This window comes from Vidua macroura, chromosome 1, assembly GCF_024509145.1.
Source record: "Vidua macroura isolate BioBank_ID:100142 chromosome 1, ASM2450914v1, whole genome shotgun sequence".
Classification (NCBI taxonomy): Eukaryota; Metazoa; Chordata; class Aves; order Passeriformes; family Viduidae; genus Vidua; species Vidua macroura.
Window position 1 is genome coordinate 26,906,026 of NC_071571.1, and position 275,949 is coordinate 27,181,974.

The 275,949-nt window shown below is 36.0% G+C and overlaps 2 protein-coding genes across 6 annotated transcripts; one reads left to right on the plus strand and one right to left on the minus strand.

Moving 5' to 3' along the window:
• Nucleotides 1-53,318: 53,318 nt before the first annotated feature.
• NDUFA4 (NDUFA4 mitochondrial complex associated) lies at nt 53,319-57,298 on the minus strand. Its single transcript, XM_053974379.1, has 4 exons — nt 57,052-57,298; nt 56,356-56,444; nt 55,975-56,035; nt 53,319-53,538 (listed from the first exon to the last, which is right to left on the minus strand). Exons 1-4 carry the CDS (start codon nt 57,094-57,096, stop codon nt 53,482-53,484), a joined length of 252 nt encoding a protein of 83 aa, XP_053830354.1. The 5' UTR covers nt 57,097-57,298; the 3' UTR covers nt 53,319-53,481.
• A 17,515-nt stretch (nt 57,299-74,813) lies between these two features.
• PHF14 (PHD finger protein 14) lies at nt 74,814-235,928 on the plus strand. 5 transcript variants are annotated; one of them, XM_053974350.1, is made up of 19 exons: nt 74,814-74,897; nt 75,384-75,494; nt 87,326-87,972; nt 92,197-92,341; nt 101,600-101,759; nt 107,164-107,275; nt 109,681-109,818; nt 111,383-111,529; nt 114,107-114,377; nt 114,954-115,060; nt 116,421-116,516; nt 118,054-118,157; nt 119,586-119,717; nt 128,094-128,262; nt 142,761-142,811; nt 142,969-143,090; nt 182,054-182,171; nt 202,959-203,072; nt 235,143-235,928. In XM_053974350.1, coding segments are annotated over exons 1-19 (2,820 nt in total). In that variant the 5' UTR covers nt 74,814-74,896; the 3' UTR covers nt 235,218-235,928. The 5 variants fall into 5 exon arrangements, with proteins under 5 accessions (XP_053830325.1, XP_053830333.1, XP_053830341.1 ...); XM_053974342.1 differs by lacking the exon at nt 74,814-74,897 and adding an exon at nt 204,731-204,813 and having other exon boundaries at nt 75,347-75,494; nt 235,143-235,227; XM_053974358.1 differs by lacking the exon at nt 202,959-203,072.
• Nucleotides 235,929-275,949: the final 40,021 nt, after the last annotated feature.

Below are 275,949 nucleotides of genomic sequence, written 5' to 3' on the forward strand. Positions count from 1 at the left end.
AACTTTGATTATAATAATGGGAATTTTGCCTGATGATTATAGTATTGGGCCAATCATAGGTTTAATTTAGCTCAAAATTCCTACAACTCCATTGAAAATAATTGGTTGAATCTGTTTACACCCAAACTGATTTTGCATCAGTTCCTTTGAGAGACTGTATTTCCCTTCAGCTATTACAAGCTTGTATCCCAAAGGTAGAAACATTATCATATCATTTGCACAAAGGAACAACATCAAATGCTGCATACATATGAACAGAAAATTAAGTTTTAAAAGAGCTGCATGTTTCTTTCTTCAAGTACTTTGAGGAAGAAAGTATACAAGTGTGACCTTATACTCCAGTACCTATGGGATGCTCCATGGAATGAGCAGATTCCAGTTTTTTTGCATTTTTCCTCTCCATACTGTAGTCAGCTAACATCTTTCCACAAATCCTCACTTAAAACAGATCAAAGGTTGGTAGCATCTGCAATGACAGTAGTGCTTCAACTTGTTCTTAAAATTGCTGTAGAAAAAGGAATCTTAGTGCTCTTTTTGAAAAAAATGCAATATTTGCTCTGTCACGTCATGGTAGATATTTTTCTGAATCCTCAAATTGTCTGTTGGGATTTTTTTCTCTCTTCTTCATTGTCTTGTTGCAGGTATTGTTTTTCTGCTTCCTGTAGAGCTGAAATTAGTAAAATTATCAAAAGAGATAGAGGATGAGAGTGAGAGTGATAATACAGCAATAATAGGAATAATAAAAGTTGAATTTCAGTTCAGAGAAAACAGTAGTCTCTCTTTGTAGTATTCTTGAGAATAGAACTGAAAAAACAAGATTCATTTAGGGTCTTGAGAGGATTAACTTGCTAAGAAATATCACCTTTTAGCATCTCAGTGTTCTTATGTGATAGTCTGAAAACCAGCAACTTGGTGCTTGAATCAGTGATCAGTTTCTGCATATACAGCAGTATTATTATTACTTTTTAGTCTCACATGGTAAAGTCTCACAATCCATTCAAAGCTAAGATTTTAATTTTTTTAATTTCCATCAGACCTTCAGTTAGACACAACATGTTATGAATATGCCCCCAAATATGCCTTAATGGAACTTGATACTTTGTGGTGCACCCCTTTTAGAGTATGAGGTCAGATTTGTATGTTTTATCTCTCCTGAAAGCAGGAGTAATGTGTGTGTTTATCAGACCTTTGAAGAATGAGATTTTTAGTCAAATATTTTTAAAAAGCATTTTCAAATGCTTTAATAAGGTTTACAAAGGTGAGGTTTTTTTCTCAAGGAAGAGGGGGAAATGTAGACTCTTAGTATAACTATCTATAACTTTAATATATACTGTAGGTATTATTGCACTTCATAGTATAAAGAACATTTCAAAAAGAAATTATTTATCTACTCTTTCAAACAATTCTTCCCTCTTCCTTTATAAAAGGGGGAATAGGGAAAAGCAATAAGTCTAATAGGGAAAGGCAAATTTTCTTAAGATATATGTCTCAGGATTTGGACACTAGGCTGGTCATTTAACTAGAGAAAAAGACATGTTCTTAGAAAAAACCATGTCTTTTATTGTCTCTTAGCCTCTTGTTTTATTAAGTATGTTTGCATTCACTGTAGGGAGGCTTCAACAGACCAAATGCAGGCTTTTCTATTTATAAGACTCCTGAAGTAGCTATCTAAAATAAATATTGAAGGATCAGTCATGATTGTCTGTCCATAACTAAGTCTGAAGTTTGAAGAGTTGGATAAAAGGAATAACAATGGCCTCAGAAAATTCTAATCTGATAGGTGCCATAGATATGCTTCCATCATTTTTATTTAAAGCAGTTACAAATATTTCAATGAGTGGTGCTCTTCTGTGGCCAGTATCGGGACTGGCACATTTTTACATTTTTGTTGGTGATATGGACAGTGGAATTGACAACATGAAACTGCATGGGGCTGATGACAAACTGGAAGGAAGGGATGCCATCTAAACAGACCTTGACAGGCTTGAGCAGTGAGCCTGTGGGAACCTCACAAATTTCAACAAGGCCAAGTGCAAGGAAGGTCCTGCACCTGACTTGGCCCAAGTACAGGCTGGGCAAAGAGTAGATTGAGACTATCCCTGGGGAGAAGGCCTTGCAGGTGTTCATGGACAAAAATCTCAACATGACTCATCAATGTTCTGTCACAGCCCAGAAAGCAAACTGCACCCTGGGCTGTACCAAAAGCAGTAAATCAGGGAAGATGATTCTTCTCCCTCTGCTCTGCTCTGCGCTTGAGAGACTGCTTCTCGAGTACTGCATCCAGCTCAGGGGCCCACAACGAAGAAAGACATAGACCACTTGGATCGAGTGCAGAGGAGGGTCACTAAGCTGATCATAGGTCTGAACACCTCTCCTATAAGGGAAAGGCTTAGAGTTTTGGAGTTGTTTTCGTCCTGGAGTAGAAAAGGGTTTAGGGACACCTTAGAGAAGCCTTCCAGAACTTTAAGGGGACTTACAAGAAGGCTGGAGAGGGACTTTTCACAAGGGCATATAGTGACAGGACAAGGAGGGATAGCTTCAAACTGAGAGTATCTTTAGATTAGATATTAGGAAGAAATTATTTGCTATGAGGGCAGTGAGGCACCAAAACAGGTTGCCCAGAGAAGTTGTGGAGGCCCCACCACTGGAAGTGCTCAAGACTAGGCTGGATGGAGCTCTGAGCAACCTGGCTGCGTAGAAGGATCCCTGCCTATGGCAAGGGGCTTGGAACTAGATGATCTTTAAGGTCCCTTCCAATTCAAACCATTTATGATGTTTTCATTTTGACTGGAAAATAAATTTTATTTCCTTCAATTACTCTCAGTGGCCAAACAAAATATGGTTTCAGCCAAAAAATCCACAAAGCAATACCAATTAAAAAACACAAGATTATAAGCAGAATTATCACACTTGATTGACAAAATTATTCTTAAGCATATAATTCTTATAAAATCTCTCACACAACAAGTTTTTAGAACAAGCTGTTGAGCACTTGTCAAATTATCATAGATCCTACATATAGTATTGTCTTTAAAGAATGTAAGTGTTGGGCTTCAGAAGGAAATAAAGATTTCTCTCCCAGGACTGTCAAAGTTAACATTTATGTCATATAAGATGAATTGTGGCATTCTTCCTTTCTCTGTCAGCATTTATGGATCTCTTCTTTCTTCTTTTGTCTCTGTTACAGTTAAAATTCTCAAGATCTATAACCAGTTCCTGGGAGGAGCGTTTTCCATTCTTTTTGATATATGACGCAGAGTTAGGTATATAGGTCAACTAGAATATGATGCACAGTGATCTCACATACAGAAAGAAATAGCAATCTTAAAAATTTCCATTAAAATTATGACAAGTCTAGTATAGCTGTTGAACATAAAATCTCTTTCCTTTTGTGGCTTCATTCTTCATTTCCTTATCATTAAGAAAAATTTCTTCAAAGAAAGGCTTGTTATGCATTGGAACAAGATGCTCGGGGAAAGGTTGAGCCACTGTCCCTCTAGGATTTTTTTAAAAGTAGCTGTAGCACTTAGAGACATGGTTTAGCGGTGGATATGCCAGTGCTCAGTAAATGATTAGAGATCTTTTCCAAACTAAATGATCCTATGATTCTGTGATTCTGTTCTATCATGCTTAAATATCTAAAGCTGGACATTCTATCAGATGCAACAGAACAAGAGACATTGGATGAATTAATTTATAATTACTGAAACAAATTATCTAAAAAGAAGACTTTGACACCAAAAATAGTCATAATATGCACTTCTTGCACCATGTGCCAAAACTATGTTTCTAAAACCTTTGCTTAATACCTTTACATCTCACATCATTCCCAAATCTCACTAAGCAGTTGGTTAGATTAGAAAGTTCTCTGGACAGTGGGATTCTGCTTTTGCACTTGAATTAAATTATTCTAGTGTGGGCATCTAGATCCTTTCAAAAAGCTAAAGCTGGAAACTTCATAGAAGGGCAGCAAAATTCTTAGAGGTTTCAAGCCCATGGAAATATTCAAGGGAAACACAGCACATGGCAGGTAACACCTATGCTAAAATATAATAGTAGTAATGCTGTTGGTTAAAACACTTCTTTAAAAAAGAGAGTAAAATAAATGCACAGTTTTGTATTAATGGACAAGTTTATTTCAAGTTAACCCTCATGAATTGCATCAGACCCAAATCTTTCCATCAAGATTTTGAAGCCTCAGTGAAGCTAAATACTATTGTCTCATCTATTGCAGTATTCAATTCTTTAATTAATATTATTAAAAAATCAAACGTCAGACCAAGGGCTAACTCTAGGACAACAAATACTTACTCTCTCATTTTGCTAAAAATGATCACTGAGCCTTATTCTTCTTTCCTGTCTGCCAAAAAAAATCAGAACAATTTCTCCTTTTATCTCATATCATCAAACACAATGAATGTCTACATGTCTTCAGTTCTATTTTCTCTTTTCTCTCCAATTTGCAAATTAACCTGAATAATTTAATTTACCCTACTCACTCATTTTCTTTGTTTCACTTGTTACTGATTTCTCTATTTCCTCCTCTTTACAAGAGATTAATATCTCCCATTTTGAAAGCATCAGCCAAAGTCTCTGTATCAGATTAGCAGCAAAAGTTAATGTGCAGGTAACATAGTGTCCTAATGACATCTAAAAGTGAAAATTCGTCTCTTCCGCTTCAAATATATTCAATTCAGTTCATCCTTTGTGATACATTATGTAAAGATAAATATGACCCATGGTTTATCTGGAAATTATCTAATGTTAAATTTTCTGTTGCCACATTAATATTCTAACTTAAAATACCTGCTACATATGTCAATATGTAGACATATTAATTTATATTAAACTAAATTATGTTCTGTGAAGTAAAAGCCTTACTATGATGCATTTCTCTCTTTTGAAAGACAAAATTAATAAAATTACCTTATATAAAGTCTTAACTAAATACAGGTTAAATATATACATGTGTAGTCTAGATTTTTCTCCTTTACTTCATTATCACTGACCTATTATATAGATCCTTGCCTTTTCTTCCAGTGCCCTCTTTTCCTTTGTTTCTGGCTTTGGACTTTGTGAATAGCTATGCAATTTCCTTTGCTATATTAAAACTTGCCTCTTTTTTCCCCCCTAGTGCAGCACAACCAAACAAAGGACAGTACAAGGTCATAGAAACCATCATGAAATGCCTTTTATTTCAAAGCTCTTTTCATCTGCTTAACAAATAACAGAAACCACGGTTAATCATTGCATACTTCTGGTTCCCTGGGCACTCATGGAGCTCTCCATATGGTCTGTTCAAAATGGAGGCACTTGCATATATCAGATCTAAATTATGCAAAAAATGTAATCATATAGTGGAACAGAGTAATAATAGAAAAGATACCTACTCAAGAAAAACAGAAAACTAGCTAATAATCACTCTACATTTCCACCTCCCATGGTAAGAGAACATTGTACTAAATACATAAATCTATATTCTGACATTAATTTCATAATATTTAAAATATATTCTCTCTTGAGATTTATATATTGTTCCTTCATGCAAGAAACCAAATAGCACAATGAATTATTTTCTTTTTCCATTCCTCTCCTCTTTTTGCCTTTTTTTTTCACCTTGCTCTTGATATGACCAAGCTCTTCTAGGTCCTCTTCTTTTTATTTACCTTTTCTTTTGCTTTCCATTCTTCTTATTCTCTTCATCCCTTACTATTTTACCATCTTTTTTTTTAATGATCATGGCCTAAGATAAGCAAGGAGTCTAAGCAAAGATAATATGTGATTATTGTCTGCAGAGAAAAGTTGAAAAAAATTTTACTCATGTGCTATAGGCCTTGCATTGAACAATCTGTGGAAAAGACTGCAGGTGCACATTTCTGGTGAGCCAAAGTGGTTATGATTAAACTTTTTTTGCTTCAGGTTTGCATTGCTTCAGGTTTTGATGTGGTACATTGGTATTTTGAACCAGGGATACTATTAAGCAAAGAGGGCAGGCCAGGACAAATACATGAGTCCATTCATGGTTGACAGAAGCAGACCAGGCTTGCAGCTGGTGTAAAGAAGGATCCAGTCATTCTCAATGCAACTGCACAGTTGGATACCAGACATTGTTATCAAGGGAAACTGACACTATAGATTAAAAGGAAATTACTATTAAAAAAAGGAACATGGAAGAATATTCTGACTGGAAATTCAGAGATCAAGAAATGGTAAAACTAAATATTCTTTCATTTTGTTAATTCAGCCTACATGTGCTACAGACTTAAGGCTTAGCAAGGTTAGTGTCTGTGCCTATCTCAGCAGGAGGTCACTTTGTAGGCTGAAAAGGTGTGTAGAAATATTACATGTACCTTAATTTGGAAAGTAGCATAGACTGAATTTTCCTGTATTGTGTGTTATCTGTTTAACATGTCCAAATAATTTTGTACATGTTTAATATTAAGCTTAACTATCATTGGCACTAAACACAGATAAGACAATTCAGTTAAGACCTTAATAGAGTAGGTCTAAACATGCAAGGAACTTAAATTGAGGTTTTTTAATTTGGATTTGGTTCTTCAGCATTCAAATGAAGGTTTAAATTCCGTATCCGCTGCTTGGTACAATGCATCTTTCCATCTCAGGGAATTTTGGATTAATTTAATTAGACAAAAAAACTGTATTCTCATGAACATTAAAGTAATGTTGTCACATAGTTCCAGTTCAAGAGTAACATATAAAGTCTGCCTACTAGTATTGCAGGATCTACCAGGTATACTATTAGTACAGTCTGCTAAATGCTTTGCCTGTTAAATAATCAGGGATTTTTTCCACTTCTCTCCGAGGAAATTTTTCCTGAACTGGTTGGGGGTGGGGGGCCATGTGGGTTTGCTTTTGGGGGGCCCCTTTTGGAGGTTTTCTCCCAAATTTTCCCTAAACCAGGACAGTGTATGAGCAGAGGAGCTGTGTTCCATGAGTGTCTGCACACACAGACACACAGACAGGCGCAAGCACACACATGCACGCACATGTGCACACATGTGCACACGCCCCTCATATCAACAACAAGAATGTGGAGGCAGAAAAACACCATGGAACTCCACAGTCATTCCCCAGCTCCTCTCACTGGCTGGAGCTGAAGCCCTCTTACAGCACTATTTGTCCTCTCATCTTTCTTCTTTCTCACTTACAAGTCTCTATCTGAGACTTATTTATTTGAGGTTGATTGCTTCTAAGCCATTTAAAGAAATTAATTTTATTTCCTTTTTCAAAAACTTCCTATGGGGATGTTCCTCTGCTCCAACATGGTAAAAAAAGTGGATATTGTTTTCCCACCTGTTTTTAACCCTGTGACATTCTTTTAGGGGCCCAGATGTTTCTCTGCATGAAAATAGTCTTGGAAAGACATTGATTTCTTAATTACTCTGTGCATTTTGTTTCAAACTTCTGGACCGGACATGGCAATAGTAAAGAATCAGCATGGAGCTGAATTCATTAGAGATATGCTGATATATACTGACTAGGACTGCAAATTGCTACATTAGAACTGAGCAGGCATTTTAGCCAAAAATTTGCTTAGAAGGTGTTTTAAAGATCTTTTTTTAAAAAAATATTTTCTTTATTAACAGAAGGATGTGTGCTTTATTAGCAAAAGGAAGATAAGTCTAAGGTTCTCAGATATGAGTTTTAAGAAAGGCTATGGTTAGGAGGGGAGAAAACACAAAGAACTAATTCAAGGTGAAAAAACCCAGGCATATGGAGCCATATGGAGGATGGCCTAGATAAGAACAAGAGAAAAAATTCAAAGCAATTAGTTGTGAAGCTCTGGGAGAACAGCATGGATATGAATATCTGAATGTTGCTTGTCTCAATCTCAATTTGAATTCAATTTATCCCTTATCCCCTTCTCTTCTACTTGCTTCAGTAGTGCAGAATAATAAAAAGAAATAAATCTTCCTACTCTTTTTCTATTTTGAATAGGAATTAATCAAATTGACCGGTTGTTCTGCATAATACATTTTGTTGTGACTATTTTTGCCAACACATGCAGATTTGATGCATTGTGTGATTACTGTTTCTGCAAATCTCAGGCACCTAATAATTTCTTTCCTTACATACAGTGAGAAGAGATAAGATTCAGCTAAAGTCCTAAGAAAAGTATGTGAACTTGAGCATGTTTCAATATTATACTTACACATCCTATACATATGTGAGATGCTTCACTGGAAAAGGGGCCTGAATCTTCTTCTACTGTTAAATTGAAGTCAGGGAAAGCTTTTGTTGAGCTGAATTTGAAAGAAGTTGCAAAATTTGCCTATAGGTTATCAAAATATTGTAGTGAAATTATATGCATCCTAAGACTGAAATTTTCATATTGGCTTAACAAACTCAATTTTGACTGAAAAAAAACCCCGAGAAAGTTCTATACAATTAAATCTGTTTAAATTCATGATCTTTGCAATTTCCATCATGAGTTTGACAGGCTCTAAATCTAAATACAACAAAAGCCAGGATAAAGGAAATGGAATACTGCCAGGAAGGGTAAAAGTTGAATTGCCAGTTATCTTAAAAACTAACTGTGTGGTCTCAAAAATATGCATAACTATATGGTACTTTCTCAGTCAGTCCCCTGTTACCCCAGGCAATTGTGTCATTTGGTGCCTATGACAGACTAGGTGATCAATTTTGTCTCTAATTTTATTGACATATAAACCTAAATAACTCTGTCTACAAACATGTCAAAATGTTTAAATAATATCTGAAAATGTTTTGAGGTCTAAAATTATGGTACTAAGGAAGTCCAGAACATTTAGGAGTTGTAATAGTGTTGTATTTATCAGTATTTTTCTCTTGTACTTTGATCTTCACAGTCACTTTCCATTTCAAAGCAAAAAAAAAAAAAAATTGAACAATTCCCTCAGAGGGTGGTTTCTGCATAAGAATTCTGAGACACCCTGCACTAACATGCCAGCCAGCACTGGGATAAGAAATGGCAGATGGCTGAATTGTGAACAATCAGAATTGTATAAATGAAATTAAAAATATGACAACTGATTTCCATATGTGCTCTGTATAAAGTCACAGTTAAGAAAATGGCTTGCATTTCTCCTTATCCAAAATGGGATTTGACCAGGGGTGTAAAGCTAAAGAGCTGCTTAATTGCTTGGCTAAGCAAGACATTAGGTATATAGCACAATAAAAGACAACAAAACAGTACAACAACATGCCTACATTTCCCTTTGTTTTTACCAGCCTCCATATAAACTTACAGTTTACCAAAGACCTCTTGTTTTTGATTTCCAGACAATGGTTGTGAGGAATTCACTAAAAGACCAAATGTCACTCATTATTATTACCTGCATGGCTCCATTAATTTAAATGGATGCACTTACATTTGTAAGGTAAGAAGCATTTAGCTCATAAACTGCTTACATTCAGTACTATAAATCTTTAATTTTCCAGGAGTGGCTCTACTAACACACAGAAAAAAAGAGAGTTGTATTCCGATCTAATATTTGCATACTATGTAATATATTTGTGTATGTTCATTTTTAGCTGCATAGATAGCAAAAATGAAGATGCATGTTGCCATAACAGTGGCAATATTGGAATATTTCTCCAGCTCACTCCAATGTCGGTATTAAAATGCAGAGAAGAAATGTCTTAAATACACTTCTTGAAATAGAATGGCACATCAGTAACAATGTTTAAAGAGCCTCTGTTCCAAAAATGAAATGTTCATTTCATTTACACTAAACCTGAGGTTGTTTTTGGTTTTGTTTTGTTAGGAGGGAGGGGGAGAGAAGAGGGAATGTTGCCAAGTGAAGGAAGATGGGGATGGTTGCAAAGAAACATTTAGTCAGTAAAACACCATGCTTTCTCATAATGTCATGCATCTCACTCACAATAATTCTTTCTTATTAACTGCTTGGGAACAATTTATTTTCCTCTCAGGCTATGAAGGCAAGTGCAAGTGTAGCAGACTCTGGTTGGAGCTGATAAGCCATCCTATAGAAGTAACACTGCTGGCATGATGAGATTTGTTAAGAGGACAATATCCCATTGGCTCAGACAAACCATGCTGTATATCAAACCTATCAACAATAATATCTGCAGAATAATGCCTTTATGTATGTGCCAACTGCCACAGAAAGCTCTCCAGCATTCTTTTGGAAATATGGTTTGATTTTTAAATTTTTGTTCTGTTTGTGCCACTGACATATGCAACAGCTGAAAGCTCACCTAATCTCACTTAAATTTTACAGTATTTTGAAACCCATCCTCTAAAGACACTAAGCAGAAAACTACACTAAATAAACCAGAAAGTGATCAGTCACTGATGTAAAAATATCAGTCTTTATGATAAAATCATAAACAAAAAACCCCGACATATTTGCATTGTTAAATTATTGCTACGTCGCTGTTTAGAATGATTTAACTGAACTGCATGATCTTAAAAGAGCATAAATAAAACAAATAATTTTTAACCTCATGATTAAAACTTTATCTCCTTTATCATCATCTTTGGTTTTGAAATATTATTTTTTTCTTTGCAAGTGATTCTGTTTGCTATTCATAAAACTGTTTCAGATGTCATATGTTCAAACACTGTCCTTCTTAGATTTTTTTTTTATATTAAAAGAGCATCCTCAACCGTTTCTAATGAAAATTTGTGTTGGTCAAGGTCAGTGGGGAAATACAGTCTTATTTTGGGAGAACTACTGTCAAAGACGGTAGAAGTTTGATCATAAGAAGTAAATTTGCATCTCAAAGACTTATAAAAGACAAAAAAAAACAACTTAAAGTTATCTAAAACTACAGGCAGAAGATTACTTTTATGTACTCAATATTCACATTCTGGCAGGAAGAATAAAGATCTCATAAAATTTCTGGGAGATGTTTTCCTGTTAAATCTGTTGGTGAGTCTCAAGCTGAACAGTTCAATAATTGTTTGAGTGGCAATGTCATGAACAACGCAGACAGAAATTCTATTTCTCTCTCCACTCATTTCATCACAAATATTTCTAGGAGATCAGTACTTATTGAGTGGACTGCTCAGCTTAGATCATAAATGCTGAACTCCGTGAAGAGATTAAATAGTGCAAAAATAAAATCCTTACTGTAAATTTTGCTTTCCAGTGTTAAGGGCAGTTTTCATATCTATAAAAGGGAAATAGGAGTATTTGTGCACTGGAGAATAGAGAGGGTGGATGTGAGAATTCAAGTATTGGATATATGAAGAATTTGTCTCACCAGGACAGTGGAAGAGCAACCTGCGGGTAGGTGGACAAGCAGACAGGTACCTCCTCTTGCACTGAAAATTACATAATATTTCATTCTTCTTCAGACAATTTTCAGGGGTGGGCTGAAGGTGTCTCTCATGACAATACCTGAATTCTTATTACAGTATTGCAGCCGCTTTCCAATTCCCAGATGTCCCCTGACAAAAGTCATCAGAGTGAAGCTGCAGCTACTTGGATCTATGTAAGCAGGAGATGAGGACACAGGGATTACTGAAGAAGTAGGACTAAACCCACTCCTCAGCTGAAATCCCATGCTGCTGGCACAGCTATATCATGTCACCATTGACATATGGAACTACCTGTGCTCCTGCTCTTCAGTGATCACAGTGGAAGTCAGCCACACTGACAAAGGCTCGACCAAACAAGGGGTCAGAGACTGTGCATGCAAGCTGCTCCTGCACTACGTATGGAGAATACGTATGAATATGAATGTACATATGCACAGGAGAGGGAGGTGGATTAGTTCCAATACACAGTCACTTCAGCAATTTTCCTAAAAGATAAATACTTTGTTTTTTCTTTTTTTCTTTTTTTTTTTTTTTCATTTTTTAAATTCAAAAACTGGTAGGCATCTCCATGGTTACATTCACTTTTAGTCATCTACATTTAACCTTTTGATGCAAATCCACTCAAACACTGGAAGCACCTCTAGCGCTTTCTTATTGTTCCTCGAGCTCCACGTATGCAGGGCTTTTTTTATGCAGACATGTATACCATAGCCTCAGCCTTGCAGAACATGCTGATAGCTGCTTCCATGGAGCTTGCATGCCCACAGACCCAAGCAAAATAAAGTCTGCTCTTTCCAGTGGTCCCAGACAATAGGTTTTGACCATCGGCTCAAATGGATATGATCCATTTAATCATGATTCACAAGGACTGAGGCATTCAGCTCATAGTGTTTCACACAGCCGCATAGTGTGAAAAAGAAAAAAAAATGAAGAAACAGTGCTCCATGAAGTTCAGCATTTATGCTGCTGGTTCAAAAGGTGTTTTGTCGTGCTTCTCCACAGATATCCAACACTCAACACATAATGGAGCATTAGGCAGCTCCACCTCCTTCTAGTGAGACCGACTTGTTGAAAAGTGTTATTAAGAAGCTTTTAGCTTTCCTCAATATTTGGGCTGTGATCTGCAATCCTCTTTACATGGGCCACTCAGAGGGAAGAGATTTTTTATTTAATTTAATAAATAAATGCAGTCTTTTCCAAAAATGAAGCTTAGCTACTAATTAGCAATTTTTGATTAATGCAAGCAATTTATGAAGATTATACTCACAGCGTTCAGTTCAACAAAACACTTAAACTCATGCCAAACTTCAAATTCATCTCTAGTAAAACATCTAGGAACATAATTTCCTTCCTGTAGCAGAGCTGATACCAAGAAGCAAAAGTAAAACTCCTTCTTTTAAAGGACACTCCATACTACAGGAATACTATTGATAGCAGGCAGTTTATGAGCAGATTGAAATTTATCTGTATAAAGAGATAACAGAAAAATTAACCAGCAAAATATTTTTTTTTTAACAATCACAGCTTGATATGACTCAATGCACTGCAGCCTAGGTTCTCAGCTACACAAAATGACATTGGGAGATGGTGTGGAATGCATGCGACTGAAATCATGCATTGAATTCCCTTCATAAAAGTACAGCCGATTCATTTAGCTTCTGAAGAAAATATTATGAATGTTCCTAGACCCCAAAGCTTGTGTTTCACATTTCTTGCATTCTTGTAAAATGTTTCATACTGTCCACAAAATGCAAACTGTCCTTCCTACTGCTCCTAAAATCTTAGTTTTGACTACTTGTCTATAACATCTTTGGCATTTATGTTAGTAAGTAAAAGTCTCAAAAGGCAGGCATTTACATCTTCATGATATCATCCAAGCAATGACCCCTGCAGAAGAAATTATATTTTAGTATCATGCTCAAGCTGCCCATCTAAATGTGTCTCCAGTTTATCCCAAGACCCAAAAAATTTATATACAGCACTGCTAACAGGCATACTGCCATACTGACAGATGTGTATGCGCTTAAGCAGCCAAAAGATGGGATATGATCTCTAATGTTCATTTCAATTGTTGCTTTCCCAGCCAGGAATATCATATCTGCAGCTTGTTCACAGGGTTTACGCCTATGGCTAAGGGCATAAACCAGCACTAGCTCAGGTCTGAGGTATATTCATTCAGAAAACTAATGTCTGTTGTCCCTGGCATGAGACACAATTTCAGAGATCTAGTGTTGGCTTTGTCTTTGAGTCTCTATCAATGGGTTCCATTGAATTGCCTGGTAAAACCTATAGTATGTCAACCAAGAATGAGAAGAAAAGTGTCCAGAAATATTAACATAAAATTGAGTTTTGAAGTAAATGCTGTCATTGACGCAAAGCTCTGAATGAATGGTGCAATGCAAAATCCTTAATATGCCATCAAATCACAAGCAATCACAGACAGCCTGTTAGGATTGGATGGACCTCTGGAGATCATTTAGTTCAACCTCCCTGTTTAAGCAGAATTAAGTAAAGAAGGTAGGCCAGAACCATGTCCAGACAGCTTCTGACTGTCTCCACATTTTGTCTGGGCAAACTGCTCCAGTGTTTGATCAGACTCACTAATTTCTTGTGTTCAGATGGAATTTCATGTTTCTTAATTTTGTCCATTGCTTCTTGTCCTGTTACTGGCTTTGTCTTCTACATTGTCCTGTATCAGTTATTTTGCACATTGATAATATCCTTGAGCATTCCCTTCTCTAGGCTAAACAGTTCCAGCTTCCTCAGCTTTTCCTCACAGTAGAGATGCTCCAGTCTTGTCATCATCTTTGTGTCACTTTGCTGGATTCTCTCCAGCATATCCATGTCTCTCTTGTATCAAGGAGACCAGAACAGGAACCAGTGCTTAGCATGTTTCCTCACCAGTGCTGAGTAGAAGGGAAGGATCACCTCCATTGACCAGCTGGCAACACTCCTACTGATGCAGCCCAGGATGCTGTTGGTTTTCTTAGCCATGACTATGCAGAGCTGGCTCACAGACAGCTTGTCATCCACCATGATCCCAAATTCCTTCTCCGCAGAGCTGCTCTCAAGCTGGTGGCCCCAACACACAATGGCACACATCTTTCCACAGATGCAGAAGTTTGCAGTTCTCTCTGTTAAACTTCAAAAGGTTCCTGTCAGCCCAGTTCTCCAGCCTGTTGAGGTTCCTCCAGATCACAACACAAGTCTCTGCTGTATCATCCACTCATCCCAGATTTGTTTTATATACTAACTTGCTGAGGGTTCATGCTGTCCCATCCTCCACTTCACTGATGAAGATGTCATTCATCACTGCTTTCCAGTCCCAATCCCAGTGGTACACCACTAGTGCCTGGTCTCCCTGGGCCTAACCCCATTCAGCCAATTTTCATATCTAACATCTGCATCTTTCCAGTGAAGGTTTTCAAAAGTAGGGTCCTACACATAGAAATTTGTATCATTGGGGGTTTTTCTGGCTGCAGTATATGCATCTTTAGAATTTAAGCCTTACTACTGAGTCCAATCAATGCATAATAACATGATTGTGACAAGATGTTTCTTTATAGAAATAATTCATTTAATTCCTCATTTGTAGTTACTCTAATTCTGTTTTTTTCTTCATATACAATTGTGCCAAAGTAGGTGGTAACTGGGTGTGATTTAACTTTTCATCCACACACAAGAGTAAACTAGAGCAACCAGTTTCATTCCAGAGAATTTGGATTCAGCTGCCAAATACAAGTGGAAAATTGTGAAATGTGTTTCGCTAAAACAATTTGAGTAGAAAAAGATTAATTATATGCAAAATGAAATTTCTGATGGTTCCCACTAATTAAGTCTCAACCAAAGCATTATTGTAGCTCCAATGAACTTATCTTTCTCTTTCAAATTTAAACTGAAGTAGATTATTTAGGTGAAATTTGAGAAAATAAGATTTTTTTCACCAGGTGAATCACAGTAGAATTATAAGGGCACTATTTACTCAGTAATGCTGCCATACATAGTACTAATTTTTAAGTTACCCAGAAAAATGTAAAATTTAATACTACTACTCCATGCTTTGGCCATGGGTTGGGTTTTTGGGTATTTTTTTTTCCTGAAGTTGAATTCATGAATGCTCTTTGAAACAGCACTGTTTGTTTTCAAATCTCTGCAGCTCTGGATCACTAGTTTAATACTCTGCATTGCTTTAATAGGAATCACATCAAAGTGGTAAGCTTCCTTCTGCTGCACCAGACAATAGAGTTGCTAAACGTTAACAATGCCCCCTGGGAAGGAAGGGAAAACACATTCCTAAACTCTTGTAAGTCAGACCAAAACTGTAACATTCTCTGTATTTGAAGGCAGAATAACATAAAAAAAACCCTGTTGGAAAGGGACTTGTCAGATACCAAACACAAAATTCAAGTTATCAGGATAAGAAAAAGTTTTATTTCTATTTGTTACAATTTCAAAGCAAATAGCTCCACAGGGTTAAGAAAAGCAAATGGGAGAAGAAAACCCCATATCTGGTGAGTGTATTTCTTTTTTATAATATACTCTGTAAACCATTTGAATACACAGTGTTATAAACACAATTTGTCAAATTGTATATATCAAAGCAGTACAAATAGTCCTCCACATAGGTCTGTAAAATGATAGCACATTTTATAGTATTTCTTAAATGCAGCAAAAGAGACTTTCCAGTGTTTTTCTCTGCTATACATTTTACTGAATGAACAGCTCTTAATTTTTGAGGAAAACCTTACAAATGACAAAGCTTCAAGAGAAGCCGTAGATTCCCATAACCCTTTGTCCATCTTTAAGCTTTCAACCCTCTATTTCTATTTTTTTTCCCCTCAGATGAAGTGAAATGTGTCAAACCCAGTTCAATTTCTGTCTTTTAAAATACCAAAGGTGAAAATCTGGGAATCTGTGGATAACATGGTAAGCAAAAAAAAAAATCTCAGTGAGAAGGGAATCTTTGTTCTGTATCAGCCATTGCCAGAATAGAGAAGAAGCTGTTCAAAAAGAGAAATGAGAGACTACATTTTCCTTTTAAATATGAGGAACAATAAGGTCTACAAAGGTATATGTGTGATATTACATCTACAGTGAAAAAGGTATTGTAACAGAGGCAGGGAACAGGGATGACAATGGCTATGGTGATAGAACAAAGGCAGAATATTGCTCACAGATACACACATCAGTGTTGGTTGATTAGACAGTACCAAAAGAATACTTAGAAATTACATCTGAGGATAAAACATCATGGATGTTTTGCTAACCAGTTAGCAAGAATTAAGGCACTTAGTGGCTAGATTTTTGCTAAGATCAATGCTTCTGTGCTTGGCTGCTACACTCACATTCATTTCCAGTCTCAAGGAAGGTCCCTTACTAGAGAAGACCCCCCCCACATGAATCTGAGCATTTGCTGCAGCCCCCTCCCTCATCAACCTGACCTTTGTTACTGTTGGTCATTCACATTCACTGCTTTTAGATATTGTCCTGTTCTCCATCCTACTCTTCAATGAGCAATCAGTTCGCTTATCTAAACTCTGTTCAATATTCCAGCTAAGCTGGGTTCTGTTTTTTTGGCTATGTGTGGATTTACACAGATTTCCTATCACTTCTTATGAGAACTTTGTCTTCCCATATTGACTAAGCAGACAAAAAAATCAAGTCTTTTTCTTTTCATGTACTTGCCTGTATTTCTTTTCCTTAGTAAAATGACCAAGTCCTGTTCATATGAAATACCTGGCCTGACATAATTGAAACAGTGCCTTTTTTGTATTTAAACAGCACTACAATTCTCCACTGGCAGAGAATGAGAAGAATTCTATGTCTTTATCCATGCTTAAACTTCCTTCTTTGTCAATTTTTATAACTAATTAACAGTAATTAATATCAAACTATCTCAGTATTGAAAATGGGGGGTATGATCATATATTTAGGCTTGTCCATAATTTGACAACCAGCCATCAAACAAAAGAGAAATGTTCTTCCTTACTTTTGCAGCCTTTTTTGAGCCAAAAAACACACAAGCCTGGCAATTTAATCACTTTATTACATGCTTCTAATTTTTTTTGTATGTCACAAGTTACTGTATGAAACCTTACTACCTGTTTCTGAAAATTATATAATAATATGTGTAAATTCTGGTTATACTTACTGTTCTCAAGTAGCTACTGAATTTGAACATCTTCTGCTGGAATTCAGATTAATTTTACAGTGATATGATATATTGGCTTTCTAGAATGAACCACTCAGTGTAAAAGGACCTCAGAGAATGGCTGTTATTGAGCATAAACAGGAATGGAATACCTTCCCACTTCTTCCCTTTTATCCTCCCTTTTTCAAAACTGAGTATATAGCCACTTCTTTTTCAAAAGTACTCATGTTTATTTTCAAACCTCCAAAAGGCATAAAATCAATGTGTAGAGAGTTTGTTTGAATTCTCCCTTTGTATGTTTAATACTTTAGTGGAATTCAGTGGATTCATACCAGAAGCTTTTTTGTTTGAACATCACTGATGTCTCTTGGAATTTGTCAAAATTTGGTTCCTCAACACAGAGCTCACGCAATTGCTGTTCACCCTTACTGAGCTCTTCATTACAGCACTTGTCAAAATACCACACCACCTATCTATTACAGCATTTTGTGTAAATGTGTATTCTATTCATGTGATAATTATTTTTTTGTCTTTTATCAAGCTTTTTTATTTTAGATAGTCTTGCCTCTGTTCAGTGACTTCCTTGTGGAATGACCTTACCTTATTGGGGTTTCTGCTCCATCTGCTTTACTGAGCTAGGTAAGTGCTGTCATTTGCATTGTTCTATCAGTCTCTTGGCATTTGTTTTATCTTGATCATATTCCTCAGCAGGAATCTGACTCCTGTCCTGAACACATGCTGTTCTTACACCGTTGGCAGACTGTGTACATAATTAACCTTTTTGCCATTCAGTTTTGCCCACAAAAATGGCTTCAGAAAACATTTACTCTGCTTCCTTTTACACTTGCCCAGAGCACAGAAATCACAGCCTGGATCTGCTATCCTTCTCTCAACATGGAATAAACCAAAGTCACACTGGAATAAACCAAAGTTTCATCCATCAGCCTGATCACAGAGCAAAAGCTACATGGGCTTCATGAGGCACCCAGAATCCAGGCAATGCCTAGTGTGAGTTTTATCCCTCTTTCTATTTTCAAATTTTAAGCAGAGAAGGAGCTGAGTAATTTTTGGCTAACTGTACCTTCCACAGGTATCTTTCTGTTTAAATACAGTGCAGTTTAGAGCAGACAATAAACCTTTCATCTGCTCAGACATAGACCTATTAAGTAGCATGCTTTTCTGCTCTTCCCCCATATTTCTACCTAAATAGACTCTGGAATTGAGGATGCAACATGGCTTTCCCTAAATAGAGTGTGATCTTCACATGGGATATTAAAGCAACACAGTTCTGCTGATACCACTTCTGTCAGCTGAGAATCTGGCCTTTGATTCTTTATTGAGACATGAGTGTAATCAGTGCCATTAATATCTTGCCAGAAGGCATTAAACCTTCTTTTACAGTTTATTGTTTTTGTAATTTTTTTCAATTGTCTTTGCTGCTGATTGGAAGAGGATGTTTGCATTACTGATTTCAATAAGGCTTAAAGGAATAAGGATGCAACAAAACAAGCTCACATGTGGTCATGCTCCTGAATTTATAGTATATTTGTTGGTTCATCTCAACTACATTTGGGAGGGTGAATTGGTCTGTAATTTGGGATAATTCTGTGAGCCATTTTGTGCCATGCATAATTTTACCATCAGATAGAATTGTTCTTTACAGAGTTAGAAAGCCTCACACTCTTCTCCACTCATTTAACAGGCAAAAGTAAGCAAATGGGGGAAAAATCCAAGTGGAATAATTAAAAAAAAAACCAAAACCAAAACCAGGTTATTATTCAAAAAACAAGCTAACAGATTAACATTATCTAAGCACAAGTATTGTAGAGCAACAGAAAGATGCTGCTGAGTGAAAAATAGTTGGTTTATGGATAAGATTGTATTCTGTCTTGTTCTGCAGCCCCCTGACCTTAATTCTTCTCTTTTTCCTTTCTGCCTCTTATCTGACTTTCCCTCTGTAAAGGGTGGATAAACCCTACATTGCTTCTTTTGTTTTTTCCATACTTTTCCTATTCTTCCATCAAAATTGAGAATATAGCTCAATTTATCTTTATTACATGATCAGTTTTCAAGTGTAAGCACTTTTTTAATGCCTACTTTGTATCCGTATAGTGGCATTTTCAGTCTCGAACAAATGAGGTTGCATTTGCATTACGTGGCTATAGTGTGAAGTAGGAAACAGAAGATAACAACTCCTAAGAGGAAGATAGGGAATCCTGCAGGCTTTCACAGGATCTGTTGCCCTCAGAAGAGGTGAAATAGCTGAATTTACTCAGTTGGTATGAAAACAAGGTCCTGGGCATGCATATTTCCCTCCTGACAACCTATAGCACCCACATTTAGAAAATGTGGGACACATTTGTAATGATAATGTTCCTAGTAAAAAAGTCACCAGTTTCAATCAGCTTGAGCTCTGGATCTCCCAAATTTCATCCATGCAATGCAGACTGCTAACCAGAATGAGGAAACATTTTTTTGCTGCTGTGGACTATACCCAGTAATATCCGGCACAAACCACTGGGTCACTGGGTACCTTGTTAAAGTTCTAGGGAAAGCAACATGTTACCTGGTCCACTTTCTTGAGGAATGCTGAGGAATTCTTGAGGAATTCTTCTGGAAGCCTGTGAGGACTTTCACTGGTATTTAATTAATTTCTCAGTTTGGTGAAATGGGGGAAAAGTTCAACAATTCAGCTATAATTCAGCTGTTTACAATAGAAAATTGCAGAGGACTTTTCTAAAAATCATATACACAAATATATGCAGCACAATAAATGACACCTGCCTAATTCATCTTCTATGTTCTCTGCTTTCCCCTTTGATTTAATGGAAATTAGTTCCAGTCATGTACAGTGAAGTGGAGACACCAGGTTCTTTCTTAAATTGGGGAAAATATGAGCCCCGTTACCTTTACATTTTATGAGCTGGTTGCTCTTTAGTGTTTGGCAAGACAAATAGAGTTACATACTGTGAGTGACTCGGAACAGAACTTCACTATCAATCACCTGCCTGACTCTGCACAAATTCTGTAGGGCATTCAGGACATTTTGCTGCCTATGAATATTTTAGACAAGATGAATCCCTAACAGATTCCTGATGGATTAATACTGGAAAGCAGGACTCTTTCTTATTTTATAGCAGTTTGTCAAAATACTATTGCCACTAAAGCTCTGCAGCAGCATGTCTCTTTAAACTAAGAAACTAACCCAGGGGAGGGAGTATCACTGACTGCCTTTATCACAAGTCATTTGAAGAAATTATATTTAATATATTAATATTGTATGAACTTCAACAGCAGAAAATGGAGAGTTATGGAATTTGTTTTAGCTTCTAAGTCTTTAATGTGACAATAATGAAAGTGAATTACAGTGGATGCTTTAATAAAGCCAGATTCTGGGCAGAGTCATCCAAAGGCGCAGGCTGTGGGCCTGGATATCTTGTAAACCTCCAAAGGTTCCCCAGTGCTATGGAAGGAGGGTCTCTAACTCTGAGAAAACTGTGGTTCTTCACAGTCTTTTCATAATGACAAGCCATCTTTCACTGCCAGAAACTCTGGAAAGAGACTATTCTATATAGAGGGATGATTCTGATAACTCCTACACACATGTTCATCATTCCAAATTGCATATTATGGAGAATTGTTCTGTGAACACATTTACCTGCCCAAAGACCTCCAGTCACTACTGCAAACAAGGCCTCCAAAATGTTTAAGATACCTCTATCAATAGTGATCTTATGATAGGAATTCACCTTATCTTCTTTATTGACATCTTATTATTTGAGCACTAAGATGACAGCTTTATTTTAAATACATATTGATTCTGCTCCTTCACGCATCCTTAAGAGACTTTTGCAAAACTAATGGAATAGATTTATTCTGATTTGTGATTCTTTTCTCACATTAGGGAAATCAGAAGTACCTGTTAAGTGCACAATTTTTATAAAAATAAAATTTCATTTGCATTTGATTAATTTAATTAATTATATGTCCTTCTAAGTAGATAGAAGGTATCTATTAGTTGTCTGTTTTTCTAATCAAACTACAACAAAATACAGTTATCATAAGCCACACATATGAAATCATAACACAGTCAACAGAGGATTCAGCCTAATGTCCACCTTCAACTAACCTTCAATTCTATACGTTTATTACAGAAATTTCCTCTTGATTTCAGCTCATCTTCAGCCTTAATCTGTGCTTCCACCTCCTGTTAAACAGCTGCTACATGCCAGTCCAAGGACAGCTGCATTTCAATTCATGTGAAAAAATCCTTTTATCTCCCATGACTACTTCTCCAGGTTGTTGTATTAATTAAATTTTGCAGAAGACTTTGAGGTATTTGGATGCCCGCAAAGTGTCATTAATTATAACCTCATGCTATAGGTAAGTATTTTCAGACTTACACAGTCCCAGGTAAGGCCATATGTGCCTAAGCATTCTTGAACTTTGCAGTATTTATAAAAATATATGAAATTTGGAGGTCAGGCTTACTTTCAGTCAGAACCTGAGCCTTTGCAGAACAGAAAGAAAATACGTCAACTTTTCTCATTTCAGACTTTGTCAAATGATGGAATATTTTTCTTTTTTAGCACAAATATTAAACATGATCTGACTAATATCACTGCAGTACATCTGATGTTGTAATGGATATGAGTTTGCCAAGCTATTCTCTCATTTTGTTGTAGCAAGAGTAAAAAGCCCAGCCCATTAACAAGAATGGGGGAAATGATCTCACTTCATCATTTTCAGAGGGACTGATGGAATATGAAATGAGCTTCATGGTAGTAAAGCATCACGGTATTACAGGATTGCTTGAAATTACATAGACAAATGGACAGATAGCTGCAAAGCAGTCTCTTGAATATTTGTAGATATACATATTTATGTATGTCTGCATGTCTATACAAATGCACATGTATATTTACATTTTAATACAGAAATAGAAGAGTATTGTTTAACTTTTATTATTTATACTCATGGCCCTGTATATGTCCTTACCAGACACATACTCATCCTGTGACAAATCAGGTTGCATAACTGTTGTTTTCATCTGCTGAGGATCTGGCACTGCATGTGTGCATATATGTATGTCTATATATAGATATAGATGATATAGATATAGATGCATCTACAGCTACATGTACAGAAACATATAAGGAAACTTGGGAGTGAGAGCACCTTAGGTTATCTTTTTCCATTATAAAATATTCTATGGCCTATTATATCTTCTACCTCTTTTGATGCAACATGAAAATACCAAGAAAGCAAAGAGCAAATCCTTGGGGGAAAAAGGAAAAAAAAATAAAAGGAGATTGCTTTGAAATAACAATCTTAGCTGAATTTATTTCTTTATTTATTGAACATGAACATAAACATTGTCTTGCAATGGCTAGATTCCTCATAAAACTTTACACTATCTTACCAATAAATGTTCCAGAGCCGGTACCCTCATGATATGCTATACCAGAGATGCCATGAATTGCTGGAAGTTCTAGAGCATTTCTGGACACAAATCCAGGCTTGTTATCCCTTCAGAAAAAATTCAGGTTTTTTAGATTTAAAGTGATAAACAGTGCCAATTAAGGTTCTGGGCATCCTAACATATTTCTTGCAAAAATACAGTGAAATACTAGCTTTCCCTGGGCACATGGTTGAAATGCTGAAATTCAGCCTAAATGGGTCACAGCTTTCAAGCTCACAGCCAAATGAGGAAAAACAGAATTGTGCAATGGTTTGAAGTCCTTTCCTTCCAGAAAACTAAAAAATAATGCTTTAAGTTCTGCTGTAAACAATAGAGGGTTAGTTTTCAAAATCACTGTTTCATGTTTAAAAAGTGCTGAATGTGCATCTTCTGCTTCTTTACGTAAAAATCTAATGATGGCTTAATCAATTTTACATTATTTTTTACATAATACATTGTCTTTTTTTCCATGCACAACTTGGTCACCCAGGGAAGGGGAATGAGGCTAACAGAAGCAGTTAAAATATCTTAGTGCACCCCAATTTCCATGAATGTGATTTTGCAATCTAACTAATTTTAAATATTCTCCCCAGAGTCTTACATGTTCCACGGCACAAATGCCTCTCACATCATGAGTTGCTGCTGGCTCTCTCAGCCGGCCCTCGCTGTGCCCTGGCAAAAGGGTATTGATAGCTGTGAAACTGGGATGGATGCCTTTGGCAAAAAACCATGCTAACCTTTAAAGGTCACCAAAGAAGAATTACATTCAGATCCTCTTATTTGATAATCAAGCAAAATTACTTATATTTGAGTAATAAAAATATTTTTCAGTTAAATCTGTTACCTTTGTTCAACTCAGATTCACAAGGAATTCAATGAAAATATGGAGACTTTCAGGAAATATGGCCAAAGAAAGGAAAGGAAAAAACATATTATGAATAACAAATTATAATCAACACTTTAATGTTAAGATAAGAAACTTAGTAAATACCTTCAGCCTAATAGAAAATAAAGTAAATATTTTAGACAGGTATGCATCAATTTTCAAGATGCAGACTATAATCTACCAGGTGTAAGTGTGAGATGATCCCCTATTTCCTAAAAATTATAGCTATTCATTGCAACATACTTCATGACACATAATTTATTTTCTAATATTTTGCAAAGTAAATGTATGAATACATACCCTTAGTTGTAGTGTTGAAGGTGTGAAATTATCCCTCTATTTGCACGTGGCTTTGATTGTTGGGGATTTAGAATATCCTAGAGCTTAGCTGGGAAAAAATTGCTACACTTGAATATATTACTGTTAAAGTAATTATTCAACTGAAGTTGAAGTAATCCATACAAAACAAGAATAAAATTAAATAGATTTTTTTTACAAAATTTACTATGCAAAAATAAACAGTGATTTTTTTTAAAAATACTGTTTTGGGAATTCAATGGATTTTTAAGAAACCTTTGTTTCAGACATTAACATGGTAGTGTGTTTCAGTTCTCATAGCGTCTGAGCCTCCTTCACATTGCAAATTCTCCATAATAACAAGATTATTTTGTTTACAAAACCACAGTATTGCAAAACATTTGCATCACTAATGTAATTAAGTACTTGTGCACATGCTAATGTGTTCTACCTAATCTTAGGTTTGCAAATTTTCAATTCTGTGTAAGGGATAGAATTATAATTTTTTCTTTTCAGTAAAAGCTTCAGGGTTTAATGACAAAAATTAACTGGATAGCATTAGTATGTTCCAAGAGACAAAGAAAACTATGCTGCAGGAAATTATCCTGCCACGAACAAACAAAAAATTTTCCCATGTAAATTTTGTGACTAATGTTAAGCATGCATTGAGCTTTTAAGCAATTAAAATGTTGTGCTATGTTCAACCATAATTTTATGCCCCGAACACAGATAAAGACAATAACTGCTGATCCAATAGTCCTAATCCAAATCTGATTGATGTCCTGGAAACATTGTAGTTATCTGGCATCCTATGAAAGTGTAAGGAGTTCTCTAAATACATAGGCTAAAATGTAATTCCATTTGAAATGTTTTTATTGAGACTAGGTGCTGTCTGTTAAAGCAAATTAATTTTAGTCATCTGTGCTACACCCTAAGGTGGAATACCTACTCATTGTTGTATTAAAAGCTCATGAGTCCCAAATAGATCTTTCATTAATTACTGCCTAAGAAAACAATTGGCCTGAGCCAGAGAAAATGCAGATTAATTATCACTGCTCAGTCACTTGTAGGACTGGATCCTCAATCTCAGTGTGGCTATAGAATACACTGCTAATGAGGCTTCATTAGAAAACACCCTGTCCCAGTCTAAATAATTTATTTTATCACATTTATTATAAAATAAACCCTGTTTCTTTGGTTTTCAGACTAAGTCCTTTCCATATGTTACCTATGAAAATTCTAAGCCTCCCACTTATTTCTGCACATTTATTTACATGTAACACTTAAGATAGCTGTCATTTACCACACAGGGTCATTAAGAAGAAATTGATTACTTGTCCATATCTTCTTTGTCTTATAATAAGGAATTTTCAGACTAGGGATAGCAGTCATATAACCAAAACATGATAAATGTATTAGCAGAAAGTAGCAGAAAGAAGTCTCAACTCTTCCGTTATTTCCAAGCTCTAATCCATGCAAGGAGTGAAGGAACAGGATTTAAAGAACAATGAACACAACTACAGGCCACCTCTAGCATTTCTTGTTTAACAAGCTAATCACAAATATCTCCCAGGTAGATTCCTTCCCCAGGGCTTAGCCTGTGTGGGCTGGAGATCAAATGACTGGATTTACATCTCTTCAAGATGCTCACAGTATCTGAGTAGCCAGAAGATAACTTGGAAATCCTATTTTCTCACTGACTTACAGTCTTTTATTCACGGACTTACAGTGACAATTATTGCCACATTAACTGTTTCTGAAGCATTTTAGTGCCAGGTCCTGGCAAAGGAGCTCCTAATGATTTAATGCTTCTGAAGATGAAAAGGTTATCTAATAGTTAAATTTAGAAACTAAATATTAAAAAGCCATATTCATAAGAATTTTTGAACACTCTCCATGTCCTGAACATAAAATTGATCTTTCATTAATTGCTAGATGTGAGTACTCTGGAACAGTTTTTTTCTGGGTGTGTTTGCTTGCTCTTGGTACAAAGCTTCAAATCCACATTCAGATGTCATTCATGAATCAAGATAGTCTCCTGATTACTGAATACTCCTTAATTGAATCTATTTTCTTTCTTGTGGTTAAAATGGCACCTAATTCAGGTGCAAAACCACTATCACTTCAGTTGAACAATTGGCTAAATGTCTAGAATTAGCATTAGCAGTGTATATGACTGAACTGTGTTCCATTTATTACTAAATATTTAAATTTCCAGAGACTGCTAAAGCAATATATCATAACATCACTAATGACTGTTAGAAAAGGTGACTACTCAATTGCTTAATAAGTGACTAACAGCTGAAAGGGGAATAAATCCCACTGCACACTGAAGTGTCTTTACTTGCAAACACTTGGCTTTATAACTTCAGCATTGTTGTCTTAACATCTTTTTTTCTCTGTAGAGTTTTATAATGAAGATGCTTATTGAATATTTAGAGCTTGTCATATCCACTTAGAGCATTCTTAGGTATACTTAGGTATACTTCAGGCCACAGCTATATTCATCACACTCTAGAAGTGGAAGACAAGTATTTTAGGTTCAGTAAAGGCAAAGCATTATAAAACTGCCACTTTTAAGAAGTCCATATGAAAGGAAAAAAATTCAATATAATTCATATATTAGTAAAAGTTGCTCTCATAAAATATATACCTGTTCTTATGAGCTCAATTTAAATAAAAAATAAATTATATAATAAAAATAGTTATTACTGAAGTAGGAAAATAGCCCTCCAATAAGACACCAAAAATATACTACATCAACATCAGCACTTCACTGTTCTACTTCCCCATGCAGTGATGTTAATAAAGAGTAGATTTGTGTTCATAAAATGAAGTTAAATATTTCTTTAGTTTCTCTGATGCATGCAGTTAAAATCAGTGCCAAATTAAGATAAGCTTCCAGTTTGGTTTTTTTCCATTGATTGCTGGAAACCAAGTCTCACCGTTATCTTTCACTACTTTGTACTATTCACCACCCCAGCAATTTTCCTATTTTTATCTTCACAAAAGCCATATCAAAAAAAAGTCATGAAAATTTATGATGTATCCAAAATGAAACTCCAGTGCCCAGTTCATATTTGCTCTCCTCCCTCCTGTTGCTCTTGCTTACACTCTTCTCTGTCACCCATGACTTTGGCAACCTGGTGAATGGGATCACCCTTCCTCAGGTTTCTGCCACGGCCCTCGGAAAAGCTTTCATACCCCTGCAGAAAGGAAAAGACCTGTAACTACAGCAGACCGAGAAAACCAGCAGGTTCAAACTGGATCTTGGGCAAGGAGAGAGGAAAACAGGGGAAATGAAAGGCCACGTGGGAAGGCCCTTGCGCAGACACAGAGCAGGAGACGTGCGCATACACCGAGCATGGCAGTTGTGGGCCAACCCTGCTCTGAGCTGGGCATCTGCATGAGCAGCAGCATGATGGGTGTGAGAAAGGACAAATCCCACTAATTCATGTTGTTTGCTTTATATTTTTTGAGAACAGAAAAACCTTAAGGAAACTTAGAGCACTTGCTTTATGCCTCATCTTTTATATATGGGTTTCATTATTGACTGCAGCTTGAAATTCCTGTGTCAGACTCTTCAGGATGGTCTTTGCCATTTAAGCAAAGAAAAAGCAATGCTAGTTGTAAAAATGCTTTGATTATTCAGACATCCATGCAGAAGGTGATTTATTTTTAATAGAACTGCTGTACTTTAGGTTTAAATCATATTAATGTAAAAGCATGTTTCCTAGCCCATTAAGGCTTAAATTGTGCAGATTAATATACTACATCTACTGCTGCTTTATTTTGAAAATCAATCAAATTGAAAATGCAGTTCAGTCTGAAGGAAACATATTTTTATTATTATCTTTGATATAACTGGCCTTCCTACAAACAGTATATATTGCCAGTGTAATTTGAGGCAATTGAAACAAATGAGGGTATAGTTATGCCAGATAAAATATAAGACCATTTCATTTCCTCTATGAAATGTCAAAGTTTATGATTCTGATGTCTAGAATAGAATAGAGTTGAGATAACCACAACCCACACACCAGTTTCATTTGTGGATTGAAGACACTGCTTGATCTGTGCCAACAGATTACAGTAGTATGTTTTTAAAGAGCTCATCATTTATATAAGAAGACAAGAGTTGAAATGAAAATGTGTAGATGAAAACAGTCTTCATAAAGTGAAAGAAGCCCAAGATAGCTGTAAGGTGACATAACATCTATCAGTGAAATGGAACAGCTGTCTCAGGCAAGACAGATAAAAGTAAATGACTTCAAAGTAGAGGAGGAAAGTCAGGACCAACCCTGGATTCCTCAATCCAAAGAGATATCCATAATGGAGAAGGAGGTTTGAGTATTAAACATAGGATTTTAAAACCACTCCACATCTGGCAGCTGCAGGACAAGTATTGGAGTAGATTGTGCATTACAGGGATTCAATATGGCAATTTTTGTCATTCTTTGTGGGTTTCATATGCATATGACAAATCAGATTTATTAGAGAGAACTTTGAAATTTTTTGAAGTATCACTCAATCACATTTCAAACATTTCAAACATTTCTGAAAGTATGTTTTCACCTAAAAAACCTCTCTGGTAGAGACAGAGCCATATGAAAAAATATTCAATATCTGTCTTAAACAACGTAAGTCATTATGAAAATTTGAAAATTACTGCTGAAATTTGAAATGTTTAAATAGTACAGAGTTGTAAATATTGGCATTCCAATTAAATGGAAATTAGTGCCTGTTTCCTTAGAGTTTCCTTTGAAATTAAGCAAGTGAACAAGAACTAATTCAGTCTATCCTAGCAGGAAATATATATTTTTAATACCCTGTAGCTGATCAAGCAAAATATTCCTATTTCAAACATAATGCCATTAGAGTTGATTGGGATGATTATTTTTGATTGGGCAAAAAACTACCTAACACCAAAGTTAATTATCTGTTCAGAAGGAATAAAGGAACGAGGTTTAAAATTGTTGTAGGGTGTTGGGTACTATTTTTATGTAAAGTGAAAACTGTGCACTTCCAACCATGTTTTACATTTCTCATCATGTGAAGTCTTGATCCCCTACATATGCATGTGAACTTAAATTTCTGACAAAGATCTGAACACCCACTGATGAACAAGTTCATCATAGCTTGTATAAATAAAAATGAAGCTGCTTGAACTCTCCATAATGGTGAGAGAGACACAATTAGATCTGCAGTGTAATGCCCCAGGAGGAGTCTGACTGACTGTGAGGTAATAACACAAGTATTTTTCCTGTACACAGACCACCAGATCACTGGAAACAGTAGTTAAAGGTGAAAGACTTTGTTTACTTTATTCTATTCTTGCATTTGTTCTGGAGGTACATTTTGCCAATTAAATATGCTCATCAGCTATTCATCAATACAAATGTAATTTGCAATGTTCATGCAGAGTGATATATTCATAAAAAGGAAATTTAATAAAATAACTCCAAGAAAAAACACTTTAAAGGCAAGCTGCTGTAGTAACATAGCCCATTTTGCAAAATACTGTCTTGCATATGAAGAAGTTATTATTTAAGGCAAGACAGCTGACATAGCAGTAGAAATTTTTGTCTACAAACGAAAGGCCCAGTGCTTATGGACTAGCACATGCTAGTGCTGTGGCATTGCCAGTGAGGTTCAAGGGGCTTCCTCTGTGAGACGGGCACCAGACAATTACTGCTTTTTTTTTCCCATCTCCACCCTTGACTGACTTGATTGGACTTTCACTCATCTGAGGAAGATAGTGATGATGATGATGATCATTAAAAAACAACTGTTCAAAAAAAGGCAGCAAGAGAGCTCACTGTGAAAGGTTTACTTCAGGCAGTATGTTTCATAGACCAAGCAGCTGTTCTGCCTCCATGCAGCCAGATTCCAAAAATCCTGCTGATGTTCCTCCAGCCTTAGCATCTTCTGTCAGGAATACTGTCTCCATCAGATAAAAGACTGTATATTTGCCATCATGTTGTTTGCTAATGTCTTTGCTATCCTGAAGGACAATTCATTGTTTTAATGCATGATGTAGTGCAATTCATCATGCAGCAAGAACAATGCTAATCCCCTTTCCTGTTTGCATCAACCATCACTTTCCAGCCCCTATTGTATCTGAATCAATCTGAGCTCATTTATATTAATCATTACTTGTTTGTATAGAAAAAAGGCAGTTGCAAATTATATGCATAGGTACCATACAGATGAGAAATAGAGAGAGAATTACAGAAGACAAAAAGAGGAAATGAAAAGTGTGGTTTATTTCTTTACGTTTATAAAACAAATAAACAGGTTAAGCAAACAGCATATAAACAGATATTACAGAAAAATAATATTCAGGAAATAGAATGTGAAAATGCAGATAGGCTTATTTAAAGGAGATTGAAGAAAGACTTTCAAACTGGCAGAACAATTGAAATTCCCTTACAATTTGCACTCTTGGAGAACTGCAACACCAACACTGTGATGTTGCAGTTGAGATACCTTCTAAAAGGTATAGTATTCCTGGTACAGTACCAAGTTGAATCTCCTCTTATAAGTATACAAGCTGACATTTATTTATTGTCATTTCCATTATTAAGGGTTTCTTAGGTTGTGCATCAGCTTCTAGGATGAATGCAGCATGCTATTACTTGTGAAAAAAGATTGGCTTTGACTCTTCACTTTAGAGTTAAGCCTAAATAGAAATGATTCTTGCATTTATGTGTTACAAAATGCATGTATTTATTACAAAATTGTGCCTAACTTTTGTAAAATAATTTTTATAAAATAATTTTGCAACCAAAATAGTAACATTGAAGCTAGGTGTGCCGTCAGAGTCAAACAATATTCTTAAGTAATTCTCTGATTCAGAGCTATCATACTTTTCCATGGACATAATATGTCACAAACCAGTATATTTGAAAAGTTGACAGTACAAAATAACCCTACATAATATGTCATATTAATATTCCTCAAGGCACAGGACAAAACCTGGGTGTAAAGATGCTATGCCATTTAGAATTTATTAAATCAGAATTCTTAATTTTTTTTTTAGCTTTAATATTTATTAACCTGTCAACTTGGATGCAAGCCAAAGGTGATTTCCATATTTCTACTAATAAGTAAGGAATTTTCTTTTCTAGTCTTAAATCTTAGAATTGAATCGCTCATACAAAGCAGTTTCAGGCAAATATAGAAGTAATCCAAAAGTACAGTTAAGCTACAACCATACTTTTTATATCATCAGTCCTGCTCCAAAGGATCAGTTCCCCCAGAGTATTCATTAAATTCCATGTAAGGTAAATGTCCATGAGATAAGAGGTAACTAAAGGGGGTATGTATACAAGCAATCTTGATATCCAGGCAATATTTATCAGAAATCTAGTCTAATGTATAGCAGAATATTAGCATAAAAATAATTTCAAGGAACAAAAGAAAGAAAATGCACCATTTAAGTACATTGGCTGATGTTTTGGTAACCAGATCTGGTCATGGTGTCACTTTGAGTGTTGTGAAGATACCTTGATTCTTTTGGGGGGATTTTTATTTACGAAATGGTCACAAGATACAGCTACTTCAAAGATATTCAGATCTTAAATTTTTACCTGTGGGTGCTCAAATACATGATGCAAGTAAGATAAGGACTCAGATTAGATAAACAACCAGAACCCATTTATACTGAAAACAAATCCTGGTACTGCAAGTATTGTATTTTTGTGCAAACTAACTTCATGAATTTTTCATGATTTGTTTGTTTGCTTTTGGTGGTTTTTTAATGCAGAAAGAAAATAAGAGGCTGTTTCATTACTGTGGTATGTGTGAGGCTGATGAAATAATGTCAGCAACTGCCCTCAAAATGAGGAAAATAAGAGTGATATCTCCAACAGTGTGGTTACACTGGACTTCATCTTAGGCTGAAAATGTCAAGAAAACAGTAATAAAGGCATTTAAGATTCAGCTATAGTCTCATCTACAGGTTTCCCGGAATGAGTTATGGTAGATAGCAGACAGTTAAGTCATGCCCCAGACTTTTTAAAAAAAAACAAAATATCATAAATGTTCAGGGAAAAAAAGCCTGGTCTGAGAGGTATCAGTATTGATAGGAATTATTGAACACAGGCAAACCATTAGATGATTACAAGATATAAGAAAGTCTTTAAAGGATTCATCCATTTGAAAGAGGATCAGAAAAATATTGCTGAAGACATACTTTTTGAGCTGGATATATATTCTGCAATATGATTTATGGAATAGGAATTCTGTCATCCTCTTTATTGCTCTGCTAGCTAAAAAATACTTTGAAATGGCAGTTTTCTTCTAAAATTAAGATTTATTGAAGAGATAATCAGAAAAATTAGACTTGTCAATGTCTGCTGGATATATGGTCTAAGCAACTCATTTTTCATTTTGCTAAACAATATTTTAAGCTTATAACAAGTTTTCTAGAAAACACCCTTCCTTGCGTGAAGCCTTATTTCAGTAACTTTCTCTTAAGAGAATAATGAGGCAGCCACCAGGTTTCTAAGCCATCAGAAGCAATCCAAGACTCCTAAGTGTTCTTATGTTTCTTCCAGAATTATAACATGAAAACTTTGCCCTTATTCAGTTTTATTTCTAGTAATTCCTTTATTAAATAGTTTTATGTAACTATATATATAAGAAGCCTTGATAAAATCACATGTTGTATTTCTCAAGTAGGACAAAATTCTACTGGTATCCATACTGTTTGATGCATTGTATTAATTAATATGTCTTGTCACATAGCAGCCCTGAACATGACAGGAAAGTAAATTCCTAATTTAAATTAGTGGCAGGGTATTTACATATTTATCATTTTTTTTCCTCCTGCCTATAAATATATTAGTGCTTTATATGACTTTTTTTGTTTATAACTTGCACATAGTGTTTCTGTCTGAATATCAAATAAAAGCTTAAAGGAAGGCTTGGTCTTTTAAAGAAAATCTCTTTTCTCACTTAGCAACCATTCATCATCTAAGCCTAGGGCCTCCTGAAAGCTGCTGCAAAGAAAAGGGTGGATGTTCTGTTTTTTCACTTGCTTTCTGGCTGTCATTTTTTTATTAGCAACACTACAGGGGACCAATTACACCAAGAATAAACAAGATATCTCCTTGGATTTTTTATTATTTGACTGCTGATGTTCCTTTTTCTCCATTAGAAATTTTCATCAGAAAACACCCCATGGTTTTGCCTATAAACAGGATTTTGGGAGCATACTTAGAGTAATACTATTCACTGGTGCAGAATAATCACAATCATAATGTTAAAATTATTGAAATGTCTCTGGGTTTATGTCTGCACAACTGCAAGCTTCAGTGTGAATTTCAGTCTGGCTGCACCTTACACTACCTTTAAAAGAATAATAGCAATGCTGCCTCGTTTCAAAAAATTTGCCAGAAAAAAACAGCTTTAGCCAGTGGTCCCCTGCAGAGCATTCAGGAGATGTATTTGAGTTAAATAATAGCTGTACCCAATTGTGTAGGTCAATGTTGTCAAATTTACAACCTCTGACAAAGGCAAGGCCAAGTCTTGCCTTTGTTGGCCCAGACTTATGACTTACCTTGTATGTCCTTATGGCTTTACAGCATTTGTCCTACTATAATAACCCTGGCAAAGAGGAAAATCGCACAATGTACTCAGACAAAGAAAAGAGTTTATACCACGTTAAGACACAGGCTAGTGATTGGACATGAATGTTTGGAGAATGGACCACAAAAATGAATTAAATTGCTTGTTCCTTTGACACTCAAAATACATGCTGGATGCAATCCCAAAATTTTCTCTTGCCAGGTATATTTTTGATGATTGTGATTTCAAAAGCAATTTTCTGTTAAAGCTCAAATATATAATACCATACACACAAGAACTGAAAATGAGGGCAACTACTCACACATCTATTCACACTAATTAACACTTACAAGATATGTGAGAGCCTTTGAGTAAAACTTCATTCTTACTTTCATCTTTATTTTTCTATTAAGTTTTCCTGCTTCTAATGCTTATAGGCTTCCTGAGTTAGTTTGTCTCAGAGCTGCTCAATGTTTCTCTAAGTCTGTGAAATGCCTTCCTTGCCTGTATATGTAGAATTATTTCTTCTAGAAGACCAAAAAACACCAGCCTACTTATCATCTGAGTATTAAAAAACTATGACAACATTCATATTAAATGTCAATAATAGTGTGAGCAGTAGGATAAATTACTGTCCTTGTTAAATGTAATTTCTTATCCCTCACATGTATTTTATATAGATTATAAATCTTCTGGGCACAAAGCCTTCCTCTTTCTGAAAAAGAGTGAAGAGTTGTAGCTGCATATTTGGATAAATGTAGGGCAAGGATAACAGTGAGAGAATGGTGCTGTGGATGTGGTCTGCACATCACATTTTTTGAGTGTAACTTGAGAGCTGATGGTTTTGTTATGGTGTGTGTGTCAGACTGGACATGCACATATAGTGTAGGATGCCTGAATCTGAGCTAAAAATTGTGCAGGGAATTATGACGGCCTTGTGGAATTCCAATATATTTAACTGCTATTGAGCTCTGCACTTGCTTGAAAATACCTGTTTCTTTCCAACTTATTATAGACTGTTAAAATAATATTTTTTCATAGAAGCTTCAATACAAAGAAGCATTGCTATTTTTTTTTTTTTTTTGTTAAGTAGACTTCACATTTATATTGTGCAATCTCTACAACCTCTGTATTTGATGAAAAGCATGAAGGAGTACAATGATTCTCCTTCAAATCCATTTGAAATTCAATCCAGCATTGAATTTCACCCAATAGCACTTACTAAGTTTATGAGTGGGCTTAGGGAGTTAAAAACTACCTGATCGTGGTATTACCATACATGTTTGTTAAGGCCTCTCATTGACTACTCGAAAAGAGGTTGTAGCAAGGTGGGTGTCTAATTCCAGATCTAAATTGAACTTTTCCCCTATGTTTTTCATTATTTCTGTAAATAAGGAGGAGTTTATAAGGATCAAAAGCTCTGAGCTGCTTTGAGAATGACATTCTGGAGTCCTTCATCCGGAAAGACGCCACATTGGGTATGTTTTATGTTGTACTTAAGAGAGGAGACTTTTGTGCAAAAAATTAATCAGTAAATTCCCTAAACAAGGACAACAAAAAAAAATGTCTATTTGTAGTTTGGGCACAGACTAAACATTGATATTTTGGTAAAGGAATCAAAATAATCAAAAGATCAATTAATTCAGTACTATTTTGACACGAAATAGAACACTTGGTAGCAATGATTCATCAGAATACAATAAAGAACATTTTGCTGATGTAGGAACTCTTTTTCTCTGACAAAACTCTTCAAAATATATTGGTCTGATGCCTCACAGATAGCATCATGATTCAATTAGAATCAGGGGTCTCCAGGACAACAGCTAATAGATTATGAGCAGTATAATGCTACACCAGCTCCTGAAAGCTGAATGAATGACAAATGACTCCAAGTAAAGGTCCATTGGGACAGAAACTCTGTGAAAAATCAAGCTATCCTCCAGTACAACAAATTTCACACAGCAATATGCTCTTATTACTATTGCTACTTTAAAATCCAAAACTATTAGACTCTCCCCACTGCTGAGAAGCATTTTGTTATTCTTCCAGTGCTTAAGAAGTACTATTATGCTTGATTCAACTTAAACTGTGCCGAAATAAATAAAATCTGTCTGGTAATTGATTGTGCTTGTTTTTCTAATCCAACTTCAGAAATGAAACAAAAGGTTTCTTATGCAAAATAAGACTTCATTTCTTTATCCGCCCATCTCTTCTTCTCTACTAACATGTAGATCTGTTGAACCAGTTTTACAAGAATGAAGACTGGTTTAAGTTTCTACAATTATTAGATTACTACAGACTTCATGAAACCTGTCTGCTTCATGGAGAGGAGACCCAAACAAACATCTCTGATGTAAGGGAGACAGGAATTCAGGCAGAAGGAGACAGTTATTGACTGTGGCTGGAATCTGACAGATGGCCACACAAGCACACATCTAGGACCCTGGCTACCCACAGCACGTGCTCCTGGTGCATGTCATGAGATGATGGAAAACTTAGGCACACTTTTCTTGGAAGAGTTAGGGGACAACATTAAAAACCGTAGGAAATGAGTTATTAATAATTCTACGACCCACAAAATAACTTGCTTTTATTGTGTTTATTCATGCACGTGAAAGTTCAAAAGTATTAGGGAGCTTTTTATTTAAATGTGAACATTTGTTACTAGTGTATAGCAAACAAATAAAATGTTCCTGGAATAAGGGGATTTCAATGGGGTACTTTCAGATTCACAGAAAAAGTAATTTCTAACAGTTAGCAGAGAATTGTATTACAGAAATGAAGATGTTTTCCCAAAAACAAATTCTCCATCTCCTCTCCTCACTGCAGAGCTCCTGACTGTAACCTTTTCCACACCTCCTTCTCCCTAGTTCATGACATCAATCTTAACAGAGTCAGGCTGATCCTTTTGTTTGACATAAAAATCTTTTGAGATAAATACTGAATTAAAGAAAAAAAGGAGAAAACTTTTGAGTGGCAAGTTTGCTTTACTATTATTAATATTTTTACTTCTATTATTACTACTATTATAGCTGCTTCATGCTTTCTAAGAGCTAAATAGATACTAAAGCAATTTCTGGAAAGATAGCTGTATTAAACAGGGTTTTTTTTCAAATCATTGCACAATTTGTTATGTGAAATATAAGAAAAGCTTTAATATCACTATATACAGAACATCTATCTACTCATATAGGACTTGGAAATTCATCTATATACTGCAGCTCTGACTTATTTCCTTTCTTCCTTCCAAAATGCTGAGATTGGTGATGAAGCTGCCACTGTCTCCCTAATGTGTGCCAGTATGATCATCCTCATGATGAGGCTATCTGACATAATTACTGAACTTCCAAGGAGTTGCTTGGGATTTAGAAATACTGCTCTCATTGCTTTTAACAAGATTACTGGGACTCTACCGCATGCAAAGCTTTGAAAATTTAATTAATGACATTAATGACTACTATGGTTAGACTCAAATATATGAAAACAATTGAAATAATATTACCATAGTGTGTCACCAGAATTTTATGACAGTTTTTTAAAAAAATAAAGAATAATTCATCAAGGAATTTTGCTTTGTCTTTCCTTCAAATATTCTTTTTTGATGTCACCTGTCAGCCATGACAGATATTTCCCGCAGTAGTACTGTTTACTCTATTGGTGCTGCAGAAGTGGGTAAGTGTTCTTTTGTTTTATGTTGTTTATAGAGAATTGGAAGTATTTTAGAGCTCTTATAAGCTATTGCTTAAGTGTTTGTTACTGTGGTATTACAGTCAGTGGTCAGTTCTAAAATATATATGCATATTATATATATATATCTTGAACTTTGAGGAAATAGAAAAATAATGAAGAAAAAATATAAATTGGTGAATTAGTTCTAAGCATATTTGTCTTAATGTTACAATGGATTATAGGGATGGGATTGGGAAAATTGGTGGGGAAATTTTTTTAATGACAGGAAATAATGGTGAAAAGAACAAATTGGGGTGAAAAACTACAGTGTACAAATCTTGAAAAATAAATGTCAGCCTTTACTATGATAACTGAGAGGAGACAGAACCATGGCCACCAGGAAGTCCAGAATCAGAGATTCTGAATGCAGGGCAATGGGAATTCTGCAGTGCAATGCCCACATCTGACTGCAACATGGAATGAAGTAATGTTGATCCCAGTACAGAGCTAGCAAAGGAAGCATAAAAACAGCCTAAGTGTCCATCTTCTGTTCTCCTCATCTCTGCCTGCTCTTGTCCCTAACAACTCTCTCTAACAGCCCATCTGAGAAATCTGTAGCTATCAGCTGGAAGCCTTCAGAGAACAGGAAACCTTCAGAGAACAGTTGTGATTCCTCAGTGGAAGAGAGGTAAGTATGACACTGAGGAAAATGCAAATACAGAAGAAGACCATGACTGCTATGCTGTTGTTTGTTCAGATGCTCTGCTCTTTAATGAAAACATCATGAGCTCCAATGCTCCTACAAAAATTTGCACAGAAGACGACTGACTTTTCTAGGATAACAAAGCAATCCAAACCAGCAGAGTTTCCTGTGCCACTAAATGACTGCACTGCAAAATTCACATGTAAAATAGTTGGAAGAGACTGCAGTGAAACTAAATTCTCTTGGTTGGCTGCTCAGACATGTGGAAGCAGAAAAAACCCTGAACATTACATTATTACTCAAATATATCCTTCATCCTTCGTTTTCTGAGCTTTCCTAGGAAGACATCTTATTAATGCCAGTTAATAGTTAAGTGGTGTAGTGTGTGACACAGATAAAGTGCTAAAAGTCTCTTGTGGAGGGTGCATTGATAGGCAGTTAGAGAAGACAGTTTTGGGTGAACAGCACAAATGAGTTTCAGCCATTTCAATGTTTCCATACTCAATAACCCTGTCCCCTAACCTGTAATTCACCACAAACCTCTACAAATTCTTGGGGCACTGCTGATTTGCTGATAGGATTTATGTACTGAATGATGGGATTCACAAAATACATTGTGCTTCATGGCAAAAGACATTCTTTGTCAAACAGTTACATGAAATTTGTAGTTGGAACTTGCTGCACAGTAGCTACACTTCAAGGGTTTGATCCTGTGAAAACATACCCAAGCAAAGAACTTGCCTATTGGTTTAAGGGTGCACATTTTGGTTACGGAGAGGCTAGTCACATAAGCAAAGCTGTGCATGTTGTTTTGCATATATTTGATCTCATGTCTCAGTTATTTCTCTCTTGATGCAATATACTTAATATATATCTATAACAGCTAAATTTGAAGTAGCTGGCTTCTCTTCCCCACTTCTCAATTTGTCATTTAAATAAGTAAACAAACTAACAAACAGAAAGCATTTCTTCTGGACTTTATTTTTCTGTAATTATTCATCTTCTAACAAGGGTGCTTATGTAGTGTGGTAAAAGCTTTGGTAAAAAGATGCTCTAATTGGTGCAGATGGATAGTGACAAAACCATCAGTTTATCTCCACAGCCGTCACTAAGCAAAGAAGTTTATCTATAAACTGTAGTGTTTCCTCTTGAGTTAGTTTCATTCTGACATTTATTTCCATTTGTACTCATTTTTCTTCTTACTGACTAAATCATTTCCCAAATCACCTTATTTTTTCCTCATCATTCCTTATCATTAAGCACTACTACAAAACTGTTTGGCTCAATTTACATACTAAATGCAGTAAAATGTGTTACCCCAGAACTACATGCCTCAGAATGTGACAACCTGAAAACATGTAATTTTCTTTGTTAAAGTGGGTTCAAAAACTGTGAAGTGTTTCTTTTTATTCATTCTTGCTAGGCAGATAAATTTGCTCTATTTCTAGTCCACTATAGTCAGTTCTTAAAGTAATTTTTAAGCATTTATCTCACAGCAAGAGAAATGTTTCATTTTATATAAGTTAGGCTTTTAAGTTTAAAAGTTGTCCATCTTGGTCTAATTATGTGGTTATTCAAAATATTCTCAGAACAAGTCAAACTGCTGAAATAGCACTGGCGAAAAAGCAACTATGCTTTAACTTGGTCAGAAAACTAAGTGAGAACCGTAACTTCACTATTAATTTTAATACAAGCTGCTAAGTAAAATTCCCAATGTTTCAGTGCAAGTCAGCTAACTTGAGTTAAGCAAATCCATTTAGAATATATCATTATTAAAGTTCTTTTGATAGTGTAAGTACATCTAAGATGCTGAAGACCATTGGGCTCATCACACCATTTTTAGCTCATTCTCAGTCTCCTTCATGTCAGAAGAATATGCCTGCCCCTATTTGGTTTTAAACTACAAGACAGGAGCCATTAAGGGCCTTAAAGTACCTCCAAACCTTTAATGCTGATGCTTCAGAACACTCATATTCCTCTAGATCTGTGTTAGGCTTATCAAAAGAAAGGTCTGAGTGTCTCTGGGCAGTGTGGGCATTTGGTGTGGTAGGCAGGGAATGGAAATTGCACTGAGACAAAACCAAGATACAGAAGGATGGAAAGTTGTGTTATCTCAAGTATGAAATACAAAAAATAAAAAAGGACATTTCTTATGAAGGAGTTAGGAACTTGTTTTATTTAATGTCATCTTATTCCTTCAGACAAAATTCTACTTGCCCTATCCATTTCTAGAAGCAAGGTTCACCTGAACCTCAGTTAATTGCACATATCCAGGGCCCCAAATGTTGTATACACAGTGTATTCATTGATGGCAATATATGTGTACATATTTTTGCATAGCATTCTAAAAAGGATGTTAACAGAATCCATTCACCATTTTCATAAATGCTATTCCTAATATCAGATGTGAAATTAATAAAGTGAATTCCTTTCACTGATTGGACTGACCTTGTAGGTATTTAGTAGATCCACAAGTCTGAAAATTTTAAGCTGCATAGTGTTTTATTGAGCCACACTAAACTGTGTAAACATATAGTAAACTCAGTGGTGCTAAGGCACACAAAAACTGACCCAGACAGATATGGTTCACAGGATACTCATATAGTCAAGAAACAAATATCAATAAGTTCTGGAAACAAAAAAAAAAAACCAAAATTATTGAGTTCCTTAATAAATTGACTTATATGAATCGGTATTTAGTATCGGTATTAATTTTAGTGCAACTACTATTAAAAAAAGAGCACAGTTATTTTTAGAATCTAAGTATTTCGGTTTGAATCACAGCTAAAACAACACACTTCTGACAATTTTGTAAGTTTGTGTACTAGTGTTATCCTGTGTTGTGTTTTGCCCTATGCATAGTATAAAATGGCATGCTTTAAAATACTGCAATAAATTAACAGAAGTTTAAGTTTAATATTGCCTTAAGTTTATCAGGAACAAGTATACCTAAAATCACTGCTTAATTTTAATTCAATATACAATTCTTGGGGTTTCATTTAAAGGAATAAAAACTCACCATGAAGCTTTCAGATTTTCCATTTCTCTTACAAAGAGAGTCATTGAACAGAAATTTATCGCACTTTTCCCCACCTTGACAGCCCCTGGAAATGGAAAGCAAGCCCTTGAGCCTGGCCAGGTATCCAACAGTTCTGCTTATCATGCAGTTTTCTCCTCAGCTCCCCCTTCCAACAGTGGATAAGGGCAAAGACTATCTGCATGCAATTACATGTCTTATAGTGACTTTGGTTTTATGTACCTTGTTTAAGGTACATAAGGTTAGTGGAAAAATAGTCAACTTCCTATGTCTGTTGGACCCTTGACAAATAATTCTCAGCTTTACCCACAATTTATTAGCTACTCCAGTTTATACTTTGTAAATGGTACAGATACTAGAAGAAATGTTTTGAACATTTTCTTCGCCAGCAGACTTTTTTACAACTTCATATTCAAGGTCTAGGAGTTTTTTCTGTTTCTGCAATAGTAACTGGGTTTCTCTGTAACATAACAATGCAGTTTTGGTTATTGCCTGAACATTTTGTACTCCATTGGATATACTTTACTTTTTCCTCACAGAAGGAGTTGCTTGGGATAAGAAATCTATAGATAGAAAAGGAAATCTATATGAGTTTTGTACAGGACTGTGTAGGGTTGGTGCTGAGCATAACCTCCATGCAAAAGTGCTCTTCACAGTCCCAGTTTCTTAAATAGAACCTCTTTTTATTTCTCTGCAGGTCTAGAAACCTTTTTCAACATCTGTGCTATCAGCTGGATTTTTGTTGTCTGGTAATTAAGAAATTGCTTAAAATTAAGTATAAAATAATAAAATACTCATTTTTCCCTTCCTTCCCCCGCTTCCCCTCACAACACTTGCCTCTATATATAATCTGTTTATTTTTCCTATTCTTTTTACTCACAGTATGTCCACAATGCTGAGTTTAGGGTTGAGGTAATTTTACAATGTTTATCAGTGCCAATGTTAAAATAAATTGGACCAACTTGGTGTTTTCAGCTGTCAGAGTTCAAAAGTGAGAATTATAACCATCCATGCTGGGAACCAGAGATTTGGTGAACTCTAAGCTTTTCTTCAGGCAGAGGAAGCTACACTCGTGCTTGTCAAGGAGATTAAGGAGAAATCTGATTGAGTCTGGAAAACTATTGCTGCAGTGGATTACAAGTTTGATCTTCTCTTTTTTCAGGGATAAACAACCTCAAGGGCTAGGACACTGGCACAGAAAAGCAGATAATATCACTGGCTGTGAAGAAAAAAGTGTGGCCATATGGCAGGCTCAATAAATGAAAGCAAATGAAAGTGAAGCAATCAATTCAATAAAAGAATGGTTGTGTGCTGTTGCACAAAATTGACACTTTTATTTTTGTATTTGTAGATTAATGTGCACTCTTTCTCCAGCTCTTTTCTATCTTATTTATTCAGACTGTATACTCTTTTGGAAAGGTCAGTCTAGTAGTAGGGCTATGCATTGGATCCTGGAGCTGCCATAGTGCAAATGTTTAACATTGAGTTTTTGAATAATAGATTGAATAAACACAGGGATAAAGATTTATAGCTGCTGCTAGAGTGTGGAATTTCTAAAACTGCATAGTGCACTACATAAAAAGGAGGAAAATTAAGGAGAATTTAGCAGCTGACTAAAAATACATGCCCTCTAACTCTTTGATCTCAAGGACCACAAGTGCATTCAAAGAACAATTAACAACTAAAAAAATCATACAAAAATTGAGATTGAGATTGTCAGAACTCGACATTTCCCTCTAGACTGCATGTGTTATTTTTTCTTAAACAGGTCTTATTTGTGAATATAAAAACAATTAAAACCCCCACCAACCAAACAACAGCAACAAAAAGATAATGGTATAAAAGCATGATTTCAAAGTTCTCCTTTGTAATATTTATTATATTCAAAATCTATTGCAAGATAAAACATCACACATACATGTATATATACTATATAGATACTTATTTGCAAAAATAGGGCTATCCTAGAGCAACCAGTAAGTAAAGCAAACCACAGTAACACCCAACAGCATTCATTTCAGTGATAGCACATCTGCACTAAAAGCAGCTTTCTCCCTTCTCAGTGTATGCTTTCTGAGTAAGATCAAGAAAGGATTCTGATGGTTTTAACTCTATCCTAAGGCAAGATGATCACTAAATCAGATAAACTATTAATCTGTTTAAAGCTTGTTACTCCTGTTTTGCCAAGGCTGAGATGATTTGCAGCAAAAAAAGCAGCCAAGACTCTTCATGCCAAGAATCAGACATCTCATGCATGTTTCATGAATGTTTCTCTACTGAAAACTCAATGATTAAGCAAACACTAGTTCAATTTGCAACAGCTTCCACTAATGATTTTTAAACAACTCAGAAAGAAATCTTGGCCCCATTTAAAGCAACAGTAAATTTTACTCTATCCTTTAGCCACAATACAAACCCTTTCAAATTTATGTCATCCCAGTGCACTGAATGTGCTATTTTTGCTACAACTGTTAACCTCCTAAATACCTAGATATATGGCTTTTTACTATTAAGTAAAATCTCCTTAAAATTTGTATAGATTAATCTATGCTTACACCTGCATTGACGGTTCATAGAAAATATTCACTTCAAGAAACTAAGGTTTCATAATAAAGCTTTGCCATTTATAACATAACATCACCACACCCTAAAATTTTGTGTGAAATAGATCAGCTCTGAAGTAAGCACCTTTTATAGCAAAATGAAAAACATTTCCACAGAATAGCAAAATTGTGTCTAAAAGAATGTTCATAAAGAGTCTTCCTTTACTTAAAAAAATCATGAACTTCATGCAAGAATGGATAAATATTAATAAACTCCATCAAGATTTGCTTTTCAAGTATGCTGGAATACCAACATGGAATATTAAAACACGCTAAGAAATAGGTTTATCGCCTGTAATGCATTATGAGCATAATCACTGTCATTGCACCTCACACAACTGGGAGCTCAGTGGAGAGAAGATAAAGAGAAATTTTCCTTTCCAGGCAATAAAATGGCAAGAGAGCTGCTCACAAACAGCCACTGGGTGAGTGCAGTAGCCTTTGCTGCTGTAATGATGCACAGATGTAGGTGCAGCTGGAAGGGCTTGAAGGGCTGGCGCAGCACAGTGCTCAGTGGACCACTTCCAGCCCCGGCAACACAGAGCTCAGCCAAGAAATCCTGCCTTCTGCTTCCCCAACATGAGGGACTCTCCTTTAAGGACTGATGACCCTGTAGAGATTCAGCTGCAAAAGGACACACCATGCTCATGGAAGTAGAGAAGACCATATGTCATTTAATTATCACAGGGTATGTAAGCTCTTTAGTGGCTGTGTGAATGTCACTATATTAATTAATGTGGAACATATCACCTGAAAGGCAAATATTGAAAAATATTTCATGTGTGTGTTCTATATCTCTATATAAAACATGCATTGTGTACATATATGTGCACATTTTGGTAGAAAGTACTTATACTCACAGCTGTACAAAAAAAAAATCACTTACTTCTTATGAATGTTCTTTGTCCTGTTTACATTTTGTAGTTTGCAAGCACAAAAACACAGAATTCCCATGGTTCTTTTTTCATGAAATGGTCTAAGTCCCTCAGTCTTGCCCTTTAAAATCATAAAGTATATTCCAGATCACATAAATTCACAAGACAGAGGGCAGTGCTGCACTGCAGTAATTGAGATGGCTCTCAGAAAGCCTGGACACCAGCAGCCATGGCCTTACAGCAGTGTGAGGTACCTCTGCTGGCTTGAACAGATGCCATATGCTGTGGCTCGACTGCTACTAGCATGAAAAACAGGCTTGTTTGCCCAAAGTCACACTGCTGTGGGGCACAGGAGTTTGCTGAACAAGTTTCTTAAGGCTTAGGGTGTACTTGAAAGCAAGCTGTGTGGTCCTTTAATTGACAGCATTAGCCAGAACATCCAAGTACACCTCTCACTAGAAATCACAAGTTAATTTTTCTTCTCTGTTGGAAGTTGCATGCATTAATTAGTCCTAAGAAAATTAATATAGTGAAGATTGCTTAAAAATGCATGGTTTATTTGGTTTAGGAGACAGAGATAAAATGCAAAATAGTATGCATTCTAAGGAATTAAAGTCACTGAGACAAAAAATTATGTGACAACTGAACTTGCTAACGTTAAATGTATTTGTGTGCCTGTACAAAATAGTAAATATATGAAGTAGCTCTAAGAGTCCTCTTTGACATCCTGGATTTGTAAAGCAGCTTTTATGAACAATCTCTACCTATCATGGGTTTAACCCCGGCTGGCAACCAAGTTCCACATCTCTCTCATTTTCCCTCGGTGGGATGGGAGAGAGAACCAGAAGAGTGAAAACAAAAAAAACCTCATAGGTTGAGATACAGACAGCTTAATAGGTAGAACAGAAGTCACAAAGAAGGAATTAATTCACTGCTTCCTTGGGCAGGTAGGTATTCAACCATGCCACGAGAGCTGGGCTCCAGCACACCTGGAGTAATTGTTATTACTTGGGAAGATAAACACTATCATTCTGAACATTCCACTCTTTCTTCTTCTTCCCAAGCCTTACATGCTGGGTGTGATGCTATATGGTGTCAAATAGTCCTTTGGTCAGTTCAGATCAGGTATCCCAGCTCTGTCCCCTCCCAATTACTTGTGCACGCTCAGCTTGCTGGTGGGATGAGGAGCAGGAAAGGCCTTGACTGAGCAAGCCCTGCTCAGCCACAGCTAAAACATCCTTATCAATATAGTTTTCAGCACAGATCCAACACACAGCTTCATACTAGCTACTATGAAGAAAATTGACTGTATCACCACCAAACCCTACTGAAAATCCAGTCCTAAAGGGAAATGCTGATCTCATTGTAAACAATCAAAAAATTTCATTTGACTACAGTGACATATGAAAATGTCATCATGGACATGCCTTCCTTCCTCACGGAACCTAAAATAGTCAAGAGGCTCTTAATACAAAGCCTGCTGTAGCTGATGGGGAACTGTCTTTTAATTTCAACAGGTACCTCGTGCAATAATACAAAATCTGGTTTGAGACAAGTAACACCATATGCGTCCCTTCTGGATCTACAAAGACTTCTACTTGGTATTAGCAGTCTTTCAGTAGAAAACAAAACAATACAAGATACAAATACTTTTGTGTCCTTTACCATTTTTAAGTTGAATATTTACTATGTTCTTTCTGTATATGGCACTAAATTTATTTCGTTTTATACTACCAAATAACATGTACAATCTTGAAAGAGGTGACAATGTTTTATCTATTTAATATACAGTGATATTGTTCTGCCCACAATATGAGATCTCTTCTTTTTCAGAGAGATCAGGCTTCCATCAGATCATCCATTTGTTGGTAAATATTCTGGTGTCAAGTGAGTTTTGTATTGAAAATTCTAAAAAGTTTTACTTGGATCACTTAACTTTTCTGCTTACTCAGAAATTTGTGACACAGCTGTAATGAGATGTTGATGGAGAAAGGTGCTATTTCTTTTTAATGCAAAAGTAGCCAGTGATTCCAGCTTGTCAGGAAATAGCATAGCCTCACAGAAGGAAAGCTCACGACAAGAGGAAGATATATGAGTAAAGTGGATTTCTCAGGGTAGTAAGCAGAAACCCTGGCTATCTAGCTGAGGAGAAGATGAGAGAATAAAGACTGAAGAGAAGAAAAATGGAGACCTTAAGCAATATACCTATACACATTCATATACTGCTGTCGCTGAGCTTTTCTCATTTTCAATAAATGCAACATACAAACAAAAAAATCCATCCAATTTTCTATGTCAGAATTCATGTACAAAAACATTTCCCTGTGACAATAATTTGTAATGGAGAAATTCATTATACTTCTATTGCACATTTTACATCCTCTGCTTTCCTATGCCTGAGTGAGTAGGGTGCTTGTTTCTGTCTCTCCATTCTCCTTGCTTTGGATGTAACAAATCTCTCTTTCTAGGGTCTCCAAAAGCTCATTCTTCTTTCACATAAAAGTTCTCTGTAATGACTGAGAAACAGTAAAACACATCCAAATAGAATTTCAGATACACTACTGGACTGTTTATTTTGCATTTGATGTGCACACAGGTAGATAATGGAATATTAAGCTTCATTCAGAAGAGCTCCACTGTTCCTGAAGCAGACTGTTGAAGCTCCATGAGGCAGTAAATGCAGCTACATGACTCATCCAACTGCTGGGGCAAGCACCTACACTTCAGGATTAGGAGGTCTACTGCTAGGAACAATATAAATCATGTCTACTGCCTGACCACTGCATACTGTGCTCTGTGGTCGAAACAGTTATTTGGCAAAATACTCTAAATTTGAGGATCTCATTTTAACTTTGCCCATGGTTCTCTATGCATTATCAGCCCAAATGCAGGTTAATAAATTGTAGAATTTGTAAAAACTCAACTCTGCTCCAGCTACCAGGCCAGCTGTGAAAGATTTGCTTTGATATGGGAAACAGAAAAGGCTTGAGTCACCTTTTTTATCCTCATTCTGTAAACACTGCTTGGCAGTTTAGATCACTTTTAAGTACTCAGCTGTTGTAGTCTGGGCCATTAGTCAACTCCTGACCTTATTCCCCTCTGCCAGGGATTGACAAAGGCAAACAATTGCCAGGGACCTGGGTAAAAAGGAGGTCAGGTAGCCGTTCTTCAGAATCCACCCATCCATTCGTGAAAAAGAGTACTTTCATATTTAGGTGTTGTGCCACCAGCATAAAACAGCTCCTGGAAATTTTATCTCTCCTTATTTTGGGGAGAGTCATACTCAACTGCCTGCTTTGCTACGCTTCATTACAGAAAAAGTGAGAGGGTGTCTGTTCCAATGCTTTGAGTAACAATCTGCTGAAAAACTCTCTCTGGTGATGCAGGTTTTAATTTTCATACATAAAAATAAAATTAGATTTAAGATGAAAGATCTTCTGAAACCCTTTTCCATTTGAAAGCGTAAGACAAGTTTTGTTCAGAAACAATAACATAGGTTGAGACATAAAATACTTTGAGCTTAAACTAATATAAATGGTTACTGAGAATTAAGTAATTATAAGAAAGCATAAACTACAATACATACAGTTCAGACACAGTTCACATGTTTATTTTACATTGTTGGAACAATGTATTTTACATTGTTGGAACATTGTTGGAACAAGTAATTTTAGAAACTGTGCTTCTATGAGGCAATGCAGAAAGAAAGAACGTTATTTTCAAAATGACCCATAAAATTGTTTTTTATTTTTATTTCACACTATGGCACTAATACAAACTTGTCATTAGTAATCTAAATTCGAAGACAGTGCGCCAGACCTTCTTCTGCAGTTATTCTGCTACTGCTTTATTATTTTGTGCAGTAATTTAAATCCATTGGAATATCATGCTTTTGTCTTTACTCTCAGCCTAATTCTCACTGCATCCTAATAGGCCAAGCAGTCATGGTTGGTGTAATAAACAACTTCTGCATTGCCAAATGTATGCAGAAATTGAAGGACATAAACTAAGAAAGCTCCTGCACTAAATCCAAGAACTTACTGTAATTAATGTAAAACCTGATGCAGCTCCATCTGTCTATTCCATCACATGTCTGTTGCTCTTTTTTTTCCTCCTGGAATACTTCCTGAACTTACCTGGGCTTTTATAAAGACTTTCACAAGAAAATTAAAAAAAAAAAAAAGCTTCAATGATCCTTGGTAATTTTAAGCACATTATCTTTATTGCTGGGCTGAAATTTTCTCCCTTAATCTTCAAAAAAAGTTAGGAAGTTAAATTTGTTTGACTTAACGTGAAGATAACATCTGAAATAAATCATCATGGAACTAGAGCAGGAAGTTTGAAACTGGGATGAAATTCCACTTTCTTTGTGTTAATAACGAGTTCTATCTTCTTGGTCTCAGTGTAGGGGGGAAAAAAAGCTACTGAGTACTGAGGAAATCTTATTAGATTCAACCCTATTTTTAAACAGCTGGGATCAAAATCTTCATTCAGATACACTGGTGCCACTCCATTAAATTCCAGCAGTGGCACCACTGGTAGAAAAAGAAAGGCACTCAAATTTTTCACCATTAAGTAATCTGTTTTCATTACCTTCTCAGCAGTTTGTTTCATTTGCCTGCAGTAGAGAAACTAAAATTAGAAAACATTTCATGTTCATAGTTAGTTTGCTTCCAATGTGAAAAAAACAAGTCTATAAATTTGTCTATTGGATTATGGCTTGTGCAGTTCTCTTGTAAAGTTGTCTTTACATTATAGTGATGAACTGTAAATGGTGTAGTGCATTATTTTGTCCAAAGTAATTCAAATTAATGACCCTAGAAATATTATTTTAGGTGACTGTTATAAAGCATTGACAATACCCATGAATATTACCAGCAGAATTTCTTTTCTTCTTTGTAATATATGCATTGCCATGTGTTAATAAACTATTTTCTGATCATCTTCAGAACTTGCTGTCTCTTGCAGGAGTTCCACTTGCCAGTCTTGTGTCAATTCTAGTAGCAAATGAATGTCAGGTGAATGCTGATAGTAAACTATCAAGAGTTTGAATACATTTTTCTTGCCTTTACTTGCATACTCATGTTCACATTTCACATTACCTAAAGCATCACTGATTCTGACTGAAAACAGAAAAGAAAATTGAAATCTGGTGACCTCCTAGCTTCTTCACCTTGTAACTGTAAGAATTATGTAAGTTTAGAAAGTCTAAACATTACTTTATTTTTTCATTTAAATTAAACTTTCAAAAAGGAGAAAAACAAAAAATGCAAATTATTTTTCTAGTTCAGATAAACATTATTCTGGATGCTAAAAATGGATTTGCTTCTCAAGAACGGAAGAGGTTTGTATCTTCTTGCACTGTACTGGCTCATGTCATCCTTACTTAGAAAGTGTTAAGCCTGACCAACCACAGATACTAGCACTTTGAAATTCTTGGAAAAAAGCTCCAAACCCAACAAATTTCTTCCAAACTTTACAGCACCAGAATCAGCACACATTTGAGAAATATGCCATCATTGCAGTGTCCAGAGACAGTCTTAAGAAGGTTAAAGATCAGAGAAGGATATTAAATTATTTGAGCTTCACAGAAACTTCTCATGGCTAAATACTGATGTCAAGACCACTTCTAAGGAAAAGTGAATGGATCACAAGAACATCAAGTCAACCAACTTCTGGATTCAAGAGAGAGGACTGAAGAGTAAGTTTCCTATTAAGTAATATTAAAAAACCCTACTGTGGCAACAATGCTAGTGAACACCTCTTTTCTGTAGTTGTAACAGACCTGTTGTGCTTCACTTTGTACTGAAGAAATGGTTCTACAGCTCATCCAGTTGCATCCATAGAAACAATAACTCAGTCTGCACTTGCACATCTCTAATTTTTTTCAATTAGCTCATTCAAAATACATTTCTAAAATTCCGGTAATAACCTCTCAAACTTTCTTCCTGACAAAGTATTACTAGCGAATCAGCATTTAACATACATTTCTTTATTTTAAAGGTCATTCAATAGTCATGCACCAAACTAACTTTAAAGGCAAGGCAGAGGTTGAAAACAGATCTGAAATGTATTCTTCAGATGACATTTGCCTATAAATCCCACAAGAAGTTTAAATTATTCTTTTAATATCAGGCAAACCCTTCTAATTTCTTAGAGGCAGCTAGATATTTTATACCCACAAGGAGCTTTCCTTACTGCAGGCAAGTAAAAAAAAATTGAACATGCTGTATAGAATATGTGTTCATGTGCCAGAACAACAGAAACCTGTAAATCTTTCTATCCTGGATGGGCAGAATTAATTTCAGATTTAATCACCCTGCTGCATAATCAGGTACACTGATAAGGAGGCACAGAATAACTCTGTTAACAGAAATCTGATGCAAGCACAAGGCTGTAGCATGCACAATGCTTTAATGCAAAAATAAGAGAGGACTCTTCTGTATGTGGCTCATGAAAAGGACATGAAGACCAGGTCCACACTCACCATTCCAAAAAAATGTGCCACAAACAAAATCAAGTGGCTGTATCCATCTCAGTTGAAATCTAAGCAGAATATCAGCCTTTTTCAGAAACACAACATCTGCTCAAACAAAATTACAAGACATGGCATTAATGAAGGATTTCACTTTTCCTACTAATGATGGGATTTCATTGTTTCATAAAAGTTAATAGCCAAAAGTAAATATAAGATGTAATCCTAAGAATCCAAACTGCAGTCACTTCTTCATGCTGCCTTCAGGGAATTTTATCTTTGGCTTCATGAAGAAAGAAGTAAGTGATTGTTTTAAAGAAGCAGCTCTAAAGATCCTTGAATATTTTAATACGGATAAAGTATTGCCAAGCTGGCTTTCTTTCAGCAATACCCTACAAAAAGGGAGGGAGGGAGGGAGGGAAGGAAGGAAGGAAGGAATTTCGGAAGGAATTTCGGAAGGAAGGAAGGAATTTCAGAAGGAAGGAAGGAATTTCGGAAGGAATTTCGGAAGGAAGGAAGGAAGGAAGGGAGGGAGGGAGGGAGGGAGGGAGGAAGGGAGGAAGGAAGGGAGGAAGGGAGGAAGGGAGGTTCTTATGATATTTATTACTTTTAAGTTTGGTAAATAATGATGACTATTGCCCACTACATTTAACATAGGATAGAAGAATATCACTAAAAGAAAAAGGAGAAGGTGTCCCCTCAGGACAATAACTTCTAGAATAATTAAACTTAGGAAATCTTACGTTTTAGGTATTTTTAGGAGCAAGTATGCTGTAATGGGCAAAGACAAGTAACATTGAATAAATTGCCTTTTGTTTTCTAGTCTATCTGTATTTAAATATTTAAATAGCTTAAGCACTTTTTAAATATATTTGAAATATACATTGAAGTGCCTTTATTAAGACATGAGCCTATGCTTTTGTCAGCTGTGCACAAAAGGAATAACCCTGTCTCACCTACAAATCGGGTTTACTTCCTGGATATTGGTCTTTTTTAATGTCCAGAGAATCTGTATTTGAAGAGATAAAATTCAAATGAACTGCCAGCTACCAAGTTATAAAACACAGTTCTGTTTTTACACAACATACTTTCAAAATTGAACAGAGGTGTTGGAACAGTTCTATTTGGATCCAGAGAGGAACCATTCGCCAAGGACACCTACAGGCTTTGCCCACCACTGTAATTATGTCTCATGTCATAATACACATTTTCTTATTCAGACTTCATGAGAGCCTCTCAAGCAAATGAAAATTATGAGTGAATCCACCAGTTCAGTACATAATAAAAGGATAATCTGAACTTCTACCAAATAAACAACGTAATTTTACCTACAAGGCTGTTCCATATAAAATATGTAGTCTTTGTAAATATCCATTATTTTCCAATTACCACAGAATAATTTTCTTCTGCAAGTTCTTGCTGCTTGATTTGACTTTATTACTTGTAGTAGTTGCTATAGTTATCTACATTCTTGGAGTCAACTTTAAGCAGAGAGTATCAAGATAAGAACAGCTGTACTCTGTCAGATAGCCCAGAATTAATACTCCTTATCCAAAGAAGTGCCAGATGTTCACAGTAAAGCACAAAGAACCTACCGTAAGTTACAGACTTGTGAAGATATTTTCTTTTAGTCTTCCCATAGCAAGACTAAGTCAATAGCAATACTCAGCCAAGTACTAAAGTGTAAGATTTTGCCATTTCTAAAACGTATTTTTGTTCTTACATAAATAGCTAGTTATTTCCCAAAACCTGTACCCTCTTCTGCTATGTGCTTCCCTTCCTTAAATCTGTGATCCACAGGAAATCTTGACAATGTTTATAGAATTTAATTTTTTTAATATTGAAAGTTGTCTTTCTGTTTATTAAAAAAAACCTGCTTAACTTGAAGAGAAAAAAGAAAGAAAAGAAAGAAAACCTTTTGGAGAGCTCAGTCTGTTTTTTTCCTTCCCTCCAGCAACATATGGCAACATCTGCTCCCTCCCTGATGGATAACGACTTGTTGGCATTGACTTTTCTGCAATCAAAACTTCTTAAAGTGACAAGTAGATAAATTCAGGTATATTAAAAAAATATATATGCATACATATAAATACTTGCTTTCAAGTTTTTGAAGTTTGGTATAACTGCATGAGCATGCAGTTATTTTTCTGAGATCAACACACTGAGCATAAGGCCCATCACAACAACTTTGCTTTCTTGTCGAGTAAACATGAATTGGCTTTTGCTTATTGACAAACCATACAGCAGAAACTGTTAATAGGAGGATATTGTCATTTTGCAAAATGAAAAAGCAGACACTTCAAGTTTTAAATGTTTATTAAGCCTCGTCAAAACAGTTTCAAACACATAACCTGGTGCCGTGTGAGGCAAATTTAATTATTTCCTGGATGATTAAGCATGACACTTGTGCGAACAGCTTCCGGAAGACCTTTCTGTGCAGCTTATGGACATTACTGTGTTTTTAGAAATCAGGACGGTCCTTTTTGAGTCTACTGTAGTCCATATTAACCGAGAACAACTAGGAAAGAGAAGGAAAAGAATATTAATTAAGAAGCTTGACTACACATTTTCCCTGGTATTTATTAAAAATATGCATCATTGAACTTACGCCAGGAAACTGAAATAATATTTTGAGTCTGTGAACTGGGCACTAATAAATAAATAAATAAAAATTTTTGATAAACAGTAACTTTTTAATATTAATTCTACACCCAGTATTAGAAGTTCTGCATTTAAAATGAGTGGTCATGTCTTCCACTAAAGAAAACCAACAGTGTCTCTTCTTAACTCCCAGAATTAGAAGTCCATTCAGAGGAACTTTTTACTTTTTACTGATGAGTTTATCCATTTTGCTCAAAATTGATGGCTCCTGAATACTGAAGGCAAAAGCCAGCTTGCCATGTGGCACAAAGCACAGTGTCTGTGAACAGACAGTGGCACAAAAGAACATTTAGAGCAGTGCTACAAAAGCCAAGTTTGGTTTAGGTAGCTGCATCTAGAACTGCAAAGGATGACAAGGAGGAATTGAAGTCAGAACAGATCCTCTCACATGCTCAGTTTTTACTATTATAATTGGATCCTGTTACAAGCAATCCAGAACAACCCAAAAAGTGATGGAAGACAATGAGTTTACACACTAACTGCATATTTTGGCATCCCAGCCTGACTTGACACCAAGCATGTGATAGTAAATTTTTCTTAAAAAACCAAAAAGATTAAAAGCACATAACTATCAGTTTGATTATTTTTAGTTACATCCAATTTTTAACTTTTTTAGCTTTCTTAAAGAAAACACAACAGCCTACAGCACATTCAAATTACATCTTTCTCTGCAACTCCGACAGTAATGCTCAGGTTGTCAACTCTTTTCTTTGGAAAAAGACTGAGGAAGTTAATAGGACAAAGAGAAGTTTACAATAGAAAAAAAAAATCCCATCAAGAGCTAAGACTTGTACAACAAGAACTTTTTACTAAAGAGTCATCCTCAAATTAGAATGTATGTCCTTTTCATTTCCCACAAGGCAGATTTGGAAAAAATGTCCCCAATGATTCTCACACCCAAATATGGCAAACCCTGAGGCTGTGTTTGCATGTTAAGGCAGAAGGGGAATGCTACACAAGTCATGCACTCTTTAAAAGAATTTGTGCCGTGCACTATGCAGGATTTGCTGAGTTTGGGTATTTACAAACCAGCAACATTCCAGAACTGGCAATGAAAACAAAGAATGAAATGTTCTTCTTGGACTTTTAAGGGAACCACAACCTATTTTATTTTGGAAGTGTGGGTTTTTTCTACTTATTTCAATGATTGGATAGTAGTATATGGTACCAAACCAGATACTAGCTTTGAAAACACAGTAGGTTTGCTTTTTTTGTAGCTTGAAAATAATCTTAAAATATGCTTAACAGCAATCTACTAAAATAGCACTTCTGTAATAGCATGATTAAAACATGATTCATGTCCAGAGAAGGACAATGAAGCTGATGAAGGGTATAGAGAGTAAGTCATATGAGAAGCGTCTGAGGGAGCTATTGTTCAGCCTGGAGAACAGGAAGCTCAGGGGAGGCCGTCACTCTCTACAACTCCCTGAAAAGAGGATGTAGCCAGGCTGGCCTCTTCTCCCAGGTAACCAGCAACAGGACAAGAGGACACAACCTCAAGCTGCATCAGGGGACGTTCACATTGGACCTCAGGAAGAATTTCTTCACTGTAAGGATTGCCACAGATTGAAACAGATTGTCGTGCGTGGGGATGGAGTCACCATCTCTGGAAGTGTGGAAGAAATGACTGGACATGGCACTTAGTGCTATGGTCTAATTGACAACATGGTGTTCAGTCGAAGGCTGAACTCAATCTTGGCAGTCTTTTCCAACACAAACGAGTCTTCAATTTTAGGACTCCTGAAAACTACCAAATGTTTTAGATATCTTTGCATGCTTCCTCATTAGTTCAATGAAATTAGTTGAATATCAGCTAAAGAACATTTCTATTGTATCCAGTTATTTATAATATTGTTTTGTTTTCAAAAAGTCAACTGCAGACCTGAAATCATGTTTACATTAAACACTGACATTTTCCTGCTTCTCATGAGAAAAGGCCAACAGCTTAGAGCTTAGTTCAGATCTTCTGGGGTTTTGTCCTTCTCCCTGTAGTTTATTTCTGAGTACTATGAGCCAGTAAATTCTTCCTCTCACTTAGAGTTGCTCTTTTCCTTACAGTGCAATAAATACGACTGCTTTCACACAGACTCTTTTCACCCCATTATCAACCACCATTAGGAGAGTTTTAAACCTCAAACTCAGCCATCTCTGCTCAGAGCTCTAGAGACAATCAAATGCTGCACAAAAGGAATACATCATTCATCCAACTACTTTCCCATATAATCAAACATCCTAAAGCAGTAGGCTACACCTCTAATATGATGTTTCCTAAAATCTGTATTTCTCATTTTACCTTGTACTGGTCATTGGGAGCCATTTTGTTCCAAGGTTCTGGGTTATTTTTCTTGTCCCAGCTATTGAGAGAAATGCAAGATGTGAGAGAATATTAACACTATCTTCAAAATTAAAAAAAAAAAAAAAAAAAAAAAAGTACTGTGGTTATTATTGAGTAATCCATCCAAGCAAGTTTCCACAGAAAAAGACACTATCCTTTGTCAGCAGTCTCTAAATATCATGGTAAACAAAGAGATCTCCAAATCAAGGAAAGCTTCACACACCTAGTGTCAGGTGATACTGGATGAAGACATTAAGGCCTCCAGAAACATAAAAACCAAGGCAATGGAGTTTAACATATGCAGCAAGAGGACTGGCACAGGGATTACTGAATACATACCTAACATCAGGGTTGAACATTGCCAAACGCATAAGATACAGGCTTGCACCAACACCTCCAGATCCAATGATCACAAACAGAGGGATCAACTGGAATAACAATACAAAAAATTAAATATCATCCTGCAATACAACAAATCAGTACTGATACATAACACTTCTGATGTCAGCTATGGCAAGCCAAAGAACAATCTTTGCCTTTACAAACATGTGGCCGTCTAAACCCCTGGCGTAAGTTCCATGTTCGTGGGATATCCCTGGAATCATTGAGAAACTAGCAGCTATAGAAAGACAGGTATGAAAAAAATAGTCCTGCATCCAGAGACCAAAACCAAACCAAAAATTCCGTTACGTCGCGTTTCTGCGACAGACAACCGTCCCTTCACTGCCAAAACGGGGCCCCTACCGTCTGTACTCGGATTACAAAACCAGAAACATGGGAGGGCTAGCGTGGGGGTAAACTGGTGGGCAAGAAAAACGGAAGGGCCACCTACAGCCCTGCAGCATGAGCAAGGCCGCAGAAACCGGAGGGAAAAAGGGACCTGGTCGTGTCTGCTCGACCAGCTCCGGGCGGTCCAGGGGCCCAGCACGGACAGGAATGCCAAGAGACGGATGGGAGAGGAGGAGGCGACCGGGACACCGAGCGACGGCAGAGAAGGGCGGGTGCAGGGCCGGGTACTCGGGCTCAGGTACTCACGGCCGGGTGCTTCTTTGCGTGGGTGAGGATGGTTTGTAGCACCATGGCGGCGGTGCCGGGGTGGTGATGATTTGGTGGCGGCGAGTGCAGGCGAAGATCTCTCTCCCTGCAGGCTCCGCAGCGCTGCCTCCCCCTTCAGCCGCCGAGCCCCAATGTCACCGAGGCCCCCGCCGCGGCAGGTGCCGCCGCCGCAGCCCGGATGTAGCAGCTCTGGCGTTCGCCTGCTCGCCCTCCGCCGCCCCGCGCCGGCCGCTGCCCCGTCGCGCCGCCCCGCGCCAGCCCCGCCACGCTCCCCGGCCTGCGTGAGCCCCGCGTTAGCGCGGCCCCGTCTCGCCGGCCGCGCCGGCACCGCGGGTGGCCGCAGGCACAGCCCCGGGCACCCCGGGCAGCCGGGCAGCGCCGCCCCACCTTGGCCCCTGCCGCACGGGCAGCGCCTGCGCCCGGGCAGCGCCTGCGCTCCGGCTGCCCGCGGCGGGCAGGGTCCGGGAGCCGCGGTCTCCCGGCGCGGAGCATCGCCAGCCTGCCGCCCCTATCACAGAACGGGCCGGGTTGGAAGGGACCTCAGTGGGTCATCTGGTGCAACCTCCCTGCCCTAGAGCACATGGCACAAGATTGCAGCTCGACGGTTCTGGAATATTTCTCGTGAAAGAGACTCCACAACCACTCTGGACAGTCTATTCCAGTGTGCGGTCACCTGTACAGTAAAGAAGTTTTTTCTCGCATTCATGTGGAACTTCCTGTGCATCAGTTTCTTCCCGTCGCTTTACGTCCCATTGCTTGGCACTACCAAGGAGAGCCTGGCTCCATCCTCTTGATATCCGTTATGGATATCAATTAAGTTCCCTTTCAGTCATTCCATTTTGAGGCTGAACAGGCCCAGCTCTCCCAGCCTTTCCTCTTAAGAGAGGTGCTCCCCTAATTGTCCTCATTAACCCTCCACAGGACCCATTCCAGGAGCTACCTGTCTTTTACTGAGGAGCCCAGAACTGGACACAGCATTCCAGGTGCAGCCTTCACCAGGGCTGAATAGAGGGGCAGGATCATCTCCTCAACCTGCTGGCAATGCTCTTCCTAATGCACCCCAGGATACCGCTGGTCTCCTTAGCCACATGGGCACTCTGCTGCCTCAGGGACAGCTTGCTGTCCACCAGGACTTTTCTTGGTGCTGCCCTCACATCGCGCAAGAGCTGCTGCCTCAGAGGCACGGGGCAGAGCCCACCGCGGCCTTGCCGAGAGGCGCCTGCCTGCTCCCTGTGGCATCGGGACCGCTGGGAAGGTGTGTGGCAGCCGTGGCAGCTGCTGCAGGAAAACCAGGGAGCAACCAAAGGCTAGATGGATAGCCAGAAACCATGTGGGGCTGTTCAGCAAAGCTCTGCTCAGACTGAAAGAGTCTGCTTCCTTATGCACAACCAATGTATGGCTAAGTGAGAAAATTTGGAGACTACATGTATCCTGTTTCTACACTACTAAGGGAAGAGCATCAGAGGTGCATTATTTCCACTAGGCTATGTCTTAGGCACATATTTTTAGGAAAGACATCATGATTTTTATATGCTTTTCAGTATATTTTTTTCCACAATGATTTATACACAATAAAGGATGGGGCAAAAACATAATAGCCAAGAATCAAATACTTAAAATGAAATTAATTGTGGTCCCTGTTCCTGCTTACTTTCTAGGTTCAAAATAGCAAATGAAAACAACTGGTGTTTGTATTTAAAATATAGTTTGTTTTAAGTTATATAATCTGCCAAAACTTCGGATGCAGAAATACAGGCCCCACACAACTTTCATCCAACTGGATGGCTTGACTGTGACCAGAAGACTGCAAGAAATTACTGGAATGGTCCCCCTAAAAACTACGTTGATCCAGTGCCCTTTTATAGATAATCTCTTTCATGCAATTGCATTCATAAATGGTATTTTCCTGTAAGCTGCTCTTGTGTTTGATTTACAAAACTATCTGGACACCATAAATAAAATATGAGTTTAATGGACCAATAGAAATTCAAAATCTTCACTAAAAATGTAAGCAGGACTGGTACCTGAAACTATTTTTAACTAGATGCTGCTTCAACTATTCAGCAGCAGCTTACTGGAGATAAATTAAAGCTGCTTCTGTTTCTAATTCCTGTAATAGTCTCAAGGCTTTTGATCTTTCATCTTCATACAGAAGGCTTAAGTATGCTTTTTTAGTTTCTGCTATGGAGTAAAGAGAAACATGCTTGAACAATAGTTGAGGACCGTTCCGTGTAATTTCTTTTACATATGTTGGAGAAGAAATCGATAGTTCTTATGAGTCGTCTGCTCTGATGTTCAAAACTTAAGCTAACCTTTGGTTAATCTTTTGTTTGCACATAGTTTTAGCAAAATGTACTCACATCTCAGATTTTTATTTTGGTTTGGTTTTGTTTGTTTGCTTGTTTGGGTTTTTTTGTTTTGTTTTGGTTATTGTTAAATGCTGGGAATCTATACCATCTGAGACAAGTCCTGGACTTCCAGGTCTGGCATGACAGAGTGACACTAATAAAAGCTATAATCTTTCATCAGCTATTGGCTAATGATTTATAAAAATTTGATCAGAGTTTGCTCTTTGATTAAAGCTGTTCTCCTTTGCCATAAAATAATAGTTTGGTCTTGACAGCCCTTTCCAGGATGTATTGCTGCTTAGGAGAAACTGCTGCAGCTGCCACAGGAGTGACTCAAGCAGACAATCTGGGAACAGAGCAAAGTGCTTACAGGCAGCTTCTGAAATGTAGAAATATACACACACAGACACACACATACACGCATACACAAAGTATAACCGACTGTGCAACAGGAATGATACATGAGATCTTACATTCCATACACATTCCATATATTAAATAAAACAATATAGTAATAATAAAGAAACACGAAAACTATTCGTGTTTATAAAGTATTGTCTTATTGCAGTGGGACTATCTGCAAAAGCTGTGCCAACAAAGGATTACACAGTTAGAAAAGAATAAATAGATTTTGTATTCTAATTTATTTTTCTGGATTTTTTAATGCCATGGAGAAAGTCAGTATTTTAATGGAGTCACAATTTATAGAAAGAATAAGGCTCCCAAATCTAACAGTTTTAATAAGCCAAAACTTGTTCTCATTTACAACTGTGATAGCGCCTTTAGAGGATAGGATGAGACATAATTCTGATCAAGCTATTTTCCACAAACCTAGGCTGCAGAAAAATCTCATCTGTCTGCCACTAACAAGAGCTGTATGCTTTTGTTTTCTTTATGGACAGGGTAACAAGGGATTCTTGTGATTTATGAAAGGGAGAGATAATGCTATTTTTAAAGTAAGGATGTTATTCATGTCCATTATTTGCCTCTCTTTTCTGCTGTAGTGTTTAGAAGGTTAGTAGTAGTAGAAGTAGGAAGGATTTTGCAAAGTAGAAAGGATTACTGTATAGAAATTGCAAAAGAATGTTTTTCAGGTAGTTGAGAAATCCAGTATGTTTTATGCATTGCAGCAAGAAGAGATACAGCATTCCAGCTGCTAATACTGATGACAGAATTATTATTGATTACTTTAGGAGTCTTTGGATCATGTTGTAGATCCTTGCAGTGTTGGGTAACACAGAGCCATCCGAAAAGGATGGGTGCAGAGTGTGTTTCCATGTGTTTCAGTGAATGACAATGCACAGTACATTCCACAGAAGTTTAGAAAGGCAAAAGTTAGGAGTTTAGTTTAAGCAAGTTGTGCTTCTGAAATCAGTAGAAAGATATGGGTGGTTCCCAGAAGCAATCTAAGGTAGAACTAGGTTAAATCACTCTTTCATGATATTTGGCCTTTGCCAAAATCACTGGAGGTAAAAGCTGATGCACAGGGATAGACTTCAGTTGCATTTGAAAAGGTGTTTCTGGGTAAAGCTCATGCTTACATTACCCTTCAGAGCAAGCCCAAGATATCTGCAGTATCCTGAAATGAACCTGGGAAGACTCGGAGTGCTTCTGCAGAACATCTAATAATACCTGTTTCTTGCTATTTTCACGTGGTTCATGCTGTGCAAAAACATTAGTTTTGGGGTTCCTCCTATGAGGGCTATGACATCACTGCAACGGCTGATGAGTTTTGTAAGTGGCCTGATTTTGCAGGCATGGCATATAACTGGGGATAAGCAATTGGTATGTTAGCAATGGTATAAACCTTTTTGTGGCTTTGCCAGATGAAGTATAATTTGGACATAAACAAAATTGGCATGGGAGGGCAGTGACAAGTTCTTGTAAAGAAACTCTAACCATTGTACTTTTTCAATATCTCAAATTATCACATTTTTTTGAATCATTAGTACTTTATGCAAATAATTTCTAGCATAGCGAAACAAGAAATCCAGTTTATCTCTGGGTAAATAAAAAATAAATATGCTGTACTCTCTCTATTAGGGAGAAGGGAGATAGACCATGTTTCAGCCTGGATGCAGATTAAAGTGCTGCATCCACACGTTTTGAAGGATGACATTTTTTGTCTATGCCTTTGTCTAGATTAGTATAAAACTCAATGTTTTGATCTTAAGAATACAAAGTATCTCAATATCTCTCCTTAGTAAATCACAAAAGCTTTATAAAAAAGTGCATGAAAGTAATTGTTGTGGTTATTCTTGTGTTTTACTTACTCTTTTTTGAAACTCCTACTTGGTTAAAAATTGTGTGATGTACCACTTATCGAAAAGTAGTATTCCCATGCTATCCTTTCTTTAAATACAGCTTCATTTCAATGTAGGAAATTGTGTTATTATATTTATGGGAAAAGGATAATAACGTGCTTTGATGTGAGAGTGAGCTCATCCTTCTCCTTTGAATAATGTATACAGCATATCTGTAAGATTCACATTGTGTGATTGCATGAAATATATAACTGTAATCAGACTTCTGAGCAGGAATTTATTTTATTTGAACAGCAGACTCCTGACTGAAATGAAAATTATGTGAAGGGGAAAACTACAGCATGTCTTGATATTTCTTCTTATATGTACTAAGACATCAAAATTTTTCTTTGGGAACTGGCAGAACATAAGAGTTAGCATATTTAACTAAAAAGGAGTTTCATAGCATACTTTCCTTTTTTTCTGTGAAAGGCTGTTTTCTCCTTGCATTACACAAGAAATCAGATTAAAGACAACAGAATATTTTGTTTGTTTACTTGCTGGTTTCAAAACATATGTGATCCAAAACAGTTGACTCCTGTCTTTCACTAACGTATTTCTCTGACAAACTTACAGGCTTGTATACTTTGAGATGTTACTCCATTGATGCTGTTTTTGCCCATCTGTTTTCCATTTTGGGACTTGCCCTAAAGAAACACCTCTTTCAGGCTGCCATCCTGTTTAAGGAGACATAAGCAGAACCATAGCACTTATGTGAAAGAGCTGTCTTAACAAACACATGTAGTACTCCTGAAGTATTCAAGCATCCAATACTCTTTGTCTTTTCTCTGTGGAATGCAGAACAGATGCAGATGAAATTAATAAATTTTAAAACTGATATCTTATGCAAGTATAATTCAAAATGCTGGAGCTCTGAAAAGTAATAACCTTGTCAAAAATATAGGGATATATTTACACAACCTCTTCACAGCAGAATTATTACTAATTAAAAAAGTCCTGCAAGAGGCCAGTCTGGAAATGAACTATTTTTTTTAAAACTAAAATAAGTAAGTCCTTACAAGAACAATCTGTCTAATCAAACTTGAATTCTGCAGGAGGATGGATTGTAGGAGAATAGAGATAGTGCTGAAGGCAATCTTGCCCCTGAGGAGTTGCAGCTGTACTAATTACCAAAGAGTAGGAACAGCCTTGCCCTTAATATGTCACAGCTGTGTCCAGTAAGGATGGGTGTTATGAAAGAGTGGATTGGGTGGTTGAGAGGGGAGTTGGGGTCAGTTGGCTGTGCTGTGAGGAGTAAGGGTCAGGTGGTTGTGCTAGGGACAGGAAGAAGTCAGCCAGTCATGCAAAAGGAAGACAAAAGGAGTCAATGCTGTGAGGAGCTGCCCGTGAGACCTCACGGAGAGGAGGTATGGAAGTCTTAGAGTAGGATGATAAACTGATGGTGACAGTCAGTTCCCATCCACCATCGACTGGTGCCAAGCACCAATCCTAACAGAATTCAGTATATTTGTTTGTTGTACCAAACATGTGTTCATTAAAAGTTGGCCAAATTTAAATAACTTGTGATTTTAAAATCAGAACATTCCAGTGCAATGAGTCTTAAAAGAAGTAATCCACTTTGCATTTTTAAAGAAACAAATCAGTATGGTAGGAATTTTTGCTCCATGTCTCTACCTCTCTGCTCTCCTATTTGATTTGCAAGGGGAGGTAGAATGATTTCCAAGGTTGTAGTTTTTTAGATTGATCTGCTGGTATACAGTTTCCTGACTACAGAATCTGGAAGAGAAATAAGAGTCATTTGAAGAGCAACAGAAAAGACTCTGAATTGTGGATTCCACAAATCATTTTTCCTTAGAGCCACCTTGAGTCACAGAATACAAATAAATAATAGTGAGAATACAGAGAGGTATGCTTTTATTAAATGGGACAGTAAAGGGTGTAATGAATCACTTAGGCCAAAGTAACACAGTTGTGTTAATTCACAGTAAACTGAAGGTGCTACTTGGAGATAGTTTTATCCATCCTTTGACCTTGGGTGCTCATGTTTCAGCACCAGTTCACATAGGCTGTGCAAAAGACATTAACAAAAAGGTTTTATCTGCACCAATTCCAGGTCAGTGCTAATTGCAAGTGTAAAGGACGTAATTGCAGAAAACATGCAGGAGAAATGAATGGGAGGGGGTGATGGGGTCATGTTGTCTCACTCCAGGCCCGACTGGTCTGCCCATGGAGCTTCCAGCAGCTGTGTCACCTGACCTGACATGGGCTGCTCTTGAGCTGGGCACTCATGGCTGCTTCCCTCTCTCCGTCATGTTCTCCCTGTGTCCCTGCCCCTGGCTTGTACTGGATCACTTGGTCTTGGAACCACAGGGCTTCTTGGTAGGGTAGGTTTCTGTCAGATCAGAAACTGGCTCAGTATATAGTTTGATAATTGCAAAATTTGGTACAAGTGAATGGGAGGGCATGATGGGGTTGTGTTGTGACAATGGAAGATGGCAGACTTCATATGAAACTGCACCCTGCCATCATTGGGACTAAGAAGACATCTTTGTGGCTGGACATTATTATGATTTTTTAAAAAAAAGTATTAATCATGGCAGTGTAATTGAAAAGAACCTTTCCATTTTAATTTTTACAGCATTTCTCAAGTCTGAAAAATAATTAAAGCAATCTGGAAATCAATTCCATTCCCTATAATTGTCATGGTTACTAAATTGTATAGCATAAAAATTATCTTTGCTATAGAATACTATTTAGCATAAAACTATCTTCATGGAAGAATGGAGTAGATTCTTATTGCTTGAAGTCTTGTCCAAGTTTAAGACTGGAGACATTCAAGTCTCTTCAGGATTTCTGCTTTATAAACCATCACAATTACAGTAGTTTCCCCCTCCATTCAATACCAGTAAACCCTTGAAAACTGCATACTGCCAACCTAGTTTCAAATAAGAAAAAATAAGTCTATTTTTTACATCAAATGGGTCGTCACTCTTAATGTCTGGTTCAAGCGATATGATAGTATGGAAGAAAATCTGGAGTTATTTTCAGAAGTTCTGCAGCTGCAGGATTTCATCACAGTTCTCAATAAAAACTTGAGACCAACCTGTAAAAATATTATTATTTATAATAAAATTGTTGCAATTATTATTAGTAGTATTATTTCTTAAACATTTGTACATATTTATATGCTATTATTTCTTAAACATTTACACCTTGAGAGTTTTATTTCACAGTAGTGCATAAAACAGAATTACATAGAGACTTCTGAAGGTCCTGGTCTAGCATAGACTGTCCTAGGGGCTCTGCCGTCACTTAGGAGGGTAAAATCTCTTTCTCTTTCACCTTCCCAGATCTGTTTTCAGGAACTTGTGCTTCTTGCCAAACAATTGATGGTTGCAGGCTGTAAGAGTGGCCTTCACGGTAATCTGTTTTCTCCCCAGCCCCAGAATGGGATCAGATCTACCAGTTCTTGCTGCATTTTCCAGGCAAGGTGCCAGTAATTTTGCCATATGCCGCCAGCAGGGAACCTTAACAAAGACATGTCTTGGTGATTGCTTTTCCTTTTTAAAAGACAAAGGAAACTGTATATATGTCTAGATGATGGGGAGCTCTAGCATGACTGATTGTCTTTTCTGCAATAAATTGGATCTTAAATCAGTTCAAATTCTTAAAATAAAAATTTTCAAGAAAAAAAACCTACACAATTTGACAAAACCCGATTAAAAAGAGATTAGAATCTATTAGGTGCTAAAAATGTTATAGTAAAAGACATCTTCTGTGTTTGCTAAACATTGTGTTAATGAGTGATATAATGAATATTAGAAAAAGCAGCAAATTGATTCCTAAATGTCACAATTACATTTTAACAGAGGACATTAAAAGCAGTTATTTCCTTTCTTGATTGCTTAGAGGGTTTATTGTTTCATTATAATTTATCATACAAATCCAAGCCAATCAGCTTCTTTGTTTACAGATAATAACTAAATACAATTTAAAAGGAAGCTATAGAAACCCCTTCAGTAGAATTTATTTTATAGCAATTCACAGAGATTTTTGTCAGAACAACTGAAGCACTTTTTGTCCTCAGCAAGACCAAAACAAGATTGTATTGGAAAAGCTTTATGTGAGAAGGGCCATTGGCACTCACATTCAAAGTAATTATTCTTGTAAAATTAATTAACTTTTTTTTTTTAATCCAAGCCCTTAGAATACTTCCCATTAGTAACAGCAGGTCTGTGCTTTTTATGTTCATTGTGGCAGATGTTCTTTACATCCCAGATTTCCTCAGAACAACAGAATGGTTTGATGGATGAAAGACTACATCTGGAAAAAGTGTATCAGTCAGCGTCATTAAAAGCCTGAGCCAGAGCCCACTGAAATCAGTGGGAATCACTGGCTTATGTTCACATTTTTCATATCTTGTTAAGAGGGAGTAAGTCTTGAATATTAAAAAAGAATGGAATGACATTTTTTACTTATATTGCACATAATTTCTTTCTCCAACAGTGGGGAAGAGAAAGGTTGTATTGGCAAAAGAGTCTGTCATGGCACTTACGGATAGCTAGGTTTGCGATCCCATGAGACTTTCAGGTTTGCACAGTGACTACCAGCTGGCAAACACCCTTGGGGAGTCTGCAAAGGCTCCTAAGATCTGCTGGGACGGTTTAAGTGGCTCTGGTGTACTAGTACTACTGACAAAAGGGAAGAACATTTAAGCAAACAAGGAAGCTAAAGACTCAGGTTTCTATGACAGCATGTTTGCCAGGGTTAGTTTCTGAAGTAGCCAGGAGGAGGTATGGCTAGGACCTGAAGGTTATTCTAGAACAGCTCACATAATTTTCTGGAGACTGGGGAAGGGTCTCACTTCCAGGTTGGGAGAATATGGTGTGGTTGGCTTGGGCTCCATGGTTCATTTTCTTGTTTCATTGTTGTTTCCAGTAAATTGTTCTTATCTCAACCCATAATCTTTACGTCTTGTGCTTCCAATTCCCTTTTCCAAGGCTAGTCTAAGGAGTAAAATTCTGATGGGCATGTAAGCTACTGGATGACACTATTCTGGAATCACAGCATTTGTGTTTACCACTTATGGAAATGAAAGAGGAAATATAAAAGGAAGCTGAAATCGCTTTTCAGCAAAGTTAGGGAGACTACTGTGAACAGGAAGGAATCCTTCAAATTGTATTTAAAACAAGAAAATGAAAAGAATCATAAGCTTTAATTTATTAAATGTCAAAATATGATCAATTTTTCAGAATGGAAAAAGAATTTGAGAATCAACAAGGTAAAAGCATTAAAATTAGTAATAAGATATATTTGAAACAGAAAAAAAAAAAACAACCCAGCATTCATTGTGCCAGCACATAGTTTGTATAAAATGTACTTAGATTAATTTCTCCATCAGTATTTCTTACGAAAAAGAAATGATGATGTTCCCATGCTAAAGTGCAGTCCTCTGGGGGGGAGAGGGCTCAGTGGACAATCTGTCTGAATTTGAAGTTATTGTGGAAACAGCTAGATAAAATAATAAAAGATAAAATGATCTGATAAAATACATAGAAACCAGCACTATCACAAAAATTCTAAAAGAGTTCAGGTATAAAGTGGTTCAGCTACTAATGGTGTAAATTCTTACTTGACTGGACAGTAAATAAAACAGCAGATGAAATTCAATAGAGAGAAAGGCAAAGAAAATGAAATGCAGTATAGATTATGTAAAGAAACCTATGCTTCTGAAGACAAGAAATCCTAGCTTTGCACGTAAAATGGTGAACTCTGAATTGGCTGCTTTGACTTAGGAACAAGACCTTGGGATCATGATAGTTTTATGGAAGTGTCATTTCCGTGTAGTCAATGTTCCCTTCATGACCTGAGAAAAAAGAATCTTAAAAATCACATGAGAGAAATAGAGAACAAAAGAGAAAGCATTTCTATTAAACTGAATAAATGCACTATTTGCCTGCTTTCCAGTGCTCTCCTCTCACTACCAAAAGGCTGTCTATATAGATGGGAAAAGTTCATGTAAGGAAAACAAGAGGCATTGGAGGAAGTGAAGTCTATCTCAGACACAGAATTGACTGTGTTGGCCGGGATTCTTTAGCTTGGGAAAGAGATGACTTGAGAGGTATAGTAGAACATGAGCCAGGCTCAAAGCAAACAAAACAATGTTTTCATACAGAAGGTAGTAAATGTGTGGAATTCTGTGTAATAATATTGAGGTATTAAAGAACTCTACATGGGTTACAAGGGAGAATGGACAAGTTCTTAGAAGAAAGACCCGTTAGAGACCACTAAATGGACAAACTACAAAAGGATCAAGAAACTTGAACACATTTTAAGTATGAAGAATGACTAGAAGAAAGCCCACAAATTTCAACAGCAAAGTAGAGGCCAATATACTGTGTTAAACAAATTTGTATGGCAAATTTCATCTGCTGTAAAGAAATGGCAGATGAAAGAAAGAGTGATCTGTGAAGTGTACTGAAATCAAACTCAAGACGTTTTTGACCGATGTAGCAGAGGCAAATTCACCTGAAAAATAAAAATGGAAAAGGAATGTGGTAGAAGCTGAGGAGAATCATTACAATAGATATGGCAACATCAGACTGCATTTTTGAAAGCCAGAGAAAGAGAAGATTGATGGAAATGAGAAGGGAGATGAGCATAGACAAGAATTTTAGCTGAATGGGCACATAGGAAAGCTGCATGTGAGGTGTGTTTTACATTGAATGTTTCAGGCATGATTTCAGTGGCAGAATCTGCAGTGAGGTTTAAGTTGAGGATGATGTCCTCTCTATGGGTATGAGTGACAGGGGGTGGTCTCACAGTGGCTAAGTAGGCAGGCATATACAGCCAGGGTAATGGTGGGAATATGTATGCAAATATATCTATATAGTTCAGAAAGCTCTTCTGCTGAAGACTGTTGGTTTTTACTGTTTTTTTTCACTTTTCCTAGACTCTTTTATAACATGTGTACCATGTAATCAAAACCCCCCCATAATTAATTGACTAAGGCTGAGCATTTCTGAGGAATGCAAGAAATTTCTCAATGTCTGATGGGAACTTTTCCTGGCAGTGTTTGACTGAAGTAGACCTGTGGCAGTCTGCACTTTATTTCAAAGTGTTATTCTTCAGAGACTGTTCATACTGAATTTTCTCCCCTTTGTAATTTAAAAAGCAAGAACATCCGATTCAGTCTTTTCCTCTTTATATTTTACCATATTATACTAGACAAAAGAGATCATTGAAAGAATTTGCTGTAATGGCACAGTTAAAGTGTAAAAGCTGTAAGATTTCTCTTTGGAAAGATATTTGAAGAGGTCAGTCTCCATACTAAGCATGGTGATGTTTGGACAGACAAAAAAAGAGTCTGCCATTTGGATTCAGAAAGGTAGGTCATGGCTTTAACTGTCTACTCCCTGAAAGGAAAAAAAAAAAAAAAATAGATACAAGATTTCATACTATTATTCTCCATTTACAGTTAGCGGATAAATTAAAAACAGACTTACTCTTGAGTTTATTCCCTACTTGAGGAAAATATTGCACTTTTTCCTTTGAAAACTCACCAATTTCATTAAACTAAGAATAATTTATTTGAGTGTGACTGTATTTTCTGCTGACTTGCTATGTAAGTCCTTCTAAAATGGTCTTTATTGAGCCAAAACAAAGATTCCTTTTTTCTTAAGGCAAAAGTACATGCAGAAGATATTGTTTTCTCTCCTTCTCCAGCAATTGAACAGCAGCACTGAAATGGAGATTCAGACACCTACTCTTGCAACAGGCTGCATACTGAAGGCTCAGCCTGAAGACAACCCACTAGAATGCTGAGATAATTCAAAGACCTGATGTGTTTGCCATGACCTGAAATACTGAAATATTTATAGGCATTTTTTTAGGTATTATGTTAGTGATGGAGCTCCCATGACATTTTCATACTAGATATACTATTTCAGCTCTTCACAATTTTCCACTAAAAATTACCTTTTAAGATTTTTTTTGTATGTGCATGAGGGTAGTACTTGAAGGGGTGCTAAACTGACAACACTTAAAATCCATTTAATGGATATAGCAATGTCAGTACAGTGCCCAGCTCCCAGCAGTGTGCCAATAATACCACATTTCTTCTACCAAAAAGGCAAGTGAACATTTCAACATTCGTGGTTTGCTACTGAGACTGACTGTCCGAGACTGAGAAGCAGCATGTTTTTCTATTACCATCTGTGGAGCAGTTGTCTTCTGGGCAGTTTTCCTTATCTCCTGATAATGGGCCCATCAATGTCTTGCTACATGACTCAGAGATAACTCCCTCCAGGACCCATTTCTGTTTAACAGGTGATCAAGGACCCACCACATGACTCAGAATGACATCAGCCCATTGTGAGATGCTCTGCCCAGGGGGGAGGAGCTAAGCATTCCCACCTAGATATATTCTGAGATTTTTGGGCAGAGAGGCATCCCGCAGGTTTCCAAGAGGCATCCCAGCTAGGGTTTCCACTGGACGACTACACCTTTTCTACAGGATCACTGCTCCAACAGAAACCACATCTGCCACTCCAAAAGGACTGCAGCCACTCCAATTTGGACTGCTACCAATATGCTGGACAAAGAGGTGTCAGGCTGTATTCTGACTTTGTTAGTAGTCTTCTTTTTGTATTACTGCATGTATTTTGTTTCTTTTCCCAATAAACTGTGTTTCTGACTTGGGGTCTCTCAGTGGTTTTGCTTTCAAACCAGAACACTGACAAAGGCCTTGCAGAAATAAGAAGATCAGACATTCTGAATGTTTCTTTCATTGGGTGCATGAAGTCTCCCTTCTTTTTCCCTTACTTCAAATAATCTGACTCTACTAGCATCTACAAAGGGGGAATTACCTTTTAATAGATGTTTTAATAGCCAGAAACTTCCAAAAAATTATGAACAAAAGATAAACTGGTAGTTCTACTTAATTTCTGTGCTGTATGTTTTATTTACTTCTAATTACTGCATTTGTTGGTAAGCCCTATCTTTGCAGTGCCCAGAACTTTAGAGAAACAGTGAATAATTTTTAGGCACTTCACAGTTCTTTTCATTTTATTGATGAGGGTTTTTTTCCTTTTGAGGAATGAGGGCAAGTATGCAAGCTGACTACAGAAGATAACAAAGAGTGCATACATGTTGTTAAGTGTAGTATGTATAATTCGCGCCTATAAAGTAATATACGGGTAGAAGTTTTATATTATTAAAATACAGACATAAAGCAGGCGAGCCAGGGCAAGGGGGTTGCCTCACATATGTTGAAACCATTGCTGATAAGGTTCATTTGCAAGTTAATACATGTGGCTCGCTTGGAGATGGGCTGTTTCTCTAGATAATCTAGGAACACCCAAGCGATGATTGTCCTGACAACTACCCGAGATTGGGATCACTGGAACCTCCGGAAGATGCATCTCACTGCTGGGTTCCCAGTAACTCAATCACCGACGTACATCGCTTCCCAGACCTCGAATTATTCAACCCAGAGAAAAGAGACTATGAATATGTGGGACTTTGAATGGAAAGAAAAGGCTGATCACCGAAATCCCGGCCTCCAGCAAAATAAACTGTATAACAACGGCTCGTGCAGGACAGATGGTGTGAAGCACAGGAGACCCTCTGCTAGAGCGGTTGGACCTGTGTCTCACCCAGCGCCAATCCCAGGCTCAGCACTGTCCTTTTCTTTGTGGCTGGCTCAGATAGAATTTGGTCGCTATAATAAAAATTGGTTTTGTTCTTTTTAATTTGACTGGGGCAATTTTTACCTATAACACATGTTATTTTCAGAAATGAAAGTGTGAATGTGCCTTTGGAGAGGGGAAAAAATATTTGAGACAAGAAAAAGTAAGACAGAAGGGCTGAGAGGGTTTGAGTCATGGGATAGAGTACAAAAGAGAAAAGGAGAAAGGAGCAGTTGAGGAATGTGAGATGCTATGAGAAGCAGGGGCAGACAGCCATTCATTAACTTTGTTTGATCACCTATTCCTGCCAGAAATATGTCCATAGAGACTGGAGTAATTCTAGCATTGCAGCCTGTCCCAGAGGGCTGAACTGAAAGGCACAGTTCATACATCTGCTTTGACATTCTTATTTAAAGGATTCATAAATTCCTCCATTGTTCTACAGGGTGCTCCTCTCCCACTGTCTGTGCTGAAAGCTCTCATTCGTTGAAGCTGTCTGCACTGCTCAGCCTGAGCTTTTATCTGGGCCAGATTTGGAGGCAATTCTTTTTACTGTTCTTTCCTGTTATATGTGATTTGGGCTGTCCTGCCTATCACTGTGTATGGGACAAGAACAGGGGCTTGTCCAGTGGTAGGGAGGAGGTTCAGCAGAACGTACTGCTGCACACGTTATCATGGATTTGCAGAGCCTCAACGAAAGGATCTGAGCCCTGCTACTTGTCTTTTAAGACTGAAATAGTGTGTGAAGGGAAATAGTAGGATAGGGATTGCCAGTCAAAAGGAGAAAAAAAAAAAAAAAACCACCCACGGAGTGAAAAGCTCACATACACCACTCCTCAGGGAACAGGGAAGCTGATCAGAGTTTGGAAGAAAATACTAAAGTTCATGGCCCAATAGCAAATTTGGGTAGGGCTGGCAAAATCAGATCCAGGAAAATAATTCACTTTACAGCCACACCTCCTGGGTAGCCAAAGAATTGATGGAGGAAACAGGAGCAGTGTGAACACATCAGCTATGGATGTGGTAAGATGCTACAAAAACCCCAGGAAATTCAAGCACAGAATTAAAACAGAATTCAAACTTACCTTTGGAATCTTCTGTTCTTCCAAAATACTCAAAATCAGGAACACAGAATATTACTGTTGAAAGTATTTCAGCTGCAAAATTATATCATATACTAACCAGCCATCTCTGTGCTATATTTAAAAACTTGTATACCACCAACAAGCTATCCATCTTTGCAATGCCAGGAAGAGTTTTGGCTCCGGTACATGCAGCACTATGCTAAATGTAGCCCAGGCTCCAGCCACAGAACATATACTTGCCAAACTTTACGTCCCCTCCACTCTTCACCGTGATAGGGAAAATGTGTGCTAACCCCTTTACAAACAATTCCATGGGTGAAGGTATGGTTGTTAATATCTTTGAAATGGGTCTTAATGTCTCTACTAACTTCAAGCACAGATTTGTTACAGAGCTCAGCCAGCTTGGCTCCTGGAACAGACAAGTGGGAGTTTCTGAATTTTGGGCAGCAGGTTTGTTACAGAGCCCAGTTTGACTCCTGAAACAGAGAGGTGGTTCTGCACAAACCTGAACTTCTGAACTTTGGGGTAAAATGACAGACAGGTTCAAGGGGGGAATATGTGGTAGGCAGTTCGGGAAGGCTGCACCTCCCTAGTACCTCAGCCAATGGGAAAGGAACAGGGCAACATGCGGCCGGGTGTTCAGGATAAAAGGAGGCTGCGCCCTCTGAAACCCCGAGAGAGAAAATCCTGCAGGCTCGTTTAACCCAGTGGACTCTCTCTCTTTATTTGAATAAAGTTGTGAAAAATGCATAATTTATGATTGGCTTTTCGCAAATATTAAAATGAATACTATATGTGTAATCTTAGAAAGTTATGCTGTGTTAATTCTCTTAAGTAGTGTGTTAAATATAGTTTTAGGTTATAATATAATGTTAAAATAGAAACTCTGCAATGTAAGATTTTTTTTATTAGATCAAGAACAGGGATAAGATAAGCAAGAAACTCTTTGCACATAGATAACAGCGACAGGGCACATAAAGAGTTACTGCCTCCTTATCGGAAAAGACAAACATTCTTCCACCTTCTCTCTGCCTATATGGAACCACCAGGATTAAGGGGAAGAAGCTGACAAAAACCAGAAGAATTCTTAATTTGCAAGGAATTTATGCATCATATATGAGATGTATGAATATGCAACAGGTTATTGCTTTTAAGGGTTATTCCTTTGTTTGCAAGGCATGTTTTTGGCAGCTTAATGCCCAAAAACATCTGGACGTATGTAATTCTTTGCTTTTTATTGTCTTGTAGTGTCCTAATCCTCATTGTCCAAATTTTTATTACTCTAATTTTATTACTATTTTTTATAACTATTTTATTACTAATAAACTTTTAAAATTTTAAAAACCAAGTGATTGGTGTTTTTCACAAAGTTGCAGGACTGCTGTGTCTCCTTTATGGACGCTGGCTTTTCATAGCGTGATTTTCCGTACAACCACAGAATGAGTTTGGCCCTATATTTATCCATCCTTAAACACACATTTTCCAATTTTCAAGCCCTTACAATCCATTTGGAAGCTTTCCTGTTTAGCGCTATTCTCAATCCTCAACCTCTAAAAGTCATACCTGTGTGCCAGAGCATCAATTATTTTAAAACTTTTGTGCAGGTGGCTCATTTTGGTGGTGTGGGAGAGAGAGGTGAAGGGAACTCTAGAAAGTGTGCATGCAGGGGCCAGGAACAGCCCTGGCAACCGAGGCAAAGCTGGGACTCTTGAAAAGGCAATGGGCCAGCACTGCTGTCTTTGCTGTCCATCTCACCATTAGGTTTTGTGCATTTGAGCTCCCAGACTCATGTGATGTGGTCAAACAATAATCCCTGGGATTTCTATTGTCACAGAATCACAGAATGGTTTGGGGTTGAAGGCACATTGAAGGTCACCTAGTTCCAACCACGGGCTAGGACACCTTCAAATAGACCAGGTTGCTTAGTGCCCCATCCATCCAACCTGGCCTTGAACATCTCTTCCTATCTTTTTTTTTTCCCCCAATGCAATGGATTGCTGTTCTTCAAAAGTGCAGGAATGAGCTTGACTATGCAATAGAGTCCACGAGAAACTCAGCTCTTCGAGCAGGGGTTAAATGAGAATAGCTTTGTAACGCTTTTTCGTTTCCACAAGGGGAAATGGAAAAGTGGCGGAGTGTTTTTTAGGGCTGTTTTTTACAGGCACAACCCTGAGAATGAGCGGTTCTGCTCTGACAGTGCGCGACCAGCGCGGCGCACAGCAGCAGGCCGCGCAGCGCCGCGGGCAGCGCCGCTCCCCGGCTTCCCTTCGCCGTGCGCACGCGCCCGGGCGGCGCCTGCGCGGCGGGGCGGGCGGCGGGGCGGGCGCGGGTCTGCATCCGGGTCGCCGCCGTGCCCATTGTCTGGGGAAGGGGCCCGGGGCTCGGCGGCGCTGCACCCGAGGGCCCCTGCCCGCCCGCCGCCCACCCGCGCAGGCTTTAGTAAGTGATCCGCAGCGGTTCTGCCGGCCCTGCCCCGCGGGGGTGCCGCTGTGCCCGCGGAGCGCCCCCGCCCCCGGGGGAGCGGGCGCATCGCCGTCCCTTGGGCGTCCCACGGTCCCGGCTGCGCGTCCCCCTGCGTCTGGTCCCTGGCGGATCACGCCGAGGCGCGTCCTCGGGGGATGCTGGCTGCTCCGGGGGCCCAGCGCCCGCGTAGCCCTGCCGGGGCTGCGGGCAGCCCGCCGTGCGCGGTGCCGTGCGGTTCCCGGCGCCTGCAGGGAGCACCAGCGCTCCGCCGGGAGGGCGGACCCTGCCCTGCCTCACCTGTGAGAGCGGGTGTCCCCGGGACCCCGGTGCGGCTGCATCTGCCGGCTGCTCTCGGGACTGCCCCTGTGTGTCGCGCCCGTGCTGCCTTGTAATTTAAATGCCCTTAGCGGTGCTGAGTTCTCTTTATGCCAGCCAGTAACAACACTGTTTTTTTCCCTGCAGTGGACCGCAGTTCGAAGAGGAGACAGGTGAAGCCTTTGGCAGCTTCGCTGCTGGAAGCTTTAGATTATGATAGCTCTGATGACAGTGATTTTAAAGTTGGAGATGCTTCAGGTAAATATGCTTTCTCATCTCCTCGGTTCAGAATTATCTCATTTTTGGTTTATGGTTGCTCATTTAATATTATATAGGAGGCAGAATGCTTGTAGTGAGTCTGCTGGGACTTGGAGCCCCTTGAAGGGAGTAACTTGATTGGATAACTGGGACTCAATACATCAGTTGTGATTATTTTTTTGCGACAGAAACCTCACGATTGTGAAGCAAGTTTTGGTAGAAACATTTGAGTAGCTTTCGTGCAGACTGCCTTAACTGTATTTATTGCTTTTGAGTTCTTCAGTGTAGGGATAATTTTTGGAATATTCACTGTATTTAGTATTGAAATAAGAATCCAAAGCCATTTTGTTTTGGACAAGCCTGGATAATAGTTTGTTTTGGACTTTTGAACTTGACTTTTTCTCAAGGTTAATTCTACTTGGTGAGTAGGAACCTAAAGCAGAAAGATAATCTGTTCTGGTTTTTATTGTATTTTACAATAGACAAACTTAAGGTGTCCATTCAGATAGAAATATATGGAAAAGTGTACACATTTCATATTAGAAGGAAGTCCTTAATACAGAATGTTGTTGCTTTGCAGTCTTTTCTGTATGTGCAGATTCCTGTGTCTGCAGTGAACATTCACAGAAACTAAAAATAGACAAGACGGCCAAAATAGAATTAGTAAACTTAAGTATATTGAAGGAAAGAAGAAGAAGGGATAGGACCATGTTGGTCAATAAACTGCACATTGGATGTTCTGTGGTGTATGCTGAGGGAAATAAACAAGAAGATGCAGGATATATAAGATGTGAGGGAAGCATTATGACAGCTTATCAAATAACTTGACTTTGTTATTTTTGCACTGGGGATGCTGGTGTATGTTTTATGTGAATGTACAGTGCAAAAGTATTCCCATTTAAAGGCTTATTCTTTAACATTTGGCAAGTTCCTCTGTATTGATGAACTTAAAGAGCTTAACAGTAATTTACCCAATGTCAGGTTTTAAATCTGCCCTAATGCTCCTTGTTTGGTTTGGGTGGTTGGTTTTGTTCTTCTCAGTGCCTCTTCCCCTAGACTTAGACATATTTCCCTTGGTTGTTCTGACAGAGCAGGCTGCAGTGGCTTAAGAGAGTAAAACTGATGTCATCTTACCAATTTCATTTTAAGACTTTTGGGGGCTTGTTTAGTCTACTCTTTTAATTGTGTTCTGAGGCTTTTTGTGATCCTTTCTTTTGAATAAGGATATAATTTGCCATAGATGGAAATGATTTTTAATTACCAAAGAAAATCTCCCTGTTTTGGAACAATAATGTAGGCAGGATTTAAGGGAAGATGAGGATTGGAAAGGGAGTATGGGTGATGAACACATAATTCAAAGCAGTATATTAGTTAGTCAAAAGACAGTCATTTATTAAAAATAATGAATGCAGTTTTCTGACTCAACATTTTCTGAGTGCAGAAGATTCATTTGTAATTGCTATCCTTTTTGACTTTTAGGACATTGTATATATACCAGAGGGGGCTGGTCAGTATCTAGCCTTGAATGTATTTCAAAATCAATTTCTTTTTGAGGAAGTTGAATGGATTTTCCTTTAAATATCCAACTGAATTGAAACAAGCATATGGAAAAATCCAAGTTCTACTTAAAATGTTTTTTTCTAATTGCTGTTTTATGTTCCTGTATCTCATGAAGTGTTGTTTTAGCATTTCCAAACTTATATCTATCATTTGTAGGAGAAATTAATGTTCTGTTTAATAGCACCTTGAAACAGCAAAAGAATTTGACATCTTATACTTTAGATGAAGATTTTCAGTGTGGAAAAAGGAATTTGTGAGGGTTTGGAGAAGTTGGAGAATAGAAAGTTATTACAAGTAAGAGTTTCTTACATGTAATACAAGTTTAAATGAATAGTTGCAGGAAATCTGAATCAGAACATCCGTACCGGTTTAAAATGGAGCTGTTATAAGATACTGTAAAATTTGTTTGCACTTAGTCCATTTCAATTTGGCTGGAAGAAGTGATTAAATAAAGGGATTTTCTTACACACACACATATACACACACACACACCCCCATATATATACACACACACACACATATACAGGACTCTCCATGAGCAGTCTGTTGCAAATCAGTATTTAGTATTTGCTTGAATTCAAAATGACATTGTATAGTTTGCTTACAAAAGGAAGTAAGTGTGTCAGAAGTAAGAACCGGTTTGCATTGAGTATGAGCATAAATTCTAGTATGGTAATTCCACAGCTCCATGACTTATGTTTATTTCAGTCACAAATGCATGTATAGGTGTTTAAAATAACAAAACAAATCAGAAAATTAGGTTAAAGGATTATTTAAATATGGAGTTAAAAGAATTCTGAAGTTGTTTTCTCCCTGATGACTGTGTTATGTCCATATGTGTGAGCTTCAGGATGTCCAGTGGTATGTACTAGTAGATGATGCTGTGCAAATATATGGGGGCTGAACCTAGAGCGCCCAAACTTTAACATACCGTCATTGTTCTGCCAGATTTCTGGGAATATGCAATGCAGTAAGGATTTGAGAAGTTGCTATTAAGTGCTTTTAGGAAGCAGCTGGCATTTCTGAATTTTTATTTTCAGAGTCCTGGCACCTTGGTACATTTTTTCATTATAAAATATATTTCAAATCACCTAACTTCTATTTCCACAAAAAAATCCACAGGCAACGTGGACTTTTACTTTCATTGTAATTAATTTCTTTTCTTTTGGATTTAGGTCATCCCAGCAGTCAGTTGCCTTTTCTGCTTAAAAGATCTCAATATTCTGACATCTCTTTAGAGAAATTGATTTTAGAACTGTTACATTCTTGTAAACTTGCTTAATGTAAATAGTTTTCAAGCTTCTGGGATTTTCATTATGTTTATACTGAACAAAATAATTTTTAATGGCTTCTCTGTTTCTGTTAGTGATGCCATATTCTAAAGTACTGTATTCTTCTGGCTTTTATAAACATCTTGAAAAAATTGTTCCATGAGAAAGACTGTCATGTAATCTTAATGTGAGATCAATCAAAAAAACTGTCCCTTTGGAGTCAGAGTGTACAAACATGTGACTTGAAATGATGATGCTGTACATGCTGTAATATTCTCAACTTAAGGCTTTTAATAGTATCTTTCACAATACACATCAGTTATTTGAAGTTTTGCTTTTAACTTAACTAAAGCATGCTTTGGAGAGTCCTTATGTTCAGTTTTTTTCTGTAATGGGAGCAGCTGGAGATACACTGATGTCAGAAATCAGAGTACAGGTTTAGAGTAATTCCCAGCAGGACTCTAAAGCAAGAATTTACCACTTTTCTTCTCTCTCATTGGTGAACTAAGTCAGTTTTGTCAATGCCTGTACTGAAATTGAAATCACACAGAGGAATGTAGTGGTTCCTGAACAGGAATCACGTGTGAATTTAAGGACTGCTTCCTGTTGCAGTGTAGCAAAGGAGAAAAGAATGAGTGCTGCCTTTGAAGAGCTCATTCCTGTCACTACTTCTGCTACTAGTCTTATTGACTCAAATTTTCACATACATTCTTTTTTTTTTTTTTTTTGTTTTGTTTTGGTGTTGAGTGTGAAGCCTGACATACATATATATTATTTACTATTCTTGCAGTTGAAGTCAGTAGAAGATCTGTTTAAAACAAGTAATGATCTACATAAATGCATATATTATCTATTCTTAAAAACCTATGTCTTGATCTAGAAATAAAAAATTGGAAATATTATTATCTTTATGTAACTTGTTTCCTCTTAGCACAATGGAGATTACACTTTTGCTTTCCTATACAGAATATTGTAATATAAAGAAGTGTTTGTGAAGGATCAAAATACTGTAGTGTTTGACAGTACTGAAATCTTGATGCAGAAACAAATACACTTGGTTTTTTTTAGACTAAACTTAAATATTAGGCAAGAGTAAAGTTTTTTCAATAGTCAGGGAAGGTAAAAGAAAATGTTGGTTAGTTAATCATTAGTAAATTATCATATATTTCCATATTAATGTGTACTTCCTGAGACTGGAATTCACAAGGGCTTTTTCTAATTGAGAAAATGGAAAATACCAGCATTATGTTCTGTTGGAGTATCTTCATCCCAGGTAAAACGTCTGTCTGCACAGGTGTCTGCCACCCTAAGTAAAACTTTGGAGTCACAGACAAGATTTTCAACTTTTTGTTGTAAGCACTGGGATTTCTGTTATTCCAGGTGTTTGCTGACAAGCAATTGGTAGGGCACCCAAGTTCTTTTAGAACCCAGCCTTCAGTGTTCTAACTTTGTAAATGAGGCACTTCCTAATGACTCAAGTCAAAATTGGCAATCTTTAGTTTTAAGTGGTTTTGCACCTTGAATAGATATCTACTGAAATGTCATATGACATAATTATTGCTAGTGTAAAAGTGAGGAAGCTGCTTACTAAATGACTTTCCTTTGTTCCCTTTCCATCATTTTTTCTATTAAACTAAGTACTTGTTTTCTGAAATGTGTAATTGTGAAATCAGTTGTCAGTTTCATCTCCTGCTCTGCCCAGTCTCTGTCTGCAGTTAATACATATTAGATACTTCTTTTCAAAACATTATTTGAGAAGAAAGTTTCTCCCCTTGAGCTGCAGCATCTTAATCTATATTGGTTTGGTGTGTTCTTAATCACGTTGTTTTGGACAGTTCAATTTTTTTAACTGCCAGCACCACCGATGTCGAATTGCCAGTAGTCTACCAGTGTTTAATCATCATATGCAGCAAAATAGCAGAGAAAGCCAGGGGCATATATCTAACTGGTGTGTTAGATTTCTTGGAATTATGTTGCAAGTGAGGTATTAAGCCTTTAGTTCTTGCTTATAGTTTTATTGATCACAGCATAATGGACCGCTGTGTCTAATAGAAAAATGTGGTCACAATTTTGCCAGTTACACAGCTTTGCCTTTTGTAATTTAAAAATTCTTATTTTCTGTACATGACCTAGGTTTTCCTGCCTCTTTTTTTACATCCATTTATTAATATTGTAGCTTTCTAGTTAGTTTAAGCATTTCCTTAAGGTATTATGGAGTCTTTATCTGTGATATCTAGATCAGATGTGTAGGAAGTACAGCTTCTTTTGCATGTTGGTATAGCACATGTGCCAAGGATTTTTTGTGGTACTGGAGCTGTTCTTCTGTAAGGAAATTTATGGCCAGAGGCTGTTGACAAACACTTTCAGTAGTGCTTTCCACAGTTTCCCATCCATCAGGATGCAGGCACCCTGGGTGAGGGATTGTACATGGTGCTTTAGCAGAGATCACTACGTAATTTCACGTAATCTTGTCAAAGGCCTGTTTGCCTTGTGGTGGGGGGAAAAAGAGGGTAAAGGACCAATAGATAAGATGGTGGTGGTTGAGTGACATTAACCTCACCTGCATCCTGGTTTTTGTTACTGGTCTCAAAAAGAAGGTATAAGGCCACTGTAGGCTATTTGTCACATGATGGCTAGATTATTATTGAATAATATTTTTTAGCAGTGATAACTTGGTAGTTGCTTTCTGTGTTGCATGCTCAGCTTTTCAGTGTTCCAGGATCCTTGATTATATTCATTGTAGGTAGCTTTGAGCACTTCAGAAAGACTCAACCAGATAGGATTGAGCAAATAAAAAAATTTTCTAAAATTATTCCAAATGCTTCTTGTCTAGTATTTGGAATTTGTTAAGCTTTTTTAGTAGAAGAGGCAAGTCCAAAATTGAGTCCATGATTGCCTTTAACCAGCTTATCCTTTAGAGTTCACTTAAAACAATCTATAAAGCTGTTTTTTCAAAGGGCTGCTTATTAAGCTAAATACTGCATTGAAGAACCAGACTGTCTCCTGTGAGTGGTTGGCCAGGTACTTTTGGAGTGTAGCACTTGCTCTCTGTATACATGTATTTTCTTAGAATATTGAAAAAAACCTAGAAATTGTGGGGTGTCGTATTTAAAATTGTTTGTAAAACGGTCCTGCAAAAAACCTGGGAGGATTTTTTTTGTTGACTCATGTAATGATTTCAGTACGTTTACCCTGAAGTCTTGTGTCTCATGCATATTATACAAGACTCCACAGCTGAGTGGAGTGTTTCTTTAGTACACTTTTTTTTTTGTATGTTAATTCTGTAGCATAATGTTCTGTTCTTTTCAGAATTATCCTCTTTAGATTTGAGTGCCACCTGCTGTTGTGCTTAGTAGAGCTAAAGATACAAGGTATAGAGGAATAAATGATGTCTTTCTCCCAACTGTTATCTTTCTTATTTGTCCTCAGTTCAACTCTGTATTCTTCACTATTTGATGGTGTATCTGGCCCCATCTTTCACTTAGAGTAGCTGTACTTCTCTCCTATAGGGAATGACATGATATGGTTGCCAATTTGAAAGAGCCATTCTTTAAGCATTTCTTTCAAGGAGAAAATTTTATACTGCAGCCTCTTCCTTAGTAAAAATGCAGCTGATAGAAGAAGACCTGCAAAAATTGCTGTTATCACAGAATAGGTCTTTGTAGAAAAACACCTATCACAGTGGATGCATTCAGATCGAGGAGAGAGATCTTTTACTATAGGTATCTCTGGTGTGTATATGATTGTATAAAGGAGAGTAGAAAGCAAAATGTGCAGGCAGAAGGCAAGAGAAATTGAAGGAGAGAAGTGAGTGTTTATTTGCTTTCTGCTTTAAATTATTTCATTGTGTAGTGTTGATGTACAAGAATCAATGTTAGTAAATTAGAGTGCTGTTAGAGATCAAACTATACCAAGACTAAGATTCCCCCCAACACAAAATGAAAGCTTAAATTGGCAAGAAGTCTAAGACTATTTAGAAATGCATCAGCACAGTTAAAGCATCAAAAGAAATGTCTGTCATAGATTTATGGTGGGGAAATAATGAAAGCTAAGTTAAAAATTTCAGTTAATTTCAACATGGTAAAATCTTGTATTACCTTATTTACAGTAAGACAAATTGTGTACATAGACACTTGGCACCTGTGAAATGAGACACAAAATACATTTTGCTTTCAGTATACATATGGCATATAATCTGTGGTATGTCTAGTATGAGAGTATAGCTTTAGGAATTACTTGTAAAATGTTTATGGGAACTGGCAAGTATCACAGAATTTTAGAATTGTGTACTCTGGAAAAGACCTTTTAAGGTAGAGTCCAACTGTTATCCTAGCACTGCCAAGCCCACCACTAAATCGTGTCCCTAAGTGCCACATCTACACATCTTTTAAATATCTCTAGGGGTGGTGACTTAACTACTTCCCTGAGGAGCAACCTTTTTTCTGTGAAGTTTTTCCTAATAGGCAACTTAATCTACCCTTGTTGCAACTTGAAGCTGTTTCATCTTGTTCTATCACTTGTTATATGGGAGGAGAGACTGACCCACCCCTTGCTATGCCCTCCTTTCGGGTGGTTGTAGAGAGTGATAAGGTCTTTCTTGAGCCTCCTTTTTGCCAGACTTCTGCTCCAGACCTTTCACCAGCTCCATTGTCCTTCTCTGGACACACTCCAGCATGTCAGTGTCTTTCTTGAAGTGAGGAGTTCAGAACTGGACACAGGATTTGAGGTGTGGTCTCACCAGTGCCTGCCAAGTACAGGGGGACAGCCACTGCCCTGGTCCTACTGGCTTCACAGACTAGGATGCCATTGGCTTTCTTGGCCACTTGGGCACGTGCTGGGTCTTGTTCAGCAAGATGTCAACCAGCACCCCACACCCTTTTTCACTGAGCTGCTTTCCAACCCCTCTGCCCCAGTCTGTTGTGCTCCAGCATCTTGATGGCATTCAAGATGATCTGTTCCATGACCTTCCAGGGTCAGGCTGGCAGGACTGACTGGAGTTCCCTGGATACTCCTGACACTTCTTGTAGATAGGTACCACATTTTTTTTAACTTCTAATCATATGGAACCTCCCTGGTTAGCCAGGATTGCTGGTAAATGATTGAATGTGGCTCATTTGGGCCCACAGACCTGTGTGTGTCTGAGAGATGTAGCAGATCACTGACCATTTCCCCTTGGATTATGTGCTTCATTGTGCTCCCTGTGTCTGTCTTCTAGTTTAAGGGGATGGCCACCCAGAGAACAATGGGTCTTGCTGTTAAAGACTGAGGCAAAGAAGGCATTAAGTACCGCAGCCTTTTCCTCATCCTTTGGCTCTGTTTCCTTCCTCATTCAGTAACTGGTGGAGATTGTCTTTACCCTGTGTTTTGTTGATTATGTATTTATTATCTTTTATGACAGTACTCAGATTAAGTTCTAGTTGGTCTTTGGTCCTTCTGATTTTCTCCCTGCAAAAAAATTTTCTTCACATCATCCCTGTAGTCCTCTTGAGTTGCCTGCCCCTTCTTCCAAAAGCCTTAAATTCTCCTTGTTCTTCTGAGTTCCAGTTAAAGATCTCAGCTCTCTGTTCAGGCACATTAGTTTTTCTCTCTGCTGGCTTTCACGCACGTAGGAATGGCCTGTTCCTGTGCTTTTAAGATTTCCTTGAAGAATGTCCAGCCTTCCTGGACTGTCTCCCAAGAGACTCTGCCGACCAAGCCTCTCAACAGGGCATCATCTCTGAAAGTCCAGGATTGAAGTTCTGCTGACCCCCTTGCTTGCTTGTCTGAGAATTGAAAATTATTGTTTCAAGTTTGTTCTGCCCAGAACACCCTCCAGTCATCACATCACCCACAAGGCCTTTTGTGATCACAAATAACAGGTCCTGTGGGGAGTCTTTGCTAGTAGCCTCCCTTGTTGTCTGTGTCAGGCAGTTATCTTCCACATGCTCCAGGAACATTCTGGACCAGTTCCTCTCTGCTGTACTGTTTTCATCAGATGTCTGGTAACTTCAAGACCACTGTGAAAATGAGGTCTAGTGGTTGTGAGACTATAGACTGCTTATAGACTATTTCACTTTCCTTTTCGTCCTGGTTGGGTGGTCTTTAACAGACTTCCACCACTATTGCCTTGTTGGACTTTCCCCTGAGTCTTTTCCTTAAACAACCATATTGTCATTACACTCTAGACAATCAAAACACTCCCTAATGTATGGGGCTATCCCACCACCTCTCCTTCCTTGCCTGTTCCTTCTGAAGGGTTTATAGCCATCCAGCCCAACATTCTGGCTGTCCATGTTTTCTCATGTCTACATGCGTGCAACTATGTCATAGTTTTTTACTGCTGCTCAGTGGCTTTTTGCTCCTCCTGTTTGTTCCCTGTGCTGTGTACATTGGTGTAGAGGCACTTCAGCTGGGCTATTGATCTCTCCACCTTTTTGGGGGAACAAGCCCTAAGTCTTACCATGACCATTTTCAGTCACGTCTATGTTTTCTAACACATAATAACCCTTGTGTCTTTACAGCTGCACGGATCTCCATTCCCTACTTCCACTGAGGTGACAGACCAAAGATCCTATGCAAAGATCCTTTTCCCTCCTCTTTGTATCTGGTGTACCCTGTATGTTGCCAGGCCTGGTATCCTATAAACTAACCCATGATCAAAAGACTGTTCAAGATAATCTGAGTCAACCCCCTGCCTTGGTCAGAAACTTCTTTCACTAGACCAGATTGTCTAAAACCCTATTCTACCCAGCCTTGAATGTTTTCAGTGATGTGGCACCTACAACTTCCCTGGATAGCCTATTCTAGTGTCTCACCATGCTCATTGAAAGGTTTCTTGTGTCCAGTCTAAACCCTACCCTCTTTCACTTTAAAACTGGTTTCCCTTTTTCTGTCACCACAGGCCTTGGTAAAAAAATCTCATAAGCTCTGTTCTCCCTGGAGCCTTGTCCATGCTGACCCACCCCAACTCTTTGAGCCTGTCTTCATGGAGTGTTGTAGCCTTCTCACCATTTTTGTGGTCTTTCTGTGGAGGTACTCTCTCTCAACAAGGAAAGGCTGAGACAACTAGGCCTGTTCATCCTTAAGAAGAGATGACTGAGAGGAGACTACATCCCTGTCTATCAGTATCTGAAAGGAGGATGTTGAGGATGGACCAGACTCTTTTCAGGGCCAAGCAATAGGACAAGAGGCAGCAGGCAGAAACTGATGCACAGGAAGTTCTGCTTCAATCTAAGGAAAAACTTCTTTAGTGTGCAGGTGACCAAGCACTGGGACAGATTGTTCAGAGATTTTGTGCAGTCTTCCTCACTGGAGATTTTCAAGAACTGTCTGCATACAATCCTGGGCAGTGTGGTCTGGGATGACTCACTGTGGTCCTTACCCATCCTGTGATTCTGTAGCCAAAGAAATTATTGTAACTTGAAAACAATTCTTTTGGATTGCATGTTAGTTAATACTGGTTTTATTTCTTGTGTATACCTAACTCATATTCTACTTTTTCAAAACTTCAGCTAATTATCTTGTACTTTGATTACTATAATTAAAGGCTAAGAGATGTGAAGAAGTGACTGAATTATGTTTTTCTCAAAGACTGTAAAAAAACCTTGTGTTTTTTTCTGGATCTCTAAATGTTAGAACATATGTTGGAAACTTTTAGTTTCTATTAGCTCATAAGAGGATGGGTAGCTTTGATGTCTTAATCAGTAATAGTAGCACTTATGGACCTTTTTTGTCAATAGTTATATAATCTCACCGAACGCTTCCACATGCAGGTATACACAGTAAAACTGACCATTATATTAAAGTAATAACTAGCAGTCATTTGCAAGGTTCTTTAGGGTGGTAAAAAATGCCATATGAAATGACACACTGTGCACACCTACCTCAGTGTCTGTTTATTTGGATTTATACAGAGCTGAGTGTGCAGAGAAATTCTCTGTGTAAGGTGATACTGAGTGGTGGAGATTTTTGGGTTCTAACTAAAGCAATTAAGATGTTTTCTTTTTTTTTTTTTTTTTTTAATTTGTGAGCATCAACATGTTTCATTTTTGCATCTGTATGACATTGGTGATGGCTTTGAGCAAACTGAAAACTGTAGCCATTGCCTAATTGATCTCTTCATTGGATCAAGAAACTATATTTTCTTTTTAAAATTTAAAAAAAATTTTTCTGAGTTTTACGTCATTAAAACAATACCATAAATGAAAAGCAATAGGTTCATAGAAGATGAGAGATAGCAAGGTAGATGCTGTTTATTAAGTTTAACAAGTTCACGTGTCATTTTTCAATATTATTTGCATGTGCTTTATAGTAAAAATCTCTTTTTTATATAAAAATCTTTATTCTTTTCTGTTGCTCATGTTGGCATGTGTTAATTAATGAAATACTGAGTGCACACAGAACAGTAATATATAAGGTATGAGTAGTGTAAGGTTAATGCAGTGTAGTGCAGCTGCAATGCTGAGTGAGGCATAGTTTATGTGGGATTAATAAGTGAACTAACCTTGGAAATTAAAAGAGCCCTCAAACCCAGAAAAACAAAGATGTATTAAAAACGAAGGTGTGGGATTATCCATATTATTATTAGTACTAGCTATGTAAACTCTTCATTTTGTAATTTCAAAACTCTTCTATTGGATAGCTATTTTATTTTGAAGATATAGAAAACTCCTCCAGAAATTAAAAACTGGAATATGCTTTAAGATGTGACTTCACATGGAAATTACTCTGTACTACTGCTTTTTGTTAATATGAGCTGCAGTTCAAAGGAGCATATAATGCTCATTTAATAAGTTCTACCATCTTTTTCTTTTTGGCATCTTAAAATGCACTCATGTTTAACAGATTCTCAACATAGCACTCGAAATAGCAATATTTGGACACCAGCTGAAAAAATAGGTGGAATACCTTATGAGGGAGGAACATGCATCATTCTTTTGTTTAACAACTTGCTTCAAGAGATTTTATTTTTGGGGGTACATTTGTGTCGGAACTTTTTTTAAATTTTCATATGCTCAACAGATTCTGAAGGAAGTGGTCATGGGAGTGAAGATGCATCTAAGGACAGTGGTGAAGGTTCCTGTACTGAATCAGAAGAAAATATCTTGGAGGAGGAACCGGCAGAAGAGAAAGTAGAAGAGCAACAGCTGAAAGCCTCCACTGAAGAAGGGCCAACAACAGACAAAGAGGTAATTAAAACTGAAAAGAAAGAGCAAGAAGATGAAGAAGAAAAGCCAAAAAAGAAGAAAGAGAAGGAGAAAGCAGCTGAACCTGATGCGGTGGCTGATGAGCAAACAAATGAACCAAAAAAATGGAATTTGCGCAGGAACCGACCTCTGCTGGATTTTGTATCAATGGAAGAACTAAATGATATGGATGACTATGACAGTGAAGATGACAATGACTGGCGGCCTACTGCTGAGAAAAGAAAAGGAAAGAATGCACTGAAGAAAGAGGGGAGTGATGGAGATAACGAAGATGATGAAGATGACGGGAGTGGAAGTGATGAGGATGACAATGATGAGGAAGCTAATGAAGAAGATAATAGCAGCACGGCTAGCGATGGAGGATCCAAGAAGAAGAAGAGTAAAGTTCTTAACAGGAATAATGCAGATGATGAGGAATTGACAAATGATAGCCTGGCTCTTTCACAAAGCAAGAGTAATGAGGTAGTGCAACCAACTTTCTATAATATATCTGTTGACAAATGGAAACTACTCCCCAGTAACTATTTTGTTAATATTAAAAGTTAAACTGATTGGCTGGTCTTGTGTTCACACAATAATAAGTGAAGCAGGCAAAATTATGATAAATAGGCACTGCATATTAAATAACCTTGGACCATTTGACCAATCTAATGCCACTAAAGTCAATAGTGGGACTTCTCTTGGCTTTACAGAGATTGGATTAGTACTAAAACAAATAGGAGGTCCAGTATGCAAACCAACATTTGTTAGTGAGACTTGTAGTTCTGTTTTAGTATAAATGTTGTATATCTATAATGTTATGAAAGTTAAAAGCATCTGTGACATAATCATAAAATAGATGAATGAGGCATTATTCTTTACGACAAACATCAAAGTCTGAACAGAGTTCACTTATGGAAGAATTTTCAGTAAAAAAACTTAAATGCACACTAGGTTTAAAATAAAATAGAATAATTATGATAGTTTATGTTAGATTTGCTTATAATAGTCACAAGTGAACTAACTTCTTGCCATACTAAAAGTATTTGGGTACTATGATTATTATATTAAATATCTTCTGATTGCAGAATGTGAATATTATATATAAAAGTTTTTAATAATGTAACCTTTTTTCCCCTATTCACAATTACAGTTGCCTTGAAGATTGTGCCTGGGGAAAAATTAAGATACCAGGTTGTCACTGTGGCTGCCTTCATGTTCTGCAATAGCAAAATTCTGAAGAAAATAAAAAGAATTGCTATAAAATCTATATTCAATTTTCAGGATATAATAATCACAATGTCAACATAACATTTGAGAAGTGGTAGTGATATGACATTATTAAAAGTTCTACTGTTCCCTTTAAACTTCGTTTAAATGTGTGAAGTGACAGGGAACTAAACAATATTTGGATTAGGTCCAGTTTAGATAATTTGATAGGTATTATATATATATATTTATATTTATATATTATTGCAAGTGAGCTGTGCTGTTTTAGCTACTAGTAATAATTGGGATTTAAAAAAAAGGCATGATTTGTTTGGTTTTTTTTCTTCTTTTAACTTTTTGTATAGGCATCTTCTTTCCTTGTCAGGCTCTGTGATTCTGGTATTATTACCTGCCTTTTCTTGGCTCAGGAGCTGAAAGTACTCTACCAATACTAATGATCAGAACTTGTAACACAGAGAGGCAGTTTTCTTTCAGAGTTGCTTCTTATATCAGAATGGAGATGTGCAGCTGCATTCTTAGTGATATATACTTCAGTCTAATTTCCATTGGCTTGGAAAAACAGACCTGTTTCAGAAACTCAGAGCTGTCTCTGATGTATCTTCTTTGAAGCTTCTTAGTATCATTAATATCTTATTCTGTTCTTGCCTTAGATTTAGAACAGTGATCAGAACATAAAATCAAAATTGAAAATTTGAAGTTCATATTATGATTTTGTAAACGTGCTGTACTGTTTATGACTAGGTCTTTGTCAAGAAGATTTGCAAAAGTATCTGTAGACTGAATTATTGACTGTAGTTTTCAGATTTCTGATACTCAATATACTGTATTTTAACAGTATGCTCTCCACTGCTACCATATTTTGAATTAGTAAAAACAGAAAAAGTGTAAAAAAAAATCTTGTCTCGCAGATACATCTAGGAGAATCACATCACACTGCAGAAACAGAGTTCTTAGAAAACTGAATTCTTAGATGTTCAAATCCATAGTAAATTTAGGAAAGAATGTCCAGGTAATTAGTTCTGAACATACTGTAGTGTCCTCTGTATGCATTCTTTCTTTCTTTTCTTCACTTATTTTTGGAGGATGGAAACTGCGGAGGGTGTTGGGGAGGGGTTGTTTGGTTCTTGTTTCCCTGTGGTTTTTATTTGTTTATATTTTACAAAAGTATTTTGAGGTCTGCATATACATTGTTTTAACATGTGCTGTAATGAAATAATATGTGCATTTCAATTGTATTATGCACAGAATACAAAGTTAGCTTTCTTTCCTGAGGTCAAGCATCACTGGTAGGTAAATGGTGCTTTTCTGTTTTTATAATTATGACCTCTTTATAGGACTCTTCTATTCTCAATGAGGTAGTCATTGTGTTTTTAATTTTTTCCCTTTAAAGTTAAAAGTCTATGGGCATGTAGCTTGAAATGCTCACTTTTTTCATTAACACCACAGAAATGGGAGTTACATAGTGATACAGTTTCTCCCACTTCAGTAGGGAACAGGACTTGTTCAGGAGTTGCAGCAGTTACTGTTATATGTAAAAATTTCCATGTTTTGGATGAGTCTCTCAGGTGCTTACATAGACTAAAAGCAGAGGAGAGCAGCACACTTTCCAGATCACTCCCTCTCCATGCCTGCATAAAAAAATACATTGCTCAGTTGCTTTGTTTGACCTGGTAGCTGTCTTCACATGAGGTGAGCCTTAATGGTTGGGGATCCTAACAATAGAACAAAAATTTTATGCCCTTTCATGACTGCTTGTTTGTTTGGGTTTTTGGTCCATGTTTGCTTATGTTATCACTGCCTAGACAGCTAGTGTTATTTCAGTGTTTTTACAATGCATTGCTGTTTCTTAATTTAAAGTAATACTTTGGTGTTTTTTGGGTTTGTTTTTTTTTTTTAATTACCAGACCTTCGGCTTCTGTAACAGTAGAGATTACCAGTGTCTTTTAAACTTCTCTCAGTGAAGCTAAATAACAGTTTAAATGAAAGGTACTGTCAGAAAAAGCTGATCTCTGTAGAGTTGTGACATGCATCAGAGAAATCTGTGCCATAGCACAGTTAATCTGCCAAAGTTAGGGAGCATCCACTGCCATTTTCCTATCTGCAATGTGAATGATAAGCTAAACATGGGTATTTTGAGTAATGTTGGGCTGCAGTGATGTCCAAGTTTATTGCTTTCTTCAAAATGCTTTGTCCTAAAAGGAGTATGTTGGAAGAGATGCTCTGTAAGTCTGAACTCCATAGCAGACTCTTCTACTTTTCACAATTAGTTGCCTTTGTGTAAGCAGTGCAACTCTGTGAATGTTGTTTTCTACTTCTACATGGGCTCCTGTTCCCTTAGGCATAGTTTTGGTGCTGTATTTTGTAAATGGTGAGTTGGAATTAGAAAGAAATGTTTGAGAGCGCATCTTTCACCTTATTTTTTTTTGCTGACGCAGCAGTTTTGGACTATATTTGCACATTTTGAATGGTACCTTTGAACTCTCAGCCTCTTCGCTTTGAAACTACTCCTGTTTCTTTGTACCACAATGGTTATTTTTCACTGTTATGCTAATTTTCATACTTCCTTATATGCCTTCATATTACCAATAAAGGTAGGTCTAGTATAAAATAAATATATAAAATAAAGGTAGCTCTAGTATAAAAATAAATGAATATGTATGGAGGCCATGAAACTGCAGAAGAGACAGTGGCCCTATCTCACAAAGGTAATAGTAAGAAGACAGTGTTTATTTTAAGAAAACTAATTTTACATATAACTTTGGTCTATGAAGCACTTCTTTGTGTTTTCTTAGAAAAATTCCCCATGAAAACCCACAATCTGTTTAAGAGCTGTGGTTCATATTGTAGGTTACCAGAACAGGGCAAATCCTTACTCCTCTATATAATCAGAAGAACATATAGTTTTAATAAATCGTATGCACAGATACACATAAATTTGCATTAGAACAAAACCATACAGAGTTGATAATTTGTTATATTTTATGTAAGTGAAAACTTGGCAGGCTTGTATTAGCTGTGTATTCTTGGATTTTTCAGAGCCATGTGATTTTTTAAATTTTAAGAAGATGAAGCAACTTTTCTGAATGTTAATACATTTGAAGGTCACCTTTGGTCTTTTTTTAAATTTTGGTTTTAAATGGCTTCTTAAGTATTCTGTTTTGTAGAACATAAATGATTCAAAGACATATGGTTCTGTCTTGAGGATTCTGTGTTGAGATTTTTGTCTTGACTCTCCTCTGACCTCTGGATGTTAACAGGTCTATAGGTTGCATTCACATCCATGCATACCAGCTCTTGTATTCATGGAGGAAGTGTTTGAGCATTTTGACAACAAAGAAGCTTCTAGCCTTATGAAAATAATGTTCCATGGTTTTTTGATTGTAGTTCAAAATTTGAGCAAATAACAGATCTTCTACTTGCTTTAAATAAAATTGAAGTTCCTGGCATAATCCATGTGTCTCCATTTTTCAATATTAGGACTCATTGATCCTTGAGAAGTCTCAAAATTGGAGTTCCCAGAAAATGGACCATATTTTGATTTGTTGCGTTTGTCTTGGAGATAACAGTGAAGATGCTGATGAAATAATCCAGTGTGACAACTGTGGAATAACAGTGCATGAAGGTAACACAACCCTTCGTTATTTATTACAGGAGGAAAGCATATGCTTTGCTTTTAATAAAATTTTGACTTACTTTCTTGAAACAACACCTTTCAATGCTGGTGGGTATTTTTTTGAAATACTGCATTGATTTTTTTTTAGTGGTGTAACAACCATCTTCTACTTCGACAAAGCAAATATAGGAACCTGTGTGATGGGACATAGTCTACAGATACTGATGTAGTGAATGACAGTCTGCAAATATTGGCGCTATACACTGTATTTTCACTTTAGGATATTCTATTAATTGTTTTGTCTTACCTATTTCAGTATATGAATTTGATTGCATAATTGAGATACAAGATAATGAGAATAGGAGACCTTCTAAAAGGAAAGATTATTTCACCTATATTTTGGCTGTACCAAAACAGCAGAGAGAAGGGGAAGAAGAAAGGTATTTTCCATGGCATGCATTTATAAGTGAAAACAGCTAGTCTTGAACTTCTTCATAATTTTCACTGACATTTTAAAACAGGAGAATTTTGAAGTTAGAACACAATCAAGTTGTTGTTTTGCTAATTCCTTCAAAATCAGGACTATGTGTGCATAATAAATGTAGGTGATCTGGTTTTACAGAAGTACTCTAGAATAATAATTTAGGTGAATGTATGGAATTTTAACAGCTTTACATGGAAGATGAGACTGTATTGTGTGTTGTTGGTCTTTCTCTTGAGTTTGGAAGGTAAGGGAGATACTAACACAGAGAGGCACACCTCTTTTTTTAAAAAACAAAACCTTTTTTTCTCTGTTAACCAGGTTGGGGCTTTTTTCCTCATATCCTGTACTATTTTAGGACTTCACCCCCTTTTTTTAGGTTTTCCCAGGAAAATTATATTAAACTACTTCTTAAAATAAAAAGAAAATAGGCTTTCATTTTTCAGAAGCATACCAGGCATTTATTTAATGTGACTCTCTTAATTTAAATTTTTTTTGAGCTGTTTAGAATGTCTTTCTAGGTAGGAAGTGGTTTTATAAATCCTATACTCACACTTCAGTTTTCTCATACAAGGTAGAAAACTGTTTCAAAACAGTATTTTTCTTGCATTGGGATGTAGTTCAGTTCTTTGTTTGACATCACTTAGGGAACTGAGGATGGAATTTCTGTCCTGTTGTTCACATGCCTTACACTGTGTGTCCGTGTGTACTTTTAGCTCTTGAACCTGTTGTGGTCTTTAGAGGAACTAATCCAGACTGTCAATGTTACTTAGAGAGCAGATTAGTTAACCTAATTTATGATGAGCTGGATCACACTCCAAGTGCCTTTGAGGGCATTAGTCAGATCTTACTGCCTTCTAGAAATGTTAGGCTCCTAAATTTATGTTTCTTGCAGAATTTGTTCTTCTGTATCCATGAAGTTTTTTGGAAAGTAATGTGTAGAGAATATATTTGATTTGAAATGCAGTATCAAAAAGTTAGTTTTATAGAATCATGATATATCTTATTTTCCCCCTAGTACAGTCTAATATTAACTCACAAGGAACTCATCTTTTGCTGATAGTTATAAATGCATGCTTTAGAATTCCCCAGACATTACATCCAGTCAATACATCCAAACTCTAAAGCTGTGGAGCTCCCTAAAATTTTTTCCATAAGATTTATTTAATGATTGCTAAAGTGAAGAATGATTGTGATAGAAGAATGATCCTCTGCCACTTTAGAATGAAATGATAGCAAATTATTTATTTTATTTAAGAGGAGTACTTTAAAAATCCCCAGAAGATCATGTCCTCATTTTACTTAGTTTACTAAACTTCTGTCCCTACAAAAATAAGATTATAGCTGGCTTTCCTCTAAAGGAGAGTAGTTCCATAGTTCAAAAGTCACTTGAATTTTAGTAGTTCAAAATCTGTTTAAAAAGTAATTGCTGCTATTCTTTTTACAGTGTTCCAGGCAAAGATTCCCTGTAGTTCCACTGATACAAAGAGTGCAATGTGTGTGTTTCTTTTGTTGTCATTGCAACAAAGTAAAATGTATTAATTCAAAATACTTAATTTGTTAGTTTCTTCTGATAAGTTCTACAGTGTGTACCAGGTAATTGACTATAGATGTTGGGTAATTTTTCACATTCATGGTTGAATGTTTAGTTAGCTCTTTGCAATTCCTTTTAATAGTAAATACTTGAAAGTGTGTATGAAGTACTTATGAAGTTCTGTTTGAACAGATGAAGTCTTAGAGAAAAATAAGCAAGCTGTGAATGTGAAAGTAATTGATGACTGTGATATAAATGTAAATTTCCGCAGCAACAATTTGAAGCTGAACAATTTGGAGATTTACTTGACACTTTACGTGTCTGTTTCATTGCTAAGTATGTATGAATATAGTTTCAATAGAAATGGACAGTTATTTTGCTGTACTTGGATATTTTTCTGTACTTGGATATTTTATAATGATAAGTAAGGGCAAGTGCTGTTTTAAATCTGAGCTTTTTTCAGTATTTTTTTTTAAATAATTGCTTGCAGCAAATAAAAATATTACTGTTGTGTTTAAACCTGTGTCAACCACCAAGCCCAACACAGCCATTCGCTCCCTCTACCACCAGAAGGATCAGGAGAGAATGCGAAGGGTAAAAGCTGGTAAACTTGTCAGTTGAATTAAAGACAGTTGAATAGGGAAAGCAAAAACCATGCACACAAGCAAAGCAATTAATTCACTGCATCCCTTGGTCAGGCAGATGTTCAGCCATCTCCAGGAGAGCAGGGCTCCATCACATGTAATGATTACTTGGGAAGAGGAGCACCATCACCCTAAACGTCTTTCTTCCCTCACTTTGTATGCTGAGTGTGATGTCACATGGTCTGGAATATCCCTTTGGTCAGTTGGGGTCATCTGTCCTAGCTGTGTTTCCTCCCAACCTGCCACACGCCCCCAGCTTCTTTGCTGGTGTGGCAATAGGGGAAATAGAAGAGGCCTTGGCTCTGCACACATCCTGCTCAGCAGTAACAAAAACATTTCTGCATTATCATGACTGTGTTCAGCAGAAATCCAAAACATAGCCACATGTCCGATGCTGTGAGGAAAATTAATTCCACCCCAGATAAAAGCAGAACAGTTACAAAAAAAAAAAAAAAGGAACCTTTGAAGATTTAGTTTGATCTGGTGATCTTATATATATACATATGTTCAATAACTTGGAGATTTCTGCACTCCTGCCCAGTGGTCACTGACTGACTATTTACTTCTGAATGCACAAGTAATACATGAAGACAACAGCCTATAATTAAGAAGTTGCAGTCAAAACCAAAATGCAGTGCAACAGTTACTTTTTGGTCCTGTTTGCCTAAGCATTCAATTCAGCTGATTTCCAAAATAAATTGAAAAGTAGTTGAACAGGTAATTACTATATAATCATATAATAAACATGGCTTGCAACTTTGAGAATTATTTTTTTAATGTTAATTGAAGCAAGGTTTACTCTTAATAGCATTGGCTTTGATCTGTACTTTGGAAATGTATACCCAGATCATAGACATAGACTGTATTTATAGTCGTTTGTATTCTCATATGCAGCTGCTTGGTAGTTTGAAAAATAAGTTCCAGTAATGAGCGAATGTGTTTTGTAAACCCATTGAAATCCAAGAATTTGGTTTTATTTTTTTCAGGTTTCCTTTAGTAGGTATATTGCTATGGCTGCAGATATTATGTTGTGTCCAGAAATTTGTTCTAATATTTGAGCTTTTGGGTTTTTCAGAGCACAGTATTGAAGGAAGTGTTTCCTACTTATGAGTTGCATAGAAATCAATGCAGTGATGTTTACCTGCACTTAGGAAGAGTAATATGCCCATTTCTTGCAATCTGATTTATTCCGAAATGCCCAAAGCATGGTGGATACCACAGGGGTTTTCTTCATAGATTTTATGTGCAATGTCAAGTGGTATTATGAATGAGCCTGTTTTCTTTTCTTGTCTTCTCTGTAGCATGGTAAATAATTATGTGGAAGGAGTGCACTCCTTCCTAGGGTCCCACCTAGGGTCCCACATAATGATGATATTATTTGTTCTTCCTCTGAAGACCTTATTTTCTCCTCATTGAGTACTGTTTTCTTCACTGGGAGAGGGTTCTACACCCTTGACTTATGCCTTGGTGCTCTGTTCAAGTGGAAATTTCTGTCCACAGAATCTTTCTGGTGACTGAGAGAGGTTTTTCTATGACAGCTATCTCAGTTTTAATGTGAAGTTATTCATTAGCTGAGAAAATACTCCTCTGAGTCAAACTCACTTCTTCTGGACACCAGGGCTCCCTCCTGGGTATTTGATACTACCACCTTTTCCTTTTGAGGACCTGGTGCAGCAGCTGCCTGTTCAGTTGTGACTTGTATTCCTGTTGGATTGCTTGCTTGCATTAATGAGCTGTTGCATAAGGTCTTCCACGGAAAAAGAGGGATGATAACTCATCTGGGAGCAACTCTGTCAGAGCTCACATGGAAGAAGCAACATGGCCAGGAATTAGAGAGGAGTGGAGTTTTTATTCAGACCTAAAGTCATGGACCCTTAATAAATACCTTTACTTGACTTACTGATGAGTTCTGAGATTGTGAGAAATTCAGTTTACTTTCTAATGCAGCTGTTTACTGTGTGAGGTTCTTGCATGGCCTCTATCACTTGTCCAAAAGCTGTCTTTGCACTGAAGACACGTGTCCAAAAATCTGTGGTTAGTGGAGTAAATAACTGGTTTGAATTGTAACTGCCTTTAAAACTGCATACGCGTAATGCTAATTTCATACCCACTCTTACACAATGCATTCATCTGTTAGTTTGAAAAGCCTGTAATTAATTAATAAGTCCATCAATTAAAAATGTGTCCTCATTTCACATATCAGCCTATCCCTGTCACATCCTCCCTTTCCCCCCCAACAAAAAAGGGGAAAAAGTCTTTCTTACTGAATTTGTACAGTTGCTTTTCAGAATTTTTACTTCTGTATGAAGATAATTGTCATTTTTTATAAAAGTCTTCTTTAGACGCCAGTCTGTCATTTTGGATAAATGCATTTCTGCTAAGATCTTGTAATAACAGGACACCCCCAACTGTGTTGTCAGTTTTTTTGACGTCTTGATTACAGTGTGTCTGAAGATGATGTCTGGCACACATCGTAGCATGTGCCACAAGTGTAGGTAGCTTGCTTGCCAGTTGTTGTCCTTGGGTTAGTTGCTGTGAGTTAAATGAGAAAAGTTCTACATTTTTTGAGCAGTTCCATCTCCTATCTTAGTTTCTTACTGTATTTTGAGGTATATGTCAGAGATTATGATTATTACGATTATGTCAAAAATTCTCTTGCTAAAAGTAAATAGTGTAGTTGCCATATGCTCTACAGTGTAGTAAAATATTTTTGCATTTTCATTTTGCCCCTTACTGTGGTCTGCTGCTGTCTGGTATAAAAATCCATTTTTCAAAATCATGTACTTTAGTACTCTCCATTTACTAAATAAAAATACTGTTCTGAATTTATGATGCATTAAATTATTAATATATTTATTTTATACTGTTGGTCCAATTAAAAATTGATTGAAATATATTTTGAATGCTGTGTTCTCACAACATTTAATTTTACAAACATAGGGTTTACCATCTAGTTTGTGTTTCAGAGTACATATAGATGTAGTTGGTGCATGCAGATATCCTGTTTGGCAAAAAATTACCTTTCCAGAGAAACAGACGACCAGCTGCAGCCATGAAAAGAGTTAGGTCTCTGTTCCTGTTTCTCTCAGTGGTATAAATTTCAGAACAATTATTTTAATGTAACTATTTTAAAGTGTGTGCAATTTCTTTTTATTGACAATCACATGAAAATATAAGCTATTGGCAGAGTAAAATGGTATCAAAATCAGGGAATAAAAAAATTTGTTTTCTGTATCTAATGGCATACATTCAACAGACAACTTGGCTGTAATCATAATATATAGATGGCATTAATGGAACAGTAAGTGGTGTGAAAATTTTATCTTCTTGAATTTCATGTATTTAAATTCATGGGTTAGTATTATACTAAACTGGTTTTATTGTTTAGTGTTAATGGTGTTCAAAGAGGTGTCAGAAATGGAGTTATGATACAGAAATCTAAGAGTATACATACATGAGGATTTAATGAACTTAAGTTCAAAAGGAGCTCTTAGGGGCGTTCTGAACACCCAGACTTCAGAATTTTTTGTGAATGTTAAGGAAAGGCAGCATACATTTTAAGCAAAGTGTTACTTGATGTTCTTCATCATATTTTCTAGTCAAAGGGGCAGCTGGTTGACTTATTGCCAAATAGGTCAGAGGTGCAGTGATAATACTTGGAACCAAACATGTCCTTTACAGGTTCTGTATCCTTCCCCTGTTGTCCTTTCAGGCCTGATGTAGTCACATTGTCTGTACAATTGGGGTACTTTTAGAGGGAACCTGAAGATTACCTCCTGCTGCTTTTACTAAATGAGCCCTTAAGTTGCTTTCCGTTCCAACAGGAGCAATTCCCAGTAATTCATTCAGAATAGTTGGATTGATCAACTTTAAATTATCTTCAGTATAGCCACTTAATAGTAGGATGGAATGATTTACCAAGTAGCAGCTGTGGATCTGCATATCTATGCATTTTAAAGTAATGAAAATAATACTTCTAAATATTTTTGTTATTTGGAACAAAATATTTTTTCAACATAGCAAAGTAAGGCAGGTAGTAGTAAGTTGAACCTTTGTTGTACTCAGCATTTTTAAAGGTTCTAAAATGATATATTCATGATTTATTTAGACTTTGGAGTCTGCTGAAATTGGCTCTAAAAACAAATCAGTTAAGAACAATTACAAAGTATCTTGTGTGAAACCTAGTTTCAGAGCCAACAGGTTTTGTATTGCAGCTTTGATTCAGCAGCTTTATTTGGCACTGTACACCAGGTCAGCAGCAGTCTTACAGGCTAGACTTCCTTTTCTTCAGCTTTGTGGTGGACCAGATTGTTTTGATGTTTTTGTCAGCAATGATTAATGGTAATCTAGTCTGTTTTCTCCAGCTAAAGACCGCCCCTTTTGCTGGTTGTAACAGTGTGGTGTTTAGCTTACTAAACACCAGTTAGGTAAAAGAGTAAATGCCTCCTTATCTGTCAGAGATCTTAAACTCTTTAAAGCTGTCACTAAGATTTATATACAAATTGGGGCAAAAAAATGGTGTTAAAAATATGGACCTTTTTTCTTTTTCCCCACTTTGGAAAAGGATATGTATTTGTATTGTTATAGAAATAATGTTTAATGCCAACACATGTGATAAGGATAGAAATACTTGCAGCACATTTGTGTCATTTTCTAGGAGGAAGTATAAAAAACAATCAGGTATAAATGACTGATAAGTATTATAAAGCAACTATTTCAGAATGAAGGTAAGACAATTTGAGGAGGTTATCATTCTAATTTTAGTAGAATGATGGCACTTAGGCTAGAAAAGTAAATCTAATTACTTTCAGTTGGTGAAGAAGCATCAGTGTTTGAAAGAAACTGATTTTATTTTGCTATGTGGATTGAGGAGAGTATTACTGCATCTGTAATGTTAAGAAATTTTTAGTAAGTACTTTTAAGAAAATGTTAGTATGTTTTGAAGTCAAAAGGAATTACTAAAATGTTATTCATCAGCTGTATGATATCAATGGGCTGTGTGTTTGTACATTACTGTTATTGCTGAAAAGAGATTTGCTGGCATCTATTCAAAATTATGTTATTAAAATAAAAAAAATTACTTTGTGGATTGTTGCTTTAAACTGATGCTACATTATAAGGAAAATGGAGTGACTCTATGCATGAGCTATATGATCTTGTATATCCCTAATGAAATTTGTCTGTGAATGCACTTCAGCACATTACTTGTCCTTTCATTTTAGGACACTTGTTATTATGAAAAGAAACATTCTGTCATCTCATTATAATTCTTATTGATGAGGCTCATTCAGTAATGGAAGACCACGTTTCTTAAGTTTTTCCTGCAGTGTTTCTTATTTCCTGAATGTGGTTTCAGTATATTATGCAGACCTCTGTTTCTGTCAGAAGGGGAGTTGGAGCACTGTTGTTATTTTGTTACAGCCAGAGGGTAATGAAACAACGTAAAAAATCATATTGCTATTTAATTGCAGAATTGAGTAATTTTACGGCTCTGAAAGCACAAATTTTGACTTGATTGCTGCATTTGATAAATAGCTGAATTTAATTTTTTAGTGGAGTCTTTATTGTGTTTTAAGTGTTAACAATTTTTTTTTTCTCTTATTAAATAGCAGCTAAATGTTCAAAATGTGGGATATGAAAAAAAACAGTTTTGTGGTGATTAGCTTTAATATTTTCCTTTTTGTCATTTGCAGTAGCACTAATACAACTCCTTCTCTTGTCCAAAATTTAGATAACAAATCACTTTAAAGACACTGATTTCCTAAATTGGTGGTAATTAAGCATGCATAGGTGCCTTAGAAATCATAAAGAGTGCCCTAGTTGTACTGAAGAGGAATAGAGAAACTGAATGATTGAGCCTAGCTATAATTTACAACCAGGTACAAATGAGACTGCTTAAAATATATATATATATATATATATATTTCATCAATCACCAGTGTGGTGTCTCAGAATTGTAAGTTTGTGCTCCGCAAACTATACTTTGGTTTTGAAGTTGCACAAAGGTTCTTAAGGCCAGTTCTACAACGCATAAAGTATGTAAACAGTGTTTTTTATTTCATGTGTATATTCTTTTGTAGTTGATTTGCGTGCTGAATGCAAAGTGGAAAAGTGGAGTGCATATTTATTGACTGGATTCTACTGACATAGTGAACCTCTAGAAGAAAATCCAAACACTCTCTCCTTCCCTCCAAAAAATGTTCATTTTCAGGGAGAAGAGCTTTTTGCTTTTATCTTGAAATATATTTCTTTACTCAAAAAAATGCATTGAGTTTTTTTTTAGTCTTTGGTTGCTTCAAGTCTTGTTTTCTTGCTTTTCTTCTTAATGCATAGTCTGAAAGATCACCAAGTGTAGCTAGAAGAATAAGTAAAACAGTCTTTTTCGTCTTGTTTTTCAGTTGTAATCTAATACAATCACATAAAACAGGTGACTAATCACATAAAACAGGTGACTTTTTAGAATTAAACTCACTTTAAAATGTAAATTTTGCACTAACCATCCTCTGAATCTGTGTATGTGTAGGTTTCCTTCTGAAGTCATAGGTGGCAAGTGGCTGCTTCTACAATTGTCTCTTCTTGTATTGATCTTCCATTTGTCCTGTGTGTAGGTTGCTATGGTGTTGATGGAGAGAGTGACTCTATCATGAGTTCTGCTTCAGAAAATTCAACAGAGCCTTGGTTTTGTGATGCATGCAAATGTGGTGTCACACCTAGCTGTGAATTGTGTCCCAACCAGGATGGAATCTTCAAGGAGACTGATGCAGGCAGGTAAGACTGAATAAGTGATGTTTTGAATTTGATGTCATCTTACTTTTAAAAGATTGAATTTTTTCTGTGTAGAGACTCTGCTCAAGTCTATTGACTTTCAAGTAGGATGTAAGTGGGAGGAAAACTGCATGTTTTTATTTTACTAGAGCAAAGGACTGGGTCAATAATGCTAGGTAATGGGAAAAAGTAGCATAACAAAATTATATTGAAGATGGGCTAAAGGTATTTAGACAGACCTTGTATATTATGATTTTTTAGAATTATTAACATTATATTCTTGATTTTTGAGAATATTCTTTACTTCTTTTTAGGATTGAATTCACATCTAATTTGAGAATAAGCAGATTAATTCTCATGATATCTTCAATTTCTGTCACATTTGAAAATAAATTAAGATGTACATATTAATGATAACTAATTATCTATACTAAAGGCAAAAGCTGCATTGTCAGTGATGTCTGGTTTATGCTTAATGCTACTAGGTTTTGCTGCATGGTTTCATGGTTTTGTTTGCTTCTTTTTTTTTTTTTAATAGACCATGAAAATTAAGGTTTTTCCCATACATTTTGTGGTTTTATAAATTACAGGTGTATGGTAAAAAGCAAAGTTTTCAGGTGCTTGGCTTTTCATAAGCTTTAAAAAAAAAGTTACACAAATGAGTCAAGGTTTGTAGTGAATAATTTTGAACTTTGGAGGTATGAGTGCTTTTTTTAATACTTTTAGGGTTCAGATCTTTGTTTCTGGTCTGTAGTAGGTTTAAGAGTGTATGTACATTTTCCTTTTAAAGCCTTTACACAACTAAGCAAATTGTGCTTTTCCAGTTGTTTTCTGTTTTGATAATAATGCTTGTATATGCAAGACAATTACTTTTAAAGACTGTAAGTCAGTTGTGTAACAGGAAATGTAAGACTCGATATCACCTGGCAAATTTTATTTCAACCTATTTATTGCTGTGTTCTGCAAATAATTTAAGCCCTATATATATGACTTTCCATATTATCCTAGTAGAAATTATAAGTCAACATTTTAATAATTGCTTGCATTTTTTCTTGTGAAGTGGTGGTATGCTTTTAGTTAACCTGGAAGTATTTTCTTTGTTACATTGGTTGTCTGTGCAGAAGCACAGACCTGCCTTGGTGACAATGGGCTTTATCACAATATTTTATTATTGTTATTGTGTCTTTATTTGCTGGATAATATGATATTGCTATCCTGGATAAGTTTATTCTCCCAGATGAAGAGGTTATGTACTAGAAAAAACAAATACCAATTGCTATTTGCTAGTTAACATTATTAATATGTGAAAATTTCTGTGGTCTCTTTTTATTATTATTTTTAAATTTGAATTCTCAAGGGTAGGGGGGCACTATAGACTAGGGGTAGGGTCTTGGGACAGTGTCCGTTATGTTTCTGTAATCCAATTCAGTGCTTTTCTTGATGTATTAGCAGGAAGAGACTACTGAGTAACAGATTCCTTTACCCCATCACTCTTCATCCCCTTGCCACCTTTTAAAAATAAATTTTCCATATGCATCAGTGGGGAAAATCACACAAACCAAACCTAGTCAGTTTCTCTTCATAATTGAACTGGAATAATTTCTCTCTTTATACATGGAAGGTGAATCATTAGAATAATGAGGTGCTTAATTTCTCAGCAGAAGCCTTCTCACATTAATCTTTCAGTTTCACAAGTATAAATGTGAATTTATGAAATTTCACTTCTCAGAATGCTATTATCTAAAAATATAAATTCTGTCCTTGTTTCAGTATGGAGTTTTTCTTCCTTCCTAATCAACATCTGTCATCATTGCTCCAAGCTAAATGGATGGTAAAGTAACAAGGAAGATTATTCTTCTTTGATTACCCAATTTGTCTTAATTACAAGCTTCTAAAACATGTGCAGCTAAATAAATGAGCAGGAAAATATTTAGAACTGGTATTAAAAGCAGCTGAAGCTGCTTCAGCTGTGAACTTGACTGACTTGTGTATGTTTTTTAATAAAGATTCAGGTCTGAGTTCACATATAGGTGGTTAAAGAAATGAGGCACTTGTGTGCCAATCACACAGAAATGGCAGTTTAAATCTGTAGTACTGCAATACTTGGGTGACATGTACTAAAACATTTTGAGAAGGTCAGTATGAAGCAAGCAGCCAGCTGTTGGGTTTATCATAGATAAACTCCTACAGAGTGCAGCAGCATTAAATACACCAGTGGAGCATGAAAAAACTGTGCAAATTAAATTGAGAAAGCAGCTGCATGTAGATGTGTATCTTTATATTGAACCTCAGAGAGTATGTTTAGTAGGCTGTATTAAAACTTACTATCAAAAATCTCCAACCAGACCTTGGATTTTTGTTAAGAGTAATAATTGTGGAGATATGTAACTTCTGTTTATAAAAATTTGTTCTGTATTACACACCTTAATTTAAAGGAAGAGTGTAGAAAAGAAGCCCTACAGAATTCTGATGTTTTTGTTTACAAACAAGAACTCTATTTATCTCAAGGTTACAGGTCTCGTTCTGTGTCATATTTTGCCTTTTTTTTTTTAACTTCCTTTTAAAAACAAGTACAATATGCTTATGTCAATGAGATATTTAGTTTAGTAAATCATAATGTTTACCAAAATGTGCCTTTAAGCACATACATATGCGTTTTTTACATAAAAGTATGGTAATGATTTAGGCCAAGCTATTGCCACTCCTGGATATAGTATGGAAGGGCAGAGGTGGTACCAGGTGCTCCATTGCTCCCCTGAAGGGATAGGTTGTGCCTCCACTGGTTTTCCTGGAGAGTCAGACAGATGATGTACTTTTCATATACTAATGAGTAGAGTCTGATTTTTTTGCACATAACATTGTATTAAGTTACAGGGTTGTGCTGGCATGCTGGACTGTTTCTGCTGTAATAAAACCACTGACAAGGTTTACTCCCTTTCTGAGCAGCAAGAAGTTTGGCAGAACACTTGAGTGTCTCAGCTTGTTCTCTGGCAGCTAGCAGGCTCCCATATTTCTACTACATTGTTTAAAGACAAGGTTGTAACTCATCTTTAAATTTTCTTTGCTTCTTCCTATAGTAACAGTGTTGTGACCAAATAATTGTGTGGATGTGAAGAACATTAGTAAAATTTGTGGAGGCAAAACAATGCAGTTCTTGCATATAAATGTATATTTGTGATATATACATTATTCTGATTGCTTTAAGTTTATATGTTTTAAAAGGAATTCACTACTTAGCATCCCAAACCTGAATGATTTAACCATAGGTTAAATACTTGGTTTTAAATACACAAGTGAAAAGAATCCTGTCAGATATGACACAATGGATCAGTCAATGTTGTCGCTTGTTAGATTTACTGGGAAATTTCTTAGAGTGAAGTGATTTAATGGCTTTTAAGTAGTTTCTTACTGTTACTGGGATTTTTCTTTTATCCAGTTAATATCTTGGACTCTTTGGGGGAAAATGGTAAGTAAATAGTCCATCCACCAGTTTTGTGCATTGAAAGATCATTGTTTTCTTTCGTAAATTTTGACTGAAATATAGATGTACTTTTGAGCTTGCTACTGAACCTTTCATATTTTGCTTTTTTTGTAATTTCTCTTGGGATATATGATTCATAAATGACATGAAACTTAATAAATCTGAGTGTGATAAATTCCAGCCTTGTAGGTCTAAGGACCATTGAAGAGAAGTGTGCTGCTTTGGGAAACCAGGGCTACATGGAGCTCCTGAACAGTATAACCATAAACTTCAGTTTCTCTCATCTGTAAGCAGCTAGTTAATAACAGTAGCTGAATTAAGTGCACTTGAACCCAGGATGTTATTGCTCTGGTATAACTGCATTTTTTAAATTGACATACAAAGGAAAGAGGAGGGATAAGAGATAGGCTAAACAGTGGTAGAAGATTGAGAAAAAGAACACAGCAGTGTAGGTGTGGATTTTAGCTGGTGTTAACAGGTCTGTACTGAATCCCTGGTAAAAGAGACAAGGGAAGAAGTGTTTCTCACATCATCATGAGTCTTCTTGAATACAGGGAGTAGATTCTATTATTTGATTAGAACAGAAGAGAGATTTAGTCTTCACTAGTGTTACATTTACTGTTAAACAATAATGACTGGAAGATTGTAAAGTGCTGAATTAACACACTTGCTGAGACTCAAACAGGCTATTTCAGCTCAGTTATGTCTGAAATCTCTAGTTGTATTATATATCATGTGGGACTTTATAGGTTCAAAGTGTTAGCTACAATCTCTGCAATTGAAAGGCCATTTTCTTAAATATCTTAAAATAACAAAAAAACAGCAATCTTGACCCTCTGTCTATCACAGTTTTTTTCCACCTGGTGACTTGGCAAGGAGTAGCAAATACTTCCTGAATTTTGATAAAACAGTAAGATTATTTGCTGTAGTTTTTCTCAGTTAGTTTGAGTCATGCATGTTTTGCAGAACAGATTTTGAGTTTGTTGCTAGATGATGGTTTGTGACAGTGAGAGCTGGATCTTTTAGAAAGTTTACCAAATCGTAATACCAAATTACAAGAACAATGGAAGAAGAAGAAGAAGAGAAAAATTTGTCTTCTGATGTAAGGCTGGTTTTGGTAGCTGAGAGCTTCAGGAGGTTAGGAAGGTGCCTGTCAAGAGCAGTCTTGAGGTTGAAGCCTTTACCATTGTGTGGCATTTGATAACTATACTCTAAGGTCCAGATGCATTTTCTGCTCCTCAGTGCTGAAGATTTAGACCTCTTACTCTAGTTTTTTTATGGCCAGTGAAGAAGGGAACAACTAAGTAAACTAAGTCTGTTTTTTAAAGTTTCAGATAGGCCTTTCTGTTAAACTACCCAGATGTGTTTATTCATGAATGCAAGTCATCTTGATGTTGCTTAAAACAATATTAGCTTTGGTGATACTAACAGGTGTAACTAACAGTGCAAAGTCTGATTGATGCTGTGTTGTAAGTGCTTCATAGCTATATGCTCAGAGCTCAGTGACTTGCTGTGACTACCTGTATAATTTTTTTCATTCCCTTTCTGCCCCCTGCCACATCATGAAAATACCTTTCTGCTTTAGCTTTATAAGTAATATCAAAATCTTCATACACCTTTGATGTTCCTTGAACAGTGTGTGGAGCCCTTGGGAGAGCCATTAGAACACAAAGGTGGTGGTAGCCCAGCCCTTGATCCAGACAGGCAGAGCAATCCCAGTGCCTTTGAAAGGCCTTACTCCATGGTTCAGTGTCTGAGCTCTTGAATTCCAAATAGGCACTCCATCCCTGCTTTTAATGTACTTTCCTTCAAGTGTTTCAGCTAGCATCTGCAACATTTACAAGGCACCTTGAAATCAGAAAATGGTGAGTATAATATTGGATCAAAATGTTGATAATAGTAACCTAATTTTGTCCGCTGTTTTAGGTGGGTCCACATTGTTTGTGCCCTCTATGTTCCAGGAGTGGCATTTGGAGATATTGACAAGCTGCGGCCAGTAACACTAACAGAAATGAATTATTCCAAGTATGGTGCAAAGGTAAGTTTAGAAGAGATGCAGTGGCAACAAGTGGCTGTATTTTATATTTTTGCATGTAATAGAATAAAATGCATCTTCCCAACTTTATTTTTCTTATTTACAGCAATTTTGTAGTGTGGTTAAGGACTAAAAATGAGATAAAGTTTGTTAATGATTGTTATACCTACAACCTACCTGCTCTTCCCTCCATCTTTCTATCTGTTCCCTTAGCACTTTTCTCCATAAAGTCTGTCACTGTTTTTGCCCAGTTTCCCTGATTTTTTACAGAGGTACTAATTTCTTTTGAAGTCAGTGGCAGATTGACAAAATGTGAATGGGAAGTGAGGAGGATTCATAAGATGAGAAATGAGAGGTTAAGTTGATTAAGAAAGGGGCAGATGTACATTAAGTAAGAATTGCTTTAGAGTTCATATGGAAGCTAGTATGCATACAACAGGCTGTTCCAAAGCAGTGTTAACCAAAATCCACAGCAACATAGGACCCTCAACGTGAACTGATATATGGTTTTAAAGTTAAAATTGTTTTACATGTAAATATTTTCAGTCCACATCAGAAGTAATCATGAACAAACCATGCAGAAAACCACTGCAGTGGGCAGAGGACAGCACTCACTAGTTTGCTAAATACTGTTTGTATGGTTTGTATGGCTAATGGAGACAGTGTGGAGAAGCCATGTCTATAAGGCCAACGTGAGGGAAGGTGGTTGGTTCTAAGTCTGCAGCTCTAAAGCTTCATTTCTGCCAAGTCACTTTCATTTTCTTGAATTTTTTCTATTTGTTAAATAGAATACTGAATGAAAATGTGTAGTGCATATACAATGAATGCAAAATGCACATACAAATGCATACAATACATAAAACAGATTAAAAGATTTGGGTTGCCCATGTACAACATACCTGTATCAGGAGCCTGCTGAGGCATTTAGCCTTGTTCAGAAATGTTTGTAAAAGGTTGGGGCAAACACACCAGACCCTGCAAATTGAAATTTGTTGTTGAAATTAATCATACTCTTTTTTTTTTTTTTTTAATAATGTGAGTAATGTATAGGATCAGGGTAAAGAATTTGGGCATCTTGTCTTGCTGTGAGTAAGGTGAAAGAGACCTGTACAGGTGAAGAAGACTCATTACTGTTGGAAAGCTGTAAATAAATGTGTTTGCTATATTAAATGTGGAAGTTAACAGCTTATTTTGCTACATTCCCCCTTCAAAACCAGCTTAATATAATAGGGTTTTTCATTTAATTTCTTATCTGTTAGGTGTTGCAGCTACACAGCTAAAGGGTGCCCTTCTAGTGTAGCATATGTGATGTTTTGAGATTCTTCAGTCACTGAGTTTTCCTTACCATTCTGTTCTGTTGTTTAACTTTCTGCATGGAGATATTTTCTCTAGGTGATAGACAGCTTTGCTCTCTATTCAGCAAGTAGGAAATGCATGCCTGTATAATTTTAGCTCATCTTTATGCACTGGATAGCACCACTGCTCAAGCAGGGCATGTTCCCATTTCCTGCTTATCTGCTCATTTCTCTAGATTGCTGGCACAGGGATTTGGTTTGAAATTGTGGTGAAGGAGACTGAGGAATTTATCTGACTGAAAAATAACTTAATTGTTTTTTTCCAGGTCGTATTAGGGGATGTCAGTTTATCGTTTTGCAAGTGACTGTGCCTAGAATGCACATATCTGAAGCCATAGTTACTTAATTAAGTGAATCGCAATCTTTTTTACTGATATTTATGATTTTTGAGTATTTGTTTTAGCACTGTCACATGTTTACTCCTCGGTCATTGCTTATCAAAGGACATGTATATAATTATCTATGATTTGTAGTAATTGAAAGCGCTGTTCTTTTATTGTTGTTTGTCCTCTGAACTTGTTGAACATTTACTGAGGAGTGGTGCTTTTTTTATACCATGTTTATAAAAATAATTGTATTTGAATTACTTTGATGGTATTTAGTTGTTTTGCTAAACAACTATGCAATACATGGAGGTTTATATAAAAATTCATCCAACATGCTGTTTAAATTATTTAAGCACTTTACCATTGTTGAAAATGAAATTAATAGTGGGAGTTGAGAAAGCAGGAAGCTTTAAGTAGTGTCATACCATTGGGAACATACTTGGTTTCTGTACCACACAGGAGTCACCTACCAGTTTGGTTTATGTGGCATAAATTTTATATATATATATATATATATGTGTGTGTGTGTGTGTGTATATATATATATATATATATGTGTGTGTGTGTATATATATATATGTGTGTGTATATATATATATATATATATATATATATATATATATATGTGTGTGTATGTATGTATTATTATATTTTACATAAATTATCAAATATTAGTCAAAGTGCGCCTGAAATATTTACTGTGGCCTTTTCCATTTGTCTTTTGAAGGAATGCAGCTTTTGTGAAGATCCTCGTTTTGCCAGAACTGGTGTATGCATTAGTTGTGATGCTGGAATGTGCAGGGCTTATTTCCATGTGACCTGTGCTCAGAAGGAAGGCCTCCTCTCAGAAGCAGCAGCAGAAGAGGTAGGCATGGAAAGGATAGAGTAAAAGACCTCTAATGAAAGCTTATGGAGATGACCTGAAATGGTATCTTTTTTGTTCATGGGTCCTGAAAAAAGTTTTTAAGTAGGTTACAAGGCCTAAGCTGGGTAAAGAAACTGTACAGGGAGAGCCCTACACCAAATTGTCAAACTCTGAATATCTTTTGAAGCTGACTGGAAAAAAAGATAGAGAAAGCACGGAAGTTGGCTGACAGACTGTCAGTCAATACAGACAGGAATTCTATTTCCTGAACTTCACATAGGGTGACATACTTACCTAGCTGTTTGTGTAGTACAGGAATCTCTGTTTCATACCAAATAGGAAACTTGAGAAATTAAAAGCATTTCTGATGCCACTTTTGCATGTGTGTTTTCTAGTATTTACTTCAAATGGTATTACATAGATATGACTTTCCTTGTGGTAACATTAATCTTTGGAATCACAATGAAAAGCAAGTATTTATAACCTCCTGATAATTTCTTAATATCTTTTCTTAACAGCTTTTTCCCTGTAATATGATCTAAAGCAATTCAGATTTTAAGTTCCTACATTCATTTTTATGGTGTAAGTTTAGGTTGTCCAATTTCATCCTGATACATATCATTTGGATTAAGCCTGTCATGTTCATGGCTACACAATATAGTTTTTTTGCCTTAGGAAGTAGCACAGGTAACACAAAAACAAACATTACTTTCACTGTCAATCTTGACACTTTTGTTTCTGAAAACAGTGGACCACTAAGGGATTAATGAAGGAATCACAAAATACTTTCTTCTGTTGGACCGATAAATAGGAAGATAGCACATTGCTTCATTGTTATTGTTCTTAATAGATTATGTGTAAAGTTGAGTCTTTAAATGCCCTATGTGAATTCCCTCTGGACATGTGTATGTCTTGCCTTTCCACCTTAAAATTTTGTTACATGTTGTCTGCAGTCAAATTTTTAATCAAGGTCTCACACAATCTCATTTTAGGGCATGGCTAATTTTTGAAGTAAGCTGTCTCACACTGTGAAAATCTAAATTAAAAAAAAAATCTGCTTGTAAGGAAAGTCAGAGTAAATTTTATTAGTCTGTGTTTTCTAAGTGGAATAAAGGGAAATTTGATAGGCAGGTAATTTATTAATATTTGTATTACTTATGAAGACTGCTTTAAGTTTTTCTTAGTCTGTAGATTTATGATGTTGTTTGTACACTTTTGAAAGTACAAAGGCAATGAAATGTATTTCTCAAACCATGACCCCTCCTGGATCAGATATTTGTAGTCTGCCTGCAAGATTTGTGGATGCTAAAAGTTGCTATAAACCTAACCATGATAGTGTGCAGATATAATGGAATAAAAAATGGGAAAAAATCATTTGAGAGATGATAAATCATGTGAGGGTATAGCCACCAAAATGGTTGGAAAAACATTAGAGAAACTAAATATATTGCCTTTGATAGTATTCAGAATTATTAAGCCAGAATGTTTGTGCTGTTCAGAGCCCTTTGGCCTTACTTTGTCTCACTCTATTTTCATTCCTTCCCCTTTGTTTTTTCTGAAACAGGATATAGCTGACCCTTTTTTTGCTTATTGTAAACAGCATGCGGACAGGTTAGACAGAAAATGGAAGCGGAAGAACTACTTGGCTTTACAATCTTACTGTAAAATGTCCTTGCAGGAAAGAGAAAAGCAGCTTTCACCAGAAGCTCAGGTATTGTATTCGTGACACAAATGCCGCTGTATTAATAATTCATGTTAAACAAGACAGAAATTAAGAGAAGGTAAAAGTGTTATAGTAGAAAATCAAATGTGGAATAGTGCATGGTCATTTACCAGCGCACTGAACTGTTTGTAGGGTTTGGTCTCTAAGAACAATTATCTCTATATATGATATAATTATATCTCATAATATTTTATATATCTATTTCAATAAATATCAAATATCTGTGCTTGTCTGAATTGAAAAATATTACTTTGGTTTGGAGGTTAAAAATTGGTAATTACTTTTTCATTGTAATTCATAGATTTTGTTTAACATTTTCTTCAAGATTCTGAAGAAAAAAGGCCAGAAAAAATTAGGCATTTCTATTTCTGTCTAAATTTCCAATTTTATAGGTCTAAGTGGAATTCTGTGTGCCAGGTGTTTTGATAGTAAAAACTTCCTAGGAAAAAAAAAAATAATGTATGCAAAGAAGTGAGTCTCTGCTACTGCGTGGGAGTTGTCTGAAAGCCTTAGGCAAGTTTATATCCCTGTCTAGTGACAGATCCATTTAAAACTTAGTTATTGCAGAAGCTCAACTGATAAAAGTCCTGTTGATACAAAGGTTTCTATCGCTCTGAGGGTATCTGCATACTTTCATGTTTCAATGTGTGTCCTTTATTTATTTTTTCTGATTCTGAGCAATTTCTAGCATAGTTTGCTTCATTGCTTAGACTGAACTGCACTCCATGGAAAAATCACACCTGTGCAGAAAAGCAGCTTGTTACCTAAACAAAAACCTGCCTGATTTATTTGTAGAAAGCAGCAGATGCTGTAAATAATGGAAATAATTTATGGGAGAGGACTATCTCCTTTTTTTCTGAAGTGAGAATTATAGTATAGTGATAAGAAAATATTGTTTCATATTATCAAACTTGTTATTTTAAAAAATCTTGCCTTTCCAGTTCTTCAGAGATCTTTGAATAGGAGAATATTAGTTTAAAATTACCGGTGCTGTTGAGAATGAGCAAGAGCAAATTCGTACTGTAGAAGGATTGTGAATAAAATATTTTATGGGGTATTGAACTTCATGTAGCTTGACTGGTTTCATAATTCTTGCTGAATATACTCTGCTCTCAGTTATGTAAAATGGACCTGTGTAGTGGAGACATTATAATAAGATGAACACTGCCCAATAGAATGGTAAGTGCTGGTTTTGCAATATCAGTTCGGATCCAGCAGGGCTTATTAGATCTGTTTTTTGGGCATGTATTAAGCAGTGCTGATAATGCTGGTAAATTCCCAGCATTTCCCTTTCTCTCTCCTGTTTTACCCAAACCAAGACCCTGCGATTTTTTAATCTAAATTATTTAGATTAAATTTTTTGAAACTGAAGAGTGACTTTTTTAAACTACAGGTGGAGTTACTTGGTGTGGTGTCATGGGCACCTTGATACAAGTATGATGACTTGCATACGTTTTGTACAACCACATGTTTTCACTGTTGGTGGCTTTGGTATTATACAGCAGTGACTGTAGGTGGACCTGTTGCCTGCTGCTATGGGTCCAAGAAAAAAGCCATTGGGGTCAGAGCTGGTCTGTAAGCTATATTTACTTTGTTTCTTGGTCATTCATGTTCAAGACCTAGTAAGGTAATCTGTTAAACTGTCTGCAGTACTACCTTCAATGATTCTGTTTGAAATCAGAGATGTTCCTTAACCATAGTGTGTATGTATATGCACACCTTTTGCTTTTGTCTCAGGAGTATCTTACACCATATGGTGGGGCAGTCACATTAGTTTAGTTTCTTCTTTGTGCAGCAGGTAAACAGCTTCTAGCTGATAGTCAGCTGGAGTTTTGCCTCTGAAGATTTGTATGTTGATGTCAGTTTCTGCCAGAATTGCCACTTCATAGAGTTCCCTCAAGACAGCGTTTTCCAACTGTCAGTAACAGCTTGATCTTCTGGGGTAGATCTCCCAGATGGTCACAAATATACAGATGTCATCAACAATATACATTGCGAGCTTCTCTTGTCTACTTCACTTCTGTTTGGGTTGTTTCTTGACAAATTATAATCAGCAAGATTAACATTTATAAAGAGAAGTGGCATTGAGAAAGGAGTTGTGCAAAAGTATGGTAAATATGGTACAAACACTCTTCATCAACTTCTGTTGCTCACATAAATATCAATTTAATGTGTATCTAAATGCATATGTGGTAGGTCAACCAAAGCTTCTACCAGTAGTGAGTTTTCACAGTCCCATAAAATTATCATTATTAGAAGGGGTTGTCTCAAAGCCGGCAGTCATCTGTTGCTTTCATCAATGGGGAAATCTCATCAAGAAATGTGTACATAGCTCCAAAACCTATTGAAAGGATAGTGTCATTTGTGTGTGCACTTTGAAGTAAAATGGAATGTCTGTATCAACATCTGTTTCTTGAGTTGCAGAGTTCCGGACTGAAAATGGCATTGATTAGATTGTACAGCTTTTAAAATGAAAATAAAATGCGGATGTGTTCCAAATTAAAACTCAAAACTAATTTTGAATCGTTCCTTGATGTTTTTAATTTGTGGAATTCTTCATTGCAGGCTCGAATCAATGCCAGGCTCCAGCAGTATCGTGCCAAGGCAGAGCTGGCGCGCACCACCAGGCCCCAGGCCTGGGTTCCCAGGGAGAAGCTGCCGCGGCCGCTCACGAGCAGCGCTTCGGCCATACGGAAGCTCATGCGCAAAGCTGAGCTGATGGGAATTAGCACAGATATTTTTCCAGTGGATACTTCAGATACAAGTTCCAGTGTTGATGGAAGAAGAAAACATAAACAACCAGCTCTCACTGCTGACTTTGTGAATTATTACCTTGGTAAGGGTGAAAATGGCTTATTTTTTTTCTCAATGAAAAGGTACAATTGTGCTGCTTTGTGCTATGCTGTTTCATTGGCTTTTTTATTTTAGTTCTATTTAATTATTTATAGTAGATAAATGTGGATTATGACTTCATTTTAGGTCAGGTATATTATTGCTTGGAGTCTCTGTTTACAGAGAAAGTTTTTTTTTTTTAAGACACTTCAGAAAATAACAAAATCTTTCAAATATAAACAGAGACTAAACTGTCTTTAAGAAGGGATTAGGTAACTTCTGGTATAATATTTTTTCCTTAAATTCTCCTCCATTTCTATGTGGAATAGCATGACTTTTTGACTCTTTGCTAGATGCTGATCAAAATTCATCTTTTAAACAACTACAATATCTATGCAGCAAAATACAAATGTTATGACTATTCGTTCTACTCAGTGTGTCTATTAAACCTCTAGGCCATAGTTTTGTGTCTTTGAATTGTTACAGTTTTTTACTTTAGATTGCATCACTTTTTTTTAGTGCATAAAACTTGAAAATGTATATTTAAGAATAGGAAATAATACAGTTTTCTTTTAAATAGAGAGAAATATGCGCATGATTCAAATTCAGGAGAATATGGCTGAACAGAAGAACATCAAAGATAAGTTAGAAAATGAGCAAGAAAAGCTTCATGTGGAGTATAATAAGGTAAAGAAAAAGGGGTGATAAACCCTTGTACCATTTTAGTATTGCTGCTATTAACGTCGATAGAATTTTTCTTTCCATGGAAAAAAATTCGGAGGAAAATGTAAGATGCAAACTATTGATCTTTTAAAAGTAATATTTAAAGACATATTTTTTCTTTTAAAAATATTCAGTAGTCTGTCTTCTCCCATACAAGTAATATCAATTTCTAAAATGTGGTATGTTGACTGGACACAAGTTCTTTAACTGGCCCTACTGAGAGCTCCAGAAACAAATTGCAAATGGACCTGTTTAAACCTGCATGATTCTCTGCTTGTAACTGATAACTCAATAACTGGCCATCTATGATACTCAAGAGTGTTATTTATTTATTTATGTCAACTGCAGGCCAGTAGGGCTTAGGTTTAATGAGTTGACTAATTTTTCAGACAGAAATAATCAGTATTCAAACATCCACAGTGTCCTCTGCATGCTTTTTAGGGTATAACAAATTTGATACCCATAAATGATGGCTTTGCTGTCCCAAAATATTGCTAATGTAATTTTTTATTAACTCATCATTATGATTAAAAAAAAACTTTCTACATTTTTACCAAATAAATATTTATTTTAATATTAAGTTATTTTGAAACATAGATATACTGTACCTTTTGTGACAGATGACATGCTGCAGTTCTTGCTGAATTCAGCAGCCTATTAAGTGATAGTTAATGATGACAAAAAATGGTGTTACTATTAATTCCTAAACTGTTTGGTGTGTGTTTTAAGTGAGAGCATATGGAAAATGTAGCAGCAGATCCTTGTGAACTGCCCAGAGATGATAAAGGGAAAATAAATTGTGCCCGAGGCTTTTAACCAAATTAAGAGTTTCCTCCCAAAATACACAACCTAACAATTCCTTCCAGAAGAAAAAGAAACGCTTTTTTTTTTTTTTTTTTTTTTTTTTTTTTTCTTACAGCCTTTAGTTTTAAATTTTCTCTTTCTGTGGTGTGGTAAAAGAGAATTTTGATTCATTTATATGCTCGCTTGTTACAATCTTGCTGCCTAAGTAGTGTGGACATCACATATAAGATGTTCCTGTATTTTAGTTTTGCTTTCCATTTGACTTTATGAAACCTTATGTCCATGCTGAAATACTTCAGGTCTTTACAAAACAAGTGGTTGCTCTGGGTTCTTGTTTTGCTTCTGTTAAATTAATGAATGGTTTTACTGATCTCAGCTATATTGATATGAGTTTCATTGTTTTTCTAATCCCATAATAAATTAATGCACCCTTGATAACTAAGAGGCTGAGTAAATTTTACTTAATAACTCTTAATGGATTTTCATTCCTGTTGCCTATTTTTTTTCTTTAAATTTTCAGCTGTGTGAGTCCTTGGAAGAGCTACAAAATATGAATGGAAAACTGCGAAATGAGGGGCAAGGAATTTGGGCTCTGCTGGGTAGAATCATTGGACAGGTTGGTTGGTTCCTTGCCCCCCTTTACAGAAAAAAAACCCAGCAGAATAGGTTTTCCAAGAATAGGCCTTTTAGTTTCTGCCACTTCTATGGCCGAATAAATTTATTTGATTAGATCAGACCCAGGCTTTACTCAGGGGATAATGCTTCTTGATTGAAGTACCTAGACTTCTGCAAACCACCTGCTAGGAGCGTGTAGCTTAATTTTGTTGTTGTAATGGTGTGCTTGTTCGCAAAATTCTTTCATTTGGTATAAGTGATTGACCTGTCATTTGTGATGAACCTTAGCATGAAGCATGAGTTAATCCTACTGTTTTTGTCTCCAGTTGTCTTTAGTTACTGTAGGTTTCACTCATTATGGCTTTTGTTAGATAAAAATACTTTTAAGTGCAGTATGAATGTAATGGTGTGTAACTGGGCAGAGGAGAATATTTTGATCAAATGAATATAAATATCTAGGACAACAGAAGATTTGGGTTACTTCCTGTTGCCAGCTATTATCTTTGTTCCCATTGATACAGGAAAAAAGAGAAGTGAAGATTTTTTGCAGTGTTTTCATATGTGTTTATGTCAGAGATATTAAATGTCAGTGGACATTTTGGATTTGAGAGGGAGATTGCAATGATTTCCAGTTAAGATTTAAGATTGAAGAAACTGTTCATTGTGGAAATGCAGACATACAATTATTCACAATTTTGGTACGCCCATTGTTACTGTTGAGTTTGTGCTGCTGTTTCAAAAACGGGCCTTACACTTTCTTCATGCAGTAATGGTTCCTAAGATATGCAACCTTTTACTAGTTCCATTTGTCTGCCTACCTCTCCTACTTGCAAAGAAGAATTCTTGCACAACATATCTTTTAAACCAAGATTATTTTTCCTTCCTTTGAGTAAGTATTCGCAAATATATTTCCTGATGCAAATGTTACTCAGTTTGGAAAAAAAGAAAGAAAAGCTGAGCAGAAATCATTTACACAGCTTGCATGACATTTTTTTCCAGTTGGCTGAACAGATGCACACCCATGGGGCTGCTGAGAAATGACTTTGATAGATGGTTGCTGTCTGAGAAGCCAGCACACTGCAGATAGTAGAAACCCAACGAGAGTCTCATCTACTTTGTGAAGGGCTTGGTCCAATAAGATAATTTTTCTAATTAACCTGTCGAGCACCAGTGTAGCTGCGATGCTGGGGAAAATAAACTACCTCAGTATTCTGCCACTTCCATGAATCTGCCATTGCTTGTTTCAGCTTCCTAGAGAAATGGATCCTTTTCCATCCCTATATTGGAAGCTTGAAGAAAAATTCTAAAAGCTAGTTTTTCCCATATGTTTCTTGCTGACTTGAAGAAATGACTGTAAGACTATATATATATATTTATATATATACAGAATCATACTGGGATAAATGTATAGTCTGTAAAATAGTTAGCTAAGCAATCTCCCACTCATTATGTGTCTTGTTCTTCATGCATTGAGATTAGAGAAATATTCTTTAAAAGTGTCAAGACTTATGTGTATTGCATTTCTTCAAATCCAACAGAAATTGAACATACCAGCAATTTTACGGGCTCCTAAGGAAAGGAAACCAAGTAAAAAGGAAGGAGGAACGCAAAAGGCATCTACACTTCCAGCAGTACTTTATAGGCAAGTAATTAAATTTTGACAGAATAGATACAGTATCTAGTCATTTATAGTTTCAGAAAAGTGTTCTGAGAAAATTGTTTGCTTCAGTTTTTAATTTAAAAAATGCTTTAAAGTGTCTATATTTTTACTTATTTTTGAAGACTAAGTTGAATAATGGTCAGTTCTTCACCCTACCACACATGACTAAAGTTTGGGTGTTTTTGCTAATTTAACAGCAGTGCTTTAAGGATAAAATTAACTCCTTGCATCTGAAGTAGAAGAGTCCTTTTTTTTTTTTATGTGAAAACTAACTGCACTTTGTTCTTTGAATGCAGTCATCTGAGTGGATGATTTTGAGAACAGTGATGATGCTGTTCAGTCACAATTCCTGGATGCACAAAACACTTGTCATATAAGAATTCTCAATTTTTGCTCGTGCTAAATTTCCCTACTTCTATTTTTTATTAATTCCCAAGGTTATGAAATGTGTTCACTTACTCTGTCGTAGATCCAACTTTTCTCCTCTTCTGTAAGCTGTGAAGCTACTGACTGGGTTTTTATTAAATGCAATAGTGGGACACAAACTAGGATCCCAGACTGTGACTGTGCAAAATTCATGCATGTCATCTAGGATCTCCTTTTCTCACTACAGCTGAGGAGTGACATGGTCTATTGATTATCTAGAGGGCAGCAGTCAGACATCCAACCAGAGCAAGTAGTGTCTTGCCCAGCTAGAAGACTAAGGGAAGAGGATGATTTTTACACAAGCAAAAGTTAATTTAAGTGCTGCAAGAGGTAGAAATCTTGAAGATGTGGCAGTGGGCTGAGGATTTGGCAATTTTGATGTACAAAAATAATTGGAGTCATGCTTCACCAATTCTGTTTTATTCAAATACACTCAGTTCCTCCCATGTTATAGTGCAATCAGTGAACACCTATCTTTTCAAAATAACTAAAATTTCAATTACACTAAAATAATAATAAAAAGGAAGTGTAATTTCTAATGAGTAAAATTGCCCAGCATAGCAGCAACATAGACCTCTTTCAAAGTGGTTACCTGCATAAGTGTCTGATTGATTATCAAGATTGGCACTAGCAGCATAATTTTCGGTTTAAGCATTTGTTGTATTTTTTTTTTTCACTTGACACTCGTGTATTTTGTTGAAGTATTGAGTGATTACTAACTTGTTAGAAGTCCTCAAAAATTTAATTGAAAGCCATTTTTTGCTATCTCTTACTAGGAGCCTTTTATGCTTTTACTGTACATAGCTGGAAGCTCCTTAAAAAATCTCCTCAAAAATTGCTCCAAAAAGTAATTATGCACTTAAATGATATATTCAAATTGAAGTTGCCACATGTTTGTATTGAAACTGGGGAATGTGCTGGGGTATATAGTTTATTCTTTATGAGTATGTAATTATAATGTTTTTCTGCTACGTGCATGAAAAGTTGTGGAATTTGCAAGAAGAACCATGATCAACACCTACTGCTACTGTGTGACACTTGCAAACTTCATTATCATCTTGGTTGCTTAGATCCGCCTCTTACGAGGATGCCAAGGAAGACTAAGAACAGTTATTGGTAAGAACACAGTTAATGTGTTATCCTGTGCTCTTGTACTTAAAGTAGGATGTAAATGTGAACAGACTTGCAAATTCTGAGTGGATTAGACATTGCTTTAATGAAGTTTGAGCAGTTGTTTTTATTTTCAGGTTATTAGCAGTGATGTTTCAAGGTTAAAAAAAAGAAATTATAAAGATCTTCTCATCATTAGCCACTGTGTAAAAATAGGTTATAGCTGTAATTTTCTTGGGTTTTGAATTCATCTGTGGTTGTATTAGTGCAGTATAATAGCAGTAGGAAATTATGGGCTAATACTTTCAGGAAATGAAAGACTTGGTTTTCTGTTTATGTTAGGATTCAGATAAGCAACTCGCTGTGCAGATCTTCAGGCAAATACTTGTGATATTTAAATAAACTTGTAAGTAGTAGCTCTGTTTATTGCAATATGGTAAGTGTTGGGTTTACTGCTGTCTTAGGACTCAAATGTACAATGACAGATGTTCATAACTGTACTTACTGCAGTTAAATTTCCACGAATTAAAGTTCTTTCATGCTAGTAGAGCAGAACAAAAGCTAAGTTGTGCAATGGAGGAGTGATAAGGTGGCAGAGATTATGATTTCCAAACTGTCGTAAGATTAGCTTGCTCTGCTCTGTAGTGTTAGCAGTCTGCATGTTTAAGCTGCTCTGAAGTGTGTTATAACAAACTCAGAAACACTTTGTAGCTGGCAAGAAGTTAGAGTATAACATCTTGAGGAGTCATTCATCACATTTTTTAAATGTTAAGGTACCAAATCAGAATAGTATAAGAATTGCTTCTGAAACAGTAAAACTGTTTTAACAGAAAAATATTACTGTCTGTTTCTCTTCATATAACTCTATTTTTTTTATTTAAGAACTTGCATAAAGCATTTACTTCTGCCATCTTTTTGCTTAGTTTTGAAGATTGTGTGCAGAACAAGATAGCCAGTACATGAAATGGGAGGCTTCTCTTTTTTATATCTTATTGTGACAAAACCTAGATTTACCTCAGTAAATTTGCATAGCTAATTAATAGCGATTTCATTTAAGAGATGAAAATCTCAAAAAGGTTTTCACTATCACTAATACTTTCCTGAACTTAATTTTCCTTTAATTATTTAATGTAGTGTGTTGTTAGACTTCTGATCTCTTTAGTCAAATTTGCCAAGCAGTTATTTTATGTGGAAGCTTTTTAAAAAAAAAAAAAATTAGGTCGCTTCTTCATTTACACAGGAGAGTTGATTTTTATTATACTTTTAACAAAGTTGAAAAGGCTCGCTAAAAACTATTAGTCCAAAAGATATAAGACTAATTCTCAGTAGGTGTTAAAGGCGGGATAGGTCAGGTTAGGTAGCAAAGCTCTTTCATTTCAAAGCTATAACTTAGCTTTGTTGTGAATTTCATGCTTCAGTTATATCTCAGATCACAAACTTGGCTTTTACTTCTAATTAGCTCAGGCATATTCTGGAGTGTAAGATGATAGCAGACAAATTGAGCTGCATTGATTGCATTCTTTTCATCATTGAACATTCTTTTATGTAGTCTTTTCAGGATCAGTAGAGAGCATATAGAACAGACCCTTAATCTAAGTTGGAGTTCAGCAGGTTTTTCCTCCCCTGCTGTTTTGAATACAATTTTTATCTTTGATTAAGATATGAAAAAAAGTGCATATTTTTTTTAGATGGGGGCCATGTACTTTTCAGATATTTGTATAGGATGTTATAGGAACATAGCAGAAAATAAAAGAAAATTGTTATAGTGGGAAATCCCTTGAAACACTAGGTAGGTTGAATGACTTTATTTAAGAGTGGCTAAAAAACATTGAGTTTAGTTCTTTTTTAAAATAGTAATCAAGAAACAATTTAAAATAATTTAAAAAATAATTAAAAATAATTGTGTCTTGTTTTTTTTTCTTTCTGTTCCATTATCACTGCTAATTTTACTCAGAATAGCTAACGTGAGCCCTTGCAAAAATTTTTATGATTGCAATCATGTACTTTACCAATATATGTTTATTTAAGCAATGAGTACTTTAACATGAGTTTATTCCATAAACTTTATCTTTTATATTGTGTTTGAGGATATCAGGTGATTCAGGTTATGTGTGTGATGCTACATAGACTAATTTCTAGTTATATTTTTTGTCCATTTCATGCTCAGCATTTAGTAGTTTAAATTACAGTTTACCAAAAGGGCTTTTGAAATTGTTAAATTAAATCCAGTGTTACATGTTAACAGTAAGAGAAAAAATTAAATATATTATCTATTTAAAAAATACATAATATATTTCTTAATAATACTTTTCTTCAAAAAGCCAATTTGTTGAAGAAAGTACAAATTATATTTCGTTCTCTCAGTGTTTGTAAAATTTAAAATGAGTTAACAGTTTTGGTCTTAGGGAAACCACAGTAAGAATTTAGACCTGGTGAGCACCAGTGTTTCATGGCTTACTAGCTGAACTAGTTTAAAATACTTAACACTAGAAATTTTCTTTTTCAGAGGCCTAAGAACTTTCTTCAAGGTATCAGTTATAACGTCTTACACATCAGTTTGTACCATAGTAAGTTGAAAGCCTGTCCTCATTTCAGATGGATTTGAGATGAAGAGTGTAGGAACTATTTCATATAATGATACATTAAAGCTTTAATTTATGCTTGTTTTGATGTTGTACTTTCAAAGTAGAATCATAGAATATCCTGAGATGGCAGGATTGAGTCCAACTCCTAGATCAGAAGTTGTAACCATACAATGAAATGCTGTGGTTTACATTCATTTAAAAATTTGCAATTTTCAGTTTCTTAGTAATCCTATTGCTTAAACAATTAAATATTTTTTTTTTAATTAGCATGTTATCATAATGCTAAGTCTTACCATTCTTGCTGACAGCTTGTGTGCTTTTATGCTCCTGGCCATTCTGGATGTATTTTCCTGATAGCAAATGATCTTAACTGGTACTAAAGCAATGCACAAGTGCTGGCAGACAATATAATGAATCAAAATCTAATTGTAAAATATTGACATTTTCATTAAGAAAATACTTGGCAGCTACCAACAAGGTTTAGCTTCTTCTATTGGAATGAGATTGCTGAAAAACAGTGATAACTTCTGGTAGCATGTGAAATACTGGGGACTGAGATGGACAAACAATGGTTGTATTAATGTTGTTTGGTTTTATTTTTGTTCTAGAGGGCCAAGTTATTTTAGTGGTGACTGCTGTGGGGCGTATTGGCCACAGGACAGAGTGAGCTGTAGAGTTCCTGACCAACAGTTCCATGAATACTCATGCAGTGTCTGGACATTCATTCATATTCCTGACCTCGTTCATTCAGTACTGATCCAGCACCTCTTTATCCTGAGACACTGGATAATGATATAAAATTATTAAATAGTATAAACTTGTGTGGAATATGACATATACATTTTAATGTATTTGTCACTTGTCCTAATTGAAGGATGTTTGGATTGTTCCAAATGGCAAATTTTCTTTTTTTTTTTTTTAAACTCTGTTACTTTACACTCTGTAAGGTGCTCTTTGAAGCTTTTTGACGACTGTATTAGTTTCATATATACTATCTTTTATCTCCAGAATAAAAGCAGCCCTGGGTTTATTCCACCTCCAGTACATCATTTGCATGTGTAATTTATAGAGCCAAGGTGTCATCATGAAGCTGTGGTCCATGTTTCTTGAGTTCAGCGTTGCTTAATTCTTTGTAAACATTGTGAGAGGTGATTTTTCAGATAGCATGTCTGTGAGACCTGTGTCTTCCTTATGAAAACAAGCCCTGCTTGTTTTCCTTTTTAAACACAAAGGACAAAACTGTTTTCTGGAAGCACTGTAGTGTTATTTGCTAAGCAATTTGAATACACTCTTTCCCAACTCACTGCTACTGAGTTAACAAGATGTTTGTGAGGTGGGAAGTTATCTCTGATTTTTGTACCAAATTAGATTGAAAACACAACAAAATCACACAATTTTTTTTTCTTCTGTAGGTTGTTAGTGCTTAATCAAAGACTTTCTATATGGATAAGAGATTTCAAATCAGTACTGAGAGTGCTTGATGGAACAAAAACTTCCAGTAATTTTAGCAGTAGGCACATTTTAGAAGGAGGCATATTATTGCCTGCTACTGATTTTCCCTGTGGGTCTAGATTAGGCAAGTCTAGACTAAAAGCAAAACAAAACCTGTGTACTGAAAGCTGAATCTTTGGCACCATTTCTCCTGCTGTTTTGTTTATGCTGCATAGCAATGCTTGCTAATTTAGAGGTAGTCAAAGATTGTTGCAGTAGTTCTAAAGGTGACCTGCTGTGACAGGTTCTCTGTTACTGCTTGTCCTTGAAGAGCTGAAATTAAGTGAGCATGACTGTGGCAGAGCCAAAAAGAAGTCATGTGACTGTTTTCTATGACTATATTGGGATTAAACAGCAAAATGGGAAGAGTACTTTAAATTCAAGAACCATGTTGAAATAAACTATAAGAAGAGCTGTAAAGAGATTGTTTCCAAGTCAAAGGAGTGTGTATCTGTAATAGCTTTTCTGTGGCTCTGTGGGAGCTAACAGACAAACTGCTTTGTAGTTGAAGCTTGTCGGTTTTGTAATAGGGATGATGAGACATGGTTGACTATAACAGTAGAGCCTATTCTGGTAAATCAAGAGGTTGCTTGTAAGTTCATGTTTATAACTCTTTTCTCCCTTTACCTTTGATATATTTGTGAAGTTTTGTTATGTGATTCACACAACACTCTCACCCCCATCACAGTATGATTTTGCTTCTCTTTTCTAGATCTAGGTTTTTTGAAATTTAGATTGCTTTTCATTTTTGACTGCTTTCACACTTGCCTAACCTGTTTCAGAGCAAGCTTGTTCATAAAAACAGAATTTAAGTAACTTGAATGCAGTACCTCATCTTTTGGTCAAGATGTTTCATGTCTTCCTCAGTAACATAAAAGTTACAATACTTCACGTACATATTTAAATGGGATAATAGTGAAACTTCAGGACTTTAGTGATCTGCATGGGTATTTTCTATAGAATTGTCTGAACCTAGGTAGCAGAAAAATTGTGTCTTTCCCTTGTAGTAACAGAGAGATAAAGAACAGGAATTATTTAAATCATACATGCAGGGTGGTAGATCCAAGAAACTGGATTCCCCACTCCAAATATTTTTGTAAAACACTATGACTATTTGTTTCTCTTATAACAGTGTCATTTTTAGAGCAGCTCTTAAATTATGAAGGCCTTTTTTATAATTTATACATGGCACATATTTTAACCATAATAATGGGAAAAATAAATGCTTTGTAAGAATTGCTCATAGAATTTTTTAACATTTTCATAGATACTGCTTACATCTGCATAAGTAGATCGTAGTAATTACTTTCAATTGTGCTTTCTAGTACGTAAATTCCAGTACATGACTGATGCTGCAGTATTATGGAGGGCCATGCTCTCTGATGCTTACTAAATAGAAATTCACCTTAAAGCTGTAGGTTGGTCAGCTTTAAGAACAATGCATCTTATGGAAATAAAGTAACTCAAAGTAACTTACAGCTAAGCAGACATGCAAGATTTTGTGGAATATTGTTACTTAAAGCTTGTCTCTCCATCATTGGAGTGTTTTTCTCCATAAAATCTTAAAATAATAGTAGTTTGGTCTGTGTGCCCTTATTTACTTAAGTGCATGTGAATACATATTTGTGTGTGTATATTCACACAAATTTACGTAAACATGTAACTGTAAAACGTAGCACTGTGAAAGCTATTGTACCTTATATTTTTCTGTAGTCTAGTGTCTTAAGGCCTAGAGATGTTAAGTACTGTGTGTGTAGCAAACTGAGGCTTGTAAAGGGGAGTGAGTCAAACACAAGAACAAGTTTATCAAGCACAGAGAACAAAACTTCAAGTAAGGTACTCCCTTTTCCCCCACCCCTTCTGATAATGGAGGAGCAATGGGGAGAGTTTTACTAAAGTCACAATAACCACAGCAGTATTAAATGCAAAAGGTATATGAGAGAGAGAATGTTTTACCCACAAAAAGGTATTCACCTCTGGGAGCAAAAAAAAAATGTTTCCCAAAAATAGTGTTGCTGGACAAAGACTTCAAGCTGAGGAGAGCCCTTGCAGCTTAGCCTTCCCCTGCCCTAGTGTAGAGAAAGCAGCAAAGAGCTAGGCTGAAACTCAGAAGCCAGATTTCTGGTGTTGTGCTTCCCGCTGGTTTTCCCAGACGCTGTGCTCGGCGTGTTTGGCAGTGTTTGCCCAGCTTGACTCGGTCCCACACACCCTGCACTGGCACCATGCCACCAGCTCTGGCCAGGGTTTTGGGCTCCATCCAGCTGCTTCTACAGCACCAGCTCAGGTGGGGGTTTGGAAGGAAAAAGGGGACCAGCAATGGCAGACAGGGGGCTGGGGCCAGCTTATCCCAGCACCTTCTCTCTGGAGAGATCCAAGCAAGATGGCAGATTTTCAGTTTTTGGTGCTCGGCTCTTCCTGCCGAACCCATGGCCCCAGTGATGATGTGTGTGGTATGGAATTAAACAGTGCTGAAAACTCCATTTCCCTTTTCTCTGTAACCAGGACAAGGAGGAAGAACACAGGACTATATTCTCGTATGCTGGCCCAAAACTGTTTGAAAAGTGTATCAACTGGCTTCCTTGTTTGGAAGTCTTTTCATAAAGACTCCATACTTACATGAGAGAGGGAAGAAACTGTTACTTTTCCTGCAATCTACCCTGTTCTTCTGCTTTTTAGACCAGCAAATATTCCAAGTGCTCTCATCTGTCTTATTCACCCTGTCTTAAGTTCTTTTGAGATAAAAGATGATGAATCTTTTTAACATTATAATGTAGCCACAATTAGCTAAAATTTACATATGGAAAAGTTAAATGAGAAAGATCTTGAGTTAGTCAGGATTACACTGATCTGTTAACCAATCCATGACTAGTTTCCCTCTATTCTGACTTGGTAGCCACCAGTCTGTGTAGCAAACCATGATAACACCCGGTGTCTTTTGGTATAGCTAGGAGAGATCTGAGATCATACTGCTTGGATTATTGTGAAAGAATTAGAAAACATGGAAAGTTGATGGATGTGGTATTGTGTTACCCTGCATTGAAGTTCACAGGAGAACTATTCCTGTTGAATGTGTGAATTGCAACAAATAGGCTCAAACACAACATGTGTATCTGACTTTGTGCTTTTGTTTATACAGGATGGATATGCGTTCTTGTTGCAAATGTGCATTAAAATTTAACTTCAAATAATTAAATACATGGGGTTTTTGTTTTGTTGCCTTCCAAAGCAAATTTACTCTATAATTTAGATAATTTTAATGTGCTAATTTTAATGCTAATCCCTGTTAATGTCAATTAATAGCACAACATTATGTTGGGTTTTTTTTTTTTGGTTGTATTATTAAAAAAAATGTTTAATAGGAGAAAAGTGGTGAATTGGACTTTATTTGAATGGACTTGTAGTTTTTTGAATTGGAAGTGTAGTGTGAGAAGTAATTAAACTGGGTCTTCCAGTAAGTATAATGTTTATGTTTTCATTAACATACTTTTACTGAACATCCACATTTATGACTTTGTATAAGATGATTTTTTGAAAATAAAACCAAATCCTGATGAATTCCTATCTTGTTAATTCTGTCACAGAGCTTGTTAATAGCATTACTTTAGCATCTCTTAATTTTTGAAGTTCTGATGGTGATTTTGTACTTTTTTCAGAAACTGAATAGGCATTTTTTTTCAATGTAGTGTTCCAGGTCTGTTAATACATGTCTCTAGCTTCTGTATTTGTAATTTTTTTCAGATTTAAAACTCACTCCCTTAGGAAATACATATTAAAATTTATTTTCATAACAAACATGTCCTTCAAATCCCTGCTACTAAAGCATGCTCTCTTTGGAATGAATTCAGCAGTATGTCATTGTGAAGATTAACAGTCTGGTCTCGTGGAGGGTACCCCTGCCCATGGCAGGGGAGTGGGAAGAGATCTTTAAGATCTCTTCCAATCCAAACCACTCTATAGTTCTATAATTAGACTGCAGCAGCAGCTACAGTAATTAATAGGTTAGAGATCAGTGGGCAGCTTTAAAAATGAAGATGTGGTAGAATGAAAATGATGAAATAGGGGGCATTTTTCCTGAAGATTATTTCCTACTTTCAGAATCTTGGTTTTCAAAGTGAAGTACTGTCAGGAAAATAAGAACATCTTACTTGTGTAAGATGTACTTAGTTGCTTAAAATGTACATTTTAGATGTCCATTTGATTTCTTGACTTTTGACTTTTGAATTTATCTTAAACACAAACACTTCAATATGTTTCTTTTTCTGCTCTTGTCACTGCAGTCTTAAAAAGAAAATCTTCTGCTTTGCAGGCAATGCTCAGAGTGTGACCAGGCAGGTAGCAGTGATATGGAGGCTGATATCGCCATGGAAACCTTACCAGATGGGACCAAAAGATCAAGGAGGCAAATTAAGGAACCAGTGAAATTTGTTCCTCAGGATGTGCCAACAGAACCGAAGAAAATTCCAATCAGAAACACGGTAAATGATGGTGGAGTTGATGTGTTGAGGCTCATATCATAATAATACTGTTTCAGATTGCCTACATTGTGGACATTTTGAATTGAGGGATTTCAATTAGATTGATATTCTAGTTTTGTTATATATTCCATTTTCCCATTTTAGTGCTTTTTTAGTTGTAGATCTTGATTTGCTAAAATAGAAAGCTGGGAAACACAGTACTTAACTGAAGAACTGTACAAGCTTAAGAAAAAATTCAGATTGCACTTAAACTTAGCCTTAATAGCTGTTCTTCACTGTAGTAGTAAGGACATTTGTTAGGGTAGGTTTAAATATATTGAATTATAGCTGTAAAATAATTAGCAATTTCCATATCTACAGGCAACCTGCTGACTGCACATTTTACGACTGTCACAAGACCCTGTTATTTCAGTTTGGCTTCCTAGTCTTACTAGTCAATGTATTTTTCTTAAACTTTTGCGGTAGATAGAATTTTGAGAAGACAAGCAAAACTTCTTGCTTCCTGTACTGATGATATATTTAGCATCTTTCCTTCCTTTGAAGGAAGTACTTTTTTATTAATCACTGTGCACTTTTCCTTAAGTCTTGCTGTCCTACTTGTTCAGAAAACAAGGCTTTTCATAGGTGATGTGTCATACCACCTAGAAAAAGAACATAAAAATATCAAAGGGCATTTAGGTCCAGGTTACAGGATGAGCAGTCTTCCCATATCCCTTCAGACATAAGGAGTTCATCTTCCAATATATTTCTTAGTATCAGGAAATATTACAACCTCTCACATTAGAGTTAGATAAACTTCATCTCTCAGGCAGCACAACTTTATTTTCTTCACAAAGCTTTCTAGACATTTTATGTTTATATTAGCAGATACCATACTTAATGTACACTGATAGGATTAAGCAAGTATTTCCCTGACCCAGTCTTAAATGTTTGTTTTAATTTTGGGCCAAAGCTTTGGTTTACCTAATGGTTTCCCTTTCCCGGTCTGTGACTCAGAACTTTAAGAATGACTCAAGCCAAGCTGATTAATTTAGCTCAAACTATTAGGAGTATGAGTAATCCAAAATTAAATTTTGAGAAATTTCTTCTTTATTTTCCTCATTGAGGGAAAGTACCCTTCTTCCTTATGCGTAAGAGCTCATAGAATCATACAGCTGCCTGGGTAAGTTGAACTTACGGGTGTTATGCTTGTGTTCACACAGAAAGAAGACTGGTGTTCTTCTTACTGAACCCTTTGTATCTCATCTCCCATTTTTCTTCCTTTCTGTTCTCTCTTTTTATACCTAATGTAGTGCTCTTAGGGTGTGGAGAATCATGATTCCGGGACTATAGAGAACTAAAATTATTGCAGGAAGGACATTCATAGTTGTAATAAAAAAAGGAGTAATATAAGGCATTGTACAGAAATCCATAGGAATAAAAGATTGATTTGTTCTAAAGCCAATGTAATAACTGCTGAGGTTCTTCAGTGCAAAATGGAAACAAGTCTGATTGCTCTGAAGTGTTCCGCTCATGCTGTGGTAATTTGGTGCTTCATGTGTTACATAATATATGTACACACATTATAGTATGTAATAAAGAGATTAATTGACTTTCAGTGGCATACTGTGTTGTCACTGTATGGTGTTGCACTGTGGAAAAATACTGCTACCAGTCTAAGAAAGATTTTTGTTCCTCTGCTTGAATTTTCTGTCTTTGTTTCAGTTCTCTCCAGTTCTCTGCTTTTCTTCAACACACAGATTTAAAAGATAACATCTTTGCTGCCCTGTGAGCAGGGCTTCTCTGTAAAAGAGAAGCATTGACCGCTGAGTGTTCCTCCCTTCTGGGTAACTCCCCCAGTTTATATACTGAGCATGATGTTCTATGGTGTAGAATATCCCTTTAGTCAGTTCAGTCAGGCTGTCATGGCTGTGCTTCCTTGCAGCTTTTTGTGCAGCTCCTCCCTGTCGCTGTTGAGCAGGATGGGAACAGAGAACTCCAGATCAGAAGGCAAAGAAAATGAGCTCTGATTTATTTCAAATGTACTGCTTTATATATATAGAACATCGAGAAGACTGATTTCATTGGTCTTAGAGTAAAAACATGTCACACCATTGGTGTGCAGTGAATGACGCACAGCGGCAGGACATATCTATAAACAATGTGAATAACAAGATAGATTAGAGAATTATTTACATTCTTTCCCAACTGTTTCCCAGGCTCTTGCCTGGTTAGAAAACCTTTCTCTTTCTCTCTGACTGAGCTAAGAATATCCACACCTCCCTGGCAGAGCATGAGACACTGAAAATTCCTTGATTTGAGGTATGCATAACATAGCAACAGCCAGAATATCCATGCGTTACCAGCATTATTCTATCAGTATTACTGAGACCAGGTTAGCTCAGCTGGTCGGAGCATGGTGCTAATAATGCCAAGGTTGTGGTTTTGATCCCTGTATGGGCCATTCACTTAACAGCTGAACTTTGATGATCCTTATGTGGATCCCTTCCAACTCAAAATATTCTGTGATTCTCATACTAAATCCAAAACCCACAGCACTATACCAGCTACTAATTTTCTTATTAACTCTATCCCAGCCAAAACCAGACCATCTGGCCAGAGACCTGTGTCAATTGGAGCACACTAGCGTTCACAGCTTCTACATGATATTGGAGACACAATTTCCTTCTGTTATTTGGAAGTGTGAGAGGACTAAGACTGAAGCAGATCTTAGAGTCAGGACAGTGCTTCTCCCTTGTACAGTTCCCTACATTAATTGTGTGCCAGGACAGTATTTTGTATCCTAATGCTATATAAGCTTTTTAAAGAACCCTGTGAGTGCACTGTAGTATTTCTATCTCTTACCTTTCAAATATTTCGCAGTATATTTATATAAAATCATAGATTCACATAATGCTCTGAGTTGGAAGGGGCTCACAAGGATCACTGAAGTCCAGCTTCTGGCCCTGCATGGGTCAGCTCCAAGAACCATACCATGTGCCTGAGAGCATTGTCCAAACACTCCCTGAACTCTGTCAGGCTTGTGACCACTTCCCTGGGGAGCTGTGCCAGAGCCCAACCACCCTCTGGGTGAAAAACCTTTTCCTAATATCCAACTTAAACCTCCCCTCACCCAACTTCAGGCCATTCCCTTGGATCCTGTCACTGGTCACCAGAGAGAAGAGATCACTGCCTGCCCCTACTCTTCCCCATGTGAGGAAGATGGAGACTCCAATGAGGTCTCCCCTCAGTCTCTTCTCCAGGCGGAACAAGCCACTCCTTGCATGTCTTCCCCTCTAGGCATTTTGCCATCTTTGTAATCCTCCTTTGAACTTTTTCTGATAGCTATAATAGCTTCAGATATTTTTTATATTGTGGCACCCAAAACTGCCCCCAGCACTCAAGGTGAGGCTGCCCCAGCTCAGAGCAGAGTGGGACAGTCCCCTCCTCGCCCGGCTGGCGATGCTGTGCCTGATGCATCCCAGGACAGACTTGGCCCTCCTGCTGCCAAGGCACTGCTGATTCATGTTCAACTTGCCATTGACCAGGACCCCCAGGTCCCTTTCTGTGGCACTGTTCTCCAGCCTCTCATTCCCCAGTCTGTCCCTACTTTGAGGGTTACCTCAAAAGTCCCAGGTGCAGATTCCAGCCCTTGCCCTTTTTAAGCTTGATACAGTTCAATGAGAGATTTGGCAATTGCCCAGATCTCTCATTTAGGACCCACTGCAGGGCCTCTCTGCCTTTGAGCAGCTCCTCCCAATTTAGTATCATTGGCAAGCCTTCTTAGTATATCTTCAAGTCCTGTGTCCAAGTGGTTTATGAAGATGCTGAGAAGAATTGGGCCTAATATGGAGTGTTGCAGAACCCCACTAGTGACAGGTCACCAGTCTGATGTCACTCCATTCACTATAACCTAAGGAAATCAAGTTTGACAAGATGAACTTTCCCCTCATGAAGTTATGATGGCTCTGACTGATGACTTCGTTGTCCTATGAGAGTTTTTCAGTATCTCCCAGAATAATCTTCTCCATAATTTTGCCAGTCATTGAAGTGAGAATGACAGGCCTGTAGTTTCCAGGATCATCCTTGCCCTTCTTGAAGGCTGGGACATTTGCCAGCTTCCAGTCAAATGGGACCTCTTGGTTTCCCAGGACCACTCAAAAATCATCTAAAGACCTTTTGTAATGACATCAGACAGTTAAGTACTCTCTAATGAAGCCCCATCAGGCCCCATACACTTACAGGGATCCAGCTGGAGCAGTGAATCCCACACAAATTCTGGGTTGACTGGGAATTTAGCTTTCTCAAAACCATGGTATTCTGCTGAGGGCACTGGGACCCCCTTAGCTTGTTGTTGCTGTTGAAGATGGAGGCAAAGAAAGCATTAAAAATCTCTGCCTTGGCTGTGTTTCTGTTTGTGGGAAGACAAAGTCCAGCCATTTGCACTCTACTGTTTTGGAGACAGCAGCTATCATATTGTGCATTAAAATGTAACTTAAGTTTACAAGAAGACCTTTCTGATTTTGAGCTTCCTATGACCATGTAAGTGAATATACAAGGGTAAATTTAAACATACCATACTTCTACTCTGTACAAATGACAAATGAATGTAAATAAACAAGACATTAGGTTTTATACTTAATTCTTTTGTATAACGGTTGCATTTGCAGACAGAATTTAATGAATTGTTTATGCTTTATACATTTCAAGTCTTTGTAAAGACTTTTTGCATTTCAGTGCATAGCTTTTTAAACTAGGTTTATTATAAAATCTGTTATCTTTATAATTCCAATTTCACACTTTGATAAGCATCACAAATCATTATTTCTGCTGCTAAATAATTTCACAGAAATCAATAGCTAATGATTAGCAAATAACTAATAGAAATCAATAACTAATTGCATAAACCAGATATCTGTTAGCACCTGCCTTATATTTCTTATAAATCTGAATATGTTTTTTAACATTTGCTTTTCTATGCTGTACTATTTCTTACACTTTTTCCCCCATAAAGGTTATAGAATAGATTGTTTCTTTGGAAAATACTTTAAAGAGATGCAAATAGCAAATGCAAATAGCATTTCTCAGGAGTAAATTGAGAGATTAATGGTTTTACTCTGCTCAGCTATGTTCAGATTTTCAGAATCTATTTGAGGTGATCCATATTATAAAAACACAGCTTTTAAAAATCTCTCGACTTCATTTACTATCCTAGAATAAAAAAAATACACAGATGATTTTTTTATCAAACATGTCATTGCTAAAATAGTTTTGTTAGTCTAGTGTCTTACTTTTGCAAAATAAGGGTTTTTCCTCTGTCCTTTTGAAGAAATGAACTTAAGCATATTTTTAAAGATTTCATAACCTGTGCTTTGCCTACTATGTATGCTGTTGTCTGGAAGTATGATGCAGCTCCTGTATGTCAAATGCATACAACATCATCTAAAGCAATTTTTGCTGCTCGGGCTAGCTGTGTGCTCTAAGAGTGGAAGGGATGCTTGGTGTATCCTTTGAAGTTAAGTAGTGTTTGTGTTGTTGAATATTCCGTCTTCCAATAAATGCTGTCAGATCCTGGTACTCTTAATGAGCATGTTAGAGTGTTTTTTTTTGTGTGGCTAGTTTTTGTGGAAATTCCATTTTTTATTCCTTTTTATTGAGAAGCAGCTATCTACCCAGTGTTATAGAGGTGAAATAAAAGAATTTTGGGAACTTCATTTTTGAAGCCCGTAAATTAAGTATTCTGATGTTCTGATACCAAACTTATTTTTTCAGTTTGAAACCTGAAAATCTTTTTTCTGTAATTGCATTTTATATAATCCAGAGAAACACACAGTAATTTTTCTATTTAGCAGTAAAAAGTCTGTGTTAGTTATGGTTTTGACATACAGAATTTAAAGATTAATTGCTGTCAACTGAACATAAATGCTCTAGAAAAAAAAAAATCAGTAGTCAGTCAACTTTCTGAAACTTAAAGTTTTCATTATAATGAACATTGTAAAATAAGTTTGTTTTCTTTATCAATTAATAGAAAAGCTCAGCTGGGTCTATGACATCATGACGTCACAAATGTATAAACTAATCATTTCAGCTTGCCAAACACATGGATACATGATAATATAGGACTCTCTTTTGGCTTCAGGTCAAATTCAGAATGCAGTGAAGTAATAGCTAGCTCTTCCACAATGCTTGTAGCAAATGGAGTGTATCAGTTTTACATTTTTTCCTTCTTTGTTTTGTTTTGTTTGGAATTTGGGGATTGTTTTAGTTGGTTGGTTTGATTTTTAAGAAAGCAAGAAGAAAAAGAAGACCTGCAGATGAAAGATCACTTCTTCTTCATGCAGCAAAGGCATAGAGAAAGGAATATATTCCAAATGGTATTCCAATGGTGTCAGTACTGATATCTCTGTAAGTAAAGGTAACCGGCGTATCTATCACTTCTGCAAACAAGAGTTGTAAGTTGAGTTTTCCAGGAAAGAATCACTTGTTTCAGCAACACCTGAAAACTGAGCCTTACTGGCTTCCTCTTCTTCCCGCTTCTGTTTCAGTTCTCTAAACATGTGCTTTGGAGAAAATTAGTATTAAAAAGGATAGAAGTCAATCCTGCTCTTTCTCAAATTCTGTCACTTGTTTAAGTCTGAGAAACAGTAGTTACAAATTAATTGATAGACTCAGTGATAGTTTTGCTTGACAGCAGGAATGTTGCAAACTTTTTTGATTTTCTAGGAAAAAAGTTCTCAAGAAAATGGAAGCTAAAAATAGAGAAAAATTGTATTTCTATGTAATTAAACTTCATGGTTGACTTGTTTCTTTGGATTTACTGCTGTTTCTTTTTGTCTGACACTTCCCTTTTTATTACTGTCATTTTTCTGGAAAATTTAATAATTATTTCAGAGATATTTTTTGAATAGTAACGATATATACCATTTAAGATACTCACTTTGATCTGTATTGAACAAGTATGCCATCTGGTGTCTACATGGCAGTCCCTACCTTTATTTGAAATTATTTTATGTCTATGTGGTGCCATCAATTGAACATTTCTTCTGCCTTTTAAAAAAGCAGAGGGAGTCAAAAGGATTTTTTTCTGCAATTGGTTTCATAATTTCCTTTTCATAAGGAACAGATGACAACATGAATTAAAAATTGCTATCTTGGCAAAATGGTCATGGAATTTTATTCCCTATCAGGATAAACATATTATCTGTGCAGTTTTTACGTGTGTGGCTTTTTTTCACAGGCTTCTGTGGTTTGTTTTATGCATGCTATGGATAGTTAGTGCACTGATTTCATTTTTTGCTTTAGTGAAAGTTTCCCCAATTCCATTTTCTGAGAGTGTTCTGTTTTGCTTGTGTTTCATATCAGAGTTATCCTCTGTTCTGTAGTAATGTAATTCCCCTGCATTGACCTCTTTGTTTGGAATGATTATATAGCATTCTGATGTTTACTGATTTTTTTTTTTTTTTTCTTTTTTGGTCTTTGGATTATCTGTAGCAGTATATGATAAAGGCTTCATAAGTGGGATAGTTGAGGTTTGGAGGTTTTTGACATGTGTGATATTTATGAACCGTAGTTTGATAAAAGATAAAAAAAAAACAACTTTAGAAGTATATCATTAATGTTAGTGTGTCAGCTACAACTTGACATAAGATAGAAATGAAAATGTCTGAAGAATTTAGATAGGATCCAGAATTAAACCATGGGTGTAATCTTGTACTGATCCTCTTCACTGTGCCTATCGGCATGTGTAAAAGACAGCTGTGTGTCTTTTTCAAGTAGTCACTGTAGCCACAGGTCTGGCAGGAAAATATAAGTCAATATGTGCTGTTGTTTCTGACAAGAAATGTGAAGTTTATAGATCTCCAAAAATCAAAGCACTTGAAGCTCTTCACATTTTGCCCTCTTAAAATTACAACAATTACACACAAATCAACTGCTGTAGACTTTCTGCAGAGGAAAGAAATTACTACAGTACCAATAGTTTTGAAAGTCAGATATATCCAAAATATCATTGTACTTCAACGCCTGCTACATTTATATTTTCTTTCTGAAGGAATGTTTTGAAAAAACGCAGAATTCACCACTAATCTTCTGAAAAGCTGTGACAGAGAAGATCAAATCCCAGAACCATGCTAGTTCACTTTATATGGACTGGACTTGAACCCTTGCTACTGACCACAGTTGCTTTCAGTATTTCATATTCTTTTCTGTGTATTGCTAAAATCATTAACTCCTCTGTATCTTCTTGTGAAAAACAAGAAATTAAATAGGTGACAGTATACACTTTTATCCTCTAGGATCACTCCAGAAAAAAGCTCACGAGGAGCATATACTTCTGACTTTCAGGAATCAACTCTCTCATTTTGGTTGGTTTGCAAGTTCTGGATGATCAATCATTTTGGGTTTTTTCTTCGAATTGGCAAAGCAAAAGTGCTCCAAGGGAACATTCTGCCTTCTATTGCTTCTATAGCAGTCTTTGGATTAACTGGTTTAAAGCATAAACAGTGAAACATAACAATAAGGTTTGGTGACAGCTGTGGTTTTGGGTAGACAGTATTGGTTTTGGGTCATGTGGACACCTATTCTGTCCTGTTCACCATTGTGCTTTCCCACCTGGAAGCTACCATGTCAACTTGTGTCATCTGTTAGTGATGCCAAACAGACTGTTTCCTCTGCAGCTTTGCTGCTTTGTTTCCTTTTGCAAACATTCTGTTTTCTTTCAACGACTATATAGTGTTCATCCTAGGCTTTATTTGTTCTTTACAGATGACTTTCATTTGTCTGGTGCATAGAATTTATTTTTCTGAGAATATTCAAAAGCTTTTAGTCAATGCATTACCTAATCTTCTTCATTTTATGTGTTTTGTATTGTTGTCCTGTTGCTTATAAACAAAAATACAAGATGTAAGCATTCACTTCTAGCTTTTTCAAGGTCAAAATGGAGACTGCCACTTCAGTCTTTCTTCTTCTCCTACTTTTAGGTTTGAGCCCATTGTTGATCACATTTTCCCTCAACATATTTTCATTCCATTTTGAACAGTGTTTAATGTTGTTTTTTTTTTAAATTGTCTTGAGTTCACCATTTGCTCTCATGCATCACCCCATAGCCGTCATTCATTTGATCTATGTCACATTGTATAATTTATGACTTCATCATTCATTATTAATTTATTGTGTTGGTATTCTGGTTTTTTAGCCATTTAAGTCATGATTCTTTTTAATTCCCTATGCCAACATGCAAGTTTCCACTCTGTAACAGGAGAACACTGCACAGCTTATATGGATACTTCTGTAACACAAAACACGATGGCTGAAAGAAAACAATTTTTTATTTAGCTTTCCCTTGGCTGTGGAAGTGTATGCTCTAGTTCTATTTTTTTAATTTTTTTTTTTCCCCAAGGCTTTCTCTAACCTTCTTTCTTAATTGTGTTTTATTTCTTGCATTCTGTATTATAAAATGATACGTATTTTATGGGGTATGGTAGAAACTGTCAACTTAGATCATTACAAATTAGATTAGACAGGAACGATCCAATGCTGGGTATTTTCCTGCTGCTCTTTCTTTCCAGATTTGATAGCTGTTTGCATGTGAGGCCCACCACTGCTTCTCTCTAGGGACACTTGTAATGTTTTGTGTGAATTTTTAAAACAATAAGCAAGAGAGGTAGGATATTATCTTTTCCAACTATTAAATGAAAAATCAGAAGTTAATGAAATAACTGAAATAAGTGAAATGGGGTATGCCTTATATTAAGCATGTTGTGGGATTGTTCTCTAACCTCCACAGATAGTACGCCTTGAACTAGAAGACAAAAGAGGACATTGCTAATATTATGGTTTCATTTATTCAGAGAATTGCTCTTTTCAGAGGACAGGCATTAAAATTGCTATGAAGGGTAAACCTTTGGTAAGATATTCTTGGAAAAGATGGCTTGCTTTCATCTGGATGATCTCATTGAATCAAACAGCTCAGTTTCTTTACCCAAGGAAAATAATCTTACAGTATCTTAAAGAGTTTAATTAGAAGTTTATTTGATCAGGTGTGTCTTTCCACTCAAAATGTTGTGCTAAAAAAGACTAATAAGAAGAATTTAATCTATTTTATCTTTTGCAATTTTTAACTTTTTTTATCAAAGTGTTTCTTTTGTTCTTGTTTAGAAATAATTCTCTTTCATGCTGGCATCTTAATTTTAATTCCTTGACCTTTCTTGGTCTGCTCAGATTACTTTGGGTTGTATTGCTAATAAAATAAGGTACTATTTTTCTCTTTCAGTTCAGTGTAAGGTATGTTCTTTGTGATGCAGTAGCTAAATCTGTTTATTTCAAATAATTACGGCTTTTAACTTGATTTTCCAATGAAAATAAGTTATTCACTTGCCTTCTACTATAGTAGCATTGCCTTTAGTAATTGGTAAACCCATTATTGCAATATTTGATTGAGAGCTATGTATGCCTAAGATAATTAAGTGCTGAAGTGTTTTTTAGAGGAGCTGAAAGGGAAGGATGCTGTTTGAGTATGGAAAAGGTTCTCACATTAGTTGGGGAACACATGGAAAACTTGAAATGTTGGGAGGTGCGATTTGGATGCACTAGAGAAGAAGAAGTTAAGAAGTCACTAGAGAAGGGGAGGAATAGAAATATTTGGTATTGTGGTACTGTTTCAGGAGGTCAAATTTTATTAATTCAATTGGTTTTAGTGTCATTCCTTTATTTGTATTATTTCACTACCATAATTGTGAAAGGAGTAAAATGAAAAATAGAGTCTGCAGTTGTTATGACCGTGGCATGTTTTTCTGAGTTTTTGGGGCAGTTACGGTTATATAGAATCAGCCCTTAGCTATAGGCATCTAATTTTAAATCCTCAGTTGCCTGTGTAGTAAGCAGAGCTGCATTCCATTCTGATGCTGTGGGCTCCAGAGCTCAATGACTGGAGTCTGACTGTTACTAATAAGGGAAGTGTCTGAGCACATTGCACACTTTGCCCTTACTGGAGTGCCCACTGAATGAATTCCAAAGCTGTGTAAACACAGAACTTAGGATGAGACACAACCAAAGACTTACTAGTCAGCAGTCATTAAATGTCAACATTTGAAATAATTTTTCATAGAAACCTTTTATGTCTACATGAAGAAAATTTTATACGTACATATTTTGAGCCACTTTTCATTGTTCAGTACTTTTTTTTGAAATTAGTAATCTTGTTCTGAAGCATCATCTTGTCACAGTTGCCATGTGTGGGTTGTATCTCTCTAATCCACACCTTGCTCTGTTTTGAGCTGGACTGAGTTGTCCATTTGAAATGGTAGAAGTTTTACAGCATTTGCTTTCCTGACTTACTATTTGAACACTTTGGAAATGCTGGGACAAATTTCACAAAATTGTCTTGCTTCATTTTATGATATAGGGCAAGCCTCAGTTGAAGATATCTCTGTAGTATTGAATTTCTGGTATTTTGATTAAAAAAAAAAAATCACTCTCTTTATGGGCATCTTTTACTGGATTAACATCATAAGTTTTGAATATGAACAAGTTTATCTCAGCTGTAATATATGCCATTTAATAGCAAGGCTCCTTGAGCTACTTATAAATAACAAATCTTAAATTGTTTATGGCAAGTACATGCAGTGTTAATATTTTATATTTTCATTCTGAGCCTGCTAATGACAGAAATTATTCAAAGCAATTTAAAATACAGTACTTTGAGGCAAACAGCAATGAATAATATTGAACAAAGTAATCCAGATTTACCTGATTCTTTCCTGTTAACCTGTAAGGTAACTTTAGTGACAACATGTGTAAAATTACAAATGTCAGATTACTGGAGGGCCGTTGCTGAAAATCAAACAATATTAAATTTTTAGTTGTTAATTTGATCTTATTTTTCATGTTGAATGCTGGCAATAGTAAAATGATCTGAACAGAAGCATTGAAAATATGTTTAACTGTGGAGGTACGTTTAGAAAAAGAACTGTAAAATTGCTATTTTAAAAGCATATAAAATATCTACAAATATGTGTGCTAAGATGTTGATTTTAATCTTTGTTTTCCAGTGATTATTGAATAAACACAAGTATGTTTGAAGGTTTAGAAAGCTAATGAAAGAATAATGAAAGTATAATTTAATGTGACATTCCTTGTCATATGTGTCACACATTATATAGCAGACGGGTGAAAACCAACATTTTCTTGGCAAAAGTGACTAAATTAATTATAAACTTTATGTCTCCATTTTGCTGAAGTTTAAATATTTTTCATTATTGCTTAAAATTGAGTTATTAATTTGTCATACTTTCTATTTATAGTCAAAAGTAATGTGATTATTACCTAGATTTCCAAATTATGTATAAGTTTTCAAGATAGCATTACTCTGATGGTGCAAGGCGTGTGCTCTTTGTCTCTTGCTGCTTAAACGTGAAGAGTGAGGACCCTTATACTACCTTTATTGGCATGCACCATTATACCTACTTCTGTGTAATCTTTGCACAGCTGCATTCAGGAGGGCCTCCATAGCTTAAAACTGTCCAAGTGTGTAAATGTTCTTAGGACTAATTCCAGAGGCTGAAAGTAGCAAAATTGGCAGTTAGTGTGCTGGTGTCTGATCAAAATTTTTTTTGTCTAGTTTTAACTTGCAGTGACCTTGAATTGTGTAACATAGTTGACATATAGTCCATGTTACATTAATAACTCTAATATTACACTGATAAATTCATTTATATATACATATATATATATGTATATGAATGAATATACATATACATATATTCATTTTATATATACATATATATATACATATATATATACATATATATACATTTATATATACATATATATATATGTATATGAATGAATATATATATATGTATATATATATGTATATATATATGTATATATATATGTATATATATATGAATATATATATACATATATTCATTTATATTTACATATAAATTCATTTATATGTAGTAAATATTTTTTTCCAAATGTTGGTGCTACTGTATGGCTTGTGGAATGTAGAACACCTCAATTAGTAAATGTATAGTAAATATTGATACATATTAAATGGATAAGGTTTTACTGTTTTTATAAATCACCCTTAGGGAAATGTGAAAGAGAATCCTTATGACAATTAAAGTATTCCAAAGAGCCATGAAATAGACTAGCATTTTCCATTCCACTACATTCATTGCTACTACAGTGTTAAATCATGTCTAAAAATCTTCCCAAACAGAATGTAATTAACATACACAGATCAAAATCTGCAGAAGTATAAAGGCATAGATATGTTGAAGTGAAAAACTGTAAAACAGTTTAAAATAGAGAGCTGTCTTTAATTTGAGGCTAGTATAAATCGCCTTCAAAGAACACCCAAACAGGAGAAGCATTATACTGTTAGCTTCTTTGGATTGAGTTTATCATTGCTTGTGCTTCTAAACTGGTCTAAGATTTTTTTGATGAGCGTTTGTTTACTTTTTCGGAAGTGAACACCAGCTGCTTCAAAAAAAGTTTTAAGAAACCATAAAGTAGGCACTGCTTTTCTTTATCATATGATAAATTACTTCCTAATGTGGTGATTTTTTCCCATAAGAACAAGCATTTCCCTGTTTTTTTAATGTATTTATGTTATTAGTGTCTGTGTGTCAGATATTTTGGGTTACTGGAATAGTCTCTGATGTTTCTTACTTTCTTCCACATCCCTTCTAATAAACTTTCCTGTTTATACAAGAAGGAAAGAGTGATATTGTCAGTTTGTGGCAGTTATATCTCACAAGCAGGTTAATAATGCTGTTTCAAAGATAAAACGTAGTGACTGAACCTGAACTCATGCAGGTTTTATGTAGTAACTTAAAAGGTGCTTGTAAACCTTTGGTACTCACTGGTACAGTCCATGGATACCCCTTGTCCTCCACGCTGTTGGTATTTATACTTTTTTGGCCAACAACAATACTGAAAAAATTTCTAATTCTTGTGTAGAATAATCAGAAACACCTGTTGTGTACCAGTCATATGTTGTTATATGCTACAGCTTGATGAGCATTTGCCATATACCCATTATACTAAGCTTCAGTTTGAAAGTTTTAGTTCTTGTTACTCCTCAAAATCTGTAAGTTATTTTGCATTCTTGTTTTGGTAAAATTCTTTAATTTATTTCCTTTTAATCTTACCACTTGGCTTATAAATGGAGCACATTTTAGTGCTCAACAATTTATTTTAATACACTGTTCATACCAATTTTGAAATTACTAGTTTTGGGAAGTTTGTGCAAAGTCTGTAAGAGATTTTTCAATCTAGTGGCAGTCTTTTTAAAAATAAGATTTAACATACTCAAGTATTTATATTTACTTTTTGGCTAGTTCTGTAGATTTATATTCAAAACGTGAAGCTATTGTCCCAATACTAGCAGTGATTCTGTAGGTAATGATTGAAATTATTTCCTGCTATATGTTTTTGTTGTTAGCAATAATAGATAAATAGCAAAAACATTCTGTTACCTAACATTGAATTTTAAATATATTCTCTTCTAGAGAACTAGAGGAAGAAAACGAAGCTTTGTGCCTGAAGAAGAAAAACCTGAGGTTGGAATATAGTGCTTTGTTTGTTTGTTTTTTTAACAGTTTCACAAAAAATTAAACTTTGGGCTAAAGTGTTACTTTCCATGCCATAATTGAAAATATTTGCTTTCCTTCCCTCCTTTCCCCCCCATTCCTTTCTTTTTGCCTTCTGCTGTGACAGGAACGTATTCCCAGAGAAAGAAGGCAACGGCAGTCTGTGCTGCAAAAGAAGCCCAAGTCAGAGGATTTAAGGACTGAGTGTGCTACCTGCAAAGGCACTGGAGACAATGAAAATCTAGTCAGGTAGGTTTGATACTCTGATCTTATGAGAAGTTAAACTCCCATCTTTATCACTTTGTCAGGAATAAAATGAAGAAAATGTACTTTTTGAAAACACAATAAATTTCCTCCCCTTATTTCAGAGTAACATTACATCAGAAATACTGACTTGATTCACTTATTGATCTGCCAAAAATATTTCTATTTATGTAACTAAGATAATCTGGTTTTCTAACACACTAGGATTAATTTGCTCTCATCAGGGTGATTTGTCAATATTTTAGAGCAGGTCAGAAAGATAAAACAACATTTTAATGATATTAAAGCTACATGAGCAACCTAAAAGTAATTTAATTAAAATAATCAACAATTTTATGAGCTGAAATGTGGATTGTGAAGAATTTATGCTTTAATGCTACCTCCATTAATGCAGATCATGAAGGGTTTTGATAATCATGTTTCTTATCTGAAACAGAAATGATAAAAAGACCATTGAATGATGTTTTAGTAGGTGTAGAAATCTAATTAAAGTATAGAATAGCTGCTATTAAATAGCTACCATTGACCACAACTTCTGCAGATTTTTTATAGCTCACATTGTAGTATTTTTGCAAAGCTGTAAAAACTGTTCACAATTTTTGAAGGAAGAATCATGGACCTTATCAATCAGAAAGTGGGTTTTAAATGCATCTACAGAGATTTCATTAAGATGATCTTATGAGTTCAGATTTAAAAAAGTGTATTGTACTTAGGTACTGTATGCTTCAATGAGATTTTTTTAGACAAGTTCTTCTCTTTAGGTCAGATATAATTGTTGCTTTTAGCTGGAAGGAATACTCCAAAATAAGTGTTTTAGTTTATTTCTGGGAGTCAGAGTTACAAGAAAGATCAGAGTCACTGATGACATAGACAAGCAACACATAGCTGTATAATCAGGATGTGTCACAGGTACAGATGCCTCGTACATACTTAGAATAGCTGGTCTTAGTATCAACCACAGCATATAATTTACCATAGAAGTTGATAAAATCTCAAGGTTGTGTGCCAGAGTGTATTTGTATTTCCAAATTGGAGGCAGAGTCCCTGTACAAGTAACTGTAAGTCATCAGTAACTGTGACTCTCATATATAGACAAGCCACTACTGCAGGGTAATATTAGATCCTGCTCAGAACCAGACTGTGAAACAGAGCGGGGTGTTACAGGGATTGCTCATGCAGTTACACTGATGAGGACTGGTGGCAGCAGGTTTTTATCTGCCCATGACAAGGTAAAGGGCTTTCTTAAGCCCTATAGTTTGCAAGAAATAAAAGATACAGGAAGAACGTTTTGTTGTGGGAAGGAATCCTGGTAAAACACATGCTGTGTTTTACTGTGAAAAAGGCAGTGAATTAGTTTTTTTCTTCAGGCTGTTCTTTGGAAATGTTAAAAATACCAGACTGGAGGACATAAATAAGATGAGAAATGCCATGAGGAGCTGTATACTTAAGTTGCGATTAAAAAATAATGGTAGAAAATTACTGTTATGTCTTGTTTACCACAGAAAAAGATTTTACTAGTAATTTAGATGGGCCAGAAATAAACGTATTACATGCCAAAACCCAACAGGTTCTCTTAAAAATCACTCTCATAATTAGGCCAAGAAACTGTACAGTACTCCTGCATAGGAGGAGTTTGTTATGTTCTAATCCTTTGTTCATAATTCTCTGAAAATATTTCCTTAGATCTTCTTATTTTCCATATTATTTTTTTTTAAATAATTAAATTTCAAACTTGCTTTTCTTCGGATAATTCCTATAAATAGCTTCAACTTTATCTACTTTAGATTACCACTGCTTCTAAAGAGCTGTGGAGGCTTACTTTTGATAATTACTAAATTATGTTAACTCTGCAGTCTAAGATGTGTAGGGGAGTGATCGACAGAGCATTGCTATGTCAGAGAAAGTTTTCGGAAGCTTCTTTTCTATTGCTTTGTCACAAAGTGATGTGAGTGACACTCTGCCTGCCCTGGTGCTTTTTCCTCCTTGTTCCATCATGCAGGACTTCTTTGTGGTGGTAGAAATAGTGTTTTAAATGCAAGTTTATAGGATTCCTTGGAAACAAGACATGTTAAGGCAGGAAAACAAAGTATTTTTTCAATATCTGTTTGTTTGGCACTATCTGTAGTAAAGCCCAAAATTTCTTAGATCTTTATTATTATCTTTGGTCTTCACTAAAATTACTGGATTTAATTTTCCCTCTTTCTAACCCACCTGTAACTAAGAAAAGGGGGATTGTGGTTATGTTATACAAGGGATTTTTCTGAATATAAAAGTTCATCACTGAGTTAAGCAGAAGTATGCAACTGGTTAAACTGAAGATTTAGGGAATAGTCTTGAAGAGCCTTCTGTCTTTTTCTGCTGTCTGTTACTACAAATAGGGCTGGTTACTTGACACTTGGACAATTTGCTTTTGAAAATTGTCGGTTCTTCTAAAGTTTATTTGGCCCTTACTCCAGAGTTGCTATCTGAGTGAGGATTAGAGAAAGATAATGGATTTTTTCATATTTCAAATAATGCAGCAGAAATTTATAATTTATAATAATAATTTATTTAGGAATGAATCTGGGGCAAAAAATATAATCTAACTAGTTCTTACTGTATGACTCTTGGAATTTTTTTTTAGTTGCAGTTTCAGGGTAGCATTGGATGGTTAAGGGATTATTTGCTATATGTTCACTGACTTCACTTAATCTATTGTTCATATGGTTTAAAACCAATAAGTAACTACGGAAGGATTTATCATTAAAAAGTGCATTTCATTCTGATGAGTTATAATGCTTTACTAACTGACTGAATTATACCTTAGTGAATATAGTGATAAAAATTAGGGTGTCTTTAATTATAAGCTTTTGTCTAAAACATGTTGCTTTTATTTCTGTTAATAGTTTAGCATATGTATGTATTATAGACATGTCAAGATAGTGCTTATTTAATCAGTAATGTCAGATAATATAGATAGGCTCTTTCAATATAATAGCATGCACTAGAACTGAAAGTTTAGATTTTGTGGTTTTGTCCACTGGAAAGGCTTATTCTTGTGATCCTTATGTGATGGCTTTTTTTTTTATTATTTTTATAAATTACAGTGAATTTATCTCGTAAATTCTTCTATACATGTCTGTGTAAATTCCATTGAACTAAGTAAACCTGCAATTTTTATCTTTTACAAGAATAATTAGTGGCATAGTCAAAATTTACAGATCTAACAGTGAAAAGTTAATTGAAACCACATACTCAAATGAAGCAAAGTTGGATCTGTAAGTGTCATTGTAAATGAGAGAGCTATAACTGTAATTAGAGGAAAGTGTTGATTTTGAGTATCTTTTTACTCAAATTACCTCTCATTGAGTTTTGAGAGAAAGAGTAGTAAAAGATGGAGGTGTTAAAAGTACTTTATATTTGACAGAGGTTTGATATGGGGCAGGCATGAAGACACAGAACTTTTTAAAAAGAGAGAAGAGGTAAATTTTCCGAGAAACTCAGAAAATAAAGGTTCTGTTTGTTTTTAGAGCTGACCTCTGCTGTTTGTTTCAGAAAGCATTTAGATATGATGCTTCTGTTTTCATTTTGTGAATCTTTTGAAGTCATATATAATTTAGACATTTAAAAGGTTTCCTGAGTGCTTAATTACAGTCTGGCATGAATTGCTTAGAATGATAGATCTTGCAGAGGAATTGCTTTATTCGTAAGTACCTCCTGTTTTGGTTTTGTTCTTTTTTTTTTTTTTTTTTTTTTTTTTTAATGACGCTGTAATTCACTGATGCAAATCTTTAAAAATAGCTCCTCAGTAGTTCTCTTTGGAATGTCATCTCTTTAGAATGTCATATTGAGTAGAAACATAGATAAAGAAGTGTCTTTCTTTCAGGTGGCTGAATGTGGTGAATATGGAGGGCAGGGAGAACCTGCCCTCCATATTGCAGCATTGTACAGATGAAGTGCTTCTAGCACAGTATTACTGTATAATCTGCTTTGGTAAAATGACAAATTAAGATGAACTTAAGTAATTTTAATGTGTAGAACAGTTTTCCAAAGAAGAATCCACAAGCTAATCCAGTTTAAAAACTTTCAAGGGCGGACTTCTAAATGACTGTACTTCTGAAGAAGCAACCTCTTCTCTAAAAATAATTCAGTTTTCAACTGCTGCTATTAAAAAAAAATAAATACAGTATCTGTTGTTTGCTTTAAGATATGCTTGGGTAATATTTTGGAATGTAATGCATTAGATAAAATTGACATCTCAGTAGTAGATTTGAGAAAAGCAGAATAGAGGTATTGTTCTTGTATGGGCCAAAATCAGGTTAAAGAAATCTCTGAAAAACATTCAACTTCTTCATTCAGCAATTTAGAGCAAGCATATTGTAGTACATTCTTTTGTAGTTTTCTGTATTGAGTTTTTCTGCTGTATTGTCAGTTAAGTTAGAATTTTCCATTTTATTTGATTTGCAGTAACTGAGGCAAAATTATGACTTCAACATTACAGAGAAGGTATAAAAGATGAAGGTCATGTATTTGAAAGAATAGAAAATAGAATTTGTTGAAAACATAGATTTGAATGCTGGTTATAAAATATTCAAAAAACATAAGTCTACAAAGCAAATTATCAAGAATGTGTGTAGTATTTATTTTTGAGGCATATATTTACTAGGAAATAATCTAAATATAAAAGTGCTTAATTTTCTCAGTATACTCTCACTTTTCAAGCAGTTTAATGTGCTGCACATACAGTCACTGTACCAAGGCAGACAGGGAAGGTGAGGAGAAGGAAAGGAAAGAAAAGAAAATATATGCAGCGTCATATTTACTAAATAAAAAAACTATGGAGGAAAATTTACTATTAAGTTGACTACAGTATGAGTTATCCAATCATACTATAACTGAAAAATCTTTTAAAGGTATGTGACATCTGTAATTCTGGTGCTACAAATGTATGTATCAAGTTTAGGATGATAATTTATACTGTATAAAGGATTGCGTGCTTAGCTGCACACAGTGGTCACTTTAATTCTGCTTTTGACAGAAAGTGTGTTCTAGACAGTCTGTTTTGAATCCTCTGGAGATCTTCTGTCCAAAAATGTCTCTCACCAGATTTCCTTAATTGTATTTGTCTTGTATAGGTTTAGCTTCGCTTCTTTATTTCTTACATTTCCATGCAAAGGGGCATGCCAAACTTAAAGTTAAGGATTTCTTCCTTACTTGTTCAGCTGTTAGTTTTGAATCTCTTCATGAGCCAAAGTTTATTCCAGAACAAGTACATTAATTATTCATTACTTTAAATGCACTGCAACAAAATTAACAGTCCATGATAGTGATTGAAAGCCTATTATTTACAGTAGAATTTCAGGACCACTAATGTAGGGATTAGTCACACGGAAAATGTTAGTTAAGCCACAATTTGCAGCAATCTTATGTGTTACAGAGGATTACAAATACATTATTTTATTGGAATGAACTAAGAGAATGAAAGAAAACGTAACATTCAGTTGTATCGTTTATTTCTGCTCTATAATTTACTGGGATTAATTCTGTGAGTTAACTTTTCTAATTGCTTTAGTTACCTGTTAGATCATTTTTTGCATCATTGTATTCATCATTGTATTGCCTTCTGAAAAGTTTATTTTTTATTCTAGATAGAAGGATAGTACATACAGTGACAAATGTTCATTTTCTTCACAGAGGACTTTATTCAAATGGAAATTGCATTGCATTTTACTTTCTATAAATTCATATGCTAGGGCAGACATTAAAAAAAAACTGTAGTCATTGTGAAGCTCTCTAGCCAAGTGCCTACAAGTCAGGCATAGGTTTGGTAATAAAACTTGTACAGTTGTAATTCAGGGCTTCTCTAGAAGCAGACTGCTAGGTGCATTTGGTTTTGGGCTATCCAGCTGCCTGAAGGTACTCATGCCTGGAACATTTGCAAAAAGTACATGGCAGACCCCTTGGGTTTTCTGTTGATTAGGCATCAGTTTATTTACCTGGTACCTGCTGGATTTCTTTAGTACGCTTGTCTGTTATTTTCCTGAAATGAGACAGAAAAACCTGAACTGAAGCCCAGGCTACTATTTTCCCTTGATTGTTTTGCTGCTTAACTCTTAGGGAAATTTAAACCATCTAAAGAATAGAAGCTCAGGTTATTGATTTTGTGTTCTATCTTGGTTTGTTTCCTAATACTGTGTAGTCTTGAAGGAACTATCTCATAGTCTGTGTAGAAGTGGTGCAAAACTGAAATGTTGGAGGTATTGCCACATGGAAAAGACCTGCTACCATTCAATTCTGTTATCAGAATTAAGAAATTCAGGCTGGGAAATAGCACAGGAGTATCCAATGTAATTTTTCTGTAAAGTTTAGCACTGAGCCTTTGTTTTGCAAAGGAGAGCAAAACTGCATGAGAAGTTATCTGGCCTGCCATGCTTTCTGATCAAATGCAGGATCGGCAAAGGCTGCTATAAAATCAGAAAGTGATCCCCCACACACACACTCCACAAAAGGTTTTTTTTTTTGTTTTGTTTTTTGGTTTTTTTTTTGTTTTTTGTTTTTTTTTTTTTTGTTTTTGTTTTTTTGTTTGGTTTTTTTTGTTTGTTTTTTTTTGTTTTTTTGTTTTTTTTGGTGGGGGGAAGGTTATTTAATGACATTTCCTGTTAATACACTGGGAAGAATAGAAGAAAAATGGATATTTGTCTTTCTTCAGTGTTACAAAAGTTCTAAAACCCTGTTGGAGCATTATTGTGATATTTGGTGAGGTTTGTTAGTGTTCCTCTTAGAAGTGAATAGGAGAGTGCAGTGTGAGCATTCCCCAATGTTTTTTTTTCCCCATTCTTTTCTGGGCTGTTTATTGATCTGTCAAACCTTCTTGTAGTTCATACTGGGCTTTAGTTTGTAGAAGCTTAGTGAACAGTAGAAGTTTATACTCTTCAGGTATATAATTGTCCAAAGTTAGTAGTATTGATATTTGAAGCATGTTGATCCATAAAGCTTCTGTATCAGGGTCATGAGCTTCAGAAACATGCAACAAGATAACCACTTGTAAATAAGAGAAACTTTCTATAGGTTTACTTTGTTTTCCACTAACAAAGAGTATTTTACCATTTTTTCATTATTGAACTTTTAATACATAGTTATCCTTTTTTTCTGTTCAGTTACAGCTGCTTGATCAAGTCTCTACTGCAATCATGGGTTCATAAATTACAGCTTGAAGCTATATTTTGCAGTTGTAATCTGTTCCCCAGACAGCTAGGTATCTCAGGATTTATTTATTATTTTTCTGCATGCCCTAGGAAATATATGTATCAGAGACCTTTGCTCCTTTTTTTTTTTTTTTGTATTCTATAACTACTAGGATTTATAATAATTTACAAAATGAAAAAATACAATATAGAGGTTCTTGGCTATAAGTAATGAGTGACCTCTTTAGATAAAGCAGTCACTGAATGAGGTGGTTTTTTTTGAAGATTAAAATTATTTCATGAAAAAAAGATGCAGATTTTGAAATCACAGTTTGTGATGGAAGAGGAGAGACTTGTGACATATCAAATTATTTCCCTGTCTGGTTACCAGTAATATGTTATGACTGCAAAAATATCTACCTGGATGGGCTCAGTAGCTTCTTATTTTTGTGGGCATTCTTATGATTTTTTTGTTACATCAGATTGCATCAAATAATTCAATTCAGTTGACATTCAAACGTGTCACTGACTTCTTCATTCTGGCCAACCTGCTTCAGTCACTTTCACTGCAGTGAGCTTATCACATCAGAATATTTCATAGTACAGCATACTCAGAAAGCAAATGTCAGATTCATTACCAATTCAGTTGTTTTGCATTGCTAAACCAAGCCATTGCTGTTGAAGCCACAAGACTGAAATTTATGACATGAGAATTTTCATGTCCAGGTAATAAAATGACGTGGTAGAAGACCACGTCAGGAGACAATAACCATTTAAATGCTGTGTTGCAGCATCAGTTTTGACTTGTCATAATTAGTGTCAAGTGAGCATCTCTGCAGTCAGTTTTCTGAATTAAATACCTCTTCACAGAACTGTAGTGTAAATTATGGCTATTTGAGAAGAAAATCTTACTATGCCAAAGAGTAATGTTTACTGTTCCACTTGCATTTTTTACCATTTTTATTACTGCTGCCCAATACTTCTACAAGTTTTTGATCTGTAGTTAGTTAATCTGTGAAGGGTTTTGATAGTAAGTGACCTGCAGTTTAGGTGCAAAACTTCATCTACATCTATTCAAAACTAATTTGTCCTGTAACAGTGTGAGAGTATGAGGTTTGTGTGTTTTGGGGTTTTTTGCATTACCAAAGAAGCCTGTACATCAAAAGCAGCTAGAGGTACAGTGAGCTTAAGGATCTTGAGTCACTTTTCTCAGCGTTGACCAGAGCTATTCTTCACATTATTAATGTGGCATATAATACCCTTATATGGTATTAAATGCATTACTGACAATAATTTCATTAATAAATCAATGGACACAGTTGCATACAGGTTTTTTGCTAATTTGTGTGTAAATAAAGAATTTTACATATAGTAGTATTCTCTGAGAGGCTGTGGATAACCTATATGTATTTGGGATATTATTGTTCTTTTTAGCTTAATTGTGCTAAAGGCTGAGGTATTGCAAAGCTTCTTACTGGAGAACATACTTTTAAACAGTTTAAAAAAAACTAAAACGAACAAAAAACCCCATTTAGTGGTAACATTAGAATATATTTGGTAAATGTTGTTTTTTTGGCAGTGTAAATAACAAGAGAAAGCCAGTTTTAATATTGAACTTTATTTTGAAATAGCTGAAATAATTTGCATGTAATAGCATCTAAATAGATAATTTGAGAAGTGTAACATGAATATCACTCTTCTTATAAAATATCTGTTTTTCGGGAAAAGGAATAAAATTATAGAATTTATTTCCTGTACTTCAGCATGATTTTGATGTTCACTAGATTTGATCTACTTGTCTTACCATAGTTCCCTGCTAGTGTGATCACTGAAGTTACAGATCGAATAATACAGACTAATGTCTATGCCAAAATTAATATTTTTTTCTGTATGCAAAATTTAGGATTTGGTAAAATAGAGCTATATATTTTGCATTTATTTTCTTGCCTTGATAATATTTTTTTCCTTTTTTTTGCATAATTTTTAATTTTTTGTGGGTTTTTTCAATTAATTTTCGTTTCTTTCATCTATGCCATCTACAAGGTTGGATTCAGGTTTTGCTTTGCTTTGAATTAATAAAACTGAATCTCCTTTACAACAGCTGAGACTATAACTGTTACTTACACTTTGTGTCATTCCTTAACATTCTCATCTTAATGAAATTAAATTTTTGCATCTGATTTGCTTCAAGCCATTTAAAATGCCAAAGACAAGATTCTGTATTAAGATTGGAATTCAGTATCGCTAAATATTCCAGGCAGTACTTCATTACCTCGTAACAATGTCATTCTTCTTGAGATTTTTTCCTAAACATTTACCCTTGAATGGATTTTTTAATTCTTATCACTTGAAGAAATGTTTTTTGAATATTGTCTTGTGGAAATGAGAAACAAGCAGTTAAAGAATTTTGCCATGCTGTCTTAACTAAAGTTACAAAGTTACAGATAAATGTTTAAGTATATCACAGATTTCATCTTGAAAAAGGCCTAAAAATTCACTTACTTTTCAGAAGAAAGGATGTGGAAAGGATATGCAAGAAAAGAAAAGTAAAGCTTATGATTTCTTCAAGAATATGAAAAAGCTTTTAACGAAGACTAATATATTTCTCTTTTTCATATCACTGGTTGTAACAATGCAAAGGTCAAGCGTATCTTAATGTGCAGTGCTTTGATTAACTAGCTGAGTTCATCCCATTCCCTCCTGCTCCTTTCCTTACCCAATTGTCAGTTAAAGTACAGCAGTGTTACTCTCCTGCACATGCACTTACTGCTAAGGAACAGGAACACTAAATCCCACTAATTCTGACTTGGACAGATCCCTTGGATATCTGAAGTGATGTTGTATTAGGGAAATAGTCAGTAAAGTGTAAGCTGACATTGGAATATGGTGTAGTAACTGACTTTTACCATTGCACATAAACAGAGTAATTATTCTAAATCATAGCATCACTTTCAGATGGATAACCACTAAAATCACTGCACTGTGGTTTCCTGAAAATGCCACAATCCTTCAACTGCCAAATTAAGCCCAGGGAGAACAACCATCGGTAGTGCCTGCACAGTTATGTAGAGGGATGAGCCCTGAACCAAATGAAAAGATGTTCTGGAAGAACAGTAACCTTTCCCATGATGTGCAGGTTTTCCATTACATTTCTGACACAAAATGCTGTGAAATGATTTAATGTTGACATTTTGTTTTGCTGACTTTTTCCTTTCTTATTAAAAAGAAACAAAAGTTAAGTTAGAAAAGTAGAGGGATGGTGGCCAAGCATTTGAATTCTAATACAGAAATCTCTGCTTTAAAGTCAAAACCAGAAGCCCTTTAAATAAACATTGTTTCTGACATTAGATTGTATAGATTTTGGGGGAAAATAAATACACTTATCTCCAGCATAAATAGTGAACACATTGATCTGTAAGATTAATTTATGTTGCTGATTTGCAATAATTATATACCAAGTATGCTAATTCAGTAAAGTATGCTTCCTAATTAACAGTCACAGAAATCTTACACATCAGCTGTATAACACAGCACATGCAGTACACTTATTTCTGCTTGTCATTTTTGATGTATATTGCTAGAAGTGATTGTAGAAGGGAGCAAACCATGAGCAGACATGATACAATGAAGGGTCAACACTTGTCACTTGGAAAAGGATAAAATTTTATTGAATGAGGAAACAAAGCTGCTCTCCTTTCATGCTGTACAGGAGCTTGTCTGCATCTAAAGTAATACATGTAAAAATACTTGGACAGAAGAATTACTTGTCTAAAGTGTGGTTCATGCATCCTTTGGCAGCTTTCTATTTCATGTTTCAGAGCTGATGAAAAGCCTTGCTTGTTTCTAGCACAGTATACAATTTTATTTTTGAAAACCACAGCTTTTGCTTTTTTTTTTATTAAGGATGTGTGAAGTTTTCTTGGCACCTCATTTATTTTATCCTTCTCCAATCCAATTTCAATGTGTTGGATGGTGGTTCTTGTCATTGAAAGTTATTCTGTTTCCATGAGGGGGCATCTATGTTTATTTTCTGTGACTTTGCAGTCACTGAAAATAAACATAGAATTTTGTATATACAGTAACTTACTTGGAAGAAAATGTGTATGTTGGAATATATTTTCTGTCACATTATTTAATGGTTGACCAAAAAGGCATGCTGGCTTTGGCAAATTCAAAATAGTCTTAACTTCTGGGAAGAGAACTTCTGTTTATTGTAATTTAAATATTTGTAACTAAAAGTGAAACACTAGCAACTGACTCTCTCCTTTTCCTGAAAACTAATGTGTACATTTGGATTTTAAAAGTAGTACGTGTCTAGGAAAAACTGCATGGCATCTGATAGCACTTCAGGATTTCATAAAAGCTTCAGCATCCTGCATACGCTAAACCGGTTTTGAGGAGTTTGTTTTTGAGAGGAAGCTGAAATGGTAGTGATAGCCAAAGGTGAAAATGGTATCAATATTTACTTAAAAGTTGAAGAATCGATCAGTTTTGGCATGAGAAGATAGAAGTAAAAACAAATATAATCCAGTGATAGTAGTGGACTGATAGTTAAATTATTAAATTCTAAAAAATATTGTTGTAATAAAGACTAAAATAATTGCAAAAATCCTAATGGCAGTAAGCTAAACAATAGAATTTGTTGGCATTTATTTGACCATAAAATGTAAACAATAATTTCAGAGCTGTTTCATACAAAGGACTATTAAAAATGAAATAGATGTTATGAAATTGTTCTGGCAGCCCTTAGCTGTTTGCTAACAATTTAATATAGCAATAAAAGCTAGCAATAGCAGCACCAAAATTACATAGCAGAAACTTGATTATAATTTGGTAAGAAAATATTGTATGGATTAAAGTGCTCACTTCAGTGTAAACTGTGGCCAGAGTTTATCCTTGGGTTTAAAAATCTCATAAATTTGAATAGCTTTTTAAAGTGTTCTTGTTAGTAAAAGTCAGAGACAAATTACGCCTTGTGCTGATGTTGCTGCCTAGGGAAATAGAGGAGAGGAGTTAAATCTTTTATTCTGTAAGTATGCCTGTATTAAGCCTTCCCAGGACTCAAAATGGAAGTCTCTTTGGACCTTTCAATATGGACTTTTTAATTTAGGTATTCCCATCTCTGTTCAATGATCCACGTGAATAAAACATAAAAGTTAATGGGTGGGATTCATGCCTGCATTTCTGCATCTAACTGAGAGCATGCTCATTAGCACAACCAAGTGCGAGCATAGACTTGTGGTTTATGCCTGGAGAAAGGCAAATAAAAGAAACAAAAAATTTCATCTCTAAACTGTCTTTATGAAAGCGAGGTCCATTGTAATTGTGAATTTGATTCTCATTTCCTTTGTAGGGCTATTTCTGAGGGAGCAAAATATATATGCATTTCTGAATTGTCTGTCCTTTAACTTGTATAGAAACTCTGACTACACAAGGCAGTTTGTGGAAGAATCTTCTGGAATTGAAGCATGCTTTATAAATGCTTATTGAACTTGACACTAAGTAGATGGAATAGAATATTCCATCTGCTGGTTTAATTGGCAGGAATCCGTGCAAGTCCATAGAAATTTTTATTTGAGAACCTCAATTGGTTTTGAGACATTTAGGATGTTTAAATTATATTTCTATTTAAATTATTTGTATTCTTCAAATATTTTGAGAAAAAGGGGAAAATATGGGAATGCTGCTCAAGACAGAACTTCTGGGAAACTGAGAAAAGGAAATGAGAAAGGAAATTAAAGGAAGGGCTAAGTAGGCAGAGAATAAATGAATAATGAATAGAAGAGAAACCAGTTTTCAAATTCTGTAAACCTTGAAGTAGTGAACAAAGAGCTGAAATTTCACATGAAGACTAGAAGAGATCCAGTCTAGACCCTGCTGGGGACAACTTCCTTGCAGTTCTGTGTTAACGTTTCATGGTGCAGGAATTGAGAAGAGGAAGAGTTAAGGTACTTGAGAATGGTGCTTGATGAAGCTTGTAACTGCCACAGTGTGTGTGAGTTTGTGGAGGGATGTTAAAAAAAATTACTTGATAAAATACTTAAAATAGTCTCTTTTGAAAGAAAATGTAATATCTGTTAAGAAATTAAGGTTGCATGAATAAAATCAGTAGTGCTAGCTTTAGTAGTCTTATTGAGTGATGAGAACAGTAATATTTATTTAAAGTTTCTCTACATTTTGGAGAGAATGTGCAACTACAGGTATGTAAAAACTGCAAAAGCAGCAATTTAATGTCTGACAATGCAGAGCAGATGAAAAGAGGAAAAATAAAAGTGCTACTTTGTCATAGTAAAAATTGTTTAAATTTACATAAAAACAGCCTGTCTGCTAGTATCTACTGACAGTTCTTTTAATAACACTTGCTGTGAAAAAGAGATAAGAAAACCAGTGGGCTTTTAAAACTCTAGTGGTAATCTTAGTTTTTCACATTAAAGAATAATAAGTAAACTGCAGGACTTTAATTTTCTTTAAATTTGAAAGGCTTTCTAAATAATTTCTGCTTTCATTAAAAACAAAGTCACAGAATGCTTGAGATTGGAAAAGACTTCTGGAGCTGGTCTAGTCTGAGCCCCCTAAATCAAACTAAGTCAGCAGGTTACTCAGGGCAGTATCTGGTTGAGTTTTGAATATCTCCAAGGATGGAGTCTCTGCAACCTCTCTGGAGAGCTTGTTCTGTTGCTTGTTCTTCCTCAGAGTGAAAAAAAAAAAAATATATATATATATTTAACAATCTCCTTTATTTCAGTTTTTACCTTTCACTGGGCACCACTAGCTCTGGCTAGTCTGGCTCTCTTTCCTTCCCCTTACAGGAATTTATACCCTGAGAAGATTCTTGCTGAGTCTTCTCTTCTCCAAACTAAATAATCTCTGGCCTTAGCCTATTCTTGTATGACAGTCACTCCAGTCAGTCATCTTCATAGTCCCTTTTTTGGACGTACTCCAGTAACTCCTTTACGTTTTTTCTACTGGGGACCCCAGAATTGGATGCAGTGTTCTTGGTGTGGTTCCACCAGTGCTGAGTCAAAAGAAAAAATATATTTATTGTTCTTAAAAGTAAACCATTAAAAAAATTCTTCTATTTTATATAACAGGTAAAATTTAGTTTGTTATAAAAGAAACATCTTCTTGTAGTTAATATAGCAAGCATTAAGAACACTACTGAAGAACGAGAAAGTAATTTTGCTTATTAAATTCATGTCTTGGGAAAGTCATGTCATAGCTGTAGTTTGTAGTTGTAGTTTAAAAGCTGAGTTCATTGGGCAGTATTCTGGAGAATTATCAACGCTAGTGCTTACATTTCTCCACTGGAAGTTACATTTTAGTGGGAGGTTCCACTATGTAAGTTCAGATAAGACATCCACAATTCCAATCCCTTCCTTTGCTCTCTTTGAAAAGTGCATTTTTTTTTAATGCACTTCTAAATTCACGACATTAGAATATCACCCTAACAATAGCTTTCTGGGGTCACCTGTCAAATTGCATTAAAAGAACTGTATCACTTAACCTGGCAACAGACTGAGACACCTAAAAACTCACAAAACTCAACAGGCTCTTTACCAATTCTGCCAACCCCGGAAAACCATAAATAATGTCACAACTAAAACTCCACACTTAGCTAAAAAGGATTTAGAGGTGTGAGGAGGGAAAATCTAGTGTTGTTGCATTTAGAAGGATAAGGTCCCTCATGGGGCATGGAGAACATGAGGGCAGGAAGATTGTCAACCTTTAAGTTATCCTTTGCCTCCCTTGTCATGGGTTTTGGAGTAGCCCACAAAGTAGGGTAGTGGGTGCAGTTTTTACACACACTAAAAGTTAAGATTTCCACTCTCTTAATTCCAAGCAAAATTGGGAACACAGGAGCTGGCTTTCTGCGAAGTGATGGAAGAGTGCTGTTGATTTCTAATCTACACCAAAACTATTGTGGCCTCTCACACTGTTGGTAAAAGCTTATATCTATCTTCAGGCTTTTTTATACAGTATATAATAATTATTAGTTAAGCGGTTGGTCTACTTACTATAAAAATCTCAGAAGGTTTTAGCTTAAAATACTTTTATATTGAAAACTTCAAAAGACTTATTTTGAAACTTCATGTAATATTATATGTACTTAAGTCTATTTAAGTTGAATAAGAGCTATTAAGTTCTTACTGTCTCATTCCCATTATAAAAATACCTTAATATTTAATTCAAAACTAATTTCACTGTTTGACAAGATGCCTCAAAAAAATTACCATGCTTCCTTCATTTTTGTATTCAAATTTGTATAAAGCATATCTATGGGTGGATAATTAATTTTTTTTGTTATGAAGATTGATAAAACTCTGAAATTAAGCAGCACAGTATTTTCAGTATAGATTAATCCATCCAACAGATTTTTGAAGTAGGTTTCCTCTGACAGTTACATGTAGAAAAGTTCATGTGAAGCTGGTGGGTTTTAGAAGTTAAATTGATAAGGTTCAAAACATAACATTAGTCACCATAAACAAAATTTATGAGTTGACAAAGAGCTTAAATACATATGTTTAATGAGTAAGTTGAAGAGAAGGAAAAATATTTAATATTGCTGCAGTTGTCTTTTTCAGTAGCTTGAGTGTATTTATATTTTCTGCCAGCCCCAGAATTGTGAGTGTTATTAGAGTCATGTGTTATTTTTAATTTTGCTATTTTGTGGGACATATACAATAGGTCATTGTTTATACAAATGGCGAAAGAGGCAAAAGAATTCCTTCTGTCTTGGCCCCCAGACCTTTGGGAAAAGCAGTGCTTCAGCTTCTGTTGGTCCTTGTATTTGAGGCTTTCTGTGTCTTTGTCAACAAGGGAAAAAATCTGGAATTAATTATAGAAGTCATTGGTGAATGAGCTAAAATATGTTTGCTTTTTTTTCAGGAGCACTTTTTTATGAAAGTTTGGTTCTTCTTTTAGAATGTTAGCTTCAAGTTATTTATTTCAAATTCATCTATGATTTCTATTTCTGAAGTAGGGAAATCTAACCACTCAATTCCATCAAGAATGATGGATTATGTGTATTCTATACAGTATTCTGTACAATGACTGTGTTATGAAATACTGACTCACAGACAGCAAAAGGAGAAATGGGGAAATGATCAAGCAAAATGTCTGTGACTGGAACTTAAAAAAATTCCACTCTCTGGAATTTTTTAACTAGCATTGATACAGATGAAAGTTAGCTACGCTGGGCAGTGGTAATAACTGTGGTACCAGACCCCATTTTCAGTTTCTTGTTTTAAAACTTGGAAAAATTTGTAAAACTTTAATCACTTGGACTCAGAATTCTTCATGTCTCCTGTGTATCTTTTAGGCTGGATGTTTTCAGGCAAAATTTTTAAGATGAGATTTGAGTAAATGTCCTGTCTGCCCAGGTGTCCCTCACCCCATACCTTTAAGAAGGAAAGTGAATTGAAGTCTTTGATCAGTAAATTGAATTTTGGCAAAGACCTCCCTTTCTTTCCCAAGGACAGAGAAGAAATTTATTCATGTCAGTTTGATGAAATCTGAGAAAAGAGAAGCTTTGAAGTATGTTGTGAGAGAAATAGTTTCCTCATAACTATTAGAGTCATGGTATGGCGGGTTTTAGATCATTTGTTGTTGTGCTTAGAGTGTGCTGTGGGCTATTTGAGTGTACTTATCCCTACAGTTGGAGCTGCTACAAGACTTGCAGGGAACAGAAATGTGGATTGAGAAGAAAGATGTTAAGGACAGTATCAATGACTGGTAATGCTGCACTAGATGAGAAGAGTAAAATGGGGCAGTGAGTGTGCAGAGGTGTGTGACTCCCCTTCTTTTGGGTCATCTTTTGTCACTGACAGAGAGATGTGAGCAGGATATGCAGAACTCCAGAATCTACAGCAGTCACTTGTGGGGAAGAGTAACATTTTGCTAGGCTAAGCTTCAGTATTAATATCTCACCCAGTGCTGATGTCTGATGTATCTTTGCTGGTCAGGCAGTCTTTGGTAAGGTAAAGATATTTCAGCCTCTGCTGCTCCTTGGTTGGACCAGGCTGATCCTTATCTAACTGAATTCCATCCTCAGATTCTCCGCTGTATTCTCAGAGGGTTTAATGGTCATGAGTTTGTTTTGTTTTGTTTTTTTATTTCTTGAGTCGCTACTCTGTACCATTTCATATCAACAGACATGATGAAGTTCTACCAGAGTTTAGCATTTGTACTATACATTTGTTTCTTCAGTAAAGCTAAGCCAAAATCCTGCAGATGTGCTGTATGAAACAGGGCCTTGGGTTACAGACAGACAGACCTTAGAGCTGTGGTTGTCTGGTACAGCCCAGTACAGAGATCATGGTGGGACTAGGACTGGAAAAGAACCTGAATTTGGATGGTAAATGTAAAAAAATAGAATTTAAATAGTGTGCAGAGGCAACAAAATCCAGACTATTCAAGCTTCAGGACTTGTGCGAAGTTGGACTGATTAGAGAATGACACTGAAACAAGAAGACCACGTGGATAATAGTCAGAGGAGGGGGGGATACTGAAACTGTTTAAAGAACCAGGGAGGGATAATTGTGGATTGGAATCCTATGTGAAAATTAGAAGTTTGCTATGGTCAGGACAAGTCAGCGTTGCTGAAAAGGGTGACTGGAAAATGACATATTAGTAAATTTTCACTACTTCATTGTTATAGGTAGCAGAAGATATTTATTATGATTGCAAAATTATAATCAAAACATTTGCAATAGTAGCAAAGATGTATTTAGTAAAAAAGAAAAAGGTATGAATGGTAATCATTAATTAAGAAACAAGGCTAAAGCATAATTAGCATTACTTATGTAGTTACAGTTCCAATGTATTTATTTTGTATACTTTAAAACTCTTTATTCTAAATGCAGAAAAATGTTGGTATACAACTTAATTAATTAATTAATCCACAACCCTTCATTAAAAAGGAGTTTTATTCTGAAATTCCATGTTTTGTTAGGTATTTTCCTTGATGTTACATGCTGTTGTTTATCTATCTTGACCTATTAATTAAAAAATAAAGTAGCTGAATAGTTTGGAATATTTTCATTTTTTTCTGTTTTCCTCTGTTCTCCAAATACGAGTAGGAAAGGAGCTATTTCAGAAATTAGTAAATTATAGTCAGATTCAAGCACTTTGTAGTATTCTGAAATCAAGTTCTTCAACTTCTTTGTTTCTGTCATTTTTACCTTTTGTCTCCCTGTCATTCTAATGGGTTGATAGAGTCACATTCTGTGTTATTTTCTTCTAGTGAGGAAAAAATAGTGAAAAGGAATATAAGGGAACAAGGCATTTCAGAGTGACTATGACCACTAATAAGACAAAAGGCTAAATCTACTCTATAGTTCCAAAGTCATACAGGGTGATAAATAATATTGTTTTATTTTGTATCTTTCTCCCAAATACAAGTTTTAAAGATAGAAATTTATATAGATGCATTGTTTGAAATGCATTTAAGCGTGCTCTTAATTGCTTTTAAAAGTTGTTTAATTTCTGCGTGGACTAAAGATCTGACATTTTTAGAACCAGTGTTACTGATCTGACTGAAAGTGCCCAACAACAGCAGTAACAAAAGTTTAGGAAAATGGTAAAATTAAATATCAAATGGAATAATTTGATTCACCTTATGCCCGGCATGGTACAGGGCGAGACATTCCTTCTTCCTACTGGTTTCATTTGGTTTAGGTTTGTTTCATATAGATTTTACTGCCAAGACATAATATAATAAGAATATGCACGTCCAAATAAATGATAATTTTCCTATCTACAAAGGTAGTTTTATCTCTTGATACAGTTGAAACAAGCTTCATGTTTCATGCTTTATCTAGATTAGGTTATTGGTGGACCTGCTGAAAGTAATATTCAACAATACAGTTGTGTGTGTGATAATGACATTGCAAAAAGTCTGCCTAATCTTTTACTTGACTTTCATTTTTTGTCATGATGAAATAATTTTCTTAAGGGTCCTTTTTTATATTATTTGAGAAAAATCTTAAGTAAGCATGTTACAAGGGTGTGGTAAGCACAAGGGACTTGTTATTTTATTTCACTGAACGTTTTTAGTTCTTTTGGAAGTGATTTATTTAATACTTATCACAGAGTTTCATAAACAGAACATCATCTTAATACACTGTTCCCAAACTTCTGGCATGGTGTTAAATGCTATTAATTAATAGATTTTTATATATAATGCAATTTTTCTTTGTAGTTGCTTTTAATATTTATGTATTACGTCTGAATTTTATTTGCATGCATTCAGCCATGGTATAGATGAACTGTGTTATAACAAATGTGTTCTAAATATATTGTCTAAATAGTCCTTTTCAGGAGTGCTCTACAGTGCTTTGAGTATATAGCTTGATTATGATATAATGCAAATGCATCCATTGTTTATACCTACTGGTTAACTTCTGGCTTCCTTTGGAAAAAACTTACTAAATTTTGCACGCGTTAGGAGTAGTTTGAAAGAAAATCATAGTTCCTTTTTTTGTGGATTTCAGAAATACTTACAGACCTGTTATCTTTTTAGAAAGTTTAATACTGAAGACTAAAAATTAACTATGAAATTATAATGGACTGTATGAAATGTTTGCTTTGTAAGTGAAGCTTTTCTACATCTGTCAATCAACTTGAAAAACTTTATGGCCATTAAAAAAAGTCCACTGTTAAGATGCTTATTTTAAAATACAGGTATTTGTATGAACTTTTCAAGTGAACGCACTACATTTTCCCTACTTTTGTTTTCTTACTCTTTATTTTGTTTGTAAACCTATCTGTGAAATTTTTCCTTAGGCCACTTTATGTGTAAAGATTTTATTGTGGAGTTGTAAATATAAATGAATAATACCAGTTTTCTGTGCGGTTTTTGGCTTTTTGTTTGGTTCGTTTTTTTGCTTTGTTTTTGTTTTGGTTGGTTGGTTGGGTTTTTTGGATGGCTATCAAAATACTTTAGATATGCTACCACTTAAAAAACTTAACCTCTCTGGCTTTTATTTTGTGAAGTGTTTATAGTGTCTAGGTTTCAGTAGAATATGAAATCACCTGTCAGTCTTTAGAGAAGGACCTTTAATATGAGTAATACCATTGAATTTTAAGATGGCATCAAGGACACAATATTTTACTATTTGTGCACACGACTGATTATAAATCAGTTTCTGACACCTCTTAGAGTGCACTATTGCCTTACATACAGTGAGATATTGTCTGTAAGAGGGCTGGGAAGGACATTTTTTATCCGTTATAACTGACAGAAATCTGCTACTTACCCACGCACTGGGCATCACAGAATTTTATTTAGCATTGTGGCTTCCCATCCTGACCACAGGAATTGGCAATGCTTTCTAATACTGGAAATGAAAGCTTTTAGGATATCAAGAGCAAATTATCATAGCTTCTTATCTGTTTGTTCCCACAAAGCTGAGGCATAAGTACCCCTGTGGAATTTCTTGTACTGAAAAGGCATCTGCTGATGTCGCCTCTAAACTTCCTAAGCTGCAGGTTGTGGCTGTGAGCCCTTGTCATGAGAGCCCTCCCTCTCTCAGCTAAGGAGAGTTTGGTAGCACTGTGCGCCCCAAAATCAAATATCAAAACCAAAATCAAAATCAAAACCAGAATATGCTGAGTTGGAAGGGAGTCTCAAGGATCATCAGGTCCAATCCCAGCCCTTCACAGGACCATCCCCAAGAATCACACCAGGGGCCCGAGGGTATTGTCTACACTTTTTGAACTCTGCTGGGTTTGGTGCTGTGACCACTTCCCTGGGGAGCCTGTTCCAGTGCTCAGCCACCCTCTGGGTGAAGAATGTTTTTATAATATGTAACTTAAACCTCCCCTGACACAACTCCAGGCCATTCCCTTGGGTTCTGTCACTGGTCACCAGAGAGAAGAGATCAGTGCCTGCCCCTCCTCTTCCCTCATTAGGAAGCTGTAACTGCAGTGAGGTCCCCCCCTCAGTCTCCTCTTCTCCAGGCTGAACTGACCAAGTGACCTTAGCCCCTCAGGGCTTCTGCTCAAGGCCCTTCACCATCTTCATTGTCTTCCTTTGGGCACTGTCTAATAGCTTAATGTCTTTCTTATGAATTGTGGCACCCAAAACTGCCCCCAGCACTCAAGGTGAGTGCAGAGCAGAGTGGGACAATTCCCTCCCTTGCCTGGCTGGCGATGCTGTGCCTGATGTACCAGTTCTCTCCCCTCTGGCTCCCTGGGGTACTTTGTTACTGGACAGTATCTAGAAATCAAGCTATTGCCTTCTGTCGTTTGACTCCAGCTGGCTTTCAACCTATTCAGCCAGCCTTGTTTATAACTTGATAAAGAAAATGCTGTACCAGACTGATAGAAAAGCCTTATACTGGACGCCTTTTGGTGTGTTGCAACTATTGCTCTTCCCTCTTTCACAGAGCATGTCATTCATCATTTCAAATATGAGCAACCCCTCTCCCCTTATTAAATTTTTGCTGAGTGCTCTCAGTTACTTTCATGTGTTTGACAATGGATCCCTTGTCCCAGTACAGGAACAAGGCTGACCAACCCATGACTTCCTAGGTACTACTTACGATTGTTTTCTACTGTGCATGTCTCACCTCCTTAAGATGGGCTCATCTTAGCATTTTTAGTTTTCAGAGTCCTGCCTTGGATTTAATGATGTTTCTTAGATCTTACACGGGAGTCTGACTGTTGAGCGCCTTTCATCTTTTATCTGTGTCCATGTAGGATTCTCCCCCTCCATGCTCAGAGCAGATCGAAGGGAATTCCTACATCTGACAGAGAACAAACACCTGTTTCAGTAACATCGAATAATTCCTGTGGACTGGCATGTATCCAGATGGACTAGACCCTTAATTGCTGCTTTCCTGCTCTTGGCTGTCCTTCTCTATCCCATGTCACACTGGTAGGCATGGAGGTCTGAGGCCAAGTTTTCACCATGCTTGCTGATGCATTGAGCTCAAAGGCATCACATACATGGCCCCTTCTGCTTTATTTCTCTGAGCTCTGAGTAAATTTCCTTTTAAAAATCATACCCCTTTCAGTGGGCAGCCTTTCCTCTCATGACAACTTCCTGCAAGATTCAGCCTGGCAGTGCCTTTGACAAGCCAACATTTCCTCTTCCAAAACCATGATACAGCTTTTTGTGGTCTTCCTTATGGAGAAGTAATTTTAATCCATAGCAGTGGTAAGAGATTGTACTTACACCTTACTTCGTTTTCTGGACTCAATGTTCCAGTAAGTCAAAGTGTCACTAGTGCCATTAATATTTTAAATCTAATTTATAAATAAAACTGGATCATAATTGATTTCTTAAACATAGGAGCAGGTGCATCACAGGTTTTGACCTGGACTGTGATATACAGCTTGGTTAAGAGGTTCCCTGTGATCCTGTAGAGACTTTGAATGTCTCACAGTAGAACTGTTAAAGTTTTAAGGTTTTTGGGAGTGGGAGTTTTGAGAGGAAAAAACCCTTATAAATATCTTGAAGAATAATTTTCTTTGAAAGGAGGGAAAAAACGCCCATCTCCTAGCTCTGAATCTGTGTTTTAGATTTGTGCTTGGTAGAGCAGCAGAGCAAGAAACCAGAATTCCTACTTTGGCTTGTTTTGTAGTGTTTGTGATAGTCATGCTTAGATTTTAACTCACAGACACGGAAGATATGGAAGTCACACAGAAGGTTCTTCTAAATGCTTCACAGATATCAATAAACTATCGATAACTGATGGCTAACTTAAAGGCTTGTCTGTATTTTCAATGAAAACAGTATGAAAACTGTGCAGTCCAGTGACTGTGGTGTTGACTGTCCAGTGTTGAAACTGAAACAGTGAAGTAAAATTTAGATTTTTCTGACAGAATTCATCCATACCCGCTGATAAAGAGGCAGCCCAATAAAATACTTAATCTACTTGTCTGTAAAAAGAAACAATATTATAACAGTGTTATATAATAATAACAACTTAAGACTTTCTGTTGTATATTCAAATGGAAAAAATATCCTTTACACCATTTTTTTTTATTTTAAAAGACTCTATTTGGGTTTTTTATTTCAGATTAATATTATAATCTATTGTATTATATAGCTCTGCTAGTTAAAATGTTTCTCAAAGTATGGTATATAAATAATAGCAGTAATAAGCAAGTTCTGTATTTAAAGAAAGTTTAAATTTTTATTTCCAATAAAATATTTGATCTGTAAGATTAATGGTATGCTAGTATATTTATACAGTACTTAAGAAGGGGTACACAGTTCTCACATTAACAGGGAAAGTTACAGTGAGTGACAGTACTCAAAACAAAGCTGTGTGATATATAAAATGTACAAAATGTATAAAAATATATATTTATTGAGTTTATGCTTTTGAGTTTACTGATAGATGAAGTCATAATTACTTACTGGTTTTGGAACAAGTAATTTTACAGATAAGGTACTTTGTATCAATTACTGTCAACAGAACTGAAGCCCGGGGATCAGGCAGGCAAAGTGATTGGTACTGAGGGTCAGTTGTGTTTTCTCTGGAAGTGTTTCTGCAGGCATGTCTGGTGTGCATTCAGAGTGGCCTGAATGTTGCTGCTGCTATAGACACCCGAAAGCTCTTGAACTCTGGAAGTATATAGATTAGACATAAAAAGTAAAATTCAGCAGAACTCTCATCTTCTGTGATACAAGAAGCTGGGAAGGCAGTGAAGGACTGGCAGCTGATCTTTAACTCCATTTTCATTCCTCATTAAATCATCAGAGGAAAGTTCACATTTATGTCTAATCCAGCAAGTTGCATGTTTTGTTAGTCAAGCGTGTTTTGTGTGCACAGACAGCATGAGACTAAAGCTGGGTGAATAAAGGGCAACTTAGTTGACCTGTCAGCTACATATTGCTGGCAACATCTAGTGAGACATCCTGATTCAGTTTCATTAGCATATAATGATGATTACATTATTCATCAATACTCCTCTCAAAGCTTTGTAACTCCCTATATTTGGCTTTTCCCCCCCTAGGTTTTATGCAGTTTAAAATTAACTTAAATTGTGAGGTTCCTCATGTTAAAATTGGAAAACCATACTTGATTTCATATATAACATAATCATTTATTAATTATTATGCTTAGTGCATACCAAGCAGGTTTTTTTTTTTTCTTTTGAATGTTAGTACTCAACTGAAAATACAGTCTAATACAGTGTAGATAACATGATATTGTGCAATTGGGATTGAGAATTATTTTGTACTGCCATATGCACTTGTGTTATACAAACCCTAACTCAATAATAAGCATAATGCACTAGGATCTGTTTTTCTACTTACATAATATATATGATGGCAGTCATATAGTTGAATCCATGGATTGGCATTCAGTTGAATGCATTTTTTTTTTCAATGAGTACAGAGATTAAACTCAAAAATGGGCTCCTCATGCTCATTCAAAATAATAGCAGGAGGAAGGAAGAGTTTTGCTTTAAGTGGAAAGGGATAGTCACTCCTTGCAGTTTAAGCACTGAATCAGATAGAGACAGCTGCAGAGGCAAGATATGCATTGCAAAAACAGATCAATTGGAATCAGTCCCATCCAAACGAAATTACATCACTCAATAACCTTCCTTTCAAGCCATTGAAGTCTTCTGGCCCAAATTTCTCTTGTCAAGTCACTGAGTTTTGCCAATGATTAAAGTATCTTGAAATTGCTTCGATAACATCAGGGACCTTGTTGTGACAAGGTCTGTAAATGCAGTCATTTAAAAGAGAAAGCTGGGTTTCATGTAGAGTATTGAGCGTATTGACTGTGTATTATTAATGGATTCTCAAAAGCTTGTATTCACAAAGACAGTACAGAATGAAGGAAAATGACATATCCTATACAAAAGATTAAATAAAATATTGGTGTCATATACGTGAAATGGTTTCAGTTTTCTTCTGAAGTAGTTTGAAAATGTGTTCTTGTTTTGAAGTGGCCATAGAAGTGCTTGGAGAATAGAATTATGTAAATCAAGACAGTCAACATGTTTATGCAGTGACCAGCTCTAAATGTTATTTATGTTACCATGTGATAGTTACTAAGACAAAGCAGGGCTTTTCTGTTCCATTGGTACCTCAGATGCTGTGATCTTTTGTCCTGCAGATAACTGTTTTACAGGCTAATCAGTGTGTATATTAGCAGATATAAATCTGTAACTGTTCAGGAAGCATTTATTAATATTTATAACTTGATCAATACTGAGAAAATTGAAGTAATTAGCAATGTCTAGAATTGCTGCTCATTTCTTTCGGGGTCTGATTTGGGTTTTTTTTCCCCTCTGAAGAGCTCAGTCATCCACTTAATAGAGCTGCTGGGTACAGATTAATTTCTGAGATGAAGTAGCCTGAATTTTAAAAATGCATATTACTTACCATCTTTACCTCATGAAAGTTATTCGCAAATACCCCAAATTCTTCTTTAGTCTTAGCAGACTTAACCTGGTGGGAGAGTCCTAATTTTGCAGAATTGCTAAGGTACACTAAAGCAGCTTCTTGCCTTCAGACCCTTGAATATATACTGATTTTACACTGTGGTTGAAAATGTATTTTTCCTTGTGCCCACTTAGCAGCCAGAAACATTGCCCTTACAACAGCTATTTAACCTGATGAAGGCAAGTATTAAAATGGCTAAAAAAGAACCAGGATCAAAACTGCTGACATAAGCATTAAGTTTGTCTGTGATTTGTAATTTTCTATATCTGTTACACAAATGAGGAGTAAAAACTATTGCAATAACTTGTAGGGTTTCTTGTCCTACAGTCTTTTGAAAAGGAAATCTGCACATAGATTTTAGACACCTGCCCTTGACATAATGTTTACTTAACTGAGGAAACATGATAACCATGTGTGGTTAGGGAGGAGAGAAGTTCTTGTGTTTCTTCCTCTTTGTACCAAAATTTGAAGGAAAGTGCTTTTATAATTACTTTTTGTCCTGGAAGGATGGCTGGGAGAGAACAGCTCTTCTAAAGGACCAAATATGCAATTGAGAACCTTCCTGTTCAAAGCATCTATTATGGCATTATCTGTGATGCTTTTTTCTTTCTTAATATTTGTTGCATCTGCTGGTAAGAGAGGAATGCTGTTCGGTTTTGTTCACTATCCTTTTTTTCACATTGTTGTGCTCATTATATCCTTTTCCTAAGTGAGGCTGTAAATACAAGTTCAGCAATTGCAGACAACTCTGGGTACTTCAGTCAGTAGAAATTTGAGTTCATATACAGGAATGAGGGCAGTTCTTTGGTTGAGGAAGGGCTGGCAGATGGTGTGTAGGGATGGAAGAAGAGCAGAAGGAGAGACTAGAACAGGAGAAATGTCATCAGTGCAGGTGGTCTCAGGGCAGTAGTCAGTTATTAGATGAGTTTGCTGTAAAATTCCAATAATACAATTAACTACAATAATTACAACCTATTGTATTTATACATTCATATTCCTTTGTCTTTTACCAATATTTCACTTGCTAGAACAAAAAAAAAAAAATCTTTCACTTGTTTAAATAAAGCCAGTAGTGATTCCTTAATTAATAATACTTCACACATGAGTGGGGTGAAGATAACCCTAGAACGTGTAAAATAAATGATGTCAAGTTAAATTCTTAATAGAGTAGAAATGGAAAAATTATCCAACCATTTAAAAAAATAATTTCCCTTTAATATATGAGTAAATATTCTAATATCCTTTTAAATTTCTTGATGTGCTGTTACAAATAAAAATGTAATACAAAGACATGTTATCAGAATAACTAGTGCAGGTGTAGGTTACTTACACTTCCTACTTGATGTCTGTGTTCTTACAGCCTTACCTGAAGTGCTACAAAATACTAGGATCTTTTCTCAGTCGTTACAGATTTCCTCTGAGAACCTTGTTTGTACTTCATTACTTTGATTTATGAGTGTATTAAAATTTAACTGATTATTTTATTGGTTCAGCTGTGAAGCTGTTTTTATATATAAAAACATGTTTACATGGACAAAATTTTTATATAAAAATAATTTATAAATAGAAATTTATATAGAACAGTTATATGTAGATACATCTACACATGTGTGTATGCACATATTAACATACTCATTCACTCATTTTGAGAAACCAAAATAAAACCCCTTGTATTTAAAGTATGGATTGCTGTATTCCTGCCCAAATCTTACTAGCCCAGATGGGACAGCCTGTCACATTCTGCTGACCTGACTGAAATGGTACAGTTGTAGCTACTGACATTGCTCTGAGAGGGTAGAGGTGGCACAGAGACCTTCAGTTTATCTTGATTTTTTCTGATGCTACCCTTTAAGCTTCTGCATTTCAGTGTGCACCCATGTCAGCCTCACCTACTGAGGCTGTCAGAACAAAACTAGTTGCACTCAGTAAGGAAAGAGGATTGTAATGAGATGACTATGAAGAGTATTTCTATCTTGCAGCTAAGTTTTTTCCAGTTTTCTTAAAAAGTTCAAAATTACACTAGATTGCAGTTCAAGACACCCAATTTAAAATTTTAATCATGTCTGAAGTAAGAGATGAAGTGAGAATTTGGAGTGGATTTTCATATGTTACTTCTTGCTGTCCCTCTAATTCTGAGACTCAAAATCCTTATACTCAAAACTAAAATTCAGTTGCAAAGAATTTTTGTTTGAACATGTGGCAACAAGATGGCTCCTGTTCATCAGATTGTTACATTTTATCAGTGTGACAGCAGTTTATTTTTTATTTGCAATTCTACTTAAATAAATTTCAAATTAAAAAAAAATAAACAACAAACCACCAGATGTGGTGATGGAGACTTTTTATCGGTCATTCGTTCAAAAAGTATCTGCTCAGCTTAAAGAACACATAGATGTTTGCCTAATGTAAATCTTACAATGCTCTAAGACACATTAATTTGCTGTATGGAAAGTACTTTAAAAAAATTAAATTTATAGAATCAGCACTTTAAAATTGTAATGATTTTTTAAAAAGCGTTCTTGAAAAGTGTGTATGTCATGAGTGTCAAAAGACAGGAAGTATGGGTAGGAAAAGAAAAAGTTGTGAAGGCTTTGGAATTATTGGCTCAAAGACATTTCTGCAGAAGTGACTAAAGCCTTTTGTGTACTGAATTATTACAATGCATTTTGAAAGAAACCCTCCCTTACTTAGTCCTTCCTAAATCCTAAGACTTGTTTTCTTTCAAATGCTATTCTATGAAACAAGCATTTTTTAACATTATAACATAGTGCCGATGTTTGTGCTTGTAGTCAGTCTCATAGCTGCATTTCTGTGGGTTGCAAATCTGAGTAAAATGCTAGTTTCACAATCAAGCTTACTTGTATTAAATTGTTGCTTTCATGATTAAAAAAAAAAGAAAATTATTTTCTTTGTCTTGTGGTGGACTGCCTTTGTCCTTTGAGCTGTATTGAGAAAAAGTTATAAGGATGCTATACTTAACTCCATTTAATGTTTTGACACTTAGAGACTCTTGAAAAATTGGTGTGGGTGTCTAAGTATTTGGATCTGAGCATACACATTGATTAAATTTAGTGTCATGTTAAAATGTTTCATAAGACAGAGGAGAGCTGCTATGATCTTTCAATGTTAATATTTTTTTCTTATCACTTTACTGTGTAGATACCCTTCATGAGACACAACTCTGCCACAACTCATCCTCGGAGGCAATCGTGGAAACCTTTTATAATAGGATTTTTAAATGTGGATAAAGCTCTCAATAGAATACCTAAAGTAAAGGAGAACAGCTACCTTGTCTCAACTATAAGCTTATTATGACAAAACATTGAGTTTGCTTGTCAGGCTTGGATAGAATGTAATTGATTGGTTTGTTATTTGGACTGACAAGGTAGTTAATTTGCCTGCATTTTTTTGCACTATTCAGGAACATTTTGTATGTGCATCGTTGAAAAATCCCGGATAAATGTCTTGTCAGGATTGTCCTATTAAGTAATGTCTCTTTCCCTTGTGCTTCGTTGGCAAATGATGTTATACAATGCTTGGATTCATTGAAGAGTGACAGAAGCCTGTGGGACTTAAATACTGTGTGTTCCTCTATGGTGATACTGAAAGAAATAAGCAACAGTTTGCCATCTGCCTGTCACTCTACTTATTTACAGTTTAATAAGAACATTTCTATATAGAACACTGTGTTGTACATAGACCTTACTGTAAAAAGGATTGTTTCCAAAAAAAAAAATAAATGTTCAGTGATAATGAGATCTGTAAAACACTTGAGACTTACTATTCTGAAGGAATAGATTTGCCATGGAAAAATTGATTTTATGCTTATTAGTATGAATTAATTGTTTCTGACTTCAGACACTCGAGTGAACAGAACTATACCTATCCTTCTTTCTGAAAATATTTTTAAAAATAAGAAAAAATTGAGTATGTGCAGGCATTTGTTTCATTTGGCTTACTTCTCTGGCAGTGTTCAGGACAAGCTTATCTCCTCCCAATACAAACATGAAATTGTTTTGTAAGTTGGGGAAGGAATGAAGAATTGATCACACAGCGTGACAGCTGAGATCTTCGTCTCCGTCCGTATATATCCTGGTAGATGCACACATAGTATTTTGATCTTCAAACGGTACAGATCCAGTTCTTAAATCTACAGTATCAGAGTGTTGACAGCTTCATCGTTTTCATCTTGAACTTGCTCGGAAAAATTCTGCTCAAATGCAATCACACTTGTAACTTTATGACCTATAATCTTTGAATTTCTTAAGATATGGTGGGTTTTGTCATCTATAAAGGCACGTTTCCATTTGAAAGTATTTTTTAAACTTAAAAAATAAATTAAATGCTGTAATAAGTAATAGGAGAATATCGAAATTTATGTGTACTTATCTACAAGTCATATCTTACCAGGGCATTTCATGTTTGAATATTATATTAAATAAAATTAACCTGATGTCTAACACGTCGTTTCATTTTAAAAAGGGGGTGGGAGAATCTCAGAGTTAAGATTTTTGTTGGAACTATCAGAAATGCTTATTACTCTGTTTTGGCAAGTACACACAAGACAGCTTAAAAATAAAGAGATTTGCAGTAGGAAGTAAGACCCTAATGCAGGAATTTGATCTTTAAGGATCCATGAATCCTTTCTAGGAAGAAAAGACCCAAGTTTATTGACCACTTGTGCAGTATTCTGAAAGTAAAAGGTTGTGTCCAAGTGCTGTGTAAGCAAGAGGGGGAAAAAAAAGTTTTCCCATACATCATGCTGAGTTTATTAAAAAAAAAAAAAAAAGAAAAAGTAATGTTTACTGTGATTTATGATCATTTATTAAATAAAAACAATCTAGGTATTGTGGATAGGAGAGAATGATAAATGTGGCTTATCTTGGCTTTAGTAAGATTTTCAAAATACTTCTGTGTGTGACATTCCTTTAAATAAGTTAGGGGTTCTGTTAATTAAGCTGCAATAAAATATGTAGCTGATCAGGAAAGTAAAACAGCTACCATGGACTCACTGTGAAATTATACTCAGCTCACTGGGTTCCAGCCAAGCTCTCCTGGATTCAGTATTACAATATTTTTGTTAATTTTTGCTTTAGGATATTAGGTACTGAAATAAAGTGTTTGGTTACATTTGCAGATGATGACAGTAAGATGTGAGGAAGTACAGTGTTAGAATTTAAAAGAAAATTTTAAGAAAGTATTCAGAAAAGCATGCTGTGCAGAAAGGAAAAGGCAAATCACTGTTGATTGGGTGATTATGATATCAGGAGTGACTTCAGAAAAAAAAAATCATGGGGGACTCTGGATCACAGATCACAGCACATTGATCAAACTCATCAAACCTGATAGAGACAGAGAGAGGTGTTGCATTTAACAGATTGAAGTACTCCTGAATACTCAGAAGACCAATATGTCACCCTTTGAAAAGTCTCAGCCAGCATATCCTGACCACTTTGGTAAACAGAGAAGGTCCAAAGCAAACTGAACTGGATGATAAGAAGACCACAGGAGACATGAATAAAAATAGCTTAAAATAGTAATATTTCTTTAATTTAGTGAAGGTGGGAAATCTGTTTAAAAAGCCTAAATTAATATAAAAATTATAAAGAAGTAAGTTGCTACAAAGAAGGGAAAAAAAAATGTTCTTCAAAGTTGATCAGACCAAAAATAAGCTACATTTTATCAAAATTATTTAGCCAATAGAAAGGTTTTTTTTTCTAATAATAAGAATACTTGTACTAGAGGTGTTTGTTAGGGAACGTCTGTAATCTCTGCCATTGGAGGATTTTAATGACAGCCTAATGTGTGTTAAATACTGTTTAAAGTGTTGTTGATATTTTCCTGGGCATGCTTGAAAACCTAAGTTGAATTCCTGCTTTATTTTTTATGTTTTTCCCCAGTACAACTTCCTTGTAGAATTTTGTTCTCCCTTTTCTCTCTCTCTCTCCTCCATAGCATTAGGTTGAAAGCCAGATGCTAGCACTTGATGTTTCACCTTTTGAAAGATGTTTGATGGCAATATTTAGAACTGTAATGGACTTTCCTAGTGGTTCATAAACAGTACACCATTCAGTAGGGTTAATAGTCTGAACACCTGAGAGTGGCACTAAGATGCAAATTACTAGAATATAGCAAATGCAGCATTTGGTAATACTTTCTTAAATTTTACACATTTCAGTTTGTCAAAGGACTTTTGCAGTGTCTGTAATTGGTGTAGCATTACTTTAATGCATTGTCTATTTATTGTCTTTGAGTCATTGTCTTCATAGAAATTCTTTGTTTAAACATTAAAATGCTGTAAATAGAAGTTCTATACAGTAGCTGTACATTAACAAAAGCAAGCACATTTGAAGTAGTGTTCATATCATTATATTCCACTTATATATGTTGGCCATTAATGAATTTTACAAACTAATTTCACAAAGCCATGTGTTCAGTAGTTTTGCAGTACTGAGAGAGAGAAGAGTTAATTTCCTGCTGGAAGAAAGCTGTTCACATACAGGCATAGTAAATAAAGTTTATTTTTAGCATTCTTAGAATTAATTTTGTATATGCAAACTTAAGTTTAATAAACCAAATTATTTGTGGACTATTCAGAAAAAATCTTGGTTACATTAGAATGCTATACAACGATAGCCCTTTCAGATTCTTCCTTACCCATGAATAATCAGTGTTAGGTTTTTGGATATAAGGGGGGTGTTTGATTTAGTATTAAAATAATTATTTTAATCAGTTAAATGAGTTAGGCGGTAGTTTTGGATTTAACATAATAAATATAGCTACACAGATGTCTGCTAGATTAATGCTTGTTTTCTTTTGCTGTTTTGTGGTATAATTGATAAATGCTATTTGTTTTTATTAATGCCCTTGAGATTGGGCAGAAATTTAAGTAAACAGGAGATCAGACAATTTCCCATATCCAAAAGCACTTAGATACCTTATCATGAAACTACTCCTAGCCGATCGGTAAGCTCATCACGCTCTGTCAGGCTGTGTCCATCTTGCCATACATGGTCTTCATCAGCAGTAGGTAGATATAAAAAAAAAAATACAATAATCATCCCTTATCTGGTATAATCTCTCACCTTTCACAATAGCTATGGCCTCTCTCTTCCAGCCATAACAGAAGAGAGTGATAGTCTACTCTGTCATCTTCCATTATAAACTATGTAAATAAGAGATCTCCTTTTGTGTACTTGCATTGTACCTGGCATAATAGAAATTGCAAAATTGCTTTATTACTTAGTGTAACACCATAGCATTATCCTTCCCAGAAAATAGTATTTCATTTACCTAAATCAAAATTATGAAAATTTTGAAAATATTAGAATCCAGAAAGATGTAGGTTGCCGAAGTCTCTGAAGGACATCTGTTACAGCCACCCACTCAATGCAGGACTGACTGCAAAGATAGATCTAACTTTGAAATTGGGTGAAGTTCCTTACAGTTTAATGTGGGTGAACTTTTAGCATCTGTGAAGATAGAGAGCCTTTCAGGATAATAAGTACCTGTGTACCTGTATGAAGAGATATACTTGGACTATATCCTGGTTTTCTAATCAACAATTTATGCATATGCAGTCACGTAAGAACTTTACTGCAGAAATATGTCACACTCCTTGTAGTAAAGTCATCTAAAGCTTGACTGGCCCATGTGAGAAGACTTCTTAAAACTGTTCTGTAGACCAGAAACAGCAAGATGACCACCAATGTTTAGTTGTTAGGCCATTTGTAGGCAAGGGAAAAAGTGTAGCAATCAGGAAGAGGAAAATCAAAAATTCTTCCATTTTATACCTAATAGGGTTTTGCTATTTTGTCAATTTTTTGTCTAAAGACAAAGGAGTTGATAAGGATCTAGATCTTATATTTCAGAAAATATAGTACTGCATCACTTATGGTTTATGTTTGACTGTGACATACCACAGCAAAATGAAAGTAAGTTGTTTTGGAATTAATTGGGCAGAATCGAAGAGTTTTGGTATAGAATGGTAGGGTAAGATACAAAGTCATGCTTTTGCTTATTTTCACTTTGTTCCAAGAAATGTCATAAGCAAAATATGAGTGTTATCCACATATTCTATAATGAAAAGATGCTACAGTTTTGGGCTCCTCACTCAGTAACTAGAATAAATGTACTTTTTGGACAGCATTAATAACAGTGCACTAAATAGAGGGCTATACATTTATTTCACCATTAGATCTTGAATTTTACTGTTTAAATAAGGGCACAGGAAAGTGCCTTCTTTGACGTGACATGTAAAGTTGATGCTGCAACCCACCACACTGTTCATTCCTGTCATCCAGAATTTATCACTCCTGTGGTCTGGTTGCAGTAGAGTGTCACAGGAGCACTCCTCAGCTGCTCCAGGCTGAAGTCATTAATTTTGTTTCTAGAGTTTGAATTCACTTGAGCTACATTGATTTACTCTGGTTTTTTTGGAATGCTTATGTGCTCCTTCCTGTTGTGTATCATACAGCTGCTAATAAGAAACCAAGTGTTGCCAGTGACTTAAATGGTCATGGCTGGTTTTAAGTTGCTCATCTGAAATCAAGAATGCGCTGCAATTTAAAATGAACCCCAAGTCATGTCTCTGTCTGTTTGCAGCTCTGGAGTGACTCAGCACTTGGACACTGAGGGATTAAAGGGTAGAGAGATCAGTGTCTGAGAAGAAACGGCTGTTCCTCAGATGTGTCTTCCTAAGGTGTTATGAGCCTTTAGTCAGAAATGGGGTCCAAAACAAGCCAGCAAAGGATGATGCTTATCAGTAGTTAAATCTATGCAGGTGCTGGAGTAGCCATTATGTTATATGCCTTCAGCAAGTGGGTGCGTGTACACACATCCCACTGCACTTCCCTTTGAGTTTAAAATTCTGGATTAGCTTCCTTCTCATTTTTTTCTGACTAATTCTGAGTTTGTCAGAGTAAGGCTTATATGACAAATTCTCTACTTTTAATGGTGAGATATGTATCAAGGTTTTATATCTTTTTTTTCCATTAAAGTAAATCTTTCCAAGCTGTTGTGACAAATTGGGAGCAGTATATTTATCTTGCAATTTTGTATTTTGCTCGCCATGGTACCTTTTGGCACGACACTGCAGGCGGTGTGCAATGATGCGTACATAAGTGAGATTTTTCTGTAGTCTCTGAAGCATATTTGGAAAGTTGTATTTAAAGATTAGCTTATTAATGTTGTGTTTCAGGGACATGTAGGTAATTACTTTTACAGCTATAGATGGGTGATGCTGTCTCGTGAATGCAAAATAGGTTTCTTCGCTCTGGCTGAATCAGCTCTTCGTGGTTTTCAATGATATTAACCAGTGACTTACAAATGTGCCAGTGACAGGCGGGTTTTGCGTTCACTACTCCTCTGTAAAAGCACAGGTCTTTTTCCCCAGTGCTTGCGGGAAGACTTCTGCAGGCCAACTGATAAGACACCCTCCTGTGCAGGTAGATGCAATGTAATGAAAATGGATGTGTGTGCTGAGCTTTGTAAATAAAATGAGATTGACCCCAGCCATTATCTCATTTATCTCATTTACATTGTAAAATCAGTATCTGCACTATTGATTAGAGCATAATTAGTTAATTATGAACACGATAGGGCTTGAGCACAGCCAGCTGTACTGCTAAAAAAACTAATAAAAACAATCCAAGGACAAGAGCAGATGGAGATCACTCTATTAAAGAACAAAGTAAAAGTATTTCAGGTATGGAAATGCCTAATCAAGCTTTCTTGCTGTGAAGATGTAGCTGACCATTCTATACTTCTATAAGTAAAAAATGTTTGTTTGGGGGTTTTTAAACTTTTTTTATCATAACTGCTTCAGAATTCACCTTTCTTCTTCACACTCCATTTTCCCCATATTTAGTGGGCATGTATCTATCCTCGTTAATTGCTGGAATGAGGAACACAGTGATTTTTAATTTTGATGCATAAAGTAATTTCAGACTTGTTATAACAGTGATAGTAAGCAATTACCTGTCAGCTAGAGGTAATTTAGGAGGTTAGGTTAGCTTGTCTATGTGTGGAGCTCTGCTTTTATTTCCACAAAGTTTTCACTACAGCAGCTAATGAGGGTGCTGAAGATGGCCCACCATTTAATGGCTTTTGTAAATCATATGCTTCACCATAAAAATAGTTGTCCACAAATAGCAGGAAGATACTTGCTAGTTTAAGTTTGAACATGTGACCTTGAATGCACAAGGGTAAAAATTTCAACAGCCTGTAATATGGAGGAAGTGGCTTCTTTCCCTTGGCCCCCTCCCTATCCGAACAGTTCTGTTTGTGCTATTAAGCCGTCTTCAGGATGGGAGCAGATGATACTTGTAAATGATGGTGCCACATGACTCCTTCGCTCTGTAAATGCCCGGAATGTGATGGGTCTGTGAGTGCATTTACTGACAGCCTGCGAGACTGGCAGCATGACATCTTTTGTGACCCAACAATTTCATTCTCTATAACTAAGTCAAAAATATGCTGTATTTTGTGTCACTTTCTCATTTTCTGAATGTGACAGTGGGATTTCTATCATTTTTATGTTGCTAGACAAAAGAACACAGCTAATAGTATACACTTGAGGGATTAATCTTGTTTTATTATTGCCATTTTAACTTAGGTGCAATGTTAGCTTTTGAAATTAGGAATTAAGAATGCCAATTTTTTTTCACTGTGATGTGTGTAAACTTCACATTTTGTCCCCAATCAGTCTCAGCAATGATTGCCAGACAGCTAGAGCATCATCTTTAACCAAGGTACAGTGATATTCATCCATTTTCCTAGCATCATGCACTGGGAACTTCAGAATCAGTGTATTTCTGTTTTCCAATATGGAATTCATATTCCAGTAAAAAGCAGTAAGAAGCAAGCATTTAAAAATATTTGGTATACTTACTCTTTTATCACCATGCAGCTTTTTATGTTTTGATATCTGAAAATACTTATTTGCATTTCCTCAGCTGTGCAGACGAGGATAGAAGTTATTAGTATCTGAATACTTTCATATAGATATTTTTAACTCATTCTAGGAAAATGCAAATTTTCTTCTACCAAACTAAACAGTCTGAAGTGATAGAAGTTGATGACAATAAATATTAAAAACATTGCGCTTTAGAATGGTGCCTCGAGATCCATATTTAATTTCACAATGTCGTGGTTATTTCAACCCCGCTTTGCGAATTCCCTCAGCATACTCTGAGGAAACATGGCTGGAAGTGCACTCAGGAAGTGCCACATTCTAGATAAAAAATAGTAAAAATGTAAGAGATGCCAAAGTGTAATTTTAAAGAGGAAATATTTTCTTTTGAACATAGAAACATATAAAGCAATAATTAAAAAAAAAAAAGAAAAATCTAAATTGATGCTGTTTAAATAATATTTAGATTTTAGGATTAAACTCTGAAAATACTCTAAGTCAGTCAAAATAGTATGTTTCTTTATTTTCAGTTACTTAAGAGGATCCTTAAGTTTACATTAAGGGAGTTCTGATAAGCACTGCTCAAGTGCAAGCCCTTACATGCATAAGATTCCAGATATAGAAATAAGTTAGTAAAAATATACTCCTTTACAGATGAGAACACTGAGGTTCAGAGGAGGCTTCATCTTTCGCTGAAGGTCACATACACTGTTGGGATTTAGGAGTGTGACCAATCCCATCTCCCATTCTCAACCTTTTTATTATTTTAATACACCTTTCACAGGAAATAAAACTACATGTATTCCTGATTTTAAGTTATATATTTCAACATTAATACTCTTCTGTCTTTAAAAACCGAGGGTGGTTTTCTATTTGAAGTGTTAGAGTTGGAGTGTTGGAGTTAGATTGCGTCACCGCTAAGCAATCCTAAGGATATATATTGCAATATGGCATATCTCATTTTCAAAACAGTATCAAAACCGTGTCAGTCCAGTGTTGAATCCTGTGGATAGTCAGATTATTGTTTTTAATTTCTATTTAGCAGGAAACAGCCAGTGCTCGTGTGTTACCTGTGACTTCTAGCAAGCACAGCCTTGGCAGCGAGGACAAAAGTATTCACTGAAATTAAACAATCATAATTGAAAACAGTTACTTGTTTTTATTGGGAGAATAATCCTTGGAGAAGTCACATGAACATTTTGTTGTATTAATGCAGCAGTATGTGCTGTTAGTTGAATCCTCTTTCTGCGATGCACTGTCTGTTCTGTTGATAAATGATATCCCTCTGTCTTTGATCTGATGATGCCTGTGCCATGCTATTACTGCAATTTTTGGATCTTTTTGTGTTTACACATACTGTAGAGGAAAAATTGAGTGACCAGGAAAGCAGAGAAGAGAGTGGGGGGATTTCTTTAAAATATTTGATTTTTAAACATATACTCTTTCCTATTTTTCAGTTATTAAACATATACTCGTTCCTATTTTTCAGTTATTGGCTTTAATTCAGCATTTAGGACTGTTTAATGAAGAGACTGTTGCAAAGTAAATTTGAAAAAAGCTTTCCTTTTCATACAAAGGAATACAGGGGGATATGCAAATAAAGAGAAGTTCAGTAGGGTATATGAAAACGTCTATAATTTGCTTTGAAAAAATCTCTCATTTTGAGCCTATTATTATTCTGATTTAAAAATCCCTTCATGAAACACTTGTTCTACTGTAGCATTTTTTCTATTCGTGGTATATTAAAAGTAGGTTAACAATAGCTATTCTGTATGTTTTGAGCTTTTTGTGTAGACTAATGCATAGTGCAAAGCACTAATGTGAGGCTTATTAAAGAAGAACATAAATTTGTTGTGTGTACACAGAGCACTTTTATAAGTGAAAGATCACAGTGAAATCCTTTTAAATTAATGCCCTTTCTAGAAAAATCAGTGTGAATGAGAAAATACTTTTGTACATTTGTTCATCAACCACATCATCCTGATGTTAAAAATGTAATTCATAGCTGTAAATTATACTAGAGTTATTTAACATGTCGGTGAATTTTTCACAAAGCTTTTCTTAAAAAAACACATGTGCAAAACAGTGTCTTAAAAGTATAAAAAATAAATATTGTCACTGTCTGAAAAAGTTAAAATTTCTGGAAAAAAAAGGGCAGTGAATGACACTGAAGTATTTAAAAATTTAAGCAATTTTCTTCATTAATTTGCAAGTCTTTCAAATGTTGTCATTTATATAAGATGATGACAAAGGTGATATATGAGTGTCTGCATCAGGATATTCCAGATTAAGCAGAACCTATTTGAAGTGGCTGTTTAAAATTACCCCTGATATAAAATAGATTTTCTTTATTATGATAATGGATCAGGAAATCTTCTGCTGAGAATTGCAGGGACGCTCAATCTAAAATAGTACAGAAGTACCATTTAATATAAATATGTATTTTGTTTTTCTCTTGCAGGTGTGATGAATGCAGGCTTTGCTACCATTTTGGCTGTCTAGACCCTCCCTTGAAAAAGTCTCCTAAACAAACTGGCTATGGATGGATTTGTCAGGAATGTGACTCTACATCCTCCAAAGTAAGTTAATGCACCCTAAAAATAGTTCAAGTATTCTGGTTTTCAGAGTTTTACTTAGTGTCTGAAGTTTTTTATTAAATGCTGTGCATAGGTTTTCTCTGGTAGAAGGTCATAAAATAAAGATTTCTGATTCTCTTCAGAATCGGTATTAAAAAACCCAGAGTGTATGCAAAATGGAAATATTCTTAATCAGTAAAGAAAGAATGACAAGAAAACTTTACTATCCTAGTTAAATGCTTGTTTTTGACATGCTCTCTGTGAGAAAGGTGTGAGTACAGATACTGTATCAGCACTGGTAATATTGACAAGAAAAAGTATTTCAGGAGTACTGCAGAATACAAACTTCTAAGGACAGAGAAAATGCATGTGTTCTCTAAACAAAGGATGGTGATTTGAATTACTAAACCTTTTTCTTTCCCTGAAAATTCATATGAAGGTTATCAATACCTTATATTGATTGGCATGCCTTGTTCAAATATAACATTGTAAAACTACATTTTTGACATGGATTAGCTCTTTAATGATACAGAAAGTAATAGTATTCTTTTATAGTACTGACTTTTCAAAAAATAAAGATTTTGATTCTTTGTCTGCACAGAAGCTTCTTTAGCACTGGCATTCTTTTCTGTCATCACTATGACCTCTGAAGAGACACTGTCCAATTTATTTCCTAAGTATATTTATACATCTCATAAGTGTATAAATGCATCTGATACCTCAGTGTAAAAATAAAAGAGTATTCTAAATCTCTTCAAGATTTTTCATGTTACTGCTAATTTCTTTGTATTTCACAGAATCCTTTACCTAGTAAGTGCCTCAGTATTTGGATACAGAGGGACATGGCTGTGATGAGATGTTCTCATATGTTACTTGTCAGTGTACTTGGATACTTAAACTCTGTCATGCATTTACTTTTAAGATTGGCATATACAGAACATTCAGGGAGTGGCATCATTTTTTGGCTTGCTAGTGTCCCTTTCCAATTGCAAAAATATGTTACTCACTTCCCCCCTGGGGGATTAATCAAATTGTTCTTTTGTAAGGATGTATGGAGACAGATACAGGAAATTAGCTGTCCACTAGAGTTTGGACATCAAGCAATCTTTCTTGAATACCACTTACATGCAAGAGACATTTCAAGAGTGAATTCAAACTGTTATTGAATTTCTGTCACCTGCTTAAACTAAAATGGGGTTCTGATAACATGAGTTAAAATCTTGTGTCTCTTGTATTCTTGACTTGCAAGTAAACAGAAAAATCAAAGGGTTTGTAATTTCTAGTTGTGTTTTCCTGGAGATTAGTATACTGTGTATCAGGTACAATTTTTTAGTTACTTTATGAGTTAAATTAATTATGATGGACTTCACTTCTTGCAGGGTGTGTGTTAATTTTAAGATGTGTTGAAAAAATTGAGTGTTTTAAAGAGTAAACAAAATTTTTCAGTAGAATGATTACACATTTTGTGTTAATCTTAGTGATTATTGCAAATTTTAAAAATGTTCTTGTGTCTGATTTTCACTCATAAAGATTTTTAATGAGTAAATTTAAATAAAGTCTCTTGCACTTTCAAGTGCAGGCAATTGGAATTGGATTTGAGTGAATATGTAATGAATATGAAAGATACTGAAAAAATTGTCTTATGGGGACTCCTTGTGGTTTTGTTTAGTCACTTTCACATAGCTTTTCTAGAGAGCTGTGCAGAGAAATTGCTCTAATAAAGCTGTATTGCCCTATATGTTCCCCAAAGCCTTTTTTGGTAGGTTTTTTCTGTTTTATACTATGCAGTGTAATAAATTCAAAAAATATGGTATCAAGTTAAACTCCTTTCAGCCATAATGCGAACCTATTTTTTAAAGGACTAGGACTTTGTTTTGTACTTCATAATTTTCAAATTCTTTGTTCTACATGGCTTTAGGATTGTGTATTATATATCTGTGATTTTTCACAGCCAGGAGAAGCTGATATGATAAGGCTTTTTCTACCTCTCCTCAGAGGGGGTGGTCTCTCAAATATGTACTTGGAGCTCAGAAGTGAACAAGTGTGGACAAAGTTGGGTCATTTGCTGCACTCTGCCTGACCTGTGGATGAATTGCAAGCCTGAGCTACTGATGATTTCAGTCTCTCAGTCACTCACTGCATCCAATTTTTGATGTGTCACAGGGAAGTTACTAGTATGGATTATAGCAGCAAAATGGGATTGAATTTTCTGCTTTGGCCAAGGAGACTATTGTTTAGTTCTCATTTTTTTGACTTCATTCATCTGTTTTGGTCCAGTTTAAATCACTTATAATACATGTTTTAAAATTCCCCAACAATATATCTTCCATTAGCACTGTAGGGCCTTGAAAATAATTGGTAGGTAAATGACACTGTTTCAATGACAAGAGAGGTCATAGTGCTGAGCTTGTGATGCCTATTAGTTTTTACTTCTAATTATGAAATTCAATTTTAGATGTTAAAGAAAAGTTGCACTCTGCTGACAGCAAATAATGCTATTTTATTTTCAGATTTTGCCAAGCACTTGCAGGTGTCAGCAGTACAAGGCATGTAATTTAGCAGTAATAAACATATGATTTAAATTGTAATCTGGCACAGACATTGGACATGCTACTTCCATTTTGCTCATCCCAGTCACAGGACTCTCCAGCAATTGTGTCAGTTTTTCCACCAGCGTAGCATATTCCCATATTACCCTGCCTGTCAAATAATAGACAGACAGTGACTTTGCTGTAGGGCATGAGGGCAACAGCTTCTCTGCTGGTAATACTTGCTGTCACTTCTTTGGAATGGGTGATGCTCACTACTAAGGTCTGACAAGCTCTCTCATCTCAAAAACATTGTAGATTTTGTTACATCACATGAAAGCTGAAATAAACTTATAAGGTCTCCGTTTCTATAACACTGTCCATTCACCCTGCAAAAGGATTACAGTGCACTTTCAGGACTGCCAAACAGCACTATAAATCATGATTTTCCTGGTAGTTTTTGTTAGTGCTATTCAGGCTTAATACAGACACTTGTTTCAACTTGTTCTGGTTGAATTTAAGAAAGATAAATAGAATGTAAACCAAATAATTTAATATCATGACATGGTAATATTTGGTAGGAATAAATGTGGCATGACCAATTTTTCATTTATGTACAATAAGATCTTACTATGAGGTCTCTTCAGTATTAGATGTGGGCTTCTTTCTATTGCCTTCCAGTGAAAAAATACTGTTTAAAATACCTCCTCCAATTTTAAACTTTAGCAAGGACCAAGGCAGTAAGGAGTTTAAGCATATTATCATGGTGGTTACACTGACCATGCTAGTTAAGTTTCTATCTGTTCATCTTTGCATGTAATCTGTTCTGCAAAACACTGCAGAGTGTATGTGTCAGGTCATTATTTGAGTGCTACAGGATCAGCTGCCTTATCTCTAGACATCTGTTAGTTTCTTCTATTTCATTTCTTTACTGTACTGCATTTTTTCAGTGGAAATAAATTGTCAGTATTCATGTCAGCACGGAATTCTCATCTAAGCCTCTCAGGAAATATTTTCTGGAGCTGCAAATACACAACACACCAACCCTGGCAAATAATATATTTTTGTACACATTTAGTGTTCAAAAGAAATCATGGATAATTTTGCTTATTAGCCAGGTAGAAGCATTTCTTAGGGTATATTTTGCTTTCACACAGCAAATATGCAAATGTATTTGGACACTGTAATATTACATTATTAAATGTTTGAAATAATATTTTAAGTTTAAAAGAATTTTTCATATGTATTTCAAACCTTTAAATTTGGTCAGATGAAAAGAAAAAAGTGCACAATTCAATTCTTATAGTCCATGGAATTTTATTCTAATCAAAAACAAGGTTGGTGATTGGAAAGTCTGTGAGGACTGCAGAACTACCTGATCTACTCCTGTGTTGTGCAGGCGACAATCTCATTATGGTTTATGGAATTTTATCTTTTTCACTATGACTTTTCTCCAAATGTGGGAAGCATTTCCTCACACATGTAGTTTCACACAAGTGTGTTGAAAATTAAACAATGAACCCAAAGACCTAATGTTAACCTCTCAAAATTTAAGAAATACTGAAGTTGAGGTGGCATGCAGTGCTTTAAGTGCTTTTTTGGCTATGTGTGACTTTGCAGCCTTTAATCACTTCATGTTATGATTTTTTAATTTTCTTTCATAAGACCCCTGCCTTTTCTGATTTAGCTGTTGGGGGTCACTAAAAGGGATTAATTCGGGTTGAGAATTAGCAGAAAGTCTTGTGTTTAAGGTTTGCAAGGCATGACAACTGAAACAATGATTTCAGAACTGGGGAATAAAGGAAGTTTGACCTTATGTTTGAAGTAGTTGAGTTGTTACCAACAAATTGAATTTTATCTTTGTCTCACTTCAAAGCTCCTATGAGTGCTAGGCAAAATTAACATCTTGAAATGTTTAGTAATTTTTTCTCCTCATTTACTCTTGCCCAACTTGGATCCCTTGGCCCAGCCTGTAAAAATGCTGAATTCTTTGAGCTGAAGTGGGAGATAGTGTGTATGTATACACAAGAAAATAATATTTGAACAGAACACATGAGGTTGGCATGCAGTAGTAATATAGTGCTTAATCATGCCCTAAATATGGTTTACATGTACTTATTTTATCATTCAGTGCAATGCAATTTTACATAGTTATATCTAAAATACATTTTAAAAAATACAAAAAAAAAAATCTATACAGGTCTTTTGAATTAATTCAGACTTGCTTCAGTTACATATTCTGACAAAGGATGGCCCTCATTTCATCACCTTAAATCACAGAAATTGTCACACCTTCTTTTGAGGACAGAACATAGAAGGAAATGTACTGCCATCACGGCACCCAGCATTGCAGCTGAAAACTGATAAAAGAATACTGCTAATAAATCTGCTTGCTGCTTCAAGCAGAACATAATAGGAAAAAATGTTCCGTTTCTATGCAACATTTTTCAGCCAGAACTTAGGAGTATTTTAAGGTAGTTTACAGAAAAATTACATAGTGGAATTCACTAACTGTATTTGTCTTCCACAGGTGTGAATATTATGCTCTATGTTATGATACGGTCATAAAGAATGATAGAGTTGGACATTTTTGTGTTTATTTATATATTTTAGAGTTTCTTGACTAGAGTTTAACTAGCACTTCGGTTTCTTGTGTGACATAGAAAGAAAGATGTTTTTAATATAGCAACTGGATAATATTTCGTTATTTTGAAGTCATTGTTGTCTTCCTAGGTTTGTGAGGAGCAGTAAAACATTGTCACTGGAGTGATTTCCTTAAAATTGAACAAGAGAAAACAAACCAAATATGTAAGGCCATGTGAAAATTTAACACAAGTCCTTATACCATTTATGCCCCGTTTTAAGAACTTGACACAGAAATGGGTTTCACTACCAAGATGGTCCCAAAAAAGGGTGAAATTTTAGTGTATTGCAATATTACTTGGCTGAAGTATTGCCAAATGTGTTTTAATATTTGCTTCCCAGGTATCATATTTAAAAAAAATGAGTTGGCACAGCTGCTGTTATTTTCTGGCAAACAGGTATAATACATCGATGTAATGAATAATTTATACCATAAAATGTTCCAAAAATAATCAACCTTGAAATTAACTTAAGTTGGGACTTGATTTATGAATAGTGAATAAGTTAGTTGGTAGTAAATCCCCAAATTAATCCAAAAACTCCAATACACTTAGTTGGCAGAAGATTCCCATAGTCTAGGTGGGAGGCTTAGGTTTTAATAAAAAAAAAAAAAACTACAACAACAACAAAAATGGTTAAGCACTGGAAAATATTTGTGGAGCAGATGCTTACTTTTAGTATTTTGCTTCTTCTCCACATCAAAACCAATTTTACCAGTTCAAATATTTCCTGGTGCTGCCTGGCAGATCCTCATCATGGGCTTCTAGTGCTTGTACTTTTTGGGTGCAGCTTAACTGTACTAAAAAAAATGTACCAGAAAATAAATGATACAATATAGCATTATCTTTCACATGAAAAAACATTGTCTGGAAAAGTGTCTCTTTTAAAGATGATACTGCGACTAATACCAGCCAGATGTTTAAAGAACAAAGAAATTGGAATATAGGGCTATTTTTTAAAATGTATTATTGTTGTTTCAAATGCAAAACCAAATTTCTGATTCTGAAAGATAACACTGGGATAGATCAAAAAAGTATTGTAAAAGTAAATTGCCAGTTAGGAGTGCAAAGTGAAATACATAATTTTTTTTTTGCATTAAACTTTGACAAAAAAAACAGCAGTTAAACCTGCTAAATGTCTCTTTTCCCAGTGGCATGTTCTTAGAAAATTGAGATTTAAATATGCTCTGCAGTTTTAAATTGCACTTTTTTGTAAAAAAATAACAAAAAAAAAGAAAAGAGCTATTTTAATGGCACTTGGTCCAAGAATTTTTTTTGCTTACAAGTTCACTTTCTTCTCCCTATTTTTTGTTAGGCAGAAGAAGGAAGAAGTCCCTTGATGCATACCTTCATTTGCTCTTTTTCATAAACAACCCAACAATATAGAGTTTTCTCCAAAGCTGAAACACAATGTTCTTTGTCTTAGAGTGAGAGCAGTAGTTCTTCATAAGCTGCTCCATCCAGCTTGTGTCCCTCTCCACAGGGTGCTTCAGGAACAGACTGTTCCTTCCAGTGGGTGCATAATTCCTGCCAGCACACCTGCTCCAGAGTGGGCTCCTCTCTCCATGGGGACGCAGCTCCAGCCAGGAGCCTGCTCCAGCACAGGCTTCCTACAGGATCACAGCCTTCTTTGGGCATCCACCTGCTCTGGTGTGGGGCTGCACCATGGGCTGCAGGGGAATCCAGCTCTGGCACCAGGAGCACCTCCTGCCCCTCGTTCTGCACTGACTTTTGTGTCTGCAGAGCTGTTCCTCTCAATCCTTTCTCCACGTGCTGTTGTTCCAGTATTTCCTGCTTCTTAAGTACATTATCCTTGAGGCACCACTGCTGTTGCTGATGGGCCCAGCCTTGACCAGCAGTGGGTCCCTCTTGGAGCCAGGTGGCGTTGGCTCCATCAGATGTAAGAGAAGCTTCTGGCAGCTTCTCACAGAAGCCACTCCTGCAGCCCCCCACCCTGTTGCCAAAACCTTGCCACACAAACACAATACAAAAATGAAGCAAATTTATTTTTATGAGGCTTTGTATCGCACAAATCAAATTATTACTGAGGTAGTCGTACTTTTCAAAAGTTGTCTTGATCATTTGCTTTGTTGGGATGAAAAATATGTTACTGAAGTAAAAAGCTGGGTGGCTGAAATTAGAAACAAACTTGTTCATTAACTATTGCTTTGGTTAAAATGCACACCCAAGTCCAATTGCCAGTGGAACATATGAGAGGTACCTGATTAATATAATACTGGAAAAAAATCATAAACAGCATAGAGTTTGTACATTTTTAATGCATGTAATCTAAACACACATAATCTAATATTTAAATGACTAAACCTCTAGTTTATGTATAACAAATATTACTTACTCTAAAGTAGTGGATAACGAAGCAAAATCTCTTCATGGGCAGCTGTTCGAAATGCTGCTGCTACTCTGTACCTTCTTTAGGTTATGCTTCTAACAAAATCTGCTTACAGTTATGGTTTATCTGGGTAATAGCTCTGCTGTTGAATCGTGACTTGCTTTTCCTAAGCCATGACAAAATGAAATTACAGCCTACGTTGCCTGTTGCTGTAGTACTGAGTGGCAGGAAATCTGTGCTGGAAGCTAGCTGCAACTGGGAAAAATCCAGAAATGAGCTAGTGTCATGATTGAAATAAAGCTACTGAATATGGGTTTATCTAACACAGCATGAGAGAATAAAGAAACAAAAGCAGTTTTTGACCTCTGAGTAGCACACCAAAACAGGTTTTATACATCCTCTTTGGTGTGCACCTACGCATATTCTCAAAGATTGTGAGAAGGTTGAAAGAGGAGTAGTGTATAGGAAGGTCAAAAGAAGCAAGGCTGCTTGCACCTTACAGAACTGGAAGCTTTCTCTTTCTTGCTTTAGAAATTTGATTTCTAGATATGTACAATATTGGGATGCATTGTGACAGTGAATTTTGCATATTGAAAATGCTATATTGAAATGTAAAAGACACGGAAATACTATTTCTAATGCAAATTTTCTCCATTTTGCATTCCTTTTCAAGTGAAGTCATAGTCAAAGGAAGATATATATGTGTCACAGTTACTTCATGGTAGCTTCCAAAGCATCCTAGCTTACAGCACTGATGTACATTCAGATGTATTTTGTCAATCCAGTTCTCTTCCTACTTCTAGAGTTCCTAAAATAAGGAACTCTTTTGGTATTGATAATTAGGGACTTCATGCTGACAGTGGAGCCATAAAAAAATTTAGCAATAAATTGTAATTGATCATCACTACTTTCAGTTAATAATCAGTTTGGAAATTTAGATTGTTATACTTAGTTAGTAGAATGTGTTGAATTTGGTAATGTCTGGAAAAAAAAGTATGAATTAAAAGTTTGTAACTGACTTGAATTTTTAAACCTTTTGGGTCTTGATTAAATTCTTGGGTTAGATGAGTTAGGCTTCCAGGAAAGCAGTATTTAAGAAAAAAAAAAAAACACATTTCCATTGTGCATAATCTTGTTTGATTTAAATATTCATTAAGAATTAAACAGTCAACGGGAGATGGCAAGGTGAGTGCTTTGCAATGACATAAATAAGGAGTTCTGATGTGCAAAGAAGGTATGCCCGGAGGCTAGTGGCATCCTGTTGCACCCTAATGTTGCAAAGTGCTGTTCTGTTTCTTCCACATTTCTGAGATAAATTTCTTAACCTAGAAATATATTTCTTGTCTTATGTTTCACATAGAACTAGAAGGTATGTAATTAAAGAAGAATTATATATTTTAATTTCTCATTAGTCCAGCTTTACTACCCTGCAAGTTATTTTAGCACATCACCTGTAATAATATTCTATATGACAGAAGAAGAATTAGATCTTTAATTGTTAGTCTCTGTATAAGATTTTGACACATTATCATAGTTACCCAATTAAGTGCTCATGTTTACTCTCAAGGTTGATTTTATTTTCAAGTCTTTCAAAGAAATGTAACCATATATGTCACTTTAAGTAATGTGTTACTCATCAGTATAAATTGCTAATGCTGCCTGGGCAAAATCGCATCATATTGAGTGAGGAGAGAGGGGTTGGGGGGAAAAAAAAAAAAAAAAAAGTGCCATTTTATGAAGTGCTAGGCAAGCAATGAATTTTAGCACAGTCAAGATTTGCTTTTCGTCATCATGTTAGATAGTGGAAGTGAGGTTCAGTTGCCATTCTCAAACAGAAATTCTCTTAGTGGTAGCCACATTTAATCACATTTCCCAGAAGACAGCTGGATATTGCCAATTTGTGCTGTGTCAGCCACTTTCTCTGCAAAGGACTGTCTCGTCACTTGGATTTTAGCATTCTGTAGCAGAAAAGTTCCATCCTCTTAAAACTGGCTCAGCAGATAGCTTGTGTGAGAATATAACTGCAAGAGCATTACAATCAGTTCTACCAAGAAAATGCATGACTATTACATAGAATTTTAAGATGGCTTTTGAAAAGATTTTCACAAAACTTTTAAAATGTATAGTGCATTGTTAAATTCTAGTAGCAATTAAGTTTATCTTAGATTTTTTAGTAAATGTGGCTTTGGTAAGCATTGAAAATTATTATCTGGTTCAGTGGTTTGAAACATCTTTGTGCATATTTGAAAAGTCTTAAGTAGATTTCAGCTGTGACAAACATTACCAAAAGATTTTATATGTGGAAAACCTTGAAATCTGTAGATATCAAAATTTTTTCTAGCTACTAGTCTCATGAAGACTGAAGGGCAGATGGTATCCTTTCAGATGTGATATAAATAGCCAAAGAAAAGTGTCAAAAAGAAGATAAAATAGCAAGATAACTCCATATTTATGGAAGGTACCCACAAATGTACTTCGAGTGAGTTAATCACATCACATACTTATTTTTGGAAATAGAAGGGTGTCAGCAGAGTTATGCAGTCATTGACATAAATAATATTGAATCTGTAACCAGACTTATGCAATAAATAAGGATACATATGAGGTACTAATATTTACAAGCATATTTTGTTCCCATGAATATGCATTTGCCCTACCATGTTCTCCTACTGTGTAATATTTCTACTGCTTGTTTAGTTAAATGTATTGCACAAGACAGAGGAATTGCAAAACACAATGATGTTCTATATACTTTGTTTTGTAACTTGCTGGTGGTAAGAAACGTCTTGAAGGCCTTTAAAATGTTTGTTTTCATGTAATGATATCTTCAAGAATCTTAACATTTAAAGATAATTATGAAAATACAAAAAGATTGAGATTTTGGAGCTGTGGTCTATTAATCTGTTAATAATTCTCTCACTGAATGAGCTATTGACCTGCTGTTGTTTATGTGCTTTTTGGGTATAGCATAGACAGAGACTGAAAAGCTCCTTTATATAAAAATAGTAAAATAGTCAGAAGACAATAGATACACTGGCTAATAGACAATGAATCATTTTACCCACTGACTCATCCCTCCATGCAAAAAAACCTGCTTCAGCTAAAGAACAGTAAAATGGTTTAGACATTCCCTTGGGAATATTATTTTGAACCCTCTTAAGTGGGGAGGGAAGTGAGCTGAGATATTCCCTATGATATGGATGTGTTTACCAGTTAATTCAGGGCAGCAGTCAAACCATTGTTTGAAAAGAAAGCATAAAATATGTCTGTCTCTCTTAGATTCTTTCTTTTATATTGGGAAATATTCTCTCTTTTAATTTGGGAAAAATTAAAATGGAAAAAGGTAGGGATGGTTCTTAAACCCCAGAGAGCTTCCAGTGAATCTCAGGAGGAGGAAGGGGGACTGTTGATGATCCAGGATAACAGTATGGAATTCTGAATAAAGCTGGTATCTAAAATACCCTGTTATTTTGGAAAATCCTATACTAGCTTAAATGGTTCTACATTCTGGTATACTGATTTTGATGGATTTTATTTTGGTTCAGGTCAGAAATGCATTTTTGAAAAGAATCACCCAGTTGCCAGTGGCTCTGCTTTGGTTCATACTATGGAGTGGTTTTAGGAGTGTGCAAAGTGAATTTCTGTCAAGGAGCACTAAAGCCTAGGATGTATTCTGACTGCTAATGGGCATGCTGTCTTCATGACCAAACTAGCTGTATCTTTGAAATATGTGTTCTGCATCTGCCTGGTCCTCAGCACCAGCTGCTTTGCTCTAAAGAGTTGCTCCTGTCACACCACAGTTTTTTGGTATGAAGTGACTCTTTCATTTACTGTATCAAAGGTATATTTGTGTTTCAGTTTCATGTACTGAAAGAGTTGTTTTATTCCTATTTTGATAAGATAATTTGTGGAAATCTTGTATTAGTAGTCTCAAGATCAAAAGCCTAAAAATTAATACACAGATCTGTATTGCTAGGGTATCAAATTTTTATCATTTGACTGTTTGAATAAGGAGTATATGCTTTTAACTGAAAACATCTGATCTACAGTGTTAAGGAACCATATTTAAGAGTAAGGGACTTGTATGTTTTCTAGTACAGATGAGAAAAAGAAAGGAGTTTTGTCTGGTAGAAGTAATCTCAAGGTAAAAAACACCATAGGGAAAATATAAATATGCTTCTAGGAATGAGGCAGTAAAGATGACATTTTGTGTGAATTTAGCCTTATCCATGTATCATTTGCAGTGTTCTTAATTAGTGAGGAATAAGGAATTTCCAGGCCTTTATGAGGGTGTTTTAAAGCTGCAGCAGTAGTTGTAACCTTTCAGTTCCTAAGAGCTCAGCAAAAGATGGCTGATTAATGTCACATCTTAAACTGTGTCAACTGGGCTGTTCATTCCCTTTTTTAGTAAACATCCCATTGTCAGTGCAGCTCAGTGTGCCAGCATAAAATATCCTAGTGTTTTAGCTGGCTACTTTAATTAATAAGAGTATGTATCCCTGTTTACTAGTATAAAGTTAAATGGAAATTTTCTATAGTTATTCTAGTGACTAGCATGAATGAATAAATCAAGGGCACCCACAAAATAGGGTTCCTGATATTTGTTTGAAGTTTCTCAAAGAATGTAAAGGATAGTTTTTTTTAATTTGGCACATTCAGATATTAGAGAGATCTTGGAGTGTGTAGGAAACATTTTTATAGAAAGCTTTTTATAGAAAGCTACTGTTAATTCATTCTTTAAAAATATTTTTATGGCTTTGAATTAATGTTTTAATTTTCTGCTTTATAATTTGAAAATAAATTATGGTAGTTTTTAAGAAGAGAGAGGGATAGGAAGAACAGGAGTGAGGAAAGCATGATGGCAAAAACAATGGGACTACAAGAAGCACCCTTAGCATAAAAGGAGACCTGTAAGCACACACACATTCATAAGAATGAGAAAATTCCACTTGGAAAATACACAGAAACCCTTACAGGGGAGAATGGGGTGAATTAAGAAATAGGATTGCATCAAAGTGGAAAGGAAGATTTGGAGGACACACTGAGAGCTTTCCCCTGGAGAAGGGTAGAGTGCTTATAGAAAACCTCTGAAAAAACAGGTGGGTCCCACATAAAGTTAATTTAGAGAGCTATAAAACTTATGTAATAAACTTGGACTGCAAAAAACGATGTACTGAGCTATCTGAGCTGTCCCTTTCTTTTATATTCATTTTTATTCTATTCCCTTTCTTTTTCATCTTGTTACTGGAAGAAAATTCTGGAAGTGGGGAGAGATGAAAACAAGTCTTGATTTAAAAAGTAGCCTTTGACGATTTTGTGATTCTTTTGGTGATCGCACATTTTAATATAACCCTGTTTTGCATTATGTTGGGAAAATCTGGACTTCAAGGAGTTGAAAAGCAAGAATCAGTGCTGATGAAGATGTAAGGAGCTAAATAAATATTACTTAAAGGACTTCTCAAAGATGAAACCCCCCCCCCCCAACCCTATGAATGTGCTGACCCTATCTTGAGAATTAAGTTAGATGGTACAATTTAAAGCTTTGTTCCAACATCTGACAGACACACTCTGCATGCTGATGCATAATATCTGAAGATTGTGTGCTTGAAAGAAACCCTTTTTTGAGCTACATTCTATTTTTGTTAGAATAAAGCAGCTGCTTTTTGGAGCAGAGATCTTCTCAAGTGTTCAATCTTCTCATTCAAGTCAAGAATTAACCAAATATTGTGAGCAAATTTTGTGTATGCTTTCTTCCAAGCTGCTGAAGTAGACTAAAGCAGACTGTTTTGACCATAAATAGTGCAAATGTGCAGCTTGACCCTAAGAGATGAAAGTAAGTTTTCTTCTGTACCTTGCTCCTGAGTTGTCACTGCCTCAGTAATCCAAAAACACAGAAAGTTTGGAGCTATTTAAACATGGCTTGAAAAGAAATACAGCTGGGAAAAACTTTCTTCTAGAGAGACTATATGAATGGATGCTATGATCTGCCCCAATTGTTTCTGAAGGAATAAAACTTTGCTTAAGGAAGGAGACAACTGCAACCCCAAATGTAGCCTTACTAATGGAGTTACTGTAGCTGCAGACTACTCTCCAGGAGTGATACCAGATGACCTTGTACATCTGTTTTTAGAAAGTCTTGTTTTAAATGTTGGGTGTAAGGTGACCTTGTAATTTTGGAAATATATCAAAGTCAGTAATTGCAATACTATCTAACATACATGCAGCTACCCAGGAAACATGTACCCAGAGTAATATCCCAGTAAACATGCACCAGATTAATGTTACATACACCTAGAGTGTGTGAACTGCACATCACCTCTGTGAGAGACAACAGCTGCAAAATCAGTGTCCACACTTACTGTGGCTCTAGATGTGCTGTGCTTGAGAATTTGTTTTGCAACTCCTGAGGTTTGGGTTTGGGATTTTATTTTTTTGGATGGTAGAAAAGAAGGATTGGAGAGATGAGAGCTGTACCAAACAGGCACAGGAAAAATGAAATATCATGATCCAGCTGTAATAAATTATGCTGTCATAAAAAGCTTTTTGAACTAAATAAAATAACATCTATAAACTCCATCAAGTATAAAATGAGGACAAAAAAAACTTTTCAGGCTATAGTATCTGCCTGTAACCTAATTCACAATACAAAAAAAAATAGCAGAACAATACATAGGAAAGAAGAAGTGTGGACAAAGAAAGGGAGAAGGTACTGAATTACTCTTACATTCACTGATAATAGCATAGTACAACAATCTTGCCAGTATATTAATATCCTGCAAAAGGATATTAATGTAAAATCTGTTGCTCTGGTGCACCAAATAATTACCAAATTATGTAAGACATAGGACGTTTAACACACACACACACACACACACACACACAAAAAGATAGATATTGGGTTTTTCCCTTTAGTGAAGAAATTCTAAAAATTCCTGGTGATGATAAAGATGTTCATACAGAAATTTTTGCCAATAGTTGAAGCCATGCTATATCTGTGGTCAGTACTCTTAATCCATGACAATAACAGAGAAGTTGTATTCCTTATTTTATACACACAGGATGAGTTTAGTGTTTTGAGTGGCTATAATTAGAAGTTAAATTCCTTTTTTTGTATTCTAATGTGGTTTTATTAATTACAGCATTTTAAGAGATAATTTTTAATACAGTTCAAAGACTTCTGGGGTCAAAAAAGGCAGATATTGAAAGGGTAGCTAAAATAAAAACTTTTGAATGTTGGGAAATAGTGAATGGTGAGAAAGTAAAAAGGAAATACAATAATCCAGGAGACTTTGATTGAGAAGGTGGAGAATTCAGTCCCACGAGAGGTAGGATTAGTACACTGAGTAATGGGAATGTAGAAAATACATGAGCTAGAAAGGGGAAACTAATTCAGGTTCCAGAGGTCAGTGAATGACAATACCTTCAAACAGTAAAATGTTCTTCTGTTTTCTGTTTCTATTTGCATGTGATAAAGTTAGAAGAATAGATATGAAAAACATTTTGAGAGTGCTCTTTCTAACTTTAAATACATGTAATTCTTTTTTCTATTTGAAGAAGGCATCCAGAGAAAACAGATGACCCTGTTTCCTTTCATAGGTTAATCAAACACTTCGAGTAAAATACTAACAATAGTAGCATGCTTATTTTAAAACAAAAGTTACAGTGGGAATTCACCTTTTGTACTTGGAAACCTGGGTGGATTTCAAAGATGCAAGTATACTTTGTCAGTGCTGTCATTTATTGGAAGATAAAGGGATAATAAATTGGAACAGGTGGGTATTTTTTGTACCCTTATTAATTCTTTCATATTGCAAATGCGTTTGAAGAAAAAAAGTAAAACTAGTGTGAGGCTAAAGAATATAATTTAATTTCTAAATTTAAAAACAGATCATTGTAAAAGGTTTTTGTTTTGTTTCTGTTTCTAAAAGAAGGCAGAGGTTTTAGAGACAGTTTAAGGTTTATTGCTTGAACTGAGGTGGTTTCACAGTGAGCTGAGAAAGAGACCTTGTTGTGTTAACAGTGTATAAACATAGAAGTCATCATCCCCTTCTCCAGAGAGAGAAAAAATAGCCAAGGACATAACAACAGTGTTGCCTCTGTGACTGGCAGCATAGGAGGTTAGCACATCAATGTTAGAGGTTGCATTTGTGATTTCCTATCTTTGGAGAGGGCAGAAGAAGAGAGGAGATTGTCAGATGTTGAATAAAAGCAGCATGAAGAGAATGACAAAGGCATAATAAAAGACAAAGGGAAATTTTACAACTGTGGAGCATGACTTAAAAGTTTAAAGCCCATATTCTTGCTTCATTAACTAACACAGGGTAAAATCTGAGGAACAGCAAAGTGACTGATCTTGTATGTGAGTAGATTGAGATAAACTGTATGTTTCTCCCTGGGGATTTGCTTTGGCCACCTGTGAACTGTGGAGAGCTACAGAAATCTTGTCTGCAGCAGATTTTCTGAAATTCTGGCTAAGATGTTGTGAATACTTTCAAAGTATGTCCCTGGGGTGTAAGAATAAGAACAGGAGGAGTGGTTTCTCAGCTGCTGGAGGGATGTTCCATGGTCTGGGCTGGAGAGGCACTGTGTGTCTGACCCAGGAAGGCTTTTTCTCTGCAGCACTGGAAATGACAACTCTGTGAGGCTACGAGCACTTCAGCACTTGAATAAAAATTTGCTAATTTCATCCCATAGTGCTTCAACTGTAAGAAGCTGTCTTCATGTTTCAGAAAGGCCTTTTTTCCCCCCTCACTTTTGTAAGTCTAAAGGGGGACAAGTATTTCTACTTTGTTACTGTTAGAAGTCTTTGTTAGTAACTTTGGCGTCCAATTCATTACTGCAGTCATGTTTTCACAGCCTGGTGTGAGAGATAAACCCTTTGCAAATGAAGACAGCATCCATTTTCTTTCTACCTCAGGCCACACAGAATTGATTGGGGTAATAAAATGACAGTACGATGTAATATACTGACAGCTCTTTAATTTGAAAACTAGTTCCAGACTGATTCAAAACTTGTTTAAAGCTAATTTATGACTTGTGTAATTCTCAACTGGACCAAGGTAAAAGGATGATATATGAAAAACGATGCAGAGTTAACATAATACATTCAAGCCTGTCAGCTTGAAATCATCTATAAAGGATTTGTTTCAATCCTATTTTAGTTTTGTTCTAAAGAAGCAATAGCAGAAAACATAGTGGCTGTTAGGCTGGTGTAAGCACTGTTGTAAGACACTTTTTCCATCAACATGTTTCAAATGGAAATTCTTGAGCTTTTTAGGAATGTATTATAAACATAGTTAAAAAATATAAAAATATACATTGGTTTTTCATTTTCTTTAAAATAAGAAGCAATATCGGGTTTCTATTTTGTTAAGTCAGTATCTGTGCTGACAGCAACATGGATTGGTAAATACAGCATTTTGCTACTGTGATGTTCACTGTGTGCTTTGCCTGTGTATGTATATACAGACTACACATGTCTGTATATATCTGTATCCTATTTACAGATACCATGCACACCTGTATATGTGTCTCAATCTGGAATTAAAGGTCTGGTTTTTGAAAAGCAAAATGTGAGAATAGTGAAATTCTTAAATTAAGCCACAACATCAGCATAGCATAAAACATAAACATCTCCCTTTGAAATCTATCACTTTCATTGCAGATGAAATCCACATCTGTTCTGTATGCATTATTGATTTTTCAGCATACTGTGTCAGTGTTCCTTCTGCACAGAAAAGCACAAAACTAAAAGCACAATGTGTGCTCCTATATGGTAGTTGCAAAGAGTAAATACACCAATTGGAGTGAAGGGAAGAAGAGAATTTAATACTGTAAAAACTAGTAAGCAGATTCCGTCCCAGAACTAGAATATCTGATTTGTTATGTATTTGTGTCAACATATAATTAAAATATTATTTATTGAAGAAAAGAGATTGATCAAGCTTATGCAGTTGTGGTATCTTAGACTGAATGAACATTTAGGTCATAGGAAAAGAGCCATAATGAAAAGCAGGGATATCTTTCTTGCGTAGACATAGCAAAATGTCTACACATTTCATTTCCTCTTCAAGGTTTAGTAAGTACAAGAAGGTTCATGTTCTGAGGAGCTTTGATCAAAATTGGCATTTTTCAGGAAAAAATTTATTACTGAGAATTTGGAAATTTCTTTTTTATAATGCACTTATATTTTCACAAAGTATTTCTACATTTTAAGGAAACTGGAATTACCATTTAGTGGCTTTCCCCCATAATTTATTAATTAATATAACTAAATACTGTGATCCATTATAAAGCTATGTATTGATTTGTCTGACTTGAAAATGCAGATTTGTGATTTTTCCTGTGTAGTGTAGAAAATGTAATAATGAGTTAATGAAGTGGGAGGGGCTTAAGCACCAGAAAAGACATGTACTAAAATGGTTACCGTGTTAATTATATGTCCATAAACCACCACGTCCATCACTGCTACAGCTGAGGCTGACAGACCAATGATAATGCCATTGTCATTGTTTTCATCATGCAGGACCTTGAAAAAAATAATAAAGTGACTTTAGGACAATAAGTTTTAATTATTTTTGAAGTACATTTTTCCTTTTAACACCTCCTTGGTAAAAATATCTATTCAGGTCAGTGGTAGTGTTTTTTTGCCTTTCCAAGTGTAAATGATGCTAATACTCTTTCGGGTTGTTTTACTTGCCAGAGTACAAGTACCAGGAATTCTAACCAACAGTGTTGCTCACTTGGCCACATACTCATAACACACCTGGAAGCAGCTCTGTAAAAGTTGTCATTTCCACCTTGCAGCATTTTTATTGTGGTACCATCCATGAAAGGATCTCATTCCACGTACTGAATATATCTCTTTCTGAAAGCTGTATTTCACATGTTATCAAAATAGTTCAGAACAACATAGATTGCCTGTGTTACATATTTAAACTGCAGAATAGTCTGGATTGGAAGGGACCCACAAGGATCATCAAGTTCAGCTCTTTAAGTGAATGGCCCATACTGGAATCAAACCCAGGACCTTGGCATTATTAGCACCATGCTCTGACCAGCTAACAATGTGAAAAGAGATAATAAAAACAGTGCAGTTGGGAAGGGAGGCATATTTGCTTGGATTGGTTTCTGAATAATAAAGTAAATTAGGTTTCCATCCATCTCTCTAAAAATAGAAGTATTAAATTAGCCAGCTGGTTCTTAGGAGAAGGATGGCCAAGCTGCTGAAGTAGAAGATACTCAAGATTTGATATAAAAAAGAATCTATGGACCTGTTGAGACAAAGGACTGTAACGAATGTAAGCTTACCAAATTGCAGTTGCTCAGATAATTTTTGAAAAACACTGTTTATTACTTTAAAAAAAGCAAGTAACTGAAAATGGTTGCCAGCATTATCTGGCCACAGGTAATAGCAGCATAACAAAAGCTTGTTCAGATACAAAATGCAAACAGAATTCAGGAGAAAAATCACTGAACCAACGGATTCAGACAAGTGTATAATTTTCTTCCAGTAGATGTGTTTGTTACTTTTCTTTTTGTAAGAAGCACAGAAGAGCTTCTGGAAACATATTGAGCTGATAAATGGCATTGATTTAACTTTCTCAAGGAGAAAACAGTACTGTTCTATTCTCAGAGTGAGCTCATGGCTAATTGAGTAAACAAGAAAAAACATCCTCATCATCATAATTCACTGGGACCAAACTGAGGAGGCCTTTGAGAGAGAAGATGTCTGCCTGTACAAGTCCAGGGAAACCAGTGAGCTCTCAGGATGAACATGATGTAAATTTCCTTTTGATGGCATATATAGTGTGGGGGAAATCAGACTTTTATTATCAGAATTCTAGAGATGTTTCTCCTTGCAGCTCACTCTGCTTGGCTGATACTCTTCCAAGATATCTCATTTTTTCTTTTGTTCCACAGATCCAGCATTATGCCCATAAAACAGTTCAGTGCAATGGCAATTAGACTTCACTGTTAACATTTCAATTGATGGTATTCTTTAGTCTTCAGTAAAAGCTATTTTTTTCAGAAAGCTGTTTTTTTCCTTAAAGTATCTTCCTCATACTAAACCTGAATTTTAAAGTGTCATGTCACAAAATGCCCCAGAGCATTCTTTTTCTAAGTTGCGGAGAGGTGATGCAATGAGAAAGGTGTAAAAAATCATTATTAGAAATATTTAAGCACAGAAGTATTTTCTCCCCTTTATAGTCTTTAGGAACTCCCTCCATGTGTTAATTCTTTTACAGTATCTGGTCTCACCAGATATGATTCTCTGTGTGATTCAGTAATGGTTGTTGGACCAGTGTTCATTTTTTCCCTTTCCATGCAATGGGCTAAACTGCAACTGATGAATATTATCATTACAAAATTTTAATTTACTTCTTACAGGTTGTTATGTTTGAAAACTTAATAATGAGCTCTGCAGCTTGCAGTTTCCAAAAGTATAATCTTGATTTCCTTGCAATTAGTGAATGTAGAAAGAAAGTGATATATCAAAAGCACATACTCTGCTTGCTAAGTGATGACATCTAAAATACCTTCTGTAATGAGCATTACAACAAGCACAGTAGAGATTGTACCAACTAATGGATCTTTTCTCTCCATTAAAATGTCTCAATATATGCTGTTATCAAAACCTCTGTGTGAAGCAGTGAAGGTATTAAAGTGTTTTTTATTTTGAATTATTTAGTCATGTTGGGTGACAAAATCAAGGCAATTTGGAAAATAGAATGTAAATTATTTAAGATTTTTTTTTTATTTTACCGTAATGTTAAATTTACTAAAAGATAGCAAACTCTGCTAACATCTTTAACTTTACTAGGTTGTATGTTATATTGGTTTGCAGTGACTGGTACAATACATTTGTTGGGCGTTGTTCTAGCATGGCTCCAGCTGTTTTGCAGAAGCATCCATCTGCCATAAGGGGACAAAATGTAATATTCCATTCCTTGCAGTTCAGGAGCAGGGGTAGGTATGGGTAAAAAACCATGCTTATTCAGAACTTTGCAATTCTGAAATGCTGTAACTACTTAATAAGTATTAAAATGCTCTAATGAAGAAAATATTATTATTTCAAGAGAAAATATATGACAGATATTTTTGACTCAGGCAAAATAAGTTGCCCAGAATAAAAAGAGTAGTTTCAGGCCTCAAGTATTTTTTATTTCTCTCTCTGTGCTTAAAGCACAGTTCCTCTGAAAAGTCTCATTTTTTTGGCGTGCCACATCAACACGCTGCTGAGGGGTCTGTTTGTGTCTGTTGCCCTCAGGACTCCGAGCCGTCAAATGAGGTGGTCTCAGAGGCCCCAGGTAACGTGGTACCCTCTACCTCAAGAAGTAGCTCTGAAGAGCTGATATCGGTGGCACAGAAACATCCACAAGAGGTAGGACATTCTGTGTCTGTTTTTTTCCAAGATTAACTGTTGGGGAATACACATTTGCCTCTGTTTTTTATGCCTAGTGTTGTACTACTAATAACAGAGACTTTTTAAAGCTAGAGCTCAGTCTTATATAAACATATAAACAGCATGCAAGACCAAATTAAAACTCAGGACTATTATTAATGGTACCTACAAGTATACTTCATAATAAATGCTACTTTTTAAATACTGTTTTTTACTGTCAGTAACTAGGAAATTTTTTTATTGTTCCTATCTATCACACCATGACAGTAAAAGGAGATACTGTTAGATTCTGGCTAAATAAATTTCATTACACTGAAGAGTCAGAAATAGAATCTGTACATAGGTCTGTAGGTAGATACAAACTTCTAACATCCTTCACAAAATTTCAATATGTCTTACTTCTGTCTTGTGCAAAGGAAAGACTCTTTCTGAGATTGGCCCTTTCTTTGTTCTCTTGGTTTCAAAAAGTGATATACTAGTAGTAGTAGTGATGTAGTCATAAATTCATACTTCCTGTTGTTGTAAGCAAAGGTGCTTGTAAGGTAGTTCCATAGGGTGTCAAATGAGTCACAGTGTTTTCTATCCTGCTTTGCATCCCTGTCATAGTACACTATAGCTGGAGGAGAGGTTGTCTGTAGAATTCAGACTCATAACTTCCTTTCATGGTGAAAATCATCTTCCCAGAGAACTGTTATTATCCCTAAATTAACCTTTCCTGTGAGATGTAAGTCCTTCTTTGTAGTAGCCTTAACACTTAATCTTGGCTTATTCAAACAGTTTAGTTGGTATTATTAATATTCAAAATACGTCAAGTACCAGGTATATAAAGACTAGTCTTTGCTGCTTTTTTTTGCTGAGATTTCTTTTGACTGTAATTTTCACAGCAAAGGAGAGTATGAAGTGCTAGTCATAGGAAACACAATGCCGTTTGTTAGTTTAGTGCAGCCTTTAGATAAATATCTTCATTTCTCTGATAGTCTTGTCACTTTGTCTGAAGAAGAGGGAAGGTCCAGAGTATGAAGCCAGGAAAATTCTTAAGAGTGTCTCCTGGAATAAGACCAAGTAGATTCACTTATTTTGGGATATCTCTACATATTCCAAGATAGAAAGTCAGGTTATCACATCTAAGCAGTCCTGAGGATAGAGTAGTACAAGCTTTTAGTAATACTTTCTTACGTATTCCTGAGTAGCAAAGGAACCTGTAGTCTGTGGAGAGACGTAGGATCTGCCTCTTAATTCTCGGCTTTTTCAACTTATCTCACTCCACTGGAGAAATTAAAATTGAGAGCACAGATGATGTTTAAAAATAAAAAGAGAGGAAAAGTCCTGCAGAAAGAGGAATGAAACATGGTTAGTTAGTAAAAGGTGACTAAGAGGAAGATGGGTATACAGTTTTTGCTTTTGTGGAATAAAAGCAGCTCAACTGTGAGGGAGAGGAAACTTCAGAGAATCAAAAGATGGAAATACACCTTTCAAATTTTACAAACAGTTCAATAATAGTTCACGTTGAAGCTGTTTTACTGAATGTGGGGTCATGTGGTTTATAAAGGAATGAGACTTTCTCCAATCATATTTACTGCAGTTTGTACAAAACAGAGAGAGGTGAGTCAGAAAGAGTTTTGTGGTTGGATTTGCAGGGAGCCTTGAGAGGGGAGCACCATTATGCTGAATTTCCAAATTCAGAACCCACCATGAAACAACCCACCTAAGTTACTCATGGGTAAGTCAGCATGATAAACAAACATTTATGAATTACACCCCAAAAAAAGAGGACCAAAAAGTGTTTGCAGAGCTTGAATTAAACTAATGCATTTTTACTTTTAATTTCGTTTGAAGTCTTCTAGTACACGTTTCAATATCTGCTTAATAAGTTAATACATGGAATTGACTACTGACTGGTGCATTATTTGTGTAATTTATGTCTCATTTGAATTCAAAGCATCAGTATTGGTGAGAGTTGTTAAAGAAAAGCTCAAATGCAGCTGTGGCATAGAGAAAAATGAGAAAAGAGTAAAGAAGGCAAGGTGGCTAACAGTGAAGGGTTTCAGGAAGATGGAGAAAATTTGAGAAGGTTGTGGAAAGTGGTGTTCAAAAAGAGTCTTGGGCTTGCAAATGTGAGGACACACAACTTCTTGTAGGAGAAAGTATGGAAAATCGCATGAGCTGACACATTAATTTGAACAAAGCACTTTTTTTTCCTGCTTACAATTTGTTTTCTTCCTAGATAGCATAGTCTGAATCTAATACTCGATTACGTGTGTCATCAGTAGGATGATATTTGTGGGATGTAATTTGATCAAATGAGGTTTTGTTTTGCTTGTCTAGTCATTCCTCCTAATAGAAATGATGGCTGAATATTAAGTTCTCCTCAACAGGAAGGTAGGATGGCATCCACTCCTCTTACTGCTGCCCTTCTTCCCAGCCACTTCTGATGCTCTAATGTTAGATTTAACTCTGTGTTGGATCAGGACAGTGTCCAACTATGGGGCATAGGACAAAAGCCACTGCAGAAATAATTAGCATGTTGAGTGTATAGATCTAGACAATTGTGAATTTTCTGTGAATTTCACAGGTGTCCTGAATCATCTGTTAGGGATTCAGGAAAGTGTGTGTATTCATCAGTGTATTTCACATGCAGAAACCTTTCATGTTGTAAGTTTACTGAACTGACTTTGAAGTTAGAAAGATACTTTATTGTGTCTTTCCAAAAGCTGCGCAGGCCTCTATAAAATTTAAGTTGTATATATTTGAATGCTTGAATAATTTTAATTAGTGTCCATCCTAAAATAAGGTTGTGATTGATAACTTAATATTGTATATATTTCTTGGGGTTTTTTAAGAATTGGATTTGGAAAGTGGCATTGAAATAAGAACTCAGTGCATTTGGAAGGGAATAGATCCTCTCTCATCCTAACTTCAGTATAATTTTGTTAGACCTTCCAAGCAGTTTATATAGTTTCAGCAGTTTTCCTCCAATAATAATACTTAAGATAGGATTTTTTTTTTCCACAAGACTTTAAAAATTCAGATATACATCACTGTTATATTAGTATACCCTTTTTTCTGTATACTGCGCATTCTTTACCTTGAACGGATGAAAGGAAATTCTCTGGATGTTGTGATTATTTAATATGCAGAGCTTTTAAAATGTTTTAAATGTATGAATACACTTCCTTGATTAACACTGCAATTGTTCAATAAGATTGAAAGGCTGGTGTATCAGCTTTCATGACCCTTATTTTGTTTGCTGTGGTCAGCTTCACTTTGCATCTGGCAGTTGCATTGGTACATGTACTTAAGTTGGGTTTTGATGGATATACAGAGATGCTGAAGTAAGTGAAGATTTGTTGCTGAAGTAGTTTTACTTTGCCTTTTTCATGTGTCTAAAGAGCAAGATGGGTGGGCTTTGTCTTCTTGATACCATTTCTCATAAGCAGCCCTTTAATCTGTGGGGAATGATGGTGTCAGTGGTTTGTTATCTAAGTAAGAAAATACTAGTTTTGACAGTTCCCATAAATGTGAGTCTCATAAGAGGCATATTCTCTTGTTTAATTAGAAGTAAAATGGAAGTACATGAGTTATGTGTATTAATTTTCTTTGCCAATCCTGTGGCAAATTAATTAATCATGTTTTAATAGTGTAAGCCTAGAGGCTAACAGAGCTGATCTTTCTGAGTGTCTGCATTGCCAGAACAGTACAGATACAGAGGAAAAGCTGTCCTCTCCTTTCTCTTGGATAGAAAAATGAATTCAACAACCAACAAACCCCTATTTTCCCCTACAAAAAAAAGCGCATATAAAGCATGGAGCACTTTAAGGTAATATATAAATCATGTGTTCATAAGCATATGAACCTGAATAGCTTACATGTCTGTGGTGCTTTTTGGGTGCTGGATTCAAACTATAAAAGCTGTGCAAATCTTTGTGGTTCTTAGCTAAAGGATTACGATAGGTACCCTCTAACCTGTTTCTGAACTATTAGACATTCAGTGCTTCCAGTTTATCTTGATAGAGCACAGACATTTTTCCGTAAGTAACATACAGCTAAGGTATAGTGATTTGTTTGATAGAAAAAGATGTGTCACACACTTAAGTCATCTGCCATTAGTTGTAAGTATGGTACAAGCATCCTAAAAGGATTGTAGAATTCAGTTTTAACTGCATTATTTCCTGTACGAGGGAAGGAAATGTTACTTAATTTCTGTTAATAAAATTGGCAGCTGATACTGTCTTTCGTTTCTTGATTTATGCTCCTTTCTTGATCTTGGGATAAAACCTTTCCCAACAAGTCACTTTGGCATTTCAAGTTAGTATGAAATGAATTTTTTTTTTTCAAACCCAAAGTTATAAATTTCATCAGCTGTGTGTCCAGTCCATCCTTATGGTATTTTATTACAGTAAGGTTTTTACTTTTTAAACAAAGTATGATCTAACATATTCTGAAATTATTGAATTGACAGTAATTCCATGGGTAAGTTTGTAATAATGCTAATGTGGTAATTTTTTCCATCTGCTGTTATTAGACTATTCAATGACTGACTGTCCATCATTGACATAATTAATTTCAGAAAATAATCATCATGAAGAATAAGCACCATCAAGAAGTAGAGAGATGATTTGCACTCTTAGAGCACACAAGAATATTAGATAAAATTATTATTAGATAAAATGTATTAGATAAAATATATTTGTATATCTATCTGTATGTATAAATGCACAGCTCTTATGCTTCCATTTGTGAAAAGCCTCTGCACTCTTTTCTAAATTTCATAGCCTTAACCATATATTCCCTTTATTCTGTGTAGCTTCTGGCTTGAATGCATTTAATAGAAAATTTGTGTCAGACAGTTGTTGCTATAAATTCATTCTTTCTGACCCATTGCTAATAAAAAAAAAAAAATAGTGACTGACGTAGGGTGAGTTGGACTCATATTTAGTCTTGACCACTATTTTTTTTTGTTTATCTTCTGAGCAACTTCCCCACTCAGAAAAATAATTGTAAGTGTTCATGCTGTATGGACCTAAGTCTGTTTCCTGATGAAAAATCATAAGTGATAACTTACTAGTTATTTTGTACTCTGAACCTGCTGCTATACTGAGATCTGCAAACAGACAAAACACCACCTAAAAAAAAAAAAACAACCAAAAAACACCACCTAAAAAAAAAACCCAAAAACATGACATACTTTAACAGAGAAGAAAACATATGGGATCATCTGTGTCATCCATATCCTGGTAGACATAGGATGGATCCTTCCAGTGCATTTCTTAGTACTTCTTTCTGGTTTTAAAGCTTCTGAGCAGTGGTGGTTTTCATACTTCTGGGGTCTTTTCCTTTATGCTTCTTCACAGTAAATATTCTCTAAGGTGTTCATTACATAATGTTTATTGCACTCCTCCTCTTTGTTTTCTCTGAGTGACAGCAGAAGATTACAGACCTGGGATTGAAATGCATTTTGAGTATTTTCTGGATCTAAGATTCATTGTAGAAAAGGCTGATATTTGATTCCTTATGGAATTACTTATGGGTGATTTGGCCCATAATCCAACTTTTCTTGTCATAGTGTGTCTTCCAGTCATCAGACTCATTTATCAAAACAAGGGAGTTGAGTCACCTTTTCAGATCATTTGGCACTCAAGAGATTTGATTTTCCTTTTCATGCTTGTACAAGTAATTATTATTTTTACTGTAGTTCCCGTTAGTATTTCAGAACAAAAGTGGTAAGCCACATGCCTGAAGAGCCTTGGAGTCTAACTGTGTTAAAAGTGAATTAATAATGAACTGAGAAAAGGAACATAATACCTTTGACTACTGAAGTGGTTCCTCCGTAAAATAAACCGGGAAATGCAGTTAAGCATGTAAATGCTCTGGAGTTAGGAATTCATATTTTTCTGCTAATCTCTTCACATGACTGTTTTATGTAATCTTCTTAATAACTAAATATAAAGGTCGCAAGATGTCTGGAAAATGCTGTCATGCAGTTCTGCATTTGAAGTCAAAATTTATTTATGTATATTTAAGCTGCAAATGGCCTTATGAAATGAGGGTTCCTCTTAGAAGAACATTATTAATTTAAAAAATGAATTAGATCTGTTCAAAATTTCCACAAATCCAAGACATTTTTTTATTTAGCCTTTTCACAGTCTCTGCCCTTCTTTAAAATACATTCAGTCCTATATCATCTGTTACTCAGGAAGGTATTTAATACATGAGTGGGCATCATTTGCATTATACAAGAAGATTAACTTTACAAGCTCTGCTATTAATCTGAGTAGCTCTACATATTGACCTATGAAAGAACATAATTAAGTTAGCTTAATTAAGTTAGTTAATTGTTACACTCTGATGAACTTACTATTGGGAGAAAATTAAAGGCAAATAGAAAATGGCATTCATTGGTTTGAAATCATGTTTTAAAGGCTTTCACAAAGATACTTTATATATAGATGACAAAAATATCTATTGTGCAATAAGCAAAGCAGATGCCATTAAAATCCCTGCAGTTTTCTCCTTTATTGCCTGACATTCATCCATATTTCTAAAAGAGATTTTAAAAGCATGCTAAAAATTTAGAATGAGGTTTTTTCCCCCAATACCCAAAAAATTGAATTCAGAAATCCTATGTACACGTGGACTACAGAGAAAAGCACACCATCGAAGTTCAATAAGTGTTATAATCTGATACTGAAGTCTCCTTTGGGGTAGAGAAAAGGATTGAAAGACCCCTCAGGGCAGCAAGCAATACCCCATCATGTGTACATTCTTACACATCAGCATAAGAATGTCTTTCTCATGCAGTAATAGAGGGGAAAGGAGAAACACTTCTGGAATTTACTCTGTCAGCTGCATTTCTGTTGTCAGGAGTGCCTGCAAGTTCACTGCAGGAAAACATTCAGGATTTCAGCAGAGATCCTGTGCATGGATAGACCCTCCACATGACTCCAACATCTGGGATGCATTCATCAGTCTTGATAAGCACTGATAAGTACCCTGGAGATCATCAATTCCAAGTAGATGCAATTAATAAACAGTAAGAAAAAATGGCCAAACATGCAAAAATGTGCTACAGTGAATGCTGCCAAATGAGCAGTTTATTAATCTGTGAGATTCATTAATATTACCGTGGCTTTAGTTTGAAATTATTTTTTGTGAACAATTACTAGTTCTCTATTCCTTTTTTTTTTTAATTTGCCATGAATGGCATTCTCAAAGATTTTAGGATTCCTGCTTTCTTTCAGTTGTAAAAATTAATATTTTAACTCAAGTGAAACCAGTATTTTCCCTGAGGTGTTATTCTTTGGTATTTCCAGATCACGTGAAAGGGTCATTGATCTGTGGATATATTCTCTGAAAAATAGCAGCATTGAAAGCAGGAAGACAATGGCATTGAGGATCACTTCTGTACAAATTTGTATTCATATTCTGAAGACAGATAAGTTTGAATTGCATTCCTACAAAGAGAAAAAAGTCTTTCCTTAAATAATGCTTGATTCTTTTTTATTTAAAAAAAAAATCTGAAACAATTTTTAAAACTGATAGGATAGAAAGAAGCAATTAAATTATAGATACTATATATTTTATGAGGCATATTGTTTTTCTTTAACAGCTTGCTACAAAAAAAATATAATTTTTGTAAATCCAGTTTGAAATGAGCATGTTGTTACATTTGTCCCCTTTAAAATGTTACAGAGCTTTAAGCAAATTGTTACATTCTAAGAGGAAAGAACAGCTTTGTTTTCAGCTTCAATTATGTGCTTTAAATCATAATTCTTTTTTTTTTAATAGAGGAAGAAAGTGGAAAATTGATTGGAAAATTAGAATTAAGTGAGCTGTACATGGGAAAACAGCAAGAATTTCAAGTTTAGGGCTGTTTTCCACCTGCTGAGGATTTTGATGGTTGTACTGATGCCAGTGAGCTTCAGTGGACCTGTATGCACTATCTGGTCAGCTTTGACTGTTGCTTTGAGATATCCATGATGTGGCATGGTTCAATGTCACATAAGCCACTGTTGTCATTTCCTGTGTGGCCTGTGTGGTACACAATGGAAGTTCTTTCCTGGAGGAAAGTAAGTTTAGCTTTTCTCTTCAATGTATTATGGAGATACTCTTAATATTCTATTTTTTGTTTCTTTCCGGAGAGATGTGTTGTGTTCTCTCTTACCTGTAATATTTAAGTGAAAAATTAGGCTAATACATTATTTGGTCATTGCATGCAGTGTAAATATTAGGGGTCACACTGCACTACATGAACAAAGCAGTGATCCTTTTTGTAGATGATACATAATATCAGAATTTTCCTATTTTAATATGATAGGTTGAAAATATAATCAGAACCCTTTTAAGTTATTACAGGCTAGATTTGAGATAATAAAGCTTGAACAGAGTCAAAGATTCCAATGTCGTCCTTAAGGTAGTGAAGATAAGCAGAGGTCAGTCAGTAGTCATTAATAACATAGGCTATATAGATTTTCCCTACCCAGTTGCTTCGGGGTTATCTCTAAATTGCAGTGCAATCCCAATAGTGTCCCAATGCTGCTTTGCCAAACTATTGTTACTTGACATTTCTCTCACTGTTGAACAGAATATTTAGACACTGAGGAATTCATATTGCCTAAATATTTCGGCACAGTAGGATCAGTGATTCATTATTTGTTAGAGTACATCTTTTTGCTATTGGTGTATATTTTTGTGATAGTAATTTATACATTAATCTACCTGAATTTACAGTATTTTAAAACTAAATTTGTATTAAATTCAAGCATGTATTTTTTAAAGAATACCAAGTAGGTTAACACACACTATTATCTTTAATAGCTGTCATTGACCTGCTAAATCCTTCTTAAGTGAACAGTTTTCCTAGAATTAATTTTTAATTTTTAAGTATGGCTACATAGCTATCATCGTCTTCCAAAATCTCTAGATGACCTGGAATACCCAGAACTACATATTCTATGTTGTATGCTGTAGCTATGGTCTTTGTTTTACTTAGAAACTGAGAATGTTCCTGAAAACATAGTTAAATTCAGAGAGACTTAGACTGTGATAAGGAGTGGTATCTTTGGAAAGCTTGTTTTCCATTAGCCAGTCCTAGGGTGTTTTACTCTGGTAAGATTCTTGTTTAAGTGGTTGGAATCCTCACAAGAAAACAACACACACTTCTGTCAATCAAGATACTTCTGTGTCCTCTCATAATGACTACTTTGTATTATTCTGTAGTTCTGCATGTGCACAATAAAGATGGAGATATGCCTACTGCATGACTTAACTGGCTAAAGGCATTTGCCTAAAACTCCATAGGTTCTGCCAGTGTTTACCAAGGAAGATATTTGCAGAGGACTTCTCAGGGCACCTGAAAGAGGCTTTAACCTAGGGGGATGGCCAAGATGGGCTCTGCAATTCAGTGGCTACCAGACCAAGCCCACGTTGCTGCTGAAAGGGCAGTCTGTGTTCACAGACTGCCTGCTGCTCTTGTTGGACCTGCAGATGAGTGAGCTGGGTCAGGGGGCTGCTCTGGCAGATCATGGATGATATCCATGGGGGTGAAGGACATGCATAGCTATGGACCATGAGCTCCCTCTTCAGTGTCAGCACATGCAGGCAAATGATCCAGGGCTGACACTGAGATTGCATTGTCATTTGGGTGCTCTGGAAAAAAGAAATTAAAATAATCTTCAAAATACTCACTAGTGTTTCTGGATTTACTGTATTAGCCAGTTCTTCTGTACTTATCCATTCAAAAGGAGCACTTTTTTTCCCATTTAACAGCTGAATTCCAGTTTACCCCTCAAAAGTAGGCTTGTCATATTTGAGTTGTTCAGGAGATTGACTAAAATTAAGAGCTAATATTGTAACTAATTAAAATCCTGATTGCTTCTGCAGATTAGGATCAATTTTTGCATGGAAATTTAGACTCCTATTTGGTATCAAGAACCACAAGGACTGGAATTCACACAGAGTGGTGGTGCATCTGCTTGCATCCTTGTGAAGTTTTTTTGATAGTTATCAGGAGAAATCTTTTCAGACTATTAGTAAACAGAGGCATATCCACACTTTGCTTGTTGGAAAACTACCAGTGTTGATTTGGATTCATCAAGGTACAGGGAACCATGTGTGTCCTGCTCTTGGTCACAACAACCCAATGCAATGGTACAGGCTGGGTGCAGAGAGGTGAAAAAGAGTCTCAGAGTGCTGGTGACAGCAGTTGAATATGAGCCAACAGAGTGCCCAGGTGGCCAAGAAGGCCAGTGACATCCTGGATTTTAACAGGGTTACTGTGGCCAGCAGGACCAGGAGAGTGGCTGTCCCCCTGTACTTGACACTGGTGAGGCCACACCTCAAGTCCTGTGTCCAGTTTTGGGCCTTTCACCACAAGTAAGACACTGAGGTGCTGGAGAGTGTCCAGAGAAGGCAATGGAATTGGGAAGGGTCTGGAGCACAAGTCTTGGGAGCAGCAGCCAATGAGTTGGGGGTGTTTAATCTGGAGAAAAGGAAGCTTGGGGGGATCTTAACACTCTCTACAAACACCTGAAAGGAGGCTGCACTGAGGTGGGGGTTGGTCTCTTCTCACAGATAACAAGGGACAGGACCAGAAGCGGCCTCAAGTTGTGCAGGGGAGGTTTAGATAGGGTGTTAGGAAAAAATGTATTGAAAGAAAGGTTCCTCAGGGGTATAACTTAGTACCATCTCTGGAGATATTTAAAAGACTTGTAGCTCTTGAACTTAGGGACATGGTTTACCGGTGAACTTGGCATTGGCAGGGCAATGGTTGGACTCGGGGATCTTAGAGATTTTTCCCACTTAAATGATTCCATAATTCCAGGATTCAGAGTTCAAATCTAGGATTATAACCTGAGAATTCTATCTAAAAGCCAAAAAAAAAATTCAAGTAGCAGCTTCTAATCTTTGGGAGACTTATAATCAAAATTCCAAAATGAGCTGCCAGTGGAGGAAGTTGCCTTAAGTCTGTACAACTGACAAGAACCATTCCCTGTATATTTTCCAATCCTTTGATTGTACTTGACTACAGTTTCCCCCAAATTTTCAGTAAACTTTTTGTCCATTGCCTATAAGCACTAGCTATAGATAAATTCAGTTAGTCCAATATTGGTCACATAGGGTCACATGGGTATTATGAAAATAAATGTCCAGAGTTTAGGAGCACAAACACAGGCCTTTAGAAAATACCCATCAGAGAAGTGTAAAAAATCAGTCAAAATAAAGGTGTAGTTGTTCTATAATTACATATAGTTATAGAAGATATAATGAAATACTATGCTCAAAATGGAAGACAGTATACTAAGTGCATGAAGTAGAACATAAGGGAAGGAGCAGAGATTTTTAAGACATTTTAGATGCTTATTTTTATTCTAATTTTCTGACAGTTTTTGTTTATATATTTAGCTCTGGGAAAAAAAAAATTCAGTAAGTCAGCATTTAAAAATGGATTCACCCTCAGAATATAATTTGTGTGCGTGTGTGCATGCTGTGCAAACTTTTGGATGTTTTTTTCTGCAAAATGTTGCTTGTTTTAACAGTCTCTTTGTGGTTTCAAGGGTGATATTTGAAATGGGAATAGAGACAAAGATGATGATTTTGTTCAGTGTGTAGATAATCCTACAGTCACCATTTTTCATATTGTAGCCTGATAAGCAGCAGAGTAAAAATAACCCAATTTTGAAGTCATGGTGTTACTTGAGAAAGCTTGTAGTGTCTGCAGAGTCACCAAGATATTAAAAAAAAACCTTTAAAACATTAAAACCTTACCAAAAAATAAATCCAATTACCCTGTTACTATAGGAAAGATGAAGTAGAGGAAACTTCCTTCTCAGCCGCAAGCATGACTGCAAGATCTCTCTTTTGCCATGGAGTGAAATACGTTTGATCCCTCCATCCCTGCCTCAAGATCTCATGCAAAAGCACTAAGAACTCAGAGAAAATTTGAAATCAACATTTATTTCAATTATTTTATATATTGTATATAATAATATTGCATTTTGGAAACTAATATGGGTGAATTTGATTTCTTCATGCCTTCATCATGCAGTCTTCTCTGGGGCCATTGTATGTGGCAAGAAACTGGACCAGAGAAATATTTGCTGTTATCCATGGTATTATTTCTTATTGTCACAAGTTAACCTGCCAATGCCCATGTGTAGTGATGAAGCTAGGAAATAGTGCCAAAAATTAAAACTTTTCAGATGCAGTATTGCAGATGTGCTGTGATTCCAGGTTGTTTTTTTTTCCGCTAAGTCTGCATCTGTGAATTGTGATTTCTAGTTCACTGTTTAATACAAACATCACACTTTGAGAAAATGTCTTAGCCAATTTTCCAGACTATTATAACTTTAGAACTTCCTTATTTTTTATTTACTGAATTAATGTTACTTTATTAATGTTACTTTATTTTCATTTAAATCAATATATATTGAATTTAATAAGCACAGGGTCTCAGGAAAATGGAAGTTTGTTTGTATAAATATTTTTCCACAGTTAAAGCACTTCATTAATAGGCTTTATCAAATCAGACCAAGGATCTGAATCAAGCAGCTTCATCATCCACAGAGTCATGAAGTGAATGTCATCAAAAATCACTAGGCCTAAACACTTATCAGCTCACTATGATAAAATGACTGCATTTTTATTTGCACAATAACCTCAAATCCTCATATTAAAAAGTGGCAATTTTTTTGCCCTTTACTGTTCTAAGTGTGACACATGTAACAATTATTCATCTCTCCATAATGGATCATTTTTATCAGAGTCTTGTGTCTCTTCTGTATACATAGAATAAATATTTATGTTTTCTCATTTTTCTGAACTAGAAGATACTGATAGAATAGGTTTGAAGTGTCAACTATAATTCATTGCATGCAAAGAAGAGCTTTGTGCTGATACTGTGCGAAAGGAAAAGAATATCTGAATCATTTCAGCAGCAAGCTTATAACCAAGATAATATCAGCATTTTCCTTCTTGAAAATATATATGCCATAAATTAAAGGAGGTCTTCAGTATTTTATTAAAATGCTTTGGACAAGTTTAACCCTGTCTTCAATGGGCATATATGTATGAATATGAAAACTTCAAAAAAAAAAAATGAAGGTCATGTCAAAGTTAAAACAGGCTTGCAGAAAACTTCCTACTAATCCTGCAAATATTTTATTTAGAAGACATTAGAAAACTATGACACATGTTTAGTGTCAATTTAAAGGTGCCCATTTTATTCTTACAGAAAACTTAAGATATTTCTGGCACTTTACTGTTTTGTACAATAGTAATGTGGTCTGGGAAAAAATGCAAAATATGTGTATGCTAAGTGTATTTGAATGAACTCTCAATTTAGTTGAAATTAGTCTTAGCAGTAAATGTAGTAATAGTGGAGAGGTACATATCACAGTATATAATTATGTTTAAATATGTACATAGCAAAGTAATTGGGTTAATAAGAATATAATAATTTAGAATTTAAAATACACTTGTAATGAAGCATTTTATACACAAATACTACAGTTCTTATAAATACTATGGTATCTCACCACATCTTCAGCTCTGCTTCCAGCTTCTTTAGCAAGAAAATGCAGGGAAGTGTTGGTACTATTTGTAGTGAAGTAACAACAGAAGAGAAAAGTTGTATGTGATGAAACCCTGCATCTGTTTTGTGGAATTTGCAGCTGTCCCTTTATTATTCTTTATACCCATTTGATTTGTAGTACTTTAAAGTGTCATATCCCATATTTCTCTAATCTGTAGAAGGGTGAGTGGTGTAGGTTTTGTGCTTTCTTTGTGAATGTTCTTTTCCCAAGTCCTGCAGCAGCAACTCCCACGTTTATGGCTACTATCTCCCTAATTCCAGCTGTAGTTTTGCAGTCTTCTGAGAGAGGTGCTCTCCAAGGTACCTGGTCCAAAGTGACATTGCATTTTTTGGAGCCAGTCCCATCACAAAAGACCCAAGGCATCCATCACAGCTTTTTGCAAACAAGCAGAAAGCTGAAATGAAGTCTTACTGTTTCTGATGTATGTGAGAATTTTACTTTGAATTCCAAGTGTTTTCTTACAGCAATAAATTTAACTTTAATCACTAATTAGTATCACATCACATTGATGATGAAGTAAGCTGGGAGATTTAGTAAGGTCATGTATTTAATAGGAAGCATCAAAATATAATTTTGTGGGATATACCCAATGTTTTGGTTTAGAACTGCTGCCTAGAAATGTGATAATTGTTTTCTTTAGAAATCAGATATTAAAGGACAATGTGAGAATGAATCTTTCTATCACAAAATCACAGAAGCAGTCCATTTTAGAAGCAGTTAGTATGTTTGGAAAATCATTAATGTAAAGCTGTGAATTTGTCCCCACAAGTGACATGGATAAGCTAAGTGATCTTATGGTATTTGCTGTTGTCAAATTGCATTAATATCTCAGGCATGATAAGAATGTCATTAATGTGAAACAAAAATTAATTGCTATGATAAGGCAGTAAAGCTTGTTTAATACTGCATGATCAGTAGCTTGAAAGCAACTTGCAATTTCAATTTTAATTTTTTTCTGTTAACATTTCCAGTTCCTACAGACTCTGAATTTTTACCTTCTGTGATTATTTGCAGACAGAGTGCAATTTACTCTTGGATGGGTACTCTGTAGAACAGCTTGCCAACTGTTCTTGCCAGAATGTTTGTAGCATATGTATTAGGGAATTTTTGTATTGTGGCATCCTAAAATCAATGTGGGACATAAGGATGATGAGTTATGTTCTAGGAATTCCTTTTACTGTCCATCAAATGCATCCTGTGAAAGCAAATTTCCAAATTTTCAGAGAGCTCAAAGCAAAGAAGGATTTGACTCACAATCATTGAAATCAACAGTGGTTCTATATCCAACTGCATTGAAATGAATTGAATACCTTTGGTTATGCTTTGTTTGGGTCTTAGGAAGCTTTTTTTAACATTATACTTTTTATGTACACTGAACTCTGGTCAGCCATATCAGGAGGCTCAAAATAACACAGTACTTCAATCCAAACAGCTGCCTTCATGCAGGATAAGAACCTGCTTTAACTGGTAGGTTCCACTGCTTTCTGGTTCAGAATAAAGGAGATGCGATATGAGGGTATGGCTGTATCGAAGTGTGGGATCCTGCTCTTGGAAATCAGACACTTATTTAGGCCAGCACATCCACTTGGCTTTTGGCTATGAAGAACCATGCTGGCAAATTTGCATTCACAGCGCATCTTTCAAAATATTGTCTTCTAGATAGTGTAGGAAAAGTTCATCAGACAAAAACTGCATTAGGCTACCAATATGTATAGTTGCACATAGCAGAGGCTTTTCTCATTGTGGTAAACTCGGTATCTTCAGACATCAGATTTCATTACTAGTCAGCTTTTTGTGCTTTGAAATGAAAGTCCTGAGAAGTCCTTGGTTGTCTTCATCCCTTCCAGAGCCATGGGATGCTGTGTACTTTGCAGAGCAAATGTGATGTCTTCATACAGATGGAGCAGACATGCTGACTCCTAGTACCTCACTCTTTTCAAACATACATCAATCCTTCTGAGGCAAGCAAACTCCAGAATAATAAAATATGTTAAACTTTGATTGACTGGTGGGGGCTTCTGTATTCCAGCAACTTTAGTATGCTTTTGGAGGAGCTCACTTCACATCTTCTGGCACCAAATAACTTCATTAAGGAAGGCTGTCATGTGTCAGAAGTGAGGTCATATTGGTCTTTTCATGACCAGCATTCCAGTTACCTGCAAGCGCATGGCTTAATTTTTTTCAGCAAGTCAGCCAGTCTTGCATTTGAAAATGGTATTTCAGTGACATGTTCAGGAGAGATACACCTACAGCTTTCTGAAGTGAAAGTTTCTTAAGCAACATATCCTCGAGAATGCCTCTCAGAGAGTACAAAAAAAATTATTAACTGCAGAGTATCTACTGCTTGATTTTGAAGGGCTTTATTTTTTATATTTTTATTTCTACATTAATGTAGAAAGCACAAGGCAAGCTTTTGAGGAGGTCTGGCCTTTCATTTGTTTGGACAGGCATTTTGTTATTAATTGACTCTTCTCATCCTTTCCTGCCATGGGTTATGAAATCATATGCCCTAAGGAATGAAATTTCAAATTAAATTCAATTAGGCATTTAATATTTTTTGGATTAGTGGGGCACATGCATCTGGCATGGTGAAAGCAAGATGATTTTATGTATAGAAGTTAGTTAGAAAAATTATCTCAGTTGATATAAATATGATCACAACCTGCTGCACTCCTAAGGAAATATCTTAACACTTGAGACAAAAGCTGCTGTTATCACTGTTAGAATCTGTTGCATTAAGAGTATAGAGATTTGGCAGAAAATAAACACCTGTGCTTTCCAGCTAGTCCTCAGCAATCAAGAGGGGCTGGGTGTGGCACATCTCATGGAAATTCCTTTGCTACATATCTCATGATATATGTCATGGCTATAGGCCTCATTCCTATGCAATCTAAGAAATTTTTCTGAGTGACGAAACATTAATATGATGATAGTTCTAAAATATTTTAATATCTGGCTTCTGAAAGTGATAGCAAAAATACGTCACTGTGTCCGTACGGGTGGTGGTTGTCTGGTTGGAACATAGTCCCAGAATACTTTTTAGTTCTTTAGAGAGAGAGAGGGAGATTGGTGCCTGTTTCAGTTTCTTCACTTTAATACTCTTAAATGTAAGATTAGAGGAAAAATTATGAATCTGAATCTTAAAAAAGCAAAAAAAACTGCCAGAAATTTCCTTTCTAGGGAAATCTACTCAGTCCCCTACCTTGAACATACTTATAAATGGAAAGCTGCTATGTCTATCTTATTATTTTACCAAGAGAAGATGTTCTTTCAAGGAAGTAGATGAAGAACAGCAACAAAGAAATAAGAGCTTGTATCTAAAGAAAATTATACTAAGATTTTAAGTGTTATCCTTAGCATCTCCAGCAACTTTCTTGGTTAAAAGATGATACTTCTGTGAAGTAGGCTGTGAAAGCTAAAAGGAAACAAACCTGAAGGTGGTGAAAGTAACCTAAGTATGAAGTTCTACATATATTAAGAAAGCAGTTTGTGGGCAGAAAGTGGAGCAACATTGAGACATTATTTTCATCAGCTTTTGTCTAGTTAGCCACTCAAAACAACCAATTGGGCATGGAGAAAATTCCCTTTTATTATCTGTATCAGTGAATAAGACCTTGAAAATGAAAAAATATGTTTGGGACTTTACCCAAGGAGTAGGGAAGGGCTGTGTTGCATTTAATGAACTATTCAGGCAAAATAAAAATCTTATCTGTCACCTCAGTTACTCAGAGAAACAACAGGAAAAAGAGAATCAAAGAAACAGCCTGTATTTTTACATAGGCCAGGGATACAAATCCTTTTCATTAAGCAATAAGGTTGGCTTATTACTGAGACCCAGTGCAGGAACACTGCAGTTCAAATCATGCTGGAAAGAATATCGCCAGGGAATGTATTTTCTGGGGTTTTTGCGTATTCTTCCTCCTTCCTGCACATTTTTTTCCTTCTACCAGCCTAACTTTGAAATGTCCTCTATAGACAAGACATTACATTTTGTGAAAAATTACAGAAATTATTAAGGAACAAATTTACCTTTCCGTGAAGAAGAGTGTAATATTGACATAATTGAAAGAAACTACATTAAGAAAATGTTTGCTTCACAAATGATAGAAATTTTTAATATGGGTATACACCATTTTCTTTTTCCTTCTTCTGCCCAAGACATGTTAAAGACAAACATCTCTATGCATATATACTTGTTTGGCTATGATAAAAAGGTATGTGACACTGTTGTGATGGGAATATCTTAGTGGCATGCTTCCATCATGTTCAAGTTTCTTAAAGATTGTTTGGTTTCTATTTTTTAATTTAAATCCCTGACATCATATTCACAAGTAATGAGCAGCAGCCTTGTACTGCCTTTGTGACACGAATGGACCCAGGGTTCTACAAGGAGAACATGGGAATGCTGGTTTTCTGGCCAGGACACATACATGGCAAGCTGCTGGCATCTGCAAGCATCTGTCCTTTTCAGGAAAGAATCACTTCAAGAAATAAAAGACAAAAGTAGCAATATTCATTGTCTAGGAAATTACTGTTTTCTGTGATGGTAAACTATGAATAAGGTTTTTCTGAATGGTCTCCTGCCTAGTGTGGAGTGGCTGTTTAAGGTACACGTGGTGCTTTCACCTGAGAGGAGACAGTACCTAATGACAAAGCTCTTGCTGAATAGGGGGGCTTATACTCTCATGGGCTGCACCAGCATAGTACCTAATGCTGTAATAACCTACAAATCTGAGCTATTCAGCTTGGGATGAGTGTTACAATCAATTATAGTAGCTTTCAGTAGAGTGACTGTTCCTTTTCTTGTCAGACTTAGCCTCTTACCTGCCTTGTTGAGTCGTGTCTTGATGTGTGAGAATTATTTCCAGTCATAGCTAGTGCAGAATGCTGGTTTGTATAAAGCCATCTGTGGGTCGAGCGTCTCAGTTAATGAGAAATGTGCTGTGTGGGATTGGATTACCACCTGGGTTAGATTTCTAATGCAGTAAATTTCCAGGCATCCTCTTCTCGTATTTTCACAACACTTCATTCTATATTATGGTGGAAATTGGATTAAAAGGACAAAGCATGAAGTCATTTGCTGAAGCAAACAGGGTGTTAGTGCCAAATTTTGTATAAAAGGATGCTGTTGAAAGGACTGCATGTCTCTCTTCTAATCCACAGAGAATCCTCTGCCTCTGAGTTTAAGGACTTCATTTCTAAATACAATGCACAAGAGGGTACATAAACCTCTGTTAAACAGTTCATTTTGTGCATTCATCTCTTGTTTTCTTATGGTATTAAAAATGTTTTCGGCCTGGAACAATCCCATTCATGTGGAAATCACTTTGTAAATTTAAATACTGTATTAGTGAAAGTTCTGTTGAGAGAAAGTACTTTAACGTGTTGGGCAGTATCAGTAGCAATCTTTCTGTAATTAAAGCTTTAAATATATGAGAGAAAATTCTGCCTTTTATTTTTCTCAATGAAATAAAGATTTTCAAGAGAAAAAATGGGTTATAAGTAGAGACAATGCTCACCATGTCTGAAAATGTGATGTTGCTAGGTCAAATGAATGATTGCTGTTCTTGGATGAAGGCAATATTATGTGTGAAACTTCCACTCTCCATTAAGTAGAGTTTGAATTCTAGGTGCAAGACAGGACATTAATGACACATGCTACTTTTTAAAAATCAAAAATCAGAAGATAAATATCCAAAAGTTTCTACACCTAAGGATGTAATTCTTGATCACAGTCTTAACAATTATTGTCAAATGATGCAAGGTGGCCTAAAAATGAAAGTACTTTCCTGTAAAAAAACTTACCTAACTTAAGATGAACAGTTTTCACAGAGAGATGACAGACCACCACTTAAATTCCATTAGAATGTGGTCTTCCTTGGAAAGCAGGTGCTCTCCTTCTGAGAAGGACAAATAGACACATCAACTTCATTTGATCCTACTGGCTGATGTACTAGCACTGACTTGGTAGTTACTTCCTTATTACATTATATTTTAAAAATTGACTCCATTCTCTATTCATTGTTCCAAACCAGACACCTTTTTCAGGTATTTCTTTCTGATTGCTCTCAAAGCATCTTTCCAATTAAATAATTTCCTGACAAAAAAACAAGTTTCTATGAAGTAAAACTGTTTTTCATATACTTCATAAGTTGCTGCATATTATAAAATGGCATGTATCATAAAATTCCTGCTGTTGATGGTTGTTTACTTTTTCTAGAAACAAAAAATAAGCATCAGAACTTAAACTCTTGCAATAACTACACTCATTTTATGTCTTCTCTTCTGGCTTCAGAAAGAACGGGTGATGTTCTGTGCTAGAAAAATTAATTCTTTTAAAGTCTTCTGTACTCACTGAATGTAATAACAATGACAGCACTTAGCACTTACATAAATCTTTTCATGCATAGAGCTCCATCCTGACATTGAAAGTATTCACATTTTACGGATAAGTTCTTTAACATTCTAGTAGTCAGTTCAATTTCCACACCCTCCAGGCCAAGCAAGTATTATAGTAGGGGTACAAATGTCAGAGATTTCAGCTGAGAAATTCCTCATCTGAATCTCAGACCATTTACTATTGACACATGCTTTAGCTTTATGCTGATTTCTGTTAGTAACCCTCCTTTAGATTAGAGGACTTGTTAAGTACCACTTCTCCATCTCTTCTTCTTCTTCACTGATATTTTCCAGAAATCCAGGGGTTTCCTCAGCTTTTCTTTTTCACCCTTGACCTCAACTCAGATGGACACCTCTACAGACTGACTCAAGCCTCGGCATTGTTTTGATATAATATCTGCAATAAGTGTCTGATTTTTTTGTCTGTTCTGTACAATCAATTTATTTGTTTTATAAAAAATATAAAATATTTCTATTTGAAATAGTTTTATATACATTTTGATAGCCACTTTTTAATCATTCTTCATTTATTAGCCATACTTGGAACCCAAATGTGATTAATGTACATGGCCGTTATCCTGACCTACTCAGCTTCCCTGATATTTTACTTCTTGTTCTTTTTTAGTTTTGTTTTCATAATTGATTTTAGACTCTACATGGTCAAACTCCTCTGATGTGTTCATATAGCATGTGGTATGTTATGACTTGGCCAGATTTTGATTATTTATTAATATTATAGCTAAATAAATAATTTATCTATGTATTACCATTTATCATTTTGAACAGCAAAATCTTCGAAGGACACCTAGAGACCTTTCTATATCTAGGTTTTAAAAAGCATCATTTGGTGGAATTTTCAGTGGATAGGGGAAGCAACAGCTAACAAAATGTTTCATTATTTGTTCTTTTGAGAACTTACATCCTGAAAGGTTTTCTTGAGTGCAAATGAATTGAAAATACGTAAGTCCAATTCAAGTAACAAGTAATCAGTGCTACTAACTTTCACTGACATCAAGGAGAGTACTGACAGGCAAAGAGAAACATCAGTTAATGTAGGAAAAATAAGATCCTTGATTTGTTGTCTGCTAAAGCAGATGGTATTTGCTGTATTTTCTTCACAGTCTTACAGATAATAGTCATACTGAAAAGTTACACTGGCAGAATAAGTAGTAAAGTTATCTTTTTTTCTAAATTTAAATGCTGATTTAAATAGCAGTGCTACGGGCTTCTGTGGTTCTTGATTTGTTGGTCATCTAAGTTACATGTAGAAGAGAGGAAGTAGCAAAATGGGTTGTCTCAAATATTAAGTGGTATTTGCCAAAGAAGAACATGAGCCTGTTTTTTCTACATAACCTTTTTATAATACACTACCTGTTCAATCTTGTGAGTAAAGGAGACATGGTAAGTTTATCTTAAATCATCAGTAAACAGAAAATAAGGAAATAGCTAGTGGCTGTTAATTCTTAGAATAATGATATCCAATTCCTGGAGCTCCTGTATATGCAGAAAGAGAAAAGCCAGTGAAGGAAATCAAATAGATTGCAAGTAAAATGAATGCAGATGGAAGCTTTTGCTTGATGTTGTTAGGTAACACAGACAGGTACAGGAGCAGCTGTTGAGCAAGAGAAGAGAGCAGCAAGTACCAAACATCACCATGGGGCCGTAGCTGACCCTCCATAAGATGACAGACAGACACTCTATAGAGACGGTTGAGTGGCAGCACTGGGATGTCAGGAAAACATAGACATCTGAAAATAGCTCAGCTTCCTCTTAAATGCCCTGCTTGATTCAGGGGCTGTTTAAACTCTGTATCCATTCCAGAGAAGCATTATTCTGCAGCATAGCTCATACGTAGCCCCAGACAATGGTAGTGTTCAGCTCAGTAATCAGAAGGGTTAAATGTAACAATGTATTTATGATTGCAAGTTGTGCCCCTTAATGGTAAAGAATACTATGGTGAAGAATATTATGTCTTGGAAACACTGTGATGTAATGTAACAGCAGACAAAAAGCCTTCTGAGGCACAGAGTTTAATGAGCTTCAGAAGGAGTTTCAATGCATGATAGATATTAAGTGACTTCAGACTGTCAAGGAAAAAGTACATAAACAACAATTTATAATGTAAGCTCTGTAATGAGCTCTTCTCTCATAAATATGCAAAACATTAATTAGTTATAGCCAAATTTCCCTAGCTTTGGGAATCTTTTGGAATATAGCTTTTCAGTAATTGAATCACATCAAAGTATTTTTTCTCCCACTCTTCTAAGAGTGTTATGTGTGATTTGTTGGAGAGTAGGCAGAGATAGGAAGCAAGCTGTTGACAAACCAGAAGATGACTTTGATGTGGTTTAGTGAAACAGTGACTTACAAATTTTTCAGAAAGCAATGCACAATGAACATATAAGAAGCCCTATTTGTAGTGACTACCAGCAGCACGATGAGGTCTGTCAATTTGATTCTAATTTTCTGAAAGGCAACTAATTTTTTTTTTCCATTAAGTGTATAAATATTGTTAGATATTAAATTATAACCTTGTGTTATAAGGTTTTGGAAGGATTTCAGGGTATGTTTGAAGGCAGATGCTGCTTTTACAGGGCACTTTTTTGTAAAGTTCCTTTTGATGATATTTGAAGCATTAAATGGTTGGACATAGCATTATTTGTAGTTGAAAGAATTTCATTTGATTCTGACTTCAAAAAATTACAGTGAAGCAATATCACTGTCATGACAAATTACCAAAACATTCCTCAGTATACCCACTGAATTAAATAACATTTGGCTTTCAATCCTCAATTGGAAATGCAAAGAGGAAATGAGTTTGAGGAAATCTACTTTTAAATCTAATACATTATTTTTTTCTTTCTTTCTTTTTTTTTTTTTTTTATTTATTTAGAAACTGATCAGTCTGAAACTGTTAAAACCTTGACATATTAAATTTTACAACTTTGTTTCCAAATTGACTATGTGTTTATTACTAGTACACGCTTGATGCTTTTAAGGCAACTGATCTAAACTATGTGTGAAAGGACTGTTCAGGCATGATTACAGGCTCAGAACAGGATCCTTCAAATAGAGCAATAAAGTCAAAATATAAAAACAAACACTTCCTTTGCCATCAAACCAACTGAAGTCCAACCTTTAAAGCCATAGATTTCTTGTCTTGTTAGGTTTCAAGTCCATGGCCAAATGGATGAAGGGAATAATTTTATGATTCTATATAGTGAAATTAAAAGTATGCATGTTTGTACATCTTGGAAAGCAATGATTTTGACTTTTGGGTAGGTGTGCAATGCTTATGTTAATTCAGATTCAGTTAATGAGGACAGTAGGAAAAGAGTAGATCTTCCATGAGAGATGGAAGGGACTGCTAATACAATACTACAGATCTAGTCCTAAAATGCTCTTTTGGGAATTTTATTTAATTGAAGTTGTTGAAATAATTGAAACATTTGTTCAGTTTCAGTTATAGTTGTTGGATTCCAAATTTCAATATCAGTATGTGTCTGGGGGACCTGTTGAAAGGAATTTTGAGGGTTTTTGGTTTTTTTTTTTAAGCAAAAGACTTTTTCATTTTTAATTGCTTCAGAAGTAGCACAGATTCTGTTTGCTCTCACAGTCTAGCCTTCATCTACTTCTACATCTTCATTCATTTCTATCTGTTTTGTTGACAACTTCATGGATTGTGACTAAATATTGTTCAGTATTACAGCAAATATAAAATAATTTCTACAACATTTACTTATATCACATTTTGGAAAATAAATGAAAAAATGAAGGCACTGTCATCATATTAACTCAATTGAAAGTTCCAGCTTTTATGCCTTGAACCTGAACAGAATTTCATGGCTGTACTCAGGTGAAATGTTCTGATGAAATAATAAGAAAAAAGCTTTCTGAATTCCTCCTATCTGTCACATTATAGCAATATTTTCATGAATTCCCAAGTTATTAAATTTATAATACTGCAGTAGGTTTTTCCAGTTAAATATTCATTTTCTTTTGTCATAAAGAAGGAAAAAACTTTAGTTATGCTTTTTACAGTAATTTAATTAAGCATTTCCTATAAGTTCATTTCAGTATCTATCATGGCTCACTAAAGTTGAAATTCAGTATAGAGTGGTAGATTAATTGCCCTTTGTCTTCGATGAAATAAGAATCCTAAATATACAGAGTCATGAAATTTAATTGTGTTCCTCAATTGCTTATTCAATGCTTTGGAAACCTGAATCAAGAAATACAGAAGAAGAAGGCCAAAGGTTGTTAAATGTAGCGAGTAACACAGATTTTGAACTTTACTTAATGAACCGAATGTTTATTACTATGAAATAAATGCACCATTTAAAGAATTATGGTGGCAATGTAAAACATTAAAACGCTAATTAATTTTGGTCAGAAGCGTGCAATGCACTCATTTTTCCTAAAACATTTTCATTAGGGTCTGTATTTTCTCTGTTATTGAGATAAATTTATTCTTTTCATATGGTAGTGCTGTCTTTTTCTGTCATAAACGTGTTCTTCAGTGATGTTTACAGTGATGTTTTTCAGCTGCCTTCAACTTTGGGCAGCCTGTCTTGACAGTAGCTTCCAGAAGCATTTTTGTATAAGTCAGTTTTTATATTAAAGTACATTAATACTTTTCCATTTAATGTTGTGATTTTTGAAGCAAAGAATGTTCAGATCTCTTGATAAAGGGCTATACATACATATATAGATTATATGCAGATTATATTTCACAAACTTATTTGAGAAAGCAGTTAAAGCATGAAGAAATCTTCAGCTGTCATTTAGTACCTACCAAGATACATGTATAGCCTAACAATTGAGCTCTTAAAAATTAAACTTGTGCTTCTTAGTTTTTTTTTTTGTTTTTTTTTTTTTTCTTCATTAAATGGTACTAAGAAATAGAGCTATTCATTCCTTATTGTTGGCCAGAGCACCTTTTGTTGTTATGTAATTATTGTAAGAAGAAGCCATTTTATTTCCCAGCATAAAGAATACAAACATGAATAAGGTTTGTTTCTTATAATTTAGTAAATGTATAATGTAAATATGGTGAGAGTATAACCATAAATATTTAAAATTATCTTAATTATAATATGCATTTCTAGGCTATGAAATATTATTCTGTAGTAGTATTGCAGAATATAGTATATAGAGTATATATATATACTATATACTATATATATACTATATAGTATATATATTATACTACTACTATATACATATATAGTATATATGTAGTAGTATATAGAAAATAGAACTTTCTGTTTTAAATTTACAATTCATAAAAATAGTTATTATGTTGCTACATAAGTAGAAAGTGCTATTTTGGTGTCCATGTATGCGTTTATATATGCACAGATGTAATTATTGTAATTGAAGGACAAATCTGCCTTAGAAATTACCTTATTCATGGCAGTGTCAGATTTGAAAACTAGAGTGCCCTCTCACACTGGAGTGGAAATTAAGACCACTTGTCCCCTATGGGCAAGGTACAGTCCTGTTAAAGCTGCTTTTCATCTCTTTCTTAGTTGATGTTGCAGGTTTGTGATATCTAAGCATTTATAGGTGCAGTTGAATGTTCATAAACCTGAACCTTCAGAGACTCAAATTCTTAAAGAGGATACATTTTCCTCTACTTTCTTCAAAGAGAGCCAGCTGAACTTGTAAAACAATGGTTGGGTTTCAAGCACCACCTGCCCTGAAGAGGATCTCAACTGTAGTGGCAGTCAGCCAAAGGGACCACTCAGTGGAATGGTTGCCTCCTAAAAAGGAGAGGAACAGATGGAAGATTTGAAATCTGGCATGAAATTCCACTTCTGTACTAAGCGTTAAATGAAATTTGACTGTAAGGGCTCTTGCGATGGTACATTTATCTGTATAATCAGAATTAGCAACAAGGAAATAGAAAATACAGAACACTGACAAACATTTCAAAAAGACTTTAAAGTTCTTGTAGCAGTGTGAGTTAAAAGAAGGAGTTTGTGTTAAACATGCAGCTGCTTGTAGCTTCTTAAAGAGGAGCTTTAGTGTAAAAGTAGTTCTGCTGGTCTTGCATTGCCACCTAGAGCTCAGCAGTTGGTACTGCTTGGTAAGGAAACACTGCAGCATTGCTCTTTTCCCTGAACAAAGTGGAGTGGAGAGCTGCTTCCAGTTAATTGATGTCATGTTTGCTTACATTGTAATGGTTAATCCCTTCATAGCCTCCATTTTATAGTGTACCAGATCAGCAGAGATTGTGCTGTAGGACTTTGGTGGGCTTTGACAGTAAGAATTAATGGCAATGAGCATTAAAAGGTACAACTGTCAGATATCCAGATATCCCAAAGGGGGCATTTTCTTGATGGCTGCTTTAGAATTCTTCATGAAGCAAATGTCAAACTTGTCAAGGCTGTCACTATGAAAATGATCCATGTAGCAAGGGTCTCCTTTTCTTGGGAAACAAACAGCTGCCTTATCACTGCAGAGCTGTGGTTACAGAAAACTGTCAGCTATCACAAGAAATTTATATTTGCTTCTAATATCCATTGGTAAAGAACTGTTCCATTTGTACTCTATTTTTGCTCCACTGTTCATTGCAAGGGTTGTCAGTAATACTATTGAAGAAGATAATACAGGCTTTAGAATTAAAATAACTTTTGAATTTTATGATGGGTGCTTTCCTTTTGGTGATTTAACAGAGACTATCTTAGCTCCCAGTTTTTCCCTGACACTCATTTTGTTCCAAATTTGGCCTGTGACTTTGGAAGCTAGACTTTCGCATACACAAACAAAAGCTCTAATATATAATAAATTCCTTTTTTCTTTATGTATTTTTTAAGAGTATTAAAAGTATTTTTACCTACTTCCAACTGGTGTTTTCCTAGCTAGATTTTGTGAGGCAAGAGATGAAATGCCACCTAGGCATCCTTAATAATTTACTCTGTTAGTCATATTACAGGTCTTTTGGGTTAAGATACTCTAGAAAGTACTGGTATCAGAATTTGGTCCTGAGTGCTTTTGACATGCTATTTCTAGAGTATGTACTAGCAGAGATAACCCTTTAGTCATTCCTCCTTATAGCAGGGCATTTTTCTGTTTTGCATACTTTCTTATTATTCAGATGATTCTTTACATAATCCTGTAATATATAGCTGTTTATTAAGTTTAGAATATCAGTTGCAGTTGGCAAAATACACAACATTGTAATGCAACTCCAGATATTACAGGTGTGGTGCAGTGAACAGAACTGGGAATTGATGCGTGTCCTAGCACAGTTAATTAATGTGTGATCTGTTCTATTTGCAGAAGTGTCAGATTTCCTGTACTGTTAAGAATTGTCTAATTCACTGTCATTTTCCAGATTTCATTTTATTAACTAATGTAGGAAAAATAAATTCTCAGACATTTTGAAGGAAATTGGTTGGAAGAGGTAAAAAGAGAAAGGGATACTCAAACCCCTATTTCTAGGCTTTTTTTTTTTTTTTTATTCCAGAATTTGTCTACAGGGGAATATTCTGGAATAATTACTACTAAATTAACTTTCTGTGTTAGACCCATTATTCTTTGGTCAGAGAATAATGTGGTTGACCTTAAACATGCTTTCAAATGAGATGAAATTGTATCACAGTCTTTCTGAATTGTCAGCTCAAAACTTTAGAAATAGAATTTAAAAGTCAGACTCCTACCGTTAGTTTTTGTCACCTAAAGATATCTAAATATCGAAGTGTTCTCATTAACTTCAGAAAAACTATTGAGTGCTTAATATTTCAATAAATCAAACAATTATGTGGCAGATTTTAGGGTCTTGTTTCTAAATTCCTGGCCCTATTCTGTCACTGTGACTCTTAAATGCTCAGCTACCAAGTATAGTCTAAGCAGTGTAAAAGAAGAGATGTCCATGGGACATTTGAAAACACCTGCAGAGCACCCCAAGGACCCTTTAATCCAGTACCTTGCTTCCATCAGAGAAAAGGTGGGATGCCAGGACAAAGCATGTAGGAAAACTAATGTGGAAGGTCCATCTCTCCATCAGTGTCATCAGGATGCAGATGAGGTCTCCAGTCATTGGTGGCTTGAAGAGCTCCTGAGCTGGCATTTCAGTTCAGTGTTGGGTTTAGCAGCACTTTGAATGCTCTTTGTACTTTTCCTTATCCCTGTTGGTTTTGTAAATTCTGGACTAGTAAACTTCATTTATTTCAATATTAAAATAATCTTTGGGCTGTTGAGTGCACTTTTTCAGTAGGAGTAGTAGTACAGTCTTGAGGGATTCACCTCCCTTGGCTATTACAAGTCACCAGATCTGTGCAGAGGCATCTTTCTGGTGAGTGTATTTGCTGTATGATATTTGAGTCTGTGGTTGTCTGTAGTCACAAAAGATACTGAGACAAATTTGATTTTTGGCATCCAATGGCAAGAACTGCTTTAAAAGTTTGACTTGTGACATCTCCTAGGAAAATCTACTTCGATTTTAGGATTTTTAGAGCAGAAAGCACTAGATGTTAGAGTCATAGGTGGCTGGAAGAAAAATAAATAATAATATAAAAAAGAGATGTGAGGTATTAATAAAAATAACGTGAACTGAATTTCTGTGGGCAGAAACCAGAATTCAGTATTTTGTCTGCTGTGTAGCTGCTGGTAATAGAAACTTTGCACACTGCCATCATAGACTGGTTTTTAACAGATAACATGAAAATAAAAAATTTTCCTTTGCTATTAATCAGAATTAAAAGCATAATAATGATAATGATTGGTGGTAATTGGTAAAACAAATATATTAAATATATTTAATCTGCACTCTGTTTTGCATAATTTCTTGATAATTAGGCTATATAGGCTATGTAGATGAAAATTCAAACATTATTAATGACATTAGAAACTCCAACCATTTCAGTATTCTGTGTGCAATCATCAGGCTGCCTCTTGAGCTACAAAAAAAAAGGATAAAGCATTTCATAGAAATCTTGCATTGTCAGCAGACTGAATAGTGAGTTTTCACATCTTGTAGTATGGTTAATATGTGATCTAAATTGCCAGTTCAGATCTTCCCCAAGCACACTGGCAGTAATAAAACACTTCTTATAATTTGTAGAGGTTCATGTCCCAAATTATTCTGACATTGCCATTCTGAGGCCTCTGCTGTCACTTCTTTTCTGGCACAAAGCCACATGAGTGCCAAAACTGGTGGTTCATACTTTCCAGTGTTCCCCAAAAATCCTTTCTTCCATCTTGTTTGTGCTGGCACTCTTGTTCATGTGGCAGTGCACAGGCCTGGGAACTGAGCTGGCTCAAGGCAGGTCTAACAAAGAAAAAGTTTTCTCCCTTTGTTAGTTCATGCTATGAGAAAAATCAAACACCATTACTCTGAGCTTTGTACAGCAGACACCTGTGTTCAGAGATACCAAACTTCTGTTTCCAAATGAGGTGTGTTTCTGTTCTTGGAAATCAAGATGGAGTGAAAACCCTTGTACAGATTTAAGATGTTTTATGTGGAGCATGGTTCAGTGCAATGCTAGTCAGACAGTTTTTGGGCATAAAAATGCAAAGAAACCAATACATTTAAAAAATCAGCCAGGCATCTGGATGATTTGTGCATTGGAATCTGCCCACATAAATCAAATTTATGTTCTGCTGGTAGATTTTACCTGTTTGAATATGTTTTACTTGGTTGAAGCAACGGGAAATCAACAAAGGAAAAGTATTACTTCTGCAAAATATCCCAAAGTTGATGCTTCCATCTGGAATATTCAACCCAAGCAAATCCTGGAGCTGCCATCATTTCTGCATCTCAGAATACACTGATCACTGCAGCTGCTGCTGTAACCTGGGAATTCTGCCAGAGTGCAAGCATGACCTTTTGAGCACAGAATTAAACATTTCAAATTTACACAAAGCCAGAAGATTTTCTAAGAAAACCTCATTCACTGGATAAAACCTTTTTTTCCATCAAAAGAGTCAGGAAGCCAATATTCAGTATTGAGCCTAATGTGCCTCAACCCTCTTGTAGTCCTCACTGAAGGTATGGCCCTGTTGGCTCTGAAATTTGCATGCTCCATCTATTAGGAGGGGAAGCCCTAAGCAATATGTGAAGAGTTCTGGGAAAGATTGATAGTGTAGGGTTTATATTCCTGTATGAGGGAGCACAAGTCAGGACATCAGAATGATGTCAAATTGAGTGCGAGGAAGGTGAATTAGTTGCCACTGAGGTCAGCTGGAATACAACTGCTGTAGATAGGGACCTTCAGAAATATGTAGATTTGCTGTTCTTTTATTAACATATTCTTCATTAAATAACCTGGCAGGTTTTCCATAGCAGGCAAAAGTTTCTGTGAGTATTTTTTTATTCCACAATACTCTTTGTCACCTGTAAACAGTAAGCCTGGTAACACCTTACTCCTTTGTTGTTTCTGATTCTGCCCTGTGTGTTTTTATTTGAAGTTTGACCTCTGTATGTATACTATACATTTCACTCTCTTTAATATATTCTACACTTCTAATTTCAATGGATCTTCAGTGTTTGGTTTCATACACATGCACAGACATGTTTTCTCAGCTAAATGAAAAGAGCCACAGGGAATACTACATGTTTTAAAGGTAACTGAAGAGATGACGGTCCAGAAAGAGAAGAAAAAAAGCTTTTAGCAGTCAGTCATGTAAATATGACTGTCCCAAAAAGGGGGAAGATTCAGAGGCATGATGGACTATCTGGAGTATCTGCTACTTTAAGAGAACAACTAGCTTTTCCATTTTATTACAGTTGGACATAACATATTATGAGATCGCATTTTTAAATGAGATTTTCTACTGCTATTCTATTTTGTGCTGCCCATGTAATCTTCCTATGTATTTTCTACCTCTAAATATTACAGTTATTGTTACAAAGCATGCTTTGATGGTGAAAGAAGGGCTAGAATGCAAAAGAATAAAGTTATTTTTCTACAAGAATGAAAATGTTCTTTTAAACCAGGAAAATACATCTCCTGGGTTACTGGGTCCCACCTAAATGTCCCTGGTGTTTCCTTTCTCTCAACTGTGGGCTTGTGATGAGTACCATTACAGCAGCCAGGATGTTTCTTCATTCCAAAATATCTATTCATTTATTTTTTGTGTTATTGGAATGTGGAAGATTCTCTGTAAATTGAATTAAAATGCAGACTAGAAAACTGGTCATACTCTGAAACTGTGATAAGGACTGTTCATGATGTGATGACTTGCAAGTTGCCTTATAAAGCAGTTTTCTCACTCTTCCATAATTTATACTTTGGAAGTCATGATTTTGTACAGGACACGAAATAGTGTCCATTCCTATGGAAACAGGCATTATGATGTCACTTCATTTTTTCAGTGAGATCCAGAGGAACCCACAGTGAATTATGAGCCTTACTCTTGGAGCTGAAGCTGTAGAATATTGTAAGCATGCTGCTGCCTGACATGCTCATGTTTCCTATTTTAGACCTGACTGATCTTCAGATAACATATGGTGGTACAAGTAATTGGAAAATTGGCAGACCTGTCAAGAAAATATGCTAGATGGGACAAAAATACGATGCTGCAGCACATAAAGTGTCTCTGAAGTTAAATTTATTGTCTTTTATCAAATGGTGAAGTAAACATATCTGGTCACAAAAAAATGAAACACTTTTCAATGGCAGATGCTTTTCAAAAGTAATTTTTAGTACAGTGATGAAAGTTCTTGCATTCAAAATCTATTTGTGGGAACCTCTGGTCAAGAACAAAGGAAAGGTGTGTAATACTTTCTGCTGTAGGTGTTTGTATATATTGTCATCTGCGTGTGATTTAATAATTTCTTCATGTAACTATCCAGTAAAATGGTCAGTAAAATATTTACTCATTAATTTTTTTCTGCTATAAATGTAGGCAATTAGATTTGTTTAAATTTTGTATCTTTTTTATTTCAACACTTGAGCAAAATCAATCACTTGAATAAATGACTTTTTGCTTATTTTTATTCTCATTAGTCAGGCAAAAGACTGTACCAAATTCCATACATCTGCATAAGCAGAAAAAAAATATACTTTTTGAATAAATTGATTAATGTTCAGGTTTTCATTTTCTTTTACAGGAAGATGAAAATGAAGCTGAAGCAGAAAATCCATCTCAGGAGCTGAATTTGGAACAGAAAAAATCAAAAAAATAGGAGATTGCTGTCTTGTTTGAAATATTTGCAAGTTGTGTAACAGTGGTTATAGTTTCTCATTGTAAAATTAAGAAAAAAAGTTCTCAATAAAGTCATTGAAAATTAAATTCATGGTGCACTGGGGAATTAATTAAGTAGCTCCTGGTGATATTCTTGATTACATTAAAAGCTGAATTATCAGAACTGAGTACTTTACCAATAAAATTCTGAAAGCTTTTTGAACACATTATGGAAAGCTGATGGGTTATTCATCACATGTAGCATTTACTAAGCAAATAGGGCAATTTTATGTTTTACTCTGCAGAACAGTGTTATCCTTAAAGGATAGTTATAACTCAGACGTATTTTGGTATTTCTGAGCAAGAGCTTTGATTCTTAAAAGTTAGATAAATATGTTCTACTAAAGGAGTTCTGAAATTTCTTCTGATCAGTGATTAAAGTAAATGTTTCTGAGGAGTAGGTAGAGGCAAGAATTTTTTTATATGTATGGTACATTTTCAGAAGTAATTACTTCTACATTTGTATTGTGATTTTTAATCGGTTTCTTGCTGCATTATACTTTTCCTTATGTAAACCTTTTCCATTTTAATGTGATCATTGTCTTTTAATGAATGTCAAGCTTTTGTCTTGATTAGGCCATCTTACCCAGGTCTAATTCCCTCATGCCATTCTTTTCATTCTAACAAAATAAAATAACTTCTTTCTGTGTCATTAGACCTTCAAGTGAGTAATAAATATCTAAAATAACTCTTCTTTCTATAGTCCTAATTTTGTTTTCCAATTTACCTTTGCTTTTTAGCCTGTGCAGGTCACTAAATGGGAAAGTACAAGAAACTCAAGAGGTAGATTTATAGCCTGATAGTTTCACAGATTGCAACGAAAAAATAAACAATCTCACTGATTCTCTCTTGGGTTTAAAACAACACTCACTGGAATCCCTTCAGTGAACTTTATCATACTCTAGAGAAATAAATTATCTTCAGCTGAAAAAAATTCACTTCTTTTCCCACTCTGCTATACTTTTACTGTTAACTTTTTCATTGAGTGTTAAATTAGATTATAAATAGTATCCATCCCAAATTTTATCCTTTCTGTGTAAATTATATTTTCAGATATTTTAAAAACAACATGCCTGTGTTTAAGCAGTATCTTTTATGAATTCTTTCCTGGTTTATGAGGTTCAAATGTGTGTAGCTCATGGACAAATTTTAATCACAATTACTCTACAAGAGTTTAATAACACTAGATCTCATTTTAACAAATGCAGCTATCATGCAAACAAACATATAAAATAAATTCAGCATTGGTCAGTTTGGTGCAGATCAAGCACTGTAGCCATCTCAGAGAGGAGCGGGGGAATATGATTTTCTCTTCACTGCAGTGGAAGAGACAGATTTAGGAAAGACAGAAGCAGAGTTTTAGCATGCAGGACCTTAGGGACTGTTCTCTGTGCAGCGACGTGAAGGATCACAGGGTAGGTGAAAACAAAGGGAATGCTTTTCATTTTTTCAGGCTAACCCAAAAATCATAGCTCAGAGCTTAGTGCTCATCAGGATCTGAAGAAGGGGCAGGGTGTCCAGTGGAACAGGCTGAAAGGCCTCTGAACTTTCAAGGACAGAACTAGTAACTTACAAAAAAAGGTAAGAGAATGAAATTTTACATAGCGGTTACACAAAGGAGGCGTAATGACAGGGGGAGTTACTGACTGAGATGAATTGGCCCGGACATGCCTTGGCCTTTCAGCCTGCACGTGATGCACTTAGTGTTTGGGTTTATCCTGCCTGAAATTAATAGATAGGGCCTCAGTTGTGTAAAATATTTGAATCTTTATATAATCTTATTTCCTTTCAGTGCATGGTAGCACATTTGTCCTTTTGCTGGAGTCTAAGCTCTGTGACACCCCAGCACTGTACAGGTGCGGGAGAAGAGAAGGGTGGTTATTTACTGTTCAGGTTTTGTATGAAAATGCATTACTTGGCTCTCGAACACCTGAGTGAGAACAACAGTTCAGACATTGAAAGATACCATTTGCTTCCATTTGATGCATTACTCTGATGAGCTTTAAAGGAGTATTTCCATATCTTTTGTAAGTTCTTCAAAAATTAATTGTGAAAGTATAATTATATAAGCCATATTTTTTGCTAACTCCAAAGTACGTCACCAAAAGTCTACAGTCAGTGTTGATAATCTGTCTCTTGGTTATTTACTTCAAAATTGAAACATGGGAATTTAGACATTTTCACTGAAAAATAATAACCAGTACTTTTACCATAATGAGCTGTGGTGGAGATTGAGACAAATGTGGCTGAATTGAAATGTTGTCCTATCTTCATCCCTGCCAGAAAAATGAAGGAAACTGATTTTGATAACTTATTTGTAGACATGTTTACTTAACAAAGGGGGAGAGATGTTTAACTGATAAAGATCAAATGGATCAGATAAAGGCTATATCAAATAGGTAGCTTTGTTTATTTTGATTCTGTTCTAGTTCAAATTTGCAGCTGAATTGATTTTTTTGTGTATTCTTGAGTTTTCAAACTATCAGTATGAAATACACTTTCATTATATATTTTTTCTCCTCAGTGTCCAGAGGATTTTTTGATAAAATGCACTGGGTGAAGCAGATGGCTGCAGCACTGCTACATGGCTGTGACATGATACTTCTGAGTATTACTCTTCAGCAGAATTAAGGTGTAAACCTGATGCAGAATATTCTGACTTTTATTAAAGGCTGCAGTCAAACACAAGCCAGCTTGGATACTGAAAATATCCTAGCTCCTGCAGAATTAAGTTCAAAGCTTATCTGAAAAGGCTCAGATTAAAAAGCTCTCAACTTAGAGATGGGAAGAGCAAAACTTCAGACAGATTTAATTCAGCTGATTGCAGTCACTTTTGTGGAGCAGTATATCCTTTGTATGCAAATATATCCAGACACCCCTCTGCACATGTGCCCAAGCAGCCAGTTATAATGTCCTTTTTATTTCTCTTTCCCTATATTCTGTTATTTAATACTAAGAGTTACATGCTGCTCTGAAAGTCTAGATGGAGAACTACTTACTTCCCACTGCATCCCTCTCATGCATGACAGTGATGATGCTCCCCAGTTGGGAGTTGCAGTTTTCTGGATTGCATTAGTGATAGCTATTTAGGGTGGCTTAGGGGATAATTATGTTTTCTGTGCTTGAGGGGAAACTGTCATTTTCCTCATATTAAAGCAAATTCACTGTTTTTGTACAGTTAATGTTGGATTGCTGTTGGTTTTTGTTCAGTCCTCCATGTTTGCTCTTTTCCCTCCTGTGGAACAGTGGCATATAGAAAATTTTTTGGGCTCCAACACTGTTTTCTATTACAATCGCTTCATCCTCAAAGAAGAGCAAATTCCTCTATAATTTTTGTTCTTAAAAAAAAAATGTCTAACCTTTCCACTCCCTCATGGGGGTATCAAAAATTCGAGGTGTGAAAGTTCTTTACTTAGGGTAATATTTCTGATTTATGAGATTGTGGCCTCGTTGTATTGTAGATATACATGCAATAGTTTGTTATTAAATTAATGTCTTTAATACATTACCTAATTTTTGTTGTCATGCAAGGATTCTTACTCTGAATGCTGTATTTCTACATTAAACATATGGCTCCAAAAGATTGGCATGAGCGAAAAAATCAAAGCTGCTTTTGAAACAGGTGCTGTTACTTTCCTGTTTGTTGCTTCACTGGCATTGAAATACTTGGATCTAAAATGTTGTGCAGTCAAAAGCAAATATATCTTGGTATTTTAATTCCAGTGTATGTGTAACTTCTTATGACTTAATGAGAATCCACAGTATTTCGGTTTTGTCTTAATGATACATTGAAATGTATTGCTACACCGAACATTTGGTGCACATTTAGGATCTTTCTCCTGAACAGCACAAACTGTCGTGCTTTATGTGCATAAAGTGTCACATACAGTGTCTAATCCTAATACAATATTCATTTTCTGCTCATTAGAAAGCATTTCTAAACCTGTAAATTAAAAAAAAAAAAATTAACATGATTATTCCCTCTCAGAAGCTTCAATATTTGCACAGTAGGAATTTTTGAAGGGAGAAAACCATGCTGACAGAGAAGTATCTCACTTCAGTGCTTACTGTAGTCCCATAAGCAGGCTAGCTCTTGATTGGTTGCTCTGCATCACACTGCAGAAACTAACTCTCCCTGACATTAGGCTGGATAGGTTTTACCCTGGTTTTAGTCTAAAAAGTGAAGATTGATTAGAAACTGACTCTGTTTCACATGACCTAATGAAAACAATTTTTACAATGTGCAAACAACTTCTATCACATATCTAAGGCTATAGAGTGAAATCATAGTAGGTAATAAATGTTTCCCCATGGTGAATTCAGTGTGGATTCTGCAGTGATGTTATCTGGGGAAGGAAGTGAAATGCTGAAGGCAACAGCATGAAAATGCACAGAGCTATGGCATAATTCTGATTTGTTTGGAAGAACTATTAATTTCCTTGTTACAAAGCCAAGTAAGAGCAACCCTTTAAAACTGTTGAACCATGAAAGCCATTTCCTTAAGGGTTTTAAATTTGGGAACAGAGTCATGAAATTTATAGCTTTGATGAGATATTCTTTGCCTGCAGTCAGAATGAGAGCTAGATCATTGGTTTCCCAGCATGATACCTATGTATTCTTGTGTGCAGTAGATATCATTAGGCTCATAATAACACAGCTATCATCACATTAACGTCTGAAAGGTTTAGTTTTGATGCTTGGTTTAAGTCTCATTTATACCTACAGCATACAAAGCAGCTGAATAAAAGCAAAAGCTGTATCTTACCTATATTGTGCTACTGTCATGCACTTTAACCAAAAATACAGTAATTTTATGCCTGATCAAATTTTTATTATTTTATTTTTCTTGCCAAGTCATGTTGTTTTGAAAGAGCTGCAGTGATGAACTAATAGCATGCCATGAATACAGTAGCAGATAATGGTACAGTGAGACCACTTTTTCTCTGGTTCATGCCAGTAAGGACAGTAGGGAACATCATATACATATTGGCCTAATAATTGTAATTTTCAGTATATTACTGAAAATTTATGTACTATGTCTGCCATCTTATGGTAGAAGAGAAGTGTGTCAGAACAAGCTGATAGCACCTCATTTCATGTATTCTTTCAGGTAAAGCAGTGCAGACTGTCATGTTCTAGCAAGGCATCAGCAGTTGAAAGTCACAAAAAAGGAAACAGAACTGAAAAAAAATTGGGTTTTCACTGCTCTGCTACATATTCTGGGAGTTTCTGTTGGAAAAACAAAGCGTATCACTTTACAGCATAAAGTTGTGCAGGTTTTACAGTGGATATCATACCATTTGTATCAAATGAAATTTGCAGAGAGAGATACCAAGAAAAATCATCTTTTTTTCTGCCTGTGACTGAATAATTGGAAGGAGTTTGGGAGAAACATCTTTATTCTCATAATGGAGAAAAGAAGTCTGGAGAAGCACCAATGTAGCAAGTCTAATAACTTGTGGCAAATTACTTACTACTTTGATCTGAAAAGTTTTCCCCAGATCAGTGTCAGAGCTTTCATTTCTGTACATGGGAGGGATACCTGTGGGAGTTCTGGCAAGAGATAGTCTGCAGATTTGGGCTATAGCATTGAGTTAAAAGCAGCCAATTCCAGTGGCTTGGAAAGAATAAAATACAAAGGCAACTTGAATCATCAGAAGTTGGGAAGACTACATGAGACAATATTCTGCAAGAGCTTAAAACCCTTGTGGAATAAGAAACACTAATTAGCACCTAAGGAGAGAGGATGTATAAAAAGATACGCGGAACAAAGATTTCAGGATATTTTCATTGTAGTTGTTAAAATACAATTTCTTGGTATTTATTTTAAGGATCACTGTTTCAGTCACCAGTATCTGAATATTTTTGACTCAAACTCCAAACTTCTATTTTAACATCTTGCTGTGAAAGATGTATTATGAAATAACCATTTTTCTTAAATATTTTAGGGATCGGTTGAATTTTTAATGTCTTTATATCTTCATACATCAAACTCTTTCAAATATTGAATCACCTGCAGTATTATGAAATGTTTTGTCCCTGAAAAGGAATGCAATATTCATTCTTAGTTACTAACTTAATGCCAAGTGGTTAGGTGAAAAATGCCTTTTTTGGCCCACATTTGTTCCATAAAAGTATCTTGACTCTTTTTTGAATCCAAGCAGAGTGTAGATAATACGTGGCATTGCTAACCCTCCCCCTTTAAGCTGCATTGTTCATGTTATGGAATTGTCTTTAATTGCTAAGTAGCTTGCCTATGTAAATCTGTGTGAAATCACACCATTGATTACCACTTTAAGGATTTGGGATCAAAACAAAACTGGGTCTTTGTTTGTTAACGCCGTTGAGCAGGACGGGAACAGAGAACTCCACATCAGAAGGCAAAGAAAATGAACTCTGATGTATTTCAAATGCACCGCTCTATATATAGAGAACATCGAGAAGACTGATTTCATTGGTCTTAGAGTGAAAACGTGTCACACCATTGGTGTGCAGTGAATGACGCACAGCGGCAGGACATATCTATAAACAATGTGAACAACAAGATAGATTAGAGAATTATTTACATTCTTTCCCAACTGCTTCCCAGGCTCTTGCCTGGTTAGAAAACACTTTTCTCTTTCTGTCTGACTGAGCTGAGAACATCCACAGTTTGTACCTTTTCTTCCTTGTAGATAAAACCTTTTTTAGACCAGCCAGGGGAATTGTCACCTTTCAGAGAAGCAGGGTGAGGCAGCTGCCAGCAGTATGGGACAGCAGCACAGAGAAAAGATTCCTCTTCCCCAAAGCTTTGTTTTCATTACAGAAGACAGCAGCCTGAAAAGCCAGGCTGAAGTGATATAGCTTGGATCATGTTTTTTTAGCACATCCCTACATATTCAACTGTATTTTTTTTTTTTTTTTTGGCCTTTGTTAAGAGAGAAGGGAATACAGAATTGCATTGCTGAATGGTTGAGTTATTTACTAGGCCATTGATTTGGGTTTGCATAGCCAAGCTTTGGTGGTGGTGGGGCTACAGGGGTAGCTTTCTGTGAGAAACTGCCAGAAGTTTCTTCCATGTAAGACAGAGCCAATCCCTGGCAACTCCAAAGATGGATGTGCTGCTGGTCAAGGCTAGGCCAATTAGAAATGGTGGTAAAGCCTCTGTGAGAAGAGATTTAAGAAGGAGAAAAAGAAAAAAATTGCACAGTTGTAATTGCAGCCAGAGAAGAGCAGGGTGAGAATATGTGAGAAGAACAACAATGCTGATATGAAGATCAGTGGAGAAGGGGCAGGAGGTGCTCAAGACACCAGAGCTGGGACTTCTCTGCAGCCCGTGGTGGAGACCATGGTGAGACAGCTGTGCCTCTGCAGCCCATGGAAGTCCACAGGGACACAGAGATCCACCTGCAGCCCCTGGAGGAGACTCCCACCAGAGTGGGTGGATATTTGACAGGAGGCTGTGACCTTGTGGGAGACCTCTGGAGAGAGGAGCCCATGCTGGAGCATCCTGACCTTGAAGGACTGCATGCCATGGAAGAGTGACCCATGCCACAGCAGGTCACAGGGAGCTGTTGCTCGTGAAATGAACTCACATTGGAGAGGTTTTCATGGAGAGCTGTCTTCCATGGGAGGGACCCACAGTGCAGCATGGGAATGACTCCTCTCCCTGAGCATCAGGCCAAAACCACAGGTGATGAACTGACCATAACCCCCATTCCCTGTCTCCTTGTGCCACTGGGGTAGGAGGTAGAGCTGGGAAGGGTGGGAGGAAGGTGTTTTTAATGTTTTATTTTACTTCTCTTAATCCAGCTCTGATTTTGTTAGTAATAGATTAATTCTAGTCTGTTTTGCCAGTGATGGTATTTGGTGAGTGATCTCTCCCAATCCTTATCTCAGCTCATGAACCCTTTGTTCAGGGATATTTTCTCTCCCCTGTCCAGCTGTGGAGGGCAGTGATAGAGAGGCTTTGGTGGGTACCAGGCATCCAGCCAGAGTCAACCCGCTGCAGCCACACTGGAGCACAAATGACAGACATCCCCTCAGTCAATACTGGCCTTGAGCCCAAGCAGTTACAAAATTTCTTCTGACCAGCTCATCTCCCAGGAGGGAGCTTGCAAACACTGCTTTGCTTGTTGCTACACACAGTAATTGACACACACTTGTATAGCAGCTGTGCAGATGTGAAGAAAGATTCTTAGAATAATCTTTTCGGGTTTTTTTGTAGGTCATCCCTACACAGTTATTCATAATGAAGAAATTTTCAGAGACAAACCAAATCTATTAAGTAACTTCAGTGCCACCTATATGCAGGTACTGCTGCCTTGCAGATGTTTTCTGAGGAGTGGACTAGGCTGGTCTTCAGTAGCTTTGCTCTTTGCAGCCCCAGGAGTGTCTCCCTGGGTGGCTGTGGGCAGTAACTCCTCTTGGATCTGCTGGAGCAGCGTGCAGTGCTGTGGCCCTGTCATGACTGATACTTTGTTATCCTGAACCAGGGAGTGTATGGGATGTAAGGCTGCCTGCTGACCTGTATGGTAACTCAGTACCTCAGCCAGAGTCCAATGGTGGTCAGAGCACCAATAGCTGTGAATTACCTATACCAGGGCAGGACTGATTTAATAGTGAAAGTCTGGCATCATCAGCAGAGAATTTGGCAGAAGTAATAGTAGTCCTTTAAACGGAACTATCAGTTTTTCCATTAATAACTGGCAACTATGTCTTTAGACCCACATTTGGTCATCTCATCATTCCATTCTCAATCTGGTCAGACTTTGCTGCCCACACCTGATTTGGAAGTTATGGTTTCTTGATGTGGACATCAGACCTGTTATCTTTCCACTTTTGTTCAGGGATGTAATTCTCTGTAACATTAGACCCCAAAACTGGTTGAAGCTCAAGTAAAGGTAGAGTCTTACTAAGAAGGAAAAACACACAAAGCTCTCATTCTTGTTGGTCTCAATTTAAATACAGTTTTTTGAACAGCCACACTGCTTCTGCCCTGTAACCTGGGACTGTCCTTTTTGCAAAGATTTCCTTGTCTGGGCATGCTGCCATTGCTGAAATCATTCAGGCTCACTTGATTTAGGTTCCCTTACTGCAAAAGATGATAGTTCCATGTGTTTTCTGAGAGGACACTGAGGCTGAAATTATTTCCTACCGTCTTGCTGTCCAGTGCTTGTTAACCATCAGAGATTAGCAGAGTTTTGCAGTAGGGCAAAACTCACCTTCTTTCAGGCATGAAAGAAGACTGAAGACATAACCCTTTTAACAAGGAAAACAACTGCGTCTTTGCTATTTTGAAATCTCACAGGAGCAAATCAGAAGGAACAAACTTCAAACATACCATTAGAAATACCCCCGCACCTCATGACCATGGCCCCTAAAAATGGAACAGTCAATTTGCTGTTTGCCCAAAGTGTCAATGAAGAGCTAGAGAGTTGCAGCAATTAAGCAACAGCTTTGGTATCAGTGCCTTTGAATTTGTACCACAAGAACTTGTACATTTTAACGATCTTGATTTTTTTAAGTAGAGGTATTTTCTTAGCAGGAGCAAAGTGCCATTAGAAGTCAAGTCATTATAACATTTGTGAATTACATTTCACTTAGAAATTGTTTTTCCTTTGCTTTTAGGAGCAGTGTTTAATCTATGGCACAAGGAGACAAACATCACTTTTGTTTGACTCTTTTACAATGAATTCTAATTTTGCATCACAGACCTGTTTAGCATATGTATCCCCTAACACCTGATTTTCAAGCCTTTTCTGAAAATGATCAATTGCTTTTCTAAATCTAGGTATCAATTAAATATAGTATTATTTGTATATACACATATAAAAAAAATCTATATTTTTTTCTTTCAGTTTTATAGTTTGTGCAGTCTCCATCCTTATTAGAAAATGTCCTGAACAAACTGGTCTAATCTCAAGCTGACCCATCTTTGAGCAGGAGGCTCAACTAGAGACCTCCTGAGCTGCTTTTCCCAATTTTTCTGTGAGTCTGTGATAAGTACTTCATGTTTATATACTTAGCAGCTTGAATGTGCAAATAGAGAAGGTAATAAAACAGTTCCATTTTAAAGTCAAAGAGTATCTGTTCTCCATCTGGGAATGTGAGAGAAGATGTCACTTTCCAGTGCAAGACCCTGAGCTTCACAGTGCATTCAGCTGCCCAGCTTTGAGCAGAAGCCAAGCACCGCCCTGGGCTCTGCGTGTCCAGGGCTCTTGGGGCTCAGACAGATACTGCCTTCTAAAATACGACTTAGAGTGCAACTTTCCTGCTTCTAAAAATTAATAGCAGATTTTATTACTCCATTTCAGAGTGCACCAGCAATTTGGGTATTTGTGTTTATTGATTCATTTTTTTAGGCCTTCAGAAATACCTAATAATGGAAATAGATTTGGGGGTTTGAGTTCAGATGTTTCTGAACTATTTTTCTGCTCTCCTTAAATTTTCAACTCAAACATATACAGACTTAGGTGGAGCTTGTGGAGCTCAAGCTGACACAATTAAATGTCACTAAGCTCTGGCAGTGATAAGGACTTCAAGAACTTTTCACAATACTTTTGTGCTTGAGTCCTGCTCTACTGACCACCAGTATTTTTGAAAAGTCACTGACCTCTGGACTTTATCACAAACCATACTAGCTTAAACTTGCAAGATGATACACATACATGGCAGTCTCCAAGATAAACCTTGGGAGGGATTAGTATTTCTGAGTTTATGACCAGTTTGCAAGAGAACAGGGTTAAAGGTTTCTTTTTCTTGCTTTGTTCTTTTCTTGTTTTACTTCCATCAGGTAATTATTTTTGCATCTCCATTTTATCTGTCACCATAGATGAAACAAATGATTAATACCAAGTAAAACAAACAAACAAAAAAGGATAAATTTATAACAAAAAATAATATTTCACCTTTAGATGATAATTTATTAGACAGTTCATCCATGATGTATATAACATGTTAATAACGAGTAACGGTGTAGTATTTATGCAAGGAAAGCAGTGTGGCACAAGGTGGTAATCCTCCAGTAACTTTGGGAGCACCAATTCATCAGAAGCTTTTTGACGTCTTTCCTTTGGGCCAGGTCAATTGAAACTAAAAGCATTGCAAATGTCACATACTGAGGGCTGTTGAAGACAGAAGTGACATGCATTTACAAGCCTTTGCTAGCTGGCTTATCTTTGAAGCACTATTGATTACCTCATGAGGAAGAAGCTGTATATTTTTTCCCTTCTGCCAGAGTGAGGTAAGTTATGTGGGCACAGGTAATAGAAGCAGTGAATTTGAGGGAAAAGAGATCTGTGGTGAAGTAAAGTACAATGGACATGCTGATGTCAAGAAAGGTGCTGTGATAAAAAAAAAAAAAAAAACCACAGGGGAATGATCAAACCAAGAACTCCAGTGAGTTACCCTGTGTTGGTATGGCAAGCAACAAAGCCATTCATATGACAAATTATTATACCAGATGTCCCATTTTGTCTTTCTAAATTGTTCTATGCCCATGTCCTTTGCAAAAAGCTTATTTCCAATGTTTTTGTAAGTACATCACCATGGCAGAAGGGTGTGAGTCATATGTCTTCTCATAGGCTTTACCTAGGAAAGTTCTTAGTTTATTAATACAATTGTCTTTTTGGGGACACAGAACTTGGGAAAAGTTTTAGTGTTCTGCTCCTGCAGAGATGGTAATGTAGACTTCTAACAGTAAGAAAAAGTAGGTATTTCATTACAACCTATCCAACCTATTAAAATTCCCATTAAAAATAGTTTAGACATTTATGTCATAAAATGAAGTTGTACTATGATAGAACTCTAATCAAATTACGATTATTTTCATTTAGCATAAAAAGACATTACAAATTCTTGCTGTTTATCAACTTAACTTTTCTAATTGAAGGAAATGGTTTGTACGTCCTTTAGAGGATATGCAAAGCACATTTGTATTGCCAAATCAGCCTTTCAAGATTGCTGCATAGTAGTAGCTGTTCAATGGCTACAGAAAAATTCTTCTATATTTAAAAACTGCTGCTTCCATTTCTTTTCTTGTTTAAAACCTAATTTAACCTGTTGATTCAACTTATAGCAAAGCAAGTAAATAAACATGACTTAGCAAAATTTTTTATGCTAATTATACAAAGTAAGCAAACAGGTGCATAATGGTTAAAGGCAGAACATACTCTCTTTGGTATGTAAATGGTAAATTTACTTATTTTTACTATGCCTGTCCATAGGCACTCTATACAATAATAGGACTGCTGTAATGAGAAATGAACATCAAGTTGTTTGTTGCATATAGCAAATGTCCATTTAAATTCCACATAAATTTTACGAAGATGTGAAAACTTTGTTTGCTTGCAATGTTGGGGAAACATTTGCAGTACCTGTTTCCTGATGTGATTCTGATTTTTTTAAAAGTTTTATTCCATAAAATTACTTCAGGCTTCTATTTTGACATTAGATGTTTCTTAATTTTGCGAGTCACTACACACAAAAGAATTTTCATTCCCATATGAGAGAATTCAGCAGAGACTGATTTTAATAGCTTCAAGTATTATAACAAAACATTTTGATTTCAATACTGCCTCTATTTATCCCAGCAGGAAAGCTCTTATGTCTGAATTCCCCATGGAACTAGCTCTTGTACTTGCTAATTGCTGTACCACTTCCCTGAAGCTTATCGTCACTGAGGTCTAAGTTTCTCACAGAGAACTTGACTGGAAACAAACTCTCAAATAAAGGATATTTTCCATTAAAAACTAGTAAATTATAGTCCACATTCTCATAATGCCTGTTATCCTGTAAATATGTACACATGTACGCAGAATGTAATTACACCTGGAACTGCAATAGGAATGCAAGTCTAGTGATGCCTTCTGGCTTACCACTTGGTGTTTGTTTAATAGCATAGCATGAAGAGCCACATTAGTCATATACAAAGTCTGTAGTCAGGTTTTGATTATTAAATGGTGAAAACGTATGCTTGCATTTGAACCCATTCCAGGACAATGTTTTTAAGTGAATAACATATAAAAAATCCAAGCAATTTTCCATATTGATTAATGATTAATTTCTGAGGGTTTTTACACAGGATCATGCATTTAGTACAAAATAAAAAGCTATTTGCATAATGGGGACGTTGTATTAAATTAGATTATGTTCACACTGTGATTATGCCTTATAGCCCAAGTTCTTTTATACTAAATAGCATCAAAATCACATAATTTTCAAGTTTTTGTTTCGTACAGTAACCGCACCTGGCTCTTGGCGGCCACGGGATGGAGGCTCGCTGGTCGCTGTCCCGCTTGCGGCCGCAGGGCAGACACGCGCGTGGCCGCCCCCAAGTCTCTGCCGAGACTGTTGCGGGTGGCGGTGATTGCTGTGGCGTGGGTAGCACAGCAGAGGCACAGAGCATGAGGAAACCGAGGCAAGGGAATAAGGGGGCGACACTTGTCTGAATCTCCAAACATTTAATGTCAAAGTTGGAGCAGAGCAAGTGACAAATCTGAACCTGAAGGGGCTACTTTTATAGGTAGAGGGAACATGGGGAGGACACAACCTTTGACCAATAGGAGGGCATTAGGGGAGGGGTGCAGGGTAAGGGCTCCCCAATAGAAGCCAACATGGGGAGGGACCAAACCTTACAACCCAATTCCGCCCTGAGGAAGGGATGAAAGACAGGGAACATTCTAGAACCAAAGGAGTGTGCTATCTTGACAGGCAGGGGTAAGACAAGGGAACAAGGGAGGTATACAGGTGGATTGACATACATTTTGGCAGGGAAAACTGTGGTAAACAACTCAGGACTGAACCATTAGGGAAGCCAAATGGGGTACATAAAATGAACCATTTCAAACTTATAACAAGGAATATTAAAACCTACTACAGAAGAACAAATTGTAAAATAACAGACTACCACAGGTAAGTATACCAGGAGATTATGTGAGGCAAGAAGAAACTAGAAATGTTAAAAAAATACTGTATATGCAGATGGATAGCAGTGTGTTCTGGTTTCAGACTGGAGGCAGGCTTTAAGTCAACATATCCGGAGTTAATATAAAATGTGACAATTTTAATTCCAAATTTAAATGACTACTACAGTAAGTAAAAGAAGGCTTTGATTAAGAAGCTATGTTTTTGCAAAGATGACAAGAGGGTGCATGTTTCTATTACAGCAAAGAAATGCTGGATTCCATGCCAAAAAGTCTGGTAAATCAATCGATGAAATGAAAGGACTTAGTGAACTTGCTTTCATAATCTCTCCATCACCTAAAGACTCTCTTTTCAGTATCAAAATGCTGAATTCAAGTAGTTGCAACTGCTGAAGAGTTCTCTTGACCTAGCAAGACACCTTACCACACAGTCACACCGGCTCTTTATGTAACCCATAGGTACTCATTTTGTTACATTTACTAGATAATACAAAGTGTTACTATATCAGATCTCAAATTCATTCCCAAAATGTTCTCTACATTATCATGTGTATTTTATGCATAAAGGTAAATATTTGAGGTTTTTTTTCCCTGTATCTTCTCAAAGGTTGGAAAAACCAATTGATCTGCCCATAATGATTGATAATAGGACAAATCTAATGAGTCTTATATCTGGAATAATACCACATTAAAGAACATGTTTGAAAGATCACAAGAATTGTACTGGTAGGTATAAAAATTATTTTCTGATCATTTTTTAGTCTTAGCAATAAATTATTCCTTATTGAAAAATAAATAGAATTTTACTGCCTAATTCCTCTTATTGGTAGAACATTGCCATCACCTTTTTCATATTTCACTGATCTTTAAATGGCTCAATATTAATGAGTTTAAGGGTTATTTTCAAAGAGACTTTTTGTATGTACTATCTTTTGTTTAACAAGAAGTATTTTCTACTTTGAAGGCTGGACTTACTCTACCTCTTTCCTTTCAGCTCTTTTGCTATTAAAGAGATCATAAAATTGTCAATGTGCATTCAAGGAACATCTGTAGAAATCTTTTTCAAGCAGGTTTCATTCTTTTGCTCTGGCCATTTTGATACAAAATGCTGAATTGTGAAGTTCTTTGATGTGTATTGAGCATGAGTATCTTTCAGCATAGTCATATCAAATCCTTCCTCTCCTTCTGACATGGCACTGACCCATGGGGATTTTTTTACATCCAGCCTTTGTAATTTTGAATGGGTTTGTCTGGTCCTGTTTAAGGTTGCTTACATCTTGGTTGTAGCAGTGATTTAGCCTGGCTTTGTAGAACTGATGCTTATGTATCAAATAGATAAATGCTTTAATAAATGCCCAGAATGGGCTATGCTTTCATCCTCAGTTACTTCCAGGACTCCCTAGAGTTTCTGGTTTTGCTCTAAATTTGCTTTATTCTTATGAGTCTTATTGGACAGCATCTAATTCATGATGCAAAACACTGTACCATGTGCTGATGGTTATATATAGATATGGATTGGTTCCTTTTCTTCCCTCAGGGAATAAGTTGCAAGACACTAACCCACTGATATTTTGAGGCATGCTGTTAACACAATTTGTTTCATTTGGCATTTTTTTTATCCAGCTTCTGGACACAATTGTAGGTGCAGATAAATTATATTTCTCCCCTCATACATACAACAAATCGCTCCATTATTCTGCAGACCATCACCCCAAACAGGTGTTTAAGCATGTGGCTCATCTTACTTACATGCATTTAACATATTGGGTTTTCTTTGACAGCTGAACCCTCAAAGAGGCTCCTGGCACCTTAGGAGATGGCTAACACTCAGAGGAAATATATTTAGGTGATGCTTGAAGTGTTTGACCATTTACAGGCTCCAAAGCCTTGGGGGATTTAAATGCTCGGGTTCAACAGGCAGGTAGTTAACTTTAATTGCGTTTTAAAAAATTATATTATTTTTTATAGGACATTGATTTTGCACACCATCCAAATTGTCTGAGGACTCCCAACCTAACTGATCATTTGCACAGCCTTCCTACACTGAAGTCTTTTGAGATAACACACCTAGAAGTACAGAGAGCTGCATTTGCAAAGAGCAGTGGCACTAAGGGGTGAGGGATTACTGTGAGCAGCACTGCCAAGATCATTTCAACAGCATGAAAACTGCTGATAAACGCCGTGGAAAAAACCTGAAGTCCCCAGTTCACGGAAGCCTGCTCGACCAGATAGGCTTGAATGGCTGCCAGTGTGTGAATCAGATGTCACTTGGGTTTGTGCTAGAGCAGACAATCTGTTTCAGCAGCACCGGAGCCTGAAAAGAGGGAATGAATCAATGAGAAGAGACTCCATACACAATGTCCTTTTCATGTTACCCAGAAAACCAGTTTTATGCCAAATTACTCTGGGATCGGGCTTGTGCCATTTACCTTATTGGAAAGCAATAGCTCCCCTTTATCAGTCAGTACAGTACTCATTTTCATTCCCATCTTTGCATTAAAGAAAGGGATAAGGTTTCTTTGAGAATAGCATTGAAATAGGTTTCATTCTGTGAAGCCATGCAACTGTTGATAAATAATTATATTTGCCAACATTTAAATCACTTGTTTTCACGATAAGGAGAATTTAAATTTTCTTTTTGTATTAGTTGAAGTTTTATTGGTTGCAGGTTCTGTTCTACTCCTGGGACTCTCTCTGCCCAACTTAGAGAAAATGCCAAATTAGAGAGCAAAGTAATTTTTTTTTATTTCAAGCTTTTTTCCTCCCCCAGAATCACAAACATGCATGTGCACAGATACACACTCCATCATTTTGAATGCTGGTTTTGGTCATTGCAAATGGCTTGAATTATTTAAAACATAGAAGGGAGGGACCCAGTAACTTTTTATATTTAGTAGTGAAGCTTAACTCTGTTCTTACCATGGCTCTAGTAGGCCACCTTTTCTGTTCAGGCTTCGTTTAGATGGTTTTCAGGTCTCGTAACTATATTCATTAATTTTCTAGTTACCTGACCTTTAAGTAACTACCATTTTCTCTCAAGAATTTGAAAAACATTTACATTGGGTGTAGACACAAAAGAACTTTGAGTGATGTGTCCAGCCAGTCACTGAAAAGCCATTCCAGGTTTAAGTTTCTTAGGGTATTGATTATTGCGGAATGATATATTTGCACTTGATATTAACCAAGTAGTGCATGTATGGAAGCAGCCAGGATGGCAAACAGTGGTTCCTTAATAGGGAGACATGACACAATTATAATTTTTTGCCTCATTGCAGGGCTGTTATCCTTCCCCATTGCCCATCTTTCTAAATAAACTTGTTGTTTTGCATACTCTATTTACTAATCAGGAAAGTAGGAGAGTTGCTATCAGGACAGAAATGAATGATGTGTAGAAGGGAAGGGTTAATTTAGATTTAAAATAAATTCTTTTGGATCTTTTGCAAAATATTTTTCTCACTGAGTGTGATTATGTTTGTGGTGTCTTCATGTCTTGCCACTCTTTTAATAATTGTACCTCTTTCTATGAAGCCCTGCTCAAATTATCACCAGTGTCCCTGGTGCTATATTATTCCATGCATATTTTGTGTCTGCTGCTGATTTAAGCCATAAATATTTCAAAAGCTCAAAGTTAAAAAAAAATCAATGATAACATATATGCAGCATCCATAATATATAAAGACAGTGGTCTGAAATGGCCATTTGAAAGTTCTGAAAAATTAATCATTGTAATATTTATTGCAGAACTGTCTCCTTTATCAACATAATTGTTATTGATATTACTATGGGCATCCTATTATTGTAGCTTTGTGCTTATTAGATGGGAGCCTGTTTCACAGGTGAAAGCAAAGTTTTTACAGCTTTTTTGCCAAGTACTTGAAACAGTGAGATATATTTGGACTTAGCTGCTCAGAGATATTCCTGCTGCCCTACACATGAAGGGTAGGGCTTCAGCACCAAATAGCTGAGCACAGTGACCCCACTGCTCTCTAGCCCATAGGCACAAGTGTGTGAAGCAATAGGAAGCATATGCTACTCGTGGCCTCCAGCCCTGAAGTCTCTGAAACACATGGGCAATGTCCAGGAGATGGTGTAAAACAGAGCTGGAGCAGTAATTGTACACTCTCTCTGGTTGCAGGCCTTTGGTGTCATGCTTATGACCCCAAATGCTACCGTGAATAATTGAATCCCACCTGGAGTTGCAACTCCCCTCTGTGCCTGGTTTTAAACGATTATGAGTTTGGAGCCTCTGGGTGAAGGCACATTATAGGCATTTTAAACCCCCATATTCATTTATCGCCTCATCTTCTTTTTGTCAATTTGTTTTTTAATCATGTAAAAATAAACTGCTGAGGACTATACGGCAGTTCAGAATTAAATGGCTATTAGCTGTGTGCCTCCAAATAGGCTTCATAGCTCTGATGGGATTTCACAATGCTGATGCTCTGCTGAGCAGAAACACCCAATGTCCAGGCTGAAAGGGCAGCTTTGGCCCAACCAGCACAGCAGGTTCTGTGAGCTCTGTCCTACCACCCCAGTGCTTCACACAAGCTATAGCTCTACTTAGGTGGATAACCACAGTAATAATGATAACAGTAGTAATGTGAATTTTATTATTCTGTTGGGGAGAAACAAGACTGGCTTCCAACCCTACAAGTTTCACGTGGATTTCCTCCACAATGCCATGCTCCTCAATGCCAGTGGTAAAGACTGTGCAGCTCTGAATGTGCCTTATCCTGTTGCCTGCAGGTTTTGTCAGAAATGTTTGTATGCAGCTAATGGGGCTGTCATGAGAACTGTGGCCCTTAGGGTCAGAGATAGTTTAAGGATCAGGAGTACCAGTAAAATTTCTGAGCTTGCTGCTTACAGAAAATTAACAATGTATTTAGAGTTGCTGACTAGAAATATTTAAAATTGTAATAAAATAATTATTTGGGATATAAAGCCTTGTGAACATTTTGTAGGTCAGTTTTGGAAGTTTATATAGGAAGAATTATCCAGTAACAGAATTCCAACCCACAGAAATGTAAGTCCTGACATGTTTGTGACTTTTTGTGTATGTCAATACATTCAACAGTTTGCAGAGCTGACCAAACAAGATTTTCTTTTCATAAAACAGTTAGATCGGGTAATCTGTTGTACTTTCTCAATTAGTCGTAATGAGAGACATTTGACTACATTATTGGAAAACTAATATAATTATCGGATGCTGTATAGGAAAATTCATAACTATTTGGAACTGCTGGAAACATTTAATGAGATTGCTCTTTTTGCTTTCATTCATTCTAGTATGTCCTTAAGCAGTTAGATTGGTAAAGGTTGAGATATATGGGCATGAAAGAGATTCTTAAATGCAAAGTTCTTGTAGAGTGGGGCCTGTTCATGTCCCAAACCTTGTCTGATCCTGATTAGAGTGGAGAACATTTCTTTGGGGGTTTTTTTGTAATTTTTTCTTTGATGAAGTTTCTGTCATAAATTATGAGAAAACTAGATTTTTCCCTAATATCAGGTTGCTGCTTAATCTGAAAATTCAATACAGAAAAAAAAAAACCCAAAAAGCTTTATTGGAAGGTTTAAATACTCAGAATATTCTTGAATAGGAAAAAAAAGGGCAAAATGAAAAAAAAAAAAGACAACAATAATTGTTGTGGGCACTTTTATTTCTAAATTCTGAATACAGCTTGTAGCTTGTGGCTGTTCAATGCTATAAGGCAGACTTCATGACTACGTTTTAATGTAATGGTAACCCAACAAAAATTCATTTATCCCTCTGTATTAGAAAAATGACTCCTGAAGAACAAAAGTTGTCTGCAGTTTTAAGCTGTATCTTTGAGCGTAACTTTGAAGTAATTGTTTTTATGTTGTATAATATGACCCAAATATTGTGTTTTTGTCAGCATGTCTAATAGGTTGCTCAATACCCTTATTTTGCACAGGTCATTGAGCCCATTCGTGTTCAATGATATACAGTATGAATAGTAGGGTAGTTTGATACATCTACCTCATGGGTAGTTTGATACATCTTTAATAGAAGGTGTAGGAAATGGCACAAGTTTCTTTTTTGACCTTCTTGAAGTGCATTTCCAGATGAAGTGAATTGCATTTTTAGCTTTGTCAATGAAATGCGAAATTCTGGGGTAGAAAATGTTTAATTACTGCAGATAAACTTCTGAGAGCTGGCCAGTCATTTCCTGTGATTGCCATTATAATGCAAATTAAAGGAACATTTGTTTTAGATAAATTATTGTACAAAGTGAAAGGTCATCACAAGCATTTTCATCTCACTTCTGAGTACTTGAATTAGTTTATGCTACTTTGTCTATGCCCTCAGTGCAAAATGCTCTGAATAAGTAGCTCTGCTCAGGGCTTTTAGCTTGAGACTACATGAAAGAACTTTGAATACTTGATCGTAAGTAATATATATTAAAAGTTGATGTCAGTGGACATTAAAAAAAGTAAAAGTGGGCAACTTAATTCTTAGAAAGTGATTATTTGATATAAAAAAATCATTTGAAGATTATTATGATGACAAAAATTCTCTAGTGTCAATAAAATGAATATTATATTGAACAGACAAATACGAAAAGAACCCTGAAAGCCTAGTCCTAGATGAGCACTAACTTTATTAATGTAGAATTAAAATGGTTTGAGGTAATTCTAGGCCATTTACCAAGTTGCACAAAACCAAATTCATGATACACAAGACAGGCAGTTCAGGCATGATCCTGGATAATTTTGGTGAAGTTGTAACAAAGAGGTGGTAAAGGCTAGTGATGTATCTGGAGTATGGAGATACTTGTACTCTCTGACATGCCACTGAACTGATGGATGTGAGAAATAGAGTGCTGTGGTGGAGTGACTGTGAATTGAACAACCTAGGGTAACCATTCACCTCTTGGTGGTGGTCCTGGGAGAGGAGTCTGACCTTGGGCAATGAAAAGACCTAGGTGCTCCTCTAACGTGCCTCCCATCTGGCAGATCACCAGGCTGTGTCTTCTTGCTCTGAAACTTGCTGGCAGAGGAATGGGGCAAGTGCTCAATGACACATTGATAAGACATTTTAGCATTTTTTATCAGAGTATACACAGATAAAGAAGTCGTAAAACTCAGTGGAGGTACAATGTCACATATTCTGAAGGTCTGCATGGAGGGCTTATGTAGTGAAGTCTGGTAAAATAGTATGATGAGAAGAAGTATAAAACAAGTCTGTATTTAAGTGTCTTTTAACATGGTGTGTCTAAGATCTGTGGCAGAGAAGTATCTTTCCACCTTGATACCTCGTCTTCCTGTCTGACACAGTTGATGGATGGCAGATGACCGTAGTGCTTACAACTTGCACAGAGTGTGAGGACATAAAGACCACAGTGGTCTGTCTCAAGCACTGTTAAGGTCCCAGAAGAAATTTGCCATGAGATAAGCATAGAATAGAGCCACAGGCTGGCACTAACTCCAGACCTGGTGGAGGTGAGGTCTGGTTAGCACATCCTGGGTAATGCATCCAGACAAAAATTCCCACAGTGGCAGTGTAAAGAAGCAACTGCTCACACACATCTCACCAGTCAAACAAAGATCACCCCAAGTTATGAGACAGATGGCATTAGCAATCACCAAAGACCACCACAGCCCCCTCTGAATATGCCTCCCTGGATACCTGGAACTTGGACTGTAAGACAAGCCCCCACAGTGGAACCCTGAGATAAGATAAAGGTAGTACTATTGTCTGGGTGTCATCTCAGACCTAGAGGGAGGTTAACAAAGCTGAGGGAGAAGAATGAATCGCTGATAATGGACACAAAGAATGCAGAACTTATGGGCCATAAGGAAGGCTTGGTGGTAGGTTTAAAGCAGTGATACCACTACTACTCTCCATGAGTGGTGACCCCAGTTTTCTTACTTTATCTTGGAATGGCACGGTCACTCATGCTTCTGGGTTTAGGTTCCTTACTTTGGGGTAAAAAAAAAAAATCAGCTAGTGACACTGTTGTGTTTCTCTCCCAGCTTCTACTCTTAAGTATCTTCAGGAAATGGAAAAGGGACTGTTGTTAGTTACAGGACTGACTTACACCTGGGTGGCATTCAGTAAGGCGTAACATTGCCATGTCTGTGGAAGTGTCTTACCATTGAGGAAAATGGCTAATGGGCAGCTCTGTGACATTGCTAGCAAGTCATTAGTAATCAGTTTCCTTTTTATGGAAGAAGGAGAGTTATGAACAGGGAATTCACGAGGAGAAAGAGAACCCAAAAAGCTGTGCTAAAATGCAAATCAGCACTTAAGACACAGAATGAAAATATTTAGAACATTAGGGTTTGTCTAATTAGAATTTCACTGAGGTTTAGAGCTCAAATGCAGTGCAAAGTTTCTCCTCACTTTGTAATATTTGTGCTTGAAGATGTACTCTGCAGTTTCCAGCATATTACACAGCTTATTTCCAACCTAACTGTGAGGGAGTGGCCCTTCTTTATATCTTACTTTTTACTCCAGGCATACTTTATTAATTATGCCACAGCAGGCATTATAAATCTTCTTGTACACATGCCAGTGTCCTGTAAATTGATCCAGTGGGCGTTTATGTTGATCTTTTGCCAACTCATTGGTCCAGTTTCAATTTCCAAAGTGTTTTTTAATCTAGTCTCAGTTCTACCCCTGGATTTATTGTTCCTTGTTTAAGATTGATCTAAGAGTCTACTTTTCTTTGTACTGTTGTGTTTGATAGAGAAATTTAGCTGCTTGAAGGTAAATGGATGACAAATTAGTAACGCTTCAAGAGCAACTTTCAGAATTAAGAAAGCTCTTTGCAGTCACTGTAAGACCAGGATTTTGCCTTAGATGAGACAATGCAGTAATGCCAAAGCCTTTGCTGTAAGAAGGAGTAAAAGAAGGGACTAATTGCTTTGATACAGTTTTGGAGAGTGAATAGATTGCCAAAGTGTTCTAAAAGAGAAGTACAAAATCAGCTGTGAGAGACAGAGAGCTGCAGAGTGCTCTGCCACTAGGCAGCAGGTCCCTTGTGCAAGAGAGGAGGGTTCAGAGATGAAGCTCACCGACCCCATCAGAAAAGCTATAAATTAAGTGTAAAAGGAGTGCAGTGAGTTTTAGGAGAGAAGGCTTTCTACCCCTGGTTTTATAGTCAGTCTAAGGTCACGTGGATCCTTGCTGACACTGTGAACACAGTTATGGCTGTATCTTACCTTTCCTACCCTTGCCCAGGCTCTAGCAGTCATGGATGCTGGCAGTGAGTACACAAGATGAAACATTTTTCTGGGCTGATGGTTCACAGACCTGCTCTCATCTGGTGTTTGTAGTGGGGAGACGATGAGACTGATATGAATCCCTTTGTCTTGGCTTTACCAGACTGGATACTCATTTGAATCAAGACCTTGTCTTGGCCCTGGGGATTTAATATTTATGTAATCCCATGATCATTAAATAGATATCAGAAATGTTTTCTCTCCCTTATTCTCTTGATTTTTTTTTCTTATTTTCTTTTTTTGAAGCAGTTTTTGTTGGCTACATGCTGAGTCTCTCACTCATTGCAGAATTTAGCAAGAACAGTCTGGCAGATAGACTTGGCCTATGAATCCATTTTCATAATGTTCCAACATCCACATCATGGCTTTTTCCCTGACAAGTGGGAGATTAAAAAAATAATAATAAAAAATAAGCATATTATAACCCAGCAGGAATGATTTTTGAAAAGTTACATCTTAATGTAAGAACTACATAGCAGGAGGCTTTTTAGGTCAGCATAATAAGCTCTAGAGTAGGTCTGGGTTTTGTTTTCCTGCATGTTTTAGTGCCTGCTATGGCACAAACTATGCCATGTGTGCTGTTTCAGAGACATCACAAAGAATCAACAGTCACAGAAGGGGCACAACATTGTCAAACTGGAGCAGCAGGAATTTGTGTATGTGTCTTTTGTTTCAGTGCAATGACCCTCCAGGAAAAGTGTCAGATTTCAAAGAAATCCCTGTAGAAGATCAGTTTTGTGTATATACATTTTAAAAAGCTTGCTGCTGATATGTGGGGAAGATAAGAGCAATCATATTAGAAAGACCTGCAGTGCCCAGGCTGAAGAGATGTTGCAAGTTTACATGATGCCCAGGAGAAAAAAACCCTGTTATTCCCAGAGGCAGTCTTCTAACATCTGTGGCCCTAATTCTTCTGTTAGGGAATTAAACTTTTTCAGTTTTTAAAGAGATTTGAAGAGGATTTTACTGATTTATAGGCTCATCCTCGTACTCAGCAAGTCACCAGTGACTTCCCCTCAAGCCCACAAAATGTGATCCTACCAGCCGCAGCCGTGCCAGCGGCTCTCCCTGCCACAGCCCGCGTGCTGCCGAGCCGGCTGTTGTACCAGCCAGCAGATGCAGTCCTCACTTTTCAGCAAAACAACTAGAAGCTGATGGAAGAAACAGAAAACCTTTCTCCCTTTAGCGCTGCTGACAAGATAAGCAGCACAGGAATGTGCTTGCCAGGGAGATCATCATGCTGTCAGAAAGCATTAAAAGAGTCTAAGCAGTTTCAGAGCCTGCTATGCAAGACAAGAGGTGCACATAAAGTCACTGCTTGTGTCTTGGTGAGCTCACACTGTAAGACACTTTTTAGATGGAGCTGCTTGCACAGGTCTGTTAAAATCTCCTCTTCAACTTGGCATGTACAAAACATACACTGCCAAGCCTGAACATGTATTGTTAATTTAGTCAGTGTTTTATTGAAATGAAATACTGCAATCTGCCATGTACCATCAGAAAGTGTCAGGGGTTTTTTGAAGGTATTTTTCTGTGTTTATGGACTGCCTCACACAAACGGCTGTAACTAATGAGCTATAACCTCTATGTTCACAGCGTGTTCTGGGGCTACTTTGATGAAAATAGTAAGCAATGCATTTTAAGAGACAGGTTGTTTTAAATATTTTATGAAACTAGTATTTTCATGTTTGTTTTAATTGCGGTCAAGGGCTCTTACATAAAAGACACTCTAAAATGTTCACTTAATAGAATGGATGTTTCTCTAGCTTATCAGGATAAATCCTGTTCTTCAGAATATAGAAAAATTCCATAATTGTTGAGAGGATAAAAAATGTATTGTATTTCTGCAAAATGTTGGAAGATATAAGGGCCCGTAGATTGCCTTTACTATCATTACAGTAATTTGTTTAAATTTTCTTAAATCAATAATTTAAAATTTTTAGGAGTGTTTTAATTTCCTCCTTGCTCATTCTCTAAAATATCTGAAATGTAATTAAAAATGGTCAAGACAGTTTTCTCTTAGCTGGTTCCAACAAACAGGCCTGTTCAGTCTGAGATTTGAAAGGCTTTCCGCCCATCTGTTTTCTTTTTTGGTCTTTGGCATTTTACCCACTGAGATTAAGTGATAGAAGAGGTAACATCTGTACTCTTTCCAAACCTGGATTACACTCTATGGGAAATAAACATAGGAAATTTGGTGGAATTAAACTTTTATAAAAGGTCTGCAACAGAGGAAACTCTATAAGTTTGTGTACACAGTAAGTACAGCAAAGTCATCACTTGTCCTCTGGGTTTCATGCTGGCATACAGTGAAAGGCTCAACAGAAAAAAGAGAGAGGGTGTTCTTGTTTATTCAGGATTATGCATTTTTTTCCTAACAAAGAGCTGTTTCAGATGACCTGTAATGCTGGTTTTCTGCTCTGTGGCCTAAAAACAACAAAAGAAAATGAGAGACAATAAGGGAAATTCCATTTTATAAGAAATAACTGTAAGGAGTGTCGCTGCTTTTCCTTTTGTAGCAACAAAGATGGCACTCTTAAATAGCATAATCTTAAGGCAGAGCTTTTATACACAGAGGGCTTCATTTATGGCACTCCAGCTTCTGCTAAAATTAGTGGCTCAGAAATAAGGCATGTAGCCTGTCTTTGAAACAAATTCCTATTGCATGAATATTTCATGAAACTTTCTAGCCAGATGGAAGTAGAAAACAAAAACTTGCCTTAGCTACACAAAATGTACCTCAGAATGAGAGTCACTGGGCTGTTGGCTAGAAATATGACAAAGTTCTAGTCCATGTTGCTGGAGAAAAGGACAGAAAAACAAAGCATTGAGCTTACTGCTCCAGTGACCAATAGGAAATTGCAATAGTTGGTATTAGCAATTATTGCTTGGAGCAACCTGAAAACAGGAGTTCAATGGTTCCTGCTGTGGGCTTCATTGTTTGAGTCTGTCCCACAATAGTGTGAAACTTTACTTGTCTTTTCAGGTGGTGGTAGAAAAAAGTCACTCACTGTCCAGGACAGTTAATGGCAAAAGTGAATAATCTGAATAACCTCAATAAAAGTCTGAATTGTGAAAAATTTACATCCATTCTCTGATAATCCAGTGGAAAAAAACAAAATAATTGAATATCCCAAATCTGCTTACTATCTTTTCTTACTTTGAGAACATTCCCTACACAGTCTTGGGCAAAACCAGTATATTTCTATTGAAACTTTTGTCTAGGTGATTTGACAATTTCCTATCAGATAAAGAAATTTCAAATCAAAAACTTCCAAGAAAATTATGTTCATCACCAAGAAATATCACTAGCCCAACATAGGGGCAAAAACAGAAATGTGGTGACACAAATCCTACTTAAGTAAGTCATGTGCTGCTCTGATGAGGTATGTGTTTTGCCCTGTAGAGGGATGTTACTGGAAGTGGAGAAAGAGTTGTATAAAAAAGGTCAAATATTATAGGGGAAGCAGATGCAAAGAAGTTGTTTCATATATTGAATTGTTGAAATTATTTAAATTACTGAAATAGTTCCCTCAGCATCTTGGAAGATTTAGAAATATTCTCCTTAAGATTAATTAGTCACATCAAATTCTGCTTTGTGCTCACCCTCATCCAACTGGAAAACATCTGGCTTTGAGCAATCAGAGATCATAACTGTGTTAATAGAAGATTCTGAGAGCAGTGAGAATTATTTAACATTTGTCTTTTTGAAGTACTTAAATTGTCTTTTCTTAATGAGGTTTCAGCTTCAAAAATTTGAAAAAAGAGAAAGTTCAAATATATAAGAGGAAAGAAAGTTCAGCACATACATAGAAGGATATTCTTTGAAGTCTTCAGCTACCAAGGACCATTTTTGCCATTAAGCCACGAGCAAAAAGAAACTTTTTACGGCTAAAACTAAAAAGCTTCTAAATGTTGTAAACTGCTGAGGCCATCTCAGAGCAATAATGAAGATTTTGCATCATGTAGATCTAAGCTAGGACATAGTGAAATTGATCTCTAGAAGTCTCTACACACTTCAAGGTTTCAGAAAAAAATTTCTACTTTGCCTGTGGTCTTTATAGACATTTTTTATCCATGCTTCAGCACAATTCCTCTGTTATGATCCATCTTAGGACTAATACAAACTTACCTTTTGGTGCAAATGTTCTTTATGTAATTTATGGAATGAAGAGCAGAGAAGTTTTATATCCTTTTATTGCTTAATGCTTCATAATATGGAACAAAGATTTTACATTACATTTCAGTGATGCTGATATAAGGAAGAGGATAGGAAGGCAAATAAATATATCTTTAATACTATGTTAATTTACAAAAGGACAAAGAATATCAGTGTTTGTTTCACTGACTTTCACAAACTATCAAGTCTTTGTGAAAATATTAAATTTTCTGTCAAGCATAATATCTTAATCTTTTCTCCTTTGGTGATACTGCATATTCTGTGTTATAATAATTCTTTAGGTTAAAATTCATGATTTTATCATAACTTCAAAATATTTTATACTCTACCACAATTTCAAATGCTTTTGCAGTCATTTTTTAAACTTTAATCCTTGTTGTCCTCGAACCATTCCATTATTATAGAATAAGACATGAGATATTTGTGGATTAACATGGCATTCATCGAAGATGGCTTGAGTAATATGTTTTAACATACGCCTACTGCTTATTGCAACGGTTTTAACAAAATGAAATAATTGACATTTCAGTTTTTTAAATTTTAAAAATTAATAGCTAGATGAGAGAAGTTACATTTGCAAACCTACCTGAACTGGTTTTGTCTGTTTCAATGATAAAATATGATGACAACTTTATGGTGTGATGAAAATATATATTTACATATTAGTAAATCCACTCTTATAATACTTTTTAATTAATTCCACACAGTTGTTGCTAATAATAGTTATCACTCAGTAGTGTACACAATTTAAAGAAAAGATACTTGTGGCTTATTTTACATGTTTTCTGCTAAGACTGGGTGTTTCCAGATAGAAATTATACCACTTTCTTGTATGGAAATGATTCACCAGGAGACCTAATGTTGGACCATGCTTCAAGTCATTATATCTAACCATGAGACAAAGGAAAAGGGTATCAGTTTTTGGCAAAAATCAAATGTTTCAATGTAGAGATGCAGAGCCTGCTTCCATTTTAGAATGTGGAAATCTGGGTGGAGCAGAGTGAAATATCTTCTCAGGAAGGGCAACTGCTGGTCAAAACATGGTCAGAATTTGAAGAGTTAGAATTTTAAATGGGAATAAAATTTTAAGCTGCTCATAAACAAATCCCCTCCCAAACCAAACAAAAGCTCTTTATGTTAGAACCTCCAATTTTGAAGCAGAAAAGGTGATCTGAAGTGGAAGTCAACCACAGACTGGAAAAGAGTGTGGAAAGATAAGCAGGAATGCTGAAAATAGAAGAAAGGCTACAAAGGGAAAAAAATTACCTTTCTGTGCTTGTTCCTGTTACTGAATGCATTGATTCTTGGATTCAACCTCCTCAGCAATGTTCATACTGCTAATCATGTCTGCAGTGTTTTTATATTCTGCTTCATCATTTACTCTTTCTAAAATAGCTGGTCCTTTGGAGGCAGTAGCTGATAGGATTTAGATGCACACAAGGATGAGTGTTGCACTACATTGAAACTGTTTGCTTCTTGTGACATGTGTTCTAGGGCTAATGGAGTATTTCAAAATTGAGTGCCTTCACTAAAATAATAGAACTGACATTTGTTCAGTTCCAGAGAGTTTGGTACCTAATCCTAATTCAGTAGTGCCTTCTCAGGGTCAGAGGTGGGATTTTAGAGACTAGAGAACTAGTCTAGTTCTAGAGACTAGAATTGAGGAAAGGATTCATTAATGTTTAGTACAAAGGAGGATGAAGACAAAATGGTGACTGCAAGCAGTGTCTGGTAGGACTGCTGTTCTAACCGAAGGGTGCTTTTGGAAGCTGCTCTCTGCTAACTTGGCTCTTAGTAGTCTGAGAGAAACTTAATCTTGGTGTGGGCCAGTTTTGTGTGCCTTAGGAGCAGCTTCAGAAAAAACCTGAATCAAATGTGTAGCACACATGGAGTCTATAGAGGACAGCACGGAGGATGCACAGGCAAGAGTTTAATGAGGATGTTAAAAGATGGTGGTATGGTGTACTTTGTCTTTTATATTTCTAACCATTTGTATGTCAGTAATGAATTAGCACATTTACACTGATTTTTTTTTTTTTTTTGCTATTCCTCCTGAAAAGCCAGTTACAATATCTCTGATTATTGTTAGCACTCTGTTTTAGACACATTAGCAAGATGGGGACGCAAACCCCTCATCCTTCTTCCCTTGAAGCATATGGATTCCAAAAAACCCTCTAAAAATTAAGGTTTATTGTATCCATTTGAAGCTTCCACTCAGGGGAATTTTCTATCAGATATCTTAAAGAATTCCTATTTGTTATGCCTACTCTAGCTTTTTTCCTACTTTGTGGATAAAATGAAAGATGTTTCCTTTAAAAGCAATTTTCTCAAATCCTCTACAAAAGTGGAAATCAGTGGGTTTAATAATTCCCTTGGCAACCGGCTCCTCAGGCAACAATGCAGCAATTATAAATAATATTAATAAGTTCATCTGATTGCTTCTGATAACAAGCCATTTCAGAATCCCTCTTTTCTTTTTATAGCATAGGTCTCTAGTTGTTGAGAAAGAGGCAGAAATATTCATGTGAATATGTGTGTGTGAGAGAGAGAGAAGCAGAACTGCTTTGCATTTTGCATTTTGCAACTGCTTTGAGCTACAGTACACAACTGGAAAAAGAGCAACAGGAATTAATTTTTAGAGATTTACTTATAGGGGTGTTATGAACATCCTCTCTAAAAAAGAACAAAAGCAAAAACCTAAGCCTAATGAAAATTGTTTGTTATTCAGTAAAAATCCCACATGAAGAATTTAGTTGACCTACAGGGGTATAAAATGGAAGCATGTCATAATCAAGTGTTTTAAGATGTAATTTGAACACTTCCATTTCTATGGCAACTAATCTGGAGTATTTTACAAGGCCTTGATCATTCATTAAGTGGCAAAGATTCCTGGCTGCTGTGCCCAAAAATGAAATAAAAAGGAAAAAAAAATAAGAAGGATACAGGCAAAGAAATCTTGAAATTCATGTTCTTGAACCTGAAAATGTATCATGTTTTTTGTTAGGAAAAAAAGAAAAGTTGTAGATGGGCATGACAGAACTTTCTCTGTGAAACATCTATGGATTCAAGAGCTATAATCTGAAGTAAACTTACCTGCTTTCATTCTTGCAATGTGATTCAGTGTTTTTCTGGAATTACAGAACTTAAAATACACAGAAATCTCATTTGGAATAATGTTTCAATAATTCCAACTCACGGAATAAATATATTTATGTAAAAAATAGAATTTGTATTTCACAAACAGTGCTACCACTAGTAGGGGTTGTTGTGTATCATGGTAAAAAAACCCCACTAATGATGAAATGTTTGCCTACATATTCTCTTGAAGTTGTGTAAACATAAGCATTTCCTTATAGAAATATATATAAATAAATATATAGAAATATATAGAAATACTGCTGTGTAGATTGTTAGGGACAATGTTCTGTCAGAAAAAGAAATGTTATTTTATTTTATGGGATGCAAAGGTCATATGAAGAGATTTCATCACTTTCCTAGAATTTTCAAAACAACAGCTGTGTGGCTGAATCTGGTATATCAGTAATGGTTGTTCATTTAAATAACCTTCACTGTTTTTTCCTATTTTTTTCTCATCTTTGACCTCAATAAACAATGATTTCATATATTTTCTAGTTAATTGCCCAAAGTTATTTAGTACTTTCTAGCCAAGAATGGAATGCAACTGGATAATTATTTCCAATTAGCAGTTAATTTATTATTCCAATAAAAATTAGCTTTATTTTTCACATTGTGTTTTACATAATTTATTTTGTAATTTGTAATATCAGGAAATACCAAATCAGTACCTGACAAAAGACCAAGAAAACCTTAAACAGTGTAAGTCAATTTTCATAAAGAACTATTGAATAACTTCCCAGAAGGCATATAGAATTGTGTTATATGCAGGTGATTCAAAAGTGCAATAATTTATCTAAATTCTGCCTGATGCCCTGCATTTATTTCTGGTAACTTAAAACAAAAATCATATTTTGCAACGTCTTAAACCCTCCAAACCTCTCTTGAGCAGATATTAGTTAAAAGGAAAATAAATCTTGCACTGTTTTTTTTCTTCGGCATTGCTGTGTTATTCAGACATTGGAAAACAAACATTAAACTTCCATGGAGATAGGACTTCCAGACCTCTCTGAAGACAATATTTTCGTTGCACTGCACATACAAGAACTCAAGCACTCAAGATCTGCTGAGTTAAATGAGTACCAGGACACAGCTTTTAGATTCTGTTTCACAGTGGTGCTTCTCACAGTATTATTCCACAACCACTGGAGGTGTTGAAGTCCATAGAGTATTACCTCTGTATGTCAGCCTAGTCTGAAACATGAATCTCAATGATGATTGCCCTCATTTTAAGCACAGATGCAGATGGATAAGTTTAATTTAATTTGCTAAAAATGCCGTAAGTGGGATTATCCAAAGTGGTTAAGGAGTGTTAAAAATGTAAAAATCTATATATTTTAATGTGAAAAAACAACACAGATAAAGGACAGTTCAGGCTGAAACAGTACAGGAAAACTCAGATTCAAAATCAACCAGTATAATGAGAGTTATTTTATTGATGATTTTTACTGCATCAGATTTGAAAAAACCCAAAGGATTAAAACCCAAGATATTTCTTCAACCCTGCTGCTGAATTTTCTTTTCTGTCACTGTTGTACATGGAGAAAATCAGTGATGATGACAGTTTTTTTGATGCTTGGAATTCAAGTACTGGATTGAATATTTATTTACTCAAAACCCATCATACCTTTTCATTGCTCAAGGTGGTGGGGAAGGAAGACAAGTGATTTTTTTGGTCTTGATGCCAGTGATAGGCACTGTAATTTTTCTGGGGAAATGGCTAACTACATTCTACAAAAGCTTTGATGGTTGTTTTATTACCAGGAAGAGTTGAGACTTAAAAGTGTATGAGATAAACTGAGAAGTAATGTGTTCTAGTTTGTTAGTGTCTATTCAATGAACGTTAGAATTGTTCCTTCATAAAAATAAATGGAATTACAGAGAAGATAACTGATGGAATTACCAACTTCTCTTTCAAGCTAAAAACATCTCCAGAGTAATTACATCTAATTTTAAAAATAAATAGATTATTTTTCTATGCAAAGTTATCTAATTCTACTTTAAAGACTGAGACTTCATTTTGTAACATTTGCAACCTGGCAGACCCATAATCTGCTTAAGAAAGCACATACATATTCCACTCAGAGCTAGTGGCACTGGTTACCTAGGCACAGAGTTTGAGTCCAAATTTAAAACACAGGGAAGATGCATTTGGTAGCTATAGTTCTGCCACAATTCATTCAGAGTTCCACTGCAGATGGACATAGGTAATATGGGCTCATGAATACATTGTGTCTGAACAGCAAATGAAAAATCCCAGAAGTGCTTCACTCGCACACCCTTAGCTAGGGTTGCTTTACTCCAAGAAATAGATGTGTTTTTTGACAAAAGTTTCCTCATCTTCTCAAAAGATAAGGAAAACCCAGATCTGTGCTGAGTGCCACCTTGCAAGACTCCTGGTTAAAGCTGTTATAAATTCTTATTTGCACATGATAGCCCATCTGTAAAGCTACTAACAATGGCTGTGGTGTGCCAATAAACACCTGGATTAAATTTGACTGCTTCAGTCGTGCTAAGCCTGTAACAGTGCTCTCAATAGTAGATGCTGAGCACACTGGAGCACCTTTACAAATTGCATCATGCTGTCACTCCCAGAATAATGACAAATTTCTGTAGAAAATATAAGATTCAGTTTGGTAATCTAAAGCTTTTGTGTTGGCTTTGTTTTTCTTTTCAATGATTAGTACATTTGAATGCCACCGTTTTCCAGACAATTCCCTGATTGAACTGGGGACCATGTTAGTTCTCCCCATGACCCGTCAGAGATAAAGAATTTGTTTACTGTAAATTGCTCACCACTTACTCCTATGCACCATCTGCCACTCTTACCCACAAAGAGCTGCATTCCTGATAATGGCTCTTTTGACTTAAGGAAAGTAATACAAGATATTTCATGTACAAGCTTGGGGTGGAATTGCAATTTTAATCTCCTATCCTTACATAGAAATTCTTAGTGTCAATAAATAAACTTATTTTCGTTTTCACACTTTTATGTAACAGTCAAAGTTTTGCATAATCACAGTAAGTAATGAAGAGGGAACTAATTTTTCCATAAATTTGTCCCAGCTGAGCCTATCAGTATGTTTTTACCTCATTAGAAAATGAATCCTTTTCAACCAGTAATAGTCTTTTCTCATCACATATCACAGGACAGTGAGAAGGAGAAAAGGACCTTGCTAGCATATTGTCCCTCAAATATTGGTGTGCAGCCCCCAGGCTTATCTCTGGTGAGCCTTATTTTATCCCTTTGTTCTTTCAAATCTAGTTTAAAGCTCTTTCAATGAGCCCTGCTAACTCCCGAGCAAAAAACCTTTTCTCCCTTTGAAACAAGTTTTCATATAATTTTATTTGAATTCCAAACTTTCACCATCTTTCCTAGCACTTCTTTAGAAGTGTCTGTCTAGAGGTGTCTTTCTGTCTTTCTTTAATCTTTAGGATGCTCTTGTTCACCAAGTATCTTTTCTTGATTTATGTCATGAGTCTTTGCATTCAGCATTGTCCAGGACTGTGTATTGTGTATGACTCCTTTACTGGAAGTAATTTAATTCACTGGGTATGTGTCATGAAGGGAATATTCTTTTTCTTTCATAGGTAATGGAACATTATTCAGCAAATCTTTCTGTATCCTAGCATTTTCATAGAATCACTGCTTTCATCCTTTATATGTATTTTTCCTCTGAAGAACCTCAAATGAAGGTCTTCACACATATTAAATTAATACTTTCTTCTTTACAGAATTCAGTTTCCTTAGTTCAACTAATCAGTAGGAGTTAAATAAAATACCATTATTAATACAGGTTCTTCTTACATGTACATGGTGTTTAATTCATTTCTTTGCTTTCAGAACAACAGGTGTAAAGACCAGAAAATTTGTCAGCCTTTATATAAAATGCAACTCGATGTCTATCACACCACCTGTTTTCAAGAACCTAGGAGCCATAAATGAATGTAAACAAAATATGCTTCCCAGATTTATTGTTATTTTTTAAGGTCTTTTCCTATGTATTTTTCAAAGCACCTGTGGCAATGGTCTCTAGGCTCATTACATGCTTGCAGCTTCCATTCCTATTTTCATATCCTAATGACTGAGGACTGGTCCAGTGATTGAGAAACCTATCTATATCTTAAATATATTCCTTTTAAAGTATCCACTGTTCTGCCTTTAAAAAGTGATTGTGTTGTTTATAAGAGTCCTTCAGAAGTTTTCAGACATTGCTTTACAGGTAATTTTGGCTTGAAAAGCCAAATCTCTTGTTCTTCAAGAGCATTGTTCCCTGTAAATGCAAGTAATGTTGGGAACACTCGTGAAAATTGTGAGGCACAATCCTGTATTGCGCTTTTCAGCCTCTTACACCTGAGTTATGACAGCTGTTCATTAATTTAAAGTCACATATTTACATTTTTGAAAAAAAATAGGAATAATATAAAATTCTGAGATTATTTACATAACCAAAGATAATTTGGTCAAATTATTAAAATGTGGCTACTACTGACTACTAAAGTCAGTAATGCTTCTTAAGAGGAATTTAAATATTGATGCAGAAGTCTGACAGTTTTGCCTTTGTATTAACTTTTACACTGCATTATTAAGAAACCCATCTTCCAAATCAGAATTCTCATATTTTTATGCTATTGCTATTGAAAAATCATAATAGAGTTTTATTTAATTTTTAATGCTATTAATATTAATCTATATTATTTCCTGATTATATTCCTAAGTTTGTTATTTGTAGATAGTATGGCTGACAAGTTAATTCCTACCCCTTTATTTTTGTCTTTTAGTAGAGTAATTGTATTGATAAGTGACAAACTAGAGAACTTATTTTTAAGGCATTTGTCTTTGGAAGACTGTGTAGTTTGAATATATATGGAAGATTAAAAGCAGCTTATTTAATAACAGTCAGCAAAATTTTACATGTAACTACATGCTCATAAATGTTGAACTTTGCAATTTGACACCAAAAAACCCCAAACAAAGCAATTCAATAACAGAAGGATTCATAAATACATAATCCTAGTAAAATAACTTTTCCATTCTTCTTTTCATACCATTAACTTATTTTTGTGGCTGTAAAATGATCTAACATATTTACCCAAATCTCTCCTTTTCACCTTTAATGTCAAAAATCAGTGACACAAGTTTGCCTGAACTACAGGTCTGCCTAAAAACACAGTGTGAAGAAACAAAAATCATTTTCAGATTTGAATTTTTCCATGTTTTCCTTTTGTTTACAATCTCTCCCCTTTTCTGTTAACAAGGAACTGCCACCTTCTCTTCTCTACACCACTCATTATCATCTTGCCTGCCCCTGCTGCTGTGATGCCTCAGGATTTCCTGAGAGCAATGGGATTTGTCTCAGCTCTCTGATCATGGCAGAGGGAGGGGCTGGTTTGTGCTTGCTGGAGTGCACTTGTTCCTAATCATCATGCCAGGTCCCTAAAGTCTTTCATTGCAATTAGAAAGCAAAGGCTGCAGAGAGCACATTCCTTCCTTCTGGCTTCATCTGTATGAAACACTGAAGTTTGTAGGTTTCAGACTTATATCCACTGCCTCCAACACCAGGCAGGCTTAATTGTAAATCAAAAATTAGTTTTTTAGGTCTACAGGTCTAAGTTTGAAAAGTACAAGTTAGGAAAGAGAAGGTTACAAAAAGGGAAACAGAAAACACAATTCCAGCTGTCCAGTTTAACTTCTCATGAAGGTCTCCAGGGCTTGTCCCTCTGCACACCTTCCCCGCTTCCTACCGGCCTGGATTCCTTTCTCTTCTCCCGAGAAACAGGCAGCAATGATGAATTACATTTCACATCTACACAGTCTTTCCAAGAAATGAATGTGCTTGGTGGCTCAGCCAGACCCACTGGGTGTTTATGGGCGGCCTCCTAGCTCTGTCATGCAGCAGTCATGCTGGCAGCTAGCTGGTTTTGCCACAGTTTGCATATTCACCCTTTTTGTAGTGCTGCTTTTTTTTTTTTTCTTTTTTTTTTTTTTTTTTTTAGCTTTCTATAGAAATGGCACGTGGTGCTCCACTAACAGAGATGACAATTTAGCAACAAGCAGTTTTTCCATGGCAACATAAAAGGAGCTAATGCCCTTGGTATTCCTGGTGTCCAGTGTGATAGTACCCATTCTTTCAATTTTCTGTTATAAGCAATCAAGGTTTTTAGTTGCATTTTGGTAAGCTTTGCCATATCTCTAGTAATTTTAGTTTCTCCTTCCAACATTGACTGTAACGTTGGTATTGCTTTTTACTTTCTTCCTGCTACCCCATGTCTATTGGGTAGATTTATACAGTGTTGACAATGTACAGTGGTGTTTTCTCAAGAGAATATCTGGAAGATCACTGCTATTCATTGACTTCCCTTTTAAAAACAATTTCAGAGCCAGTTCTCCTTATCATTCTGATTACAGCAGAGTGTTTTGATTTGCTTATTTTCCAAATGGTTCTTGTGAAATAAAAAGCTGTTTTTCATTAAATATTTCTAGTCATAAATTATGAAAACTAAAATTACTAGCCTTAAAATATGTGGGGATGGGGAGAAATATTAACTATTTTTCTTTATTTTACCAGATTCACAAAGGGAAAACTAATTTTTCTCTGAAAGAAATTATAGTATACAAGTGCTTCCAGAGGAAGACTCATTTTTATTATGCTATTCACATGATTTATTATTCACAAAGAACATTTGAACAGAAATTGGTCTATGTATGAGCCAAAATCCTGACTTTAGAGAAGTCCTTTCTTTGGCTGTAGTTTTCACTGCCCTGTGTAAATCAGTAGGGAATATTGCAAGCATGTTGAACTTCCTGTTTGAAAGTAAATCTGACAAGATGTACTTACCAAAACATATATTGTAAAAGAAAATTAAGCATATCTTTAATATTTTATGTTCTTTGTCTTATGAGATATAAAGAAATTCAGGATGTTAATTCTGTCCTTTCTGTATTTTCAGTATTTGTATCTTCCTAATTTAATTTTTATCTTTGAAAAAGAAGTAAGAAAAATATTTAGGTCCAATCTAATTTCATTTTAATTTGACTCAATATAATGTTAGCCAAAGGATGATAACTAGACTTGCTAAAAAAGAATGCAAAATGAAGAGGGGAAAATGGCCTTATTAAAAAAAATCTCAGACAGTAGGAAAAATGAGTCTTTTCTTAGTCTTTATGAACCATCTTCTGTCTCCAAAGGTAAGACACTTAGTCTTCCTTACACCAATCCTTACCCATAAGAAGAGATAATATGCTGGAGTATTTGGGGGCTTGTGAAATAAGTGCCTACAAATTCTTGGACTGTTTTGTAATTGAACAATGTTCTCTTTTGCTGCTGATAGATGATAATTATACCATGTAAGAGAGACCGTTGGCCTATTTACTAAGTTCTCATTTGTTTTATTTATGAGAATTTTTCTTACAATGTGCTTATTAAAAAGAAAAAAGAAAAAAAAAAAAAAAGGAAGTTCTGGTATCCAGACTTATTTTGTTTCAACATTTCAGAAATCACTCTTTTATATACCATTGGCACTTCTGGATGTACATATTGTATCAGTGGTAGGCAGATCAGCATCAGGGAGATGCAGCCTCACAGCCATCATGGCTTAGAATCAGCTGGGAATGCAGGCTTTTGTAGTCAGATCTTGCTTCAAGCCTGTCCTTTTAGAAACTCATAATAGAATTTTCTTCCTTTTTCTATACCTGCTTCTCACAGCAGGAGGTTTGAAATTGCCAGAGTTAAGCAGTTTAATAATTACTTTGGAAAAGTGAAAATGCACATGGCCAGGCAATTTCATTTCCATTTTGAAAATACGTTTTTCCTCTTGTTTCTGGAAAAGGAGGTGGAAATTATGATTGCTTATGAAATTAGTTTGTATAACTGGTTAGGTATTTGATTATTTGAGCATCTGTCTTTAACAGCTGAGGTAGTTCTGTTGCCTTAAGCAGAAATCAATGAGGTGAGAGCAGATAGTGGGAAAAAGACAGAAATTGCTCTCAGGCTACTTGCCATACTAACAAGAGGTCTAGTTACAGAGGACAGGAGTTGTACTGAAATGGCAGATGTAATGGGAAAATCAGAGAGATCCACTTTAAAAATGCCCATTTCTGCAAGTAGAAATAATTCCATCTATAAATCATTTGACATGAAATTCTTTTCCTTCCCATAAAAACAACACTATGATGGTAAAGAAAGCCCCTTATAAATGAACCAGTTGAAACTTCAAAGACAGTCCTGTGTTTTCCTGTCTTGCCATAGTCCCCATGGTGCCTTGCAGTCCCTGTCCCCTAACAGACATGTAAGATCGAATAAAAAATATAAAATTTTGACAAGCAGAGAAAAAAAGTGATTCTCCAATAATTTAAAATATTTTGTATTCCGTCTCTTCACGTAATTTTTCTTTTTACACAACACCATGATTTTTGTATGATGTTGCCCCTTCCAGTTCTTCCAGCGCAGCTCATACATCTGTTCTTGTTCTCATGTATCACACTTGAAAAACTAAATAGGGCAGGGAAAGTGTGCAGATCAGTTAGGCAGCATCTCCTTACAAACCAAGCTCAGAGCTTTGCTGCTAATCCAGTTTCTGACAGAGTTACCATTGTTTGCCGTTGGCTAGGATTAGCAGTTAGATACACGGATCAGGAATGTGGCATGGGAGGTAAGGAAACACAAAAATTTAGTGTATTAGATCAAATGGGGGAATACTTCACTCTGTCAAAGGGATGAAGCAAGAACGTAGCATAATTCTGTTGCTATTCCTCATAAAGAAGAATAAAAGTTAAAGTCATGATGGTCAAAAGACCATGAACCACCTTGGGCAGGGCGGAGTGGGAATGGATCCCAAAGGAACTGTTGGCCTCTTACAGGATTACTGCCTTGTTCAGTCGCAAAAGGCAAGTTAAAAGAGTTTGTTTGACAGTTATTAAAAAGATTTTTCTTTCAGAAGAAGTGAAGGACAGCACCCCCACGACTGAAAGGACACACCACACCGTCTGCCAGCCCAGCACCTGCCTTCTGGCAGAATCCCCAGGACTTTAACCTTGAGAGGCCAAAGAGGACAGAGAGATAAGGTCCCCACCTAGCAGGACATCAAGTGTATTTGAATGATAACTAAAGTTTCCTTTTATGGTTCATATAACCTAGCTATGCTGTATCAAGGAAAAGAACCAAGTTTCTCAAAATAATATAAATTATGCATGAACAATATGTAAAATATGCTTTGTCATTTGTGTCCAAACCCGGGAATGTGCCATGCTTTTTTATATAATGTGGCACATTTTTTACATCTCCCCTGAAAAAAAGCAGTCAAAATGTGTAAAATACAGGACCAAAATTAGTGTCCTCAAGTCCTTATCTTTCAAAAGTGTCACAAGAATAAATGACTCAGATGAGACTCCCTTGAAAAAAGTTTAATGGAGTATTTTTGTATTATATAAAGTAGTGATATTTCCAGGTTTTGAACACTATGCTAAGTTGAAACTCTATAATATGCAGTCATAAAAACTTTCTGTTATTTGTGAATCATAGAATCATCACAGAATATTCTGAGTTGGAAGGGAACTACAATCATCAAAGTCCATTTGTCCTTGCCCTGCACGGGACATCCTGGGAATCACACCATGAGCCTGAGAGCGTTGTCCAAACACTTCTAGAACTCTGTGAGGCTTGGTGCTGTGACCACTTCCCTGAGGAGCCTCTGCCAGTGACCACCCTCTGGGTGAAGAACCTTCTACTGATATCCAACCTAAACCTCCCCTGAGGCCATTCCCTTGGGTCCTCACCACAAAAAAGAAATCAATGCCTGCCCCTCGTCTTCCCCTCACGAGGAAGTTGTAACTGCAATGAGATCTCCCCTCAGTCTCCTCTTCTCCAGGCTAAACAGACCATGACTTCAGACACTCCTCCTATAAGCTTCCCTTATCATCTTTGCTGTTTATTTTTATTCCTTATATAACAATCTGTGAGTGGAGAATTTTTTTAAAGAAAAAGTAAAATTGATCACTGGTATGGTTAAATTATGTGTCTGCAGCCTATTATGTGCAAGAAAGGTAAGAGTAAGAGAAAGCTATGTGTTAGGAAGAAACAAACCTTTTTACTGTCCTGGGAAGCAGATTGGAATTGATTGGAAAATAGATATTAGGCAGGTGGGAAGTGTATCATTACCTAAAATGCAATTTCATAAGTGTCAAAGACACAGTGCTGTCCTACAATACT

Coding starts and splice junctions, on each gene's coding strand:
- NDUFA4 (XM_053974379.1), bottom strand. CDS start 57,096: ATGGTGCTACAAACCATCCTCACCCACGCAAAGAAGCACCCGGCC. Junction 56,445..57,051: donor ACGCAAAGAAGCACCCGGCC/GTGAGTACCTGA, acceptor TTGTTATTCCAG/TTGATCCCTCTGTTTGTGAT. Junction 56,036..56,355: donor ATGTTCAACCCTGATGTTAG/GTATGTATTCAG, acceptor TTCTCTCAATAG/CTGGGACAAGAAAAATAACC.
- PHF14 (XM_053974333.1), top strand. CDS start 75,347: ATGCCAGCCAGTAACAACACTGTTTTTTTCCCTGCAGTGGACCGCAGT. Junction 87,973..92,196: donor CACAAAGCAAGAGTAATGAG/GTAGTGCAACCA, acceptor TTTCAATATTAG/GACTCATTGATCCTTGAGAA. Junction 92,342..101,599: donor TGGAATAACAGTGCATGAAG/GTAACACAACCC, acceptor TCCTGTGTGTAG/GTTGCTATGGTGTTGATGGA.